Raw genomic sequence first — 288,358 nt, forward strand, 5'->3', positions numbered from 1 at the left:
TAATGTTTATTGTTTCAGTTATTGGTATATTGGAATACATATTATCTACATCAAATTAGAGGAGGGTGGCTGTGTCTGGAAGTTGTATGTCTTTTATGTACTGAGTCAATTGTGTGGTGTTTCTTATAGTCCTGTTTTCTTGTAATTTGTAGTTTTTGATAAGATTTTGAACATGTATCTTGCAAGTGGGTAAGTGGGAGCAGTTCTATAATTCAAAATAGCTCTGATGGGAAAATCTTTATTGTGTAGCTTCCCTCTCTGGACTTTTTTCATCCTTTCTATTTCTCTTTTCTTCTTTCTATCTCATCTTCTAATATTACCCTATTATTTCTCATTCTTTGTCTGGCCAGTCAGCAACTTCATCTTCACACTGATTCGTTCTATACTGTTGTCATATGTTTCTGTTTGATGTGACTACTCACATTTGACAAGAATGAAAGAACAAAATGAAAAAATGGTTTAATGTTAATAAGATTGACTATTTCTTAAAAATCCACAGCTTCATTACTATAGATTATTATTATTCTTTCATTTCTCAGACGTTATGTCTGGTTAAAAATGGAAAATGACGCGGACCTTGATCAAGCGTGACTTCCTTTTAACTGTACAGTATATGTTACATTGCATTTAGGAACTTTCGGGTAGTTGAACATGTATCATAATTACAGATTTCTATAGTTGTATATATATGTTTGGATGTAGCTGTCTTGCATTGATGTACTGGTGGATATTGTGTGGTATGCCTCCTGTAGTTGATAGTATAATTGGTATGATGTCAGCTTTATCCTGATGCCACGTGTCTTTGACTTCCTCATCCAGTTGGTTGTATTTTTCAATTTTTTTCTCCCGTTTTCTTCTGTATATTTGTTGTATTGGGTATGGATATTTCGATTAGTTGTGTTAATTTCTTCTTTTTAATGGTGAGTATGATGCCAGGTTTGTTATGTGGTGTTGTTTTATCTGTTACAATGGTTCTGTTCCAGTATAATTTGTATTCATCATTCTCCAGTACATTTTGTGGTGCATACGTGAATGTGGGAACGTGTTGTTTTATTAGTGTATGTTGTATGGCAAGTTGTTGATGTATTATTTTTGCTACATTGTCATGTCTTCTGGGGTGTTCTGTATTTGCTGGTATTGTACATCCGCTTGTGATGTGATCTACTGTTTCTATTTGTTGTTTACAAAGTCTGCATTTATCTGTTGTGGTATTAGGATCTTTAATAATATGCTTGCTGTAATATCTGGTGTTTATTGTTTGATCCTATATTGCAATCATGAATCCTTCCATCTCACTGTATATATTGCCTTTTCTTAGCCATGTGTTGGATGTGTCTTGATCGATGTGTGGCTGTGTTAGATGATATGGGTGCTTGGCATGTAGTGTTTTCTTTTCCCAATTTACTTTCTTCATATCTGTTGATTTTTTGTGATCTAAAGGGTTGTAGAAGTGGTTATGAAATTGCAATGGTGTAGCCGATGTATTTATATGAGTGATTGATTTGTGTATTTTTCTAGTTTCTGCTCGTTCTATAAAGAATTTTCTTAAATTGTCTACCTGCCCATAATGTAGGTTTTTTTATGTCAATAAATCCCATTCCTCCTTCCTTTCTGCTTAATGTGAATCTTTCTGTAACTGAATGTATGTGATGTATTCTATATTTGTGCCATTGTGATTGTGTAAGTATATTGAGTGCTTCTAGGTCTGTGTTACTCCATTTCACTACTCCAAATGAGTAGGTCAATATTGGTATAGCATAGGTATTTATAGCTTTTGTATTGTTTCTTGCTGTCAATTCTGTTTTCAGTATTTTTGTTAGTCTTTGTCTATATTTTTCTTCTAGTTCTTCTTTAATATTTGTATTATCTATTCCCATTTTTTGTCTGTATCCTAGATATTTATAGGCATCTGTTTTTTCCATCACTCCTATGCAGTCACTGTGGTTATCCAATATGTAATCTTCTTGTTTAGTGTGTTTTCCATTGACTCTGCTATTTTTCTTACATTTGTCTGTTCCAAAAGCCATATTTATATCATTGTTGAATACTTCTGTTATCTTTAGTAATTGGTTGAGTTGTTGATTTGTTCCTGCCAGTAGTTTTAGATCATCCATGTATAGCAAATGTGTGATTTTGTGTTGGTATGTTCCAGTAATATTGTATCCATAATTTGTATTATTTAGCATGTTGGATAGTGGGTTCAGATCAAGGCATAACCAGAAAGGACTTCATGAGTGTCCTTGGTATATTCCATGCTTAATCTGTATTGGCTGTGATGTGATATTATTTGCATTTGTTTGGATATTAAGTGTGGTTTTCCAATTCTTCATTACTACATTTAGGAACTGTATCAATTTAGGATCTGCTTTGTATATTTCCAATATTTGTAGTAACCATGAGTGGGATACACTCTCAAAAGCTTTTCGGTAATCAATGTATGCATAGTGTAGTGACCTTTGTTTAGTTTTAGCTTGATATATCACCTCTGCATCTATTATCAGTTGCTCTTTACATCCTCTTGCTCCTTTGCAACAGCCTTTTTGTTCTTCATTTATAATTTTGTTCTGTGTTGTATGTGTCATTAATTTCTGTGTAATGACCGAAGTTAATATTTTGTATATTGTTGGTAGGCATGTTATGGGGCGATATTTTGATGGGTTTGCTGTGTCTGCTTGATCTTTAGGTTTCAGATACGTTATTCCATGTGTGAGTGTATCAGGGAATGTGTATGGGTCTGCAATGTAACTGTTAAATAATTTAGTTAGATGTGAATGTGTTGAGGTGAACTTCTTTAGCCAGAAATTTGCTATTTTATCTTTTCCAGGGGCTTTTCAATTTTGCGTAGAATTAATTGCTTGGGTGACTTCATGTTGCAAAATTATCACTTCAGGCATTTGTGGTATCATCTTGTATGTGTGTGTTTCTGCTTGTATCCACCATGCATGCCTGTTACGTTGTACCGAGTTTGACCATATGGTGCTCCAGAAGTGTTCCATGTCTGTTATGTTTGGTGGGTTGTCTATTTTAATGTGTGTGTTATCTATTGCCTGGTAAAATTTCTTTTGGTTTGTGTTGAATGTTTGGTTTTGTTTCCTTCTATTTTCACTTTTTTGTATCTTCTAAGTCGTTTGGCCAATGCTTGTAATTTCTGCTAATTGCTCTATCGCTTCTTGTTGTGAGATTTTACCTAACCTTTTTCGTTTTTTGTCTGATATTTCATTTCTTATAAATTATGTTAGCTGTCCAATGTCTTTTCTCAGTTTTTCCATTCTGATCTGTAGCCTGTGTTGCCATGCTGGTTTTGTGGGTTTCTTCTGTGTGTTGGTTTGTTCTGATCTCTGCCTAGTGTGTATATTTAGTGTAGTGAGTGCTCCTATATAAACCAGTAGCTGTAACTCTTCCATAGTCGTATTTTCATTTATTTTGTTGTGTATGATTGTGTTGATGGTTGTTATTGTTGTTTCGACTTGTGGGTTATTTGGTGGTCTATACAAGAATGGTCTAATGTCTGTATTTGTGTCTTTGTATTCTATATATGTTAGCTGAAATTTTTCTTCTATATCTAACATGTGTCACTTCATGTTTTATTTGTACTTGTTCTGGTGGCCATCTTAAGATTTCATTTTCCTCTGATTGTTTAACTGATGCATGTTGTTCTTTGTTTGTTTGCTCTGGGATGTTTGAGTCCATTACTGTATTTTCTTCTTCTTCTGATTGCACATTGTTTTGCTCCAGTATTTGTTGTACTTGTTGTTTGATGTTTTCTAATTCTGACTGGGGTATCCTGTTATTTTTGATTATTACACAGATCTGATCAGCTAGTCGTCGTTCTGTTAAAAATTTTAATTCTGGGTATCTGGTAGTAAATGTTGTCTATACTTGTGATCTGTATCCAGTTGTGTTGGTTCCTAAGTTTGTTGCTTGGTTATAACAGAACATGAGGTGTCTGTTAAATTCATCTGACCATCTCATCCTCTGTCTTTGTTTTCCTTCTAGAGTGGCTGCAGGAAGCATATCCTGCAAAACACCTCTATTTGGATTTAAATCATTTTCTGTGTGGCTAACAGTGTTGTTACCATTGTGGACGGGCATAGGGTTCAAGCATCGTCCCCGACCATGACAGCGCTTGTCCGAGGCTTCATTAGTTCTGTCCTGAACCAACTAATCACACTAAAAGGGGGGTTAGCCCCATTAGTGGTTTGATCTTTTCGTCACCTTTTACGACTGGCAGAATATACCACAGGCCTATTCTTTTCCCGGGCCTTATTATTATTATTATTATTAATAGCTGGGGACCTGGCTTCAGTCACGGTTTTCATATTAGATTGTGTGGTAGTTGGAATAAAAGGATAAGCTTTAAAGCATAAGAGGTAGAATAAAATTTATTCAAAACATGTTCTATCTATTTACAATATTTGTTAAAGTATAAGAGTTAAAATAATTGGTTGAAAACATAATGTAACTATTTACAATACTTGTTTATAAATAACAATTTTCGTTTTGTTATGTGGGGTATATATGTACAATTTTTTGGAATTTCCTCCTCTAGAGCAACTCACATATAGTTGACTGTGCAAGAAGGAGGAGTCTTTGAGGTTGATGCTGCAATATTTTAAAGTTTATCATTGCTCTTTTTTAATTACAAAATTGTAAGGCTAATTTGATGGGAAAATGCATTCTTTTAAACTGAAATGACAGTTCAGTAGAGATCAGTGGTATTCTGGGGATAAATAGTGTGTGTCCTTTGCACTTTCCAGTCACAAGTTCGGTTTAGATGATGGTATTCAAAAAGGTTTTTGATGGCCATCCTTGTTCATTACACAGTTTTGACATTGTGCATTTGTCCCAGATGATAATTTTAGCTTGCTTCAGAAGTTCACCCCATCCAGATGCTCTTGAGATTTTACACACTGGAAATTGTTCTTTAGTTATATTGATTGATAATTGTATGATGGAATGGGCAGCTCATCATTCTTCCGTAAGTGTGGCTGCAGTACCGGATGATGCCAGTGCAAGTGTAATGTGTTGTTTAGCATGTATTTCTGCCAGCAATAGATTCATTCAAAACATTCTCTCAGTGCTGCCTGATGTGTCCAAGTAAATAATTCTGCCAGTGTTGTTGTCAGTTCAGTCTATGATAACACTGTAAATTTCCTTTTGATTGTCATTGAGGAGTGGTTTGTTGTGAGCAATGTATTGAAGTAGTTCATTGTTGTAGCTTTTTTCCTTTGTAATTTCAAAATTTAACACACTGATAGCATCCTTTCATGGTGCTTGCATCCTATGTCATACTAAGGTCTGGTTTTTTATTGTTAAACATTTATCTTCTAGGCTTATAAGTGTTTCATTGAAGATGTTGTTGTTGAATCTGATGGGCAGTTCAGGATGAGCTTGTCAGATTAGGTACAATATGTCATCACTCATACTCTCTTTGAAGGAGTCCAGTACCTGTTTTAGATTTGATGGTTTACATGTTGTTAGAATTACAGTGAACAAGTGTCTCATTTTTTCAGCTGAGCTGTGAGTGAGCCTTCTTGTAGTGTTAATTACCAGTAGTAGTTGTTTTCCGGTAGTCCTAAGTGTTGGCATGCTTCTCTGTACCTCTGTTATAGGTAAACATCAACAGTTTTGAAATCTGCGAAACTTGTTGGTTCCTATATTTCTTGTATTTGTGCATGTGTCTCAGACTTCCTGTGCATGATGAGGGTAAGATTACAAATGGTCACATGTCATCAGTGTTTCTGTGTAGTTGTTCACTTCTTCAATTGCACAGTTATGTCACAATTTCAATGGTGACTATGTGTATCTGAGGTGCATTAACTGTTGTTTGTGTTCTCCAGGTGGGCTGTACATATTGGACTACTTTTCGTCTCAATCCTCTGATATTTGTGCATCATTGCTCAATTTCTGTTTCTTCATTTCCGATGAAACATACTTGCAGAAATTTATAGTCTTTGTTGATTAGTGATAATAATCATCCCATGTTGTGACAGATTTGTCCTTGGATGGAAAAAACGTAATGGATTTCATCTCTGTTAGTGTTGATCCAAGCAACTCCAAAAGAAGTCATTTGAAAGCAGGAGTTGTACATTTTTATATTTTGAAGAAAGTATTTTGATTCTGGAGTTTACCTGGTCATGTAATGTAAAAATTCTTGTGGAGGTGCTTCCAGTTGTGATAACCAAATTTTTCCATTCATGCAGTTGAATCCTGGTGTTTCTCTACAAAAATTTTTGTGTTGCAAAATTGGCAGATATTATCCATCTTCCCAACTGTTCCCGACTATTCTTGAACATTCCAGAACATCCTGGCGTAACGTTCTCCTCGGATCATTAACACTTAACTTAAATTTCGTTTGCCTGGGACTCATTGATGATTGAAAACAAAAGTTTCAAGCCTCACAAAATTGATTGTCAATCAGACTACTCACTCCACACATTAGCAAAACAATGACTGTCTCACTTTCTTGCAATATCACTGTGTTGCTTTATATAGGATTTTAACAATAAATTTAAAATAACCCATTATTAATATTGTACAATTTTGATGTTACAATTAAAATTTACAGAACGTAAAGAAACTGATGTTACAGCCAAGTAAGGTATAAAATACAGTATCGTATAACAAATCAAATACATGCTCTACAGGGTATAACTACAATAATTGGCCAGTCACTACTGTACAAAGGTCAAATTTACTACACAGTTTACATTTTCAAATTATTCCTCAAATAATGTCACTCAATAGTCATATTACATACAGGAAACTTATATTATAGAGAATGGATAGAATTTTTAGTAAAAGATAAATTCATTACAGGATTATAGATGAGTAAAAGATGAAGCATCTGAAAACGAAAAGAAGGAAATAGAATGCTACGTAGCTCAGAGATCTAGTACTCGCCTCGCACTTGACACAAAGATGTGGTGTTCTCCTGAGGACATTTACATCATCTTATTATTTGACACTTACTCCAAATGGTTTGATAAAAAATGGTTCATGAGGTTTTAGATTAAGTCTACATTCATAGTTTTTCACTTTCCCAGGTTTCTCACTAAACACATCTTTGTACTCCCACAACAATCTACCTAATTGATCTGTCTGTTCTTTCTCTAGTCTCCCAGCTTCCTTTAGTTTGGTGGCCACTAATTCAGCATACTTGTCTTTGCTGCATTCTTCATCTTCATACAACAAATCATCCTCAATCTCTCTCAAGTCCAAGTCATTTATACCATTTTTGCCTGCACAAGTTCTCTGACTTGTCTGTATTTTACTTAGAGCTACATCTGACGATTTCTTGATGTCATGTTCCTCTTTTACACACTGTCTATTTTCCCTGGAACTGATCTCACAGTAAGCCTGCTGATTGATTATACCTTCTCAGTTGGAATGCAATTCTTCACAAATAATCTTGATGACCCTTTTTATTCTGTCATTGTCACTATAACCCTTGTAAGTATCCCATAAACTTTCCAGCATCACATCTAAATCATAATGGCTGCCCACATGTTCCTTATCTGATGATACCTTCCCAGTTTCTATTGGCACAATCTAGTTCTCATATTGTTCACAAATACTACTGACATCATCTTCTTCACCATTAATTAAATCTTCTTTTATCTCCATATACAACATGCCGTCTAATTCTTCCTCCCATTCATCATTACTACTGACACTTTCATTATCAATTACTGCACATGACATGCTATCATCTACAATACTAGACACTTCTACAACATCTTTACAATGATCATCAGAATTGTTGACAAATACACTAGTACAAGTATCATCCCATAAGTGCTTAACTGGGATAGATTCTTCCTCCATTAATTTACTTAATCCAACTCAACAAGATTATTATCAGAACCAACATTTTCTTTGCAAACTTCCTTCCCACACTGATTATATAGAATTGAGATGGTTTCCTCCTCTAACAGAACCTCTTCAACATTCTTACAGATGATATTACTTCTATCTTCAACACTTCCATTCCTACTTTTCCAGAATTTACTGTCAAACTGTAATTTGCTAATCTGATGTACTCTTCTTACATTAGTTCTGTCATTTCCACTTCAATATCTTTGATTACTCGGTCTTATATATCTACTTTCAATGTCTCTAGGCTGGTGGTGTTTAGCCTGATTTTGGTACTTATTTCTCGCCCCAAACTGACAGGCTACCAATGAAGTGTCTGTCAGTTTAAATTGCCTTGTCTTGATAGGTGATTATTGTCTGTTACTATTCTCCCAAGGTCTCTCCCTGTTGTCATCTCCTATGTTTCCATTCCCATTCCTATGGTTGATCCATCTATTATCACTTCTATTGTAACCCCAAAAATTATTCTGATTTTCATTATCTCTCCTGCCTTGATTCCTGCTCTTGATTCCACCCCCCAGATGATTTATTGCTAAATCTATCATTATTTAACCTCTCATTTCTCTCAAAAGCTGTATCCAACTTATCTACATATCTCAAGAACTAATCTACAGATAATAGAGAAGGAAGGTCGCTACTCACCATATAGTGGAGATGCTGAGTCGCGATAGGCACAATAAAAAGATTCACACAATTCAAGCTTTCGGCCATTAAGGCCTTTGTCAGCAGTAGACACACATACACCCATGCACACGCACATACGCACACTCCCATAAATGCAACTTGTACACACGTCTGCAGTCTCAGAGAGCTGAGACCACACTGCTCTCAGCTTTATATGATTACATACATAAAATGCACAAATAAAGCCTCAAATTCTGGAAATTGAAAAGTTGTGTGATGTAAACTATTGGAGGGTTAATTAGAAATATAATTACAAAGAATATTAATTACTGAGGAGGACATAAAAATGGACAACAAATGAAAATACATCACTTGGTAATAACTTTTAAGCTGTTTCTCAAGATAATGAGGTTTTCTGTGTTAACTCATGCAATTATGGTAACTAGTGGCATTAGTTATTTATGCCAACATTTCCACAGCCTCATAACATCTGTTGCTATATATTTATTACTTCAGTTTCTCAATTAGATATTTGATTTAGCATTTGTACATAAGTTTGTTAATGGCAATAATCTATTGACAATTACAACAATATGTGTCCTTCCAGAATATTCTATATGTTTTCACAAAAACATTCAGTGTTTTAGCAAATTGGATAGGTTGGTACCTATAAAGATACACATATGAGGGGTGTTTGAAAAGTCCGTGCAAAAATAAAAACTACTTACGTGTTGGGGGTAAACCTTTTTTAATTTTTCGGCATAGTCTCCTTTTAGACTTATACACTTTGTACAGTGCTGTTCTAATTTGTTGATCCCTTCCAAATAATAGGAATTGTCCAAGTCTGCAAAATAGCTATTAGTAGCTGCAGTCACCTCCTTGTTTGAATAAAATCTTTGTCCCACCAGCCAGTTCTTCAAATTGGGGAACAAATAGTAGTCCAAGCGAGCCAAGTCTGGCTAATAGGGGGGGGGATGTGAAACGAGTTGGAGCCCTATTTCCAATAATTTTGCGACCACAACTGCTGAGGTGTGTGCCGGTGCATTGTCGTGATGGAAAAGGAATAATATGCACCTGTAGTTTTACTCTTTTCCACTGGCCGAAGGAATGGTCTTCACCTTTTTTGGTGCTGATTCTCCCTTGGTAAACCATTGTTTAGATTGTTGTTTGGTCTCAGGAGTATAGTAGTGTATCCATGTTTCATCCAAAGTGACAAATGATGCTTAAAGTCCTGAAGATTCTTCCTGAACAGTTGCAAACCATCCTTGCAACACTTCATATGATTCCTTTTTTGGTCAAGCATGAGCAATTACAGAACCCATCTTGTGGATAGCTTTCACTTGTCCAGATGTTTATGCAAAATATTATGTACCCATTCATTTGAGATGCCCAACAGCACTAGCAATCTCATGCACCTTAACTCTTCTGTCATTAATCACCATATCATGGATTTTATCAATGATTTCTGGAGTCATAAGCTCCACAGGGTGTCCAGAAAATTCAGCATCTCTTGTGCCCATATGGCCACTCTAAAAAATTTTGAAACCACTTATAAACTGTTCTACTCGAAGGTGCAGAATCACCGTAATGTTTATCAAGCTTCTCTTTAGTCTCCTGAGGCATTTTGCCTTTCATAAAGTAATGTTTAATCACCACATTAAATTATTTTTCATCTATTTTTTGACAATCACTCGACTTCCTTGATTCACACAAATGCCAAACACAAAGAAAGAGACCAATATGGCTGAAACTTGGTGTGTATTCTTTCCAAAGATGCTACTAACTAAACATGCCCTCAATACACACCGGTGGTGCCATCTCTTGGACTTTGCACCGACTTTTCAAACACCCCACATACAAGGTCTTAGGAAGCACGGTATCGTCCGATAACTACTCGGAAGCATATAAAAAAAAGGTGGTATCAGACACTTCCTAGAGGGCTATCACACCATATAACTCCCTTAATTGTACCGCAGTATGTTTCTGAGTTTTAGTAGCATGCACATTGTACACTTACTTTTATAATATATATTGATTATTATTCATCATCAGCCACTTCTGTCACTTAATGATGTGGCCTCTTTGAGTTGGCATTTAACAAAGCATCCCAGTAAGATCTTCCACTTCTTCTGATCCTGAGCTTCCCATTGCCAATTGAATCCCATCATTTTCCGTGTGGCTAGCAGTGTCGTTACCATTGTGGACGGGCATAGGGTTCAAGTGTCGTCCCCGACCATGACAGCGCTTGTCCGAAGCTTCATTAGTTCTGTCCTGAACCAACTAATCACACTAAAAGGGGGGTTAGCCCTATTAGTAGTTTGTTCTTTTCGTCACCTTTTACAACTGGCAGAACATACTGGAGGCCTATTCTTTATTATTATTATGATTATTATTAAACTATATTGTTTCACCCTCTAAGGAGGACATGGAACCATTACTTAGCACTGGCTTTCTTGTTATTCTCATCTTCCCAAAACTTCCTCATCCTTTCACTTTGGACCCCTCTACTTTCTTGTATCCATGCATTTTTACATTTCGATAGCCTTCCTGTTGGGTACCTGGGTATGACATTATGTGTATTGATTTTCTGCCTGTATGTAGTCCACATAGTTGCCAGTGGGTCAATACCTGTCTCTGTGAGATCACTTTGGGTGTCTACTAGCCAGCATTTTTTTGGATTGTTGGGTTCCACTGACAGTGTGGGAAATCTTCTTGGTAGAGCAAAATTTGTCCATTTGTGCTACGTGCCCTTAGAATTTCATGTCTTTTTCCATGCAAGCGAGATGAAGTGCTCAATCAGTGAATACAGTGCTGCTGAGCTTTTGCACATCCAAATACCATCGTGAATTCTGGGTCTAAATATTATGTCTCAGTATGTGTCATTCTATTTTCTCAATGTCTTTGACATTTGTAGTTATCGATGACATCTCCATTGCATAAAGTTTTTCTGTAAGAATGACAGTGTGATAGTGACAAAGTTTGGGTTTGGTAGACAATGATTTCTTGTTGTACATATTCCAGGTAATTGTGTAGGCTTTATGCAATTTTTCTGCACGTATTTTGTTAGGTACTCTTTCATTGCTAGTGTTTTCAATAATTTAACCTAGATACTTTAAGTGTTTAACTTCTGTGATGATACCATATGAGGTTGCAAGTGAAGCCAGTTTTGAGTGCTTGGGGTCTATGTGTTGTATTTTTCCATAAAAGATTTAGAGTCTGGTCATGATGGTGATCTCACAAAGCTTCTCGGTGGGGTGAGTAGCTGTGTCAGGAATGTGTGTAACATTGCTAGGTCATCAGCAAAAGCAAAGCACTTAATGTATACTCATTTATTTTTCGTTCCCAAACGTATTTCAGGCACTTCTTTCTCCCAAGTTTTGATGATGTTATCAAGTACTAGATTGAGTAGGAGTGAGAGCAGTCTATCACCCTGTCTTACTCCAGTTGTAATTTGAAAAGTTTCAGAGATTTTACCCATGAATTTTACTTTAGAGAATGTGTCTGTCAAAGTGTGTTCAGTTTACATAGTTGTTTTATTATCCACATTATATTCATGAAGTACATTAAGCAGATTGATGTAGTCAACCAAGTCATAGGATTTTTTGAAATCTTTGAAAGTGTCAACCGTGTAGTTTGACAGTCAGTGTTACAGTATCATCTTAAGGTTCCAGATCTGTTGCATACATGACTGGTTGGTGGAAACTTGCCTGGTATTCACCTATCAAAATTTCTATTTGTTGCTCAAGTCTAGTAAAGAGGACATGTGGTAAACTGTGTAAGTAATTAGTGTAAGTGAAATACCTTGATAATTGTTTGGGTCCACCTTATCCCCCTTTTTGTGTAGTGGGTGGATCAAAACATTTTTCTAGTCTGCTAGTACAATGCTGTTTTCCTGTATATTGACAATGATGACTTGTAGTCTGTCACTGAATAGTTCACCTCCAATCTTGAGCATTTCTGTGATTATACCATCTTTCCTTGGCACTTTATTGTTTTTGAGGTGATGTTTCACATTTCCTCGTGTGTAGGTGGAACAGTTTTGATTTGGTGCAGTTAAAGGAAATTTGGATCCATCTGCAGGTGATTCACAGTTGCTTCAGCACAAACTTTTCACATGCTCATTGTCCTGGTACCTCTTCCTGCGTAATGCCTCCTTCAGTGCACCAAACAAATGGAAATAACTAGGTGCTAAATCAGGACTGTAAGGGGGATGAGGCAGTACTTCCCAGGCCATTTTGTCAATGTTTTCGCAGGTTAGATGAGCAATATGAGGACGTGTGTCGTCTTGCTGGAGAATCACACCTCCCCTCTGAGATCCATGATGTCTCTCTCATGGGTGGCTTCACCTTGTTTAAAAGCATATCCAAGTAGTATTTGCTGTTCATTGTACACTGTTCTTCAAGATAATCACAAAAAACTGGAGCTTCAGCATCCCAAAACATCGTCAACATGACTTTTCATGCTGATGCTTGGGTTTTGAATTTTTTCTTTACAGGCATGTGGTGTGCTTCCACTCCATGCTTTGTCTTTTTGATTCTGGCTCATAATAGTGAACCCAAGTTTCATCACAAGTTAAAATTTTGTTGAGGAAGTGCTCACCTTCTCTTTCATAACTTCCCTTTACCTTTGTGCACTTCCCATATTGTCAATAACTGATTATATTTGCTGTTATACAAGATCGTTCTAGGATATTTCAGTTCATAAATCAGCAGAAAATGGGAGCACAGGCACATCACTGGAAATTTATTGGCACACAAAAAGAAACATAGTCAACATATGTAAAATGGCCACTCTCCAAGTAATGTCCGCACACACTTTCAGAAGCCACTTTGGAAGAAACAAGGGCCAAAAATCTAAACAACCATGTACAGAGCCCAGAATACTTAGAAGAACATACAGAGAAGTTTAAAAAAAATCACTAAAGATCAACACACAACAATGGAACAAACTATTTAAAACCATCCAACAATCAGCAAGTAAACTTGTCCAACCTTTTAGGAAATGGAAAAACAGATGGTGGACCTCAGACTGCAACACAGCCCTAGAAAACCATATCCAAACCTGAAAGACTTGGCACAGCCACTGAACTCCAGAGAGTTGGTGTATTTTTATAAATCCAGAGAGAAACATCTAAAACAACTTGATGTATTGAATGGGTAAACCACCACAAAAGATTAGAGAAAACTGACAGTGATTCCGAAAGGAAAAACATGAAATTTTTACAGGATATTTAGGGAAGAACTAACAAACTACAAGCCACCTAGTCTTTGTTTCAATCATTCTGTGGAACACTTAAGATAAAAATGAGGGTCATTCAATTATGAAAGAGACAATTTGGCCTAGGGAAAAAACTGTTGCTCTCATCAGTGTCATGTGCATTTACAAGTGTGTAGGCTTTGTTGGTGTGTGTATGGAGAGGCATCCTGATGCTGATGTGGAATATATCAGAGCATTCTTGATACTGTTGTGAACTAGAAAAATGGTTCCCCAGATATGTAAATTACTCTAAGTATGGTTGCAGATTTTGCTTTATAGATACAATATCCATCAGAATCAAAGTAATTAAAGTCATGAAATTGTGTGCCTTATATAGCAAGTATTTGGGTTTCAGATTTATCACAGGTGTTTCTCAGCGTCTTCAGTTTTCCTGTTTTGGTCCGCAACTTTATGTTGTGAGTACCAATTAACCACTTTCCCTTTGGTTAGAGGAGTTTTTGGAAGCTCCAACTCTTCCCAGGATGATGTCTGGTCCCCCAGGGACTGAACGACTAGGTTTGCCTTCATTCTTCCCAACTTGGACATGGGGTAGTTGCACTGTTTATTATTATTATTATTATTATTATTATTATTATTATTATTATAGAATATTGATTGTGTGCAGATTGTAATGTTTACATACAGAATAAGTCTTATTAGAGGCAAAGGATGAGCTGAAGGCCTCAACTCTCCAGGTGAAATAAATACATAAATAAATACAAGTAAAAGTAATCAAGGTTATATGTAGGCGTACATACTGCAAATTACAGAAGTTACCAATTTTGTATGTTGAAGTTCATGTATTCACTAGCTGAATAGAAACAGTGGTACTCTCAGTATTCTCTAATAGATTTTCAAAATGCATTTTTATTGTGTATTTTAAATCACGTGGAAACTTTTTTAAAGGATTTCATCTTGCTTTCAACTTTAAAAACTTTGTAGAAGCTGTAGACTCATATTGACTTACTTACTTTGACTTAATTACTTTGGCCCCTATGGGGGCATAGTGCATCCAGGAGAATTCGCCATCCGTCTTTGTCTTTGGCTATTTGCCTCAATTCTGCCCAGGTCTTGCCAACTCTTTTTGCTTCCCCTTAAACTGTCCTCTTCCATGTGCCCCTTGGTCTCTTCCTTGTTCCCTGGGGATTCCATTCCAATGCTTTTTTCTCAATGGCTCCATCTGGTTTTCTCAAGGTGTGCCCCAACCAACCCCACTTTCTCTCTCGTATCTGGTCTTCTATAGGTATCTGGTTTGTTATTTTCCAGAGCTCCTCATTACGTATTTTTTCTGGCCACCAGATATTCATGATGTGTCCAAGACATCTATTTATGAAGCTTTGTAACTGGGATGTTATCTTTTTATCCATTTTCCAGTTTTCACTGGCATACAGAAGGACAGCCTTCACATTTGTATTAAAAACACAGATTTTTGTTTTGTACATGATATTTCTATTTTTCCATATTGGATACAATTGTATGGAGGCAGCATTTGCCTTTTTAATGCGGTGTTTCATGTCATCTCCAGCTCCACCATCTTCCGACACTATACCACCCAGATACAGGAATGAGTTGACAGTCTCCACCCGCTGCTCACCTTTTAACAGCGGCATCTCCATGTTCCCTGAATTTACTCTCATTTCCTTTGTTTTGCCTGTATTTATCTTGAGGCCAGCAGTCTCTGCTTCTTCTTTCAGCAAGTTTAATTTAGCTTGCATATCAGTCAGCCTTTGAGCTAATAAAACTATGTCGCCTGCAAAATCCAAATCCTCCAGACGTACATGGATCCGCCACTGGATTCCTCGTCTCCTGCCTGCTGTGACTCTTCTCATGACAGAGTGTAGAACAAGAAGAAAAAGTGTTGGTGATAAAACGCAACCCTGCCAGACTCCAGTTGTTACTTTTATGGGCTCTGTCATATTTCCCTTGTAGAGTACGCAACATTTGTAGCCATTATATAGATCTTTTATGATGTTTAAGCTGTGCTGTGGTATGCCATACTTCCGCAACACCTGCCAGAGCACTTTGTGTTTCACAGAATCGAAGGCCTTTTGAAAATCAATGAATGCCAGGCACATGGTTGCTTGGAATTCTTTGCTTTGCTCTAAAATGATCCTAAGAGTGAGATCAACACAACTGTGTTGTGCCCTAAAACCAGCCTGTTCTTTATGCAGTTGCTTTTCAAGGGATTCTTTAATTCTGTTTAAAACAATTCTGGTGAGGACCTTACTGGGCACTGACAACAAAGTAATACCTCGCCAGTTGTTACAGTCTGACAAATTTCCCTTTTTTGGGAGCTTTACCACCAAACCATTTTTCCACTCCTTTGGAGATTTCTCTTCAAGCCAAATATGCTTCAGCAAAGGATGTAGCATTTTAACAGTACTTTCAATATTGGCTTTTAAGAGCTCCAGTGCTAAGTTGTCTAGGCCTGGAGCCTTTGCATTTTTTTAGTATTTTCAAGGCAATCCTAATTTCGTCCATTGCGGGCACTGCAAATTTATATCTTGATCTTCTTCGGCTTCCTCTGGAACATCTCTTACCTGTTCCTCTTGGCTGTCTTCACAATTTAACAGTTCCTTGAAGTGCTCCTCCCATCTCTGTAGCTGTGCCTGTTGAGTTGTAAGCATCACCCCATCCTTGTTCTTAACTGGTCCTTCGTGCCTGAAGTTCTTCATTGACAACCGTTTGGTAATATTGTAGAGCTCTTTCATATTTCCCTGTCTTGCTGCCTCTTCTGCTAATTTTGCTCGCTCATCTATCCATTTCCTTTTATCTCGACATAGCCATATTTTCACTTTTTTGTTCGCCTCTGTGTATTCTTTATGCACTCCGCTCTTCTGCACTCTTGTCTTACAAAAATTTAACTTAAGTTTTAGTTCTTTCCTGTGCTGATTTCATTCCATGTAGCATAGGAGATCCATTCCTTCCTTTGATGTGCCTTAAATCCTAAGATTTTTTCTCCCACATCTAAATAACTGTCTTTGATTTTTTGCCAACATGTTTCAATTCCCTCTTCCATAAAGTTTTCTTCAGAGAGGACCTGGAATCTGTTTTGTAGTTCAAGGGCAAATGTTTCTTTGATCTGTTGGTCTTTTAACCTTGCCACATCTATTTTCTTGCACATGTGATTGAGCTTGGTTCTATTTGCCACTATCTTCAGTCTGAATTCCGCCAAAACTAGGTGGTGGTCACCTCCAACATCTGCTCCTCTTCTATTTCTGACATCTAACAGAGAGTGTCGGTACTAGCGGCTTATGACCATGTGGTCTACTTGATTTTCAGTAATGTGGTCTGGAGAAACCCATCTTATCTTATGGCAGTCACGATGTGGAAACGGTGTGCCTCCAATGACTAGATCATGTTCAGCGCACATGTCTATCAACAGTTCACCATTTACATTTCTGATCCCCACGCCATGCACGCCCATGATATGTTCAAGCCCTTCATTTTCTGAACCAACTTTTGCGTTCAAGTCACCCATTAAAATTTTTATGTCCTTAGAATTTGTTTGTCTAAGGACTCCGTTAAGCTCTGTATAAAATGCATCTTTTAATTCTCCTTTAGCTATTTCAGTAGGTGCATAGCATTGAATTACAGTGACATATCGCACATTTGTTTTAAAGCGTTCGGTTATTATCCGTTCTGAGACTGGTTTCCACTCCAGTAAGGTCTTCTTGCTGCTTTTAGATAGTAAGAGCCCTACACCATTCCTATGCATAGCGTCCTCACCTGTCTGACCCGCATACAGCAACACTCCACCATTTTGTGTTTGGAATTACCCAGATTCTGGCCACCTTATTTCACTTAGTCCTAATATCTCTAGTCGATAGTTCTCCATCTCTTTTTCGACCTGTCTTAGCCTCCCTGCTTCTCTCAACGTCCTCACATTCAAAAAACCAATACGGGTTTTCCTTTTCAGGCCAAATGTAGACCCATATTACAAGAAAACAATCCAGCAACTTGTTGAAAAATTTTACTCCCACATAGCACATACCTTTGTAACACAAACTTGCATTAGCAGGAATTAAATCTTAGGCTTCCTGTCATTCCAGGCTGCTTTGCTTCTTTCTCTTCATAGCATGTTATAGTGTCATTACATTGATTTAAAGACTTTCTCAATATCTATAAAACCCAAAACAGCAATTATTCATACCCTTTGCCCTGTTCTATAATTTTGTTAGTGGCTCATTGATTGCACTGCATCTGCAGCTAATGCCAGTTTGCTACTGAAATCCAAGATTTTCTGGTATGCAATAGGCAATAATTTTAATGTATATCATGTAAATCACTGAGTGAAGCCTAAAATATTTATTTTTCCCCTCCTTTCAATTGAGGTTGAATAATTCAGCATTGATTCAATCTGGGAATCATATTCCTCCAAAGCTGTTTTACAAACAATTTAGCAATTTCCTCTCTATTGCTTTGCCATTTCTGTTAAAACATGATTATTTCCTATCACATTTATTTTTATTACATCTCAACTAACTGTATACATCACTTCTGGCAGTTCATCCATAACTCCATTGTTATCTGAGTTTCTGTTTCATCTCATTAACATTATAAACAATTAAAGAAATCTTCAGTTTTCTCTTCACTTTTAGTTACTAGAAAATGGTATAGACAGTTTTTTACATGCTTGTAAGTGGTTGGTAACAGTTTATTTATTGCCTGTGTTGAGTAGTGCTTTTTCAGTTCTCTTTTGTGTATTTAGCTTGCTAGTATTAATATAGTTTTATCTGGCTTTAAAGCATAGTTTCATATAATAAGTATCACAGCTATACAACTAAATTAAATTAGTTGCTATTGATAGCCTGTAGTATTTCAGTCCCATAACTGAGTGTGGACAAGGGCCCACTATCATTACCTGAGATCACTGGTGTAGCACTTTCCAACACCTCTGACCAAGTTGGTTCAGCCTCACCTGAGGGTGAATGGCAAACAATGATGGGCATGTGATTCTCTTTGCAGAAGATGGAAGTGGTCATTTGGATCTCCAGTGTTAGGCAAGTGATGGAGCCCATCAAAGACTGGCTTAACAAGGAGGAAGGCCAGTGTCTGTTCAGTATGTTTGCCAAGGAGTTTTATAGAAGTTGTGAAGAAGATTCTGCTGGTTGCTAGTGGGGCATCTTGGCTCAGCTGGCACAGCTGGCTGTAAATTCTGGCACATTTTGGCATGAGTGGCATCTGGTTCTTGAGTTCAGAGGCCATTCATAGTTCCTACAGATTACTGGCTGAACTGGTGAAGACAGTTAGCTTCACATGCAGGGTGGAAGCTGTACTAGCATTTTGCAATGTTCATCCCAGAACAAGCAACAGGGCTTAAACTGGAGGTTCAAATGATTATATGATCATTTTAGATACAGACTGCTTGACATTCACTACAGGTGGAGAGTAATATGACTTCCCTTAATATACAGCCACATGCAAAACATAGTCAATTGTTATGAGAAGTTCAGAGGTTGGGACAGTGAGTATTTCATGAACATATTACTTTTTTTAGTGAGGCTAAATGCCTACACAGGCCCAAAAAAAGAAAAAAAAATTCTTAGTTTTGAGAAGACAGAATATCAGCTTCATTAATAACAGATGGCATCACTATTCATTAAAATGTTGACATATGAGGTGTTTTCAAATAGTAAATACTGTTATATCATAAAAAATATATTATTGTTGTGATCTTTGGTCTGAAAACTGGTTTGATGCAGCACTCCATGGTAAGCTATCCTGTTCAAGTTTCTTCATCTCTGCAAGACTTACTGTAACTTACAACTATTTGAACTTGTTTACATCCTCCATCCCATTACAGATAGGCCCTTTCATAATGGGGTCTGAGTGAACTGCCCTTCCTTTCTAATCTTCCCCAACACATCCCTCTCTCTTCCCCGAGGAAGGATCTAACAGTTCCAAAAGCTAGGATTGTGTCATCACTTTTACTTTTGAATGTATGACTCTCCATCCAAGATGACATATAGCTTTCTCGCTACCAAACAATCCTCAATTCAGCCACAAATTTCACTTGATACCCCATATGAACATACTTTTGACAATATCTGTGGCTATAGGTGTGGTACTGAGTCAAATGCTTTTTGGAAATCAAGAAATACAGCACCTACCTGATTACCTTGAACCAAAGCTTTCATTATGTCATGTGAGAAAAGTGCAAGTAAGGTTTCACGCAATCAATGTTTATGAAATCCAAGCTGGTTGGCATTGAGGAGTCATTCTGTTCAAGATACCTCTTTGAGCTCAGAATATATTCCAAGATTCTACAACAAATTGAGTCAAGGATACTGGATGGTAATTTTGTGGATCACTTCTACTACCGTTCTAGTAGACGGATGTGATATATGGATTTTCCCAAGAACGGGCCACAGTTTTTTGTTTGAAGGATCTGTGGTAGATTATAGTTAGAAGATGGGCCAACTCAGCCACAAATTCAGTAGAGAATCTGAAGATTCCTTCGGGCCCTGAAGCTTTGTTCAGTTTTAACCATTTCAACTGTTTCTCAACACCACCGACACTAATACTTATTTCATTCATGTTTTCAATGACACAAGGACTAAATTAGGGCAATTCTCCTGGGTTTTCCTTTGTAAAGGAACATTTGAAAATGGAGTTAAGCATTTCAGCTTTTGCTTTGCTGCCCTCAATTTCAGTTCCTATCTCAGTCACTAGGGACTGGACACTAACTTTGGTATCACAAATAGCCATTACATATGACCTTAAGTTCTTTGGATTTTGTGAAATACCATTTGACAATAGTCTGCTATGGTAGTCATTGAGGGCCTCATGCATTGCTCTCTTGATTGCCAAATGCGTTTCATTCGTCATCTCTCTATCTCTAGCCCTATGTTTCATTTTACACCTATTGTGCAGTAATCTCTGTTTCTTTAGAAGTTTCTTTACACTGACTGTATTCCATGGAGGTTCCCTCCCATTATGAACTGTTCTATTGGGTACATATCTATGCAATGTGTGGTCAACTATTCTTTTAAACTTGAGCTGGAGTTCCTCTACATGCCCCTGCACTGTGCTGAAGTTTCAAGTGCCTACTGATTTTTTTATCTGGTTTACTGAACATACAGGGTGTTTCAGAAGTGATGGTCAATAATCCACACATGGAGGCTAAAAGTAGCAAAAAAGCTCCAATGAACATGAGTCCACAAATCGGTGATTGTCAAAATACATAACATTTTCTGTTGCGGTTCATCAGTGCCTAGGAACACATGGAATCTCTAAATGTTAAAGCAGGTGTTCAAAATGTTGTCCATGCATCTAAATGCAACACTGAACTCATCTCTGAAATGAGTTGTGAATCCTCTCAGGCAGTCCTAGGGAATTCTGTAAATGCTGAACGGCTGCTTCAATCCACAAGCATAATTCCTCAAGGGAGCTGACCTCAGTAGCATAGACCATGTTTTTGACATGATCCCACACCCAAAAATCCATGGGATTTAAATCGAGAGACTGTGGAGGCCATATCACATGGCCTCTCCTCTACCTATTCAATGTTGGCTATACATCTGAGCTAGAAGCTAGTGCACTCGTAAATGAAAATGTGCTGGAGCACCATCATGCATGAACCACATGTTCAAGTGGGACATCATCATGTACATCTGGAAGCACAGTCCACAGAAACCGCATTTACTGTCGTTCAGTTAGTCTCTGTGATAGGAAATGTGGTCCAGTTATGTAGTCTCTGAGGGTCCTGCACAGATATTCAATGAACAACATTGCTGATGTCGTGATATGTGTGTGGCATTAGAATTGACACTGGCCCAAATGTGACGGTTATGTTAGTTAAAAATACTGTCGTGGGTAAATCCAGCCTCACCCGTGTACAAAATACTGCTTTCAAACAGGGGATTCAGGGTACACTGTTATTGCACCCATTGCCAGAAATTCTCTCTGGGAGGGAAGTCTGCATTGTTGACTGCTACTTATATTTCTTTGGGTTCTGTGAAAAATCACTTGTCAGTATTCTGCTACAGTAGTCTTTGAGGGCCTCACACATTGCTCTCTTCACATCCAAATGCGTTTTATTCATCATCTCTCTGTCTCTAGCCCTATGCTTCATTTTACACCTATTATGCAGTACTTACTGATGTAAAATCCACCACTCACTGGTATGACTCAGGTCACATTCTTGGATAGCAATCCTCCTTGCTGAAGTACTCAGACATTCATGTACAATGCATAACAACCTTTCCTCAACATTTGGTGTTATGGATCTGGGTCAACCTTCTCACACACAGTGTGCAAATCTCCTAGTTTCTCTAAGGTACTGATATAACCAGCAAAATGTATACCTGTCAGGCTGCCTGCAGAGAGGAAAAGCTTCTTCATACAATAATGCAACTTCAAGGACACTGCCATTCCCTTTGCCACACATTAAGTTCTTGTCACCATGGTCTCTGCTGGTGTAACCTCTGTCCAAGGTGCATTAATGTTCATAACTGATTGAGAGGTCAGTATGGCACAGCACACAGAGAGGGAAAGAGAAGTAGCTGTGCATGTGTAAACAAACAGATAGCCAATCCCAAACCTTGAGATACCAATGTAAATATTGTGGTGCCCAGAGATACCACAATATTTACTCAAATTAATATGATACTTCAGCAACAGTTGATTTGCAGATCCATGTTTATTGGAGCTGCTTAGCTACTTTTGCCTGTACTTTCCAAGTGTGAATTATTGACCATCACTTCCAAAACACGCTGTATATATCTTTCTGCTTGTTTTTGCTGTCCTTTGTACTTTGGTAACATTGTTGCCACAACCGTGTTATGATCACTGATACCAGTTTTGATGTGGACATCCTCAAAGAGGTCAGGTCTATTTGTTGCTGTTAGATCCAATACATTTCCATCTTGAGTGGGGTTCATAACTATCTGTTCTAGGTGGTTTTCAGAGAAGGCATACAATAACGTTTCACAGGATGTCTTATCATGTAATGAAATGAGATCCATTGTCTCAGAAATTTTGCCCACCACACCTAGAATAGCTTTGTCACCCTCCTAATCTCTGCAATACTTTTGTCAGACCCTATGCTACTTCTGCACCCATCTCCCTACCCTTTGGCTCCTACCTCTGTGATCATCCTCACTGCAAGACTTGCTCATGCACCCTCCTACCAACACCTATACCAGCCCTTTAACTGGAAAAGCATATAATATCAAAGGGAGAACCATCTATGAAATGACATGTGTCATGACTACCACCAAATTATCAATTAGGATGAACGGCCATAGGCAAAAGGTGTATCCCAGCAACCCGCAGTATCCTATTGCAGAGCATGCTCTGCAACATGACGATCACAAACTTGGTGCCCATTTCACCACACACGCCATCTGGGTTCTTCCCCCAGATACCAGTTTCTCAGAACTCAGCAGGTGGAAACTAGCACTGCAACATATCCTTGGTTCTCGCCACCCACGTGGCATTAATTTACACTAATTTCTTCTCTCTCAGCATTTCTTCACAGTAACTACTCTTCTCATCACACTGTTTTAGGTTTCTACATCTTTCATTGTCTTACTTGTCTATTTTTCAGCGTCCCCCTCCCACATGTATTATGTACAATGCACTTAGGTTTTCACTCTTATTAACCATGTTTAAGCAATAATCTCTGTCTTGTGTAATACCCTTTCTTGCATCCGTAAGCTCTCAGGTTTTCAAATCTCATCCAATATAGTCCCAACAGTCAGTCTTTCCTTCTCATCCTGTGCGATAAGTCTCCCCTGACCCACGGTTTTGGGCGACTTTCCCAAAATCTACCTCTATTCCTAGACCTCTTCAGTCCTTGTCCTTCACCCTTCTTCCTTCCCCTTCAGCCCTTCTGCCTGAAGAACGAGCCACTGGCTCCAAAAACTTGACTAGTTATAACCTTCTTTTATCTGTGTGTTCAACGAGTAGATTTTTTTTACCTATCCTATTAAATTTTTTTAGGAACAATTGACCATTTTCATTGTTATAATTTATTGCTAGATACTCAGATCCTTTATACATGTTTTCCAGTCTAAATTCTTAGCTTCATTTCAATCCATTAACTTAACAGAATCCATTTTTGCTCTGTCTTAATTTTTATGTTGTTTTAGTTTTTAGCATTATGATTGTAAATTCTGAATTATTTGGGTTTTTACAATGTTCAGATTCAGCTCATTCAGCTGGAATCACGTTGCTTAGCTACTGAGTGTTTTATAACTTGGTCATGAAACTTTTTCTATGAAGGTTTTCATTCATAGAGATTTATTAGCTTTATATAAAACCAGCATATGTTAACATCAAATGAAAACAGAATTAGTCCTACTACATAATTTTTGGAGAAACTTTGTTATTTATTGTCTCCTCTGTTGACACAGCCACCATATTGACTGTTGCAGTTTCATCCACTTCATTAGTATGCCTACCACTCTAGAGTATGTATTTGCATTAGCCACTGTTCTAAAGTACTGTTCTACAACAGGTAGATTCCTGTATTTCTCAGCTGTAACTGATCTTAAAACTGTGCTTAATTTTTGCAGGAAACATCGTTCCATACATTCAAAACAGGCGTCAGAGGGCAGCACAGCGACATTGTTGATACTGCTCTCTGAGCTGTTCAACGAAGTTGAAGAAGAATATTCCACAAAAGACTGTCCATGTAAAAGAAAAAGATTAGTATGATAAAGAAAACTTCAGACAAGTAGTCTTTCCTGATTTTTTCCGTTTGTGATTTATTAACAAATTAAAAGAACAACAACAGAAATTAAAATTGTGCGTGTTTTAACTTTTCTGTACATCAAACACAGCTTTATTTTGCCCAGCAGAAGTTCTGTTGGGTGAACTGAAATTGAAGTTTTTACTAAAAACTGTCTTTGTAACTGACTTAACTAATATTTTAAGTAACATATGGAGTGAGCATGATATGTCAAACTTAAATTATTTGCAAATGAGCTGTGAAACAGTTGTACATCTGTTCAGCTATCATTTTGACATATGTCAGTTTGACATTTGTTGTGTTTAATACTCCTTTAAAGTCCTTTGTAGATTAATTACGTATTTTTTATACTTATTCAGCATGACACACACGAGCAAGGCAATATGAACATAACTCTGCTGAATAAATGTAATTATTCATTTAACAACATCTACCTTAGTAGCTGGATAATTTAAAGGGTCATTTATGAATGTTAAGAGGGCCCGAAAATCCACACTTTATTGATGCCACACAGATGGTCATTCTGACCAACAGCTTTATGTAGTTAAGACTCAATTGATGAAAATGACATTAGTGCCATAAAATTTCTTCTATTCTTTGTACAGAATCCTTTACCAAAGTCAAACTGAGAGGAATTTAACAAGCTATACTGTGGAAAATAACTAATTGCATTTCTGTAGTCTCAAAAGCTTTTGAAAAGACTGCGAGGAAGGAAATCAGTCTGTAATAAAATCAATTTTATCACCTCCTTTTTCATAGATGGTTATTACTACTGCATATTTAATTTGTATTGAGTATTTGGTTAATTAATAAGAGAAGTCGTGGATGTCCCATAAAGTTAGCATGTGATTTTAATATTGTGCTAGCAACACCATCATAGAACTTTCTATAATTCTTCTTTGGAATAGTAGTTTCAAAAACTATGTCAGCTAGTGGTAGTGACAGCTCTACAAGAGTAAATGTAGGCCATCTGTATGGTTGCTTATTAGCAGGTGTACTGCTTGTTGCCACCATGAGTAATCATTGAATGTGACGGCCAACAATTTCAAAGTTTCATCATTTCTTCAACAACTGTTACCTGGGAAGTCAATTTCATTTTTAAATTCTCTTTTGTGCTATTAGTTTATATAGGATTAATGGTCATAAGTAATGGCATTATAAGAGAATTGAAGCAAGGAAAATATACAATATGTAGATGATATTTTATAAAATTAACGAAGTCCTGTCTTTATTTTAGTTTTAAGTGTCATAATGAGAACAGTTTTGTTTCAGCACTAACAAGATTCCTTCAGCAAATTGTAAGGTGAATGGAAAATGAAAGAAGTGTCAGAATATATGAAAAATCATATTTAGGATCCAAAGTTATCAGGTAATGTGTGCAGTCAGCAGCAATTTGTGTGCCAGCAGTAGTAAAGATTAGATTAAGTTTTCATTCCATATACCCAAAAAATGAGACGATTCTCATGGGTGTGGAACATGTCAGAAAGTATAACATAAAACATTGGAATATAATACTTACTACCCTGATCATTTGTCAGGAGATTGTCAAAATAGGTGAATACACTGCAGTAAACTGGAACAGCTAATATTTATAGAATTAACACGCTATCAAAATGAAACATTGTCATGCACTATTAATAAATTTATCATACACAAAATATCTAATCTTGACTGTTGTGGCCAAGTGCTGTCAAAACTGAAAACTAACAGACATTTTTAACTTAGCTGGTGTAAGTCTCTGCTAAGATAGTCATCTATAGAGTAGGAGGAGCTGCCTATCAAAAAGTCTTTCAAACTCTGTTTAAACTGGCCTTTATCTGAAACCAAGTTTTTAATGGTTGCTGGCAATTTATTGAAAATGTGCGTTACTGAATATTGAACCCCTCTATGGACCCAGGTAAGTAATTTTAGGTCTTTACGTAGATTGTTCTCATTCCCAATATTGATACTATGTATTGAACTATTTGTTGGAAACAGAGATATATTACTTGCACCAAATTTCATTAAGGAATAAATATACTGAGAAGCAGGAGTTAGCATACAAAGTTCTTTGAACAGGTTTGTACATGATGTTATTGAATTTATGCCACAAATGGTTCTTATTACATGCTTTTGCACCCTAAAAACTTTTGCTTGGTTTGATGAGTTAACCCAGAATTTGACCCCATATGATGTAGTAGAATGAAAGTACGCAAACTACACAAGGTTTTTTTTTTTTTTTTTTATATCTATACCTCCTACATCCAACACCATTCTCACTGCAAATACAGATTTGTTTAAGCACTTCAGCAATTCTGTGGTATACCCTTCCCAACTGAATTTATTATTGAATTGATATGTTATCATACCCAGTGCTGGAATACTTGGATTTTAAGGATTTTATGATGGATGCTACTTCTGTGGGAGACATGAGTATCATTTCCTGGTCTCAGATACACCATTGCACTGTTTGCCGAACGTGGTAACCTCAAGCTGTCAGTAACAGAAATGAAGTACTTGTTTAAGAGGTTTGCAACATGACATGCATTTGTTACCAAAGTCTCATTTATTTTTAGAGCTATCTGTTCCTCTTCCGTTTTGGCCCCACTTGTCTCTGTCTTCACTATATCCCATAGTTTTTATTTTGTTGTCTGATGTTATTATCTTTTTCTCATAATAAAGCTGCTTCAATTTCTGGATTACTTGCTTCAATATTTTGCAGTATTCTTTGTAATGCATTACAATTCTGACATCAGAGCTGTTCCTAGATAGTACAGGGCTATTACAAATGATTGAAGCGATTTCATAAATTCACTGTAGCTCCATTCATTGACATATGGTCACGACACACTACAGATACGTAGAAAAACTCATAAAGTTTTGTTCAGCTGGAGCCGCACTTCAGGTTTCTGCCGCCAGAGCGCTCGAGAGCGCAGTGAGACAAAATGGCGCCAGGAGCCGAGAAAGCGTATGTTTTGCTTGAAATGCACTCACATCAATCAGTCATAACAGTGCAACGACACTTCAGGATGAAGTTCAACAAAGATCCACCAACTGCTAACTCCATTCGGCGATGGTATGCGCAGTTTAAAGCTTCTGGATGCCTCTGTAAGGGGAAATCAACGGGTCAGCCTGCAGTGAGCGAAGAAACGGTTGAACACGTACGGGCAAGTTTCACGCGTAGCCCGCGGAAGTCAACGAATAAAGCAAGCAGGGAGCTAAATGTACCACAGCCGACGGTTTGGAAAATCTTACGGAAAAGGCTAAAGCAGAAGCCTTACTATTTCGAACTCATTGAAGGGGACATGCTGCGCCGAGTGTGGGAGGAACTTGATTATCGGCCTAATGTCTGCCGAATCACTAAAGGGGCGCATATCGAACATTTGTGAATGCCTAAAAAAACCTTTTGAGTTTTTGTATGTGTGTGCAAAGCATTGTGAAAATATCTCGAATAATAACGTTATTGTAGAGCTGTGAAATCGCTTCAATCATTTGTAATAACCCTGTAGATACAGTCTCCTTTTTGTCCCACATGATGTCTTTGTATCTTGTGTAAGCCACGTGTTTACTTTTTGACTTCTGTGTGATTTGAATTACCTTTAGGGGAAAACAATTTTCAAAAGAGGAAGTAACTTTATTAATGAATGCTTTGTATTTTCCATTTGAGTCAGAAGTATTGTAAACATCTATCCAGTTCATGTCTCTGAGCAATTTCCCAAATTTCTCAGTTTTTGACTTATTATTAGTCATGCAGAACTTGTAAAAAGACCTTCTCTCCTTCTTCTGGTCCCTACAGTGGAAACACTTTTGTCGACAACCCTACCAATCAGACTCAACTAATGAACAATGATGAATCCTGCCTAACTCAGTACACTGCTCCATCAAACCGTGATTCACCCCCACTGTCCCCAAATCACCCCCTGTTAACATTCCAGAATTTCTTAACCGTGAACCTTGCCCCACCATCATTCCCAAAGTCCCTCAACATGCAAACTAACCTTACATCTGCAGAAAGAAACACAATCCACCATCCAAAAACTGGTCCCAACTTTATAATCCTACTTACAGACAAAGGCTCCACCACTGTTGTTTTGAACTTCAAGGATTATCTGACAGAAGGACTTTGCCAGCTGTCAAATACATCCACCTACAAACATTGCCACAGTGACCCCATTCCAGAAATCCAGCAGTATCTCCAGTCACTCCTCAAATCCGTCCTAGAACCTCTCCGCAGAGTCCATCTCTCTACTCATCCATACCATGCCCCGCACTCCTACCTTCTACAAGTTTCCTAAAGTCCATAAATCCTACCACCCAGGACACCCCATTGTGACCAGTTACTGGTCCCCCACTGAGAGAATTTCTGCTCTTGTAGACCAACACCTTCAGCCTATTACCAAGAACTTACACTCCTATATAAAAGATACCAACCATTTCCTCCACTGACTCTCCACAGTTCCTGTCAGTTTACCACACAGTGCCCTGCTCATCACTATTGGTGCCACCTCCCATTACACTAAAACCCCTAATGCCCATGGCCTTACCATTATTGAACATTGTGGTGTTTCTTTATGTACTGGTTTTTATACATTATGAAACATCACTATTGGTGCCACCTCCCATTACACTAAAACCCCTAATGCCCATGGCCTTACCATTATTGAACACTGTGGTGTTTCTTTATGTATTGGTTTTTATACATTATGAAAAGTTGAAGTTAATGTTATTGTGTCTGCTTCACAACTGAAAAATAATTTGCGTCAGTGACTCAGTTGTGGGCGTCTTGCAGTTAATTTGCCCGACATGGTGTTTTTATATTAAAAGATACCACCAACAAACAAAATTCCAGATATATGAATGTATTTGTTGTTAAAACTGATTTTTGTAAATTATTTTTACTTTGGTGAAAATGCAAGGCTAAGCAGCTTCTCGCAATTTCGTTAAGTGGGGCTCAAAATAATTTACTGAACTCAGGTTACTCAAATATGATTCAATATTGGAAATATTGATTAATTTTATTGTTGCAGAGGAAGAACCTCTAATCAAGAGAAATCTTCTACATTTACATTTATTTTTATTTGTCAGGATTAGTGAATATTAAGATATTTATTGCTACTTTGGGCCATTATTTAGAACGACGGCACTGACAGCACCAGTGTTCCCTTATAAAATTTGCATAAAGACAATTTTGCCGCTTCATGAATATAGGAGCTGGTACATATAAGATTTTACTACACTTAAGTAATATTTGATTATACTTGTAAATTATATATTGCAGCAATCATTGTCGTACTTAAATTTTATTATGCAAATCTAGATTTTGGATAGAAGCTAGCCATTCTCAATGCTAAGAACACAGTAAGTATATAGTCAGATGATGTCATAAAAAGTTACAAGTAATGGCTTTACTCATACGGTTTGTATATTACATACCACTATTATTTTATTTTAAAAATTCCACTGTCAAAAGATGAACAGAATTAGGAAATGGCAACAATAAGGCACATTGCAAAAGTAAATAACTATCCACATGACTTTGTAGGTACTATATGTAAGAACATAGCTAATAAATACAAAAATGGGATGATGCTTTACAATAATAATACGGCTTCTAAAGAACATATTGTTTTTACCGTACTACAGAAAAATCAGCACTAGGATTGCAACTATGCTTAGAAAGTACAATATGATAGTGTCTTTTGGCACCAAAAATAACTTAGTGTGTATTTTGCAACACTCTGTAGACATAAAAAACATGTTTCATGGTTCTGGAGTTTATGAAATTGATTGCCCAGACTGTAGGGCCTGTTATGTTGGCCAAACAGGAAGGAGGCTGGAAATCAGGTTTGTGGAACACGTGACATTGGGAAGAAAAGATACCATGGAGAAATCGAGTATGGCTGCACATTTACTTACAACAAAACACAATGTGCTGACTTTGACATCCAATGTGAGGCTGCTGCATAAGTTTGAGAAGGGCAGGTTCCTCGACCTCCTAGAAGAGCTCGAGATCTTCTGCCATCACAAAAATACCGACAACAACATGCTTAATGATCAGGTTGTTATGAAAAATGCAAATTTCTGGGAATTGTTCAAAGATTTGTTGCTGGGACACAGTGTAGGGTTTGACCCAGGAGGAATGAGGTAACACCTGCTGTCTTGCCAATATGTAGCAGCCATTTGCATAGTACTGTACGAGTATGATGATTATAATTCTGAATCAACAGAACTACTTCCATGATATGTTAGAACAGATGCATATACAGTATTATTTACAGTAATTCAGTATATTCGTTGCTATGCATTTACAAGGAAAATCGGTTTTAAGGGATAATGAGGTTAGTACCCTCTATATCTATAGCAGAATAGCCAAATTGCACCAATCATGCATCTGACAGACATTTGGTGCCATCTATGAACTATTTAGTAAATATGATGAACAATATACTTATTATGTTTTAATAAAGGGAGATGATACACTACTGGCCATTAAAATTGCTACACCACGAAGATGACATGTAACAGACGTGAAATTTAACCAATGGGAAGAAGATGCTGTGATATGCAAATGATTAGCCTTTCAGAGCATTCACGCAAGTTTGGCGCTGGTGGCAACACCTACAACGTGCTGACATGAGGAAAGTTTCCAACCGATTTCTCATACACAAACGGCAGTTGACCGGCGTTGCCTGGTGAAACGTTGTTATGATGCGTCATGTAAGGAGGAGAAATGCGTACCATCATGTTTCCGACTTTGATAACGATCAGATTGTAGCCTATCGCGATTGTGGTTTATTGTATTACGACATTGCTGCTCACGTTGGATGAGATCCACTGACTGTTAGCAGAATATGGAATCGGTGGGTTCACGAGGGTAAAACGGAACGCCGTGCTGGATCACAGTGGCCTCGTATCGCTAGCAGTCAAGATGACAGGCATCTTATCTGCACGGCTATAACGGATCATGCAGCCACGTCTCGATCCCTGAGTCAACAGATGGGGACGTTTGCAAGACAACAACCATCTGCACGAACAGTTCGACGACGTTTGCAGCAGCATGGACTATCAGCTCAGAGACCACGGTTGCAGCTACCCTTGACACTTCATCACAGACAGGGGCACCTGCAATAGTGTACTCAATGACAAATCTGGTTGCACGAATGGCAAAACGTCATTTTTTCGGATTGTTTACAGCATCATAATGGTCACATCTGTGTTTGGCGACATCGCAGTGAACGCACACTGGAAGCGTGTATTTGCCATCACCATACTGGCGTATCACACGGCGTGATGGTATGGGGTGCCATTGGTTACACGTCTCAGTCACCTCTTGTTCGCATTGACAGAACTTTGAACAGTGTACCTTACATTTCAGATGTGTTACGACCCGTGGCTCTACCCTTCATTCGATCCCTGAAAACCCTACATTTCAGCAGGATAATGCACGACTGCATGTTGCAGGTCCTGTACAGGCCTTTCTGGATACAGAAAATGTTCGACTGCTGCCCTGGCCAGCACATTCTCCAGGTCTCTCACCAACTGATAACGTCTGGTCAATGGTGGACGAGCAACTGGCTCGTCACAATACGCCAGTCACTACTCTTGATAAACTGTGGTATCGTGTTGAAGCTGCACAGGCAACTGTACCTGTACACATCATCCAAGCTTTGTCTGACTCAATGCCCAAGTGTATCAAAGCCGTTATTATGGCCAGAGGTGGTGGTTCTGGGTACTGATTTCTCAGGATCTATGCACCCAAATTGCATGAAAATGTAATCACATGTTAGTTCTAGTATAATATATTTGCCCAATGAATATCCATTTATCATCTGCATTTCTTCTTGGCGCAGCAATTTTAATGGCCAGTAGTGTATATAAAGATAAAAATATTATTAAAGCCATATTAACTAATAGGTTGTATACAGCACATGTCTTCTTGTGTCTTATAAATTTTTTAAAAAATTTTAAACAGTTTTACCCATCTGACATAATTTAGATGTCTTAATAATAACAGCGGACTCACAAGGAGTGAACATGGAAATTTTATTACTTGCCGGCAAATATGAAATAAGTCAAACTACAATGTAAAGAATTTTACTTATGTTTCATTTTATGTAATTCTGATGCAAATATGAAGTGCTTTACTTCCCTTGAATTTTATATATGTAGTTCATGTAGATGGCATCATGTAACCAAACCATGTGTTCTCCATATAGCCTGCCTTCCGCAAACAGTAGTATTCAATAGACTGTGGGTAAAGCCTGATCAACAGGAACTTACATCCACTGAGCAAAAATGATAGTGGTGTGGTATATACAAACCATAGAGTTATGCCATTACTTGTAACTTTTTATGACATCATCTGACTATGTACTACTTGTATTCTTAGCATTCTAGATCTGCATAGTAAAATTTAAAAAGGATGACTGTTTGCTGCAATCTATAATTTACAAGTCAATATAACAGTCGCTGAGAGCAACCACTTCCTGAATGGAAGGTTGATGACATCTTTGCGATGTGGGTTGAGGGTGAGGACACCCTTTTCACATTTCTCCAGAACACACTAACTTCTCCATTTCTTTCACCTGGTCCTACTCATCCCAACAGGCCAACTCCACCTCAAAGATGGTTACATCAGTACCTCCATCCATATCAAACCCACTGAACACCAACAATACCTCCACTTAAACAGCTGCCACCCATTCCATACCGAGAAGTCACTTCCATACAGCCTAGCCAACCCTGGCCATCGCATCTGCAGTGACGAGCAGTCTCTCTCGAAATATACCAAGGTCTCAATGAAGCCTTCACAGACCATAATTATCCTCCCAACCTTCTACAAACACAAATCTCCCGTGCCTTATCTTTCCAGTCTCCCACCACCTCCCAAACTCCCACCATCCGACCACAGAGGAACATTCCCCTTGTAACTCAGTACCACCCAGAACTGGAGCAACTGAATTACATTCTCCATCAGGGCTTCAACTACCTCTCATTGTGCCCTGAAATGAGAAATGTCCTGTGCACTTTCTTCCCACCCCTCCCACAGTGATATTCCACTTTCCACCAAATCTACACAATATACTCGTCCATCCCTACACAACCCCTACTTCCCATTCCTTACCTCATGGCTCATATGTCTGTAATAGACCTATATGCAAGACCTATCCCATACATCCTCCTACCACCACCTACTGCAGTCCAATCATAAACATCACCTATGCTATGAAAGGCAGGGCTACCTTTGAAACCAGTCATGTGATCTACAAGCTAAGCTGCAACCTGCTGTGCTACATTCTGTGTGGGCATGACAACTGACAAACTGTGGCCAAAAAACAAGTGGTCCACCTGGTTGCTGAGCACAGATGGAAACTTTCGATGAAGTATATCCTACATTCCTGTAACCCTCCTGTCCTCAGTCTTTTAGTCATTATCCTTGTCCATCCAGTCTCCCTGTTCCCATTATTTTGTGACAGTCTTTTTGTGACTATCTGTGATTCAGTATCTCTGCACATAGCAGACCACAGATTGAGGAAAGTGGTGTGGGAAAATCATTGATGGCAATTGTGAAAAAGAATGGTCAAGTACTGATCCATGTGGTACCTCTGTGTCTATTGTTTTCATTAGAGAATGTCTATTTCTCACTGAAACATAGTTTTTTTGTAGCTTAAGTATGAAGCAATTATTTATATGGAGGTAATTTGTACTCCATTAAAATTCAAGTTTCTCAAGCAATATTTTGTAAGGGATACAATCAAAGACTTTACGTAGGTCACATGAAACCAGTGAGGCTTTATCCCTATATTCTAAAGCAGTGGATATCTGGTTTACAATGTCAAGAACTCCTGAAGTATATCTTTCCTCATCAGTATACAAGCTGTTTGTTCAAAAGGTGGTTATTTTGGGAAAAAAAAAAAAAAAAAAAAAAAAAAAAAAAAAAAAAAAAAAAATACTTGATTGTATCTAAGAGTTTTAAATATCTTGGAAATTATAGGAACTATTGACACTGATTGATAATTTTGGGGGATATTTTTGTCTCCTTTTTAAAAATTGGTATAACCATTGAAGTTTTTAATGATGCAGGGAAAATTCTGAACAGAAGAAATTTATTAAAAATGAATTATTCACAGATAAAATGAATAGTTTTATTGATAATCGAATTGGATAGCTAGTAATTATTCATAGTTTTAAAGTTGGAAAACTATTTTACAGCTTTTATTACATAAATAGCTGTGATTTTCCACTGAAAAGATTGTTTCACTGGCAGCTGCATAACAAGTAGTTCACTTGGAGATGAGTTTGTCAAGTTCATTCTGTTTCCAACTTCTTTCACTGCAGTTATAAAGAACTCATTCAGTTGATCCGGTTCAAGTGATACTTCCTGTTGTGGTTAGGGGAGTGTTCTCATGTGATAATCAGCCAAGCTACTTTGCACTTGTTTGGTGCAGTTTCTATAAACCCTTCAAACACTAATTTTTCCTCATTAAGGAGCTCAGTATTATAAAAAAATTTATACTTCACATACTTCCTGCAACGCGTATCAGCCTATTGAGTGCCACACTCAGTTTTTTTTAAATATATTTCACAATAATATTTGTTCCCTAATGTTTTCAAGCTGTTTAGTATACCAGTTTACTAACTTTGTTTTAGGCTTACATTTAAACATATTTTTTTCTTAGTGGTGAACAAGTGTATCACAGTTCAATATATTTGCTAAAGAATCTGTCAAACACAGTTTCAACAATAGTTTGTCCAATCTGAGTTTCATACAGAAAGTCCCATTTTATATAACTTAGTCTATTGGCAACTAAGTTAACAAATTCATCTTTCTGACCTCTCATTCATGGTCAGAGAAACATCCACCTGCATGACTAACAGTAAAAATCTCACTATAGAAGTTAATAATATTATCTAAGCAGGCTTCTCTACAAATGGCACTTTTATTTGTACACAATAACTTAAGATATTGAAAAATATTCTTGATACTCGTTTGTTAGAGTTTGACATTTGTATATTGATGTCACCACACAAAACACTCAAAATTTTTCAAGAATACATCTACCACTCCATTCAGAGATCTATAGACACTTAAAACTTTCATATTCTTGTCTATCAGCTTTATGCAGCTTAACTCACATTCTACTTCAGAACAAACCTGGCTAAAATCAACTTTTGTGAATTTCAGACTATCTTTGAGAAAAATTACAATTCCATTTTTTTCTCCCTTTTGAACACATAATGTTGGCCACAACAAACCCTTGGGAACAAAAATATCTATTTCAGATTCAGTTAACCAGAGCTTTGATAAATAATCAGCATCCACCTTTTTCCTTCCACAGTAATGTTCCTAATGCTGCACAGTCTGAATTGTAACATCGAGTTATTTATGTCTGTCAATACTTGGGCTTATTGAGCCTGATATTTCTTTCTTTGGAGAAAAGGGGCATTTCTTATAAAGATAATGACACTGATCATTTTAGGCTGATTGATGTAACTTACATGTGAACTGGATCTCATCTCATTCTTCCCCAATAACCTACAAATCCTCATCCTGTATTGTGGCTCTTCTTAGTCTCAGTTGCATTCTTGGTTGCTTGCTTCTGTTGTTCCAGCGATAATTTTTCTATATTAGTTCTGGGTCTGAGGCACATTTTCTGAATACTGTTTGGTGTTCATTCTTCTATGGACCTTTTTGAGTTTAGACTGCTTTCTGCTGATGATTTTAGAAGACTCACTTGCTCTTTGATAGATGCATTTTGTGTACACTCTTTGATTTATGGCTGTCAGTGGTGAAGTGTCCTCTTTATAATATTAGCATTAATTGCTTGTTGCAGCTCGTAAAAGTTGCTTCAGCTACAAATCTAAAAAAAACACTATGTATGCAGTGTTTAAAAACAAGGAGAAGGCTGTAGACATGGATTTAGAGGTTGATGGAACAAGGCTGGAAGAAATAGAATGTGCTAGATTCTTAGGTATTCTTGTGGATAATGAACTGAAACTGGAAAAAAACGTTAACAATGTCTGTAAGAAACTGAGCTCTGTCATATTCTTAATGATGCAATGATCACAGTATTCAGACAAGAACCTTCTGTGTACAGTGTATCATGGACTTTTTGAACCATACTTACGGTATGGAGTGATTGTGTGGGGAAACTCAAACAAATGAGAAAATGAGTGTTCACATAACAAAATAAAGCAATTAGGACCATTTTAAGAAGAAAGACCTCTGAAATATCTTGAAACTGTTTCAAGAAGTTAGGTATCTTAACTTTTTCATCATTGTATGTATGAGGACTGGATTACAAATGCTAGTGTACACACTCACAATACAAGAAGGAAGAATTAAGCACGGAGCATACCCCACCAACTGGCAGTACTAGAAAAAGGACCCCAGTACTCTGGGTCTGAATAAAAACCTGCAAGATAGTGTAGTTGACAATGACTTTCCAAAGAAACTTAACGACTATCTCATTGAAAAAAGTTTTTTTACAGTGTTGCAGAATACTTATACCGTTAAATTTGTATATACATTATCAATGATGTAAAAATGTAAGCTAAAGGGGTAGAAAAGTAAGTGATAATCAATGTTACTACTTTGACATGTCTTATATTACACGTAGATTTACTGTACACAATGTAATCTTACAGGATAAAATTCAGTTCAACAATTCATTTCAATTCAGTAATTATGGTCCTTGCTTTCAACCATGTTTTCATCTCACTTCATTTTCTTGCTATTTCATTAGTAACTGGCAATTACTTACTTGCTGCTTTGTTTTTGCCTGTGGTGTTTAGTTGCCCTACAGGCAGGGACTATTTTGGTTCCCATGAACTATTTTCATAGGCAGTTGAAGTGCAGTTCATGCTTTGTATGGAATCTTCATCCTAAACTGCTTATGTCTACAATTTGTACTTTTAAGGAAGTCTTACACATTATTTATTTGCAGGTCTGTGCTGCACATTTCAGTGTTAACACATGACCATAGTTGTAGAATGTTTATGATTATCACATTTGTTTTAGGTTTTTGAGATGCATGTATATAGCTGTGACAGGCATACACGATTGGCATGATTGGTTTCTGTACGTCATTTTAACCCCCCATCAACACAATAAAACTGTTCAAATTTAAACTGCTTGCTTCTGAGGAATAGTGTTATTCATCTCATAACATACAATTTCTAATCATATGATTAGTGTACAGGAGACATCAAAAAATGGATAACACAACTTAGGCCTAATTGGTAGAAAGAATTTTAACATTAATATAAACCTTTATTTTTATTTCCTCCCTTTTGTGAAGGACAGCTACATTTACACACAAGACTATATGTAAATCCATCCTCCTCAAATGCTCAGTTCATCCTTCATCAACCCCTCAACAGTTTAGTAGCAGCGATTGACAAGTATATCATATAGCTTTGTTTTCAGTGTCTCTAGGTTCATACTCAGAACATTCTTTCCTTTTAGCTTGTTATGAATTTTCATTGCCATATACTGAGGAGACTGTGCATATAGGTTCAAGCGATGAGTGGAAAGCATAAAATTGTCTTTGTTTCTCATGTTATACATGTGATTGAAACAGTTTTTCTCGAATAACTCTAAATTGCTGCTTAGAAAGATGGTAATATCATAGAGGTATAACTTGTTTTTCAAATAGTGGGCGACATGATATGTCCTTGGATGGGCAGTACACATTTCTTTTCTGTAACTTTAGTATGCGCAATATATTGCTTGAATTTCCCCAAAAAATAATACCATACCTTACAACTGATTGAAAGTAGCTGTGGTATGCAATTTTCCTTGTATTCATGTATGTTGCACCAGCTAATATTTGCATAGCAAATGCAAAGCTACTTAATTTGTTTAACAGGTAGTCAACATGTTTATTCCAATTTAAATTTTTATCTAGGTTTAACCCTAAAAACTTCACAGAATCCTCTTCCTCTATATCCTGATTTTTATGAGTTATTTTAATTTCTTGGGGCTTTGACTGTTTTGTTCTAAATTGGACCATGTGGGTTTTGGGGATGTTCAGTCTTAATCCATTGAGTTGGAACCATGTTTCTAGTTTGTTCATTGTGTTTATTATGTAGAGAGGGATGTTTTCTGGCTCCTGGTTTTCAAAATACAAAAAATTGTTCAAATGGCTCTGAGCAGTATGGGACTTAACTTCTAAGGTCATCAGTCCCCTAGAACTTAGAACTACTTAAACCTAACTAACCTAAGGACATCACACACATCCATGCCCGAGGCAGGATTCGAACCTGCAACCGTAGCGGTCGTGCGGCTCCAGACTGTAGCACCTAGAACCACTCGGCCACTTCAGCCAGCCCAGTTAATAGAGATGTGTCATCTGCAAATAAATACGATGGAGCATTTATATTGTTCAGTAAATCTTTAACATAGAACAAAAACAAAATAGGTCCTACAATCGAGCCTTGAGGACACCTTGGGCTACTGTTTTCCATTTTCAATAGTAATTTGCTGCATTTGATGAGACAACCACTCTGTTTCCTATTTGATATGTATGAAGTAAGCCAATTTAGAACATTACCCTTGATCCCATACTTGTCAAGCTTATAGATGAGCAGTGCACGATTTACAGAGTCAAAGGCTTTTGTGAGATCACAAAAGATTCCTGCAACTTTATTAGGTTGTCTAATGATGTGCTGATCTTGTCGATAAACTTGTTAATTGCATCAATAGTACTTTTGCCACACTGGAAACCAAATTGATTGTCCGTAATAATATATTTCTCCATAAAATTTCGAATCTGCATAGCAGCAGCATTTTCAAAGATTTTTGGTAAGACTGGAAGGAGGGAGATAGGATGATAATTCCTCATATCCTTTCTTGACCCTTTTTTGGGCAACAGTTTTACTTCTGCATACTTCAGCACCTCTGAGAAGCTTCCTTGTTCAAAGGATTGGTTTATTATTTTAGATAGTGGGTATCCTATTATTTTATACACAAATTTAAAGACTTTTGCTGGTATTCCATCCCAACCTGCAGAACTTTTGTTTTATAGTTTTATATAATTTTTTCTGCATCTATTGTTGAAACTGTTTTGAATTGTGTGAGGCATTCAGAATTATGATTTAGTCCAAAGGGACATACACTGTTCTCATAATCTGTAACATTAACCTCTGGTTTCACTACATTAATGAAGAACTCATTGAAGCATTCTGAAATTTTAGCTGGATTTACAGTGATCTCATCTTCAAACTTAATTGTACTAGTTCCATGTCTAGAGGCTTCGACACCTAATTCGTCTTTTACAATTGACCACACTGCCTTTGATTTATTCTCATGTTTTAAGATTAATTTATTATTTGTCATTTGCTTTGCTGCTTTGATAACTTTCTTAAATGTACTTTTATATCATTTAACATATTCAATAAATTCAATTTTTTAATATTCCTTAGTTCCTTATGTAGCTACCTTTTCTTAGCACTAGAGATTTTTATACCTTTATTGATCCATTTTCATTTTGTCATTTTATTTTAATAAGTTTTTTGTGGAAACATTTCATTGAAAACACTTAGAATACCCCTTAGAAATGCTTCAAAATTAGCTGTGCATGAAATATTTTTATCAAAGTGCCATTCTGTCTCCTTCAGCTTATCGTGGAATAGAGTCAAAGTTTCTTGATTGAAGATCCTTTTCACATAAGCTTTTTTGCATGGGGCTTCTCTACCTGCTCTGGGTAGCTCAGTGAATAATGCTGAATGATCAGAAATTCGTAGATCTAGACAAAATTTATATCCATCTTCAAATACGTAATTCGTTAAAATATTGTCAAGGCATGTAGCTGACTGAGCATTTTCTCTTGTAGATTCAGAAAAATTCAATTTGAAGCCATATTTTTAATTAAGTCTGTAAATTCTGATACCTCACATGTTTCATTCAACACGCTGATGTTGAAATCAGTAGCAACTACAATTTTTCACCTCTTTTCTTTACTGAGGTTTTCTAACAAACTCTGACATTTACATAGGAAATGCTCAGTTGTCACCTTCCCTGGGATTCTATAAATTAATGTTATAACAACATTTAAGTCCTTTAACTCAACACAGGAACCCCCAAAAATACACTCTTCATTAAAACAATTGAAGTCACATCTTACATGGTAATCTAAATCAGAATGAACGAGTATGCATGAACCTCATGACATATTTATCCTACAATAGCTGGTAGCTACCTTGAAGTTTTCAATTTTATTTAAGATTTTTATGGTATCACTACTAACCCAGTGTTCATTTAAACAAATTACTTTAACATTTAGAAATTCAGATAAAAAAACTTGTAGCTCATCTAACAGAGCTGTCACATTAGTATTCAGCACTTAAACCGTTTATATTACAATGCATTATATATTTTCATTTCATTTCATTTCATTTTATTATCTTCCTGTATATCATTTACATGATGTAGGAATTGTCACAACAAAGTTATCATACTAGTACAAGTACTACAGACATAATAATGGAATATCACTTTCAAGGCATTTTTTTAAAAGTACAAATTTAGACATATAAATTAAATTTTTTGGCAATAAATTTACACACAATCAAAGTACTCACTACCAAGATCATCAATTTTATTTTTTAAAGACCTAATATTTAATAATGAGCCATCCTCGCAAAAGGGTAGGTCTGGATTCTTCTGTAGCAGCCCATCAGCTTGCTCACTTGTCTTGACAATTTCTTTGTCACTTCGATACTGTGTACTTACATCCATAGTTACATTCCTGATGGCACTGGATCTGGATGGTGCTGAAGTGATTTCCCTGGTGCCGGCCATTAAAAAAAAAAATCACTGTTCCTCTCTGGAGTTTTCCTTCTGAAAGACACACGTACAGCAGCTTCTTTGTCTTCCAGTATTTTTGTAGCTTGCAAAATTTGTGCTTCATTTCTTTTTGGCTTGAACCATTTCGTAATCTGAGTTTGTTTCCCAGCTTGAATGTTACTTTCTGGCCTATTGGTTTTAATCATTTCGTGATTTGACACTGATTGATGGCTATATTCTTCGCTGCATGAAAGGAACGCTTTGTTATTTACGATCGATTTCCACTTGTCCTGAGTACTTCATTGCACCGCAAAATACGAGTAAAAATTTTTTCCGTAAGTACCTCCTTTCCTAATGCATTCAAATGAAGACCGTGAAATGTACGGAGCCTTCGCGCCAAACTGTTTATGTCAATAACGTCTGCATTTACGAAGTGGGTACATATTTCACTGAAACTTGTTGGCGGCATGAAGTTCACCGTTTACACACGACCACCTCGGTAAATCGTGACGATGCGGGATACTTACGAGTACATTCGTGTGAAATAAATTATTGGGGCCTTTTCTCAATTTTGTGCTGGCCTTTAACGACTCATTTCTATACACGTCATTTGATCCAGCAATACAAAAAAGTCATCCTCACAGAAACTAGTTACTTCACGTAATTTTGTAGGGTTTTTCAGTTCACTTAATGGATCCCCAGGCTACACGAAACCGTTTGCCCTGTAATTGTATTTTTCCGTTAGCACTGCGGCTATTCCACGGCCGTAGCTATCGCCTACCACACATTTTTCCGTATTTTACAATGTTAGCAGTCGGAAGTTCATCGAGCAACGGTTTGTTTACTTTTTGTGGTTCATTTCGTAACTTTTCGACTTCGGCTGGCGTGTTCATTGAATCTTCAGTAGTGAATACTCCCACAAGGTCGTTATACGTTCTAGTTTGGCAGTTTTTATGCATTGAAGTTTCACTGTTTATACACATTGAAGTTTCACTGCTGGTTTGAGATTGTACTTTCTGAGTGCAGTTTTCTCCCGTCATTGTTTGCCACTTGTTTGCAGAGGTCGAGTGTTCTTGCTTCTTCAGCAACTCACGTTTTTCCGCATGAAGTTTCTTCATGTCCAGCTTTAAAGCACCTATTATAATTTGTAAACTAGATATTCGTTCGTTTAGCTTCGAGATCTCGTCGTTACAATTTACACACGTATTCTTTTAACTAACGAAATTTACTTTTTTTGCGGAGATACACAAATTACTTTTACACTCACCGCCATCTTCGTCATCTTCAATATTTCAGCTTATGTGGCACCAGATTTAATAAAGCTGAAGGCGTTTACACTAATGATTTTGGTTATACCATTCTGGCGGAACCGGTTTATAGTATTTCGTGACTCAGGTAGATCAAAAAATATATAAAACCAATTACCTATTGTCAGCGTAACAATTCATTTGATCTCAAAAATGATTATCCCGGCTAATACTTGTCACTCTGCTAAAGAAATCTCCACTTGACGTTGTGTAGAAATGTTGTCTGTAAAGTCTTGGAGTGGCACTAAATTGCATATCATTTATCACGTTTTACACAACTGTTACTTAATATGGAAGCACCTTTCTCTAAGAAACGGAACATTTAGTCACAAAAAACTACCCGCACGCAACACTGACGTATGACTCCTATTAAAATATTTCATGTAAATCGTCCGAAATAATTAGGCTTCATACATCAGCAAATAAGAAATTGATGTTATGAAACGTGCTGTGAGCACTATTTTTAAAGGCTTAATATGAGTTGAATCCTGTCTTTTAAAGTAGATTCGGGACCACCGGTTAACATTTATTTCCATTCATTTATATCTAACAACATTTATGTTTGTTAAAATTCTCGATTGAAAACTGCCGCGGAGATGTTTTTGCTAAGATGGCGGCGGATAGACGATAGTCAATTTGTCTATTGTTGTCGTTTTATTTTATATCAAGGTAATATATTTAGATAAAACTCTTTAAGACTTTCATCTCTATTCTTTATCATTTTCTATGATAAATACCGTCATATTTTTTATGCCAGCTACTAGTGAACTCCGCTGTGAGTTACTAGTGCTCATGGCTGCGCTCCTTATTGCGGAGCTGAAAGTTAACACTTAAAAACATTAATTACATTGGATTACTATTGAAATAAATACAAATCCACATATAGACAATAGCTACTCTATTTTTCAAATAATAATTAACAATATATAGTTACAGGTTTTTTCTTTACAGACCTCACATCTGACGTCCGAACAGTTCATCCGTTAGGTTAGGAAGAACAACTGAACCACAATTATCACAGATAACAAAAAAGATTATAACTGTCGTTGTCTATGAATGTAGTTCTCTAATAATAGTTTTAATTCACCCAGAAAATAAATTTATTACAGGAAAAATGAAATAATTATCGACATTTTTACACGATACTGTATTTATACGTAGTATCGATAATATTTGTTGAAGTTTGTACACTTAGTTCATTTCAACATCTTGTGGCTAGAACATAGTGTCGTGGGTATTACACGATGTCCATGACTGTCACCCAGAATAGTCACTGCCCCCTTCATTCCCGATTTTACTGGTATTTAATGCCATTCTTTTCATTTTCGAGTTTGTTTTGTCACTACAAACATTTAGTTTATTTGATCACAGGCTGATACAGTTGACTATATGAATGTTTCCTGTTTTGTTCTTTGCTTATGGTTATTTTTCTCATCTTTGTATTGTTTTCCAATGGTCATGTCTCGTGTGTTTTATTTAGTAAGTCTATGGTTTACATACGGAAAACTCATCAGTGAGCACAAAGAACGAGTTATTAACTCTCTGAAAACTGAAGTACTCAATTTAATATCGGAAATAGCAGCAATGAAACTACTAAATAGTGAGCTGATGTGACATGAGAAAAAGAAACTGTGAAAAATGTGAAAATGAAAAACACAATCTCAAAAGCTGTAACAGATTTGTAAACAAACGTAACAGTGAAAACTCACGAATGGACTACACCCAGTTTACAGAATCTTCTAGCTGAGATATATGTGTAGAAGATGAAAGTGAAACTCAAAAAACCTCCTTCCAATGCAGAAATAATGTGGTAAGCAAACTTAGCGGTGAAAACTTGCAAAATGTTGATATCTAGTTTACTGAATCATTAAGTCCCACGGTTTGTGATGCTCATATTGAAAATGAAAAATCTATCAAAAGCAGGAAGGTGTTGTAAATAATCTTACATCTACATTTATACTCCGCAAGCCACCCAACGGTGTGTGGCGGAGGGCACTTTACGTGCCACTGTCATTACCTCCCTTCCCTGTTCCAGTCGCGTATGGTTCGCGGGAAGAACGACTGCCGGAAAGCCTCCGTGCGCTCTCGAATCTCTCTAATTTTACATTCGTGATCTCCTCGGGAGGTATAGGTAGGAGGAAAGCAATAGATTCGATACCTCATCCAGAAACGCATCCTCTCGAAACCTGGACAGCAAGCTACACCGCGATGCAGAGCGCCTCTCTTGTAGAGAGTGCCACTTGACTTTGCTAAACATCTCCGTAATGCTATCACGCTTTCCAAATAACCCTGTGACGAAACGCGCCTTAACAGTGAAATGATACCCATTTTTCTGAACCTTTAATATCCATCCACTGTTTGTGAAGAAGTGCAAAGTGAAAAACATTTCCAAGAAACAAATATCACTGGAACAACGTCACATACAGAGAAAAAATGAATTAGTCTTCACAGTACTCAAAAGGAAAATCAAGAAGACTTTCTTATTATAGGTGACTAGCTACTAAAAAGTGTTGATGTGCCAAATTCAAGACTGTACCTGGTATCAAGACCCATCAATTAAATAATCTCTTGATCAATATTCGAAATTCAAATCAGGGATCTTCAGGCAAAGCCACAAGAATCTACAAAGGTGTTTACATTCATGTAGGAACAAATTCACTATGCAGCACCACCGAGGAAGAAATTGTCAGTTAAACTAGAAACATAATCCGATCAGCAAGAAACTTTTACTGGCCTTCAAGAATTGTAATCAGCGTAATAATCTACAGATCTGTAATAATCTAGAAGCAATATTTATTGATCCAAATAAGTTTTTAAGCAACAAATGTCTGTAGAAATATAGTACTCAAACAGGTTAGGCTCCAATACGTTCACTAAGATGATTACTAACATATGCAACATTATAAATAATAAGGGAAACTAATAAGCAGAATAGGGGATGATCATGCACAAATGTACCTGAAGAAAGCAATATTTCTTTCCTACATTATAATGTAGAGGGATTAGGTAATAAGATAGTGGTCAAAAACAATCTTACAGATATTACACGTCACACACTAGTTGTCAGTGAACACCAAAAATCTGCAGATAACAGACTTGTTTAAAATCCAAAATTATTCATTAACTGATTTTTACTGTCGTTCTAACCATAAAGGTGGAAGAGTGGCTATCTACCCGAGAACAAATAACTTAGTAGAATCTTATGAAGATATCACTTGGGTAAAAAGATTATTCCCCGATTTGCACTGTTAAATTGTAGCAATTAAGTTAAAATTTCCATTTGGTGATCTATACAATGCTAAGATAAAGTACACAACAGACAAGAATTTTGAGTTATTTCTTAATTCCTTTGATACAGTATTATGTAAATTAATGTCCTAGCAAGAACATATAAATGTTATATCATTAGGGGACATTAATGTCAACATATCACAAGATTCCCAAGAAAGCAAACACTTCAAAGACTGTATCCATTTTTATGGTGCAAAAGATCTGTTGGGAGACACACCCACTAGAATCACTCCAACTAGTATAAGCTCTATAGACCATGTTATTACTAATTGTGGAAATATTGCCACAGCTGCTGTTGTAAATGGTCACATCTCTGACCATCAAGCCAACTACTACAAACAATATGAGTACCAGTTTCGCAAGCAAGTCAAAAGATTGAAGGCTGAAAAGATTAACTCGAAGGTACAAAACTCAGTTTGTATCTCCAAGATGTGCTGGTCAATAGTAAATGAAATAAGAGACAAAACAAAACTAAAAGGTAACAGCATACAAATATCTAATGACAGTATTGATGTCACCAATCCTCAAAAGACCAGTAAAATTTTTAACTACTATTTCATAGATATCTTAGAATCTGACTTTGGTACCACAGATAAAGTACCTGTTGAAAGTCTTGCTGAGGATAATTCTGAACCAAATCAACTCCATGAACTTGAAATCAAGGATATTTTATAGCTAATCATCAGAGAATGTAAAATCAAAAAATCCGTTGGCTGGGATGAAATTTCACATCTCTGACCATCTAGGCCAAATATTAGTGCTAAAGGGAGATCCTTGTCTGGCATATCCTTTGGTGCAACTAATAGTGTCTTAAAATGAGGTGTGTTCCCTGACAAATTAGTCATTGTTAAACCTCTCTACAAGAAAATTGATAACTAGTAGAAAATTACAGACCACTCGCTTTAACTTCCATTTTTATGAAGTTAATTGAAAAAATAATTCTGAAATACATGTTAGAGCATTATAATAGGCACAACATCCTGGGAGATTTTCGGCATGGTTTCAGAAGTGGTCATAGCACCATGACTCCAGCACTTCAATTTATGCTGAAAGCTCTTGACAAAATTGAAGGAATGCAAGTAGCTGAAGTTTTCCTAGTCTTATCAGAGGGTTTTGATAGGGTTTATCGTATGGTAGTTTTGTCAAAACTGGCCAGAGATAGCATAAGTGGAAAACTATTGCACCTCATCATATTTAAAAAACAAGACAGTGTACCTCAAGCTCACACAATAATAGAGAAACATTAAAAAGTTATACGTCAAGTATCAGGAATATTAAATTTGGTGTGCCTCAGGGACCAATAATTGGTCCCTTTCTTTTTATGTGTTAAGTTAATGACTTCCCAAAGATAGTAAAAAGTGATGCCTTCATTACAATGTATGCAGACGACACTTCAGGCCTTTGTTGGGGAAATGTTCTTAATCTTGGCATTGACGTAAAAAAATTTGTAGATATTGCAAAGGAAAAGTTTGAAAATCACAATCCGAAAGTCAACTTACAAAACACAAATATAATCCCCCCGTCAATACTGGTGATTTGCATAGTTTTATTGATTCTCAAGATAGTAATATTTTAGGGAAAACTGCAGTGACTAAATTCCTAAGTATATGCATAGATAGCAAACTACTATGGACAAAACAACCTGGCAATGTATGTGCAAGGCTATAGTCTAGCCTATATGTTTTAAGTAGACTAGCTCCATACACCAATATCCAAACAATGAGGATTTATTTTAGTTTAATACATCCATTTCTAGAATATGGCCTTTCATTGTGCTGCGGGGCTTCCAAAACTCATGTAGACCGACTAAACTCTAGAAAATAGCCTTGAGAGTATTACACAAAAGAGATGCTAGAACATCATGTAAGGGATTGTTTATAGATTTTTAAATTCAGACTATCTATTCTATGTACGTGTTTTAAACAACAGTATAACTGTAGAAGATAACAAATACATGTTGTAATGCAGAAATTCATGATCGCAATACTAAACAAGTACAAAATTTCCATATGATAAACAGAAGACGGGGGGGGGGGGGGGGGGGACTTCAATGCACTGCCAAATAAATTGAAGGTAGTAACTGGAAAGACACTCAAAAAAGTCTAAAATTGTGGCTCATTGAGCAGTGTTGCTATAGCCTACTGTAGAAACTAAAATCTGAAGTATTATTATGTCAAATAATTTGGACTACATTCTTAAGTTCCTATTATAAAGTGAATTTAGATTGTATACTGTTGTATTGTACTACCAGTAGCTATGCATGTAATCACACACAAATAAATTACAAAATTCCTCCTTTATCCTCCTACATAGCCAGAATGCTGCACTTCTCTCACTGGTACCACATAATCCAAATTAGGCCTCATTCTTTCATGTATGTGAAAAGTCTCATCAGTACTTTGACTCTTTATTTGTACATTTTAATAGTTTTTCTTGTTCACTGACGTATTTCCCTTCCTTTCTACTCCTATGTGGTGAATCTATGACATCACCCTTAAAATCAACACTTATTTTCAGGTCAGTGATTTCATCAATTAACACTGATGATTTAGGTTATGCTGTCTTTCTTCACAGGCTTTTTGTCTAATTGAGAGTCACATTTTGTGCATACCTGTGTTTTCTGTTTTGTTCAGCATTCAAACGTGTCACTTTGCACTTAAAACACACACTTCTTTCCATGAACATTTTCCACATGAACAAATGTTTTCTTTCAGAATACACAAGTAACTTCAGCAAGAAATGAAATATGAGTTGTTATTTTCAACTATTGACTTTCATTACACGAAGTGTTAAAGTTGATCTACCATCTGTGGACTGAAGTTTCTTTTATTCAATTCTTTGTTGTGTGTGCACAGACAGAATTGTAACAGTTCTTTTATTATGGTGGTTATTCAACAGTATTTTAGTTTTATGGCAGCACGGGGTGTCATTAGCCCAGTAAAGGGCCCTACACAAGCACCAACAGCTTCTCTCAGCTTTTTTTTTTTTGTGCCTTGTTACCTCTAAAACAACCAAGGCAAAAATCCCATGTTTTAGTGTAAAACTGCACAGGATCTCAAAAAATAAACTCAACAAACTTATGATAAACACATCACAAACAAGAGGGTAGTAGTGTAATTGCTGAGTCCAGTGTTTGACAAGTGAAACTTTCAGCATATCTCACAGCAATGTGGCAGGCTTGCCAACTGTTGGTATATAACTGTTCACTATTTATTCAATAATAAGACCTGCTGCAAGAGACTTTGTAACATACTATGTAACAATTTGTGAAAATGTCATAGTGCTACCACATACTTAACTACTCCTTTAGCCAATGGTGAAGATCTGCAATGTCAACTGCAATAACTTCTAGTGGTTTTCTGGGTATTTAGGGTGTAACGTATCACAGCATTTATTTATGGGCTTTGCCTTTTGACACAAAAGGCATGTTTTTACAAGTGCTGTATGTCTTCTCATGTTTGGAAAATATAAATAAGCTGCTGTTATTGAGAAACGTAGATGTGCCATAGTGATCCCATGCACTGTATGTGTACCAGATAAGGCATCCTCACATGCAACTGGAATACAAATGCCTAGTATGTGAGGTTAAGTATCCTGTCTATAAATAGAACAACATCCTGTAATTTGTAATATTATTTTAGCTTATCGGTAAGATATAGTGTAATGTAAGGACCTCAACTTCATTTTTGTAAAAACACAGACCAATGTACCAAGTGCAGATACAATAATGTGGAAGATGATAAACTCAATGCCTGATAATCACAATAAACCTCAAGTTCTTTCCTTAAATATAATATTTAAAATTTTAAAATGTGCATCTTACTGCTTGAGTTTCCAACTCTGGTTGATTAGGTGCATTCACACTCCAAAAATTTCCAACTTACAAAACCAATAAAACAAGTATCTATTTCCATATTCTTCATTTGCTTGAAATAAACGGGCTCCTACACCACAAAATGATGCATCAGTCACCAAGCAAAAATCTTTGAACATGTCTGGATGGTATAGAACATTCAAGTTAATTAAATCATCTTTTGTAACATCAAAGTCTTGCTTGCAGGTGCTGGCCCACTCCCACATGACATTTGTCTTCAATAGATGTAATAGAAGAGTACTATTCAAAATCTGATTTGACAAGAGTCAAAACAATTAATTTAACCTGAAAAATGCTTTAAGCTATTTTGTACTGTGATAAGGTAAATCCATAACTGCATCACTTTTGTCATGTCTGACATGATATCTGGTATGATACCTGTAAGATGAAATTATGTTCCAAAGAAACTTAGTTTTGTCACTCACAAATTTCAATTTTTTTCAGGGTTACAGTCAGCCCTGCTTCAGAAAATTTCTGTAAATTATTCTAGCAAATTGACTTGTTCTTCCCAGGTACACATGGGTATAAATATAACATCAATATGTAACTTTACACTTTACTAGTTCAGGCCCCGATGCAGTGTCTAAGGCTGTTATGAACATGCCTGGATCCCCAGACCAAATGTTAGTACATAACACTGGTAACTTCTTCATTTGAATGTAAAGGCAGTATACTTTCTATATTTCTTACCGAGACTTACCTGCCAATAGGAACATCTTAAATTTAGTGAGATATTTAACTCCATGGACCTCCTGTAATTTTTTTATCCAAGTTTTCATGTCAGTTTCTTACAGGAAAACTACAGTAAGATGATGTGCAAGGTTCAATTATTTTCCTTCCCAGCATCTGTTTTATCTCATTGGTGACTGCTACCATCTTGGCCCAAAGGGTGGAAGCTGTGTTGTAACAATAGAGCTGGTGAGGACAAACTTCCATTTCATACTGGTACATGTTAATACCAGGCTTGTTTGCAAATACATGTATATACTTCAGAAAAACATCTCTTAATTCTGTTCGTAGCAGTGTAGTAACAATGAACTCCACGGTGGTGCCTTTCACCAGATTTTCAGTACTTCTACCTGACCACTGGGTGAGAGTGCTACTGATGTACAGTGTGTCTGTCTTAAATAGTCTTACCCTTGAAGTCTGGCAGTATTTACCATGATCTTATTTTGTTTTTATTAAATCTACTACAACATTTTGGCTACATATGTTTGAAAAACATTTACCTGATAAGAAATTAATTATTGCATCCTCCTCTCATAGAAATTCAATGCCAAGAATGTTGGTTTTGGTCTTGTTTTGCTTTAGAGTACAGGAAACAACTGGGGTCATCAGTGCCCAAGTCAAAACTATAGACCATGAAGACAGAGAAGAGTTAAAAAATGACTAGACATCAGCCCCAACTGACGTAATAGATGCAGTTAAAACCAGGCACTTGAAGAAAGGGCTAAAAGAAACACCATACAGAAATGGAGGTCCAAAACTAAAAATTAAATGGCCTTCACCATATTGCTTTGGCAGATAAAAAGTAAAATGCGGTTGACAGCCCATGCATTATTTGCTAAAATGGCTGATAACTCCAACGGCAAACCCAAACAGGAATGTAAACAGTTAAAAAGTGGGCATTCCATCATCAGGAAGTGGTGGAGAGTTAAAACTTGGGCACAGTATGTACAAGGTGGGTGGGTAAGTGAGTGCGGGGTGCGGCATAGTGCCACTTATCAAATGATTATGGCTAAAATGCAGTGCCCACTACACAACCTAGTTAAGATCTTCTCCCAGTGGGAGGGCTGAGAGGAGACCATCCAAGCTGCTGGGAGAGGCTTAATAAGCTGGAGCTTTTTTTCGTGAAGGGACCACCTTTGGTGATGCCAAAGGGACACCACCTTGTGACTGACAGCAACACAGAGGTCATCTGAGGGAATATAGGAACTCTTGGGCTGAGGTGCAAGGACTGCAGCCTCTGCAGCCTTGTTTCCTAGCAGATCGACATGACCAGGAACCCACAGAAACATTACAATGGCTCCACCAAGATTGAGCAGGTGACAGTTTTCCTGGACCCGCTGCACTAAGGGATGGGTGCTTTACAGCGCTCAGACTTTGAAGGGCACTGAGTGAGTGAGCCGAGGACACAATTGAAAAGGCTGTGTCACCAGATGTACTCTGTGGCCGGATACAGGGTGAAGATCTCACTAAATACTGAGCAGTGTACCGGAAGCCAATATCGAAAGACATGGGTGCCAATGATGAAGGCACACCTGACCCCATGGTCGGTCAGAGCCGTCAGTGTATATAAAGGTACTATCACGAAGTTCCATGTGTAAGTCAAGAAACTGAAGGCGATAGACCGAGGCTGGAGTAATATCCTTAGGAAGCGAATGAAGGCCAAGGTGAACATGGGCTGCTTCATTAAGCCAAGGTGGTGAAGGATTCACACCCACAGGGAAATTTGAAGGTAGTGTGAAGTTAAGCTGCTGTACCAAGTGCCAAAAGCAAATTCCAAGAGGCAACAGAAGTGAGGGACGCATTCCATACTGGTTATCAAAGGAATCATAAAAGGAGGAATAGGATGGGTGGCCATGCATGTCACACAAACAGCATACATACCTGCTGAGGAGAAAGTCACAGTGGTAAGGCAGTGGTAGTTCAGCAGCTTCAGCATACGGACTCTTAACCGGGCCAGTGTAAAAGGCGCCAGCGGCTGAATGGATGCTATGATTGTCGATTGTGTTGAGACAGCTTAAGAGGGATGGATGTGCAGACACAAACAAGGCACCCATAGTAGAGTTTCAAACTGACAAGGGACTGGTACAGACAGAGGAGGGTGGTTCGATCGGCACCACAGGAAGTACCATTGAGGACACGAAGGACATCGAGGAACTGCATATAGCGGTCTGCCAGGTAAGACACATGAGAGGACCAAGAGTGTTTCCTATCTAGCATAGGCCACAGGAATTTTGTAGTTTCAATGAATGGAAGGGCAACAGGCCCAAGATGTAAAGATGATGGGGGAAACCATTTGTGCCGCCAGAAATTCATGCAGACTGTTTTGTCAGTGGAAAAACGAAAGCCATTGCCAATGTTCCAGGAGTGAAGACAATCAAGAGATCGCTGAAGATGCTGCTCAGTGAGACAGGTCTCTGGAACACTGCAATAGATGGCAAAATCGTCAACAAAAAGTGAGCCAGTGACACCCGGCAGGAGATAGGCCATTGTAGGGTTAATGGCAATAGCAAAGAGGGCAACACTCAGCGCGGAAACCTGAGGCACACTATTTTCCTGGATAAAGGTGTCTGACAAAGCAGAACGACATGCACCTTGAAAACCTAATCTTTTAAAAATGATCTAAGGAAACAGGGTAGGCAGACCTGGAAGCCCTATATGTAAAGAGTACGGAGGATACCAGTTCTCGAACAGGTGTCTTATGCCTTCTCCAAATCGAGAAACATGGCCACAGTCTGGGATTTCTGCAGAAAACCATTCGTGATATGGGTGGACAAAGTAATAAGATGGTCAACTGCAGAGCACTGGACTCTAAATTCACACTGTGCATTAGTCAGTAAACTGCGAGACTCAAGCCATCATACCAGCCAGGCATGACTCATACGTTCCATCACCTTGCAAACACAGCTGGTAAGAAAGATCGGGTGGTAGCTAGAGGGAAGGTTTCTGTCCTTACCGGGCTTAAGGTAGGGGTATAATGGTGCCTTCACACCAGCATTCAGGGAATGTGCCCTCTGCCCAGATGTGGTTATAAGTATTTGCCCGCAAGAGAAAGGTGCTGCAACATCTGAATTTGGATGGCATCTGGCCCTGGGGCGGAGGATCGGGATGAACTCTGAGCATGATATAGCTCCCTCATAGTAAAGGCGGCATTGTAGCACTCACAATTTGGAGAAGAGAAGGGTATCGCCTGAGCCTCCTCTGCTCATTTCCGGTGGAGGAAGGCAGGGTAATAGTGGGAAGAGCTCAAAACTTCCACAAAATGGTGGCCCAAGGTGTTGGATGTGGCAATAGGGTTCGCGATGACATTGTCTGCTACTGTATCTTGGTCCCAGAGAGCCATTTGAGGTTGGCCCACACAACAGAGGAACTTTGAAAAAAAAACTAGGCAATGAAAATCAGCTAGCTCTTTTGCTATCCCGAAGAACACGATGACACTTTGCACACATCTGTTTATAATGAATGCAGTTTGCCATCATAGGGTGGCAGTTAAAATCGTGGAGAGCCCATCTCCATTTGCAAATTGCATCATGCCATGCCTCAGTCCACCAAGGGACTGGGACACAACATGGTAAAGAGGAAGTGTGAGGAATGGAATGCTTTGCAGCAGTAAGGAAAACGTTGGTAATATATTCCACTTTGTCACCACAACTGGGGAAATTTTGTTCTTTGAAGGTTGCTATGGAGGGGAAAAACTGCCAGTCAGCCTTAGTAAGCTGTCATTTTGGTGTGTACACAGATGGGGTAGGAGTCAGCAAACGGAAAGCACATGGGAAATGGTCGCTCCAGTAGGTGTCAGAAAGAATGGACCACTCAAGATGACTGGCGAGCTGTGAAGTGCAGAAGGTAGGTCCAAATGGGAATAGCTGTGTGTGGGGTCTGAAAGGAAAGTGGATGCTCCAGTGTCAATACAGAAGGGGTTAAGTTGGTTAAGGTGGTCAGCCAAGAGGGCACCTCTCTGACAGGTCTTGGGAGATGCTGCCTTGACACAGTGATTTCACAACCTCAGAGCTGAACTGGAGGTCGCATGCCTGTGTGACCATGTCCTTCATGGAGCGAGAGGTAACTAGGACAGAACTATAGGTGCCAGATGGAGGAATGCAGGGCTTTTGACTAGCCAGTAACTTGCAAGCAACTGGGTAAGACATTTTCCTTTACCCAGATCCCTCTGACAGCCCACTTATCAAGACAAATGGGGCATGGCCACCATTGCGGTTGATACAGCATGGAAAAGGAGGAAGACAATCGCCCTCTGGCACATCCCTACCACAGGTTACACATTTGGCTGGGTGTTGGCAAGACCTGCTAGTGTGGTTGAAATGATGACACTGGTGGCAGAGCATCAGGTTCAGAATGTATGGCCGGACTGTGATAATTTCATAGCCTACATTGATCTTTTACACAAGCACCACTCTATCAAAGGTGAGTAATAGACTGTGGGTGGGCACTAAGGAGGAATCTACCTTAGTCATTACACAATGGACAGCAATGACTCTCTGATCAGAGAGAACGATTTTGGCTTCCGTTAGACCATCGAGCAGCCTGGTGTAAATTACACCATGCGAAGAATTCAAAGTTATACAGGCCTTGAACAAGGTACCCGCAGAGAAGCGAGGCAACAAGCAGTAGTTGTGCTTGAGAATGAGAAGTGATCTCCAAAAGCAAAGTTTCATTCTGTAAACGAGAGCAGGATTTCTCAGGGCTGGCAATTGCATCGACAACATTCTGAATAATAAACTGATTTACTGTGGCAAAGGACTGACCATCTTCAGTATATAAGACCACGAGGAACTGTGGTGCAGTAGGAAGGGTCTTTGAATCATTAGCCTCATTACATTTATGTTTCGTAGACATTGAGTGGAAAGATAGTTGACTCATTGTGATAAAGTCCCCATGATTGCCAGCATCTTCGATGGTTTGCTCCTTCCAACTGGGGGCCTCCATTCACAAGGGGGCACACCCGCCTTAGGTGATTGTTCACACCTCCTGAACACTTAACACAGGGACCAATTGGCAGTTTGGGAAAGTTGCAGCTCAGGCAATCATCCCTCCCTGAAGAACCTCAAACGCCAGAGCGGAGGACAAGAGAAGATACAAGAGGAGGCGGGAAACAAAAAGGAAACGGGGGTAAAAAACAAAGGTGAGACTGATCTTATTTCAGCAACAGACAATGCAGAACATTCCCAACAACACCCCAGACCTGTTTCCCAAGGGAAGGGGAAAGAATAGCAAGAGGACAGACGTGCAGCACGGAAGGGAAAAAATTCTGCAAAGGCTGGGGCCCCATGGTAGCCAAGCATGAACCCACCGAAGAGTGGCAAGAATGTGTTCTACTATCAGTCCATTTGTGTAACTTAGCATCCAGCACAGAAAGGTTTTCTGATCATTTTCAGATGCATCAACTGATTTGTCCAGATCAAGTGGCAGTTTAGACCAATACACTAAGAACATCCCAATTAGATATGAACTCACTACAGTACCCAATTTTATTTAGGTATTTTTCAAAGTTCTTGCGGAGTCTACTTTGTCTGCTACTAAAGGGTCTCAGGTTAAAGCCTTTTTGGACTCTTTCCTGGATGCACCAAGACCACTACTTAGTTAAACACACTATCTTGTTGCTTACAATCTTGACAATTCTCTGCTATTTCTGTGGCTTAAAGGAAGGCTTCACCTTGTATCAAACCTATGATTAAGTGAATTCTTTGTTGGTCAGCCTATGACCTCACTAGTACACCCTTCAAAAAAATTTATGAAAAGCGATGCAGTGGCGACTTTTCTTATCTGGAGCAAAAACTTTGAACTGTGTTTTTGACAGACTTTCATGCAACTGGACACATGACAATTGAGGTGATATCCCCATCCCAAATGGTGCAGTGCTGGGTGGCATGCCTGTACTATTGTTCCCCCGTGACAATACCTTGTTAACCATCTGTTGAACACAACATAGCTTCCGAACAGACTCCAACTTTTAATTGTGTGTCAGAAAATATTCCCATTGTGTTGGGGTGGACCTTGTTATGCACCTTTCAAAGCAGTGACTTACATTTTATTTTGAGTGAATTCACCTATTGTTTGCCAAAATAAATCTCTTCCATTACACAATTTCTTAGTAGTCATGTTCAAAGTCATGGCTGGGAGGAGAGAATCTTGGTGATTGTGGACAATGAGAATATTAAGTACAATGTGACAAAATGTTTTGCATTTAATAAAAAGGAAAAATGATGAGACTGTGTCAAGTTATTTAGAGTATAAGGTTTGACTTGTGTAGAATGCATGTATGCAAATAATGATGTGCCGATGGCATCTAATTCGACATGTCACCCAACCAGTCACTTCCTAATACTTAAAAACGAAAACAGGAAAGTTCTAGATTTATCAGTATTAACAGGATCAATATTACTATAAAAGAAACCACATGAATGCATATGAATACCACACCACCACCACCACCACCACCACCACCACCACCACCACCACCACCACCACCATCATTATCAATAGCATAAATAACAAGAAAATTTGACACTGTTAGCCTTGCAAATGGGTGCTTTGCAGACCACGACCCATTGCTTCTCAATCTCTTTAGTAAGCAACCAAATTCCACTAGTGTGCACAATATGACATGGGTAAGAAGACAAAAAGAAGAATACATTATGTCATTTATTCGTATACTAGAGGATGCAAGTTGGGACTTTGTCTATAAGTGTTCATCTGAGAAGTCTGATGTTGAAACTACCTTTGAAAACTTCCTTAAAAATTATACAGAATTATGGTATTCATGCTCACCACTAATTAAAACCAACTCTTCTGGAACATATAAAAATAAAAAGCTGGAATGGTACACAGACGAACTGGTCCAGATAAGAAAAAACATGCTCGTACTATACACAGCATATAAAAATGCATGTAAACAAAGATCAGAGCAGGAGGGCACCTTTTATGCAGCATACCAAAAATGTAAAAAATTCTACAAACTTAAGCTGATACAGACAAAAAAGGCTGCTTATGAAGGGTACATAGAAGGTGCAACAAACAAGTGCAAGGCAGCATGGCAGATTGTAGCACAAGAAAATCCCACACGTCACACACATGAAACTCAGCTCACTCCAAGGGAACTAAATGACTACTTCATTAGCTCAATTAAAGAAATTGAAAGTAAGATAGAAAAAACAGATACATCTGCAAGCGATTTACTTAATGCCCTTCCACCAGTAGATCATGTCTTTAACTGGTATAGTATCACACCTGCTCAGATTAAAAGAACAGTCACAAAATTTTCAAATTCTAAAAGTATGGACTGCTACTGGCTCTCCAATTACATAGTAAAAAAAACTGTAGACTCGATCGCTAAACCATTGGCATTCATATTTAATAAATGTTTACAGTCAGGAGTGTTTCCCGACTCCCTCAAAATTTCCAAAGTTATTCCAGTGTTTAAAAAGGGTGACAAACATCTTCCTAAAAGTTATCGCCCAATCTCAATTGTGCCAATATTTTCTAAAGTATTTGAGTCACTTATGTACACTCAATTAAGTAGCTATTTTGAGACACACAACCTTTTGAGCAATAGTCAGTTCGGATTCCGACAGGGCAGAAATACCACTGCGGCCATCCTGGAAATTGTTGACCAGACATTAACAGCCTTTGAAGACCAGAATATGGTGTCACTTGTCTTGTGTGATCTGAGCAAAGCTTTTGACTGCATTCCCTTTGGCACCCTGGTTGCAAAACTAGAATTTTATGGTGTATGTAACCCAGCATTAGCAGTAATAGAGTCATATCTTCATAATAGAAGACAGTTTGTCTCAGTTAAAAATAATTACTCCCATGTAGCAGCAGTTAGTACTGGTGTACCACAGGGCTCGGTTCTGGGACCCTTTTTCTTCATCATAGCCATCAATGACCTACCTCATCACATAAATAGTACTACCATATGCTATGCAGATGACACAACCCTCCTCACCTCACATCAGAACATCTCAGCTTTGGACAATAACACACAGGAATCACTCAAATCAGCCATCCACTGGTTCACATCCAATAAATTACTGTGTAACTCAGAGAAAACACAACAGCTTCTCTTAGGGTTACCCAAAACCATAGAAAACAAAACTGTAAAACTATTAGGAATCCATATTGATTCCAAACTTAATTGGGAAGAACACGTAAATCAGGCTTGCAAAAAGCTTTCAAGAGTCTCCTATCTCCTTTGGAAACTTAGGGACATGATTAGCATGAACTTTCTGAGAACAATGTACTGTGGACTTTTCCAGTCACATATTACATATGGCCTTCTCATATGGGGGCACAGCTCTCACAGTAACAAAATTTTGTTGATGCAGAAAAGGATGCTGCGCATAATGTGTAAAGTCGGTCCCACGGAGCACTGTCGTCCTCTCTTTATAAGGCTAAGACTGTTGACCATTGTAAACTTGTATATTTATATCTGTGTGTTACACATTAAAAACAATGGTATGGAAGGTGTTGTCAGGGAAGAAATTCATAACTACAACACTAGAAGGAAGGCAGATTATGATATACCAAGACACAGACTAACAAAAAGTAGTAACTCACACAAAGTGAATACCTTAAAAATATTCAACAAACTACCACAATCTGCTCGGGACATGCCCACAAAAATTCTTAAACAAAATTTGTACAATTGGTTATCTGACAATCCATTTTATTCTATGCAAGAATATTATGATCTGAGTAGCACAGAGATAAACCTGTAATTGCATAATTAACTTAATTAACTACTATATATACTGTTACAAAATATTTCATATCTAATACCTTTGTATTTCAACTGTGTTAGGTAACTACTTTATTTGCCAGTGTTATGATGTGTTACGTAATTACTGTGTTTGCTACTACAATGTAACTCATTTTTGGTACCTTTGTATGTATCTGAAACAAGAATATGTATTAAGCATTATAGTCACCTGCTTAAGGTTTATGTTATTTGTAAGTTACTCATATGCTAATTATATCTATGCCTTATATATAGTGTCTGGAATATTAATATTATTTTATGTACTGACGAAGCCTATTTCATCTTGCATGATCAATGGCTAATAAAGAATCTTGAATCTTGAAGTAGACAGAAGAAACATGATATCCAGGAGACTGTGTGTGTGTCTGGTATTTTTTAAATTGAGTAACAAAAATCATATCAACGATGGCTATAAGGTAATACATATGCTACATACAATTTTATCTTGGAAGTATAAAAACACATTAATTTATTACAAAACTAATATCAACAATTTTCCTACATTTGAATTGACTTAGATCTGACATAATGCACTCTCAGCTACAAACAACACTATTTTTACCACAACTGACACTTGGTGTGTATTGACAACATTGCACAGGTGCTGTTGAGGGTCAAATACAACAGCACAACCTGCAGGCTTGGCTAGCACCTGTGTTTATGTTCAAGTATGTATTTCTCATAGTGTTTCCATATTTTTGTCCAAACCCGTATGTACAGATAAGTGACAAAATGTTTTATGTTTGTACTTGGTCTAATTTATATGTAATCAAATCTACATGCTAACACTATCCAGCACACATCTGCCCTAAAAAACTTCCACATATGGTATCATATCTTGTTTACTATATGGCATTTTAAACTTTGTACATTTGTGTTGGATTAAAAGTGTAGAAAATTTCAAAGATATCTGCAAGTAGTAAAGTGAAGTGGGATCCAAAATGTACCTGAGGACTGACATCACAAAATAGGTCCACCTTTAAACATATTTCCAACAGTCTTTGTCTTGTGTTTGATAGAACACACTAAGACAATTGTTCTGACATAGGATTTACAGTAATTCTGGTCAACATTGATTATATAGGTCAAGAAAAGTACTGCTTACCTTAGACCTTAGCCAAATTATATGGCTTTCAAGTTCTGTAATGTCAAATTTGATGCCTATTCTAGAACACACTTACTTCATATTTTCTCCAGGCAAGAAACTACTGGAACAAATCTCCAGAAATAATCCATTCACCAGTTTTGAATGAGATTTATTCTAAAATTTTAACTGAAAGTTAATGAAGGAGCTGTGTTTGGCATGGAATTGTGTCTTGTTTGTCCTGAATCTTTGTCCAAGCATGGTTACTGTAACTATGTAGTTTTATTGTATTGTATTGTATTGTACCTGTACTTCCAGGCAACAAGGAATTTAATTGATGTTCCTATCCTGAATTGTGCCAGGGAAATTTATTGACCATATAAGATTAAAAATAGCATAAAGTACTGTTTTTCTTTTTTGGAGGGAATTCATCAGCTACAACAGTGATAGAAAAATACTCAGTTGAACTAATATTCATAAAGGGGAGTGGGTGGGAATTCAAATATCAATCAAGTTTTCGATTTTTTCCTTCAACTGGGTCACTAATATGGATTACCATTACCATATCTCCTACACCCAAGACTACTTATAACAAACAGCATAGTATGAAGTCACTGATTATATGCCACTATATTCTATCAACAGAAAATTATTCTTTTTATTTGGCCTCCTACAGACACTAGGATTTTTTTTACAACAGATGGTAAAATTCAGAAGATTAACTTTTGTTATAAATTTTAAATGAACATTGTACCAAGATAATTATTAATACAAATGAGGAACCTTATCAGTACAACAATTTTTATTTGATCATCATATATAACTGGTATTTTTTACATAAATAAAGTTACTAATCATATGAAAATAGACATCATTGAACACTCTTTATATACATTAGGAAACAAGGCATTCCATTAGTAACAGTCTTATCACATTGTTATACAATGTTATTTAGTACTAGTAATGACAGTATCCTATAGAGTTGTAAATTACTCTCCAAACTGTGTCTTGTGTAAATGGTACCTACACAGTAGGCAAGAAACTGGAGGATATTCACATAATATCTCATTATACATGACCATAAGCTTCTAATAATGCCTCACCATGATGAGTGATTACATAATCATGGTAATACATCATAATACATAATGGCTGCCCAAGTATTAGTGATGCCCAAACAATTATGTTACTCCACCTTGGACCAAATGTCTTTTCAACACTGCGACTGAGCATTGACAGTGGTACCTGAAAGATAAAATAAGAGGATGAAGAAGAAATTATATATTTAGCTATAATAAGAACATGAACTAAAATTAGCCCATATTATCATTCCTTCTTATTTCTTGCTTTTACATCATTAATCTTTGTACTTCCTTAAGACTTTTGTACTCAATAGCAGGAACTAGCATTGTTTTTAAGAACCTTTGTATGTTTTAAAGGTAGCCTTGTGGGCATTTCTTATTTAAATCATACAGTCAAGGATAATATTCCTGATGTAATCAGTCCTCAGATAAACCACCTCTTTAAAACCCAAGTACTCTCACTACTTCATAATAAATTTTACATGCCTCTGTACCATCTACATATGCTTCTGAAGTTAGTTTATTTTTTTCTTTCCAAGAAGTGTTTGATCCTGTCAAAAGACAATGTCTTTTTAAATCTTTTTTTTTAAGAGGCGTACTAAACATTTTTATGAAGATCACTGTCTATGGACCTCTTACTGATATAGCTTCAAATTATCAAAATCAAACAAAAACTTAAGAGAGTTCAGTCCGTCCGAAGATACCTCACTCATTTTGTAATGAAACAACTAGGGATAGTTTTACTTCCCATCTTGTTTTGCCACCTGCCTTCTTAAATTCGTTTTTTCACTTTTAAATGATTACCATTAACATACATGAATATAATCTGCATTTCCATAAAAGAGAAAGGTAGGCCCTCAGTTTTAAAGAACATAACACCAGATCTAATTTTATGCTTAGTTTTATGTATGTAATTGAGGGGAGGGGAGGAGGAGAGGAAGAGGGGAGGGGAGGCGAGGAGGAACTAAACTGCGAGGTCATCGGTCCTTTGTTCCCAGTAAAAAAATTACACAACGGGAAGAAGAAAAGAAAGGAGACATACAGCACAATAACAAGAGAAAGGAAGAACCAGAAGAATGACAAAAGGACAACCAACACTATTATGGACAAAAAAACAGGAAAATAAAACCATACAGAGAAGCAAGAAACGGTAGAAGAGGTAAAAACAAGAGAGCAGATGACCATGGCTGGTCAACCAAGAGAATAAAAAGGAAAAGCCAGTCACTCTGCTACACATTAAAATATCCACCGTAAAAGTATTAGAGTGGAGAACACAAAGACAAAGGACATGCTGTGAAACATATATAGAATGATAAAACCCACTGTCACATATAAAACATAAAACTAAACTAGCCGATGAGGCATTGTCAGATAAAATTAATGGCAACCAGTCCGGTAACTGAGGAGTCCGTCGCAAGGTAGCCAAAGAAGGACAGCTCACCAAGATATGGGCCACTGTAAGCTGGGTGCCACACTGACGCTGAGGTGGGTCATCATGGCAAAGGATGTAGGTGTGTGTCACCCAAGTGTGGCCAATGCAGAGCCAGCAGAGAATCACGGACTCCCTGTGACATGCCTACATGGAGGACTGCCACACATTCATACTCTCCTTAATGACAAGCAGTTTGTTGTGCGTGCTGAGGTTATGCCATTTTGTCTCCCAGAGCAGACAAACTTTGTGGCATAATACTGAATGCAGGTCAGTTGCAGAGAAGCTGATCTCCATAAGCAGTTTCCGCATAGGCTGTTTGGCCAGCCTGTTGGAAAGTTCATTGCCTGGGATTCCAATGTGACCTGGGGTCCAGACCAACACCACTGAACGACTAAACAGTTCCAGGGCATAGATGGACTCCTGGATGGTCTCTATCAAAGGACGACGAGGGTAGCACTGGTTGAGAGCTTGTAGGCGGCTCAATGAGTCAGTACATAGAAGAAATGCCTCCACAGGGCATGAATGGATGTACTCAAGAGCACGAGATGTAGCCACCAGCTCAGCAATAAAAACACTGCAGCCATCACACTAGGAATGCTGTTCAATATGTAATCCATGGACATACATGAAGCAGACATGAGCATCAGCCATCGAGCTGTCTGTGTAAACCACTTTCTGGCCTCGGTACTTGTCAAGTATCGAGAGGCAGTGCCAGCAGAGAGCCATGGAGTTAACTGAGTCTTTAGGACCATGTGAAAGGTCCAGGATAAGCTGCAGCCTAGGTGTGCACCATGGAGGTGTACATGAATGGACCTCTAGTATAGGTGGTAAAGGCAGAGACTCCAGTACATAAAGAAGGGAGCGGACATGAACTGCAATTGGAATCCCTGACCTGGGTCGCCGATGTGGGAGACGGACTGCCATGGGTGGGAAAAGGAGACAGTGATTCAGATGTGCAGGAGAACTACGAACATGTGCTATGTAACTGGTCAGTAGTTGTGCATGCCCAACCTGCAGTGGAGGCACTCCGGCTTCCACAAGGACGCTGATCACCAGACTCATCCTAAAAGCTCCTGTCGCTAGGAGAACACCACAGTGGTGCACTGGGTTGAGTAAACACAATGCTGAGGGCGCCACCAAACCATAAACCAGGCTCCCATAGTCAAGGTAGGATTGAACAAGGTCTCTGTAGAACTATAGCAGCGTACAGGGATCTGCACCCCAGTTGGTGTTGCTCAGGCAGCCGAGGGTATTGACATGCTGCCAGCACTTCCACTTACGCTGATGAAGGCAAGGAAATCAAGTCAATCGGGTATCGAAAACCAGTCCTAAGAATCGATATGTCTCCACTACGGTGAGTGGATTGTCATTAGGGTAAAGTTCTGGTTCCGGATGAACGGTACATTCCCAACAAAAGTGCGTAACACACGATTTTGCAGCCAAAAACTGGAAACTGTGGGTTGGAGCCCATGAATGCGCCTTATGGATGGCTCCCAGTAGGCACCGCTCGGCAACACTAGTACTGATGGAGCCGTATGACATGCAGAAGTCATCTGCATACAGAGAAGGTGAGACGGATGGCCCTGCAGCTGCTGCTAGACCATTAATGGCCACTAAAAAGAGAGAGACACTCAATACAGAGCCCTGTGGGACTCCATTCTCCTGGAAATGGTGAGGGGGAGGGGGGGGGGCTATGGGAGGCACCAACTTTGACATTGATTGTAGGAAGCAACAGGATGAAAGTCAGGAGCAGATATCTGAGACGCCACTCATACAATGTGGCAAGGATATGTTGTCACCAGGTCATGTCATATCATATGCTTTTCGTAAATAAAAAAAGACAGCAACCATGTGTTGGGATCTAAAAGGCTGTTTGGATGGCAGACTAGGAACAAGATTATCAGTGATAGAGTGACCCTGTTGGAAGCTGCCCTGACATGGAGTCTGTAGGCAACGTGACTTCAGGACCCAACCCAACCGCTGACACCATACATTCCAGCAGTGTACAAAGAAGATTGGTGAGGCTGATGAGCCAATAGCTATCCTCATCAAGTAAGTTTTTACCGGGTTTGAGCATTGGAAGGATGGTGCTCTTCTGCCATTGCGATGAAAATAAGCCATTGCAACAGAGCCGGTTGAAGATGACAAGGAGATGTCACTTGTATTCAGATGAGAGATGTTTCATCATCTATGGATCTGATCTGGTCCAGGAGCTGTGTTGGGGCAATGTGAAAGGGCACTGAGGGGTTCACATTCCGTAAATGGGGTGTATAGGATTCACTGTGGCATGTAGAAAATGAGAGAACTTCCTTTTCCAGCTGCTGTTTTAGAGTTCAAAAGGCTGGGGGGTAATTCTCCAACACAGAGGCTCGAGCATAGTGCTTAGCAAAGAGCTCAGCAGTCACGTTTGTGTCAGTACATAACTCGCCATTTATGGTAACACCAGGGACAGCTGTTGGGGCCTGGTACTTGAAAAGAGGTTTGATCTTTGCCCAGACTTAGGAAGGTGACGTGTGGCACCCAATGGTGGAGATGTATCTCTCCCAATACTACTCCTGTTTGATAAGGTAGCGAACACAGGCACGGAGCCATTTAAAGGGTATGAGGTGCTCCAGCGAAGGATGCTGCTTATGCCGCTGTGGAGTTCGCGAACGCTCCTTAATTGCTTCAGCGACTTCCGGCGACCACCAAGCGACTGCCTTACACCTTGGGCACTCTAAAGAGCGAGGGCTCATGTTTTCTGCCACAGAAGCGATTGTTTTAGTCACCTGCACAACCATCACATCAAGGTTCCCATATGGGGGAGATTCACTGGTGACTGCAGAGGTGAAAGTTTCCCAGTCTGCCTTGTTTAAAGCCCATCTGGGCAGGCATCCATGGGCTTGATGCTGGGACAGTGACAGGAAAATGGAGAATTGGTCACTACCACACAGGTTGTCATGAGCTCCCCAGTGGATAGATGGGAGAAGTCCTGGGCTGCAAATTGATAAATCAATAGCCAAGTAACTACCTCAAGCCACACTGAAATGTGTGGCGACCCCAGTATTTAAGAGGCAGGGCAGAGTTCGAACTGAGGCATTAAAGTTTCGACATCTCTGCCTCGCCCAGTAAGCATGGTGCCACCCGATAAGGAGTTATGGGCGTTAAAATCTCCCAAAAGTAGGGAAGGTTTAGGGAGTTTATCGATCAGTGCTGTTAATACACTCAGATACTATAGTCTGGGAGACGAGTCTTTGGTTTTGACAGCTCGGTAGTGTCTTTCCGTTGCCTAGCGACCACAGGCAGGCAGCCAATGATGGCCTGACTTTGAGCGGGTAGCAAGGGCCACGTTGCCGCTCTGAAACCAGGTCGCGCGCGCTTATGAAACTTACCAGTGTCTCGCATGCAGACAGTGCGGTCGTTCGTCGTTTGAAGTTGAATTCGTAGTTTATTTCGTTTTTGTTGTTTTTAGTGTTTCTTTGTTTATGTTTCGTTGTAAACAATGTCTAGTGCAGCGGATAGTACCAGCCCAACACAAGAAGTGAAACGGATGAAGAAAAGTGTGCTACACACCCAGGCCCATGAATTCGTGTGCTCTGTAAGGGATTACTTTGAGAAAGAAAAGGACAAAGGTGGGCCCTTAATTCCCGTTGTTCAGGTTGTGAAGAGAACTGCAGCAGCATTGAAAATAAGTAAGAACACTGTTGTAAAGATAGGGAAAGAACAGTATAGTGTAGATTGTGACGAGAGTGGCACAACAAAGCTGCACACACCAGGAAAGAAGCGACCGAGAAATAAGCAGGCAACAGCTTTGGACGATTTTCAGAAAGACGCTATTCGTCATCATATTTACAACTATTATAAGAGAAAGGAACATCCCACTCTATCTAAATTACTGGTGTCGCTTCAGAAAGACGATCTTTTTAAAGGGAGCAAATTTTCATTGCGTACAGTGTTGAAAGACATAAGCTTCAGCTATTCACTGTTTAACAGACGCAAAATATTAATGGAAAGGACAGGTGTAGTTGCATGGCGGTGCAGATTTCTGCGCAGGATCATGGGTGTGGAATTCGAAAGTATAGTGTGGTTAGATGGAACTTGGGTCAATGCCAGCCATTCTTTACGTAGAGGCTGGAATGATGGAACGCCCGAGGGGACAATGGCAGTGCCTGTTGGCAAAGGAGGGCGTATTATTGTCTTACATGCAGGAACATCGAAAGGTTTTGTGCCAAACTGCTTGAAAATGTTTCGGTCAAAAAAGAGGGGAGATTACCATGAAGAAATGAACAGTGTAGTATTTCAAGAATGGTTCGAGACATCGCTTATGACGAATCTGACAAGTCCATCAGTGATTGTTATGGACAATGCGCCTTATCATTCCGTTGTTCACGATAAGGCACCAACCTTGGCAACAAAAAAAGACAATATCATTCAGTGGTTGAAACGGCGAAAAGTAGATTTCAGAGAAGATTTAAGGAAGGCGGAACTGCTCGAAATTGTGGCACAAAAGAAACCCCAATTTCCAACATATGTGATTGACAAGATTGCTAAAAGGCACGGACATGAAATCGTTCGGCTTCCTCCATACCACTGTCACTTCAATGCGATTGAAGGAGTGTGGGCGCAGATAAAAAATTACATTGCTGCAAACAATAAAATATTCACGATCTCTGAAGTGGAAACTCTCCTTCCAGCAGCTATCAATAAAGTGACAAGCGAGACGTGGGCTAAAATTGTAAACAGCACTGCAAGTGCCATCAGAGAGGCGGCCAAAACCGAAGGGGTTGTGGAAGAATGCATCTAAAATTTAATTATACATCTGGGAGAGAGCAGTGATAGTTCGAGTAGTGCTGAGGAAGACAATGTCAAATCAGATTCTGACAGTGATGTAAGTGGTGTTTTTCCATTACAGTAACTACAACGTATTCAGGAATGTAAGGAGGGAGTTTGCTATGGATCTACAACCAGATCATCATATTGTGAGTACTTTCTTCAGATTATAACTCTTAATACACTGACAAATTATTCTGTAGCTTGTAGTAGAACAAATTAATAATGCTAATACTTAACAATGGAAACCAAAACTGCTAATGTTCAACAACTTGCGAAAATAGTTTTCATTTCAGTTGTGAAGTTTAACAAATAACTTTATTATGTTTCAGCATCTTAGATACTTGTACTAAATAGCTCTTATCAGTTCTCGAGTTAATATATTTCAAGCATCAACTTTAAATAAATTCACGCGTACCAATACGACTTGTATTTTGTCTGGCTTTTATTTCTGCTGCTAGAGAATGTGTGTAGCAGACAGGGCGCCGCGTGCTGTGAGCCACGTTCGGCAACAGCGCCATCTGCCCGCCGGAACTGTCAGTACCAATCACTCGTCTCAGGGACTATACATCATCTGGAGGAAGATATACATTGCAGACAGTTATTTCCTGTGTCATCCTTATTCTGACAGCCACAGCTTCAAGAGGTGTTTGAAGGGGCACAGGTTCACTACAGACTGAGTTTTGGACATAAACACAAACTTCACTTGACACTCAATTACAGTAGTTACGTTTCCTGTAGTGTCCCTTATAGCTGCAGAGGGCAGGGGTCCACATTGCTGGGAACCAGGCATGCAGAAAGCAGGTGTAAAGCTTAGCAGTTGCCATAGCCCAGCCAGGCAGTGGAAAAAACAGCTGAAATTCCATTGCAGGATGATGTTGTGAGACTGGGAATGCATGGAACACTCAATGAGGCAGTTTATGCCTCAGGATCACCTACTGCCACCGACTTTTTGCCTGAGCAGTCTATATCCACTTTGTCTGAGGGTCTGGTGAGATCTAGGTCCTCAGCAAATGCCAAAATCTCCACCCCATCCACAGACAGAGAGCTAGTAGGTAGTGGTGGTGTGGGTACCACCGCAATTCCCTTGGTCTTGGGGACCATCTTTTTAGGTTTCTCTCACTGTTCCTTGGGTTTCCCTGGCTGGGAGGACTTCACTGATACAGTTTCCAGGAATGAGGATGAGTGTGAAGCCCTGCGACCAGCTGCTTTTGGGTTCTTCAGCCACTGGTGGGTGTCATCTTTCCTATTAGCAGAAACGTGGGAAGGGAGTGACCCAAGGGACCCCTTCCAACCAAAAGCAGCCAAAGGAGTTTTATGCTTCTCCAGCTTAGAAGTGGGGACGAAGATCCCAGATGGTTGTGGCATGTTGCTCCTCAAGTAGGTGGTGCAGGAGCAACAGGGAGGGAAGTGCCCCACCATCAAGGGGGCAGGTGTAGTCTTCTGAGTCAGAGATAACTGGGGTTGGTGGAGCTGATGGGGCTAGAACTGTTGTAGCAGTGGCATAAGATGTTGCCATGCATACAGGATGTAGGCGTTCGAATATCCTATTGGCCTCAGTGTAGGTCAATCGGTCCAGGGTCTTTTACTCTATGATCTTCCTTCCTTTCTTTCTGGAGAATCCTGCAGTCTGGCAAGCAAGGCGAATGGTGCCCTCCACAGTTGACACAGATGGGAGGCATGGCACATGGAAAATTGGGGTGTGATGGGTATCCGCAATCTCAACATGTGATGCTGGAAGTACAGCTGGAAGACATATGACCAAATTTCCAACATTTAAAGCACTGCATTTGGGAAGGGATAAAGAGTTTTACATCATGTTCGTAGACAATCACCTTGACCTTCTAGGGTAATGTATTACCCTCAAATGCAAAGATGAAGGCAGTGGTGGCAACCTCATTATCCCTCAGACCCCAATGGACACACTGACCAAAATTTACACCTAACCATTCTAAACAAGCATGCAGCTGATCATTGGACTGCAAAAGAAAGTCCCTGTGAAATATGATACCCTGGACCTTATTTAAGCTCTTTGGGGTGTGATGGTTACAGAAACATCCCCCAGCTTGTCACAAGTGAGTAATGCCTGTCACTGGGCAGAGGATGCTGTTTTGATCAAGACTGACCCCGATCTCATTTTGGACAAGCCTTCCACTTCCCCAAACTTGTCCTCTAAATGCTCAACAAAGAACTGAACCTTCATTGGCATAAAAGACTCCCCATCAGCTGTCTAACATACAAGGTACCAGGGTGAATAAGAGCCACCACCATCCTTAGTCTGACATTCCTCCTATGGTGTGGCCAGGGAGGGGAACAATTTGGGGTTGTACTTCTGTGCATTGAACTGAGCCTGTGAATGCTTAGAGACTAATGGTGTTTGACTATCAGCAAGAGATGATGTACTACGCTTCATCGCTTGTCATCCACCCTGATGCCATCCACTCCAACCAGGGGCCTTCCCCACAGGCGCCACCCAGCTGCAGGATGGCCATTGCCAGGAGTCCAGATGCCCCAGGGGGATGGGCATCTGCCCCTTGGCATACATGGGGAGTTAATGTCGCAGGCATCAGCAGAGCAATCCCTGTGTGTTCAGGGGGCTACAACCAAAAGGGTACATGGTGGCCCCACTGTGCAGGATATCAGGTGCAACCAAGCAAACAAGTCCATTATCATCTTCAGTGTAGAAAATGATTCTGCACAGTTGATGAAAAAATATGCACCCAGGAGGGCGATATTGCCCGACAGTTGGAGAATGAGCGGAAGTGCAGATCCACGTCGACGAAGGCTGCAATAAGACTTGGCGCATGATGGACACGATGCACCATGTAAGGTGTCCTTACCCGATTGGCTCGCTCTTCGGGAAAATTTTGAAAAATGGAGGTCCAACTCTACAGGGGACCATCACAAAGGCCGGAATGTGAGACTCTCCTTTTAGTCACCTCTTACGACAGGCAGGAATACCTTGGGCCTATTCTAACCCCCAGACCCGTAGGGGGTCCCAAACAGTCCTTTATTTGTTAGTTGTAAGAAATTTAATGATTTGCCTAAAACATAGAATAACAAAAAGTAAATGTCATTTGCGAGAGGTTTTTTGAAAGAGGATTCTTATGGATGGGCAGTTCAGGTAGCTGATAGTTGTAATTTGTGGCAGGGCTTTGAGAAAGAATTTTAAAATGAATATTGGTCCAAAGAGTGAATTTTGCAGAGGAGAGAGATTTGACTCTAGGAAGGGTACTGTGAAAGGTTCCTGTCAGCTTTGGTTAAACAAACTGAAATATTTGGGCAAAGAGGTAGGTACTGAATCAATAATTATGGGTTTAAGAACTAAGTTGCCTCAGAAAGTTAGAGAATTGCTTGTACCTGCCCCTAGGGGTTATATTAGTGATTTCTTGGATTATGTTGATAAAGTGGAGAGGGTGAAACCCTCAGTGGACGATCGTAGGAGAAATTTTGATGACAATGATCAGCCGGGGAGAGAATTTCAGGTCAATATGATGAACAGGACTAATTACAGCAGGAATTCAAGGAATGGTTGGGTGGAGGATAGCCAGTATGGGCACAAAAATGTTAGGAGAAATTTAAGTAAAAGAAATGGAGGAGATGATTTTAATTCTGAACCAAATTATTTACACTAGATAACGCTCCAGTTTCGGCTCGCAGTAGAACAGTTAGTGATGAAGAGCCACTTGTATATAAATGTGCTGTAATCAAAGGTAAGGGCAATGTAAATGAGAGTAGTAAGATGAGCATAATTACTATTTCTAGTGAGAGGTTGAATGATGGTGTGGGTAGCAGTGTTTATCCAATAAAATGAGAGGAGGAATTTACTGTAATGTGCACTGAACTAGAAGTAAAACCTACCAGCACATAAGGGGTTCAACATTCTGTGTTGGATTCATCATGCGGCAATAATGCTTACTCCAGCTATCCGTCTTTTTTATGTTTCCTGAGGTAGTAAAACTCTTCTATCTTATCAGTAATTTATAAGTGAATCAGAATTATTCTGTCTGACTTCCATGTAATTTTGTACAGTAGGATGCTTTATTGTAGGAATATTTTAGAAAATGTTTCTCCAGTATTATTTATGTATATTATGTTGTGTTAGATATAAGAAATGGAATCTTAAGAGGATGGAAAAAAATACAGTGATACCATGGTTGAAGAATTTCTGTCAAACAATGAGAAAAGGTAAACTGAAAATGAAAGGTGTCAGCATATGTGGATGATAATTACCATTGAAGTAATCAGCTCATGCGTGAAATTAGTATAATTTGGTGAAATTAGTTTAATTTTGTGCAGCAGCAGAGACAATGTGCAGTATAAACTATCTCTAATACTAGAGCTTAGTATTAATTGTGGTCAGTGCAGTCAATATATTGAGATAACTATCTACCCATAGAAGCGTGTCATGGTACAGCCTTTTCTAATAGTAAGGAATTACAACTTTAAACATTACAACTTTAAACCTAGCTGCCTGGAGTAATGTGTGTGGAAAGAATAAGCAAGATTTGTATGTACACCCTTCTGGCTAGAATATCAAGCAATTTGATGGGATACAGTGAAATAATAGTTTTTCTGAGGGATAATTTTGTCTGATGGGAAATGAGAGTTAGGTTTGCCTTAGCATAAGGACCCGTTACTGTGGAGTGTATTTCAGTACAGTCAATTTTGCATTAGATAAGCAGAGCAGGTGTTTAGTTATTGAATAATGAAGCAATAATGAAATAATAAACTAATGAATGAAGTTCGCTTCTTAATGGTTAGGGAGCCTGTCTACAGTAGGAATATTTTTTGAGAGTGCACTCCACTAGTTAACGAGTTAAGAAATTTAAGTAAAATAATGGAGCTGAGAGGCATGCTTGAGTAATAAAAAAGGTAACTCTATACAAATGGATGTGATGTAACTATCTTGATGATCTATTTTTGAACTAGGCTACATGGGGTACTGTGTATATTGTGCAATTCACGACACTGCAGCTGGGAATGAGAAGGTAACAGAAATAGAAATATTGTAGTGATCTCCAAGTCACAATGCTGCATCATTGGATCTATAGGTTATCTGAAATACTTAAATATATTTGTGTTCTGAGGAATTACAAGCTGAAAGTGGTAATGCTGGGATGAAGAAAAGTAATTTTGTTGATTAACTGATAACTGTGGTGCTAAACTGATGTGAATATTCTGACAGGTCAGTTATTTGGTAACAGTTTATGATTTTGTGAGGACTTAGTCTTCTGATTGAAGAGTAGTACTCAGCATGGAGTAGAGAAATGGGACAATGATTTGGTATAACTTCCATACCTTTAATTTTGATTTCAGTAGCAATTAAGTTATATGATGGCGATTTTTTTTTTCATAATGTAATGATTAGTAAATCTATGCTACTGCACATCTTGAATTTTTGCTATTTTGCAAATGGGAAAGAAACCAAATTCTTTCAAGTTTAACTAGTTTCAGACAGTTATGACAGAGTAATGTTTTGTAGTGTAATGTGCACTCGATTTTAAATTTTTACTAGTCATTTCCTTTTGTACTATAGTCAATTTTAGTGCTAATTATTGTAATGTTATGATAACTATGTAATGTACCTGTTTATGATGTAATGATTATCATCTGCCATTAGTGAAACATTTTTTTTAGACTTACTTAGAAGTAAAAGTAAGTAAACTAAAGTAGGGTACTTTGATTTTTTCATGTACTGTGGCAGAGGAGAACAACCTTCAAGGGAACTGGTAGCAATGCATTTACTTACTAACTGCCACTTTGACCTGTTGATGGTGTGGACAACTTTGTGAGAAAATGTGTAAAAGCTCATTAAAAGAGTGAATGTGCTTGCGAAAAACACTAAACATTGAGCAAGTGAAATTTTCTGACTATTGCAGCTCATGAGGATTTGTTATTTTAAGCAAGATAGGACTTATCAAATGACATGTATCTTTAAATGTATTCTTCACTTACCCAAAAAGGACATCACTTATGATGAAGAGGCAAAATTTTGTTGAAAGCATAACTTGTGGATATTTTACGTAAATGTACAACACACTGTATGTAATTATTTTGGGATTTTCACATGGCCAGTTCACATAAGTTAGAATTTGAAAAAGAAAACTATGTATTGTAGTTTTTTTAAGATCTCTTATGTAATATTTTTGTGTGTGTGTGTGTGTGTGTGTGTGTGTGTGTGTGTGTGTGTGTGTGTGTGTGGATTTTAAACCCAATTTCTGGGGTCACTTGTGGTCATTGACTTGTCCAGTTAGCTATTTGCAATATCTATCTGGTCAATCCAATGAGGGGGTGATGTGACGAAGCAAGTAGGAGTATTTTTACTTCCCCCCCTCCTTTTGCTATCTGCCTCAAACTCGTTTTTTTCACTTTTGAATAATTGTCATTAACATACATGAATATAATCTGCATTTCCATAAAAGAGAAAGGTTGGCCCTCAGTTTTAAATAACTTAACACCAGATCTGATTTTGTGCTTAGTTTTATGTATGTAATTGATTTTCTTATTTATTTTGACTATTACTAGTTAGTATCTTGAAGTAGTGAAGGCAGCAGACGATCAAGTAGGTAAAAAGAAGAGGGTTAGTAGAAATCCTTGGGTAACAGAAGAAATATTGAATTTAATTGATGAAAGGAGAAAATATAAAAATGCAGTAAATGAAGCAGGCAAAAAGGAATACAAACGTCTCAAAAATGAGATCGACAGGAAGTGCAAAATGGCTAAGCAGGGATGGCTAGAGGACAAATGTAAGGATGTAGAGGCTTATCTCACTAGGGGTAAGGTAGATACTGCCTACAGGAAAATTAAAGAGACCTTTGGAGATAAGAGAAGGTGCTGTATTTGAGGACAATATTATGGAAATGGAAGAGGATGTAGATGAAGATGAAATGGGAGATACGATACCGCGTGAAGAGTTTGAGAGAGCTCTGAAAGACATGAGTCGAAACAAGGCCCCCGGAGTAGACAACATTCCATTGGAACTACTGACAGCCTTGGGAGAGCCAGTCCTGACAAAACTCTACCATCTGGTGAGCAAGATGTATGAAACAGGCGAAATACCCTCAGACTTCAAGAAGAACATAATAATTCCATTACCAAAGAAAGCAGGTGTTGACAGATGTGAAAATTACCAAACTGTCAGTTTAATAAGTCACAGCTGCAAAATACTAACATGAATTCTTTACAGACGAATGGAGAAACTAGTAGAAGCCAACCTCGGGGAAGATCAGTTTGGATTCCGTAGAAATACTGGAACACGTGAGGCAATACTGACCTTACGACTTATCTTAGAAGAAAGATTAAGGAAAGGCAAACATACGTTTCTAGCATTTGTAGACTTAGAGAAAGCTTTTGACAATGTTGACTGGAATACTCTCTTTCAAATTCTAAAGGTGGCAGGGGTAAAATACAGGGAGCAAAAGGCTATTTACAACTTGTACAGAAACCAGATGGCAGTTATAAGAGTTGAGGGACATGAAAGGGAAGCAGTCGTTGGGAAGGGAGTAAGACAGGGTTGTAGCCTCTCCCCGATGTTATTCAATCTCTATATTGAGCAAGCAGTAAAGGAAACAAAAGAAAAATTTGGAGTAGGTATTAAAATCCATGGAGAAGAAATAAAAACTTTGAGGTTCGCCGATGACATTGTAATTCTGTCAGAGACAGCAAAGAACTTGGAAGAGCAGTTGAACGGAATGGATGGTGTCTTGAAGGGAGGCTATAAGATGAACATCAACAAAAGCAAAACGAGGATAATGGAATGTAGTCGAATTAAGTTGGGTGATGCTGAGGGTATTAGATTAGGAAATGAGACACTTAAAGTAGTAAAGGAGTTTTGCTATTTGGGGAGCAAAATAACTGATGATGGACGAAGTAGAGAGGATATAAAATGTAGACTGGCAATGGCAAGGAAAGCGTTTCTGAAGAAGAGAAATTTGTTAACATCGAGTATAGATTTAAGTGTCAGGAAGTTATTTCTGAAAGTATTTGTATGGAGTGTAGCCATGTATGGAAGTGAAACATGGACGGTAAATAGTTTGGACAAGAAGAGAATAGAAGCTTTTGAAATGTGGTGCTATAGAAGAATGCTGAAGATTAGATGGGTAGATCACATAACTAATGAGGAAGTATTGAATAGGATTGGGGAGAAGAGAAGTTTGTGGCACAACTTGACCAGAAGAAGGGATCGGTTGGTAGGACATGTTCTGAGGCATCAAGGGATCACCAATTTAGTATTGGAGGGCAGTGTGGAGGGTAAAAATCATAGAGGGAGACCAAGAGATGAATACACTAAGCAGATTCAGAAGGATGTAGGTTGCAGTAGGTACTGGGAGATGAAGAAGCTTGCACAGGATAGAGTAGCATGGAGAGCTGCATCAAACCAGTCTCAGGACTGAAGACCACAACAACAACAACATCTTTCATTATAGGGCAAAAATCAGTAATTTTTTGTAACAAATTATATTGTTGATGTATAAACAAATATGAAGTCTGTACTAATTGCAAACATTTGGAAAAAATTAATAGTTTTCTTGAAGGATCTATTTGGCTCTATTCGAAAAAATGTTAGCAAAGCCAGTCCTTAATTCCAAAGTAATTAACAGTTTTGTCAAAAGTATTGTTTGTGTAACTATGTATGTTAATTTTGTGATTTAAACAAGTAATTCGGCGTAACTCTTGTTGTAGAAGAAACTGTTAAAAAGAAACTGTTAAAAAGAACAAAGATTTCAATGTATTCAGTTAATTTAAGGAGTTCAGTTTTAATTATAATTTCTGAAAATTAAATTTTGAACAATGTGTAGTTCCAGAACCTATTATTGTGGTGATATGTAAGGGCCCGATTTTTGGTCACGAGACCGTCAGTCGACGGCCATGTTTCAGACGAGGAACCTGTGTTGGTTAGAATGACAACAATGCATCAACTAAACAGTGAAGTAAGTGTTACACAAATAGACTGTGTGTTAAAGCAATGACAATGTCTGTTCCATACGTATCTGATTATTCCGAAAGAACTGTGAATTACGTGGTTATGTTTTTACTATTAATGAGGCTTATGGGTAGTTAGAAAAATAGTACACAGCCATATATAACTGTGTATTACTGGGAGGTTGTGAAAAGTGAAAGTGAAAGACTGAAACATAATTGTGCATTGTCGGCTACATCATTTACAGTAGACAGTACTGCACAGCCAACACCTATTTTTCAGCCAGTACATCAACAGAAGACAACAAATGAAGGAATAAAGTAAGCCAACTGCTAAAATTTTAAGATGCAAGGTAGAACTAGAGTGACGGTGACATAGGGAGGAGCCAAAGAATACTTTCTGCAGCAGTACTGCCACATGCTGTACAGGTCATCAGTTTGTGTCCCACTTTTTGCAGTAGTTTATGATTTGACATGTCTGTTTTCTGGAAGGTTGAGACACACTTTCACAATATTTTAGTTCACTATAACATTATATGTATGCACAAACAAAAACACTCACTACCGAGGCGCGCACACACACACACACACACACACACACACACACACACACACACACATAGTGTATACTTTGTATACATTACATAAACGTGCTTCTGTTGATGTTCCTGCTCTCTTAATTGGCACCTTATTGAATTTTTATCTGACAATAAAACAGAATGCTCAATCTTGAAAATTCACCAGTTATGATTCCTTTGAATTATCTTTTTTTGGTAACTTCTCACCTGAAGTCTTTTTCACCTACTGTGGTATAATATGACAAGTTTCTTACCTGCCCCATCATTCCCATGAAAGCCCAAGTCTTGAATGTTCGTAATGGTACACTCACTAAGTACTCATGGAAGAAAGCACTTACAAAGAATACCATCACACTTGCTACTGTCCTTCCATAACCCATCTCAACCAGTGGTAAATACAAGTGCCTGTAAAACAAAATTAACAACAACAACAACAATAATAATAATAAACACACAAAATAAATCATTTTACAGTGCTTTAATCTTTACTTTGTTATATAAGACAGTATCTTAAGTAAAGCTTTAAGTGGACAAGTTAACAGCAGTCTTTTACTTTTGTACTGTGTTCAGAAAATCTTACAAAATCCTTGATGCTTTTGTCTTTTGTCCGTGGACCTCAACCTTCGCTTATCATACCAGCACTGTGGAGCTGTGAAAAGCATCTCATTTTCACATTACTGTGTAATAACAAAGCTTACCTTACAGCCCAGCGATGCACAGGCATGTTCCATGTTCTCCAGAATATATCTATGTTATTTGCATTCCACCAATCACAGTAAAAATTTCTGTCAGCGAAGTGCAGGAGTTCACCCACCAAATTTAAGAATGAATGAAATAATAAATAAAAGCCGATCAGCCACAGTAAATGGTTTGGTATCTGAAAAGATGGAGGGGGAAAAAAATAAAGGTAAGTGATTAAATATTTCAGTTTAGGTATATAAATGCATCAATATGAGCATAATTACTTACAGCAAGTTTTAGGAGACGTTCAGTTGCCTTTGCTACATCCATATTCTGTAAAGATATTGAGACTTAAATAGACCACAAACACACAACAAAAAGTTTTGTTGCTCTATTTCTCTAATTTTTTGTTCATGGGGGGAGCAGGATTTCTAATATACTCACTGAAAATGGTATGAGTGAATTTTTGACAGATGGTATGATCCACTGCTGACACAATGACATCATTACTTGGAAACCAACTAGAACTTCCAATATCCTCTTCAACAAAAACCTGGAACAAGCAATGTGAAGTTTGGCTCATTTTTCAGTGTCCTCCTAGATTATTAGACTACAGAAATTGTCACTTGTATTCACAAATCTCTAACAAAAACCTTAGGAAACGAAAAGGAGAAATAAAGGACAAAGGAAATAATAAAAAAACATGAATTCTTTAAATGCAATTATAGTGCAACAGAGAAAGAATCTTGATATATGTGTAGTACATAGCTTTCACATCTTGTTATGATTACAGAAGAGAATTTCACAAAAATATCTTAACTTGTATGTAAAATGAAGTGGCAACCATTCATCTATTGTGGACTAATGTTTGAAGCAGAGAAACATTTAACATGAAACAGTATTAACACTAGCTTTCAACTCACGCCCGCGTGTACCCCTTTCGTGCAGGAAATTATGAAGTAGGTCAACCCTTCACAAATTGTTCATCAATATTAGAGACAATGAGTCCTGAAGTCTATACTTAGCATGGAGAACCAAAAGGAGAGGGCATTTTACCAAGGTATGAGCCAATATCTTTAAGGCTGCACAATCACAATGTGGACGTGGCTCATTACACACAACTGGATTAACCTGGTATGACTGATGCAGAGATGACGTAAGACTGTGGATTCCTTCGAGCAGAAGGAAGAGTGTAATGACACAGTCTCCCTGATTGTGCAGAGTATGTTAAATAGTGCAGTAGCCCACCAGATGACATTCCATTTCTGAGTGAGCAGAAATCTCATGTGCAACTGGAAACTTACAGCTAGGATCAGCAAAGCTGACAGGGAGCAAGTAACTGCTCCACTAGACAAACTTTGGCTGGTTTGTTCTCCAGGACACCCACATTACATGGGACCCAGAGAAAAGAACTATAGGCAGCACAAAGGAAGGTCAGCAAGGTGGTCATGAATAGTAGAGACCACAGTGCAGCAAGAACAGCAACACTCAATAGCCCAGAGACTGCTCATTGGGACAGTATGATTTAGAATGTGATCAACGGAAGGAAGTTCAATAAAACACAGGGCTGTGCTATCAGCTGTCACCTCTGCTGTAAATATAGTACATGGTCCCAGCAGTGAATGGCAGCCCATACTATCAGAAAATTTAGAAGTGTATCCTGTCTGATCCATAGTTGTAGAGCTGTCAGTAAAAGATACTATAGCACCCTGGAACTCTTTAAGAATTGGCTGTAATAGATGCCAAAGTAGTCTGCAATGACACTTTGGCTTTAGGGTCTTTGAAGATATCAGTCTCAATCCACAGTCTGGACACCATAAAAGAGGGAGTGTATGAGAAAGCAGAGTGCATGAGAAAACATCTTAGCAGATGGAAGCAATGCAAATTATAACTGGTAATCCCACCAAAGTGCAGTTATCACAATGACACCCCTCATATGAAAAGGGAAAGGGATACATGAGCTGATCAGGAGTAGTTGAATGGCAATTGCATAGGAGACCAAGAATTGGTAATGTCCAATGTTAACAGGGAATATCCCCAATTTGCAACAGGGCTATCTACGAGACCAGTCCAGAAGGTACCAATGGCCACATGTGTGCCACAATTGTGGACCAAGTCTAACAGTTTCAGAGCTGAAAGAGCTACCAAGTCAAACCTGACAACTATAGGCCAGCTGGGACAAAAGAAGAGCTCGGTAAATACAGGTAACAGTGGCATTATCTGCACCTCGAGATTATGCACAAGGAAGCTTAGAGTGTTAAACCTCCACACACAGCTAGCCTTCAGGTGATAAATATGTGGAGACCCTGTCAGCTTTTTATCAGAAAGGAGCCCCAAGAAATCGGACTGGGTCAGGATATACCTTGGTGTGATGGCTGAAATATATAACCCTTGCATTTGTAGGAGAGAATTGGAAATCACGGGAAAGAGCCCGTGCAGATGCCTGCCTGATACCATTTGAGCAATGGCTACAGAGTGTGAGCTGTACCAAATGGAAAAAATTGACGACATTCAAGACATGTCATCAGTGGCCCAGCAGCAGTCACTAGCCCACTGATTGTGATGAGTGATTCTCAACACACAGCCCTGTGGGACACCCTTTTCTTGGACCTGTGGGAAGCTGAACAAAGTGCAGGTTGGCTGATTGGTTTAAAAGAGGGGGGGAGGGGGGCAGGGACCAAACTGCTAGGTCATCGGTCCCTTGTTCTGAATAAAACAATACCACAAGGGTGAGAATAAAACAAATGAGACTTACAACACAAAACTGAAAGAAAAGAAAAAATCACAAGAACAATGGAAGGGCAACAAACACTTAAAGGGACAAAAGAGGACAAGGAAACCACAGAGACACAAGAAACAGGTAGAAGAGATTAAAATGAGAAAGCAGATTACCATGACTGGCTGACCATGAGAATAGAAAGGAGAAGCTAGCCACAAGCAACACATTAAAACCTCCTTCCTAGAAGTACTAGGGTGAAGGACACATGCTAGAACTTACATAGAAGTATAAAACCCACTCTCGCAGTTAAAACTAAATCAGCCTATGAGGTGTCAGATAAAATTAGCAGCAACAAGTGGGGTAACCGAAGATTTTGTCGCAGGGCAGTTAAAGTAGGACAGTGCATCAGAATATAGGCCACTGTCAACTGGGCACTGCACCAACACAGATAAGTCTTCACAGTGCAGGAGGTAGCCATGGGCCACCTAAGCATGGTCAATGTGGAGCATATGGAGAACCACAGAGTCCCTGTGAAACGCCTACATGGAAGACTTCCACACATTCGTAGTCTGCTTAATGATAAGCAGTTTGTTGTATGTACTGTTATGCCATTCCATCTCCTGAGGTTGAAAAACCTTGTGGCATAATATTGAACATATGTCAGTTTCAGAGATGCTCATCCCCAGAAGCAGTTTTTGTGTCATCTGGTTGGCCAGCCTGTCAGCTAGTTCATTTCCTGGGATTCTGACATGTCCTGGGGTCCAGACAAACACCACTGAATGATTGGACCATTCCAGGGCATAGATGGACTCCTGGATGGTCAGTACCAAAGAATGGTGAAGTAGCACTGGCAATATCTTGTAGGCAGCTTAGTGCACAGAAGAAATGACTCACCCAGGCATGAGCAGATGTACTCTAGGCATGAGACATGGCCACCAGCTCTGCAGTGGAAACACTGCAGCCATCTGGCAAGTAGGGCTGTTCAATATTTCCTCTACGATCATACATGAAGCCTACATGACCATCAGCCATCAAGCTGTCAGTGTACACTACTTCATGGCCCTGGTACATGTTGAGGACAGATATAAAATAAGAACGAAGAGCTGCAGGGTTAACTGAGTCCTGAGGGCCATGTGAAAGGTCCAGGTAAAGCTCCAGCCTCTGTTTACACCATGGAGGTGTATGTGTATGGACCTAAAGGAGAGGTTGTAAAGGAAAGGACTCCAGTTCAGACAGAAGGGACTGGATGCGAACTGCAGTCATGAGCTCTGACCTGGGTTGCTGATGCGGGAGATGAAACACTATGGTTGAGAAAAGGAGACTGTAATTAGGATGCTCAGGAGAGCTACAAATGTGTGCAATGTAACTGACCAGCAGTTGTGCACGTCTGATCTCCAACGGAGAGACTACAGCCTCCATCAGTACACTGGTCACTGGACTCAACCTAAAAGCTCTTGTCACTAGTTTAACTCCACAGTGGTGCACTGGGTCGAGTAAATGCAACACTGAGGGCGCCACTGAATCACAAATCACACTCCCATAGTCAAGGCTGGATTGAACAAGGGCTCTGTAGAGCTGCAGCAGCATTGAGTGATATGCACCCCAGTTGGTTCAAATGGCTCTGAGCACTATGGGACTTAACATCTTAGGTCATCAGTCCCCTACCCCAGTTGGTGTTGCTCAGGCAGCAGAAGGCATTGAGGTGCTGCCAACACTTCCGCTTAAGCTGACAAAGGTGTGGAAGCCAAGTCAAACAGGCATCGAAAACCAGTCCTAAGAATCGTTATGTCTCCACTACAGCTAGTGGATCATCATTAAAATAAAGTTCTGGTTCCGGGTGAACGGTACAATGCTGACAGAAGTGCATGACACGACTGAGGCTAAAAACTGGAAGCTGTGGGCTAGAGCCCATTGACTGTGCCTTGAGGATGGCTCCCAGTAGGCACCACTCAGCAATACCAGTACTGCAGGAGCAGTACAAAACACTTAAATCATCTGCATATGGAGAAGGTGCTGTGGCCACTAAAAATAGAGATACAGTCAATACAGAGCCCTGTGAGACCCCTTTCCCCTGGATGGGGTGGCACTATGAGAGGCACCAACTTTGAAAATGAAAGGATGGAGAGACAGGAAATTTTGGATAAAAATTGGGAGTGGGGCCCGGGAGACCTACTCATAAAACATGGCAGGTATATGATGTTGCCAGGTCGTGTCTAAGCTTTTCGTAAATCAAAAGAGACAGCAACCAGGTGTTGGGATCCGGAAAAGTCTGTTCAGATGGCAGACTTAAGGGACAAGATTATCAGTGGTAGAGCGACCCTGGTGGAAACCTCCCTGGCATGCAGCCAGTAGGCCATGTAACTCCAGGACCCAACCCAACCGCCGACACACCATACATTCTAGCAGCTTACAAAGAACATTGGTAAGGCTGATGGGCCAATAGCTATCCACATCAAGCTGGTTTTTACCAAGTTTGAGCACAGGAATGATGGTGCTCTCCCACCATTGTGATGGAAAGATGCCGTTGCGCCAGATCCAGTTGAAGATGACAAGGAGGTGTTGCTTGTAGTCAGACAACAGACGTTTAATCATCTGACTGTGGATCTGATCTGGTCCAGGAGCTGTGTTGGGGCAAAGTGCAAGGGTGCTGAGGAGCTCCCACTCTGTAAATGGGGAGTTATAAGGCTCAATGATGTGTAGTGAATGAGAGGACCTTCCCTTCCATCCACCATTTGAGGGTGCGAAAGAATGGGGGCTAATTTGGTGACATAGATGCTCTGGCATAGTGCTTGGAAATCTCATTTGCATTGGTAGGTAACATGCAAATTGATGTTAATGCCAGGGACACCTGTTGGGGTCTGGTACCCAAAAACAGGTCTGATCTTCATCCAGACTTGTGGAGGTGATTAATGGCACCCAATGGTTGAGACATATCTCTCCCAACAGTCCTGTTTCCATCTTTTTGTAAGCTGGAAAACATGGGCATCAAGCCGTTTCAAATCTATTAGGTGCTTCAGGGAAGGGTGCCACATATGTAGCTGTAGAGACCATCTACGGTCTTTAATTGCCTGAGCAATTTCCAGCGAACACCAAGGTATTATCTTTAGCTTGGGGGGGGGGGGGGGGGGCACCTCGCACCTCGATGAACACAGGATCGCATTTACCACCCCCAGAAACAATCTTTTGAGTGACCTGCTCAACCACCACATTGATGGTACCATGTGGGCGAGATTCAGTGGTGACAGCAGAGGTGAAAGCTCCTCACTATCTTGTTTAAAGCCCATCTAGGCAGGTGTCCATGGGCATGTTGCTGGGGGAGTGACAGGAAGATGGGGAAGTGGTTACTACCACGCAAGACACTGTGGGCTCTCCAGTATACAGGTGGGAGAAGCCCTGAGCTGCAAAGTGATAAATCAGTGGCCGATAAACTACCATGAGCCACAATGAAATGTATTGGGGCCCAGTATTTACAAGGCAGGGGTTGAGCTGAGACAGTAAAGTTTCAACATCTCTACCTTGGCCAGTATGCACGGTGCCACCCCAAAAGGGGTTATAGGTGTTAAAATCTCCCAAAAGTAGGAAAGGTTTAGTGAGTTGTTGAATTGGTGCAGCCAAGACCAGGGGTGAGACACCATCTGGAGGAAGATAAATGTTGCAGGCAGTTATTTCCTGCATTGTCCTTATCCTGGCAGCAACAGTTCAAGAGGAGTTTGAAGGGATACAGGTTCACTACATACCGAGTTCAGGACAGATGCAAACTCCGCCTGACACACTATTATATTCACTATGGTTCTTGTAATATCCCCTATAGCTGTGGAGCACAGGGGTCTGCATTGCTGGGAACCATGTTTCCTGGAGGGTAATGCAGGAAGCAGGTGTAAAGTTTAACAGCTGCCGTAGCTCAGACAGGTGACTGAAAACAGTGCAGCAATTACACTGGAGATCAATGTTATCGTGAGGGAGGGAAGGCATGAAACACTATGAGCCAGTTCACGCCCAAGGGTCACTTGCTGCCACTGACAGTTCCTGAGCAGTCTATATCCATTGTGTTTGAGGGTTTGGCAAGGTCTAGGTCCTCAGCGGATGCCAGAATCTCCACCTCATCCTCAGACACAGATGCAGACGCAGACGTTGTAGGTTGTGGTGATGTAGGTGGTGCCACAATTTCCTTGTTCTGGGAGGGGGGAGGGGGTCTTTTTGGATTTCTCTAGCTGCTCTTTTGATTTCTCTGGCTGGGAAGGCTTCTTTGATTCTGTCTCCGGGACTGAGGCGGTTCGTGAAGCCCTATGACCTGTGGTTGCATCAGCCACTGGTGGGTGTCTGGTTTGCACTGGTATGAACCTTGGAAGGGAGTGACCCAAGGCACTCCTTCCTAGTGAGAGGAGCCACAGCTGTCTTACACTTCTCCAGCTTAGAAGTGGGGACTGATGTCCCCAATGGTTGCGGGAGGGGGGTGTTGCTCCCAAAGTAGGTGGTGCAGGAGCAACAGGGGTAGAAGTGCCCCACACCATCAAGAGGGCAGGTGGAGTCTTATGGCACTGGGAGCCAACTGTAAGTAGTGGAACAGATGGGGCTGGAACAGTAGTTATAGCGGCAGTATAAGATTATGTCATGCACACGGGATGGAGCCTTTCAAATTTCCTCTTAGCCTCAGTGTAGGTCAGTCAGTCCAGGATCTTGAATTCCATAATTTTCCTTTCTTTTTATAGAATCCTGCAGTATGTTAAGCAAGGCAAATGGTGCTTTCTGCTGTTGACACAGATAGGAGGCGGGGCACATTGAGTATTGGGATGTGAAGGACGTCCACAATCCCAACAGGTGATGCTTGAAGTACAGCGGGAAGACATATGCCTGAACTTTCAGCACTTAAAGCACGACATCAGGGGAGGGATACATGGCTTTACATCACGGCGGTAGACCATCACATTGACCGCCTTGGGTGGTGTGTCACCCTTGAAGGCGAAGATGAAGGCACCGGTGGCAACGTGATTATCCCTCCGACCCCAGTGGACACACCAGATGAAATGAACTACTCACCGTTCTAAATTGGCATGCAGCTCATCAGACTGCAAAAGAAAGTCCCTGTAAAATATGATACCCTGGACCATATTTAAACTCTTGTGGGTGTGATGGTATCAGAAACATCCCCAGCTTGTCAAAGGAGAGTAGTGCCTGTGACTGGGCAGAGAATGCTGTTTTGATCAAGACTGACTCAGATCACATTTTGAATGATCCCTCCACCTCCCAAAACTTGTCCTCTAAATACTCAACAAAAAAACTGTGGCTTCATTGACATGAAGGATTCCCATCAGCTCTCGAACATAAAAGGTACAGGAGTGAATAAAATTCGCTGCCATCCTTAGCCTGGCGTTCCTCCCATGGTGTGGTCAGGGAGGGGAACGATTTGGGATCACGTTTCTGCACATTAAATTGAGCACTTGAACACTTAGAGACTGTTGGTGGTTGACCACCAGCAGGAGATGACATACTACGCTTCATGGCGTGTCATCCGCCCTCATGCCACCCACTCTGAGCAGGGGCCCTCCCCACGGGTGTCACCCAGCCTCAGCAAGGGCCACCTGGCAGGATGACCCTTAACATAGACAAATGTAATGTATTGCGAATACATAGAAAGAAGGATCCTTTATTGTATGATTATATGATAGCGGAACAAACAATGGCAGCAGTTACTTCTGTAAAATACCTGGGAGTATGCATATGGAACGATCTGAAATGAAATGATCTTATAAAATTAATTGTTGGTAAGGTGGGTGCCAGGTTGAGATTCATTGGGAGATTCCTTAGAAAATTTAGTCCATCAACAAAGGAGGTGGCTTACAAAACACTTGTTCAACCTATACTTGAGTATTGCTCATCAGTGTGGGATCTGTACCAGGTCGGTTTGACAGAGGAGATAGAGAAGATCCAAAGAAGAGCAGTGCATTTCATCACAGGGTTATTTGGTAAGCATGATAGCATTACGGAGATGTTTACCAAACTCAAGTGGCAGACTCTGCAAGAGAGGCACTCTGCATCGTCGTGTAGCTTGCTGGCCAGGTTTCGAGAGGGTGCGTTTCTGGATGAGGTATCTAATATATTGCTTCCCCCTACTTATACCTCACGAGAAGATCACGAATGTAAAATCAGAGAGAGATTCAAGCATGCACAGAGGCTTTCCAGCAGCCTTTCTTCCCACGAACCATACGCGACTGGAACAGGAAAGGGAGGTAATGACAGTGGCACGTAAAGTGTCCTCCACCACACACCATTGGGTGGCTTGCGGAGTATAAATGTAGATGTAGATGGCCATTGCCGGGAGTCCCAATGCCCCAGGGAGACTGTCGTATACTCCTTGGCATACGTGGGGCGTTAACAGTGCAGACATCAGCAGAGTGATCCCTGTGTAATGGTGAGGGGGCTACAGCCAACAGGGTACTTGGCAGCACCACCACAATGGACTGGTTACCGTGCTGAATATCAGATGCAAACAATCAAACAAGTCCATTACCATCATCGGTGCAGAAAATGATACTGCGCGACGGATGGAGGTAAAAACACCGCGGGGGGGGGGGGGGGGTGACCTCACCCAGCAGCTGGATAATGAGCAGAAGTGCAGATCCTCATCGAGAAATGATGGGGTGGGTCGGACAAAGTGCAGACTAACCTGGAACAACTGGTGGGATAAAAACTGATGAATAAAAAAATCAGTAGTCAGCTCAGAAGCCCGACTCATGGAGGGTAACTATAATGTGATAAAGCAGTACCTTACACCTCATGCAGATCAAAAGAGACTGCAGTAAGGTACTGGACTTCAGAGTGAGCCTGTCAGACTGCTGCTTCAAACCTAAGCAGACTGGTGGTTGTGGATCATCCGTCTCAGGAACCACACTGATGGAGGCATGAAAAAACCTCTAGAGTTCAGAAACTAGCAGAATCTGTTGGCAACCATCCTTTCAAGCAGGTTACAGAGTACAATGGTCACGCTAACCAGCTGGTAAGTGTCAACAGATATAGGGCTGTGGCCTGGATTAAGGATTAGGACTACTATGCTATGTTGCCATTTTGAGGCAAAGGCACCTTGCAGCCAAATACAGTTGAAGATCCTAAGGAGATGTTGCCTTTGGGGAGCGTTCAGGTGTCTGACCGTCTGACAATTTAATAAGGACCTGGGGCTGTGTTGTGTGATTAGGCAAGAACCTGAAGTAGTTTTGATTCAGTCGAGTTCTTCATAGGATTCAGTTTGGTGGGCAGTGAAACATAAGAGGATCTCTTCAACTTGTCATTCTGCAGTAGAAAGGTAGTAGGATAGGAAGAGGACACCGATGTTGTTCCAAAGTAGGTTATCTGGCGTTCTGCAAAAACTGTTGAATTGATACAAGACCCAGAACAGCTTCTGATCATAAACCATGGTGCTTGGCCCTTCCAGCATTCCTTCTTACTGTGTAATTACATAATGAGCCTTAGCACACAGTAGCTTAAAAGTGATAAGATGGGTTTGCAAAGGAGGATGTTAGAATAATTGTAGGGCTCAACAGGTAGCACTGAAGTGGATACGAGAACCATCATTGGGGAAGCACTTATCATGGTCTGTGAGAAGCTGATCAATGAGAAGCCCTATTAGGTGAATTCATGCACATTTATAAGACCCCCTTTAGGAGAAAATGGTGGAAGGGGGGCAGACATGTTTTATTGATGTTGTCAATTCAACATACATAAGTCACCTGGAGGTAAGCAAACATTGCAAATGTTAATCACTGAGGTCATTGGCACCCACACTGCTATTGCTGCCATTTACTGATGACATCTGTACAAATCGATGTACAAACCCCTCCAGATACCCTCTTGAGACCAACACAGTTCTGACAGTGGGCACAGTAAGCATGGAGCATTGGAGAGTGGTCATCAGTGAATTGTGTTTCTTGAAGAGCAATGCAAACCACTGAAGAGGAGGAAATAAAGTGTTATAGTTCTGGCAGGTTAAAGTAGTAATCATTTTATTTACACTGAATGATCACATGACTAGTGGCCAGGTCAGTCATGAATGGGCCAGGAGGACTTGTCTCACTACAGGATCACTGCCTGTCACCAATGAGAATGAGACCACATCAACAAACATCAGTTCAGAACCCAACTGCATGAAACAGTTTGACACTCACAGGGGCAGCAGAGAAGGCTTGTCCCAATTGTTATTACAGTTCTTTTCACACATAACCTTTGATCGGCAAGGTTCGTTCAAAGGGCTCTCTGCATTGAGCATTGGGACAGAACAAGATTGGTTGGTTGGTTGGTTGGTTTGTTTAGGGAGTAAAGGGACCAGACTGTAGTGTCATCAGTCCCTTTTTCCACATTCAAACAGGTCTCAGGTTAAAACATTCCCAGAAGGAGTCGGGAAAAGTAAAAAGCATTAAACTAGCTTTGAACCACACTGAAAGACAAAACGAAAGTTGCTAACAAAAAGGGGAATATTTACACGAAAAGGAAACAGTAGTGGAAAGCATTAAAATAATATAGCAGATGGCCTGGGCTGGCTGACTGACTGCAAAAATAAAAAAGATGAGCCAGCCACTCTGCAGTGCACTGAAACCTAGTCAAGACGGGACTGCACAAGGGCTTTTTACAGCTGCAGCATTCTAGGGCAATCAGCATCCCGGTTGGTGTGGCTCAGGCATTGAATAATATTAACACGCTGCCAGCACTTTTCCTTATGCTGGCAAAGATAGGGAAGCCAAGTTAAGCAGGAGTCAAAGAACAGTCCCAAAAAGCAGTAAGTCTCCAATACATTACATAGTTGGTCATCGAAGTAAAGTTCCGGATGGGCATAGACAGTACGACAATGACAGAAGTGCATGATTTAAGTCTTGGCAGGTGAAAATTGATAGCCATGATTGAGGACACCATGACTGCACTTTTTATGTGGCTTTCTGCAGTCGATGTTCAGCCACACCAATAGATGAGAAGCAGAAGGAAATACAAAGGTCATCAGCATATAGGAGGGGAGATAGGGAGGATCCCACTGCTAGTGCAAACCATAAATGGCACTTAAAAAGAGGGGGATACTCAGGACAGAGCCCTGTGGGTTCCCATTTGCCTGGATATGGAACAGACTGTGGGAAGCACTGACCCAAACTCAAAGTGCCGAGTGACAGGAAGTTCTGTATAAAAATTGGGTATGGATCCCAGAGGCCCCACTCATGCAGAGTATCAAGGATGTGGTGTAGCCAAGTTGCATTGTATGCTTTCATCAGGTCAAAAAACATGGCAATACGGTGTTTCCAGGAAAAGGCCAATTGGATGGTAGACTCCACGTGGATCAAGTTGTCAGTGGTGGATTGCCCTTGGCAGAAACTGACCTGGGACAGAGCCAGATGCCCCCCTAGACTGAAGGAGCCAACACAACCGCTGGGTGACATGTTCCAGCAGCCTGCACAGAATGTTGATGAGGCTGATAGGCTGGTAGCTACCCACATCTGGCTCATTTTCACCAGGACTTAGCACTGGAACAATGACACTTCCCGCCACTAACAGAAATTCACCAGTGTTCCAGATGCAGTTCAAGACAGCAAGGTGGCAGTGCTGGTAATCTGCTAACAGATGTTTAATCATTTGGAAATGGATGTGGTCTGGTTCAGGGGACATGTCAGGACAGTCGGTAAGGGCATTGACCTATTCCCATTCTCTGAATGGAGCATTATATGGCTCAGGGTGGCATGTAGCAAACAATAGATGATGTGTTCCACCCACTGTTTGAGAAGATGGAAGGCACAGCTGTAATTCTCAGCCACAGAGGTGTGAGCATAGTGCTCAGCCAGACCCCCTACTATTATGACTGAATTGGTGGATACAGTTCCAAGTGTGGAAATTCCAGGGACACCTGCAGGGGTCCAATAACTGTGAAGGCATCTGAACTTGGTCCAAACCTGGTAAGGAAAGGTTCATGTTCCAGTGTTGGAGATTTATCTTACCCAACATTCCTGCTTCCATCATTTGATGAATTGGTGGACCCAGGGACAGAGCTGTTTGAAGGCAGTGAGGTGCTCCAGGGATGAGTGATGCTTATGTCATTGGAGAGCCCACCTATGGTGTCTAATGGCCACAGTGAATTCTAAATGTCATTAAGGCATTTACTTTCACCAGCGGCAACCTGAGGAACAAGGGGTTGCTGATTCAGCTGTGGCAACAATGGTAGTGGTGATCGTCTGTATCACCTCATCGATGGGGCCATGCAACAGAGATTCAACAGGGGTAACAGAGGTGAAAGCATCCCAGTTAGCCTTGGGAAGAGCCCATCTGGGCATGCATCCAGGTGAGGAACATTGGGTGGAAAGTGATCACTACCTCACAGGTTGTCATGATCTCTACAGTGGATAGACAGGAGAAGGCCAGGACTGCAAATAGAGAGAACAATGGCCAAGCATGTGCTGTGTGTCACACTGCAATGAGTGGTGGCACCTGTATTGAGGAGGCAAAGGTTGAGTTGAGTTAGTAAGTATATCCTTGACATCTTTCCCACGGCCAGTAATCTTCATTCACCTCCACAACAGGTTATGGGCATTAAAGTCACCCATAAGCAGAAAAGGGGAGGGGAGTTGGAAAATTAGTGCAGCCAATATGTGGTGCAGCATTTCACCATTTGGAGGAAAGTAGAATCTGTAAGATGGTAAGATGGTAATTTTTTGTGTTTCCCTCACCCTGACAGCCACAGCTTGTAAAGGGATTTGAAGAGGCACAAGTTTGCTACAGACAGAGTTAAGGATATAGATACAGACCCCACTTGACAGTCTGTCACAGGCAGTACAGTTTTTGCAGTACAACCAATAGTCACGAAGAGCGGGGGTCCACACTGCAGGAAACCAGGTTTCCTGAAGGGCAACACAAAAAGCAGGTGTAACACTTGAAAGTTGTCATAACTCAGCCAGGTGGGAGAAACAACAACCATAGTCCCACTGGAGGGTGATGCTGTCTGCTGTCTGTCGTCTGGAAGGGGATGAAGGGATCAAGGAGGCAGATTATGTCTCAGTGTCACCTGCCACCACCAGTTGAGTATTTGTCTCCATTTCCATCGTGGCTGAGAATTCAGCAAGAGTCAGGTCCTCAGGGGATGCTAAAATCCCCAACATCCTCTGATCCAGGCCTGATAGGGATTGTGCGATGGATCGCCCGCCTTTTTTTTTCTTCATTTGTCTCCTCTGTGTCTATGTACTGCATTGCTTTATTGGTTGAAAAATTGTAGGGTGGAAGTCAAACATGGACTGCTTTAAATGATGTAGCTGACAAGTGCACATTTCTGTCTCTCAGATTTTAGTTTCACTATTCACAATCCCACAATAATACAGTTTTATGGCCAGTGCACTATTGTATAACTTTTGATAAGCCTCATTAATAGTTTGCAGGCAAACATCCACACACTGCTAGAGTAGTTTACTATTGAAAATCTACGAGCAGTAAAAACCTAACCACACAGTTCACAAGTGTTACAGAATATTGCAGTACATATTGAACAGACACTCATTGTTTTAACACATGGCCTAATTGTGTTACGTTTATTTCACAGTTAATTTGATGCATTGTTGTTCTAACGAACACAAGTTCTTGTCTGAAAAACTGCCACGGACTGACCATCTCGGGACCAAAAATCAGGCCCTTATATATCCTCACAATAATAGGTACGAATAAGTTCGAAGTTAAATTCACAGAAATTACAATTAAAACTTAACTCATTAAACTAACTGAATACATCGAAAAATTTGTTCCTTTTAACAGCTTCTTCTACCACAAGGGTTAGGCTGAATTATTTGTTTCAATGATGAAATTAACAAATATTACATAATACTTCTGACAAAACTTAATTACTTTGGAATTAAGGGCTGGCTTCTTAACATGTTTTTGAATAGAGTCAAATAAACACTTAAAGAATGCTATTGTTTTGTCTCCCAAATGTTTAATTAGCACAGAATTTATATTTGTTTGTAAGTCAACAACAGAATTTAAGTTAAGAAACAATACTGATTTCACCCTATAATAAAAGATACTAACTAGGAATACTCAAAATAGATTAGAAAATCAGTTACATACATAAAATAAGCACAAAATTAGATCTGGTGTTATCTTCTTTAAAAGTGGGGGCCAGTCTCTCTTTTATGGAAATGCAGATTATACTCATGTATGTTAATAGTAATTAGTCAAAAATGAAAAAAACGAATTTAAAAAGGCAGATGGCAAAACAAGAGGGGAAGTAAAAATATCCCAGCTTGCTTTGTCACAAGTGGTGATATGGGGACCACTGGAGTTTCCTGTTTCTTGGCAGACTATTACTTCACCTGCTTGCTCTCACACTTCTCTTTAGGGGCAGGCTGGGAGGACTTCTCCGAAGTAGCTTCAGGTATGGAGGAAGACCATGAAGCCTTTCATCCAGCAGCTTGTAGCTCCTTCAGCCACTGGTGAGTGTCCACCATGTCATTGGTGGAGACATTTGAAGAAAGTGCGCCAAAGGACACCTTCCATGCAATAGGAGCCAGGGGAGGCTGTTGATTCTCCAGCTGGGGGAAGTGTGGGGGGTTATTGCTCTCAATGTAGGTGCTTTGGTGACAATAGGAGAAAATATGCCACCAAGTACTAAGGGGATGGATGTATTCGGGCTGCCCTGAGGGCCCACTGTACGAGGCAAAGATGCAAGTGAGGGTGACGTCAATTTATTTCTCGTTCAGCTACAGGCAAAGCGTGATACACTTACAAACATCAACATAAAAATTTAAATTAACATTAACAATGATTTACAATAAAATTTTCAGGGTTTCCAGCCACAAAAGTGCTTGGTCACTTATCACATGTATGTCCATCAGATTTCCTCCCTTAAGTCCGTGTACGTCGCACTCAACTATATGCTGCATCGTTTGACTCTCTCCGCACTCACAATTGGGGTCCTGGGAGAAACCCCACTTTTTCAACAAATATCCGCACCGACCAACACCTGTCCGCAGACGATTTAGAGTTACCCACACTCTTCGTTGGAGTTGGAAGCCTGGAACTCGTTGAGATGGGTCCTCAATAAGGAAACTGTTGTTCACTTTGCTTTCCTGCCATTGCTGTTTCCACAGGTTATCGATATCAATCTGTTGTTTGAGTTCTTTCCAGAAGGGATTTCTTGACATCAATCTGTCAGGGGGAGGAGGTAGGTCCCTGAACTTTCCTTTGTACCTCTGGATTGCTCTTTCACGTCTAATCGAGGGTGGTTCAATATTGGCAAGGACGGGCAGCCAAGGTTTCGGGGTGGGTCTTACTGTTCCTGTTATGAGCCTCATTGTCTCGTTAAGTTGCACATCAATATATCTGACATGCCTACTGCGGGCCCAGACGGGTGCGCAATATTCCGCTACACTATACAGAAGTGCCAGTGCTGATGTGCGTAGAGTTTCAGTGGAACATCCCCAGGTTGTTCCTGCCAGTTTCATTATGATGATGTTTCTTGTTTTCATTTTTTGGGCGACTTCGTACAGGTGGCTCATATGTGAGAGTGCGATCTAGCTTAACACCCAGATATTTTGGCGTTCTATCGTTTTTCAACAATTTACCTTTTATTTGCACTTTTAGCTCACGATTTGCATCTTTGTTACACAAATGCATTATTGATGCCACGAATTTAGTCGGATTTACTTTGAGGTGCCAGTTGTCATAATATTGTTGTAGTCGTTCCAGGTCCCTGTTTAAAATTTCTTCCAGTTCTTCGAAAGTGTTGGCGTGAGCCGCGATAGCGATGTCATCTGCATACATAAAAGAATGAGATTCCAGGTTTGGGATGTTCGCTATGTATAAATTGAAAAGGCATGGAGCCAGCACAGACCCTTGGGGGAGACCATTTTGTAGTGTCCTGTAGCTGCTTGTTTTCCCATTCAGAGATACCTTGAATCTCCTGTTTATCAACATATTTCTGACTAGATCTATGATCATCTTGCATTTCATGACTTTTGACAGTTTATACAGTATCCCTTTTGTCCATACGGTGTCGTATGCTGAGGTGAGATCTAATAATACCATGCCCGTTTTCTTTTTGTTTTGGTAACCTCTTTCAATGAAAGTGGTTAGGGCGAGAACTTTGTCGCAACAGTCTCTTCCTTTTCGAAAACCGCCTTGCTCTGGGGGAAGAGCAGCTTCTATTTTACTTTCTATTCTGCCTAGGATGACTCGTTCAAACAGCTTGTAAGTGGTGCACAATAAAGATATCGGTCTATAATCTTTAGCATTCTCTCCTGTTTTCCCTGGTTTCTGGATGGCTATGACTTGTGCGTTTTTCCATTGCTTTGGTAACCGGCTGGTATCTATGATATTAGAGGAAAGAGAAGACAGCCATACTCTTCCCTTTGGCCCGAGGTTCTTCAAGAATTCTGGAAGAAGGCCGTCACAGCCAGCTGCTTTACCAGGTGACATTTTCTTTAGTGCTATATTTATCTCTTCTTGTGTTACCCAGTTCGCTAAACCTGCTTCCTCCTCGCTTGCATCTAGCTCTTCGTTCATCAGTTGGTGCAGTTCTTTTTTCTTCGAGGCGGAGGCATGGATTCTGGATGTTTGTAGTATAGAAGAGCATATCTTGTTAGGGGTCATTTTATTATTGATATTCCGTCCCTTGAATTGTGCTCCGCCAAGTTTCCTCAGTAGACTCCAGCTCTTCTGTGAGGAGTGCGTAAAGTCCATTTGTTCCATCCGCTTTTGCCATCTCTGTTTGCGTTCCTCGTCCATAGCTCTTATGAGCTGTTCTCCTAGTTCTGGATTCTCTGTTTTGTTATATTCATCGAGTAGTTGTTCGCACTCCTTTGTCCAGCATGGGATGTATTCTTTCCGCGCTCCTCTTGGTATTGAGTTATGTGCCGCTTTGATAATTAACTTCGTAAATCTGTCGTAATTTTCTGGAATTGGGGGAATTCTGTTTACATTATTTTCAATGGTATCTTTAAACTTAACCCAGTTAGCCTTCCTGAGGTTCCAGCAGGCTATAGGGGGGCTCTTTATTACTGGTATTTGGATCCCAAGGTCTATAATAACTGGTCTGTGTTGGCTCCGAGGAATACGGCTCAGTACAGTTCTCTTGGACGGAAGTGCTATTCCAGTTTCTCCAGATGAGACAAAACAAAGATCGGGCGTTGATGTTGTGCCCCACGCTCCTGAACAGAAGGTGGGGGTATCTTTTGCATCGTATATTAATGTATAATTATTTATATCTGCCCAGTCTGCCAGCATGAGTCCTCCTTTGTCGCAAGACTGATAGCCCCATCTGGGGTGGTGGGAGTTAAAATCGCCAACTATGACTGCAGGGTGTTGTGGGTTAGGTAAAACAGGTTGTTCCCATTTTTCTGAAGGTGGCTTGTACACGTGACGTCAATGTAGCTGCAGCATGCGGAGTTGTCAAGCCAATGGGATGCAACTGTTCATATTTCAGTTTAGCCTCGCAGTAAAACAGCATGTCTAGGGTTTTTTACACTTTAATTTTCCACTTCTTTTGGAGTACAATGGTATCTGGTGAGCAGGGGGGAGTGGTGCTCTCCACAGTTGCTCTCCACATGTGCCACATAGGGTATTCAGATTCAGTTTAAATCTGCAATCTCTACATGTGGCATGGAAGTGCACCGGGAAGACATGAGCTCTAATTTCCAGCATTTAAAGCACCACAAGGGGGGAGGGCATTTGGTTTGATGTCACAGAGGTATACCATCACCTTGACCTTTTCAGGTAATGAGTCACTCTTAAATGCCAAGATGAAGGCACTGGTGGCAACCCTATTATCTTTAGGCCCCTTATAGACATGCTGGTCAAAGTGAAGGCCAAATCATTCTAAATTGGCACATAGCACATTGTCAGACTGCAGCAGGAGGTCACGATCAAAAATAATTCCCTGCACCATGTTGAGGCTGTTATGGGGAATGACTGAAATAAGAATATCACCCAGCTTGTCACAGGCAAGTAATGCCTAGGTCTGGGCTGGGGATGCCCTCTGAATAAGGACCGACCTATTGTGCATTTTGGACAATGCTGTCACTTATCCAAACACATCCTCCAGATGTTCAACAAAAAATAGGCCTCATATCCAGAAAGGAGTCCCCATCAGTTCTGCTGCACACTAAATAACGAGACAAATGAGACTTCTTTCCATAGCTCTGCTTTCCTCCTGTGGGGTAACTAGGGAGGGAGGACAACTTGGGGTCATATGTCACAGCAATGAATTCTACCTTCCCTGTCTTAGAGACATCTGGGACCATTCGGTCCCCAGAAAAACATGACTTTGTACAGTTCATTGTATGTCATCTGCCCTGATGCCATGCATGCAGATTAGGGGCTCTTCCCACAGACACCACCCACCCACAGCAAAGGCCACCTGGCACAATAGCCATTGCTGGGAGTCCCAATGCCCCAGGATGTTGGGAAACTACTTCTTGGCATATGTGGGGGGAGTTTGCAGCTCAGGCATCAGTAGTGTGATCCCTGTGTCGTCAGCAGCTACAACCAAGATGGTACCTTACAGCCCTCCATGATGGATTGGCTACTGTACTGGATATTGGGTGCAGAGAAATCCTATGTTGTCATGGGAGCAAAAGAAGGTAGCGGACAACAGAAGAGGACAATGTACCCTGGAAGGTGTCCTCATCCATATAGGTGCATTGTGGGTGAAGTGGCAGAGCCACAACAATAAGAGGTGCAGAAGATCAAAAATGGCTCTGAGCACTATGGGACTTAACTTCTGAGGTCATCAGTCCCCTAGAACTTAGAACTATGTAAACCTAACTAACCTAAGGACATCACACACATCTATGCCCGAGGCAGAATTCGAACCTGCAACCACAACGGTCACGCGGTTCCAGACTGTAGTGCCTAGAACCGCTCGGCCACCCCGGCTGGCTGCAGAAGATCAAACCGCACTATGGTTATCTCGTGCATCATATAAGGTGTCCTTCCCCAAATGGCCTATACTTTGGAAAGATGGAGGTCAAACATGGAAAGCGAACCACAACTTAGTAAGCCAAAAGGTTGGAGAGTCCTTTTAGTTATCACCTATGACAGGCAGGAATACTTCAGGCCTGTTATAATCCCCAGACCTGCAAGGGGGGGGAGGGGGGGGGGGGGGGTGAGCTCAAGAGTGGACAGCCCTGGATCTCCATAGGCTGTGATTCCTTCAGCCATTGTCTGGCATCAGGCCTCTGGTCCACAGGTTGCCAGGGAGAGGGATCCTGAGGGGTCATTGGTTGACACTGAATGTGAATGCTTCTGTGGCTGGGTGTGGGAAGTGGTTCCTGAAGAACATACTGCATTAACCATTGGAGGGGGAGGGGGGCGGCAGTCAGAGGTACAGCTTGGTGCAAGTAGAGGTGGTGTGGGTTGGGGGGACTGATCATTGTGATGTAATTGACTGTCATATCCACAGCATGTAGGCATTCATTCATATTTCTTCCAGGCTCAGTATATGAAAGACACTCAATAGATTTGTATTCATGTATGACCTGTTCTTTCTTTAAACCTGGGCAAACTGGTGATTGTGAGGGGTGGTGATCCATGCAGTTGACATGCAAAAGGTCAATGTTCAGAAGGACTAGCTTGGTGGTGTGATCGTCCACAGCTGCCGCATTTTGATTCTACTGTGAAGCAGGGTGATGTGTGCCGAAAGCATGAACATTTGAGGCACCTCGTATGATGGGGGACATGGTTTCACTTCATACCTGTACACCATGACCTTAACTTTCTCTGTGAGGACATTCCCTTCACAGGTTAAGATAAATGCACCTGTATCTGTACGATTATCCTTGGTCCCTTTTTGTACACATCTGATAAAGTTTATTCATCACCACTGAAGATTAGTCCAGAGCTCTTCTCTTTGGAACTCAAGATCTCTGTGGAAGATTTTTCCTTGGATGATCAAAGTTGTGTGTGGAGGGCAATGGTCACAGGTATGTCACAGATAATCACTTATCTGAAGAACTGGAGATTGGGCTACGGAGGAATAACAAACAATAACAAACCATTTCGTATTTTTCCTAGAAACTCAACTGACCCAAATTTGTTTTCAAAAGAAAATAACTGTTTCATTGCGTATAAGCATCCCCATCAGTCCAAGTTCATGCCTAGTATTGGGTGAAACTGTGATGAAGCAAGCTGGGATAATTTTACTTCCCTTCTTGTTTTGCCATCTACCTACTTAACTTCATTTTTTTTTAATTTTAACTAATTACCATTGACATTCATGAATATAATCTGCATTTCCATAAAAGAAAAAGGTTGGCACTCAGTTTTAAAGAAAGTAACACCAAATTTAATTTTGTGCTTAGTTTTATGTATGTAATTGATTTTCTAATTTATTTTGACTATTCCTTGTTAGTATCTTTTGTTGCAGGGTGAAATCAGTAATTGTTTCTTAACTTAAATTCTGTTGTCGACGTATAAGCAAATATAAATTCTGTACTAGTTATAGACATTTGGAGGAACAACTAATAGTATTCTTTAAGTATTTATTTGCCTATATTCTAAAACATATTAGCAAAGCCAGACCTTAATTAATTCAAAAGTAATTAACAGTTTTCTCAAAAGCATTGTTTATGTAACTATATTTGTTAATTTCATGATTTAAACAAATAATTCAGCTTAACCCTTGTAGAAGAAACTGTTAAACATGGATTTTTTTTATGTATTCAGTTAATCTAATGAGTTAAGTTTAAATTGTAATTTCTGTAAATTAAACTTTGAACAGTGTGTAGTTTCAGCACCAATTATTGTGATTATATGTAGGGGCCCAATTTTTGGTCATGAGACACTCATTCCACAGCCAAGTTTCAGACGAGGAACCAGTGTTGATTAGAATGACAACGATGCGTCAACTTAGCAGTTAAATAAGTGTTACGCCAATAGGCCATATGTTACAGCAATGACAGTGTTTGTTCCATATGTACCTGATTATTCTGAAAGAACTGTGAATTATGTGATTATGTTTTTGCTGCTCATAGGTGTTCAACAGTAAACTATTGTAGCAGTATGTGGAGGTTCGCTTGGAAACTATTGGTTGGTTGGTTTGATGTTTAAAAGGAACAAACTACATGGTCATTGGTTCCTTGTTCCATCGAACAAAGTCCATGGGATAAAACGGAAAACATACAGGACAAACCATATGAGTTCAAGATGGACAAAAAACACAAAGTTGAACACACTAGAGACAACAGATGACAAGAAAAGCATAGACAGACAAGAAACAGACAGAATAGCTTAAAACAGGACAGTAGATGTCCAGGGCTGGCTGATCATAAGGATAAAAAAGGATGAGCAAGCCACTCTGCAACACATTAAAACCTCTAACCTGAAAGTACTAGGGTAGAGGGGACTGGGAGACAAAGGACAGGAATGAAAACTTAAATGGAAGAATAAAAACCAGCGTCATGTAGAAAATTTAAAACCAAGTTAGCCGTGGAGGTGTCATCTCCTAAAATCGAAGGAAGGGAGTCAGGGAGATTAAAATTCACTCTTAGAGTGGCAAGATGTGGACAGTCCACCAGAAGGTGGGCCACTGTCAAACGTGAACTGCAGCAACAACATGGTGGGGACTCACGCCGGAGAAGATAACCATGCATCAGCCAAGTGAGGCCAATGTGAAGGCGGCAGAGGACCACAGAGTCCCTGCGAGAAGCCCACAGAGAAGACTTCCAATTATTTGTGCTCTCCTTGATGGCATGGAGGTTATTGGGTGTAGCCAAGCCACACCATTCAGCATCTCAAATCCTAAGAACTTTGTGGCATAGCACCGATCGGAGGTCAGGTTCAGGTATTCCAATCTCCAGAAGCAGCTTACGAGTAGACTGTTTGGCCAGTCTGTCAACAAGCTCATTTCCTGGGATTACAACATGTCCCGGGGTCCATACAAAGACTACTGATCGATCAGATCTTTCGAGGGCACAAACTGACTCCTGGATAAAAGCTGTGAGAGGATGGTGTCGGTTGCACCCACTCAGCGAATCACTGCATAATATGTAATATGTAGGACACGCCAGGGCAGAAACGAATATGTTGAAGGGCATGAGAGATGGCCACCAGCTCGGCAGCGAAGACACTGCAGCCATCCGGCACAGCGCGCTGTTCGATATGGGCCGAGTGAGCATAGGCAAAGCCTATGCGACAATCAACCAGTGAGCTGTCAGTATATATGACTTCAGAACCCTGGGACTTGTCAAGGATTGAGTAGAAGCGACTGCCGAGTGCCTGAGGAGGAACAGAGTCCTTATGAAAATGCGATACGTCCAGCCGCAGTTTTGGCCGAGGAATACACCATGGAGGCAAGTGTGTTTGGATCCACACGGGATGCTGCAAAGGAGAGGACTAGTTCCAACAGTAGGGAATGGACACACACAGCGATCATGATCCCTGACTGAGTCTGCCATTGTGGGAGATGAATCACAGTGTTTGGGAACAAAAGACTAATTCGGATGCTGAGGAGAGCTATGGACATGCACTGCATAGTGGGTGAGCAGTTGGCAGCACCTGATGTGCAATGGAGGGACTCAAGTCTCCACTAGTAGACTGGCCACTGGACTCATTCGAAAAGCGCCCATCGCTAGACAGACCCCGCAGTGGTGTACAGGATCAAGCAGCTTCAGTGCTGAGGGCACTGACGAGCCATACACTACACTCCCATAGTCAAGTCGTGATTGAACTAGGGCTGTTTAGAGCTGCAACAATGTAGAGCGATCTGCCCCCCAAGTGGTGTTGCTCAGGCAGCAGAGGGCGTTAAGATGCTGCCAGCACTGCCGCTTAAGCTGTCGAATGTTGGGGAGCCATGTTAGTCGAGCGTCGAAAACAAGTCCTAAAAAGCGATACGTTTTGAATACCCATAGTAGATGGCCAACAGAAGTGCAAAATGCAGGTCTTGTTGGCAGAGAAGTGAAACCCGTGTTCAAGAGCACATGAGTGCGCTTTCTGAATGGCTCCCTGTAGTCGGCAATCAGCAACACCAATGGTTGAGGAACTGAAATAAAGGAAGAAATTGTCAGCATACAAGGAGGGCGACACTGATGGCCCCACAGCTGCTGCTAGGCCATTTATAGCGACCAAAAACAGGGGAACATTCAATACAGAGCCCTGCAGGACCCCATTCTCTTTTATATGGGAGGAGCTAAAGAAGCCTCCTACTTTAACACAGAAGGTATGTAGGGAGAGTGAGTTTCGTATAAAAATCGCCACGGAGGCCCCACTCATGCAGTATGGCAAGGATGTGTTGGTGCCAGGTCATGTCGTAGGCCTTCTGTAAACCAAAAAACATGGCGAACAGATGTTGGTGCCTGGAAAATGTCATGCAGACAGCAGACTCAAGGCACACCAAATTATCTGTCGTTGAGCAGCCTTGGGGGAAACCACCCTGGTAGGGAGCCAGAAGGCCCCGAGACTCCAGGAGTCAACACAACCTCCAGCTCACCATTTGTTCAAATAGTTTGCAGATAATGTTGGTGAGGCTAATGGGGCAGTAGCTATCGACATCCAGTGGGTTCTTGCCAAGTTTCAAAACAGGGATTACGATGCTTTCCCACCATTGCAACAGAAACTCACCTACAAACCAGATATGGTTGTAAGGGTCTAGGAAGCATCGCTGGCAGTCCAATGAGAGGTGTTTGAGCATCTGACAGTGGATGCAATTGGGCCCGGGAGCCGTATCAGGACAAGCGGCTAGAGCACTTTGGAATTCCCACTCACTGAATGGAACATTGTATGATTCAGGGTGGCGTGTGTGAAATGAAAGGCTCTGACGTTCCAACCACTCTTTCAGGGAGCAGAAGGTCAGCGGGTAATTCACAGAAGCAGAATTCTGAGCAAAATGCTCCGCTAAGTGGTTTGCAAGTGTGGCGGAGTCAATACAGACCACTCCATTCAGAAAAGGCGCAGGTACACTGATGGGGGTCCGATACCCATAAATTTGCCTGATCTTGGCCTAAACCTGCGATGGAGAGGTACAGAGGCCAATGGTGGAGACATACCTTTCCCTGCACTCCTGCTTGCATCGGCGAATGAGGTGGCGGGCTATTGCACGGAGCCATTTAAAGGTTATGAGGTGTTCCAATGAGGGATGCCGCTTGTGTCATTGGAGGGCCCGCCTGCAATCTTTAATCGCCTCAGTGATCGCTGGCGACCAACAAGGCACAGTCCGCCACCAAGGGGACCCAGAAGAACAGGGAATGGCAGATTCCGCGGCAGTAATGATGCCGGTGGTGACCGAGTGAACCACCATATCAATGGCGTCATTGGAAAGAGGCTCAGTAGTGGCAATGGAGGTGAACAAGTCCCAGTCAGCCTTATTCACAGCCCATCTACAGGGGCGACCAGAAGAGTGACGCTGTGGCAGTGACAGAAAGATCGGCAAATGGTCACTACCACACAAGTCGGCATCCACACTGGATTGGACAGATGGTAATAGGCTAGGGCTGCAGATCGAAAGATTGATGGCTGAGTACATGCCATGTGCCACACTGAAATGTGTGAAGGTACCATTATTTAAAAGGGAAAGGTTGAATTGTGACAACACTTGCTCAATAATGCTGCCTCAGCCATTTGGCACTGATCCACCCCACAGAGGGTTATGGGCGTTTAAGTCACCCAGTAACAGAAAAGGTGGCAGCAATTGGGCTATCAGGGCAGCCAGGACATGCTGCAGGACATCATCTGGGGGAAGATGGAGACTGCAGACAGTAACAGCCTGAGGCGTCCACACCCAAACAGCGACTGCCTCTAAAGGTGTTTGTAGAGGGACACTCTCGCTGTAAAGGGTGTGAAGGACGTAGATGCAGACGCCACCAGATACCCTCTCATAAGCTGCCTGGTTCCTATAATAGTAACCCCAATAGCCATGGAGGGCAGGGGGTTTGCATCACTGGAAACCAAGTTTCCTGAAGAGCAATGCAGTTCCACTGGAGGATGACATTGTCCATGACCGAGAAAGGCGTGAAGAGACTGAGGAGGCAGATTATGCCGCTGTGTCACCTGCTACCACCAATTGAGTACCCGTGCAAGTGACATCCATTGCGCCCAAGGGTCCGGCAAGATCTAGGTCCTCAGTGGATGCCATAATCTCTACCTCGTCCTCAGACGCTGAGCTTTTAGGGAGTGGTGGGAATGGTGTCACCCCAAGGGCTGGATTCTTGGGTGCCTTCTTCTTTGTCTGGTTTTCTTGCTGTGCCTTCATTGGTTCTGGCTGGGAGGGCTTCGCTGGGTCAGTCTCAGGGACAGACTAGGACCATGAGGCCCTACGACCAGCTACCTGCGGTTGCTTCAGCCACTCAGCCACTGGCGGGTGTCCTCTTTTCCCAGATCAGAACCTGGGAAGGGAGGGACCCAAGCGACCCCTTCCTGGTGAGAGTAGCCGCAGAAGTCTTACACTTCTTCGGCTGGGAAGTGGGAACTGATGTCCCCGATGGTTGGTTGGGGGGGGGGGGGGGGCGGGGGGGGTTGTTCCTGAAGTAGATGGAGCAGGAGCAACAGGGGCTGAAGTGCCCCCACAATCAAGGGGGCAGGTAGAATTTGACGGATCAGAGAGCCAGCTGTACACAACGACAATGAAGATGGGAGAACCGTTGTCACAGTGGTGGCATAGGTGGATGTCATTGGCGCAGAATGTAGCCCCTCATATTTCCGCTTAGCCTCAGTGTAGGTCAGGCAGTCCAGGGTCTTATATTCCATTATCTTTCATTCTTTCTGGAAAATCTTACAGTCCAGCGAGCAAGGGGAATGGTGTTCTCCGCAGTTAACACAGATGGGAGGCGGGGCACATGGAGTATTGGGATGCGAAGGACGTCCACAATCTCGACACGTGATGCCGGAAGTTCATGGGGATGACATATGCCCAAACTTCCAGCAGTTAAAACACCGCATCAGGGGAGGGATATACGGCTTCACATCACAGCGGTAAACCATCACCTTGACCTTTTCAGGTAAGGCGTCACCCTCAAAGGCCAAGACGAAGGCACCAGTGGCTACCTGATTATCCCTCAGACCCCGATGGACGCGCCGGATGAAGTGAACACCTTGTCATTCTAGGATGGCGTGCAGTTCATCATCTGACTGCAAAAGAAGATCCCTGTGGAATATAATACCCTGGACCATGTTTAAACTCTTATTGGGCATGATGGTAACTGAAACATCCCCAATTTGTCACAAGCGAGTAACCTCCATGACTGGGCAGAGGATGCTGTTTTGATCAAAACTGACCCAGAGCGCATTTTGGACAAGCCCTGCACCTCCTCAAACTTTACCTCTAAATGCTCCACAAAAAACTGGGGCTTCGTTGACATAAATCATTCGCCATCAACTCGAGTACAGATGAGGTATCGGGGTGAATAAACTTCTCTACCTTCTTTAGCCATGCGCTCCTCCCATGGAGTGGCCAGGGAGGGAAATGATCTCAGGTTGTATTTCTTGCCATTGAGGTTATACCTCGATCACTTAGAGACTGCTGGTGGAGGCCCACCAGCTAGAGATGATGTACCACACTTCATTGTGGGTCATCCACCCTGTTGCCACCCAGCTGCAGCAAAGATCACCTGGCAGGATGGCCTTTGCTGGGATCCCCGATGCCCCATGGAGATAAGCATGTACTCCTTGGCATACGTGGGGAGGTAGCAGCTCAGGCATCAGCAGTGCAATCCCTGTGTAGTCAGGGGGCTACCACCATAAGGGTACATGATGACCCCACCATAACGGGCTGGCTACCATGCTGGATGTCTGATGTCTAATATCCATTTATTTTGTGAGGGTGAAGATGGAAGTGCACAGTGGAGGGAATGTATGCTACCCATTACACACTGCAGCTGATGTGGCCGGAAGCTCTGTGTAAGTCCAACTCCATGACAATATCGAGTGTGCCAGATCTTAGGGCAAGATGGATTTATGATGCAACACATAAAACGTCCTTCCCCAAATGGTACACACTAACAGAAAATTTTGAAGAGAGCAGTCAAACCCCTTAGGGGACCATCACATTAAGGCCGAAACATTGGAGACTCCTTTTCATCACCTCTTACGACAGGCAGGAATACCAAGAGCCTATTCTTACCCCCGGACCCGCAGGGGGATGAAAACTATTAATAAGGCTTATTGAAAGTTAAACAATAGTGCACTGGCCATATTAAATGTGGATATGGGGGGGTTTTGAAAAGTGAAATTAAAGTACTGTGAAATGCAACTGAGCATTTGTTGGCTACATCATTTAAAGTAGTCCATGTTTGACTTCCACACCCGATTTTTCAGCCAGTATGTCAACCTCGAGGACAACAAACTAAGAAAGTAAAGCAGGTGAAACCACTACAAAATTTTTCACACCCAGACATTTCTTGTTTCTCTTTCCTCTCTGCACTATAATGATCTTTCCCATCTGAAGAGATTGCAGTGGCCTTTCAGCCACCAGCAGAAGAAAGATTAATTCACTTGATGTGCAAATCTTTCACCATGGTACTGCGCTCACAAAATGAGGGCTCTCCCCACAGGCACCACCCAGCCACACTAATAGTTACCTGGCCAGCAAACCATTTCTCAGAAATTCCTTTGGCTTGCGTGTGTGTGGAGTTTCCAGCTTGGGCACCAACAGTGCAAGCCCTGTGTAGTAGTTGGGGGCTACCACCACACAAGTACCTTATGACCATGCTGCCTGCCACCACTCTGCCCCCCACCCTCCACAATGGAATGGCTACTGTGCTCAGTTTTGGGCACAGTACCTTTACAAGAGAAGAAGGATGCAAAGAATGAAAGGACCAAAAACGAGGAATTTACGCTGCACTGGGTGACCTTTTCTGCACAATCTGTATATCTGTAAAATTTGGAAAAGAGTATTAAGTCAAACCCAACAAGGGGGGTCCTATAGTTAAGATTAAAAAGTTGTAGGATAACAGAAAGAAAACAAGTATCCAAGATGATGCACAGTTCCAAGCACAATCAGCACCAGGGAGACCTTCCCATGGAAGGGGTGAAAAGAAAAAAAAAAAAGTAGAGAGTTGCAGCTTGGAAAGGGAAGTAGCTCTCCAAGGGCTGGAGCTCTGTGGCGTGTGAGGGGAGTCCCACAACTACAAAGAGATGGCTGGGGGGGGGGGAGGGGGGGGGCTCATTGCAAAGTAAAAGAAGAGTCAACCTAGTACGGCCAATATGAAGATGACAGAGTCCCACTGGGAGAGGCAGAGGGAAGAATGCCCCATGGTAGAGGTCTCCTTGATTGTAAAAAGTTTATTAGAGAGTGGAGTAGCCTGTAAGAGCTGGCCCACAATTGTGCAAAAAAAAGATTTGATGTAAAGCCTCAAATTTGCCCCTGGAGGGGTCATGGAGAGTGGGTGGTGAGACACCTACACGTTCATTCCAATGTGAACAAAACACTGATTTTCAATTTGATGACAATTAGCTCTAGCTGCACTTGCTCCTCAGATTACAAAAAAGCCCAAACCTAAGTGGAATAGAAATTGTAATTGTACAAGTATGACATCATATTACACCTGGTAGTGCATGTGTCATTACCACCCCACCAAAATGTAAGAGACTAACATTAGAAAGTGCTCTCTTTTATGAAGATATTCATTACTGCTTTGAGTATTTAAACTCTTTTTCAGACTGTCTGGGTGAAGTAGGTTTTGGAAATTTAATTAGGATTTTGAGAAGTGCTAGACAATGTGAATTTTATTTTACAGTCTTATGTCAAGCCTCACTCAACAAGATTTTTTGTAGCTCTCAATGCTCCGTTCACGTATCTGACTGTTCTAGTCATCAATGCTGCATAGCACTGCTATCCAGGGAAGCCTGTGTAACTAGCAGTTCTGTTGAGAGAGGGGGTTACCTTCAAGTTAGTAAGTGTGAAATGGCTAGTACATCGCATGCAGTCCTTTCTGAGGAAGGATTGTAGAGTTTTTAAAGGAATGTCTAAGAAAATTGGACAGTGACAATGATTAAAGTGTCAATGATTTTGATGACAGTGATCGTTTGTAAACAATTCAAGTGATGGAAATAGTCCATCCTAAAGAGTTCCAAAAAAACTTCACACAATGGGAAAGTTTTGTATTGTAATGTTTATGTAACTATATTTGAATGAAATTGCACTGTTTTATTGTAGATCTTAATTGTTGATCAGCTGCCTCATTTTTCCATGAAGAGATTTGTGCAATTCTCTTTTCTGCACTCACTGCTCAGGCAGCAGTGACTTAAATAAGAGCATACAGAGATGCCATAGTCTACATTACATAGTGCAAATGGTTAATATCGTAGCAAATTTTGACTTTTAAGTGAAATTAAATAAGGGAAACCATATCACTGGAAGTAAATCTAGATGCATTATATATAGTTTTCAGTTCACTAAACTGAAAATAAAAAGTAACTTATGTTAACTGAACAGATCTGAATCTCCTCCATTCCGATCATGAAATTTTACTTTTTGCCTCTGGTGCCAGTAAACAGGAACAGATTAAAGAACTTGGAAAGGGCAAGAGTGAAAATATACTTTAAAAGGATAATGTTGTGTGGCCATAACATGAAAACCGCAACTTAACAATGAACAGTTACAATCATTTGATGATTTTTGTATTTGGGGTTAACTAATGATAGTGACTGAATGGACATACAACAAAATGATCAGAGCAAATGCTCTGCAGTTGTTTTGGTGAACTAAATAAATTTCTTGAAAGTAAATTATGGTTTGTCTGGAAAGGATAGTTTACTATCAGTTTACCAGTCATCAGTTTGTGGTGGTCAGACACAAACTTCTAATACAAAACCAGTGAACAATGAAGACTTACTTTTTCATTTATTTATTCAGGTTGAGAATTCTTAGAAGAGACTAGTATGACCTAATTAATCAATCATCAAACTGAAATGGAAGACATGATTATGACAAATCAAAGTTGCATGGAGTTGTATACGGGTGATTGAAAGAGAAATACTAAGGATGTTGTTTGTTTGATTTCAGTAGTAAGAAGATTGAGATGACAGAAGGAATGCAGATGACATTAGGAAATATGTAAAAGGATTCTGGAGAAACATAGCTAAAGAACAGAGAGAAAAGTTTAGAAGAGATCTTTTCAGCAGAGGATGCTTAACAGCTGAAGATTATGCATTTAATTGTAGGGTCCCCTTAAATGTGCCAGGTGTTCACTACATATCAGAAGCAGCTACTCTGATAGCCCACTGTGTGTGGGGTAAACAAGAGTTTTTTTAGATTAGGCAACTCTCCTAATCCAGATAATGACAGCTGTAGGAAACCAAGAGGTGTCAGCATGGATCAAAAGAGATGCCTCCCATGGGTGAGTGTATTAAAATCCTAATACTAAAGTACCAAAGCATTCACAACAAAGTGCCAGAGTTTGAAGCACTCAACAAATGGAGTGAAGCTCACATAATACTAGGTACAGAAATCTGGTTCAAACCTGAAATTGATAGTGAGATTTCTGACGAAAATTTAAATGTATATTGAAAGGATGGTCAAATGGGAAACAGAGGTGGTGTATTTGTTGCAGTAGACAAGAAACTCAAATCTACAAAGGTAGAAATTGAAGTTGCATGTGAGTGTTTGAGCAAGACTCAATATCACGTGTGGACATAAAATGATAATTGGATCCTATCTCACACCAGACTCATCTCCTGATGTAACAGGAAACCTTAGAGAAAACCTTAGTTAACCTGTACATAGGTTCCCCAATCACACTGTAATCATCAGTGGATACTTAAATTATCCAACAGTTAATTGGAAAAATTACAGGGCAACAAATAGACCTGACCTCTTTTAGGATGTCCACATCAAAACTGGTACCAGTGACCATGACATGGTTGTGGCAACAATGATTACCAAAGTAAAAGGACAACTAAAATGGAAATATATATGTTCAGTAAAGCAGATAAAAGAATGAATGGTATCATATGCCAATGATGAACTTTAAACGTTCAGCACAGAGCAGGAACATGTAGAGGAACTATGGCTAAAATTTAGAAGAATAACTGATCATGCACTGGAAAGATGTACCCAGTAGAACAGTTCATAATGAGAGGGATCCTCCATTGTATACAGTCACTGTAAAGAAACTTCTAAAAGAAACAGACTACTGCATAATAGGTGTAAACAGAGCATAAGACTATAGACAGACAGATGCTGAATGAAATGTGATTAGCTGTGAAGAGAGCAATATGTGATGTCTCCAATGACTACCACATCAGAATATTGTGAAATGGTACTTCACAAAATCCGAATAAATTTTGGTTGTACATAAAGGCTGTTGGTGGCACCAAAGTATGTGTACAGTCCCTAACAAATGAGACAGGAACTGAAACAGAGTAGCAAAGCAAAAGCTGAAATGCTTAAACCCATTTTCAAATATTCCTTTGCTAAGGAAAATTCATGAGAACTGACTCAGTTTAACCTTCATAACATTTTAAACATGAATGAAGTAACTTAGGTATTAGTGTCAGTGGTGTTGAGAAGCAGCTGAAATCATTGAAATTGTACAAAGCTCCATGACCAGCTGGAATCCCTGTCAGATTCTATACTGAATTTCCAGCTGAGTTTGCCCATCTTTTATCTATAATCTAGCACAGATCCCTTGAGCAAAGAACAGTGCACAGGTCACACCTGTCTGCAAGCAGGTGGTAGAAGCAATTCATAAGAAAGAGTCATGTGGAACCCAACTCGCACTTTTCTCATGTGACATACTGAAAGCTTTGTATCAAAGCATTCAGGTAAATGTTTTATTTCTTGATGTCTCTGAAGCATTTGACTCAATACCAGACCTACACTTATTGTTGAAAGCATGATCATACAAGGGTACCAAGCGAACTTTGTGATGTGATTGTGGACATTTTGGTAGCGAAGACACAACATGTTCTCTCTGATGGAGAGTCATTATCAGATGTAGAACTAACTCCTGGCATGCCCCAGTGAAGTGTGTTGAGATCCTTGCTCTTCATGTTTAATATTGATGACCTTGCAAACAATATTAATAGTAACCTCAGAATTTTTGCAGATGTTGCAGTTCTCTATAATGACATACTACCTGTAAGAAACTACATTAATATTCTGTCAGATCGTGATAAGATTTGAAAGTGGTGCAGAGAATGGCAACTTGCTTTAAATGTTCTCGAAATGTGAGACTTTTGCAATTCACAAAATCAAAAAACATACTATCCTATGACTTAAGTAGGAATGAGTCACTGTTGGAATCTGCCAACTTGTACCAATACCTAGGGGCAACACTTTGTAGGAATGTTAATTGGAATGATTACGTAAGGGCAGTTATGGGTAAAGCAGGTGGTAGACTTTGGTTTATTGGTAGAATACTGGGGAAGTGCAATCGGTCTACAAAGGAGATTGCTTAGAAATCACTCATGTGAATGGTTCTAGAATACTGCTGAAGCATGTGGGACACATACCAAATAGAACTAAAAGGGGATATCTGATGTATACAGAGAAGAGCAGCACAAATGGTCACAGATTTGTTTAATCTGAGGGAGATTGTCAACAGAGACGCTTAAGGAACTGAACTGGAAGACTCTTTAGGGTAGAAGTAAACTATCCCAAGAAAGTCTACTCAGAGTTTCATGAACTGGCTTTAAATTATGACTCTAGGAATACACTGCAACACCCTATGTATTGCTCAGAAAGGGATTGTGATGATAACATTATAAAAATTACTGCACACACAGATGCATTCAAACAATCATTCTTCTCACTCCACATGTGAATGGAACAGGAAGAAGAAACCCTAACAACTGGTACAATCTGATGCACCCTCTGCCATGCACCTACAGTGGTACACAGAATATGCATGTAGATGCAGATAATACTAATTGTGCTCATGAGTATTGCTGAAGTGAGTGAAAGTAGCCTGACACCAAACACTCAAGTCGACCATTCACTTAAGAACTACACCAACCAGAGCAATTTAACTTACACTTATATCTTAAGTATCCTAAAATTGCGCTTTAAAATTTTGCTAGCTTGATATTTAATTGAACATTTACATCAGGTAGTATGGGTTAAACCTTAGATTATGTAACTGAAGGCCATTTGTCACAAAATAATCACAGATTTTCCCGCTGTGAAAAGTGAGATATCTATTAACTTTCATTTTAACAATTTGTTTACTTTAGTTCAGTTAAAAATAATTATGTACCTTTTCCGTATCCTTGTTGTTCTTGGGAAATTAAGTTCATAGCATAGAGTAGGTGCTAATATGTAGTAATACAAATCTTTTATATTTAAATTTTCAGGATACTGAACTAGATCAGGATGAGGACTTTTGTCTTTGAAGTGAATGGTTCCATTTTTCACACCAAGCGATTCTGTAAAGATACCATTTGTTAATATTAAATATTTCCCACTGCTATTCAGTATTTTACAAGAGGCAATCACAGTGCTACAGTAATTCAAGTTGTGAAAAAAGCTGTTTACCAAAGTTCTGGAGGGACAGAGACTGCCTTCTGAGAGTGTTTCTTTGATTTGCTCTGCTACTGCGGCACCACAAGTTCACTTGTACATATGACCACAGCTTCAAAAACAATATAGAATATAGCATACAGACAGCTGTTGCACCAACTGTGAAAAAAGTTATTTTTCTAGTAACACTATATTCAATCACAGTATGTAGGAAACAATTTATTGTGATGGTCAATTGTCAAGTAAAATTGTAACTTTAATCCCTTAAGAAAATGATTTGGGCTACAATAGTGTACTTCCAATATGTGATCAAAAGTATCTGAACACCTCCAAAACCATACATTTTTCATATTAGGTGCATTTTGCTGCCACCTACTGCCAAGTACTCCATATCAGCGACCTCAGTAGTCATTAGACATAGTGAAAGCAGAATGGGGTGCTCCGCAGAACTCACGGACTTTGAATGTGGTCAGGTTATCGGGTGTCACGTGAGATTTCCACACTCCTAAACATCACTAGGTCCACTGTTTCCAACGTGATAGTGAAGTGGAAATGTGAAGGGACGCATACAGCACAAAAGCATACAGGCCGACCTCGACTGTTGACTGACAGACCGCTAACAGTTGAAGAGGGTCATGATGTGTAATAAGCAGACAACTATCCAGACCAGCACACAGGAATTCCAAACTGTATCAGGATCCACTGCAAGTACTATGACAGTTAGACGGAAGGTCAGAAAACTTTGATTTCATGGCTGTTCATAAGCCACACACCATGCTGGTAAATGCCAAACGACACCTCGCTTGGTGTAAGAAGCATTGAACAGTGATAAAACTGTGTGGAGTGATGAATCATGGTACACAATGTGGCGATCTGATGGCAGGGAGTGGGTATGGCGAATGCCCGGTGAATGTCACCTGCCAGCATGAGTAGTGCCAACAGTAAAATTCAGAGGCAGAAGTATTATGATGTGCTCGAGTTTTTCATGCAGGGGGCTTGACCCCTTGTTGTTTTGCATTACACTATCACAGCACAGGCCTATATTGATGTTTTAGGCACCTTCTTGCTTCCCATTGTTGAAGAGCATTTCAGGGATGGCAATTGCATCTTTCAACACAATGGAGCACCTGTTCATAATGCACAGCCTATGGTGGAATGGTTACATGGCAATAATGTCCCTGTAATGGATTGGCCTGCACAGAGTCCTGACTTGAATCCTACAGAACACCTTTGGGATGTTTTGGAACACTGACTTCGTGCCAGGCCCCACCGACCAACATCGATACCTCTCCTGAGTGCAATACTCCATGAAGAACAGGCTGACATTCCCAAAGAAACATTACAACATGTGACTTAACATATGCCTGTGAGAGTGGAAGCTGTCATCAAGGCTAAGGGTGGGCCAACACCATATTGAATTCCAGTGTTACCGATGGAGGGCGCCACGAACTTTTAAGTAATTTTCAGCCAGGTGTCCGGATACTTTTGACCACGTAGTGTATATATTAAGTCTTAACAAAGAAGTAAAATAACATGAAAGACTTACCTAAGCTAAATGCTCCTGATTTAACATTGATTGTTACCATAGGAATCAGCACCAACACCACAAGGTTGACCACATGTATGAACATCCCAAAAGCATTTGGAATAATTTCCTTCAAAAAAATAAATTACCATAATTATTTACTGAAGATTACATCAGTTATATTTTTATGCCTTCTAAATTTATAGAGTAGTACCTTAATGCTTTATGTATTACTTAGTTCTGGATTGTGAACATGAACATCTGAAAAATCAGCAATTGTCCCTAATGGTGAACACGGGAAAATCCAACATTTATGGACAGAGTATTTTCTTTTTTTTTTAGTGATGTCAGCTGTTTTTAAACTTAACAGTAGGTCAGTTTGTAACCAATTAGCGTTTTTAATTAGTTTTCCTCAATAAGATGCACCACCTCAGAAATGAGCCTCACAGATAACCTACAAAACTGATCCTGTTTTTCTCTTCCATGGTACACACAACTAACGGTACCTTCCATTTAGGCAATAAATGGAACTCATCATGCCCATTCTGTATTGCAAAAAAACACAAAGTGAGTAATATTCAGTACAGAAAACTGAATGTCAACTAATTTGCAAAGTCTCAAAGTCCAACATGATAACAAAACATAATAATTCACAAAGTTTGTATTTTTCCAGTGTTGCAGTGAGGTTCTCAAAGGCAGATGCAACAGCAGCTAAAATAATGCAGTCTGCAAGATGTACATGTCACCCACCAGATCAAGACATCAGACAGTATCATTAACAGTCATCAGGCCTGAATGAAGTGACTGTTGTTAAAGAATCACTAATTTGTCCAAAAGTTTCTGTAACTTGCTAAAAAATTAGTCACCATCTGAAGTACTTCAGAAGAGCAAAGAAAAGTAACAATGGAGATATAAAATACAGGCCAATAACAAGTTAAGTCAGTTAAAAAAAAATTCTAATTTAATGAAACCTTCACAATGAGCAACAGCTTGATTAACAAAGTGACATTTGTATGCAACCAACAAATACTGAGTTCATATTCCTTTCACTTTATGAACATTTTTAGATTACTGTCATATGCATGTATGAAGTATCTTTTAAGATGCAGCACAGTGCGTAGTGTTTTTGAAACTTTGTAGCGTTAAGGCAGTTATCTGAACTGGAACTCAAACTGAGACCTTTGTGTTTTGTGAGCAATATTCTTGCTGACTAAGCTATCTAGCCACCCATCATTACCCTATCTTCAGCATCAAGTAAATTAGTACACTTATCATTCATTCCTAAATCTACAGAAGCTCTCCTGTGTACATTACTCATTTAAGGAGGAAGAATTTTAAATAAAACACCTATCCATCCAAACACATTAACCTTCACTATCTGATCAGAAGTATTTGGACAGCCATTGGCAAACAATGTGGGGTGTGTCCACCCTACCCCTGTATGACAACCTGAATTCTACTGGGGAATGTCAGTCACGTGTCCAGGTCTGGAGGAATGGCGGCAATTTCTTACACATGATCCAAAACCAGAGAAGGTAGTGTTGTTTGACGCTGGGATCAATACCACAGTCGGTATTCAAAGACACCCCAAAAGAGTGTTCCACTGGATACAGGTCAAGACTCTGGGCTGGCCAGATCATTTCAGTAATGTTGTTGTCCACAAACCACTGCCTTACAGATGCTGCTTTATGACAGGGTGCATTGTCATCCTGATACAATCTCTCATGTCCTAGCTGTCTCCTAACTGTTTTCTTACTGTACATAGTACACAGTGATGTAAAATATGTTCATATTCTTTAGCATTTAACATTCTTTTAAGAGCAATAAGAATACCACACACTAACCATGAAGAAAACACACATACCGTAACATTATCTTGCCCGTACTTCACTGTTGGCACTATTTATGTAGGCAGGTAATGTTCTCCAGACAGCCAACAAACCTAAGCCCTTCCATCACACTGCCAGAACACACACTATTATTTATCATTAGAATTCACTTATTTACAGCCGTCCACTGTCCAGCAGCATCACTCCTTACAAACCCGAAGCGTTACTGTTTTTTTTTGCAACTTTTTACAATCACCCTCAGCTATGCTATGTGACCTGTCTGCAAGTACAGCTCAAGAGAGCAACAATGTGATATCAATTTGGATAAAGATATACCTTCCACAGTTTCAGGAGGAGGATCAGGGTAGCCTCAACCCATGGGCTAGGGAAGTGTGTATCTTTATTTGCTTATGGCAACTATCACAAGCATTTCAAATGCAATTATGTTACTGGTTTCAGGCAGCCAGTGATCATCACTAGACCATTTAAAAGCTCATGCTGCAACTAGTGACATAAAGTTACCACTGCACTGTCATAAATATACATAATGTTTTTGTGATTGTTATAAAGAAATGGAAGAAGATAATTGTTCAGTACCGTTTTCAATAGAAAGACAACTTTTATGTCTCAGTGATGTGTTATAAGATGGTGAAATGGTAACAGTGGATTTTAAAAAATTGCTGTGCCCACCGTCGATGGGCTACAGTAGGAAATGATTTCCTTGAATTCAAATACTGCAAGCTTTTTGGACGTAAGTTTGTTAAGTACTATGGGCACTTCTCTAAATTTGTGGATGTATTGATATTTTTATGTATTATATTGTGAACCAAGCAGATGATCAGACAGTAAGATTTTGAATGGATAAACAACAGGGTTACACAACCAAAGGAAATCAAAACACAGTCATGAACTGGAAGTTTGAGAGAATGAATGGCAATGAGACCCATCTGTCAGGAGAGAGGTTGTCTGTTGTAAATTAGTTTGGAGATTGTGAGAGCCATGGTTCTGGATGACCAAACTTTTGCACTAAAATTGTGCTTTGGAAGTTTTGACAAATAGTACAATTTGCAATTTATATCACAGTCAAAGTTTGTCATCCATAATGGATATACTGAAAATAGTACAATGCCTACAGTTAAGAAGTGGCCAAACGAAGTACAAGCCTGTGTAAATTCAGTACCACTGGAACAATATTGTTACCAAACAAATAAGTGTTATGATAAAAAGATAGTGTGTCAGTAGCACCAACTAAATGCACTGGCTTGTAAGCAGTCATTGTCTAATGAAGTGTTAGTATGAACAGCAAGTAACTGTACTATGAATATCCTATTGAAAACTGCTTACATTTTCTAAGGTATTAATCTCAAATTATCCAATGTACAGTGTGAAATTACACCTTACTGTAAAACAAGAAAATACCACACTAAAAGGGTGAATTTTCTAGCGTGATAAAATATCAGAACTTAGCTAAACATGAAGGGGAGCCATCTTAAGATGATTAAAGAGCTCCACTTCAATACATACCATATTGTGAAGCACTATTGCTCCAATAAATAAACTGCGCAGTTTAACTTAACACCACATGAAAAAGTAAAAAATGAGTGTTACCAATACCTGACAAGATCAGCAAATATTATATACTTAATCAGAGGTAATGAACAAAATTATAACCACTTCTTAAGATCCATAGCTTTGTGACTCTTCCACTTTTGCACCATAGGAGGAAAAGATATGCGAAGGAAACAGAAAGTAGTTTTGTTGACTTTGAGCTAATCCGAGATTATGAAATTCAAACAAAATAAGGAAGTATGAGATATAAAACTGATTATGATATGTTTAAGCCATTCCGAACTCTAGACCAGGAGAAATTAAAGTTATGGGAAAGGATTCAACATCTGTAATTCACTGATAACCTATCTTAATTCCAGATTACAAATGGCAAAGTGCTATTTGTAATTTATAGACTAACGAGGGAAGCTCAAAATGAAATAATAGATTGCAAATTTCTCTGAAGAAATAAAAGGAAAGATGAACAAAGCATTTATTAACTTTATTAGTACTGCCTGCATATTTTTTGTGGCTTATCCTTCATGATACTTATTTACTGATATTGCCCGGCAGCCAGCAATATTTATTTTCATATAGTCAATCTCTTGAGATTCAGCACACACACATGATCACAGCAAAACTTGCATTTCTTTTAAATGTGTCTGCTAGCCCGGCTCCATTTGTTCTTTTCTTAACCCATAGTAACTAGAAGCCCATCTACTGTTATATTTATAAATATTTTTGCTGCAAAGTTACACTAAAAATGCAATCAAAATTGCAGAATATACTTACAACAGAAAGTGACTTCTCTACCAAAAGGCAGACAACAACAGGTACAACAGAATCTAAACAGAAGAAACATAAATGACTAATTACATCAACAAAGCATCACTTAAGTGTAACTCTTTTAAATTTAATATTGGGAAATTTTTATTAAAATAGGAAGCTTAACATAATTATCTTACTAGTCACTAGGGTGAACATTTACTTTTTGCTATTACATATTCATAACAACAGAAGTCAGTTCCAAATTAACTGAAAAATAAGGTGGAGTTGGAAGAAGATTTATTTACTCAGTTGGAATGTTTTTAGTAAGTGATCAACAAATGTAAAATAGGAAATTAAAATCTCTAAAAATAAAAATCTTAATTTGAAGTATGTCTTACTAGCCTGTTTAGAAAATTAAGTTTGAAAACTTTATTTAGTCTACGTTGAATCATCTTAAGCTTCTGATGTGTTGACAATGGAAATTTTACAGTAAGTATCTCTTTCAGTTTTGATTTATGATAGTTAAGCAAGCCACTGAAGTGCATGGCAGAGGGGTACATCCCACTGTACCACCTATTAAAGCTTCCCCCCCCCCCCCCCGCCCCCCCCCATTCCATTTACATATGAATCACAGGAAGAATTATTGTTTAAGAGTGTGTGTGTGTGTGTGTGTGTGTGTGTGTGTGTGTGTGTGTGTGTGTGTGTGTGTGCGCTGTAAATACTCAAGTCTTGTCTTTACATTCCCTATGAGAGCAATATGTAGGGAAATCTTAATATATTTTTAGAATCATCATCACCTAGAGTTGGTTCTAAAAGCAAGTCTTCACAGGATAGTTTGCGCCTATCTTTAAGCATCTTCCAGTTCATTTCTTTCAGTATATTTGTGGCACACACATGCACACAGGTTGAACAAACCCGTGACCATTCATGTTGCCCTGATTTGTTTCCATTCAATATCCCCTGTTAATCCTACTTGGCGTAGGTCTCTCACATTTGAGTGGTGTTCTAGGATGGGTTGTATGACTATTCTGTGTGCAGTCTCCTTGAAAGACTGATTGCATTTTCATAGTATTCTGCCAAAATGAACCACATTTTGCCACCTGCTTTCCCTATGGCTAATCCTATGTGATCATTTCATATCCCTACAAATCTCTACACCCAGCTATTTATTCAATTTTCATGATTCCAACTGGGAATGACTGCTATTATAATTGTAGGATGCTTTTTCCATTTTCATTTTGTGAAATGCACAATTTTACATTTCTAAACATTTCAAGCAGTTGCCAATCTTTGTACCACTTATAAATCTTATGAAGATTTGACTGAATACTTTCATATCTGCAATCAAACAGTACTTCATTATAAATAACAGCATCTTCTGTGAGAAGTCTGCTGTTGCTATTAATATTTTTGCAAGGTTATTAGTACTTTACATGGACAGCAAGAGTGCCAATAGAGTTCCCTGGGGTACATCCAAAGTTACTTTTAGATCTCTCAATAGTTCTCCGTCCAAGATGACACACTGCATCCTCCCTATGAAAAAAAAAATCCTCAGTCCAGTCACAAATTTTACTTGATAACCTTATATTATGATTCTTTTGATAATTAGTATTAATGTGATATCAAGTCAAATGTTTTTTTGGAAATCAATGGATACTGCAACTGCTTGACTGTCTTGATCCATGGATTTCAGTGTGTCATGTGCGAGGAAAGTGCAAGTTGGGATTCACATGATCCCTGTTTTTGGAATCCATGCTTGTTGGCATGGAGGGGGTCATTCTGTTCAAGATATTCCATTACATTTGAGGTAAGCATATGTTCCAAGTTTCTACAGCAATTGGTTGTTGAGGATGCTGGATGGCAGTTTTGCAAGTAAATCATTCCTCTATTCTTTTAGAGAGGTGTGACCTGTGCTTTCTTCTAACTAACGGGCACAGTTTTTGTCTAGGGGATCTATCGCAAATTATAGTTAGCAGAGTGGCTGATTCAGTTGCAAATTTCCACTTTTTTTGAATGCCACTGAAACTAATATCTGTTTCATTCTTCTTTTCAGCAGTGCAAAGAAAAACTGGGGCAGTACTTCTTGGTTTTCCTGTGTGAAAGGACATTTGAAAATGGAATAAAACTTTCCTGCTTTTGCTTTGCTACCCTCAATTTTAGTTCCTGTCTTGTCCATGAGTGACTGGACACCACTTTGATCAGTAACCAGTATGTTGGGCAGTATCTGCAAATGTCAAAATGAAGAAAGTTTAAGGAAATGAGTTACACCCATTGCATGGGCATACTCCAACCTTGAGCTACGTTGAAGTCTAGTAAGAGCTTTTTATAGTTGGCACTAAATACATCATCCAAGAAAGCTAGAGAAAGACTGGGCAGGTAAAAGATGTCATCTTCAAGCAGAGGTAAAGACAGCACACTGCTTGCCCTGTGGACTACTTGGACTGTAAGACATTGATACTGCGGCAACATTATGCAGAACGAGTGCTCACAGAAGAAATTTGCAGAATGACTGATGCAAACCCCACCGTGTCATGATTTAGACACACAAATCCAGCTTTGTGACTTCCACTGGTGGAGACCATTTTTTTATAGTCTGGAATTTTGGTAGATGCTACTAAGTTTGCACTGGCAGTAAGGCAAGTAGATCACCAATGCACTACGGAAGTGCAAGATATAATTACCGCATGACCAGAGGCTAATTTCTATTACTGGCTTAAAGCAGAATTGATTTGGTGAGTTTCAGCATTGCAGGAAGAGTGAATCTGTAAGTCCTCACTTGGGAAGATATTGGAAATAAGGCATTCACAATATTTGTGGCACCTAAGAAGCAAAGTATTCAATTCATCTGTTAACAATATACATTGTATGGATGTAGTCCTCTACATTATAATTTCTTATATTTAATTTGTTACAAAAACTTGGATAATAAATATAAATATTTCGTATCAGTATACATAAATAATACTTTTCCATATTCAGATATACTTCAATGTTATAAAAACTATGTGTTAGTAAAAATTGTTTAAGATCTACGTTGAATTTATGAAATTCTTTAATTTTCTTTACTGTAAAAGGCAATGCAATAAAAAAGTATTTTGGGTTGGTAGTTTACACTTTTTCGGTAAAGTGCTCCTTTGTGTGTGTGTGTGTGTGTGTGTGTGTGTGTGTGTGTGTGTGTGTGTGTGTGTGTGTGTGTGTGAAAAATTATCTCTGTTCCATGTTTAATGGTTATGAACCAATTATTTAATGTTGATAATTCCTGGTGTGTTTTAAGAAAGCAGACACATTCATAGATGTATAAGCTAGGAGTAGTCATTTTAAATTCTTTAAATATTTTCCTGCATGATACACTACAGGGAACCCATTTCATTATTCTAATAAACCTTTTTTTGGCATTTGAAAGCTTGTTCTGCCTTACCTGTATTTCCCCAAAAGATCACACCATATCTAAGCAAACTGTTCATAGAAGCATAATAGGCACACAGCAATGACACAGTGTTGCAACATTCCCAAAGCTTTTTTAGCGCACAGCATCATTTGCCTAGTTCTTTACTCAAAACTTCTAGACGCTTTTCCCATCTCAAGTGCTCATCCACCCATATACCTAGGAATTGTGTGTTTGGAGCTTGTGCAATAACAGTTTCCTAACTCAGCTTTTACTCTTCTTCTAGCTTTACTTTCAATACTACTGAAATTCATCAATACTGTTTTATCCTTATTTATGATCAAAGCATTATCACTAAACCATTTTCCTGTCCATTTACTGTTCTAGAGACACTCTGCTGTAGATTATCCTCAGTGTATCCTTTTATAAAAATGCTAGTGTTGTCAGCAAACATCACTATTTCTGAAACTGTCAGATGCTTTGGCAAATCGTTTATGTACACCAAGAACAACAGAGGGCATAACACAGAACCCTGGGGCACTCCATAGCTAGGTTTTTGAAGTCTAAAAGTTACTCTTTACCTTAATGACATTTGTACTTTCTGTTGTCTGTCAGATAGACAAGACTTTAGCCCTTTGAAGGCAAGTCCCCAGACCCCATAAAATTCTAATTTCGCAAGCAGTAAGTCATGGCTGATTAGATCAAACATTTTAGATAAATCTAAAAATATCCCATAGCTTCGTTCTTGTCCAAGGCATTTAGGACCATTTTCATGAATTGGAAGACTGCCATTTCTGTGGATCTGTTCTTTCTAAACCCATTTTAAGCATTAGTCAGTATTTTATTTTTATTCAGAAAGTCAGCTAACCTTTCATACATTACTCTTTCAATCAGACATGGGAAACATTCTGGACAGCTTATTATATACAATATGGAGCAGTCATTTGTCACAGCCCATTAAGGAAATTATAGCATCGCAGTCTGACATATCTTTGGATGTAATAGTGGAGTTGGCAGAAAAGATCCAAGATGCTATGATACTGGCTAATGTCACCGCAATCACTGCGCAGTGCGCTAGTGTGATGCGAAGTGTTTCAAGTGTAGATTACGATGCTTTGGCAGCCAAGCTAGATTTATTGATGAAGCAGTTCAGTGAACGTAGCTCGACAATCTGAGCAATGACAGAAGCCTGAATCGATACTGCCAACACTTGCACAGCAGGTCACTGATGACTTTTTCAACAACCAAACCTGAGCAGCAAGATATCTGGTGGTATCACCAGAAATTTGGTGAGCAGGTGCACACATGCATAACCCCCTACAGTTACCCAAAAGGCAATGGCGTTCAGAATAGGTGCCGCCTCTGATTTCCAGTCAGTGTCTGAGTGTTTGTGAGAGATCAGTGGTCAGAAATATTTAATAGACTCTAGTTTCAATTTGTCCATTTAACTATGGACTATGTTGCACAGAAAGCAACCACCCACATTATTCTCCCTGAATACAGAATACAACTCTGTCATGACAATGTGCAATGCTCTGTGTTTGTGACTAGACCTGGATTTATGACGACCCTAACCTACCATCAGAACAGACTACCTCACTCATAATCTACTGCTGGACATGAAATACTCACGTCTACATGACAACACCACCACAGGCTTAAAAGTGTCAGGATTTTGATAAAATGCAGCTGTTGATACTGCCAAAGTAATACAGATAGTGGACGGTGAGTAAGTGGAGCTGCTGAAGGGATTTCCAGCTCTGATACAACCACGTGGAGCTCCTAAGCTAGTAAGGCATGACACTGTCCACTACATGGAGACAAATGATGGTCCCTCATGTCTCACAGGCCACAACATTTGGCTTCAGATCATCTTAAAATTGTGAAAGCAGAATTTGACAGTATGATTCGTGAAGGTGTAATGTGGCCTTCCAACAGCTGCTGGTCCTTGTCACTACATTTGGTCCCAAAAAAAGGATGGTGCATGGTGGCCTTGTGGTAACTACAGAGCCCTGAATGCCTGAACAATACAAGACAGATACCCAGTACCATTGTTACTGGAAGATAACTATATGTTGAGTGGTGCACTTATTTTTAGCACCCTGGACTGTGCAAAAGCATACTCACAGATCTCTGTAGCCGACTGATACATTCCCAAGACAGCAATAATCATTCCGTTTGGCCTATTAGAGAGCAGATTTATTACATTTGGACTTTTAAATGCTGCTCAAACCTGGCAATGCTTCATTGACTCATTGCTAAAACGCACAACTTTTGCTACTGTTTAACCTGGATGATATTTTAGTTTTTTGTCATTGGCAAAGCAAAGTCGGCAGCAATTAACAGAAGTGTTTCAGCAGTTGGAACACTATGGAATTGTCCTGAACTCTGTCAAATTTGTCTTTGGCCAGCCCCAACTGGATTTATTGTGGCATAAGATAACAGCAGCAGGACCACTACCACTGCCTTATAAGTGAAAGGCATCTTACAGGTTTCATGCCCAAATACAACTGAGGAATTGCATTGACTCCTTGGTACATTAAATTTTTATCACCATCCTGTGCCACACACTGTAGAGTTACAGAAACCATTAACTGCAGTGCTCACCGGTCCAAAGATCAAGGGTAACCCACCTATAACATGGACTGATAGTATTTTTGTGGCATTTCATGTGGTCAAACAGAGCATTGAAGATGCCACACTACTGACGCACCCTGAGCCTGCTGCACCTTTGACACTAGTGGTCGACACTAGCCAGATGGCAATCAGTGCAATGTTGGAATAACAAAGTAGTGACACACACAACCACTCATTTTTCTGAAACAACCTATCAACTTCACAAAAACTGGAGCACCTATGACAGAACTTCTGGCCATATATGAGTTTGTTGTCAGTAACCATAATGCCTTAATAAATGAGAATATACTAAGTGATACAGACATCTGTACCCTAAAAATCGTAGGCTCATCTATGGAATATTTCCATTGTCAGTAAAGAGACTGGTGTGTGCTTTACTTCATCTTTGTACACACAGAGTTTCTGGCAATGAAGATATGACACCACCACCACATATGCTATAATTTTTCTTCTCGAATGTGACAGTTAACTTTTTCATCACACCATGCACATTGTTTACGTATTAAACTTCGAAATTTGAGCTCCAAGTACAAAATGGAAACAGAATGAGGAAAGTTAGTACATAAAATGAAATGTCATCTGGATAGGGCCTCCCATCATGTAGACGGGTCACCTGGTACAAGACTTTTTAGTTGACACCATTGAGGCGACTTTTGTGTTGTTGAGGATGATACAATATATAATGATGACAACACAACACCCAGTCTCCATGCATAGAAAATTCCCGACCCAGCCGGGAATCCAACTCTGTCCCATTGCAAGGCATTCTGCCACACTGACCACTTAGTTATCAAGGTGAACAGATAGTAGATGAAGCTGTATGTGGGCCTTCTTACTAAAATTTCACAATGCTTAAGACTGACATCAATATTTGCTTTCCTCTACTATTCATTAATATTGCTTCCTAACTGATTTGTTTCTTTGGTCACCAAGTGTTTTTTTTTCTTTTTACCAGGAATCATGAAATTATTCATGAAAGATGATTATTATAATAACAACAACTTACACATCAAGAGCACAACAGATGGATGTTCTGCTGTCCCCTCTTGTTGTCCGCTAAGGAATATTATCCACTGTCTCGGGTCAACGCGTATTCCATATCTGAAGAGGGAAAGATAAGAACAAGAAACTTTTCATACATGTTGTTTATGTTCCATATAATACAATCACTTATTCTGATGCTTAATGAAAGTGAGCAAAATATTAAAAAAATGTAATGCACATTACCTTTAAAGTGAAGTTCCAGCAATCCTATGGAAGTAAAGGGTGCATAAAATGGAGACCTTTTCTTCTGATAATTTAGTTCATAGTTACCAGAATCAACATAAAACCAACACAAACAACAGTATACAAGCCAATGACAAGCAGAAAATGAAGATTTAGATGAAGTATATAATGTTATTGAACAGGTAATGCAGTAGTAGGGTAAGAACTAGTAAAAAGAGTTACAAGAGAATTTAGACTGTAGTAAGAATGAAAGAAGAGAAGAGTAATTGAATTCTGCAATACATTTAAGCTAGTAATAGCAAATACACTATTCATAAATCAGAAAGGAGATGGTATAGTTGGAAAATAGCCAGCAACATGGTATAATTCCAACAGGATTACATCAAGGTTGGATGGAGTCTGAATTCAAATGTTGAACTGTGGGGCATACCCAGGGGCAGATACATACTCAAATTACAATTTAATAGTGATGAAGAGAGGCTGGAGTATAAGAGAACTGTCTGCAAGAACCAATGTGGAAAGAAGTGGTGTGCTGAAATACCAAGAGATAATGATAGGCATTAGGAGTTCTCTAAGGCTATAGATACTGCAATAATGACCAATACAGTTCAGTGGAAGAGGAATGGACATATCTAAAAAAGGCCAATCACAAAATCTGGACAAACATAGGAACTAGGCAAGCACCTGCTAAGAAACTTTTGGTAATACTTAAACTGATTAATGAAAGAAGGAAACACAAATATTCAGGGAAAGACAAGGATACAGCAATATAAATAAAACTAAAATGGAGTAAATATGAAGTGCAAGGAAGGGAAACGTGAAGAAATAAAAAAAAATGGTCATATGAAGGTGTTAGCATGAGAAAAGTGAACACATTCAGTGAAATCAAAAGCATGGGGGACAATATTAAGTATGGAGTGGGAATTCCACTAGAAGAGAAAGCAGATATCTGGAAAAATTACATTGAGGGCCTTTACAAGGATGAGGAATGATGATGTGATGAAAGAAGAAATGGGAGTTGATATGCAAGACACAGGGTCACAAGTATTGAAGTCAGAATTCAACACAGATTAGGAAGACTTGGGATCAAATGAAGCAGACGTGATAGATAATATTCCTTTGGAATTTCTAAAATGAATGGGGGAATGCCAACCAAGCTAGTTTGGCTCTAAGAAAAGTAAAAGCACACACAAGGCAGTTCTGACTCTGCAGTTCATACTGGAAGCAAGATTTAAGAAAAATCAACACACTTTCAAAAGATTTTTTAATGCAAAAAAATTTATGTAGAATGTGGCGTAGAGTGCCACAAAAATAGACATTTGTTCTGTGCGTAAGTGTGCTATCTTTGAGGAGGGGGCTTTGGAGAGCATGTTGGACGCTAACGGCAGTTAGCCTCCGGACTTTTATCTGTGTAGACGCTAAGTGTGAATAAATCTGTATATGAGAGAATTCTAGTTGTTTACCTACAACTATACCATATTCCCTTACTGGTGACCCCGTTTTTGTGTAATATGCGTCCGAGTTACCACCTGAAGGTTATTTACGCGCCTACCGCGTCGGGTTTCTCCGCGATCGTGAGGGCCTTTGTTCAGCTCCAGACAATGGCCTTCCAGCATTCACCGCCGCCCGGATTCCAGCAACATCTCTCCAGCACTCCTGCCGTCATAGTGGACATGCCGCAAGAATCTTCGGAATCCTTCAGCCAGAACATGCAGTGGAATTCATCGAGTTTCTTCCAACCGCCAATGGTCGTGGACTCTGGCTTTGTTAGCCTGGACTTTCCCACGTGTTCTCCACAGTGTGCTGGTCGGAACATTTCTACTCCTGTGTCGAACACACAATTCAATACAGTTCGTGGCGTCAAGCGAGGTTTTGCTACTTTGGAAAATCCAGTAGTAAATTCAAACTCGAATCAGTTCCCACCACGTGTGTGTCCTTCCGCGCCAGCTAGTCAACAGGTGTTCAATGCTCACCAAACAGCAAATATCACACCGAGTGTGCATCCTAGTGGACGTGTGTGGGATCCTTGTGTTGCTTCTAATCAAGTCAACAATTCTGTGCTGGATAGTAATTACTCCGACATCTACAACCAGCCCCACCACTCACGGTCGAGTGAATACTGTGTGCATAACGGACAGTCACCGGCGTACTTAAGCACTTGTGGCTTCTCTCCGAGCTACCACGTCAATGAGAATGCACATTTTGACTACGATCCTCACACCGTTCGAGCGTCCGTCGCTTCTCAGCCGCCCCCAGCGTCAAGTGAATTTCGCGATTCCCGCATTACGGGACGCCAATAATCCGGACTCTCAATCTTCTGCATGCCCTACTTCCGTCCGAAGTAATAGGCGCACCTCTGCAGTGACTGCAGTGCCGAATCTGCCGAAACTACCAGACTTCAAACCAGCTCACCTGGAGTTCTGGTTTAACCTGGTTGAGCAAACATTCAATGTCTGTGCTTTGGACGACGACGCACGCTTCGCCTGCCTATGAACCATCTTCACGACCACGTCGATTTAATTTATGATCTGGTCAAAGCACCCCCCCCTAGCAGGGAAGTATGCTGTGGCAAAACAAACGATACTGGAGCGCGTCTCTAAAACCAGGAGAGAAAATGTGCGACAGCTCATCTACGAAGAGCGTCTCGGCGACAGGTCTCCGTCCCAGCTGTGGTGGTGCATCCGTCTTCTCGTCGATGAGCAAGTTATGCCTGATGACACACTCGCAGAAATCTGGACTGAAAAGCTGCCTTTGCCTGTCCAGACTGCAATCTCTGCATATGAAGATAGGCCAGTAAATGAACATTTACACGCCGCCGACAGAGCATACTCCGCCAGGCAACGTGAGTTCCGTGCACTGCATTCTGGACGTGACTGCACTAAGACACTTTCTGACGCCACGCCCTTGTCTGGTGCTGCTGATAACAAGTTTTTTAAACTAGCCGCCCTGCCTGCACCCTCAACTCCTCACAACGACAGTGCATCTGCCTCTGTGGAAGACTGGGGCACATACTCCATCACCTAGCAACTACCCACAAGGGCACAGGCCCACCCAACCTTACTGTTTGTTCCACGCGAGATTCGGGGAGCAAGCTCGCAAATGCCAGTCATCGTGTTCTTACCCAAACTCCAACCGCAGGTAGGCTACGGTGCCACCTCCTGCGATGTAAACAACGGGCACCATCCCACGTTGCACTCCGTTTCGGACAATAACAGTTAGTGTGGTCGAGTCTATGTTCGCGATTTATGATCAGGCGTATGTTTTCTGGTAGACACTGGTGCAGACGTCTCTTTGCTGCCGGTTCGCTTAGCAACCAATAAAGTGCAACCACACAAAACAGTACTTCGTGCAGTGAACTTGTCTACCCTACAGTGTTCGGGTTCCACTTTGTGTACAGTGAAACTTTCGCCCAAGTGCAAGCTGGAGTGGACGTTTCTAGTGTCAACAATTGAAGAACCTATTCTCGGAATTGATTTCCTCAAGCACTATCAGTTGTCACTAGATTTTGTGCAAAATACTGTGTTTTACCCCTCCCTTAACAAACATATTCCTTTCGCTTCACCGAGTGACAGTTCGGCTAACACCAAACATGTGTGCTGTGCTAAGAAGTGTGTAAACCTATCCTTGGAGCTGCAATCTTGGACAAACAAGTGGCTAGTGGAGTGCGCCAAGTCTTCTAAGTTGCGGATGGAACGTATGGAAATGCTGCTGCATCTCCACGACATACACCACGAGTTGGCCTCCACACAACGACGCCTCGTGGCACTACAAGCAGACGACTCGTCGGCTACAGACAAGGTCAGTCCGTGCCAATCTGGTGTTCCCGTGCCTGCGCACGTTAACGACAATGTCGTTAACTCTGTAAACTGTGTCAGCACCCCCTTTTGTAATGATAGGGTATGCCCGAATGCTCATGCTCCTTGCGTTCCGAATGGAAAATTAACTTGCCAAGCTTGTGGCAATGAACTACAGCCATCTGCTGTCCGGCCACGCCCACTCGTGCCTACAGCGCTACCAAGAACCAGTGTACCAACCTCGCCCATGTTAACACGTGTGCGGCCTTTACGCAGCCTACGAGCGGGTGGCACACCTGTACTTCCGTGCCCTCAACGCCACAGCTTGGCCCGTCCGCCACTGCCTGCTCCGCTTCACGGACATCTGACTATCGTGCCGCACCACGTATTGCAGTAGTCACTAACGGCACAGTTCATCGGTTACGTCTAACCGATGGGCTGCCCATATCGTAACGTCCACGCCGCCTCAAGCCGGAATTTATGAAAATTGCAAAAGAACAATTGGACGATCTGTTACAAAAGGGAATAATTGAACCTTCTTCCGGTTGCTGGACTAGTCCTATCCTGTTCAACCAAAAGAAAGACGGTACTTGGCGTATGGTCTGAGACTATAGGCGTTTAAATGCCTGCACCATCATTGATAAATATCCGGTCCCACACATAGCAGACTTCAATTATGCGCTCGCAGGTGCAAAGTACTTCTCTGTTTTGGACTGTAAGCACGCATTTCATCAGATTCCTACGGCTCCGGAGGACATTGAAAAGACTGCCATAACCACTCCCTTTGGGCTGTTCCAATACAAATTTATGCCGTTTGGGTTGAAAAATGCACCCCAAACGTGGCAGCGTTTCATCAATCAAACTTTATCCCATCTAGACTTTTGTTTCGTATATGTTGTTGTTGTTGTGGTCTTCAGTCCTGAGACTGGTTTGATGCAGCTCTCCATGCTACTCTATCCTGTGCAAGCTTTTTCATCTCCCAGTACCTACTGCAACCTACATCCTTCTGAATCTGCTTAGTGTATTCATCTCTTGGTCTCCCTCTACGATTTTTACCCTCCACGCTGCCCTCCAATACTAAATTGGTGATCCCTTGATGCCTCAGAACATGTCCTACCAACCGATCCCTTCTTCTGGTCAAGTTGTGCCACAAACTTTTCTTCTCCCCAATCCTATTCAATACTTCCTCATTAGTTATGTGATCTACCCATCTAATCTTCAGCATTCTTCTGTAGCACCACATTTCGAAAGCTTCTATTCTCTTCTTGTCCAAACTATTTATCGTCCATGTTTCACTTCCATACATGGCTACACTCCATACGAATACTTTCAGAAATGACTTCCTGACACTTAAATCTATACTCGATGTTAAATTTCTCTTCTTCAGAAACGCTTTCCTTGCCATTGCCAGCCTACATTTTATATCCTCTCTACTTCGACCATTATCAGTTATTTTGCTCCCCAAATAGCAAAACTCCTTTACTACTTTAAGTGCCTCATTTCCTAATCTAATTCCCTCAGCATCACCCGACTTAATTAGGCTACATTCCATTATCCTTGTTTTGCTTTTGTTGATGTTCATCTTATATCCTCCTTTCAAGACACTGTCCATTCCATTCAACTGCTCTTCCAAGTCCTTTGCTGTCTCTGACAGAATTATAATGTCATCGGCGAACCTCAAAGTTTTTATTTCTTCTCCATGAATTTTAATACCTACTCCGAATTTTTCTTTTGTTTCCTTTACTGCTTGCTCAATATACAGATTGAACAACATTGGGGAGAGGCTACAACCCTGTCTTACTCCCTTCCCAACCACTGCTTCCCTTTCATGTCCCTCGACTCTTATAACTGCCATCTGGTTTCTGTACAAATTGTAAATAGCCTTTCGCTCCCTGTATTTTACCCCTGCCACCTTTAGAATTTGAAAGAGAGTATTCCAGTCAACATTGTCAAAAGCTTTCTCTAAGTCTACAAATGCTAGAAACGTAGGTTTGCCTTTCCTTAATCTTTCTTCTAAGATAAGTCGTAAGGTCAGTATTGCCTCACGTGTTCCAGTGTTTCTACGGAATCCAAACTGATCTTCCCCGAGGTTGGCTTCTACTAGTTTTTCCATTCGTCTGTAAAGAATTCGTGTTAGTATTTTGCAGCTGTGACTTATTAAACTGATAGTTCGGTAATTTTCACATCTGTCAACACCTGCTTTCTTTGGGATTGGAATTATTATATTCTTCTTGAAGTCTGTGGGTATTTCGCCTGTTTCATACATCTTGCTCACCAGATGGTAGAGTTTTGTCAGGACTGGCTCTCCCACGGCCGTCAGTAGTTCCAATGGAATATTGTCTACTCCGGGGGCCTTGTTTCGACTCAGATCTTTCAGTGCTCTGTCAAACTCTTCACGCAGTATCGTATCTCCCATTTCATCTTCATCTACATCCTCTTCCATTTCCATAATATTGTCCTCAAGTACATCGCCCTTGTATAGACCCTCTATATACTCCTTCCACCTTTCTGCTTTCCCTTCTTTGCTTAGAACTGGGTTTCCATCTGAGATCTTGATATTCATACAAGTCGTTCTCTTATCTCCAAAGGTCTTTTTAATTTTCCTGTAGGCGGTATCTATCTCACCCCTAGTGAGATAGGCCTCTACATCCTTACATTTGTCCTCTAGCCATCCCTGCTTAGCCATTTTGCACTTCCTGTTGATCTCATTTTTGAGACGTTTGTATTCCTTTTTGCCTGTTTCACTTACTGCATTTTTATATTTTCTCCTTTCATCAATTAAATTCAATATTTCTTCTGTTACCCAAGGATTTCTACTAGCCCTCGTCTTTATACCTACTTGATCCTCTGCTGCCTTCACTACTTCATCCCTCAAAGCTACCCATTCTTCTTCTACTGTATTTATTTCCCCCATTCCTGTCAATTGCTCCCTTATGCTCTCCCTGAATCTCTGTACAACCTCTGGTTCTTTTGGTTTATCCAGGTCCCATCTCCTTAAATTCCCACCTTTTTGCAGTTTCTTCAGTTTTAATCTACAGGTCATAACCAATAGATTGTGGTCAGAGTCCACATCTGCCCCTGGAAATGTCTTACAATTTAAAACCTGGTTCCTAAATCTCTGTCTTACCATTATATAATCTATCTGATACCTTTTAGTATTGCCAGGGTTCTTCCATGTATACAACCTTCTTTCATGATTCTTAAACCAAGTGTTAGTTATGATTATGTTGTGCTCTGTGCAAAATTCGACCAGGTGGCTTCCTCTTTCATTTCTGTACCCCAATCCATATTCACCTACTATGTTTCCTTCTCTCCCTTTTCCTACACTCGAATTCCAGTCACCCATGACTATTAAACTTTCGTCTCCCTTCACAATCTGAATAATTTCTTTTATTTCATCATACATTTCTTCAATTTCTTCGTCATCTGCAGAGCTAGTTGGCATATAAACTTGTACTACTGTAGTAGGTGTGGGCTTCGTATCTATCTTGGCCACAATAATGCGTTCACTATGCTGTTTGTAGTATCTTACCCGCATTCCTATTTTCCTATTCATTATTAAACCTACTCCTGCATTACCCCTATTTGATTTTGTGTTTATAACCCTGTAGTCACCTGACCAGAAGTCTTGTTCCTCCTGCCACCGAACTTCACTAATTCCCACTATATCTAACTTCAACCTATCCATTTCCCTTTTTAAATTTTCTAACCTACCTGCCCGATTAAGGGATCTGACATTCCACGCTCCGATCCGTAGAACGCCAGTTTTCTTTCTCCTGATAACGACATCCTCTTGAGTAGTCCCCGCCCGGAGATCCGAATGGGGGACTATTTTACCTCCGGAATATTTTACCCAAGAGGACGCCATCATCATGTAATCATACAGTAAAGCTGCATGCCCTCGGGAAGAATTACGGCTGTAGTTTCCCCTTGCTTTCAGCCGTTCGCAGTACCAGCACAGCAAGGCCGTTTTGGTTATTGTTACAAGGCCAGATCAGTCAATCATCCAGACTGTTGCCCTTGCAACTACTGAAAAGGCTGCTGCCCCTCTTCAGGAACCACACGTTTGTCTGGCCTCTCAACAGATACCCCTCCGTTGTGGTTGCACCTACGGTACGGCTATCTGTATCGCTGAGGCACGCAAGCCTCCCCACCAACGGCAAGGTCCATGGTTCATGGGGGGGGTTTCGTATATATGGACGACATATTGGTTTTTGCTTCTACTTTAGAACAGAGTGAGGAGCGTGTTCAAGTCGTGACAGATATTTTAGCAGCCGCTGGTATTGACTGAACAATAAAAAGACTCAATTGCACCAGTCATCCGTCACATTCCTAAGTTATGTTGTGTCATCGGACGGTCTGACACCACCACAGGACAAGATCAAGCCTGTTCTCGAGATGCTACGCCCTCAGACCTACAGGGAATTATGCAGGTTCATCGGAACAGTTAATTATTAGCGGAAACATTTGCCAGCTGCTTCTGCGGTGCAGGCTCCTCTCACAGATGCTCTCGCTGGCCCACAAACTTCTGGCACCCGCCAGGTACCATGGACACCAGACATGGACAAAGCATTTAATGAACTCAAACAGCTGTTGGCCTCTGCTGTCACTATTGCTCACCCATGGGCGGATGCCACAATGTTTATCACTACTGACGCTAGTGACAATGCTATCGGCGCAGTACTGAGTCAGACATAGAACGATGTTACGACCCCCTGCAGTTTTTCTCAAAGAAGCTAAACAACGCGCAGAAGAAATACTCAGCATTCGACAGAGAACTACTTGCAGTTTACGAGGCCGTAAGACACTTCGGAACTGATGTTGAGGGACGAGATTTCTATGTGCTCACTGATCACAAGCCGTTGGTTCCTGCCATAAAAAATCCTGCAGCTGATCCGCCCCCACGATGCTTTAGTCACATTGATTACATCTTGCAATTTACAAATGACATTCGCTACATCCGAGGAGCGGACAATGTGGTCGCTGATTTTCTCTCGCGTGTTGGTGCTGTCAGAACCTTAATTGACTTAACGGACCTACCTCGGTTGCAATCGGCAGACCCCGATACCATGCAGTTAATTTCAGACCACAGTTCCTCTCTCCAACCGGTACGCTCTACTTTCCCTGGCATATCTGACTTAGTGTGGTGTGATGAATAGATTGGTACGTTGCAGCCATTCATTCCTAAGCCCCTTCAACGCCAGGTCTTTGACAAACTACACACATTAGCACACCCCAGTGTCAAAGCCTCCACCCATCTGGTAGCTGAACGGTTTGTCTGGAGAAACATGGGCCGTGACTGTCAGTCTTGGGCAAGGGCATGTATGGTGTGTCAACAGAACAAAGTTTCCAGGCACACTTCTCCACCCCTTGGCTGTTTTGCCCAACCTCCAGGCCGGTTTCACCATGTTCATGTCGACCTCGTAGGCCCTTTGCCCCCCCCTCCGAGGGTTTCCATTACTTGTTTACAGTTATTGACAGGATGACTCGGTGGGCTGAGGCTGTGCCTATTCCGAACATTACCTCTGAGACAGTAAGTCGAGCATTCTTAGATTCGTGGATCTCTAGATTTGGCTCACCTGTTTACCTCACCACTGACCAGGGGCGACAATTCGAGTCTTCAGTTTTCTCTGACTTATGTAAAATGTGTGGTATTGTCAAAATTCATACTTCTGCATACCACCCCCAAAGCAATGGGCTTGTCGAGCGATGGCATTGCACCCTGAAGTCTGCCCTGCGTTGCCATGACTCACTATGGACCGAGGCATTGCCCTTCGTGCTTCTTGGCCTTCGTGCAACTTTCAAGGAAGACCTCAAGGGGTCCGTAGCCGAGTTTGTATATGGCCAACCCCTGGTTTTGCCTGGAGAATTCGTCACTCCGACACCACTTCCACGGCCCTCTGAACTCCCTTCACTTCTCGAGTGGGTGCGCTTGCACTGCAGCAAAATTCAGCCGCCACCTCCGGCTGCTCATACACCTCCGCACGTGTACGTACCGCGCACGCTAGACTCTTGTGAGTACGTGTTTCTCAGAGACGACTCAGTCAAAGCCCCGCTTCAGTCGTCCTACACAGGTCCTTACAGGGTCGTCAAATGCTCTAAGAATAACATGGATCTCCTCATAAAAGACTCTATAACCACGGTCTCACTCAACCGAGTGAAACCAGCTTTCATTGAGCCTCAGGTGAACCTCCCTGATTCTGCCCCTATTTCTCCCACTCCTGCTTCGAGCGGCCATCCATCTTTCCACACCATGCATTTGGGTATGGATTTTCCACAGCGTGTTTCTCTGCCGAGCACTGCTCCTTCTCCGCGTTCATCTAATTCGAGTGGCCAATCTTTTCGGGGCTTCACTCCTCACAGCCCTCGCAGTTGAACTGCCAACCACTCGGATTCTACCATTGTGTTACCATCTTCGTGTGACAGCTCTGTCACGCCGTTCAACCCATGCTGGCTCCTCGTTGCCTTCGGTCACGCTCCCTCGTCTGTCAGCTGATCGCCTGAGGTTGTCTCCTGCACAGTCTAGTGCACCTGCCACCCCCCTCTTAGCAGATGCTTCCCCCTGCCATGGCTTTCCCACACCTCCCTGCCTCCCTACCATTGCTCGTACAGGTGCCATCCAAGAATTCACAACACATGTGCACCTTGATGACATACATAAATTATCTGTTGTCGTAGATGGCGATACAGTGTGTGTGGTACTCGCGTGTGACAATATTGAGGGAGGAAGTGCAGAATCTCTTGTGGTGCGCCGCTTTAAATTGAGCAGAAGTGCTGCGTGTGGCAATTTGCGTGCCTTTGTTAGGCCTTCTGGCAAGGTGATTCTCTGCCTGCCGGCTGATGAAGTGCTACATCTTCACTCCAGGATGGGACGTCGTCTTCAGCCGCCGGCGTCGCTTGCCGACTTCACCGTCGACGTACCGGGCTTCACACCCCCCCCCCCCCCCCCCCCCCGGTCTCCTACCAGTCGACCGCTTCCGCCTGACGCAGAAGAACTGTGCGTTACCTTCCTAACTTCTCACCCCCCCCCCCCATTCACAGGGACACAGGGACGTACTCTGTACTGCGTGAGGGGGGGGAAGGGGGGGGGCTATGTGGCGTAGAGCACCATAAAAATCGATATTTGTTCTGTGCATAAGTGTGCTATCTTTGAGGAGGGGGCTTTGGAGAGCATGTTGGACGCTAACGGCAGTTAGCCTCCGGACTTTTGTTTTGAACGGCCAGTGTCGGTTGGTCGCAGTCAGTGTGCTCCCTGCCGCCGTTGGATAAGCAGCTGAGCAGCAAGTCGTTTACTCCTAGCTCACTCATTTGTTACATAGTTTAATTCTTAATTTCTTTGCGTGTTTTTGGTTCTTGCATTGTTTAATTCATAAATTTCGGGCGTATTATAGTATTTGAGAGTGTAGCATCGTGTTTTAGTACCTGAATAGTGTAATTTCGCTTAGTCTCCTTCCGCCGCCGAGCAGTGTCAGCAGTGCACAAGTAGCAGCATTACTGCATTTACTAGGCAATCTTGTATTTTAATAACCGTTTAAATTTTGTCGATTTGTTTGCGCTCTCTGTAGATTAGTTCAGACGTTCTTAGCAAAACAGTTCTTAGCATGGATAGGGACTGCAACTGCTGTGTTCGGATGCAGGCTGAGTTGGCATCCCTTCGCTCCCAGCTTCAGGCAGTGTTGGCTTCGGTCACACAGCTTGAGGCTGTTGCCAATGGGCATCACTGTGGGGGTCGGGATGGGGGTTTGTCGGGGACGGCCAGCTCGTCCCACGCATCCCCTGATCGGACTACGACTGTGGTTGCCCGGGATACTGCCCGCATTGAGGCTGATCCCTCACCTGTGGTAGAGTGGGAGGTCGTTTCAAGGTGTGGCAGGGGGCGAAAGACATTCCGGAGGGCTGAACGGAAAGCCTCTCCAGTTTGTCTGACGAACCGGTTTCAGGCTCTGTCTCAGGCTGATACTGATCTTCGGCCTGACATGGCTGCTTGTCCTGTTCCAGAGGTTGCCCCTCAGTCTGCAAGATCCGGGCAGTCGCAGAGGGTGGGCTTACTGGTAGTTGGGAGCTCCAATGTCAGGCGCGTAATGGGGCCCCTTAGGGAAATGGCAGCAAGAGAGGGGAAGAAAACCAATGTGCACTCCGTGTGCATACCGGGGGGAGTCATTCCAGATGTGGAAAGGGTCCTTCCGGATGCCATGAAGGGTACAGGGTGCACCCATCTGCAGGTGGTCGCTCATGTCGGCACCAATGTTGTGTGTCGCTATGGATCGGAGGAAATCCTCTCTGGCTTCCGGCGGCTATCTGATTTGGTGAAGACTGCCAGTCTCGCTAGCGGGATGAAAGCAGAGCTCACCATCTGCAGCATCGTCGACAGGACTGACTGCGGACCTTTGGTACAGAGCCGAGTGGAGGGTCTGAATCAGAGGCTGAGACGGTTCTGCGACCGTGTGGGCTGCAGATTCCTCGACTTGCGCCATAGGGTGGTGGGGTTTCGGGTTCCGCTGGATAGGTCAGGAGTCCACTACACGCAACAAGCGGCTACACGGGTAGCAGGGGTTGTGTGGCGTGGGCTGGGCGGTTTTTTAGGTTAGATGGCCTTGGGCAAGTACAGAAAGGGCAACAGCCTCAACGGGTGCGGGGCAAAGTCAGGACATGCGGGGAACAAGCAGCAATCGGTATTCTAATTGTCAACTGTCGAAGCTGCGTTGGTAAAGTACCGGAACTTCAAGCGCTGATAGAAAGCACCGAAGCTGAAATCGTTATAGGTACAGAAAGCTGGCTTAAGCCAGAGATAAATTCTGCCGAAATTTTTACAAAGGTACAGACGGTGTTTAGAAAGGATAGATTGCATGCAACCGGTGGTGGAGTGTTCATCGCTGTTAGTAGTAGTTTATCCTGTAGTGAAGTAGAAGTGGATAGTTCCTGTGAATTATTATGGGTGGAGGTTACACTAAACAACCGAACTAGGTTAATAATTGGCTCCTTTTACCGACCTCCCGACTCAGCAGCATTAGTGGCAGAACAACTGAGAGAAAATTTGGAATACATTTCACATAAATTTTCTCAGCATGTTATAGTCTTAGGTGGAGATTTCAATTTACCAGATATAGACTGGGACACTCAGATGTTTAGGACGGGTGGTAGGGACAGAGCATCGAGTGACATTATACTGAGTGCACTATCCGAAAATTACCTCGAGCAATTAAACAGAGAACCGACTCGTGGAGATAACATATTGGACCTACTGATAACAAACAGACCCGAACTTTTCGAATCTGTATGTACAGAGCAGGGAATCAGTGATCATAAGGCCGTTGCAGCATCCCTGAATATGGAAGTTAATAGGAATATAAAAAAAGGGAGGAAGGTTTATCTGTTTAGCAAGAGTAATAGAAGGCAGATTTCAGACTACCTAACAGATCAAAACGAAAATTTCTGTTCCGACACTGACAATGTTGAGTGTTTATGGAAAAAGTTCAAGGCAATCGTAAAATGCGTTTTAGACAGGTACGTGCCGAGTAAAACTGTGAGGGACGGGAAAAACCCACCGTGGTACAACAACAAAGTTAGGAAACTACTGCGAAAGCAAAGAGAGCTCCACTCCAAGTTTAAACGCAGCCAAAACCTCTCAGACAAACAGAAGCTAAACGATGTCAAAGTTAGCGTAAGGAGGGCTATGCGTGAAGCGTTCATTGAATTCGAAAGTAAAATTCTATGTACCGAATTGACAGAAAATCCTAGGAAGTTCTGGTCTTACGTTAAATCAGTAAGTGGCTCGAAACAGCATATCCAGACACTACGGGATGATGATGGCATTGAAACAGAGGATGACTCGCGTAAAGCTGAAATACTAAACACCTTTTTCCAAAGCTGTTTCACAGAGGAAGACCGCACTGCAGTTCCTTCTCTAAATCCTCGCACAAAGGAAAAAATGGCTGACATCGAAATAAGTGTCCAAGGAATAGAAAAGCAACTGGAATCACTCAATAGAGGAAAGTCCACTGGACCTGACGGGATACCAATTCGATTCTACACAGAGTACGCGAAAGAACTAGCCCCCCTTCTAACAGCCGTGTACCGCAAGTCTCTAGAGGAACGGAGGGTTCCAAATGATTGGAAAAGAGCACAGATAGTCCCAGTCTTCAAGAAGGGTCGTCGAGCAGATGCGCAAAACTATAGACCTATATCTCTTACGTCGATCTCTTGTAGAATTTTAGAACATGTTTTTTGCTCGCGTATCATGTCATTTCTGGAAACCCAGAATCTACTATGTAGGAATCAACATGGATTCCGGAAACAGCAATCGTGTGAGACCCAACTCGCCTTATTTGTTCATGAGACCCAGAAAATATTAGATACAGGCTCCCAGGTAGATGCTATTTTTCTTGACTTCCGGAAGGCGTTCGATACAGTTCCGCACTGTCGCCTGATAAACAAAGTAAGAGCCTACGGAATATCAGACCAGCTGTGTGGCTGGATTGAAGAGTTTTTAGCAAACAGAACACAGCATGTTGTTATCAATGGAGAGACGTCTACAGACGTTAAAGTAACCTCTGGCGTGCCACAGGGGAGTGTTATGGGACCATTGCTTTTCACAATATATATAAATGACTTAGTAGATAGTGTCGGAAGTTCCATGCGGCTTTTCGCGGATGATGCTGTAGTATACAGAGAAGTTGCTGCATTAGAAAATTGTAGCGAAATACAGGAAGATCTGCAGCGGATAGGCACTTGGTGCAGGGAGTGGCAACTGACCCTTAACATAGACAAATGTAATGTATTGCGAATACATAGAAAGAAGGATCCTTTATTGTATGATTATATGATAGCGGAACAAACACTGGTAGCAGTTACTTCTGTAAAATATCTGGGAGTATGCGTACGGAACGATTTGAAGTGGAATGATCATATAAAACTAATTGTTGGTAAGGCGGGTACCAGGTTGAGATTCATTGGGAGAGTGCTTAGAAAATGTAGTCCATCAACAAAGGAGGTGGCTTACAAAACACTCGTTCGACCTATACTTGAGTATTGCTCATCAGTGTGGGATCCGTACCAGGTCGGGTTGACGGAGGAGATAGAGAAGATCCAAAGAAGAGCGGCGCGTTTCGTCACTGGGTTATTTGGTAACCGTGATAGCGTTACGGAGATGTTTAATAAACGCAAGTGGCAGACTCTGCAAGAGAGGCGCTCTGCATCGCGGTGTAGCTTGCTCGCCAGGTTTCGAGAGGGTGCGTTTCTGGATGAGGTATCGAATATATTGCTTCCCCCTACTTATACTTCCCGAGGAGATCACGAATGTAAAATTAGAGAGATTAGAGCGCGCACGGAGGCTTTCAGACAGTCGTTCTTCCCGCGAACCATACGCGACTGGAACAGGAAAGGGAGGTAATGACAGTGGCACGTAAAGTGCCCTCCGCCACACACCGTTGGGTGGCTTGCGGAGTATCAATGTAGATGTAGATGTAGACTTTTATCTGTGTAGACGCTAAGTGTGAATAAATCTGTATATGAGAGAATTCTAGTTGTTTACCTACAACTATACTATATTCCCTCAAGAATAATAAAATGGTGCAATATGTTCAGTATTCCAAAGAAAGTAGATGTAAACTGTAGATGATAATGGGTATCTAAAATACTTAGAAGAACCAAAGTGGAACAGTATGACTAAGAGCAAGAACACAGTGCCTGGATTAAAAAGGGCCCTCCTGCTAAATCTATACACAGGAAAAGCAATGATGGAAATAAAAGAAAGGTGCAGGAGTGATTAAAATTCTGGGTGAAAAAATGTCAATGGTAAGATTCACTGATGACACTGCTATCCTAAATTAGAGTGAAGAAGAATTACAGAATCAATTGGATTGAATGAACAATCTAAATGAGATGTAGCAGAAATGAGAATAGCAATAAACTTATCAAAATTAATTAAAATACTCATTTTTTAAAAAATAATGTAATTTGAGACATAAAAATTCTACTCACTAAGTGGCAGCAAGAGAATCAATCTTCCATTCTTATCCCATCTGGTAAGTCTCCACTGACCTGGGATTCTAGGCAACTTTCCCAAGCTCTCCCCATTTCCTCAACCTCACCAGCCCCTTTTCTTTGCCCCTCTTCCTTCACCTTCAACTCTTCTGGAGTGGAGTCATTATGGATGAGTACATGCTTGAAAAATGGTGAAGACAGCAGTTGTCTTAGCTAATGTGTTAATCTGGAATTTTAAATTATTTAAGGTAATGATGATAGCAAGAGGACAGTTTAAACCTCGAACTGTAGTGATTCTCTGATTGTTCTCTATAAAATTGCAGACCAATTTTATTTGATAGTTAAATTAATTTTAAGGATGGTATTAGAGCTATGTAACAAGAAAATGAAAAACTAAATTTAGAAAAGATTTTTTATTTGGCATTTAATGTAGATAATGTGGGGGGTGGGGAGGGGGGGGGGAGGGATTAAATTAAGGAGATGGGACATTAACAGACTGAAAGAACCAGAACTTGTTGAGAATATAATTTAACTGGACAGATAGGTTGTCGAAATTTTCAAAGGGAAAGGAATACAGTAAAAGACAATGGATAGCTTAGATAGAAAAAACAGTGAATGCAGCAGAGGATCAGATAGGTAAAAAGACAAGGGTTCATAGAAATTCTTGGATAACACAGGAGATATTGCATTTATTTCATGAAAGCATTAAATGAAGCAGGTTAAAAGAATACAAGAATCTAAAAAAAGTTAGTGACAGGAAGTGCAGAATGGCTATAAGGCATATTTGAAAGACTTAGAAGCATATTTCATTAAGGGAAAAAAAGAGATACCACCTACAGGAAAACTGAAGACATTTCTGAGAAAAGAGAAGAGCTCAGATGGAAAACCAGTGCTAAGCAAAGAAGAGAGAGCTGAAATGTGGAAGGAGTACTAGAGGTGTACAAGGGAGCTGAACTTGCAGGCAATATTATAAAAACAGAAGAGAATGTAGACGAAGGTGAAATGGAAGATATGATGCTGCGAGTAGAATTTACCCAGAAGTAAACTACGTCCTGACTAGTAAATTGTAAGAGTGTGAGTGTGCACGCACCAGTTACCTCTGAAAATGGACATTATCCTAAAGCTTAGCATGTTTTCCATTTTGTTTACACGTCTATTAATCACTGAGCAATTCAGCTGTGTGAAGTGGTTGCTTTTATTTCTTCCATTAATTATGTTCCAGTATTCTCTTTTCAAATTTCCATGAAACGATTCGCTTCTTAAAACCATCAGATTAGTCAGTGGATAACTTACTTTATTAGATTCTCCAGAAGCAATCTCATTCCACCAATAGCAAGCAGCAGGAACGCCCAGTTAACAAATCCGACAAAGTTGTCAAATCCTGATGACCATGAAAATAGTGAATCCCTGGGTCTATGACATCTGAAACAAAGTTACAATAGATTAGGTGAGAGTAATTGATAGAATAAGGGTAAAAAGGATACTGTGCAGCTCCAAGGAATGACTTATTTGTTTACCCTCTCATTCGTTATATTTATTAAGTTGTATGAGCACTCAAAATTACAATTTCATACAAAAGGCACTATATACAATATAAAGTAATTGTATCTTCAAATTGCCCAAAATAGACAATTTAAATTTATCAGTAACAGTGCCTTTGTATTTATCAGGAACTTCTCATATGTTATCTAAACTTCAAACAATATTTTATGGCAGTTGTTTTTTGTATTTGTTTGAAAGGAAAACCTTGTTAAAATAACCAAGTCAAAACTGTTAAAACATTTGCTATTTGTGTGATACTTTGTTTACAATCCATATTTAAATGCAGCTACCATATGTCTGAAGTTATCCAGGTGGAAAGAGAGTGGCCACTTTTGTGAAAATGCCTTTTTAAACTATAATTATAAAGCTACATCTACACCTACATAATACTCTGTGAGCAACCACAAGATGACGGTGGTGGAGTGCATCTTTTAACACTACTAGTCATTTGCTTTCCTGACCCATTCACAAAGATAGCAAGGGAATAACAACTGTCTATAATCCTCCATACGAGCCCTAATTTCTCTTATCTTTGCAGTCATTATATGACATATGTTGGTGGCTGTAAAATCATCCTACAGTCAGCTGCAAACCCTAGTCCTCTGAATTTTCTGAATAATGTGTCACAAAAAAAGTGTGGTCTTCCCTCCAGAGATTCCCATTTGAGTTCACAAAGCATCTCTGTAATATATGTATGCTGAGTGACCTTACTAGTAACAAATCTAGCAACCCACCTCTGAACTGCTTTGATGTCTTTCTTTAATCTGACCCAGAGGGTATCCCAATCACTCTACCAGTACTGAAAAATGGGTCACACTAGCATTCTGCACACAGTCTCTTTTACAGCTGAACCAAATTTTCCTAAAAGTTTCCTAAACAATCAAAGCCTACCATTCATCCCCATCATTGTCATCACAAGCTTGTTCCATTCCACATTGCTTTCCAGCATTACATCTAGATATTTAACCAATATGGCTGTGTCAAGCAGCCAACTACTGCCACTGAACATTACTAATTTATTTTTCCTTATCTGCATTAAATCCTATTTTTCTTCATTTAGAGCAAGCTATCACTCATCCCATCAATTAGACATTTTGTTTAAGTCTTCTCTTATTCCACTACAGTCAGTTATGATACCTTCCCATACACAACAGCATAATCATCCAATAGCTGTGGATTGCTGTCCACCCTGTCCATCAGATCACTTATGTGCACAGATAAGAGCAGCCTCATCTCTCTTCCCTGGGGCACTACGACAATACCCTTGTCTCTGATGAATGCTTGCTGTTGAGGGTAACATATTGGATTGTAGGATATAATTTCCAACTGATGTTGAGAGTGAGCTGATATGAAACTTCCTACCAGATTAAAACTGTTTCCCTACTGAAAAGTCCCCAATCCAGTTACAAATTTCATTTTATACACCATATGATCATGCTTTTCACAACAAATGTAGGTGTGGCACTTTGTCAAATGCTTTTCAGAAATCAAGGAATACTGCATCTACCTGACTGCCTTGATCCAAAGTTTTCAATATGTCACATGAGAAATGTGCGAGTCGGGTTTCACATGATCCATGTTTTTGCAATCCATTCTGGTTGGCATTGAGGAGATCAATCTGTTCATGATACCTCATTATGTTTGAGTTCAGAATATATTCTAAGATTCTACAACATGTCATTGTCAAGAATACTGGATAGTAGTTTTATGGATCACTTCTACTACACTTCTTGTAGATGGGTGTGACCTGTGCTTTTTTTCCAAGAAATGGAAATGGGTTTTTGTTCAAGGGATCTACAATACATTGTAGTTGGAAGAGGGCTTATTCAACCACAAATCTGCTGAGGATTCCATTAGGACCTAGAGCTTTGTTCAGTTTTAACAATTTCAGCTGTTTCTCAAAACCTCTGGCAATAATACTTATTTTATTCACCTTTTCAGTGATAAGAGGATTAAATGGGGCCTGTTCTCCAGGGTTTTTCTTTGTAAAGGAACATTTGAAAATGGAGTTAAGCATTTCATCTTGTTTTGCTACCCTCAATTTCAGTTTGTCTCATTTGCTAGAAACTTGACACTAACATAAGTCTCTTTATCACATGACGTGTGAACTGTCGTGGGGTCCTGTAGTGGGCAGGTGTTGTGGCAACAGTAATACACCTTCTCACCTGTATCTGCATCCATACTCTGCAAATTACTGAAATCCATGGCAGAGGGTGCTTCCTACGGTATCATTAAGCTCGCTCTTGTTCCATTCGCATATGGAGTGTGGAAGGAATGACTACTATAACATCTTTATGTAGCCATAATTCGACTAATGTCGTCTTTGCAGCCTGATTGGGTGTGACCTAGTAGTACTCATTGTATGTTTAAAACCTGGTAGATGGATAAAAATGAGGCGACTTTCAGAAGAATCAGCACTGAAAAGAATATGTGATAAAACTGAGAAGAAGCAGGGACAGGAAAATAAACCATGTTTTAAGACATCAGGGGTAACTTCTACGGTACTAGAGGCAGTTACAGGCTAAAAACTGTAAGTGAAGACCGATACAGGAAAAAAATTTAACTGAGAAATTTGTGTATAAATTATACCACAATAAGAAGAGTTTGGCACAGGAGAGGAAATCATTTGGAGCTGCATCAAACTGATCAGGATAATGACTTTTTTTTTTTTTCAAAGTTATTGCCACTTCAACCACATTGTTTGATCTTTCACCAAAAGATGCTAACACTGACACTCACAAAGATTGTGCCACATCGATGAAGTCAGCTAGAAACCCAACAGCCTTAAATTAAATAGCTTTCAAGATACCACAAGCAGTTACCCAAAGCAATGTCTTAACAAAGACATTGGAGACTGACACATCAAAGGGAAGGAGTGTGTCGCTGTATATGGATTCAACCAAGTTGTGAAGGAACAGACAGAATTTTTGTTCTGTGGCATGGTGTAAGTAGACCACCACAGTATAGAAGTGCTTCATAAAGAGACATGATCTCTGCACACTGATAAGAGCTTTCTATGTATAAAATTCCTTGAAACCAATTCTGTAAGCAATACTGAGTTATATACTGGTGACGAAACAGTAAAGGAAGATTATCCATGTCTTCCATGTATGGTGAAGTCTAAACAGAAATATTCAGTAGAAAGAACAGTCCAACTTCATGGACATCTGGATTGGTATCAGTACTTTCATCACTAGTCAGAATGTTTCCGCAAGCAAGTTTCTTAATATGGTCCATTGTTCACAGAACTTATGTCTCATGGCAGATTGCAATAGAAGAAATGGGCTTCATCAATGAATTATAGGAATTTAAGTAGGGTCATACTGAGTGACAAATTGTGATCAATTTGACACTCGCTGACTTTGATGGATGTCAATCTTTACTCACTAAAATGTTTTGTGGGCATGGGCAGATGAGGACAGTACCATCAAATTAGCTCACTTTGGTCCATGGTCCATCAGTATATATATATATATATATATATATATATATATATATATATATATAATGTTGGTTGATGATTTAGGGACCAGACAGTGAAGTCAGTCTTTCAGTCAAGTGGGTGAAGTTAGTAATGTCCACCAGAAATTTAATGTAATTATGAAAGTAACTAGGAGCAGTAAACTTTAGGCACTGAAAGCAATATTGATGCCAAAGCTGAGAAGGAATTCAAGAAGTAGTAGAAGTACATGGATCAAGCCAATGCATGGGTCAGAGCAGACAAATAGTCTTCCAGGGCACATCAGTGGTGAGAGAAAACCTCACCCATACCTGAATCCTTCCAATTCAATTACAAATGTTTTCTTTTAGGGCACAAAAAGTGACTGTGGTCATACACTCATATCAGAACCACAGAACATGAAGACAAAAAGAGTTAAAAGTGACTATACATTAAGCCCAATTAATGTAATGAAAGATCACTAAAAATGGTGACTGAGAACGGTCCATAAAATTCACCATAGGGACAATGGAGGTCCTGAACTAAAACTTAAATGCCCTTCACCAAATTGCTACAATGGATAAAAAGTGAAACATATTTGACAGCCCCCGTGTCATTCACCTAAATTGCCGATAACTCAGATGGCAAACATAAATGAGAACATAAGTGGTTAAGAAGGGGCATTGTATCAGGAAATGACAAACCACCAAAGGTTGAGGTCAATGAGAAAGTGTTAGGGGAGCACCACTTAAATGGCAACAGCTAGAAAGACAGTGCCCAAGACACAACCTAGCTAAAATGATCTTATGGCGAGGGGGCTGAGTGGAGGTCTGCCAAGCCACTGAGAGGAGGTTTGATTCCCAAGAGCTTCCTGGCAGATTAACACTGTGTGCCAGACAGACTCCAACTCGGGACCTTTGCCTTTGGTGAGCAAGTGCTCTACCATCTGACCTACCCAAGCACGACTCACAACCCGCTCTCACAGCTTCAATTCTGCCAATACCTCATCTCCTACCTTCCGAACTTCACAGAAGCTATTCTGCAAACATTGCAGCACTCCTGGAAGAAAGAAAGCTGTGAGGATGGGTTAAGAGTCTTGCTTGGATAGCTCAGATGGTAGAGCAGTTGCCCACAAAAGGCAAAGGTCCCGAGTGTGTGTCAATCTGGCACACAGTTTTAATCTGCTAGGAAGTTTCACTGTTTTCAGCAGTTATGAACCAATGGGGAGGGGTTTGTGGAGAGTGGAAGGGGTATGTGGTGACAGCACATTCTGAAGTTCATTTCTAAAAGATTTTGCTTGAAGTCATCCAAACCCACCGTGCCCAGCATCCCTCCCTCAGTCTTTCATCCAAAGTCTATTTACACTCTTGTTATAAGGCCTACTATAATAACTGAAGCCAGCAATTCCAAACACAAATCTTAAAACACCCACATATCAAATGACTGAAAATGCAAAATTAAAAAAGAAAAGAAAAACAAGCAATGTCAGAATTCAGTCTTTTGTAGTGATGCATTTTATTTTATTTTGAAACAATGTATAACTACTAGTTTTCATATTCTGCACTGACTGTGTAGCTGTGTGTGTTCAGCCACCAAGCTAGCAGTCCCTAGATTCAGGAGGCAAGGTGGTTTGACTCCATCCACTGGCAACCTTAAAAATGATTCTGTGGTTTTCCATTTTCAATTTAGGCAAATACTGGGGTTGGTCTCTTACCATAGGCCACCTTTCTTTCCTGACACACTCCAGTTCCCTTAAAGATACAGCCCCTCTACTTAAATGAAAATAGTTGCATTTAAGGCAAGCCAAGCATCTCTTCACAGATCTTGGCACTAAAAGCCACATGATAAATAAATAATAACCTAAATTCTCCTCATTTAGGCTCATGTATCTCTCTGCCAGGACATTCCTTAATACGTAAAATGAGCTTTAGATTGCACAAACTGATACACGCATACTTAAATGTCAAAATCTCTGAAGTGTGAGGAGGAATAATTCCAAATAATTTGTACTTTTGCCACCAAAAATTATTGTAGCTTCTCAGCTGAACAGTGCTCTCTTTATTCCAAAACCATTGTCAGTAATAAACCCAGTGTCACAAAATATTTGTGCTCATACATTCTCCATCGCTTCCTCAGCTCAAATCCAGACAAAGAAGAAGGGTGTAAAATGACCTTGGAGGGTAAAGGGAGAGTGGAGCATAACAGCTGTTTAGTGGTTTGCTGAAATACAATGCTCCTGAGTAATGAGACTACTACACTAGTTTTCATCAAGATCATTTTTGGATAAAATGATTTATTGTCCTCTATGGAAATTCAGAATTAATGAAAAAGTTGAGTCTTTTTAAGATCCTCAAACAAATTGGATCCTCCCCCTCCATCCTCCCCTTGATAAAATCCTGGTCATGTCCTTAGTAGGGGTGATTTAAAGACTGATTTTTTCTTGTATAAATCAAAGCACAGCTTCTAGCAAAAATGTTTCTTGGTACATTAAACTACATTACATTTTCTACTAAAAAGGTCATATTCATTTTGGCTTTAACAGTTTCCACATTCACAGGTCAGTAAAAATGAACATTACCCTTAAATGAAGTGGGTTAAAATAAATATTCAATGCATGTGCCACAAGTAAGTTCAGTAGAACTGTATTAATGGGTAAACTGTGTTCCAGGGGTGCAACAGAGTGGAGGGGAGGAGGCATATGTGGGGTAGAAGGGCGAGGGAAGTTAGGTCACCGAACTGTTGTCATGCACTTCCCTCTTTCATAGCTCTTCAGAATAAAGATTAACCAGGCAATTAGTCTACCTACTCAGCTATGTCACAAGAAGCAACTACAGGCTGTTTCATGATCTTCTATCAACCATCCACATTGTGTCTTAATCACTGGTGACATGATGTGCAGAAATGCCTAACGGTGTTTATTTGCCACAAAATGCATTAACACTACATAGAAAGCAAAGCTGAGTTACTAATAATACCAATGCAAGTAATGCACACCATTCTACATTGCCAGAAGGGGAATTTGTTCTTAGTCATCCTTTATGGCAGTTCTAGTGTCTTCCGGAAAACAGCATTTCTGTCCAATTTCCTTATGAGAATAGAACAAGCAACTTCACTGAGGACATCTTTACATGTAGTAGTGTTATTTTCACGATGACCAAGAAGTGTAATTTGTAAGTTCTGCTGTTGCCTTAAAGCACAAAACAACTAAGGCCATAAGCAGCCATGTCATAACTTAAAACAATCATTATCAAAGGAATTTGAAGTCAATAATACGCAGAGCCTAATCAGCTGTAGTACAGAGACAGCTAAAAACTTGTGGATGTTATGGGTCTTAGATCATTAATAACACACTTAAGCTGTTGAATGAATATTTATTTAAGCACAGAACAAGGTGAATACAGCATAGCTGAACAAATTTAGTGCACTCGGTACACATAGACAAAGTGAATCAAAGATCCTCGGATCCAAAGATATGGTGCATTACACCAGCGGCACCACAGTTCTTGAATTTCGTTGGCACATCAGACCGAACCGAAGGGGACTGCTTAGCTGAGGGGTGAAAATGTCCTTCACATGACTATCATTCACAATGTCACTAAGTGGCATGCTCTGTGTGTAGCAGCCATTTCTGCGTAGCTGCACTTGACTGGCCTCGTCAGAACGGTCACGGTTAAGTGGCCACCAGCATGGATGAACCCAGGTAATTTTTCACTTTTAACCAAATGCACATTAGGTACACTAGTAAAGACACAAGCACAGTTAATAGGGTTCGAGGCACTATCACAGAAGGACACTGGTAGAGCCATTGTTCCAAATACAGTGTGGACCAGCACATGAAGTCCGTTAATGATGAAACAAAGCACAAAATAATTCCTGAACACATGACAATGATATTGGGGTCGCCATTGTGGATATTACGTTTTTTTTTGTTTTTTTTTGTGGTTTTAGGGCGCACAACTTCAATGGTCATTAGCGCCCTGACTACGTTAAGAATGCACCGCGAGACAAGTTTAAAACAACAACTAAAAGGGAAAACACGATAAAAGACAGACTGACAGGCATAGGATTAAAAAACATCATCATCAAATGTCCTTAGAGAGGTTTGTCAAATTGATAAAGCGAAGAACGCGAGCAGCTGCTCGTGGGTCATCCGCTAAAACGGCATCTAGAGTACATAGTAGGTTAAGATCTAGACGCAGTGTGTTAAAATCCGGACAGGACATGAAAATGTGGCGGACCGTCAGCAATTGCCCACATGGGCAGAATGGCGCCGGCGCAGCCGTCAGCAGATGGCGATGGCTGAACCGGCAGTGTCCAATGCGTAACCGGGCCAAAACGACCTCCTCCCGCCGAGAAGGGCGGGAGGAGGACGTCCAAGCCGTGGGAAGAGGTTTCAAGGCCCGAAGCTTGTTGTCTGTAAGTGCAGCCCAATCGGCATGCCACAGCGATAAAATTCGCCGACAAATTACCCTGCTACAATCCGACGAAGGGACATAACAAGAAGCTGTCTGAGGCTGGAGGACCACAGCCTTGGCCGCGGCATCTGCAGCTTCGTTCCCAGGGATACCGACATGGCCAGGGACCCACATAAAGCTAACCAGAGAACCGACGTCCACCAGCTGCTGAAGAGAGCATTGGATCCGGTGCACGAAAGGGTGAACCGGATACGGATCACTGAGGCTCTGGATGGCACTCAGGGAATCAGAGCAGATGACATAAGCAGAATGTCGGTGGCGGCAGATGTAAAGAACAGCCTGGTAGAGGGCAAAGAGCTCAGCTGTGAAGACCAAACAATGGCCATGGAGCCGGTATTTGAAACTTTGTGCCCCGACAATAAAAGAACACCCGACCCCGTCATTGGTCTTTGAGCCATCTGTATAAATGAAGGTCATATTGATGAACTGCGAACGAAGTTCAACAAAACGGGAGTGGTAGACCCAACCGGGGGTAACCTCTTTTGGGAGCGAGCTGAGGTCAAGGTGAATGCAGACCTGAGCCTGGAGCCAAGGTGGCGTGTGGCTCTCGCCCACTCGAAAGGTTGCAGGGAGTGAAAAATTAAGGTGTTGAAGGAGGCGACGAAAGCGAACTCCAGGGGGTAGCAGGGCAAAGACATACAACCCGTATTGATGGTCGAGAGAGTCGTCAAAAAAGGAACGATAAGACAGGTGGTCGGGAATTGACAGTAGCCGACAGGCATACCGACAAAGCAGTATATCGCGCCGGTAGGTGAGTGGCAATTCGCCAGCGTCAGCATGAAGACTCTCTACGGGACTAGTATAAAACGCTCCGATCACAAGTCGTAAACCCCGATGTTGTATGGAGTTGAGGCGGCATAAGATGGATGGCCGTGCAGAGGAGTATACGAAGCTCCCATAATCCAGCTTGGAGCAGACGATTGATCAATATAGACGAAGCAGGACAGTTCGATCCGCTCCCCACGCCATACCACTGAGAACACGGAGGACATTTAAAGAACGGGTACAACGGGCAGCCAAATATGACACATGTGGAGACCAGCTAAGTTTCCTGTCAAATGTAAGACCTAAAAATTTTGTTGTCTCCACGATTGGGAGAGCAACGGGACCGAGTCGTAAGGACGGTGGGAGAAACTCTTTGTAGCGCCAGAAGTTAATACAGACCGTCTTCTCGGCAGAAAAACGGAAGCCATTGGCGACACTCCAGGAGTAAAGACGGTCAAGAGAACGCTGAAGACAGCGCTCCAGGACACGTGTACACTGCGTGCTGCAATAGATGGTAAAATCGTCCACGAAAAGGGAGCCAGATACATCAGCTGGTAGGCAATCCATTATTGGATTGATCGCGATGGCGAAGAGAGCGACGCTCAAAACTGAGCCCTGTGGCACCCCATTCTCCTGGCGAAAGGTGTCTGACAGGACAGAACCCACACGTACCTTGAACTGTCGATCCATTAAAAAGGAACGAATAAAAAGAGGGAGGCGACCGCGAAGGCCCCATGTATGCATGGTGCGGAGAATGCCCGCCCTCCAACAGGTGTCGTAAGCCTTCTCCAAATCAAAGAACACAGCCGCGGTCGGGCGCTTCCGCAACAAGTTATTCATAATGAAGGTCGACAAGGTAACCAGATGGTCAACAGCAGAGCGGCGCCTACGAAATCCACATTGTACATTGGTAAGTAAGTGTCGAGACTCGAGCAGCCAAACCAATCGAGAGTTAACCATTCGCTCCATCACTTTACAGACACAGCTGGTAAGCGAGATGGGTCGATAACTAGAAGGCAAGTGCTTGTCCTCCCCCGGCTTAGGAATCGGGACAACAATAGACTCGCGCCAGCATGTGGGAACATGTCCCTCAATCCAGATGCGATTGTAAGTACAAAGAAGAAAACCTTTACCCACAGGAGAAAGGTTCTTCAGCATCTGAATATGAATAGAATCAGGCCCTGGAGTGGAGGACCGTGATCGGCCAAGTGCGTTTTCGAGTTCCCGCATGGTGAATGGGGCATTATAACTTTCACGATTCGAGGAGTGGAAGTTAGGTGGCCTAGCCTCCTCTGCCTGTTTGTGGGGGAGGAAGGCAGGGTGGTAATGAGCGGAGCTCAAAACCTCGGTGAAAAAGCGGCCGAAGGCATTGGAGACATCCTCAGGGGCCACAAGGACGTCATTCGCGACCGTCAAGCCAGAAACTGGTGAGTGGACCTTAGTGCCAGATAGCCGGTGCAGGCTACCCCGGACAACAGAAGGAGGAGTAAAACTGTTGAAGGTGCTTGTGAAAGCAGCCCAGCTGGCTTTCTTGCTTTCTTTAATAATACGACGACACTGTGCACGTAATCGTTTATAATTGATACAATTCGCCACTGTAGGGTGGCGTTTAAAAGTGCGTAAAGCACGTCAACGAGCACGTAAAGCGTCTCTACATGCTGCGGTCCACCAGGGGACCGGTACGCGACGTGGAGAAGAAGTAGGGTGAGGGATGGAATATTCAGCAGCAGCGAGAATGACTTCCATGAGGTGTGCGACTTGACGATCGCAGCTTGTGAAGGTTTGATCCTGAAAGGTCGCCCTGGAAGAGAAGAGCCCCAGTCTGCTTTGGAGATGGTCCAACTAGATGAGCACGGAGAGGGGGTATGCTGCAGGAGATGGATAACACACGGGAAGTGGTCGCTCGAATATGTATCAGAAAGTGCATACCACTCAAACCGGCGTGCAAGTTGGGGAGTACATATAGAGAGGTCTAAATGGGAATAGGTGTGAGATGTGTCCGAAAGAAAAGTAGGGGAGCCAGTATTGAGGCAGACAAAATTGAGCTGGTTGAAAAGGTCTGCTAACAGGGAGCCCCTCAGGCAGGATGCTGGAGAGCCCCAAAGGGGATGGTGGGCATTGAAGTCTCCAGTTAACAAAAATGGTGCAGGTAGCTGAGCAATAAGTTGCATCATGTCTGCCCTGGTAACGGCAGATGACGATGGAGTGTAAACGGTACAAATGGAAAATGTAAAAGTGGGGAGAGTAATACGGATGGCAACTGCCTGCAGGCCGGTGTGCAACACGATGGGATCATAGTAAATATCATCCTGGACCAGCAACATAGCTCCTCCATGAGCCGGGATACCTACCACAGGGGGTAGGTCAAAACGCGCAGAGGTGTAGTGTGCCACGGCAATTTGATCGCATGGGCGTAGCTTCATTTCCTGGAGAGCTACAACGAGCGGACGGTGCAAGCGGAGCAGCAACTTCAAGTCCTCTCGGTTGGAGCGAATGCTGCGAATATTCCAGTGAATAAGTGCCATCGTAAGAAGAAAAGGAAGATGAAAGAAGGGGTCACCTCGAAGGCCGCTGAGGGCCTGGCTTCGAGCGAGCACTGGCGCCGCTATCAGTAGGCGGACAGTCATCCTCCATTGGGTCTATAGGTTCATCTTGGGAAGATGGCCGGGAGGGGGAGCTTCCTCCGCCGGTGAACGGCCAGATGTTCGGCTACCAGCGGTGCGGCCAGGCGAAATGGATGACGGCCTGTGGCGGCAACCGCTGGGTGGCGCAGGACAAGAAATGCGCCGTGGCGGAGAAGGAGAACTGTGCTTCCTATGAGCCTTCTTGGAAGGACGTTTGGTGGAAGTACCGGTCGAAGGCCGGGAGGTCGAGGTACAGAGGAAGTCTGCACGGGACGGTTCCTTCTTGAAGGCCCGTGCATCTGACTTCTGGGTCTTCGCCTTAGCAGAAGCTGATGAAGGGGCTGGTGTCTGTGGGGTGATGGGAGGAAGAGGAGACGTCGACCGCGCGATCTTAGCACTGGCCGAACGGACGACCGTGGTGCTGAAGGTCAGATCGCATGTCTGGGTTGCCACCTCCCTGGTAGACCGAGGAGAGGCGAGGACAGTACTGTATTTCCCCGCTGGGAGCAGCGTGGGCTTCCTACTAGCCAATAGCTTGCGAGCAGCTGAGGTGGACACTTTCTCTTTGACCCGAATTTCTTGGATACAGCATTCTTCCTTATAGACAGGACAGTCGCGGGAGGATGCGGCATGGTCACCCTGACAGTTCACACAACGAGGAGACTGAGGTGGACAGTCACCCTCATGGGCATCCCTGCCACAAGTGACATTTAGCCGCATTGGAACAAGACTGTCGAGTGTGATTGAAACACTGACACTGGTAGCAGTGCGTAGGTGTCGGGACATAGGGGCGAACAGAAATAACCTCGTAGCCTGCCTTGATGCGCGATGGCAGCTTAACACTATCAAAGGTCAAGAAAAATGTCCGGGTTGGTACAAGGTCATTGTTGACCTTTTTCATGACCCTATGAACAGCCGTCACGCCCTGCTCAGCGAGGAAAGATTGAATCTCCTCGTCAGTCAATCCGTCGAGGGAGCTAGTATAGACTACACCACGAGACGAATTCGAAGTTCGGTGAGCCTCCACCCGGACAGGGAACGTGTACAGGAGTGTGGCCCGAAGTAGTTTTTGTGCCTGAAAGGCGCTCTCAGTTTCTAGTAATAAGGTACCGTTACGCAACCTGGTACAAGATTTGACAGATCCGGCTATGGCATCTACGCCCTTCTGGATAACGAAAGGGTTGACAGAGGAAAAATCCTTTCCGTCCTCAGATCGAAAAACGACGAGGAACTGTGGGGCAGGTGGTAGTACTTTTGTCACTGGTGGCTGGTCATGTTTCCGTTTTTGGGCAGAAGTCGAGAGAGATGGAGTGAAATCCATTGCGGAGGAATCCCCCCATGATTGCCAGCGTCTCCGATGGCGCGCTCCTTCCTTGTGGGGACCCTCTCAGAGGGCACTCCCGCCTTAGGTGAATGTTTACACCTCAGGTCACACCTCCCGAGAAACAGACGGAGGGACCAATCGGCATGGTCAGAAGGTATCAGCTCAGGCAATCACCCCTCCCTGGGCCTGGCCTTTACCAGGGGGTACGTGCGTGCCTTACATGTCTACCCAGGGCGGGGAATTACGCGTTACCCCGTCACCGGCTACGCATGCGAACGCGTGGGTCGGCCTTCAGGCACGCACAGGGAGGAAGGAAGAAGAGGAAAAAGAAGAGAGAGGGAGAGAGAGGACAGACTCTCTCAAACGCCGAGGCGGAGACCAGAGAAGGCAATGAGAAGGCAAGGAGAAGAAGGCAATGAGAAGGCAAGGAGAAGAAGGCAATGAGAAGGCAAGGAGAAGAAGGCAATGAGAAGGCAAGGAGAAGAAGGCAATGAGAAGGCAAGGAGAAGAAGGCAATGAGAAGAAGACAAGGGAAAGAGTAAGGAAGACAGTGAGATGGAGAAGAACAAAGCTAGGAACCAACCAAAGGAGGAAGAAACGAGAAGTAAAAAACCAAAAAGACCACAAATATAGGTTGTGGGACCGTCCGTCTCCAGACGCAGGCGCTAACTACCCCCTTGAGGGGGATGGACTCCTTTTAGTCGCCTCTTACGACAGGCAGGAAGACCTCGGGCCTATTCTAACCCCCGGACCCGCAGGGGGTGGATATTACGTGTCTTAGATCAGTAATAACACACTTTAGCTGTCGAATGAACATTTATTTAAGCACAGAACAGGGAGAATACAACACGGCTGTACAAACAGAGTGCACTCAGTACACATAGATAAAGTGAATCAAAGATTCTCGGTCAAAAGATATGGCACTTCATGCCAGTGGTGTCACAAACTAAATTATCACTTCCCCTTTGAGGAGGTTGCTCAAACAGTTGAAAATTCAGTTTCCTTGACCATATTACGACAAATGAAAAGCAGAACATGATCCTCAGCTCACCCTGTTACATGCTATAGTATCTTTTAATTCTGATGGCAAACATACTTTAAGTAGTAAATGGTTATAAAAATAAGCATTGGGTCAAAAAATGGTGCACTGCAGTAAGCACAGTGGTGCTGGGTCTCCATTTAAGTGGTGGTGACGAACAACGATGCCCAATACGCAGCTAGCTAAAAATGTCTCCTCACGATGAGAGGGGGAGGTGTTTAATTTCCCAGAGTTTGCCCCCATATAGAAAAGACTAGTGGTCATGCCAGAGTGAGAATGTTCCTACAAGCAGCAACACAGGCATCTGTAGAGACAGAATAACTAAAATGCCTAGGTAGTCTGATTGTAGCCTTGGCAACAGCAGCAGAAACTTCATTTCCCAACACTCCAACGTCACATGGGACCCACATAAACATCATGTTTGATCCATCATCAGTGAGGTGACACATTCTTGGATACATTATACTAAGGGGTGGTATGTGAATAGCATATAGAAGCTCTGGAGCACAATAAGTAAATCTGAACTTAATACACAACAGAAGTGTGTCATCAGATGTACTGGGTGGCCTGATAGAGGGCGGAGAGCCCTGCAAAAAAAAAATCTGGCACTTTACTAGAAGCCAGTATCTAAAATGTATGTTGCCAATCTGGCATCACAGTTGGTTTTACAGCCATCAGTGTAGAGGAAGGTGCTATCTCCAAGCTGCTTGCAAAGTTCAAGGAACTTACAGTGATAGGTTGAGTCTAGAGTAGTGTTGGTTGGTTGTTTTGGGGAAGGAGACCAGACAGCGAGGTCATCGGTCTCATCGGATTAGGGAAGGACGGGGAAGGAAGTCAGCCGTGCCCTTTGAAAGGCACCATCCTGGCATTTGACTGGAGCGATTTAGGGAAATCACTCCAAACCTAAATCAGGATGGCCGGACACGGGATTGAACCATCGTCCTCCCGAATTCGAGTCCAGTGTCTAACCGCTGCGCCACCTCGCTCGGTCTAGAGTAGTGTCCTTGAGAAGCAAACTAAGACCAAGATGAATGTGGACATCTGCAAGAAGTCAAGGCATTTCAAGGCTCTCACCCCTCGATGATATGGCAGGTAACTTAAGATTATGCTTCTGAAGCCATATACAAAAGCAAACTGTGGAAGGCAACGAAAAAGTTGCACTTACCCCATAATGGTTATCAATGGAGTTATCAAAAAGGACACATAAGATGGATGGTTGGGCATAGAGAACACATGACGTGTGTCTCTGCTGAGGAGGTGGTGATGATGCTGGTATTACAGTGGAACTTCGGAAGCATCTGCATGTACACTTCACTGGGCTAGTCTAGAACGCTCCTGTGGCCAAATGTATGCCTTGATGGTCGATTGTGTTCAGATGGCACATAAAATAGATGATTGTGCAGCTGAGTATAGGAGAAACAGTCCATTTTTATTACCGGTAGATAAGGGATCAGTATAACCAGAGGATGATTTTCTGATCTGCTCCCCATGAAGTATCATTTAAAACACATTTGATATTTAGAGATCAGGTACAGCATGCTACCAGATAAGGTATGTGGGAGAACCAACAGTTTCCTATTGTGTGTGAGCCCCAAGAATTTCGTGGTTTTGACAAATAGAAGAGCAACAGGACCAAGATGTAAGGACAGTGGAAGAAACTCCTTATGCCACAAGAAGTTCAGCCAGACAGTTTTTACAACTGAAAAGTTAAAGCCTTTGTCTATTCTCCATGAATAAAGATGGTTGAGGCATCACTGAAATCACTCAACTAAATATGTCGATTGACAGCTGCAGCAGATCACAAAGTCATCCACAAAAAGAGAGCCCGAGATGACTAGCAGGGAACAGTCCATGACAGGGGTAATTGCTATGGAAAATACAGCTACACTCAACAGAGCCCTGAGGCACTCTGTTCTCCTGAATAAAAGTATTCAACAAAGCTAAACACTTTGAAAACCTGTATTTTTAAAAGCTCCTGAATAAAATGGAGCAAGAGGCCTCTGAAGTCCCATGTGTGCATTGTGCAGTGGATGCCCTTCCTCCAGCAGGTACCTTAAGCCTTCTCCAAACAAAAAAACCACAGCTGCAGTTTAGTATTTGCACAGAAAATTGTTCATTATATGGGTTGACAGGGTGACAAGATGATCAATAGCAGAGTGGTGCTTATGAAATCCACATTGTGCATTTGTTAGCAAATTTTGAGACAAGTCACCATACCAGTTGACCATTGATCGTGCAGTCCATCACCTTGCAGACACTGTTGGTGAGGGAAACTGGGCAGTAGCTGGTTGGAAGATGTTTGTCCTTACCAGGCTTAGGTATGGGGATTACAGTCGTTTCACACTGATAATTTGTAAGTGTGGTGCTGTCATTGACCTATAGTGTTGGTGTTAAAGGGCTGGATTGATAAATGTGGCACCTTACAACCAAATCATTGACATCATACTGTAAAATCATGTAATTGTGTTGTATTCAATTGGTGAATTAATGAATGACCAAAAAGTGATTGCATTTCTCTCACTATTCACTGTGTTACTGGTATAATGCTCGAAAATATTTTTCATTCAGGAATTGAAAGCTAATATGTCTGATGGATTGACACTGATCGCATTCAAGTGTAAACCAGTAATCTCATGTTGGCTCACTTAGTTACAATAGCTCCAGTTCTGTAATACCTAGGTGACACACTTCTGGTGTAGGACAGTGCAATTTAAGCCTCTGGCACTTCATATATTAGGAGAGCTGAGGGTGAGGTGAAGCACCTGGTACCCTTCATGCTGTTCAAAGTATTCCAGGCAGTGATAGTGAAGATAATTAAATCAACATTGTCAGATACATATTGACATGTTACACTTTGGACAAGCTCTTCAGTGTAATAGACAGACGATAGCTCCAACTCTTTAGCTCTTTTACACAACTACTTACTTAACAATTTCAAGGAATTCTCATTCAGACTTAAAATTACTCCACTTTGTGAATATAATCTCAGTGAAGTAATTCTATCTACTCATGCAAGAGGATAGTAAATGCTAGGGAGTTATAGTCAGTCTGGACTGAAAAGTGAGCACTGCTCGTCATGGGGAAAGCCTCTTGCCTCTCCTGGAAGAACAGTGCAGTTACTGTACAGGTGGACTAAGCATCACTTTCTCTTCTATATGCAGTGATTTACACAGATTTGGCCCATAAGCATTTCTAATGCCAGTGTTATTAGTAACTCATCTGTGTTCCATGTAGTGTTAGCATGCCTCATGGAAAATTATCACCTCCAGCCATGCCTGCACAATGCATCAAAATCCATAAGGTGTGCTGTGGGGTAAACACATTGTAGTTGTTTCCTGTTAAGTAGTTTGGTAGATAGAGTGGGGAATCAGCTGCTTGATCTTCAATCTGTAGACCTATGACGTAAGTCCACGACCACAATCTGTCAACCTAACTTCCCTCACACTTCTAACCACAGCCCTTCCCCCTCCTCCTCCTCCTCTCCTCCATGTTACACTTCTGGAACATAATTTAACCATTATATAGATCTACTGCACTTCACTGGTAATCCACGGTGTTTGATCTTGCAGCCTTTCTTGTCATTTTACTTTGGGAAATGCTACATTAAAATGGTATTTAATTGTTGAAATAAATGCATCATATTTTCCCATTTACATTCTTGGCCTGTAGGGTTCCATTACACTTACAAGATCGGCCGTTTCGTTACGTAAACGGCCATGACATGTCCACGGAAAGTCATAGCTGACGAATTTTAGATTAACTTTCGGGCACTTTTCGTGTAACCAGTAGTTGCATTTGATACACAGAATACCCTTCATCACACATGTTTCACATTCTCTACATGAAGAACTGTTCATTTTTTGGCTTTTTAACAAGAGAGAAGCGTCACTACACTTTTCTATCGGCGCCATCTTATGTCACAGCTCAAAGGCTGTTTGGAAATCAACTGGTTATAAATCTAAAAAAAAGACTATGTATGCTGTGTTTAAAAACAAGGAGAAGGCTGTAGACATGGATTTAGAGGTTGATGGAACAAGGCTGGAAGAAGTAAAATCTGCTAGATTCTTAGGTATTCTTGTGGATAATGAACTGAAATGGAAAAAAAACAATGTCTGTAAGAAACTTAACTGTCATATTCTTAATGATGGAGCTATCACAGTATTCAGACAAAAACCTTTTGTGTACAGTGCATCATGGACTTTTCGAGCCATACTTACAGTATGGAGTGACTGTGTGTGGAAACGTAAACAAACAAGAGACAAAACGAGTGTTCACATTACAATAAAAGCAATTAGGACCATTTTAAGAAGAAAGACCTCAAATGTGCAGAAACTGTTTGAAGAAGTTGGGTATCTTAACTTTTTCATCGTGTATACACACACACACACACACACACACACACACACACACACACACACACACATACGTATATACACACACACACACACACACACACACACACACACATACGTACACACACACACACACACACACACACACACACACACACACACACACGTGTGTTTGTCGACCTGCCAGCACTTTTATTTGGTAAGTCACATCATCTTTGTTTTTATATATATATATATATATATATATATATATAACAAAATTGGCTCTGAGCACTATGGGACTCAACTGCTGAGGTCATTAGAACTTAAAACTAGTTAAACCTAACTAACCTAAGGACATCACAAACATCCATGCCCGAGGCAGGATTCGAACCTGCGACCGTATCGGTCTTGCGGTTCCAGACTGCACCGCCTTTAACCGTACGGCCACTTCCGCCGGCAATAAAACAACAATGTACATCATAAAAGGTAGTGATGACTGGATTACAAACGCTAGTGCCCACACTCACAATACAAGAAGGAAGAATGACGTACGGAGCATACCCCACCGACTGGCAATGTTAGAAAAAGGACCCCAGTACTCTGGTATCAGACTACTAAGAAGTCTTCCTAAAAACCTGCAAGATAGCGTACTTGACAATGACTTTCCAAAGAAACAAAGACTATCTCATTGAAAAAGTTTTACAGTGCTGCAGATTATTAATGCCATTAAATTTTCATATATTGTTATTCATTATCAATTATGTAAAAATGTAAGCTTAAGGGGTAGAAAAATAAGTGATAATGAATATTACTACTTTGACATGTCTTATATTACACGTAAATTTACTGTACACAATGTAATCTTACAGGATCAAATAAAATTCAATTCAACAAGTGAAACACACATTGAATATTTATTTTTAACTCACGTCATTAAAGATAAACAATATTTCAACTATCTGCAGTTCTTCCAACCCCTGCAAAATTGAAACTATGAGTGCTAGAGGAAAAATTAATAGGCTTTTATATGTAGGAAATTTAATGCAGTTTAATTTTGCACTGGGAAACAATTCTGCAAAAGCAGCGGTTTTTGGGCTATCAAACAACAACAACAACAACAACAACAACAACATTGAAAGTGACCTTTAAATAATCCCCTATGTCAATGCTCACACTTCACCTGTAACAATTTTTAGTATGCTGTTCATGTCATTCCCTTTTATCACTGTGCAAAAATTTAACTATACGAATTTCCCCTACCACCCCCCCCCCCCCCACCCCCGCCCCATCTATCTTCTCTGGTCTTCATTGACTGTTCTAAGAACTCCACTGACAAGCATAAGCTGACTGTATAAGTGGCAGCTGTTAACGGTACCAATGTCCAACAGCAAGCGGGTGGTCATGAAAACAGGACCTAGCTGTAGTCAAACTGAAAGGTATTTTAATTTTCAATCATGTGACAAGAAAGGGTTACACACTGTCGATAGTAAACAAGGCACTCGATCGTTTTAAATTATGGATATACCGAAAGCAGTAACAGCCATCGCCCACCCATGCGTTAGCCAGGACCAGCTACTGCCCATTGTTGGCCGCACTCGAGCGCAGTTTTGTTAATTAGTCCAGTTCTCACTTACAGTTAAATTTAACAGAAGTGCTATCATTTATTGTTCTTGTTCTGTGTACTGCTGTGATGTTTCTAAACACAGGTAAATGTGTAACCAGAAAGAATAGGAAAACCAATTTCGATTCGTCCACTCGTGTTATGGCGAGTTAAAAGTATGTACGCACTACTATAATAGCCTTAATACCTATCTACAGCAGTTTAATGCTAGCATTGAAGTCGTCATTTGGAGACAGGGAGAACTTGGGAGTTGGCGATAATTCAGTATTCGACAAGGCAGTGGAGCAGTAAACATAACAAATATTAAAGTCAGTGTATAAAAATACACTGATTTGCCCATGTCGCTCAAAAATCGCTTTTATAAACGAAAGTATCTCCCAGAAAGGGATGTTGCATTTCTTTATAAACTTTGCTCAAAATTATATCATTAGTTGGCCAAATGGCAAAATATTTCCCAATCCGGTCACCTGGGCAGTAGGCCTACTCAGTTATGAAAACTGAGTTGCATTATGGAACGATGGGGTCTATGGAGAAGGGAAGGGGTATATGATGGCAGCACATTCCTTAGTTCTTTCATTTTTTTTTATTTTTACAACAGGCTGCTTGAATTTGTCTGAACTAACTGCACCCCACCCCATTACCTTTTCAACCCTAATCGATTTACAGTCTTACTACTATAATAAATCTTTTCCAGATATTACACGAATATATTTAAACTACAATGTTTTAAGTTACAGAAACAATTCTATAAAAGGTAATGTTTTCGTTATTTTTGTAACAGTACTTATCTTTATTTGGGGAATAATAATGTATTTCTCGGCAGTCAGAATTTAATTTTAACGTGTTTCGCGTAAGATTGACAATATTTGTAGTTCGGTGTTATTTACAATGCAAGGCAGCTAGCGAACGTCATTTTGTACTATGTATATGTGCATAAAGATGGCTCGCTTGTGGAACGGCGATATATCATGTCTTCCAGCTTTACTGCAGGAAGGATCTACTGTGAAATGTCATTCGTAATATCCTTGGAACAGTGAGTCCAACCGTCGCAACTCTAAAGTATTTAAAAATAAACATCACATAAACGATAACTTATGTTGTACATCACAGACGTCGATGTTTATCATCGAAGACTGTGTAACCATATTACTGTCGATAAATGAGAAGCTACTGGCATTTTCTGTGACCTGTCAGAAGCCTCTGACTGTGTGAACCACAGCATTCTCGTATGTAAATTAGAATATTATGGTGTCACCAGCAATGCTGCGAAATGGTTTGAGTCTTATCTAACAGGAAACAAAGGGTGTCGTTGCGAAATACCTGTGCAGTAAGTAGTCAAACTTCATCTGACTGGGAATTAATTACATGTAATGTTGCTCAAGGTTCCATCTTTGGTCCATTGCTGTTCGTGTGGTTGGTTGGTTGGTTTGGGGGATTAAAGGGACCAGACTGCTATGGTCATCGGTCCCTTTTTCCAAAGACAAAGAACACCCACAGAGAATAAAAACGAGGAACAGAAGAGATCACAGACGATACAGAACAAGAGAAACTGAGACAAAGACAAGACAAAACGAACTAAAACCACACAGAGTGTGACGGTGGTTGGCCGACCATAGAAATAAAAAAGCCAACCACTTAGAAACACATTAAAAAAAATCAGTTGCAAATCATAGGCCAAAGGCCAGAATCAACACAAAACAATAAAATAAAACAGAAACACTCAGATTAAATGATAAAATCCCCCTGCCCGAATAAAATGTAAAACTAAGTCAGCCATAGTGGAGTTGTTTGTTAAAAGGGCAGGGAGCGTATCAGGCAGCGCAAATGTCTGCCTGACCACAGCTAAAAGGGGGCACGCCAACAGAATGTGGGTCACTGTCAAAGCCGCCCCGCAGCGACATACAGGAGGGTCCTCCCGGCGCAGTAAATAACTGTGTGTTAGCCGGGAGTGGCCAATGCGGAGCCGACAAAGGACGACTGAGTCCCTGCGGTTGGCTCGCATGGATGACCGCCACACAGTCGTCGTCTCTTTAATGGCACGGAGTTTATTGGCTGTAATCCGATCGCGCCATTCAGCGTCCCAAAGCGCAAAAACTTTTCGGCGGAGGACTGCCCGCAAATCAGTCTCTGGGAGGCCAACATCCAGAGATGGTTTACATGTGGCCTCTTTCGCCAGGCGGTCAACATGTTCATTGCCCGGGATACCAACATGACCGGGGGTCCACACAAAGACCACAGAGCGGCCGCAACACGCAAGAGTATGCAGGGACTCATGGATAGCCATCACCAGACGAGAACGAGGAAAATACTGGTCGAGAGCTCGTAAACCGCTCAGGGAATCGCTACAGATCACGAAGGACTCACCTGAGCAGGAGCGGATATACTCTAGGGCTCGAAAGATGGCGACTAGCTCAGCAGTGTAAACGCTGCAGCCAGCCGCCAAGGACCGTTGTTCGGAATGGTCCCCTAGAGTTAGCGCATACCCGACACGACCAGCAACCATCGAACCGTCTGTGTAAACAATTCCAGAGCCCTGATACGTGGCAAGGATGAAATAAAAGCGGCGGCGGAAGGCCTCTGGAGGGACCGAGTCCTTCGAGCCCTGTGCCAAGTCGAGCCGAAGGCAAGGGCGAGGAACACACCACGGGGGTGTACGCAGAGGCGCCTGGAAAGGAGGCGGAACAGGAAAAAACCCAAGCCCGCAGAGAAGCTCCTTGACGCGTACGGCGATCGGACAACCCGACCGGGGCTGACGGTCCGGCAGATGGACGACCGACTGCGGGAACAGGACACTGTAATTTGGATGCCCGGGCAAACTAAAAACATGGGCAGCATAAGCAGCCAGTAATTGTTGGCGTCGTACCCGCAGTGGAGGTACACCTGCCTCCACTAGTACACTGTCCACAGGGCTGGTGCGGAAAGCACCAGTGGCAAGGCGTATCCTGCTGTGGAGAATTGGATCCAGCACCCGTAACGCAGATGGGGATGCTGAGCCATAAGCCAGGCTCCCATAATCCAGACGGAACTGGATTAACATCTGGTAGAGCCGCAACAGGGTAGAGCGGTCGGCGCCCCAGCGGGTGTGGCTCAAGCATCTCTGAGCGTTTAGATGCCGCCAACACGTCTGTTTCAGCTGCTGGATATGAGGCAGCCAAGTCAACTGGGCATCGAAAACCACCCCCAAAAACCTGTGGGTCTCCACCACAGCAAGGAGTTCGTCGGTAAGATAAAGCCGCGGCTCAGGATGGACTGTTCGGCGCCGGCAGAAATGCCGAAAACTGAAACCCATGCGCTACAGCCCAAGACTGAGCCTTACGGATAGCGCCCTGTAGCTGACGTTCAACAGCTGCAATGCCAGTAGAGCTGTAGTAAAGGCAGAAGTCGTCAGCATACAGGGAAGCGGAGACAGAATTTCCCACGGCCGCAGCAAGCCCGTTAATGGCTATTAAAAACAGACAGACACTTAAAACAGAGCCCTGTGGCACACCGTTCTCCTGGACGTGGAAGGAACTATACGAGGCCGCGACTTGCACGCGGAAGGTACGACACGACAGAAAATTGCGGATAAAAATCGGCAGAGGACCCCGAAGACCCCATCCATTAAGCGTAGAAAGAATGTGATGACGCCATGTCGTATCGTACGCCTTCCGCATGTCGAAAAAGACAGCGACCAGGTGCTGACGGTGGGCAAAAGCAGTACGGATGGCCGACTCCAGGCTCACCAGATTGTCGGTGGCAGAGCAGCCTTTACGGAACCCACCCTGAGATGGAGCCAGAAGGCCCCGAGACTCCAGTACCCAATGCAAGCGCCGGCTCACCATCCGTTCAAGCAACTTACAAAGAACGTTGGTGAGGCTAATGGGACGGTAGCTGTCCACCTCCAGAGGGGTCTGTCCAGGTTTCAAAACGGGGATGACAATGCCTTCCCGCCATTGCGACGGAAACTCCCCCTCGACCCAAAGACGGTTGTAAAGATCGAGAAGGCGCCGCTGGCAGTCCACTGAAAGGTGTTTCAGCATCTGACAGTGGATGCCATCTGGCCCAGGAGTGGTATCAGGGCAAGCAGCTAGGGCACTGCGAAATTCCCACTCACTGAATGGAGCATTGTAAGATTCCGGGCGGTTGGTGCGAAACGAAAGGCTCCGACGTTCCAGCCGCTCTTTAATGGAGCGGAAGGCCTGGGGGTAATTCACAGAAGCGGAACTCATAGCAAAATGCTCTGCTAAGCGATTTGCAATGACGTCGGAGTCAGTACAAATGGCTCCATTCAGTGAGAGCGCAGGGACGCTGGCAGGGGTCCGATAGCCGTAGACGCGTCGAATCTTGGCCCAGACCTGCGAGGGAGTGACATGGAGGCCAATGGTGGACACATACCGCTCCCAGCACTCCTTCTTGCCTTGGCGGATAAGGAGGCGGGCCCGCGCACGCAGCCGTTTTAAGGCGATAAGGTGGGCTAAGGAGGGATGTCGCTTGTGACGCTGGAGCGCCCGCCGGCGATCTTTAATCGCTTCAGCGATCTCAGGTGACCACCAAGGCACAGCCTTCCGCCGAGGGGACCCAGAAGAACGGGGAATGGCAGATTCGGTGGCAGTAACGATTCCGGTGGTGACCGATTGAACCACCGCATCAATGTCATCAGTAGAGAGAGGCTCAAAAGAGGCAGCGGAGGAGAACAAATCCCAGTCAGCCTTATTCATAGCCCATCTGCTAGGGCTATGAGAAGAGTGACGCTGTGGTAGTGACAAAAAGAGCGGAAAGTGGTCACTACCACACAGGTCGTCATGCACACTCCATTGGACAGACGGTAAGAGGCTATGGCTACAGATGGAAAGGTCAATGGTGGAGTAGGTGCCATGCGCCACACTGAAGTGTGTGAAGGCACCATCATTTAACAGCGAGAGATCGAGCTGCGACAATAAATGCTCAACGATGGCGCCTCGACCTGTGGCCACTGACCCACCCCACAGAGGGTTATGGGCGTTGAAGTCGCCCAATAGCAAGAAAGGTGGCGGCAATTGGGCGACCAGTGCAGCCAGGACATGCTGCGAGACATCACCATCCGGTGGAATGTAAAGACTGCAGACGGTAACAGCCTGTGGCGTCCACACGCATACAGCGACAGCCTCTAAAGGCGTCTGGAGAGGGACAGACTCGCTGTGCAGAGTGTGAAGGACACATATGCAGACGCCACCAGACACCCTTTCATAAGCAGCCCGGTTCTTAAAATAACCCAGATAGCCACGGAGGGCGGGGGTTCGCATTGCTGGAAACCAAGTTTCCTGGAGAGCAATGCAGAAGAAAGGGCGAAGGCTGATAAGTTGGCGGAGCTCAGCTAGATGGTGGAAAAAACCGCCGCAGTTCCACTGGAGGATGATATTGTCCATGGCTGAGAAAGGCGTGAAAGGACTGGGAAGGCAATTTACGCTGCTTGTTCACTCACTGCCACTGATTCAGTACCCGTACGAGAGGCATCCATGGCGTCTGAGGGACCAGCGAGATCAAGGTCCTCAGCGGACGCTAGAATCTCGACTTCACCCTCAGACGCAGAGCGTGAAAGGTGCGGTGGGGTTGGTGCCACCGCAAGTTCTTTGGCCTTAGAGGTCTTTTTCTTGGACTTCTCTCGCTGAACCGTGGGTTTCACCGGCTGGGAAGGCTTCACCGATTCAATCTCCAGGACAGAGGAGGATCGTGAAGCCCTACGCCCGGCTGCTGGTGAGGACTTATGCCACTGGCGGCTGTCATCCTTCCCACTGGTGGAACCCTGGGAAGGGAGGGTCCCAAGGGAACTCTTACGGACGAGAGTAGCTGAAGAAGTTAGACGCTTCTCCGGATGAGAAGCGGGGACGGACGTCCCTGACGGGTGTTAGGAGGTTGCTCCTGAGGTAGGTGGTGCAGGAGCAACCAGTTGGGTAGAGCCCCCCACGCACAAGGGGGCAGGAGGAGTCTTACTGCTTATCGAGCTGGCTGGAAGTCTTGAAACTGATGGGGCTAGCACAGCTGTTGTAGCAGCTGCATAAGAAGATGTCATTCTCACAGGATGGAGTCTGTCATATTTCCTTTTGGCCTCAGTATAGGTCAGCCGGTCCAGGGTCTTATATTCCATGATTTTGCGCTCTTTCTGAAAGACTTTGCAGTCAGGCGAGCAAGGTGAATGGTGCTCCCCGCAGTTGACGCAGATGGGAGGCGGGGCACATGGAGTATCGGGATGAGATGGGCGTCCGCAATCTCGACATGTGAGGCTGGAAGTGCAGCGGGAAGACATATGGCCGAACTTCCAGCACTTGAAGCACCGCATCGGGGGAGGGATATAGGGTTTGACGTCACATCGGTAGACCATCACCTTGACCTTTTCCGGTAACGTATCACCCTCGAAGGCCAAGATGAAGGCACCGGTAGCAACCTGATTGTCCCTCGGACCCCGATGAACGCGCCGGACGAAATGAACACCTCTACGTTCTAAGTTGGCGCGCAGCTCGTCATCAGACTGCAAAAGGAGGTCCCTATAGAAAATAACACCCTGGACCATATTTAAACTCTTATGTGGTGTAGTAGTAACGTTAACATCCCCCAACTTGTCACAAGCAAGTAACCTGCGTGACTGGGCGGAGGATGCCGTTTGTATCAGTACTGACCCAGAGCGCATTTTAGACAAGCCCTCCACCTTCCCAAACTTGTCCTCTAAATGCTCGACGAAGAACTGAGGCTTTGTGGAGAGAAAACACTCCCCATCAGCTATCGTACAAACTAAGAATCGGGGCGAATAACTGTTACCTCCATCCTGAGACTTACGCTCTTCCCACGGCGTGGCCAGGGAGGGGAACGTTTTCGGATCGTACTTCTGAGCATTAAATTGAGCCCGAGAACGCTTAGAGACTGCTGGCGGCTGGCCGCCAGCGAGAGATGATGTACCACGCTTCAGTGCGGGTCATCCGCCCTGATGCCACCTACTCCGACCAAGGGCCCTCCCCACGGGCGCCACCCAGCCACAGCAAAGGCCACCTGGCAGGATGGCCGTTGCCGGGAGTCCCGATACCCCAGGAGGATAGGCATCTACTCCTTGGCATACGTGGGGAGTTAACGGCGCAGGCATCAGTAGAGCGATCCCTGTGATGTCAGGGGGCTACAACCAAGAGGGTACATGGCGGCCCCACCACAACGGACTGGCTACCGTGCTGGATCTTAGGTGCAAAAATGTCCAGGGTCGTCGTCGCAGTTAAAAGAAACACTGCAGAGGGCAGCGTGGTAATCGCACCCAGGGACGTATTCTCGCCCAAGAGATCGAAAACGAGCGGGACACCATTGCAACGACGAGCAATCCGGCTAAAGGTCTAATTGCACGACGGATACAGTGCACCATGTAAGGCGCTCTTCCCCAATTGGTTCGCTCTTCGGAATAATTTAGAAAGATGGAGGTCAAACCCAAGAGGGGACCATCACATAAGGCCGAAACATTTGAGACTCCTTTTGGTCGCCTCTTACGACAGGCAGGAATACCGCGGGCCTATTCTGATCCCCGAACCCGCAGGGGGGACTGTTCCTGTGTACATTAATGACCTCTGATCTGTTACATTGCCAGATGCTAATTTTGTTTTGTATGCAAATGATACAAACATTGCAATAAGTAGCAAGTCAAGTACAGATTTACAAAAGGCCGCTAATCAAATTTTCACTGACATTAATAAGTGTTTTAAAGCTAATTCACTGTCATTGAACTTTGAGAAGACCCACTACATGCAGTTCAAAACCTGTAAGAGATTTCCTTCCAGCATGTGTATAACATATGAAGACATGCAGAACGAAGAGGTTGACAGTGTTAAATTTCCGGAATTACAACTCGATAAGAATTTTGGTTGGGAAGGGCATACCACAGACCTGCTTAAGCGCCTAAACAAGTCTATTTGCCATGAGAATATGAGACGTAGGAGATATAAATATAAAAGAACTTGCATACTTTGCTTCCTTTCATTCTATTATGTCATATGGGATCATATTCTGGGGCAAAACATCAAACCAGGCAAGTTTTTAGGGTGCAAAAGCGTGTGATAATCATTTGTGGTGTAAATTCAAGAACTTCATGCAGATACTTGCAAAGAACTTTGTATTCTAACCACTGCTCTTCCTTAATGAAATTTGTTGCAAGTAATACATCTCTATTTCCAACCAACAGCTCAATGCATAGTATCAATACTAGGAATAACAACAATCTACATAAAGACCTATTATCACTTACCTTGGTCCAAAAAGGTTTCCAATATTCAGGATCACACATTTTCAATAAATGCCAGCAACCATTAAAAACTTGGTTTCAGATAAAGCACAGTTTAAACAGAGTTTGAAAGAGTTTTTGATATTCATCTATGGAGTAGGAGATGCCTATCTTAACACAAACTGTTAAGCCATCTTAAGTGAAAATGTGTGTTAGATTTCAGTTTTGACAGCACTTTGTCACAACAGTCAAGATTAGGCATTCTGTGTATGATGAATTTATAGTACATGACAATGTTTTATTCTGACAGCATGTTAATTCTGTAAATATTAGCTGTTCCAGTTTACTGCACTGTATTCACCTATTTCGAAAATCTCTTGACAAATGAAGGAGGTAGTAAGTGTTATATTCCAATGTTGTATGTTATACTTAAATGTTCTACGTGCACGAAAATTCGCATTTTTTGGGTCTTTAGAGCGAAAACTGAATCTAATCTAATACATTACATATCTAGTGGAAATCAGTGGGTGAATCGATGTCAAGATTCACCAAGTGTAGCTCATAGTATTCATATTTTAGAAATTTAGTTGCTACGGTTTCAAGTTGACACTTTAAGTAATCATATAAAAATAAGTTCTTGATCACTAAAGGAAATTGAATTTTCATGAAATGAAAGGAATTGAAGTGACTTGCTTGGGATGTTTTGATGTGCTGAAAGAATTCTGGTTTCGTTTCAGGTAAGTCGGGAGTAGTTACATATTGTTGGAATATATGTATTACGCTTAATTTTTCTGTTCTTTATTTTCTTACCATTTGTATGAAGACCTCCCGAAAGAAAGTTATGTACATAAAGTAAAAATAAATGTTTTCAGAATAAATACAACATGATCGTTTTCAAGGACCTCTTTAACAAATCTGAACTCCCTTTGATAATATCCTGGTTGCGTCCTTGAACCAGGCACGGAGCTACAGATTACATGACTGGCGTCGTAGCTGCCGCGACGTCTCCATCTGTGGCTGGCAGGAAATGCTCGTCCGGGCAGCTGTTCTCGACAAGCACGACAACCCGTCTTCTGACGTAGCTGTCTATCTGCAGGAACTGGGTTCCCTCGGCTTGTTGCCAGCTGATCGCTTATTTTTAGCCCCAGACTTCTTAAACGCGGAAACCCTTCATGTGCTTCGGCATGCAGAGCTGCATTTCCCAAAACAAATGCAGGCAGCACCAAACCGCGTTTCCTAACTCCCTCAGCTGGAATACAAATAGCTAACTTGCGACAGCAATACCAACTAAATCGGACAATTTAGGTTAATTGCATCACTATCACGTTCAATTAACTGATAAAATTTATTAAGTATGTACTATCACAACCCGACTGCAGAAAAAATGTCGGTCTTTCTGTAGTTGTTCCAGTGTGCCTCAAATTATTGTACATGCAACTACACTGAAGAATTTCTTAAGCCCCTACGAAGAAGGAGATACAAGGCCAGCTTAAACTAAAGTGAATCTACTTCAATCTAATTTTCTTAGATATTGACACGTTTCTGAAATGTGGCCAGCAGCCAATGTACAAAACCTGTGAAATCTGATAAGTACCAAGACACTGTGAGGACATCTCTCCCTGGCAAAATGGCTTTCGAAAGCGACTACATTGTTTACAGAGTTACAACGCTTTAGAAGTTGGGTGAGAAATATCAGAAGGGAATAATCGAGAAGAGCCGGCCGGAGTGCCCGTGCGGTTCTAGGCGCTACAGTCTGGAACCGAGTGACCGCCACGGTCGCAGGTTCGAATCCTGCCTAGAGCATGGATGTGTGTGATGTCCTTAGGTTAGTTAGGTTTAATTAGTACTAAGTTCTAGGCGACTGATGACCTCAGAAGTTAAGTCGCATAGTGCTCAGAGCCATTTGAACCATTTTAATCGAGAAGAATTAAAGTAACACAAAGAAAGCCAGCTGTTTTATTTGCAGCTGAATGTAAGTAGTCGTTAAAAAGAATCAGCAACCTGAGTAGTTGGTATGCAATGGAATAGTCACTTTGGAGAAGGAAATTTCTGTGTTGCTGGATCTACACCTATACTCTGCAAACCACCGTAAGGTACATGGCAGAGGGTACGCCCAATTGCATCAGTTATTAGGATTTCTTCCTGTTCCATTCACGTATGGAGCGCGGGAAGAATGATTGTTTGAATGCCTCTGTGCGTAGAGTAATTATTCTAATCTTATACTCGCGATCCCTATGTGAACGATGTATATGGGGGTTGTAATACATTCCAAGAGTAATCATTTAAAGCCGGTTCTTGAAACCTGGTTAACAGACTTTCTCGAGGTGGGTATAAAGTATCTTTAAGAGTCTGCCAGTTCACTTCCTTCAGTATCTTTGACTCCGCCACGGATTAAACAAACCTGTGACCATTCGTGCTGCCCATTTCCGTATACCTTCAATATCCGCTGTTAGTTCTATCCGGTACGGATCCCACACACTTGAGCAATATTCCAGAACTCGTAGCACGAGTTATTTGCAAGCAATCTTCCTTTTAGTTCGATTGTGCTTCCCAGTATTCTACCAATAAACATAGGTGTATCACCTGCTTTACCCACGACTGAACCTGTGTTATTTCATTACCCTACGAATTGTTACAGCCAGGTATGAGTTGGCCTATTCGAAAAGTGATTCATTGATATTATAGTCATAGGCTACTTCATTTTTCCTTTTGTGAAGTGCATTTTACATTTCTGAACATTTAGAGCAAGTTGCCAGTCTCTGCACCATGTTGAAATCTTATTAAGATCTGACTGAATATTTATGCAACTTCTTTCAGCTAGCAGAATGAGATTTTCACTCTGCAGCGGAGTGTACGCTGATATGAAACTTCTTGACAGATTAAAACTGTGTGCCGGACAGAGACTCGAATTCCCGAGTTCGAGTCTCGCTCCGGCACACAGTTTTTAATCTGTCAGCGAGTTTTTTCAGATAGTTCTTCGTTATACAAGGTGTACAACTGTTTCCACCGTTTTTTCCAAACATTTGAGGCTTTAACAAATAGATTACACATGTATCATTCAAAGTATTTTCCACCGCTGGCCACTACTTTCTCCCATCTTCCGCGCAGTGTACGAATCAAGCGTTGAAAAAGTTTTTCATCTTTTGAAGCGGTCCACGAATCGATCCAGTTTGTGACTTCTTCATGAGATCAGAAGCAGCTGTTCACAAACACACAAACGGCGTTCAGCGTCTCGGTTTCAGCTCACACAAAACCCAAGTTACTTCTTACTCAATCATGCCCATAGCCTTGAGACGTTTTGAAATGACTTGCTGTGTCACTCCCACTAATCGTGCCAATTCTTCTCGAGTTTGACGTTAGTATTCACTCAGCAATATCTCCAATTCTGCATCTTCGAGAACATTCTCTCTTCCACCACTATGCCGGTCTACGACTTTAAAATCACCGTTCTTGAAGCGTTGAAACCACTCACGACACGTTCTTTCACTAATAGCGTCCTTACCATACGTACTTGAGAGCATTCGATGAGACTCAGCCGCTGTTTTCTTCATACTGAAACAAAACAGTAACGCCTCCCGCAAATGACGAGAATTAGGCTCGTTAACTGACATTTTCCATCAATAACAACTTAATGATGCAGACACAAATCGACTAATGTTCGAATGAGGCTATGTTGAGCGAGGTCCTAGCTAACTGCCTGACGTCTGCGATCTGTTTCTTTCGACCACTACTTACCGTTGTCGCCACCTATCGGCAAACGGCGGAAGCAAAGTTGTACACCTTGTAGATAACTGCATCATCTGCAAAAAGCCCGATTTTACTATTAATATCGTCTGCTACGTCATAAATATACAACATGAACAGCAAAGGCCCTAGCACACTTCCCTGGAACACATCCAAAGTTACTTCTACATCTGACGATGACTCTCCATCCAAGATAACACTATGTCCTCCATACCAAAAACAACTCAATCTATTCACAAATTTCACTTCCTAGCCCATATGACCGTACTTTTGACAATAAGCGTATGTGTCGCACTGGATCAGAAGCTTTTCTGAAACAAAGGAATACTGCACCTACCTGATTGTCTTGACCCACAGATTTCAGTGTGCCAAGCGAGGAAAGTTAGAGTTGGATTTCACATAATCGGTGTTTTCGAAATCCGTGCTGTCTGGTAATGAGGACGTCATTCTTTTCAAGATGCCTCATTACGTTTGAGCTCAGAACATGTTATAAGATTCTACAACAAATCTATATCAAGGAAGTTGAACAGTAGTTTTGCGGATCACTTCTACTACCCTTATTGTAGATGGGTGTGACCTGTGCCTTTTTCCAAGTACTAGGCATGGTTTATTGTTCGATGGATCTACAATAGACTAAAGTTAGATGTGCTAACTCAGCTACAAATTCCATATAGAATCTGATGGATGCCATCAGGCCCTGGAGCTTTGTTCAGTTTTAACGGTCTCAGTTGTTTCCCCAACACCACTAATACATCAGTCAACTTTTCAATGTTACTGGGACAGTTCTCCTGGGTTTATCTCTGTGAAGGGGCATTTGAAAACGGAGCTAAAATTCTTAGCTTTTCCTTTGCTACCCTCTCATTCACTATGGGCTCAACACTAACTTATGGTGCCACTAACAGCATTTACATATGGCCACAATTTCTTTGGGTTCGGTCAAAGGTCACTTGTCAATATTCTTCTGCAGTAGTCATTTAAGGCATGACGCATTGCTCTCTTAACAGCCAAACGAGTTTCATTCAGCATCTCTCCATTTATGGCCATACACTTCGTTTTACAGCTATTACGCAGTAATGTTTCCTTTGAAGTTTCTTTACAGTGACTTTATACCATGGAGGTCCCCTCCAATTACGAACTATTCTATTGAGTACATGTATCTATCCAGTGCATGATCAACTATACTTTTAAACTTGAGCTAGAGTTCCTCTACATACTGCTGCCGTGTGCTGAAAGTTACAGGTTCCTCACTGAGGTAGGACACTGATTTTATATCTAATTTACTGGACATACATAGACATCTTTCTGCTTGGTTTAGTTGTCCTATATACTTAGGTAATCTTTGTTGCCACAACTACGTCATGGTCAGTGACTTAAGCTTGCCTATCCAATTTCCAAACCACAGCTGTCTCTTGTGAATAGAATGTCCGAGTTTGAGTCATGCTCTTGAGCTCTTACTATTCTATTCAGCATAAACGAAAAAGCGTCGCTCGACAGATTTCGTCTGACCTTCCAATAACTGAATTTGTAGCCATCTGCAGCCTCAGGACTGATTGAAAACGATAAAGAAGCGACTTTAACTGTTGCCCACTGCAGTGGACAAGTGGATTGGTTGTTTGAGGTTTAAGGGACCAAACAGCAAGGTCATCAGTCCCTTGTTTCAAATATGCTCCATTCCGCTAATGGGACATCTCAGTAAAGTCAGAACAATAAAACGGAAAAAGGGAAAAACGTAAAAGGGCAGTCACGTTGTCATTGGTAAAAAAACAAAATGAGGGAAGTCGGCAAGAGAACGAACCCAACGCTATGCTGAAGCAGCATAGGCAAGACCACCTGTGACTTATAAGGTACAACTGCTATAATGTAGAAAGTACGTATGGGAATAGAAAGACTAACCAACCCTTAAAAAAAAGGGTAAAAACAGAGTAAAAGGGGAAGAAAAGAGGATTTCGGTCAGGGAGGTGAATCGGGAAACTCCGAACACTGCCTACAGTGGGAGACACCCAAACACTCACCGCCCTGCCCCAACACCAGAGAGAGATTAAACACCTTAAAACTGAGAATAACAACCACTTTCCCAGAGGAAACCGAGAACCAGAGAGACCATCCGGGAATCGTCAGCCAACATCAAAGGTAAAGTGTGGGGGAGTCTGTACTTAGCACGCAGAGCCAAAAGAAGGGGGCATTCAACCAAAATGTGGGCCACTGACTGGAAGGCTCCACAACCACATAGTGAGGGTGGCTCATCACGCAAAAGAAAACCATGGGTCACCCTGGTATGGCCAATGCGGAGACGACACAGTGTGGCCGAGTCCTTTCGGGAGAGGTGAAAGAAAGAATGCCACGGGCCTGGTGTCACCTTAATTGCACGAAGTTTATTAGACAGGAGAGTAGCCTCCCAAGAATTGGCCCATGACTGTGCGAAGTGGGATTTGGTGTGAAGCCGTAAATCAGCTGCAGGAGGGGTTACAGAAAACGGAGGGTAAGTAACTGCTCCCCCAGCCAAACTATCAGCAAGCTCATTACCCGGGATACCCAAATGGTCAGGGACCCAAAGGAAGTCAATGGAACAAGCAGCACGGTGAATATCAGCGAGATGGTCATGGATGGCAGAGACCAAGGGATGGCGCGAAAAACATCTGTCAATAGCAAGAAGGGCACTCATCGAGTCCGTACATAACAAAACGCGGTTGTGTTGGGATTGTTTAATAAAGGTAAGGGCCTGGGAAATTGCCATCAATTCCGCAGTAAACACCCCACATGTAGGTGGCAGCAGATGACTTTCCGTTCTAACAGAGGACGTGAAGGCATACCCAACATGATCAGCAGATTTAGAGCCATCAGTATAAAAAACAACAGCATCCCGAAACTCCCATAAAATTTGGCGGAAAAAGGAACGGAAACACCACCGGGGGGATGGAATCTTTCGGACCTCTGCGGAGATCCATCCGAATTCGAGGCCGAGGAACTAACCAAGGAGGGGTGGAGGGGAGGGAGCGAGGAAGACAGGACAAAGAAGGAAGCTGAAAATCACGGCAAAGAGACGCAAGGCGCAGCCCAACCGGTAAACCCGCCCGAGGGCGGGAGTCGGGTGGGCGACGTCCATGGTCTGGGTACAGGATAGGATAGGAAGGATGAGTGAGAGAGGAACGGATAGTGAGTGCATAAGACACCAGAAGCTGGGACCACCGAACAGAAAGGGGGGGGGGGGGAGAATCCCAGCTTCAACCAGAAGACTATCAACAGGGCTAGTAGGGAAGGCACCGGTGGCCAAACGGATACCACGATGGTGGACTGGATCCAGCAAGTGCAGTGTGGAAGGAGCAGCTGAACCATAAACTTGACAACCATAGTCCAAGCGAGGCAGAACTAAAGCACGATAAAGACGGAGGAGGAGGGAACGGTCCGCACCCCAAGAGGAGTGGGCAAGGAAGCGAAGGACATTGATTTTACGGAATGGACAAGTGGACAAGTGCACAATAGTGTCAAGGACTGATGCAAAGGAATTTGCAAAAACCGGAGATTGCATAGCTTTGAAAACTTTTTAGCTTCACTAGACGGTAGACAGCTCTTTACTTTCAACTCCTGAAATTTTTCTTTCCTCATCATTAATCTCACACTTTCTGCTCCACAATGGGTGATTCCAGAGCAGTTAATCCATTTCGGAGCAAGTGTACAAGTATTGCCCAGTTCTTGAGCTGAGCCTCCAGAATTGCCACACGTTGGTATGGCCACATCTTTGATATCTGAAGCATCTCACTGGGTTAGGAACAAACAGGCGAACATTAAAACATATAGTCTGGAAGGATAGGTTCAGGTAATTCTGGAGAATTAATTTATTCTAATTTGCTGATTTCTCCAATTTTCCATTGACTCTCCTCATATAGTTCTGCACTTCCATTGCGTCCATATTTTTTTCATTCTTCACGCAACTCCATAGGCTCCATCTCCATAATATCAGAGCAGATAACCACGCTTTTACAAAAAATTAAAGAGTGTTACGCAACTCAGCTTGGACTGGGTAGTCACCGAAGGCCTCATAGCCCACAAGCTTGGATACTTTGTTTGAATTAGCAGTTTCAACTAGAAGTGTTCCATTACGAAGTCGTTTGATTTTTTATTTTTTTTTTAGGGACCCAGAAATACCTTCCTATGCCTTGTGAATATAGAAAGAGGAGATCTTCTCAAAGGTTCCCCCTGTTCTCTTGATTACAATGAAAATGTTATGGCAGACTAATGCCTTATGATTATGAGACTTCTCTTTGAGAGGATTGACCAAGTGAGCTCTCTGATGAGTGGGTGTAGGTACTGCCTGACTGTACATCCGTCCCGTCAGTAGTAGTTTGATAAGATTGTTCCATAGCGATCCCACGAGACACTAGGAAAACAACCGTCGACCCAGGCAGAGCCCTGCATGCCTCAGCAAGCCTTATAGAACGGGGTGGCGGCGGGTGCCCCGAGTTTGCCCGCTAATGACCGTTTTACCTCAACAGCCATTCACCTCATCAGCATGTAGCACACCTTGAGGTTGAGGGTTCTTTTGTAGAGATGTGTACCAACTTCCCCGCGGTCCAGGCGGTGTTTTGGTTTTGTTTTGCTTTAGGGCGCAAGAAACATCTGGGGTCCTACGCACCCAAGTCAGAACTATACAACACGAAGAGAGGAGTTAAAAAATGACCATACATTAAGTCCCAATTGCCCTAAGAGAAGGCTGCTATAAACGGGCACGTGGAGAAAAGACAAAGACACAGCATACTGAAACGGAGACTCTCAATCGTGTTCGTGTAAAAGGCACCAGTGGCCATACGGATGCCACGATGGTGGATGGTGTTTAGACAGCGTAAGAGGGATGGACGTGCAGACACACAAACAAAGCACCCATAGTCGAGTTTCGAACGGACAAGGGACCAATACAGACGGAGAAGAGTGGTTCCATCAGTACTGCAGGAAGTACCACTGAGGACATGTAGGACATTCAGGAACCACATGCAGCGGGCTGCGAGGTAAGACACATGGGGGGGGGATCAAGAGTTTTCTGTCGAGCATGAGCCCCGGGAATTTTGTAGTTTCAACAAACGGTAGGGCAACAGGACCAAGATGTAAAGATGGTGGGAGAAACCATTTGTGCCACCAAAAATTCATGCAGAAGGTTTTATCAGCGGAAAAACGAAAGCTATTGGAGTAAGGACGATTAAGAGATCGCTGAAGACGCCGCTCAGTGAGGCAGGTCCGTGGAGAACTGCAATAGATGGCAAAATCGTCAGCAAAATGGAGCCAGAGATGCCCGGCAGGAGACAGGGCCATTATAGGGTTAGTGGCGACAGGAAAGGGGACAACGTTCAGGACGTAACCCTGAGGCACACCGTTTTCCTGGATAAAGGTGTCGGATAATGCAGAACCCACACACGCCTTGAAAACTCAGTCTTTTAGAAATTCCTAAGGGAAACAGGGCAGGCGGCAATGGAAGCCCCACGTATAAAGAGTACGGAGGATACCAGTTCTCCAGCAGGTGTCTTAGGTCTTCTCCAAATCGAAAAACGCGGCCACAGTATGGGGTTTCAGCACAAAACCCTTCATTACATGGGTGGACAAGGTAACGAGATGGTCAACTGCAGAACGCCGTGCTTGAAATCCACACTGTGTATTCGTCAGTAAACTGCGAGACACGAGCCACCATACCAGCGAGGCACCAGTCATACATTCCACCACCTTGCAAACGCAGCTGGTAAGAGAAATGGGGCAGTAGATAGATGGAAGGTTTTTTTCCTTACCAGGCTTAGGTATGGGTATGACAGTGGCTTCACGCCAACGTCTGGGAAATGTATCATCTGCCCAGTGCGGTTGTACATGTTATGCATAGAGTGCTTACCTGCAAGAGAAAGGTGCTGCAACATCTAAATGTCGACAGAGTCTGGCCCCGGGGCGGAGGATCGGGATGAACTGAGAGCAAGATTTAGCTCGCTCATAATTAAAAATCAAACAATGGAAAACCCAGGATAGATTGTTACATTCCCTCATAGTAAAGGCGACATTGTAGTGCTCACGATTCAGAGAAGAGAAGGGTATCGCCCGAGCCTCCTCCGTTCATTTTCAATGGAGGAAGGCACGGAGATGGTGGAAAGAGCTCGAAATGTCCGCAAATGGTGGCCCTAGGTGTTGGAGATAGCAATAGGGCCCACAATGATATCGTCTGCTACTGTCAGGCCAGTAACTGGGGAATGGATCTTGGTCCCAGAGAGCCATTGGAGGTTGGCCCACACGAGAGAGGAAGGGGAAGAACTGTTAAAAGAACTAGTGAATGAAACCCAGCTAGCTCTTTTGCTACCTCGAAAAACGCGACGACACTTTGCACACACGTGTTTATAGTGAATGCAGTTTGCCATCGTAGGGTGACTTAAAAACGCGGAGAGCATGTCTCCATGCGCGAATTGCATCATGGCTTGGCTTAGTCCCCCAAGCGACTGGGGCACGACGTGGTAAAGAGGTGGTGTGAGGAATGGAACGTCCTACAGCTGTAAGGATAACATGGTCATCACAACTGGAGAAATCTTGTTCTTCGAAGGTCGCCAGGGAGGAGTAAAGCTGCCAGTCACCTTAGTAAGCAGCCAGTTGGGTGTTCACACAGATGGGGTAGGAGTCAGCAAACGGATAGCACATGGGACATGGTCGCTCGAGTAGGTGTCAGAAAGAACGGACTGCTCAAGACGATGGGCAAGCTGGGAAGTGCAGGAGGATAGGTCCAAATGGGAAAAGGTGTGCGAAGAGTCAAAGGAAAGTGTGTGTGCCAGTGTTAAGGCAGAAGAAGTTAAGTTGGTTAAGAAGGTCAGTGTAGAGGGCATCTCTGTGACAGGTTCTGGACAACCCCAAAGGGGATGATGCGCATTAAAGTGTCCAAGAAGCAAAAATGGGGGAGGTAGCTGCCCAATAAGTTGATGGAAGACTGCCCTGGTGACATCGAATAATGGAGGGACATAAATGGTACAGAGAGACAAAGTCAGGGAGGGAAAGGTAAACTGCAACAGCTTGAAGCTGGGTAGTCAGGAAGATGGGTTGACTAAGAATGTCATCCCGTATGTGCAGCATGACGCCTCCATGAGGCAGAATGTCGACCTCATGGGGAAGGCCAAACGAACAGGTAAGAAATGTGAAAGCCCAAAGCGGTGGTGAGGGTGCAATTTCGTTTCCTCAAGGCATAGTACATGGGGACACTGCAATGCTAAAAGCAACCATAAATCCTCTTTGTGGGACCAAAGGCCGAAAATGCTCCATTGGAGGAGAGAGATGTAGGGTGTGTCTACTACAGTCACTACCACAGGAAGAGTCACTACTACAGGACACAGAAGCGGGAGGATCCTGCTCCATGGCGTCCATAGAAGCATCGGCTTGCATGCTCGGTCGGTCTGTGGAGTCCAATGCTGAAAAACGGTCCAGGCAGTGAAGCCAAGGCCCCTGTTCTCTGATACAACATTACACCGCTGCGCCGCACGGAGCTTATGGTAACTGAAGATTAATGGCACTTACCCGTCCCATTTCACAAGAAAGATATTTTCTGAATGCGTGCGAACTCTGTGTCAATAGATCATTCTCTGCAAGATAATTCATTATGTTCGAATACGGTGTATGTTCCAAAATCCTACTGGAAATCTACGTCATTGATATGGATCTGTAAGTCGGAGTATTTCGTTTTTTGTGTATTGGTGTGACCTGTGGCTCTTCTTATTCATTAGGTACGAATCTTTCGTCGAGCGAGTGGCGGTGTATGATGGCTAAACATGGTGCAATTACAGAAGCAAAACCTAAAATGAACGTAACTTATGCAATCACTCTCGGTTTCCATCAAAAAAGTAAGACCTGCGGCTAGCTTACTTAACCTGGACTGCAGTCCAGGCGCCATCTAGGTAGTTTCCGTGTGAGTATTCACCATCGACTCGTCAGTGAATCAGGTGACGAACAACAGTGTCTCCAGCGAATTAGAGTTCACCTCATAGCACCAGGTCCAGAGCCACAGAGAAAGCTGACAATACAGCACTCAATTTAACACCACACACCTACGTCAGATATAAGAGGTCATTTTGCAGAAACATCTGCAACTTACACCTCTTCTATGAATGAAGTGCCTACGGAAAAAATGGGTCAGTCACATTTTGTACATTTTTCGGGAAAGGAAATTTAAACGTTCAAAATCAAGTGAACCAATATAACTGACGCCAAATTTAATAATTGCGGAGGGCTTACATTAGAAAAAAAATAGCAATTTACATTATATGATAATGAAAATGCATGCAAAGAAACTACTTCTTTACCGCAAAAGAACTTTTTGGTAGGCCCTCGTGGTTTTTAGCTTTGGAAGTTCCTTTTTGTTGGTCTTTGATTTTGGTTCTTTATGTGGTAGATTGGAATAGAAATTCCATGCGTCTTTATCACAAAATTTTATGTTCTTAAAGATTTGTACCTCTTCCATAAGTTAATGGCAGAAGCTCTCAAAACATACCCAAGAATTTGGAAAGCAATCTTTATTTACCTTACAAGAGGTCTTCCATTACAAGGCACCAGTGCTTTCACAAAATTCGTCAGGTCCCTGCGGTCGACAGTCAGGCTCTATGCCTACCTCTAGACCGCCAGAGTGTTCCACATCTACTAATGTCTAGTTCATTGTAAGTAATCCTGTATTTGAACAGAGTTGCTCTGAGCGGTCATGTCTTCAAAAAGAAAAAAAGCAGTTCGTTTTGAAACATGGTTTTAAAAGGTTCGTCCAATCTCTAACAATTCCTTGTTTAACAGGAATGATTTTTTAAGGCCTTGATTCACTCTTGCGGTTTCAAAAATATGAATGATGGCTTTTGGAAATAGTGTAAAAGCTTTTTCTTTATCAACCCAAAGTTTTTACCATGTTCAATGTAAGAGCGTCCTTAGTGGAAATACTATATTGACTATTTAATCTCTTAATGGTGTAAATGACAGTGAATGTATAGGAACAATGCATAGTTCTTATTCCATTCTGGGCAAGACTCACAAAATTACAAGAACTCATACTTTTGGATCAAGGATTACAGTCATGTAATTGAGCAAAAAGCGAATAACTACATTCGTTCTTAATCCATACGTCTTCAGTAAACGCCTGTAATAAGCATTAATGCAGACTCTAGGCAAGGATAGGATTTTTGGCTAGTCCGTGCACATTGCTTCGTTTTCCAACATATTTTTGCTTTATCATGTCTTCCACACTAAGCACTTCATTTGTAATTACTAACTTTTCTTTTTCAGAGGTATTTTGTGCAAGCACTGCATTCAGACATTATAATTCTGCTTGAAATTTGTCACATGTTGAGCAGGTATCCCTACGTGGGGACCCAACTAAGTTGATTTGCAGTTAAATATTTTCTGGTATCTCTCATACAGAACAGAAAGCTCATGGTATTTTCTTTATGTAACTCGTGGCATTTTTTATCGATAATTTTGAAAAATGGTTCAAATGGCTCTGAGCACTATGTGACTTAACTTAGGGCATCAGTCCCCTAGAACTTAGGTTAGTTAGGCTTAAGTAGTTCTAAGGACATCACACACATCCATGCCCGAGGCAGGATTCGAACCTGCGACCGTAGCGATTGCGCGGTTGCAGACTGTAGCGCCTACAACCGCTCGGCCACCACGGCCGGCGATAATTTTGAAAGGTAAATTCTGTCTTTCCCTTGCCATAGTGCCTCTTTCTTCCCTCAAATGCACTTTTGTTTTATAACGGCTGCCTCCTTTTCTTTGGATAATTTCCAAGGTTGATTAACATGCGTACCTCTTGTTTTTTTGGAGATATTCCAGTATCCTTCCCACACGATTGCGGAGTCTGCGCTTTGTTATTTCATGCACAGCAATGAAGGTCTTTTGGCAAGCAGGAATTTCACTCATGACATCACTTCGTTTGATCCTAAGAGTGTATCGGAAAGAACAGTGTCTAGCATTGGGATCATCGTGGCTAGGCCTTGAACATGGAAATAATGTCACAGAAATTGAGATGTTTAAATAGGATGTCTGATCATTCTACAGTTGGAGTAACGAAAGATGGCGGTCGAGTTTAGGTCTGTTCTACGCATTACGTCACGCATTCTCCGACAGCCAATGACCTCAGTAGTGTTCTCACCGCTCTGCTGTGAATGTCTCAGCCAATGCGAGCAGTAAACGTAATCTTAGCGAGTTATTCAGTGAATTTTTTCTATTTGCTGCGAGCTGTCACGGCTGATGGTGGCAGTAAACAACAAATTCTGCTCAAGCAAGCGAGAGATCTAATTTCTTCAAGCGCAGAGCACGTGTACACGCTTACCGAACCGTCGCTTGGAACCAGTAACAATGAAATCCCTGTCCGAGTTTCGAGCTGCGGTAACCGCCATCGTTCGTGGATCGGACAATAGTCACCTAACAAATCAAAATTTTGATAAGCTGTTCTCTTTCGTGGTGTTTGATTTGTTTTAAACACTCAATAACATTTGCAGTCCCTGCCTAACTCATGAGACATTGCCTAAGGTCTCTACACACATTACTCATTCTGACGGAACCTCTTTAGCTGTTAAACTAAAAAGGGAAATTCATAGGTTAAAGTTAGATATAGTGGAAATTAGTGAAGTTCGGTGGCAGGAGTAACAAGACTTCTTGTCAGGTGAATACAGGGTTATAAATACAAAATCAAGTAGGGGTAATGCAAGAGTAGGTTTAATGATGAATAAAAAAATAGGAGAGCGCGTCAGCTACTACGAACAGCTTAGCGAACACATTATTGTAGCCAAGATAGACACGAAGCCCACGCCTACCACAGTAGTACTACTTTATATGCCAACTAGATTGAACTGTATGATGGGATAAAAAATTATTCAGACAGTGAACGGAGACGAAAATTTAATAGTCAAGGAAAAGTTGAATTCGATGGTAGGAAAAGGAAGAGAAGGAAAAGTAGTGGCTGAATATGAAATGCGGGTAAGGAATGAAAGAGGAAGACGCCTGGTAGAACTCTGCACAGAGCATAACTTAATCATAGCTAACACTTGGCTTAACAATCGTGAAAGAACGTTGTATACGTGGAAGAGACCTGTGGACACTGGTAGGCTTCAGTTATATAATGGTAAGACATATTTAGACACTTTTAAACTGTAAGACATTTCCAGAGTCAGATATGGACTGACCACAATCTATTGGCTATGAACGGTGCATTAAAACAGCCGAGACTGCAAAAAATGTGGAATTTAAGGAGGTGGCACCAGGATGAACTGAAAGAACCAGACTGTAGAGAGTTTCAGAGAGCATTAGGGAACGATTGACAAGAACAGGGGAAATACAGTAGAAAAATAATGGATAGCTTTGAGAGATGAAATTGTGAAAGGAGTAGAGGATGAAGTAGTTAAAAGGACGAGGGCTAGTAGAAATCCTTGGGTAACACAAGAGATATCGAATTTAACTGATGAAAGGAGCAAATATAAAATGCTGTAAATGAATCAGGCAAAAAGTAATACAAACGTCTCAAAAATGAGATCAACAGGAAATGCAAAATGGCTAAGCAGAGATGGCTAGAGGATAAATGTAAGGATGTAGAGGCACATATCAGGGTTTAGATAGATACCGCCTACAGGAAAATTAAAGAGCCATTTGGACAAGAGAACCACTTTTATGAATATCAAGAGCTCAGATGGAAAACCAGTTCTAAGCAAAGAATGGAAAGCAGAAAGGTGGAAGGAGTATATAGAGGGTCTATACAAGGGCGATGTACTTGAGGGCAATATAATGGAAATGGAAGAGGACGTAGGTGAAGAAGAAATGGGCGATATGTTACTGCGTGAAGAATTTGACAGAGCACTGAAAGACTTAAGTCGAAATAAGGCACCAGGAGTAGACAACTTCCCATTAGAACTGCTGATAGCCTTGGTAGAGCCAGCCCTGACAACTCCATCTGGTGAGTAAAATTTATGAGACAGGTGGAACACCCTCAAACTTCAAGAAAAATATAATAATTCCAATACCAAAGAAAGCAGGCGCTGACAGGTGTCAAAATTACCGAGCTATCAGTTTAATAAGTTTCGGCTGCAAAATACTGACACGAATTCTTTACAAACTAATGGAAAAAACTGATAGAAGCCGACTTTGGGGAAAATCAGTTTGGATTCCGTAGAAATGTTCGAACACTTAAGGCATTACTGACCCTACGGCGTATCTTAGAAGATAAATTAAAGGCAAACCTACGTTTCTAGCATTTGTAGACTTAGAGAAAGCTTTTGACAATGTTGACTGGAATACTCTCTCAAATTCTGAAGGTGGCAGGGGTAAAATACAGGGATAGAAAGGCCATTTACAATTTGTACAGAAATCAGATGGCAGTTATACGACATGAAAGGGAAACAGTAGTTGGAAAGGGTGTAGCTAATCCCCGATGTTATTCAATACGGATATTTAACAAAGCAGTAAAGGAAACAAAATAAAAATTTGGAGTAGGAATTAAAACCCATGAAGAATAAATAAAAATTTGGAGGTTTGCCGGTGCCTGTAATTTGGCAGACAGCAAAGGACGTGGGAGAGCAGTTGAACGGAATGGACAGTGTGTTGAAAGGAGGATATAAGGTGAACATCATGAGTAAAACGAGGATAATGGAATGTAGTCTAATTAGGTCGGGTGATGCTGAGGGTATTGGATTAGGAAATGAGACACTTAAAGTAGTAAGGGAGTTTTGCTATTTGGGGAGCAAAATAACTGATGATGGTCGAAGTAGAGAGGATATGAAATGTAGACTGGCAATGGCAAGGAAAGCGTTTTTGAAGAAGAGAAATTTGTTAACATCGAGTATAGATTTGTCAGGAAGTCGTTTCTGAAAGTATTTGTATGGAGTGTAGCTATGTATTGAAGTGAAACGTGGATGATGAGTAGTTTATACAAGAAGAGAATAGAAGCTTTCGAAATGTGGTGCTACAGAAGAATGCTGAAGATTAGATGGGTAGATCACATAACTAATGAGGAGGTATTGAATGGAATTGGGGAGAAGAGGAATTTGTGGCATAACTTGTGTAGAAGAAGGGATCGGTTGGTAGGACTGTTCTGAGGTAGCAAGGGATCAGCAATTTGGTATTGGATGGCAGCGTGGAGGGTAAAAATCGCAGAGGGAGACCAAGAGATGAATACACTAAGCAGGTTCATTAGGATGTATGGTGCAGTAGTTACTTGGAGATGAAGCTTGCACAGGATAGAGTAGCATGGAGAGCTGCATCAAACCAGTCTCTGGACTGAATACCACAACAACTATCCCGAGAGGACCATGCTTCTTTGACACTTCAAAATTAACACTTACTTTAAGGAGACAGTAAAAAAACTATCACGTCTGCAGTCTGAATGCAACTGACCTAACAAGTCTAATGTAAACAGTGGAAGCAAACCTTTGATTTATCCCATTCTTGCCATGACTAGGACGACTTTGAATGTTCGTTCCGTTACTAATAAAAGTGAAACTCTTTGTATCTTGCTAATTTGTCTCGTCATTTGAACTGTCTTGCAGTAACGATGGGTAATGTTATTGGCACTGAACACTTTTTGAAATATCACGCCTTACTGTGCTCTGATTCGACGAATACCAAATAATTTACACTTTACAGTTTCACAATTAGATACCTATAATATTTGAGATATGACCTAGAAGGTAGCACTGTCACTTAAATCTGTGCGTACTATTTTGTGTGTGCAAATTTCCAGATGTATCAGTTTTAAGTGTGTGCAAAAAGCTATACTTAATACCAAGGGCCAAAAGAAGGGGACATTCCACCGATATATGGAATACTGTCAGTTTGGCTCCGCAACCGCGTTGTAGGTGTGGCTCGTTATGCAAGAGAAAACGATGGGTGAGCCTAGTATGGCTGATGTGTAGACAGTATAAGACAGTGGACTACTGACAGGAACAGAAGGAATAGCACTGAACTGCAGTAGTCTCCTGGATCGTGCAGAGTTTATTACTGAGAGCAGTGGCGCACCAGATGTCACTCCACTTTTGGGTAGAGAGTGATTTGATGTGTATCCGCAAATCAGCACCTAGAATCGTTAAAGGGAATTGAGAGGAGGGGGGGGGGGGGGGCGCAAGTATCTGCCCCTCTAGCCAAACTGTCAGCCAGTTCATTCCCAGAGAACGATAACTGAGCAGGCAGCATGGCCAAGAGCAGGCTCAAATGGTTCAAATGGCTCTGAGCACTATGCGACTTAACTTCTGAGGTCATCAGTCGCCTAGAACATAGAACTAATTAAACCTAACTAACCTAAGGACATCACACACATCCATGCCCGAGGCAGGATTCGAACCTGCGACCGTAGCGGTCACGCGGTTCCAGACTGAAGCGCCTTTAACCGCACGGCCACACTGGCCGGCGGCCAAGAGCAGAAAGAAGGTCATGGATAGGGGAGACCAACAGGTGATAGGAGTAGCGTCGATATACAGGGCGAGTCACCTAACGTTACCGCTGGATATAGTTCGTAAACCACATCAAATACTGACGAACCGATTCCACAGACCGAACGTGAGGAGAGGGGCTAGTGTAATTGTTTAATACAAACCATACAAAAATGCACGGAAGTGTGTTTAACATAAACCTACGTTTTTTTAAATGGAACCACGTTAGTTTTGTTAGCACATCTGAACATATAAACAAATACGTAATCAGTGCCGTTTTTTGTATTGTAAAATGTTAATAACATCCGGAGATATTGTAACCTAAAGTTGACGCTTGAAACCTCCGACGTTCAGTTGCGTGTTGTAACAAACACGGGCCACGGTCGGCGAGCAGCATCTGTAGGGACATGTTTACGATGAAGACCGTGTTTACGAGTGTGGCTGTAGTGCACTGTTGTGGTTTGGTCTAGCTGTCGCTGTGTCCGCATGTAGCGCTTGCTGCTATTGTTATTCTGCATTCGTCTCCGCACGCAGACCAACTGTAGTACACTGTGTTACCAGACGTCTGTTATAGTGTAGTGTTGTAGGAACTGTGACCATGGTGTATTCGAACTCTGAAAAGGCGGAGATGATACTCGTCTATGGCTAGTGTCGACGAAATGCAGCTGAAGCCTGCAGGGTGTATGCAGAACGGTACCCGGACAGAGAGCATCCAACGTTCCGCACATTGCAAAACATCTACCGCCAAATGTATGCAACAGGTATGGTCGTAGCACGCGAACGGGTCCGTAACAGGCCCGTCACAGGAGAAGCGGGTGCAGTTGGTGTGTTAGCTGCTGTTGCCATGAACCCACACATGAGTACACGGGACATTGCGAGAGCCGGTGGACTGAGAAAGTAGTGTCATGCGCATACTGCATCGTCACCGCTTTTACCCGTTTCATGTGTCGCTACAGCAGCAATTACGTGGTGATGACTTTAATCATCGAGTGCGATTCTGTCAATGGGCATTAACAGAGAATGCGTTGCAGTTCTACCTGTTTACCGATGAAGCGGGTTTCACAAACCACGGGGCAGTGAATCTACTGAACATGCATTACTGGTCCGTGGACAATCCTCGCTGCCTCAGACAGGTAGAGCGACAGCGACCGTGGACTGTAAATGTATGGTGGGGAATCATTGGCGACCACCTCATTGGTCCTCACTTCATTGCAGGGGCCCAAACAGCTGCAACATACATCGCGTTTCTACATAATGATCCGCCAACGTTGCTCGAAAATGTCCCACTGGAAACGCGTCGACGTATGTGGTATCAGCATTATGGTGCACCTGCACATTCCGCAATTAACACTAGGCTGACCCTTGACAGGATGTTCAACGGGCGTTTCATAGGACGTGGAGGACGCATAAATTGGCCAGCCCGTTCTCCCGATCTTACACCTCTGGACCTCTTTCTGTGGCGTACGTTAAAGGAGAATGTGTACCGTGATGTGCCTACAACCCCAGAGGATATGAAACAACGTATTGTGGCAGCCTGCGGCTACATTACACCAGATGTACTGCGGCGTGTACGACATTCATTACGCCAGAGATTGCAATTGTGTGCAGCAAATGATGGCCACCACATTGAACATCTATTGGCCTGACATGTCGGGACACACTATTCCACTCCGTAATTGAAAGCGGAAACCACGTGTGTACGTGTACCTCACCTCTCATGGTAATGTACATGTGCCTCAGTGAAAAAGACCAATAAAAAGGTGTTAGCATGTGAACGTAATGTGCTGTTCCAGTCTCTTCTGTGCCTAAGGTCCATCACCGTTCCCTTTGGATCCCTACGTAATTTGGTGCTCTCCGATACACACGATCGAACAGCCGAGGAGTGGTACTCAAGCGTCAACTTTAGGTTACAATATCTCCGGATGTAATTAACATTTTACAATGCAACAAACGGCACTGATTACGTATTTGTTTATATGTTCAGATGAGCTAACAAAACTAACGGGGTTCCATTTAAAAAAAACGTAGGTTTGTGTTGAAAAAACATACTTCCGTGCATTTTTTTATGGTTTGTATTAACCAATTACACTAGACCCTCTCCTCACGTTCGGTCTGTGAAATCGATTCGTCAGTATTTGATGTGGTTTACGAAATATATCCAGCGGTAATGTTAGGTGACTCACCCTGTATAGCCTGCAGGCTGCTCATTAAGTCGGTATACATTAAAACACTGTATATATTAAAACACTGTGGAGGAAGGCCTGAGTAACAAAATGGAGGGCCCATTAATGGCTAGCAGTACTGCTGAGAACACACTACATGATCCCATCAATAAATCGTGTCCAATGCCAGTAGGAAACATAGAAGTGTGTCCCACCTTATCTATCGTTTTAGAACCATCAGTGTAGAAGGTAGCACCATGTAACTCTTCAAGGGTAGAACATAAAAGACACCTGAATACCATAGAGGCGACAGAGACCTTAGGACCCTGGATTGGGTGGCAAATATGGGGCAGCCATATCAGCTTTTTATCTAAAAGAAACGGGACGGTGCTACGACATCCAGACGCTGGTCGCCTAAATAAAGTTCTGGATCGAGATGTACTGTGGGTGAACAGCAAAAATGCATAACCCGCTTTTTGGAGGGGGGAGAACGAAGCCATGGGAGGAGCCCACACAGAGGCCCGTCAGGTTGCATCTTGGAGCTGGAGTTCAGCAGATGCTACTGCGTGGGAGCGGCACCAGATGCAAAATCTTCGACACACAACGCCGGGTAACCACAGGCTCAAAGGAGCTTACAAGCTTATTGATGGCTATGAGCAAAAGTGTGACACTTAATACACAACCCTGTGGGATATCTTTCTCCTGGATCAGAGGGGGATGCTGAATGAAGTGCCAACTGCAACCTGGAAGAGCCAGTGGGATGCAAACTCGAGGATAAAGATCGAAAGGGGGCTGCAAAATCCCCAGTCACAAAGAGTAACTGAAATGTTGCGCCAAGCTGTGTCATATGGCTTATGTAGGTTAAAGAAGACCATGGCAAGGTGCCAGCAGTTAGCAAAAGCCTGTCAGATTGCTGTTTCCAATGTGAGTAAATGGTCAGTTTTAGATCGTCCTTCCCAGAAGCCACACTGATATGGGGACAAAAGACCCTGAGATTTGAGTTCCCAACATAATCTGAAGCTAACCATCCTCTCCAACAGTTTACAAAAAAAACTGGTCAGCCGAATTGGGCGGCAACTGTCTAGAGTCATTGGGTTCTTCCCAAGCTTTAGGATGAGGATAACTATGCTGTCTCACCAATTGCGAGTGGTAGACACCCATGAGCTAAATGTAGTTGAAGACCCCCGAGTAGATGTTGCCTCTGTTTAACATCGAAGTGATGGATCATCTGGTTGTGGAAGGAATCTGTGCCTTGGACTGTGTCATATGAAGAGGTAAGAGCCTGCAAGAATTCCCATTCAGTGAATGGTTCATTACAGAATCCGTCTTGATGGGGGTTGTAACATAGGGGAGTATCTTCTACTATTCGTTTCCGTCTGAGGAAGGTAGCAGGATAGGAAGAGGACGCCGATGCTGTTGCATAGTGTTTTGCATGGATCAACTGGATCAGTACACACAGCGCCCCGTACAGCAAGACCCTGGAAGGTTGATTGTCGCTGGCAGTCCAGAAGGCTTCAGAGCTTGGACCAAACCAGTGATGAAGTGGCATACTTCATCAAGGAGGAAACGTAGTGCCCAAGCATTCCTTTTTCCTCTGCTTAATAGGGTAGCGAGCCTTAGCATGGAATCACTTGAAAGCGATAAGGTTGGTCTCTGAAGGGTATTGTTGAAATCGTTGCAGCGCCCGTCGGCAGATCTGGATAGTAACTGGTACATTCTTGGTCCACCACGGTACTGGTCGACGATGATGGGGGACCTGTGGTTAGGAGGATAGCAGTGCCAGAGACTCTTTGCATGTCTGCATTAATGCAACCCGAGAGAGAGCTGTCAAACTGCAGAGCAAATATATATATGGGGGGGGGGGGGGAGGGGCTCGTGGCAGCAGGGGAACGATAGAACCATCGGAAAGTGGTCACTCTTATTAAGGTCACAACTGGATGAACAACGTAGTGAAAGCCATGATAGCAGCGGAGGAGGTAGTGAGACTGATAGCAGTAAAGATACCACGAGTGGCACATAAATGGGTAGGAGAAAAGATTGTATAAGTCTATGAGAAGACTTCCTCCACTGAAGTGGCACTCCCTCACAGCGGATGGTCTGCATTGAAGTATATGAGGAGGAGATATGGGGGGCAGGAGTTGCTATATTAAGGTAGGCAGGCCCACATAAGGAAGTAGCCTACCCGGAGGGCGGTAGACATTGTAAATGATGATTGCTAGGGTTGTTCGCACTCTTACTGCTACTGCTTCGAAGTTGCTAGGAAGGGTGATCCAATCACTAATGACACCGGTGTGAGCCAAAGAGCAGACCCTTCCAGATACTATCTCACGGCCAGCATGGTTCAGCCAGAACGCCTGATAACCACAAAACACTGGAGAATGGTCATCACAGAACTGCGTTTCTTTAAGGGCAAGACAGAACGCAAAATAAGAGGACACAAGTTGAATTTTTGGTAGGTGGCGGTGATGTCCGTTGCATTTCCACTGGATTGTCTTGTGGAAAAAAGAGTCCAAGTTAGACAGAGAAGCCAACGGGAGGTCATATCACTGGCTCAGTTGTCATCAATGAGGATGGGGTGACATCCATAAAAAGCGGGTCTAATTCGGAATGAGGAGCGAGCCAAGCCCTCTGGGATACTCCGCCTCCGCCGCCGCCGCCCCCTCCTTCTCCCTGCACTGAAGCTTACTGGCACACGGCGCACATGTGTAGCTCATACACAGCTATGAATGTAATGGGGATTTTTAATGTTTCCGTTTACTACCATTATTACGCTTTATGTTTTTCTACGGTTGATGAAATGCTAGTATAAAGCCTGCGAACATTGTCTTTTTCAAATTTTGTTAATAACAGTTTTCAAAATACTAAAGCTTAAATCATACCTGGTGGAACGCTAAATTGCCCGAGTCTTCTTTTTAATAGTGAATTCACTGGGGAGACTATATTTCAATACGCCTCTGACGAAAGATAATGATTTTAAGATAGGTAACCTTAAGTCATAGCCTTTACATCGTCTTCAAATGACCAGTTAGTACACCGTCCTTTCATGCCCATTTGTTGACAGAGAAAGAGCCTCAATAACTTTTTGAACATGTTTTAATTTAAATAACTCAGCGCTACATCGAGAGAGACGATCCTGTAACTCTGCATTCTTTTGCCAAAGGTCTTGCATTTCTGTTTCCATAATTTCTTTGATTGCTTAAGGACGCATTGTCGGATTCACAGCAATGTTAGTTTACACGACTAAAGTTTCGTCTAGTAGTAATTTCTTCATTAGCTGGTAATATATTTACCCGTGAAATATTCTTTACTTGTTTACGGTAACTTCGCTTTTGTGCACTAATAAAATGGTTCAAATGGCTCTGAGAACTATGGGACTCAACTGCTGTGGTCATCAGTCCCCTAGAACTTAGAACTACTTAAACCTAACTAACCTAAGGACATCACACACATCCATGCCCGAGGCAGGATTCGAACCTGCGACCGTAGCAGTCGCACGGTTCCGGACTGCGCGCCTAGAACCGCAAGACCACCGCGGCCGGCTTTGTGCACTAATATTTGTCTCATTAAGCTCATTGCTACGTCCTAAATCAGCGCCGGAGGATGGCATATTTAAACCTGGAACAGCATTAGTTTTTAGCTTACGTTCCGAGAGAATGTTTAACAGTTCACCTTTCAAATCCCTTTCATAATTCGAATCAGTAAAATGTGCTGAGTAGGCACGAGAATTTTCAGCTGAAAACGAATCTGTACATTTAAAAGCATTTATCCAATTTCGTTTTGTCTCACTGTGTTTAGGAAATTTGTGTATTCCTAACTTAAATTCAAACAATGAAAAATCCAGGACTGACTGTAACAATATTATGAAATGGATTGTTTCTATTCACCATATAGCAGAGATGCTGCTGAGTCGACGATAGCCAATCTGGCTTCAGCAGCCAGAGACTGTGCGTGTTCGATTTCCGACCTGTTGTGCCTATCTGCGACTGTCTCCGCTATATGGTCAGTAGCATCTGTCCTTTCCACAATATCGTTAATTCCTAACTTACTTGATCGAGCGAGGTGGCGCAATGGTTAGAACACTGGACTCGCATTCGGGAGGACGACAGTTCAAACCCGTGTCCGGCCATCCTGATGTAGGTTTGCCGTGATTTCCCTAAATCGCATCAGGCGAATGCCGGGATAGTTCTTGTCAAAGGCCACAGCCGACTTCCTTCCCTATTCCAAAGGGACTGATGACCTTACTGTTTGGTCCCCTCCCCAAAACCAACCAACCAACCAGCCAACCAACCAACCTCAGCTTGCTTTGTTTTCTGCTGTATTTAGTACAACTGCCGATCGCTCAGCACACCATTATGTTTCAGTTGTAAACTTACTCGAAAATATCCCGCAATATACTGATTATTACGGCGTAACTCAACACAATCGCCGGTTACCATTAAAATTTGACACTGCCGTAAGCAACCTTATTCTCGCTCGTGAACAAAATTACAATACATTACGGCAATAGCGGGCTCTGAGCGCTGGTTGGGTTCACTATGACGTCAGTGGCGTGACTTACTGCTGCGTCTACACCTCGTGACACCTACCGTGTGTTCCAGTATCCGTGGTTAGTATCATAATCCAGATGAAACGTCAAAATATAGCTTATCTGCGCGAATGATGAAAATAAAGGATGAGTAACACTTGTTAATATGTAAGAGAATGGTGATAATATCTGCTTTTCGCAGATAACAGAGACTTGGACCCAAATTAGACAAATTAATATTTCAAATATTTTCAGAGAAGCACGTGTAAAACCTGAACTGATTTTGGTCTCCAAAATAAAGTAGGAGCCTGTAGCATCTGAACTGTAAATTTGTTGACAGTCACACATGTTCAATTAAACATATCTAAATTTGCTTTATACACTATGCGCAGTAGTGATGAACACATACGTCGTCAGCTACTCACGAAAGAAACTTGAGTAACATAATGAACTGAGGGCAACCACTGCACACACGATGTTCGTAAACCTGGAGAATGCTTTAGACTTAGAATAACACTTTGGAAGTTTTGTAGAAAGTAGGAGCAAAATATAAATACAAAGTAATTTGTGGTATTTTCTTAGGGCTGGGGGCTACGAAAAACTATTCAAAACTAAGCACACGTATGGACATGAGTTTACCTAAAAATTTCTGAAACTCGAAATTGCTCTCTGTGGAAACAACATTCTACTTGAAACACATTTGACTTGAGCATAAACAGGATAAAATTAATGACGATATTGAAATACCTGTAATATACTTAAATTTGGTATACGGAAAGGAACAGTCTAAATAAATACAGAATTATATAATACATCAGAAGCCAGAAAATGGATACTAGAAAGAAGTAAAAAACAAATCAGCTCTCAAACAATTTTTAATCACAAAAATATTTCTGAAGGCACACATCTGGAGCCTTTTACTGCATAGATGTATGCCTTGCCAGAAGAAAATACTACACGAAACAGGAATATTTTTAAATGGCGTTAGAGGGGTAACTAAGAAACTGCATGGATGAAGTGCGACAGGAAACAGCTTTGAACAGACCACAGAAATATTCTTTGAAAAACGAGTAGTAAAAGAAGTAAGTTAACGGCAAATATCCAAATGCGTACACAAGAAGATTGGGCATAGTGTAAAAAGAGAAACGCAGCCCAAAAATCCGGATGGAAATTGTTTACTACTGGGAACGTTAAACTTCCTTTTGAAATTCTTATTTATGATAGTTTCAGAGTAAAAAATAGTGTATGAAGAATAATCACAAATTGAGAAAATTTTTTTTTGAGGAGCTATAAACGTAAATGGTTGTTTACTTCTGTGTCCGACGAACCTTCGTTTCACCTCACTTGCGCACTGCATCAAACAGGACGAATGAAACTAGTAAGTAAATGGCGTGACGTAAGCGTCTGCGTTGCATAACGCGAAGTTGTAATCTGCAGTAGTATTGACGCTAAAGTTAAAGAGACAGGCCATAGTTCGGAAATAATAGTATGTGACGACACCTTCCTGTGAACGTTGTTACTTCAGAGCAAGTGCCATTCGATGACACTACAAGACTCGTCACTGAAGTCTATTACTCCAAATAACGCATCCATAACCTCAGTAAACGAACGATAAGCCACCTTCTGCGCGGTACATAGTGCACTTTGTCCATGGCCACAGTTGTGTATTTATACTGTCGACGTTGCAATATTATTCGCATCCTTTAGAAAACCCAATGCGCGCGCGTTAATTCTGTAAATATTAGCTGTTCCATTCCATCTATTTCGACAATCTACTAACAAATGGTCAGGGTAGTAAGTATTATATTCAAATGCTTTACGTTTTTATGTTGTACATTCTGACATGTTCCACACCCTAGAGAATCATCATTTGTTTGGTCTATGGAACGAAAACTGAATCTAATCTAATAAACTAATATGCCGCTACCTTTGTCACAATTACAAGTTTTTCCAAACAAAACAGAAGCCAGATACACACACACACACACACACACACACACACACACACACACACACACACACACACACCAGAGCTGACAGGACGCACTTCAAACAGTAAAACAATGAACATAACACTGCAACATCTGGCTTCTGTTTTGTTTGGAAAAACTTGTAATTGTGACAAAGGTAGCGGCATATTAGTTTATTAGATTAGATTCAGTTTTCGTTCCATAGACCAAACAAATTATGATTCTCTAGGGTGTGGAACATGTCAGAATGTACAACATAAAAACGTAAAGCATTTGAATATAATACTTACTACCCTGACCATTTGTTAGTAAATTGTCGAAATAGATGGAATGGAACAGCTAATATTTACAGAATTAACGCGCTGTCGGAATGAAACATTGTTATGCACTATTAATAAATTTATCATACACGAAATATCTAATCTTGACTTGTGACCACGTGCTGTCAAAATTGAAATCTAAGGGATATGTCTTATTTGCACCTGCTATCTCACTTCGTGAACGTTGTTATGTCGATACTATCTGCGCATACTCTCTTGTTGCCACTAGCGCATGCTACTCGTGAGATCCGTAATGTTAGGTCCCTTTGTCAGGACCTAACTATATACACCTTTACTGTATTGCCTATTTTCGTCTTTGTAATTTCACTGTCAACTCGTTTGTTCAGTAGGCTGATGTGAAAAGGACAGCTTTTCTGGCACATGATGTTTCTACAGATCTTGGAACGCGGTACATAGTGCACTTTGTCCATGGCCACAGTTGTGTATTTATACTGCCGACGTTGCAATATTATTCGTATCCTTTAGAAAACCCAATGTACTTTTTACACAAAATATTCCGCTTGACATGGAAGAGTGTCCTGTTAACACTGTATCCGTCCACAGAATTTATGCTGACTAATCGGCAAGGCACGGATTCGGATCTCAGAAGATTAGCCTCATGCGCTTCCCCGCGGTTTTGCCATTTTGGGAACGGGAGAGAGGTGTTTTACATTGAAGAAATTAGCATTTGTATTCAGGTAACGAATGTTTCGTCTATAGTGACGACACACTAGCAGGTTTTACCCGAATCTCATTGGGAGTTTCAGGTTTTGTTGAGAAAGCCAAATCCGCTTCAGATGAAGTGTCAACGTGTACTGCCCATGTCCAGAACATAATTAAGGATAAGTTGAACGTCTTCGTTGATATACTTTCATAGATCTGTGTCAATTGTTAGTCATCCCTTGGGAGGTCAGTATTTCATTTGCTGTTCCGGGCTTGTAACCGCTTACGGTCGCCCTTGGCGAATGCAGTGTTAGTTCTGCTCCTGGGCCTGTTGGAATTCATTTTCGTACATTTCCACTGTCACACAGAATGGTGCATGTGTATCCGGTGCAACTGCCGTGTTTCGTGGGCCTGATTTTCGGTCAATCCTTTTCTGTGTACGTAACGAATGACTGCTGGTTGGAATCTTTGCTATGTCTCGTTGCGTCCACTACCGTAAATTAGTTGCTGCAGCTCTCAGTCAAGACTGCGGCTTTTTAACATTTGCAAGCTTTTTGGCTGCACATAGAAACACATTGTCGAAAGTTCCTGAGAACGGCTTAGAAGATACAACGTGATGCATTCGTTTTGATTTGCCTGAAACTTAATCTAACGTATCTTCGTATTAATAAAACTATGTACGGAAGAGTTTATGAAGCAGGGTAACTTATTTGTGTGCCTAAATTTAAAATGTTTGAATATGTTTTCTCTTATGAGTATGCATGTGCTCGTCGTCCAAAACACCATTGAACTGTCCGATACAAATTTCTTTCAGTATCGCGAAACTTAAAAATCAAAGTGGCCTTTGGGAACATCAAATCATGCTGCTGCGTCATAAAATGAAAAATTGTTCTATTCCAGTTCGCAAATGTCTAACTCAGTGCCTATGCTTTTCTATTGGAAGTAGCATCTGATTAAAAATTACTTTAACCACCGATAACGTAGTAAATACTTATCTATTTTGCGAAGTAAATTGAATCAGGCTTCTCAGAACGTAGAATTTATTTTACTACCACGTTATTTGGGTATATCAATTACAGTAGTTAGTCTATCGAAATCCTGAAGATCACATTACAAGTAGAGAAAAGTACATTGTAGGTGTATTCGGATTTGCACGTGCTGTTAGTGTCCGCCAGAGAAAATCCTTCAGAATTTCGAATTCTGATGTGAGATTTCTTTGGATTGAGTGCGAACTTCCTAAAACAGTCCTCGTTCGGAGAACATCGCACCGACTATAACAAAGCACAATTTGTGGTTTCCGTTGTCCATTATAATTATTTTAACATTGTTTCTGCCTGGCAGTTTGGCAAAAATGTGATGATATAGTGTTTGCTGGTGACAAAATATTTTGAGACAGAATCACTGTGTATTTTTCTGTCTTGACTTTTATAAGCTTTCCTTTCACCGACCAGGCGTACTGCAGTTTATCAGTGCCTTATCGTAGTCAGTGCACCGCACGACAATCGGTTTTGGTTGAAACATCGCTTGGACTTGGAGCCAATGAAAATTGGAAAGGAAGTAGACACACTAAGAGCAAAACATGTATAACTACAAGATAACTCGATGTAACAGCATAGCACACGTAGGATTAAGGAGGTTCGTGTAATACAAAACAGGACATAAATCATTTCTTTAAACTTATCTAACTAGGGGAGTAGACTAGGTTATCAGTTGAGGTCGATGACCTGTTTTGAGGTCAACGTTGGCAATGAACATTCAGCGTGCAGAAATCCCCAAATTTCTCTGCGTTATATTTTTTCAAACAACATTCGGTGTTTGACTCCATCATTGGTCATTTGTTGGAGGGTGACGGCTGATCTGCTGAAGTCTTCTTTCCGTAGCTTTGTGACTCTTGTCTTGCCAATTGTGGCTTTAATTTGCATTACGATATTCGGGTCCACACTTGCCCTCTTAGCTTGGAAGAAAACATTCTAGGCAGTAGAGAATGCGTCCTCTTTGAGAAGGAATTCGCGCACAGTGTTCAACAGCTAGAAACACTTCCCCACTATCTTCAGATGTTTCTCGCACGTGCTTTATCGACAAGACCAATTACTAGCTGTGAAATAGTATTCCGGAAATTTGCTTGAGTAAATTTACAAAATGAACCTGACTTTGCAGTAGAATGCGTGCTTGTTTTTAAAACTCAAACTGTTTACGGGGTCAGAACTCTAAACCGGAACCCTGACTTCGTCGAGTCATTTTCTTAGGGCTGAGGTATACATCCGCTACTCAGAACCCTCCCTCACAGCTTCATTCATGTCGGTGTATCTACTTTCTGCTAGGAAATGTCAGAACATTGCACACTTCGCTGTGGAGTGAAAGATTCATTTTGAAAACAACCCCCTAGGCGATGGCTAAGCCATTTCTTCGCAGAATTCTATCTTCCAAGACTGCTGGCCCGGCAAGATGTGCAGCAGAAATTCTGTGACGCTTGTTATGTACGAGGGAGAGATGTGAGGGTGGGTCGTGCCTTGGTAGTTTAGGTAAGAACACTGCTCAGGAAAAGTTCTGGATTTGAATCCTGGTCCGCATACAGTTTGGATCTGCTACAAAGTTTCAGAACTTCGCAAATTGATCTTTATCCCGTCACTAGAGACTGCGCACAAGGTGGAGTAGAGGATGGTAGAAGAAACTGGTCACTTTCCCTTACAGAAACACTCAGCATTCTTCTCATTCGTTTTTGGGAATCAATTATGGATTTGAAATCCACAAATTTGCGAGTCTCGTGCGTTAGCTACAGTCCCAACTCGGCACGAGGACAGTAGGAGACTGAACAAACTACCAAAAGGGGCCACAGACTGGAATCCTGTGCGCAGTTCCTCAGGTAAAATGTTAGGGATTACAACAACTGAAACAAATAATTCTTCGAAGGACTGCACTATTCTGCTAACAGAGTTCTGACAGGATACGGTATGATCTGTATTTAAAACGAAAACACGTAGCGAAAGGCTGAATGAATTATTTAATGAATACTACAACATTAACCACCGTACTGGAGCTCTTTCTGTTACGTGTCTCTAACACAGATTCTTTTACTGGGCACCTTCTGAAACAAAACTGCTATAGACTGTATGTGGCTTTTAGATTGTTAGGGACTGTATACTGCCAACTTTTATCTGATGGTCATGTCGCCGCTTTGAAGTGACTTAGATGGACAGTAACTGCCGTATGAAGACTAAGAACACATTCTGTATAATTTGGACGACGCTCACGTCAAAGTTATTGTGATGGAACTCATACCTACTGTTTTGAACACAGGAGCAAATTGGAAACAATATACGAGGTTAAACGTGTGCTTTTGCTACACGCAGCTCTCCGTAAGGCAGACGCTAGACCAAATGGTTCAAAGTTTGTCGCATATTATCGATAACTGTCAGTGGCAAAAGATTAGAAATTACTTCCAGTGCTACAACAGTTTTCCATTACACTACTGTTTTTGCATCCTGAGTACTCAGACATGTTTAATGCGTTTTATCAATTATGACTTGGAAAATAATTACAAAATGTTTATTTTCGGTGTTTCATGTCGAACGAGCGTTGATCAGAACAAGGCTTCGTTTACTTGTTTGGGAGCCGACTATCGCCGACGGCCCTGTATCGCAGTTTTGTTCTCATTGCTTTTGATTATTCCTTAAACACTGGAGCTGTAAAAGAAAAAACCTATAAAACCGTACGAATTTATCTGTTTTAGTAAACAGTTCCATATTGTGCCTAGCACTGAAAGATTTTCTAACACAAGTTCTGACTTTAAACAAGAGGGTAACTATATTATCTGATTTACAACAGTGCAGGAGATAATCATTTTAACAGTGGAGATTAATAATTTCGTCGTTTGAATAAGTTTATTTGCCAACGTGTTCTTATCTCAACTAAGTTTAAAAACGACAATAAATGGTCTTAGGACAACATTTTTCAATTTACGAAATATTTCATTAGCAAAGATTGTTTTGCGGTACCAGTCGTCTAACATGAAAGATTTACCGCCAAGAATGGTAATTTTGTGGAAAACTTAGTTTATTCACAAATGAGAACGAAAACTTAGATATCTTAGTACAACATATATAAGTAACAACAATTTAATAGATTTGTGAATTTCAGAATTCTCTGCAGCTTCTAGTTAAGTATTCTGTTTAACGCTATAGCGACGTGGCACACAGTTACGCATAAAGTGAAGTTACTCTGTTTCCTCTACTTTGAGGATCATTAATTTATTAGTTGTGTTGGTATCCAACGGAACAGTCTTTGGCTATTTCATCTTATATTTTTAATTTTCTGCGACTTTTAGGAATAGGATTAATTTTTTATTGATATTTTCTCTACATTTCATAATTCGTTTAACACCCTCGATTTGATGATTAAGGATACGAGTAATTTCAGATTATTGACTCAAGAAAGTGGCATACACATATGAAAAGATGTTTACACATGCTAATTAAAAGGATAAAAGTAATCTACTTTAAACCCGCCTCCTCAAACTTCTGTGGACGCTCATGTAATGGATATTGTTTAGTAGCAGGTGCTCCTACAGCCATTTGTCGTGAAATGTCAAAACGATTTCGTGGCCCAATGCGAAACTCGCATGAGTTGCACCCGCAGCCCTTCAAATGCAGACACCCATTTTACACCCTTAGCTGTGCCCTTCCTAAATAGGCTAATTCTGCTGCCGTGTTACATCGTCCCGCTGACAACGCCAAAGGACGCACAAAAAGAAGCGCCCATAGACAGAGACTATGCCCCAAACACCTACTCTTACTGCAATCCGCAAGAAAAGCTCTTTAGATGATGCAGAAACCTGGAAGAAGCTGGGATACTGGCGCATGGTGGTTCCCTGCGCGCACACAAATTGATAAATGAGGACGCCGCTGTGACGATAATCAACTTTGAGTGTTTCGTGTACTTGATAAGACTGCCAAGCCTTAGTGTGTGTCCGCATCTTCGTGCAATTTTATTCTCCCCCCCCCCCCCCCCCCCCTCTAAGTGGCTGAACTGGCCTATTTTCGGGTTGTTACAACTTAAGGCGATACCTCCTTTAATATAAATGCACTGCAGTGTTCAGACTAGAGTTTCGGCCTCTACATTCTTATTTATATTTCAACCTTAAATTGTTATTTTGAAAAGTATTTTTGTAAATGTTGTAGGTGAAAGAAAAATTGCAAAAAGATTAAACAAGAAAATTGTAAGATGTAGACCTGTTTTAAAACATCAGGTAACAGGTATATTATTTGGCAATAAATAAATTCTTGGCTTCATCTCAGTTTTACGCCAAGAGCTGTCAGGTTTAGTTCTTTATTATGTATCGTACCTACAACCATCAACATTTAAGCATTGCAGGCTTACGACTCTAAGCTAAATATCGGCGGTTTCTGCTCCCGTTAGACATGAATACACGCTTTCCGTTTCTTCCCTCATTTACACAGCGCAATTCTTTTTTTTCCTCTCGTTTCGCTACGTCAAAGTACCTTTAACAATTGGCGCTACCACTATTCTTCAGCTCTACGGAACTACTGTGGCGTCTATGACGTCAGTCGAGCGCATACTGTAACTATCAAAACAAGTCTATCCTTGGGAGAATAAGGGATTTTGCGGAGACAACTACGCCTTCAATCTTGTTAAAACCTCAAATTAAGCCACAATGGGCTCTTGAGCACTGACCGGAATAATATACTGAAAATTGGTAGTTCTCTAGCGTATAGAGTAATTCGCACTATCAGATGTCTACACTGTCGATACTTCAAATAAACTTTATCTTACAGACTGACGTTTCTGAACACGACAGTTTTTGTCAACTTTCGCTGAACAGGTAGCCTAAGTTGCAGACTTTCTTCCTGATATGCACCAGAGCTGCAGTACTTTAACTGCCACATTCTTAATTCGGGTATAGAAATTCACTTCCGTGCCTGCGGACACTGAAGAAGTTTATCACTAAATACGCTAACGAATAATCAATGGTAATTGGGTATAGTCTCGCATTTGTAGAAATTCATTTTCTGATAAACAGAAGTCTTACGCGAAATCTTATCTGGGGAATACTAGGGCTAGGTTAGGATTACGGGAAAAGAGCCTAACTCGACAGACACTGTAAAAGAATTCATCGTGGATACGATGCGCTGATGCTTTCTCAGGCCGGGAAGAAACCGTTTCCGACGCGACCTGTCAAATCGCCGGTCAAATTCCTGCCAGATAAGATTAAACCGGTCGCCACACTGTGTACCGAAGGACTTTGATCCGTGACAACCAGTTAGCAGAAAAACTCCCCACTCTGCGTGTCACTAGGCATGTGGGCCGCACTAAAAAGTCGTACGGGACTGTCGCCGGTGACTACAGCGGGTTCCGTCCCTTACTGGGAACTCCAGAGTTGCGGTGCAGTTTCTGTGCCAAGGCAAGATGAATCATTTCCGACGGACAAACAACAGGACAAGATAAGCTACGGGAGTGTTAATGTAACGAAAGTATGTTCAAGCTGTCCTGCACGGGTGAGGCCCAAAACTTGTTGGCCGAGTCAAAGCAACTCTCTTCCAAATATTGGAAGGCTTGGCTATAAATTATTAGTCATTTTACGTAGGAACCAGAGGATATGTCGTTCTTGCATGTGTTTGCAAGACCTAATTTGTGAGGGGGACGGAGGTAGAGAAAAATTGCTCAATGGCAAATTCATGGCAATTTAAAGTGCCATTCACGTTTGCGAAGGATATGTACGTGCTGATACTTCCGTGTTACGCAAAATCTGCGGCTGCAGTAGGGCATTAAACAAGACATACTTTATTTGTTATGTAACATACCGTTGGAGATCTATTCTTGGTAGAACATTATAATGTCCGAAGATGGCCTTTTAAGCCGAAAACCGGTTAACACAAAATAATACTGTAGAACAAAAGCAAACTGGTGCTTTTCATTTATCATAACCTATAAATTATGCCTTCCTTTCAAATAAAATGTCGAGCAATAAACTAGAGTATCATTTAGTAGCAATTTCACACGTCTTCCCCTCCTCCCCCCATTTCAGTGTTCCAGGGTTAAGGACTTCGCATTAGCTTAGTTGGGCAAACCTGGGAGAGAAAAATCAGTCAATCTTGTTACAGAAAGCATCTGTGAATTTGGTTTAAGTACTGAAAAACATGCGAAAGCTAGATAAACGAACGGATGGATGAAAGTACGTATAAGAATTTGAACTCTAGACGCTAAGAATCCAATTGTAAAATTCTGGTTGGACATACACCATTAACACACTAGGCTACTTTAACGGAAACAGTAATAGTAAATAGCTATTACGAGAAAGAAAAATTTAGATGGCAACAATATTTTCATCTGTCAATTTTTTTCCGCATAGAAATTCTTTCCCAATTGTATTTGTAAGAATTCATTAAATCGGCAACATATATACCAGTAACAGTCTCGCTAGCCTGTCTTTCACTGACAACATTCATTGCGCAGAAGTTGCCCCCAGTGATCTGTTTTGAAACAGAACGATGGTTCGTCAGTATTGCGGCAACGAACCGTAGAAACCAGGTCACCTCCTAGCAAGCGATAAGTTCAGAGGAAAGTTTTGGCCGTGAAAGAGGTATTTGGAACGCCCCCTCAAGAAGGAAGATTAGGGCTTAACGTTCGATCAACAGCGATGTGACTAAGAGGCGGTACGGAAGTGGATATCACAATGGTTGCAGATGTTTACAGTCAATCAGGAGAGATCCAGCACTAATTAACGGCTCTCGTAGCACGGACGTGAAATGCAATGGTGCGTGCTCGGATTAGTTCATCTCCGCACGTGACTGCGCGGCGTGAAAGTGTAGCTGCGGCGCAGCGCCGTCGGCGCACGCGTTCAGCTGTATTGTAAACAGCCGCTGCTAGGCTGGAGAGTGGCGTAGCGACACTTACGGCCTGTCGGGCTGCGACTTCCTGGCCTTGGCCTCCTCGTGCTGGATCTCCTCGGCCCTGGTGACGCTCTTGGTGCGCCTGTAGCGCACGCGCGTCGCTGCCTCGCCCATCGCCGTCGTCGTCGCCATAGCTAGCCTAGCACTGTAGCGCCCGCCACTGCTGCTCGGCCTCACTGGTCTCCCTAGCAGGCGGCTGCCGCGCCTGCCACAGCCGTATCAACAGCGCCCCCCACCACCTGTCCTCCCGCTTCCTCCCCCCCCCCCCCCCTCCCCTACCCACCCCCTTCAACGTCCCGCTAGCCGGCAGACAGCACACTTTTCCCCGCGAAGGCGGCCTGACGCAACGGCCACGCAACACAAACATACGTGGCCCGGCCAACGTTGCATCCGCGGGCGCTTTACGTTTTCCAGAAGCCAGCTTCTGTTCACCACGTTATCGGAAAACAGCTGAATACACTTGGATGTTGCTGCAGGACCCTACACAACCACCAACGGACCAGCTGTCGTACCGACAAATTGGACATTTGTATGCGTTTCGACAGACCGACCGACGAACTTCCCATATCGGCCAGCTTCCGTTCACCACGTTATCGGAAAACCCGACAGTGCCGCCTCCCCCACCCCAGTCCTGCCATTCTTTACGACAAATTGTACCGTGTGAAGCGCTGTCGTCCCAACCGCCCGACAGAAGTTCGTCTTTTGTCACTGCGCGCGGGAGTAAATGCTGTTCTAATATGAAGGGCTTATTTCAATCGTAGTACAAGTCCATTTTTGTTCATTCTGAGATACAGAGTCCTAAAGTTAAATAAACGCTGAAAACTCTGCAGTTGAGATACCAGAAATATTCACGTATAGGTGTATATACTTGAATATTTCTGGTATCTCAACTGCAGATTCACGTGTATATACTTGTATATTTCTGGTATCTCAACTGCAGAGTTTTCAGCGCTCATTTAACTTTAGGACCCTGCATCTCAGAATGAATAAAAATGGACTTGTACTACTATTGAAATAAGCCCTTCATATACAAAAGATGATATGAGGTGGACGAATCTTTAAGAACAATTTCTGGAGAAATTTAAAGACCGCAAATGTTTGTGGGACACGTCGTACGAGAGATATAGCAATGTAGATGCAAGAAATGAAGCACTTTTTTTCATTTTTTGAACGAATCTATAATGGTTTCGTGTGGGACAGAAAGAGAATAAAGTCCGTCGCCCTTCCGTATTTCTGTTTTTAGTCTTTATTTCCGATACTTTAATATACTTTTAAACGTAAAAACCGAAATATCAACATTTAATGGACATTAATTCATTAAGCACAAGTGCTTCATTAGTATAGGTGTTAAAAAAAGTCCAGTCTTTACCCGCTTCATTAGTAAGGTGTTAAAAGAAGTCCAATCTACAGGGTGTTACAAAAAGGCACGGCCAAACTTTCAGGAAACATTCCTCACACACAAAGAAAGAAAATATGTTATGTGGACACGTGTTCTGAAACGCTTACTTTCCATGTTAGAGCTCATTTTATTACGTCTCTTCAGATCACATTAATCATGGAATGGAAACACACAGCAACAGAACGTATCAGCGTGACGTCAAACACTTTGTTACAGGAAATGTTCAAAACGTCCTCCGTTAGCGAGGATACATGCATCCACCCTCCGTCGCATGGAATCCCTGATGCGCTGATGCAGCCCTGGAGAATGGCGTATTGTATCACAGCCGTCCACAATACGAGACAAGAGCTTTCAAATGCCCCCATAAATGAAAGTCAAGAGGGTTGAGGTCAGGAGAGCGTGGAGGCCATGGAATTGTCCACCTCTACCAATCCATCGGTCACCGAACATTTCGACTGAAATGTGCAGGAGCTCCATCGTGCATAAACCACATGTTGTGTCGTACTTGTAAAGGCACATGTTCTAACAGCACAGGTAGAGTATCCCGTATGAAATCATGATAACGTGCTCCATTGTGCGTAGGTGGAAGAACATGGGGCCCAATCAAGGCATCACCAACAATGCCTGCCCAAACGTTTACAGAAAATCTGTGTTGATGACGTGATTGCACAATTGCGAGCGGGTTCTCGTCAGCCCACACATGTTGATTGTGAAAATTTACAATTTGATCACGTTGGAATGAAGCCTCATCCGTAAAGAGAACATTTGCACTGAAATGAGCATTGACACATTGTTGGATGAACCATTCGCAGAAGTATACCCGTGGAGGCCAATCAGCTGCTGATGGTGCCTGCACACGCTGTACATGGTACGGAAACAACTGGTTCTCCCGTAACACTCTCCATACAGTGACGTTTCTGTTCCCGTGTTAAACCAACATAAATACTGAACTTAAGATAAACAAATCACAACAGGGCGACGCTGTAGTAACTGTATGCAGTCGGTTGGGACGTTGCCTGCCAGAAAATTGGTTGACAAGTTAGAGCTAGGTAGGGGTTGATAAGTTAGAGCTAGGTAGGGGCCTTATGCCAACCACCGTGAATTCTGAAACATGAGGTGCTGTGACAGACCACTCGCATTTTTTTGATATGACATCATGAAAGCCGTACACCAAAGCAGTGGTCATATAGGTACAGTATTTCTTGAATTTCGAAAAGTTTTTTAATCGTTATCACAGTAGTACTTAATAATGAAAATACGATAATACGCGGTATCAAACGAAATTGGTGACTGCCTAAAGGTTTCTAGGTAGGGGGGACGCAGATGTTGAAGTCAATTTAGCCGTAGCCCAGGAAAGTATGATTGTGTTGTTCATTAATGAACTAACAGAAGCCGGCCGGAGAGGCCGAGCGGTTCTAGGCGCTACAGTCTGTATCTGCGTGACCGCTAGGGTCGCAGGTTCGAATCCTGCCTCGGGCATGCATATTTGTGATGTCCTTAGGTTAGTTATGTTTAAGTAGTTCTAAGTTCTAGAGGACTGATGACCTCAGAAGTTAAGTCCCATAGTGCTCAGAGCCATTTGAACCAACTAGCAGAAAATGTTAATGGTAACCGAAGACATTTGGCAGTTGATGCAATTATTTGTAATGAGGTACCGTCTGAGAAAAGCTGCACGAATATTCAGTTAGATAAGATGTCAAAGAGGTGCAAAAGTAGGGCAACTTTATTCAGATTTATAGAAAACTAAAATTGTGCACTCCCCAAAACACAACACTTGCAGTATCCTACGCTTTAAATATCAGTGAGTCACAACTGGAAACTATTAAGTCATATAAATAACTTGGGGAAACAATTTGTAGGGATATGAAATGGAACTATAACATAGGCTCAATAGTAGATACATCAGATGGCAGACTACGATTTATTAGTAAGATACGGTTACTGGGAAAGTGCAAACACTCTAAAAGGAGATACGTACGAAACATCGCACGACCGTCGTTAGCACACTGGACTCGCGTTCGGGAGGACGACGGTTAAATCCCGCGTCCCGGCCATCCTGATTTAGGTTTTCCGTGATTACACTAAATCGCTCCAGGCAAATGCCGGGATGGTTCCTTTGAAAGGGCACGGCCGACTTCCTTCCCCGTCCTTCCCTAATTCGACGAGACCGATGACCTCGCTGTCTGGTCTCCTCCACAACAACCCAACCAACCCATCGCACGACCCGTCCTCGATCATTACCCCAAGTGAGATAGTACGGCTATTGTTCTCTACACACATAGCCTAAATTATCTGGCGGACAAGGTGGCGCTGGCCGCTGTGGCCGAGCGGTTCTAGGCACTTCAGTCCGGAACCGTGCTGCTGCTACGGTCGCAGGTTCGAATCCTGTCTCTGGCATGGATGTGTGCGATGTCCTTAGGTTAGTTAGGTTTAAGTAGTTCTAAGTCTAGGGGACTGATGACCTCAGATGTTAAGTCCCATAGTGCTTAGAGCCGTTTGAACCATTTAAGGTGGCCAGCAATCTGCTGCTGTTTGCTAATGATGCTGTGGTGAATGGGAAGGTGTTGAAGTTGACGATAAAAGATGACTTAGACGAAACATCTAGTTGGTGTGGTGGATGGAAGCTCGCTCTAAATGTAGAAAAATTAAAATCAGTACCGGGAGAAACATAGTCGTAATGTTCGTATACACCATTAGTAGTATCCTGCATGCGCCCAAGCCGTTTAAATATTAGGATGTAACGTTGCAAAGCGATATGAAATGAAAAGAGCATGTGAGGATTGTGGTACAGAAGGCGACTGGTCGATTTCGGTTTATAGGGAGAATTTTGGAAAAGTGTGGTTCATCTGTAAAGGAAATTGCATGTACAGGTGACACAGAAAAATGGGAATATTTCCACAATCCAATAAAACTAGAAGTGATGAAGGAAATAAATTGCATCCATAGTAACTGAAACCTTAACAACTTGATGGCATTTATCATTTTTTAAAAAAAATTACGTCCTTTATAGTCGTGTAGACTTTGCTCTTGAGGTAGCCCCACAAGAAAAAATCACAAACGGATAAATTTGGCGATCTAGGGGGCCAGAGAATGTTACCGAATCGTGAGATCACACGGTTGCCAAACAATTCTCGCACATATACTATTGATTGCCGTGCAGTGTGTGATATCGCTCCGTTCCGTTGAAACCAGGCTTCTTGGACGTTTGGAAGTTGTTCAATGCAGATGTAACGAAGTTCGTAACATCTCCAAATAACGATCAGCATTGACAGTTTTTGTGTTTCCCTGTTCATTTACGGAAAAATACGGTCCGATAATCCCAAGTGATGAGATACCACTTCATATTGTCACTTTACTAGCGTGTAAAAGGCGCTCATGAACGTCATTCGGATTTGTGTTTGCCCAGTAACGAACCAAATGTTCCAATGTGAGTGAATTCTTAAGGGATCAAACTGCTGAGATCATCGGTCCCTAGACTTACACACTTCTTAAACTAACTGAAACTAACTTATCCTAAGAACAACACACACTTCAAAGCCCGAGGGAGGACTCCGGCGGGAGGGGCCGCGCAGTCCGTTACAAGGCGCCTCAAACCGCGCGGCCACTCCGCGCGGCTGCCCAGTAACGGTAGTTCTGTTTATTCACATAACCTGTGAGATGAAAATTGCCTCATGTGACATCCACAATTTGTTTAGAAATTCATCGTCATTGTTTATTTTTGTTATCATTTGTTGACAGAATCCTAATCGTAACTCGCGTTTAACATCATTGTTCGCTGGAGAAGGCACACTTCTTGGTCGTCCTGTTGGTTTCTTCTTGAGCGCAGATCCAGTCTCTTCAAAGTTATTAATCTAAAATTCTATCGTGTGTTTCGACGGAACGGCATCATGACGTCCTAAATTATAAAAACATCGAAACTCCCTCGGCGCCGCTACCAAACTATCATAGTTTTTACAAAACGTTTTTATGGCTAACGCACGATGTTGCACGTTCAACTGATTCAAGATTACTGAAATGGCGGACTGTTTACTCACTAACTGTCACGAACCCGCATTGCTGTCACCTGGCCATGGCTGCCATTACTCATTTCAAACATTCCCATTGTTCTGTGTCACCCTGTAGGACCCTGGTGCGACCTATTCTTGAGTACTGGCGGACTGTTTACTCACTAACTGTCACGAACCCGCATTGCTGCCATTACTCATTTCAAACATTCCCATTGTTCTGTGTCACCCTGTAGGACCCTGGTGCGACCTATTCTTCAGTACTGGCATAGTGTTTGGGATTCGCACAAGGTCGGATTAAGCGAAGACAATGAAGCAATTCACAGATGAGCTGCTAAATTTGTTACCGGTAGGTTCAAAGAACACGATACTATTACGGAGATGCAACTCAAATGGGAATCCCTGGAGGAAAGGCGATGCTCTTTTCAGGGAACAGTATTGAGAACGTTTAGAGAACTGGGATTTAAGCTGATTGTTCAAAAGTTCAAATGTGTGTGAAATTTTATGGGACTTAACTGCTAAGGTCATCAGTCCCTAAGCTTACACACTACTTAACCTAAATTATCTTAAGGACAAACACACACACCCATGCCCAAGGGAGGACTCGAACCTCCGCCGGGACCTTCCGCACAGTCCATGACTGCAGCGCCTAGACCGCTCGGCTAATCCCGCGCAGCTTAAGCTGATTACGGAATGATTTTGCTGGCGCCAACATGCATTCAACGTAAGGGCCACGAAGATAAGACACGATAAATTAGAGCTCATGCGGAGGAATACAGACAGTCTTTTTCTCTCTCACTCTTTTTGCCTATTGAATGGGAATGGAAATCACTAGTAGTGGTGGAGAGTACCCTCCGCTACGCACCTTACGGTAGCTTGCCGATTATGTATGTAGATGTAGATGCAGTTATGTGATACTCATACAAAGTAATATTAAAGGGACATATTGAACGTATACAAAGGAGGGCACCACAATGGCCACAGGCTTGTTCGCTCCAAGGGACAGCATCATGAAGATGCTGATAAATCTGATTTGGTGGACGCTTGAAGATTTACTCCAAACTATACTGCATAGTTTCAAGAAGCAGAATTAGGTGGAGAATCTAGGAATATATTACGACACCTTAGGTATCACTCCCATAGGGCGGCGCAGATAAGATTAGGGTAACTACAGCGCACACAGACACATTTAAGCAGTCAGTCCTCCCGCGCTTCCTAAGCGAATGGACTTTGAAGAAACCCTAATATGTGATACAATGGGGAACGCCCTATGCCATTAACTTCAGAATGATCTGCAGCGCGTAGGAGGAGGTGTCAATCGTTGTGCACTTGCCAACTGATGTGGTTTTCGAAGGTCAAATGAACACTGATTTCGCGAACGCCTATCACGTGAAGCCAAAACTTTGCGTTCATTTGTGTTCGTAAGATAAAGAGCCCGTATGCGAACAAGAATTCTAGCAACAAAATCGATTTATTCGCCGATGACACCCGGCAGACAGCAGATGAGAGAGTCCTGGTTGCTGCTGTGCTTGTCGAATTTCGAAGATTTCGATGCATTTCCATGTCATCGCCTGGTAAGAAAAATACTTGCTTTCGGAATGTCTGGACAAGTATGCGATTATATCGAAAACCTTCTAGCAAACAGAACGAAGTAAATCGTAAGGAGGTGGTCCTCGTTGAACGCATGAAACATACGAGCCAAAAAATTGCGGAACTTTGTCCACAACATTTTTCTACACTTACATTTTACTTATTATGCACGGTCTCCTTCGAAATATTCTCCTCCACAATTGATACACCGCTCGCCACGCCGTGTCCACTTCCGGAAGCAGTTTTGGTACGCCTCTTACTGGACGGCGCGAAGCGCCCTCTGAGAATTTTCTTTTATCTCATCTATCGTTTCAAATCTTCGTTGTTTCAATGGTGCTTTCATTTCCGGGAATAAAAAGAGTCCGCAAGGGTCAGGTGTAGAGAGTACGGAGGCTGAGGCTGCACAGCGTTTTCGTTTTTTGTGCAAGCCACGCAACAACAGGGACGAATGAATGTGCGGGTGCGTTTCGTTATGCAAGAGCCATGAATTGTCTTCCCACATTTCAGGCCCTTTCTTTCTTACATTTTCTTGCAGGCGTCGCAGCACGTTCCGATAGTACCATAGATTAACAATTTGTCCCTATGACACGAATTCATGATGAACTAATCCTTCAAAGTCAAAGAAATCTATCAGCATGGCTTTGACATTTGACCTGACCTGACGAGCTGTTTTTGGCCTTGGAGAACCTCTCTCGGCCCAGTGTGAAGACTGAACTTTGGCCTCAACATCATAACCGTAAACCCACGTCTCGTCACCAGTTACGATTCTCCTAAGGAACATCTCGTTCTCATTTGCGCAACCCAAAAGCTCTTCACAGATTGCGAAACGAAGGTCTTTCCAGTCTTGACTCATGAGAGGTGGGACGAACTTGGCGGCAACACGATGCTGTGTCAGGATTTCATGACATGATCCAACTGAATTGTTATATTCTTCTGTAATCTCTCGGACAGTCAACTTTCGTTGACGTTCCTGACATGAGCGTCGTCTGTAGACGTAGAAGGGCGTTCTGAACGAAGGTCATCTTTAACTCACTATTCGTAACAGTGAGTATGGCTTAAGCACTCATCACCGTAGACTTTCTGCATCATTTGGTGTGTCTGTGAAGGTTTTCTTGACTTTCACGCAAAATTTAATGCAGAAGCGTTGTTCGTCTAACTCTGTCATCTCGAAATTCGCAAACTGTGTGACACTATGATCCACTTCATACAATACTGAACAATAACAACAGACATAACAACAATGAAACTTCCGGCAGATACACATTTAGCACAGGCATGTTCAGAGATTCCAGGCGCATTTCGCTCCAACGCACCATTGGCGCGAAACTACGAATGTTCCCGAATTTTTTGAACAGACCTCGCAAATGATTGTCCTGATTGTTTTTCAAGTAAAATAAAAAGTAATGCTGAATCTGCTCATGTAGTTTAATTCTTTACACTTTTTTCTTTAATAAATCATTTTCGTGTCCACATCGGATGCTCCGTCTAACTGCTGCACCTGGTAAAAGGATCCTTTATAGCCGGAACATTGATCATTGGCGGGAATTCCCGAAGCACTTCTATTGGACCTGCACTAAAATATTTTTTTGTAAGTTATTTTCAGTATATTTTCTATCAGCATATATACGATGAATGAAGAATATTAATGTCTAACAAAATGATGATGTGTTGAAAAATGTAACGTTTTTCGCCCAGACAATTGAGACAAAAGCTGTGCCTGGTGTTCATCGTTTCGGCGGTTTGAATTGTCATGCCCGCCCGCCCTACGCCGAACTTGGCGCTTGCTTGCATTCGCCTCTACGTTGTCGGCGAAGCGCCCTCTATGAGAAGCGTGCAGTGCTTGGGGCAAGCAAATAGCGGCAGTTGGCTCTGGGATTTACTTAAAGTATCATCTCCTGTTTGTGAGCTGCCGATGTGGTGTACAGCAGTTGTAACAGAGAGTGTTAATTGTTATTCTTTTGGGATCACTGTTGGCTGGCAATAGTGAACTGCAGATTTCATTTAGCTCTTTGAACTATCAGTCTAAAGCAATTGTTTTATTTTGCCTGTGGTACTAATTATGCAAAAGCGGACATTGTATTGTACTGTATTTTATGTTAACCGGGGACCTAGGAACGACGGAGAGGCTTCGTCCCCGCCGCAGCCGCAGTGGTCCACAACCCCACGACGACTACCGCAGTCCACTTCACTCCTCCGCCGCCCCACACCGAACCCAGGGTTATGGTGCGGTTCGGCCCCCTGTGGACCCCCCAGGGAACGTCTCACACCAGACGAGTGTAACCACTATGTTTGCATGGTAGAGTAATGGTGGTGTACGCGTACGTGGAGAACTTGTTTGCGCAGCAATGGCCGACATAATGTAAATGGTTCAAATGGCTCGGAGCACTATGTGACTTAACTTCTGAGGTCATCAGTCGCCTAGAACTTAGAACTAATTAAACCTAACTAACCTAAGGACATCACACACATCCATTCCCGTGGCAGGAATCGAACCTGCGACCTTAGCGGTCGCCCGGCTCCAGACTGTAGCGCCCAGAACCGCAAGGCCACTCCGGCCGGCGACATAGTGTAGCTGAGTCGGAATACGTGGAACCAGCCCGCATTCGCCGAGGCAGATGGAAAACCGCCTAAAAACCATCCACAGACTGGCCAGTTCACCGGACCTCGACACAAATCCGCCTGGCGGATTCGTGTCGGGGACCAGGCGCTACTTCCCGCGCGGAAAGCCGTGCGTTAGACTGCACGGTCAACCGGGCGGGCAAAGCGGACATTACGTGTTGAAGTTTTTTTTAAAAAAGTTTGTAGGTGACTGGTGATTTATACTGTTTGTTGGTGAGAGTTCTTAACGTCGTTGTAACAGTTGGTTGGTTTTGTCCAAGCACGCCTTCTAAGGTGATATTGGGTGATGTGTACACATGCAAATGCTACACTGTGATCGGTTGCCAAAGGCTTTAGTTTAACTGTGTTCCCAGTGTTCATTTTTGATGTAGAATCTGGAGCGGTAGTGCAAAGTTGTCTGATTGTATACCAGCAGCCAACGTTGAGAATTGCGTAAACTACTGGACAGTCGACACTGATGAGGAAATACTGTTGGGTGCTACGGGTTTTGTGCAGCAAAGATCGGCGCGGAACAAGACTAGTGCTGTTTGAGTCTGATGCGGAGTGCTATCACGAAGTGTGACCCCTTTAGCTGCCCCGCCGTTGTCTTGTCCCTTGCTGCTACTGGTCTGGTTTGCCGAAATTACGCAAATTTGCGGTTTGTCCATTTTTTCCTATTTTGCCGTAATGGCCGGCAGTGTTGCTTTACACCCTTACATGGGAATGTGGTTACACACATCTTCGACCGTGCGAAGTGGCGCAGTGGTTAGCACACTGGACTCGCGGTTGGGAGTACGACGGTTCAATTCCACGTCTGACTATCCTGATTTAGGTTTTCTGTGATTTCCCTAAATCGCTCCAGGCAAATGGCGGGATGGTTCGTTTGAAAGAGCATGGCCGACTTCCTTCCCCGTCCTTCCCTAATCCGATGAGACCGATGACCTCGCTGTTTGGTATCTTCCCCAAAACAACCCAATTCCAACACACATCTACCCAATGTGTGTTGTCTGTGCAAACGGCTATCCAATTTAACAAAATTATTGAAGAGTTTGCGTCTTGTCCTTCGTGGGAGATGCAGTGGAAGTTTCTACTGTAATCATAATATTGGTTAATGTGTTATATGCCATAAGGGCTAAAGGGATTATACATTAAACGTTTGTATGTGGTGTCCCGCATGAGTCTAAGTAAAACCGAGGCGTTTTAAGGCGCGGTGTCCCACCACCATTGGTCAGTGTCCATTTAAAAAAAAAAAAAAAAAAAAAAAAAAAAAAAAAAAAAAAAAAAAAAAAAAGAAAATCGCTGGGGTGATCGAAGGGCTACCTCTTTAATCTTAGAAGTAGTGCACCACGGTAGTTTAAGTTATTGCCTTTGCCTTTCTTGGTTTAAGATAGTCAAGAATTCGTCAGCATCACTTTATCTTAAGCTGCACGCAGCCATCAGATACCGCTGCGCGATTTCTTTGGGTTGTGGTTTTTGGGCGAGTTAAAGCGGATGATAAATCAGTGCAATGGGCATTAGTAATTGCGTTGTGCATGTGTGGTTTGTAGTGGTTATGTCCAAATTGTATATGTCCGTTGTGTATGGTTTACATACATTGATTGTTGTGCACGGGGCTACAGTAATTAAAATCAGATTTTATTTCTGATCAGTTTCATTATTTGTTTTATTGAGTAAAACTTTTATTAATGAATGGATATACATTAAGATAGTAATTTCAATGAGTCTGTCGGGATAGATGTTTTAAAATTTGTCCTAGTTACTGAGAGCTTAAAGGAAATGAAATTGTTTTTGTTACTTGAATGCAGTTTCAGCTATCCGCAGCACTTTCATAGTCTGCACGTATCGTTGTTGGATTGACTACTATTCATTGTGGTTAAAGGTTCTGGGAACATTGTAAGTGGTCCAGTCTGTTACACATTGAGATCGGTGCTCATGAAAGGAGAAACCGTAGTGCCCAGCTTGTTCCCCTGAGCTGATGGCCCTACAACCGCCCGGACGGCAGCCCTGTAACCAGCTAAGAGTACCAGGTTCACCTAAGGGATGCTTTTGTTAATGTTAGTCAGCTCCGTCTCATCAGTTAATTACCACAGCCCTCCACTCCCAACCGCGAAAAAATCTGCACGAAACGTGCACCGAAAATACTCTTAAAGATATCGCAGAATGGTTACGTTTGCTGATAGAGAATTCAATGTAGAAAGCCGGCACCAAATTAGTCACAATTGTATGAAGCGTTCCTACGGTCGCAGGTTCGAATCCTGCCTCGGGCATGGGTGTGTGTGATGTCCTTAGGTTAGTTCTAGGGGATTGATGACCTGAGAAGTTAAGTCCCATAGTGCTCAGAGCCATTTTGTATGAAGCGTTCCAAAGTCGTTTCCCACCAATTTGAAAAATAGTTTCGAGAAAAACGCGTTCAAAGTTTAGAGTTATATTTCGTGTAGTTACGTTAATCACACATCTGGTCAGCGATCTGCAGACCATCCACCAATTCTTCCAAATCCAAAAGTAGGCCCTCCTCCATCTTCTTCGTAGTCATGGCGGTCCTGCGGGCGTCTTAGGCAGCTTCTGTTATCCGTTGCTCTTTTCCCTCGATACGCTTTTCGTCCACTTTTATGCAGATGCTGTAGCAGGCTAATCCGATCTAACGTCTGAGAACTTTCATAATTTCCATAATGCCTATTAGGTCGTCGTTGAAATTACATGCTGCCACATTGGTTGCAATGTGGACAGTTTTTTTCCGGCTGTGAATGGTTTTCGGAGACATTTTTTTCCCAAATCGCCCTGTAATTCGCTAACGGAGTTTCTAGCGAACTAAGTATGAACAAAACAATAAAGCAGACATCCCAGACAACATTTTAAACAAAAATCATTTTTTTTAAGTTTTCAAAGAGGACTACACTGTAAAGGGGAAGACATTGTGAGACGCATGTGTAGCGTCAAGTACATGCTGAGAAAGAATGATTGGACGATTCTCAAAAACGTATCCAAGGATCTGAGCTGAAGGAGTGGAGCTCATTAATTTTGTGAAAAGGGGAGGCGTGAAATAAACGAAGCGCAATTTCTTAAAAAATAAATCCCAGAACTACATTCATTAAACAAGCACCAGACTTACAAATACTACCGCTTTATAATAGGTACCTACAACTGAGCGAGAGTAATTTGTGAGATATTTGTGCATATACGCCGGAGAAAAATGACCTGGAGAACAGTTTCAGGGTACAAGGAAAGCCAACAGAGGAAAGGAAATACAGTATTAACCTGACTAAACAGGTGTTGAAAGTGGCCACCACTTCTCTCGGCGCTTTTGGGCCCTGTTCAGCTAGCTGCTGAAGGTGGATCGAAACTGGCCTGCTGAAATAGCTTCAGTCTCATCCGAAACGTTCTGCTGCAGTTCTTGAAGATTGAGCGTTGTTATGATACACCTTATACTTGAGGTCTCCCCGTACAATGTAATTGCACACTGACAGATTAGCTGACCTGAGTATTGGAACAAGGCTGACTCTGCCCCAAAGTACTGTTATCCAAGATGACGTCGATGATGTCATGCAAGATGGCAGCCGTGACGTCATACAAGATGGCGGATTTTGGCGGGAAGTTTGAATTTTGATGGGAAAGTGCCACGCCCCCATCACCCATAAAAATGGCAGGAAGTTAAAATTCCAACAGAATAATGCGTCACACCAAGAAAAATGGCGAGAAAAAGGGGCTCGTCTTTATTATTTAACCAATTTCAAACATTGTGTTTTCCTGAGCTCTAGTGCCCAACTGGCTTAGTTGATATCGTTGACACCAGAGGGCACCATTGTGAGATCATCCAAGATAGTGACCGTGACGTGGTGTAAGATTGTACACTTGGCCTACACCCACTAACCTAACACTCTCCCCAATAAAAATCGCGCGAAGTTCAAATTCCAACATGGTAATGCGGCACACCTACGATAATGGCAGGAAAAACAGACTTGTCTATATTAGTTAACGAACTTCAGGCAGGTGTGTTTGCCACTGAGTCTGGCCTCCAACTGGCTTAGTTCATATTGGTGTCACCAGAGGGAGCTCTCCTGATGTCTATTCATGACACAAGTACCATTTTGCAAAATGATGGCAGCCACAACATTCACCACGGGCTCCATAGCCCAACTGACTTAGTTCATATCGTCAACACCAGAGGACGCCACTGCAACATTGCATGATGACACAAGATCATCTGTTCTCTCTCTTGCTCGCACTATAACCAAACACGCACCGCACCACCGGCCCGCGGGCATCCAACCGCTTATGTCACACACCCTCAGCCGCCACCTCTATACACGCACCGGACATAGTCTTCTGTAAATATTCTAACACACACATCGTGCATCTAACTTATTAATTACCTAAGTACTTAATTCCATTTCAGTTTTAATCATATTCATATAGGTAAGAAAAGGTGTTCAACTATCTAATTTGAACTACTTTTCAATGTACAGACTGCCACCTCTTCCCAGGAACTGGCGCTGAGTTTGAATTCCTCCAATAAAGAAAGGTCACTTGCACTTTCGCTATGTGTTGGGCTGTGGAGCTCATGGTGAATGCAGTGGCTGCCGTCATCTGGAATAACGGTACTTGCGTCATGACATGACGTCAGGAGAGCACCCTCTGGTGACACCAATATGAACTAAACCAGTTGGAGGCCAGACTCAGTGGTGAACACACCTGCCTGAAATTCATTACCTAATAAAGACAAATTTGTTTTTCCCACCATTATCGTAGGTGTGCCTTATTATCATGTTCGAATTTGAACTTCCTGTCATTTTTCTGGGCATGGGGGGTATGATACTTTCCTGCCAAAATTCAAACTTCCCGCCAAAGTCCGCCTTCTTGTATGACGTCAACGCCACCATCTTGTATGAAGTCATCGCCGCCATCTTGGATGACGTCATCGCCGCCACCTTGGATAACAGTACTTTGGGGCAGAACTAGCCTTGTTCCAATACTGACCAGGAGGCCAGGTAGGACCGCGACGAAACAATCATCTGCTAACAATTATTTCAGGCATGAAGATTGTGTAAATGTGCTCTAAGGTTCAGCTGGCTGTACGCGCTGTTGCTCCATCCTGTTGCTTTTCCTTCTTCGTTATTGCTGCCACTAAACTCCAGTCGCATCCACTTTCATTTGGTTCAAATGGCTCTGAGCACTATGGGACTTAACATCTGAGGTCATCAGTCTCCTAGAACTTAGAACTACTTAAACCTAAGTAAGCTAAGGACATCACACACATCCATGCCTGAGGCAGGATTCGAACCTGCGACCGTAGTGGTCGCGCGGTTCCAGACTGAAGCACCTAGAACTGCTCGGCCACCCGGGCCGGCTTATATTTGGCCCACCCTGTGTTTTGAGGAGCGTTCAGTAAGTAATGCAACATCTTTCTCTCCCAATTTCGGCAAAAAAATGCGGAATATGTTGTGGAACATCGTAGAATATTCCCACTTTAGCACCTGTAGTTTTATGAAGTTCCGATAGGTGGTGGCGCTATAAGTAGCTACAAACCAGAGCATCACAGGTGTTCATAGGCTCTTGCAGAAGACCTACAGAGACGTGACAGTGAACAAAAGCACGGTGAGTCGTTGGGCAGGGCATCTGTCATCATGGTAAAAAGGACGCTGCACAAACTGGACATCTCTGTTGGTAGTGGGGTTCCCAAAGGTGTGTGCCCACTTGGGTCCTCTTCGTCTAACAGAAGATCATAAAGAGCACGAAGCACCATCTATGTGTAATTGCTTGTGCGTTACAAAGCTGATCATGATAATTACATTTCGAACATGGGCTCGTCATTTCGAACCGGAAACAAAACGCCAATCCATGGAGGCGCGACACACCACTTCTCCTCCAAAGAAACAGTTCCAAGTCGCACCCTCAGTGAGGAAAGTCATTGCGATTGTCTTCTGTGGCTCTGAAGAGTTTATTCTGTTTGATGTCCTCCCTCATGGTGCAACCATAATCTCTGACGTGTTATACTACACTCAGGAAATTGAAGAAACGAATTCAGGATTCATTGCCACAAAAATGGAAGCGAACTTCTCCATGGCAACGCAGGGCCTCAAACAAGTCTATGCTCCCAAGAGGAGCTCACAAACTTCATAGGACTGTTCTTCCTCGCCTGCTCTACAGCCTGGATTTCGCACCTTCAGACTTCCATCTGTTTGGCACATGAAGGATGCACTCCATGGGAAGCAGTACATGGATGATGGGGGGGGGGGGGGGTCGTGTGCCTAGGGCCTCCCCTCAGATAGACCGTTCGCCAGGTGCAAGTCTTTCGATTTGACGCCACTTCCGCAACTTGCGCGTCGATGGGGATGAAATGATGATGGACAACACAACACCCAGTCCTTGAGCGGAGAAAATCTCCAACCCAGCCGGGAATCGAACCCAGGCCCTTAGGACTGTCAATATGTCGCGCTGACCACTCAGATACCGAGGGCGGACATGGGGAGGTTATTGATGCAGCAGGACGTTGGCTGCGACGTCGACTGTTAAAGTTGTACTGTACGGACATACAGGCTCTCCCACTAAGGTGGCGTATGGCCATCGCACTAAATGGATATTATGTAAAAAGATAGGGTTTCATAGACAAAAACGTGAATAATTTTGTGTATTGGAACACTGAATAAAAACTACATGCTTTCTGAAGAAAAATTGTTACATTACTTACTGAATGCTCCTCGTATTATATTGTCAGGCAGGTTATGTTCAAATGCAAGCGAATACTTTTTATATTCACTTTTTAATAATTTTTGACACTAGTCGGTAAAACGACAGCACGAACTGAACTTAAAATGGTACTGCAAGCCTATAAATTCTCAGCAAGTGCTATCAGACATTTTCAGTTCCAAAGCAATACAGGCGAACGACGAAATAGTTTCTCAAAATATGGCTGTGGGTGTACCCGCTACTGTCCAGTGTCCATTACATGCTCTGACTTTCATGAAGCTAGTACTGAATTCACACGTCCGTCTGTGGGACCTGGCGGATTGGGACTACGGTTTGATAAGATAACATTTTATACGGGGAAGATGCCCTCCCGTGTGCTCTGATGGTTATGCCCATCACAGCTATTGTTCACGATAGTTTTTTACGTTCTGAGTTTTTACGCGGAAGTCGCAGTTGAGTAGTGGAAGGTGGAGCGTCAGCAGATTATTAGGAAAAACGAACTTGCAGCTGACTCTACACCATGATAAATGGAATGACGTGTGAAAATTTATGCCATAGTCCGCCTCCGTAGTGTAGCGGTGGCGTTACCGCTTACCACTCAGGGGGCCAGGGTTCGATTCCCGGCCGGGGACTGGGTGTAGTGTATCCATTATCATTGACTTGCAAGTCACCGATGTGGCACCACTAAAAAGGAATTGCAATACGGCGGCCGAACTCCCCTGAATGGGACCTCCCGACCAACAATGCCATACGATCACTTCACTTCCTCGTTTGTGCTATACAGGGACTCTGTATATATTACGTCGCGATCCTTCATCATATCAGTTCCTCCAATGATCCCGTCCCGGCATGGAGAAAAACATATGTTTGCACTGAAGTAATAGCAGGAAACATCAGTGACAGTAAAAGTTTGAGTGAGACATGAAAACGTACTCAGATAGTCTAATGATTAATGTGACTGCTCGCAAAAAGTAGACATTCAGAGTTCTAATCCTGGTGCACAAATTACTCCACTGATATCACTTGTTATTTCCTTCAGTTCATCCTAATTATTTGATGTCACTGTAGTCGTTTCAGTAACATAAATGTAACTTCAAGATGAAATTAGAAGAAAAGATTCGATTTCAGTTTCCTATAGAATCGGTAATCAGCTACTGCAGTATCTGGGAAACAACCCCATGAATCTAGCTGTTGGGAAGACTGATGCTAGACTGAATTTTATCATTCAATTAATTATTGAGCAAAATTTGTCTATCTTTTGCAGTTCGCTGTAAATAAAGATAAAATTCAAAGTGATAGGTTGTTGGTAAAAAGTTATTGCCAGTATGGCAGGTAATTGATACTAGTTTCATTCATAGGTCTAGATCATTTGCAAAGCTTATTGAATGGACAGGGTGAAGATTCCTAGATGAACTGCTTATTCAGCAGGTGATGGTCACGTAAATACTCAACGAACTGTAATGGAAATGTGACAAATAAGGCATTGTATTTTTTTTGTACCACATCCACCAACATTAGGTTTCGCTTAAGAACCAAGAAAGTAAAATTAGAGAAATTCAAGGTTACGAGGAGGAGTACCCACGAAGGCGAGATGTTGAACTATAACCTTTCTTTATCGATGTCACACTGCTGTCGGAAACTGCAGCTATATTTGCAGCTTACTGGATGCATTATGGTATTAGGCCTGATGGGAGATTTAAAAATCAAATATGACGCTGGTGTAAAGTTTAAACAATTGCAAGATGGCGATGGAGGGAAAATTTAAAACATGTAAATTGGTGTAGGTGGGAAATTTAAAAACTGTAAGATGATGTTGAAAAGAAATTAAAAAAATATATGGTGAAAGCATTGACAGGGAATTAAAATGAAACAACCTGGTGGGAAGAACATTTTTGTACATTCGATAACAAGAAACACCTAATTTTTCTATACCGAAAATCCAACAGGTCAATCAGTACGTGCAGCCTGCCATGTTCAAAAGTATTCATTTGTACTACAGTATTTCCATACTTACATAGACCTTTTCACCTGAACTGCAAATTGCTGTCCTTTGTCACCCCCAACCGCATACACACATGACATGCGAACAAACTATTTTCTGTATCTATTATAAAATAGATATAAGTAAATTATGACCGAAATTGTAAAGGTAAATAACCTCTGTACAAAAAGCACATCATACTCTGTGGAAGACCTATGTCCTCGCTGTTGACTACTTGTAGGAACATCTGTGCAACTGTTTTGTTTATGTAAAATGTTTTCGATGTTTAAAAGTGTACAACAAGCTGTGTGTGATGCTTAGTGTGTGTGAGACTCTGCACAAATGGACCATAAGGAAACTGTAAGTACAAATTTCTAAATTTCTAAAAGATCGACAACCAACTAAAAATCGCGTGTTCTCCTATACATTGCAGTAAATTCAACGAAATGAAGCACTCTCACACATCAACACATAGAATTGGAATAACAAACACAAAAAAACCACTTGAAAATGGGAATCATTTCCCGAAACGCTTGTGCGAAAAATAAAATAAATAAAATCGTGATTGGTAGCAGGTGAGTTACTTATAAACAAACCTATTGTTTTCACAGTCACAGGCTTTCAGAACCATTTATAACGGATCGAATCAGATCCAGTCACCACCGCCAATTGATGTCACTTTTTCACCTCCCCAAGTGCTGCTTTGCACTGACATCACTGAGTTCTCCTGGCCAACTCATTCTGCTGTTACTGCTTCTCTCTTGACAACACAGCACTTCCCACTTCTTTCATGCTGGTGGGTTCACTTCTCATAACACCTACTGGTCAGTTTCGCATTACACAGGGGTATTTAGATACTGTTAATCAGACAGTATTAGTCACAGCAAAATTTTAAGAAATTATCCTCCATATTACAGCAAAACTGTAAAAAATTCTTCATGTTGCAACAAAACTGTAACGAACTACAGCAAAACTGTATCTAACAAATGGTTCTCTGTGTTACAGCAGAACTGTTTCAAATTTCCTATGTTACAGCAAAACTGGAATAAGTTTCCGTCCATGTTGCAGACGAACTGTAACAAATTGCCCTCCACGGTAGTATTGTCTTTTCTTTACTTGCAGTCAGAGCCATAAGATTAACTGATCTCAGCTGGAGTATGCCATCTTGCTAATATAATCAGAGGCGGCAGTTTGCATACTGCAGTGTTGTACGTTGGTAACCACGATTTGTAAATGGTGATTATATCTTATATACAAATAGCAAATTTGCTACATGTCATAGTGTGTTTCATTTTCGAGGGCATTTTCACTGTGACGTACTAGGAAGTAAGTTGCAACGTCACTACATCAGAATTGTCATTGAGACTCATCGGTATGATCAACACCCCAAACACCCCCAACACCCCAAAAATAGTAGCGATTCTCTTTTCTTATGCTACGACGTTAGAAACAGCGGCATCCGAGTTGTGATACTTATCACAAACAGTCATAATGCACTTATGTTTCCTTAGCAAGAAATACACTGCTGCTTCATCTAATAGAGATTAATATATCCAGAGTGAACGGATTTTACGTGGTGCTTTGAAGAAAAATACTTTTTTTTGCACCTACCTGCGAAAGGCTGCTGCGTAAGGCTCTTGCCCAGCAGTGGCTCTCAAGAGAGAGCTGATAGATACTGTAATAGTTATGATGGGTTTGATTAACATAATGTAAAACTGTTATAACATCAGAATTCAATGTATATTGCTAATTATCATCATTAGTTAACTCTTTAGCATACATCTGTTTCTCACTCTTTACTCTGTACACTACAGCCCAGATTCAACCTCGAGAGCATGCATTTTGGTCTGTAGGCTGACAAATTCAGTAATAAGTTCACCATTTAACTCATCATTCAATAATCCAATCGTCTTACAGGTGGAATGTTAAATCTGTTATTTACTGGGAAATCTAAAGTATCAAGCCACTTGATATCTCTAAAGCACAGTTTTACAAGCTTTGCTGGAAACTTATTCGTTATATGTTGTTGTAGTCTTCCGTCCGGAGACTGGTCTGATGGAGCTCTCCATGCTACTCTATCCTGTGCAAACTTCTACATTTCCCTGTAACTACTGCACACTAAGTCCTTCTGAATCTGCTTAGTGTATTCATCTCTTGATCTTCTCCTACGATTTTTACCCTCCACACTACCCTCCAGTACTAAACTGGTGATCCCTTACGCCTCAGAACATGTCCTACCAACCGATCCCTTCTTCTAGATAAGTTGTGCCACAAATTCCTCTTCTCACAATTCTATTCAGTAACTCATTAGTTACGTGATCCACCACTCTAATCTCCAGCGTTCTGTAGCACCAAATTTCGGAAGCTTCTATTCTCTCATTGTCTAAACTATTTAGCGTCCACGTTTCACATCTATACATGGCTATACTCCATACAAATACTTTGAGAAAAGACTTCCTAACACTTATATCTATACTCGATGTTAACAATGTTCTGTTCTTCAGAAACGCTTCTCGTGCCATTGCCAGTCTACATTTTATATCCCCCCTACTTCGACCATCATCAGTTATTTTGCTTACCAAGTAGCAGAACTCGTCTACTACTTTAAGTGTATCATTTCCTAATTTAACTCCGTCAGCATCACCTGATTTAAGTAGACTACATTCCATTATCCTCGTTTTGCTTTTGTTGATGTTCATCTTATGGCCTCCTTTCAAGACACTGTCCATTCCGTTCAACTACTCTTCCAGGTGCTTTACTGTCTCTGACAAAACTACTATGTCATCAGCAAACCTCAAAGTTTTTATTTCTTCTCGATGGATTTTAATTCCTACTCCAAGTTATTCTTTTGTTTCCTTTACTGCTTGCTCAGTATATAGACTGAATAACATCGGGAATAAGTTACAAACCTGTATCATTCTCTTCCCAACCACTGCTTCCCTCTTATGCCCATCGACTCTTATAACTGCCATCCGGTTTCTGTACAAATTGTAAATAGCCTTTCCCTCAAAATTTGAGAGTACTGCAGTCAACATTGTCAAAACTTTCCCTAAGTCTACAAATACTAGAAACTTAATCTATCTTCTAAGATAATTCGTATAGTCAGTATTGCCTCGAGTGTTCCAACATTTCTACGGAATCCAAACTGATCTTCTCAGAGGTTGGCTTCTACCAGATTTTCCATTTGTCTATAAAGAATTCTTCTTAGTATTTTGCAGCAGTGACTTATTAAACTGATAGATCGGTAATTTTCATACCTGTCAACACCTGATTTCTTTGGGACTGGAATTATTATATTCTTCTTGACGTGTGAGGATGCTTTACCTGTCTCATACATCTTGCTCACCAGATGGTAGGGTTTTGTCAGGGCTGGCTCTGCCAAGGCTATCAGTAGTTCTAATGAAATGTTGTCTACTCCCAGGGCCTTGTTTCGACTTACGTCTTCCATTGCTCTTTCAAATTCCTCACGCAGTGTTGTATTTCCCATTTCATCTTCCCCTACGTCCTCTTCCATAATACTGGCCTCAAGTACATCGCACTTGTATGGACCCTCTGTATAGTACTTCCACCTTCCTGCTTTCCCTTCTTTGCTTAGAACTAGTTTTCCATCTGAGCTCTAGATATTCATACAAGTGGTTGTCTTTTCTCCAAAGCTCTCTTTAATTTTCCTGTAGGCAGTATCTATCTTACTCCTAGTGTTATATGCCTCTGCATCCTTACGTTTGTCCTCTAGTCATCCCTGCTTAGCCATTTTGCACTTCCTGTTGATCTCATTTTTGAGACGTTTGTATTCCTTTTTGCCTGCATTTTTATATTTTCTCCTTTCATGAGTTAAATTCAATATCTCTTCTGTTACCCAAGGATTTATACTAGCTCTCGTCATTTTATCTACTTGATCCTCTGCTGCCTTCACTATTTCATCTCTCGAAGCTACCCATTTTTCTTCTACTGTTTTTCTTTCCCCTGTTCTTGTCAGTCGTTCCCTAATGCTCTCTCTGAAACTCTCTACAACCTCCGTTTCTTTGTTTATCCAGGTTCTATCTCCTTAAATTCCCACCTTTTTTCAGTTTCTTCAGTTTTAATCTACAGTTCGTAACCAATAAATTGTGGTCAGGATCACATCTGTGCCTGGAAATGTCTTACAATTTGAAACCTGGTTCCTTAATCTCTGTCTTACCGTTATATAATCTATCTGAAACCTTCCAGTGTCTCCAGGCCTCTTCCGCATGTACAACCTTCTTTCATGATTCTTAAACCAAGTGTTAGCTATGATTAAGTTAAGATCTGTGCAAAATTCTACCAGGCGGCTTTCTCTTTCATTCCTTACCTCTATTCCATATTCACTTACTACTTTTCCTTCTCTTCCATTTCCTACTATCGAATTCCAGTCCCCTATGACTATTAAACTTTCATCTCCCTTCACTATATGAATAATTTCTTTTATCCTATTTCTTCAATCTCTCATCTGCGTGGTTAGTTGGCAAATAAACTTCTACTACTGCGATAGACATGGGCTTCGTGTCTATCTTGGCTACAATAATGCGTTAACGATGCTGTTCGTAGCATCTTACCTACGCTCCAATTTATTATTCATTATTAACCCTACTCCCCCATTACCCCTATTTGATTTTGTATTTATAACCCTGTATCTTACTTTAACCCAGCTATTTCCGTTTTTAAATTTTCTAGCGTACCTGCCGGTTAAGGTATCTGACATTCCACGCTCCGATCCGTAGACCACGTTTCGTTTTTCCTGATAACGACGTCCTCTAGAGTAGTTCCCACCCGGAGATCCGGATGGAGGAATTCGGTACATATAACGAAAGTCTATAAGGTGGATATTTCAAATATCGAAGATAGCCATTCATACTGCTGTTGGCTTATCAAGCAGTCCATTAAACCTGTTCAATTCGATACCATCTACATTTTCTCCAAAAGTTACCCTCCTTTGTAAAGTTGGTTTTGCAATCAGTTCATCTGCTCCATATCTACCTTAGCACGATGTCAGTTTTATGTCTCTTATCTTTCACAGATTTTGCATCGTTTTTCCAAACACACTGATAGTTTTCCGTTAGATGATAAATTGAGCGCTGTTCTGACTTCATTTAGCAGTAGACTGCTGCAAGGCAAAAATAAATTTACATGTTACAATACACATTTGTGCTCTATAAAAGTTGTTTTCTGTACAACATCATTCTCATTTCATTAAACCACTCTGACGTGTTGCACATGCACTGACGTTATTCATTCCAACTGCCGTATAGTTTTTGCAGCTCAATAGTGCAAGCTATGTTTATCAGTACAAACGATGAACGTTTTATGCTTAGAGATAAAGTGAATACTTTAGCTTGGGGTCACTACCACCTGAAAAATGATGTCCGGTTTCATTGTGTATGTATTAAAATGTAATTTCTACTGCAGGAAAAAGTGAACTGTGAATCTTGTGTCTGTGAAAGAGTAAAAGCATTAAATGTCATTTGTAACTGATTTACTGTGTGAAAAATTTCATCTTAAAATTTCTTCATTTTAATAGGAGTGTTGACCTTAATCTGACACATGTTGGTCATTCTGGAAAACTTGAGCGAGCCTGTGTGAAATACGTCTGAATATATTTGCGTGAGAAAATCTATACTTACAAACATATCAAACGAAATTTAGAAGGCAGTTAACTTGTTCTATTTCTAAGTGTCAAATATCGTCGAAAACTATTTTCCTCGGTGAACAAAGCTGACTTTTACTCTTGAAATAATTTTCACTGAAAGTACTTGTATTTATGTTCTTATTTACACGCAGTACAGGCTATTTCTTTGTCCAGGCATTGAAAAACCTAAATATCTTTTTGCTTTCAGACATTTCGTCTCCATTGTGGTGGAACACTAGTAGAGATAATACCATGCTATCGAGCAACCTTCGGAATGTGCCGTGTAAGCAAAGCAAACAACAAAATAAATATTATTTAGTGCTTTCATCGCTAGGTAGCATATGGGTAACGAGTTTCCGGCAGTGGACTCGATCAGCTGCCAAGTTTTCATCTACCTCCCAGCTCATGTCCACGCACTGAAGATCCTCTGCAAAAGTTCACTTCCAGGTGTTCTGAGATATTCCTCTACTTCTGTACCCATCCGTTGGTTTCCACAACAGTGCTGATTTGGGGAGTCTTCCTTCAGCAATGATTTTATTATGTAGACTGCACCTACATCTACATGGATACTCTGCAAATCACACTTAAGTGCCTGGCAGAAATAATTCTCTGTTGTTCCACTCTCCTAACAGCGCGCGGAAAGAACGACCAGTTACACCTTTCCGTGCGAACTCTGATTTCCCTTATTTTATTATAATTATCGTTTCTCCCTATGTAGGTCGGTGTCAACAAAATATTTTCACTTTCGGAGGGGAAAGTTGGTGATTGAAATTTCGTAAGAAGATTCCGCCTGAACGAAAAATACCTTTGTTTTAATTATGTCCATCGCAAATCTTGTATCATGTCCGTGACACTTTCTCCCCTACTTCTCAATTTGAAAAAAAAAAAGTGCTGCCCTTCTTTGAACTTTTTCGAGGTATTCCGTTAATCCTGTCCGCTAAGGATCCAACAACGCGCAGCAGTACTCCGAAAGAGGACGGACAAGCGTAATTAGTGAAGGCAGTATCTTTAACAGATCTGTTGCATTTCCAAATTGTTCTGCCAATAAAACGCAGTGTTTGGTTCATCATCCCCACAATATTTTCTGTTTTCTTTCCAATTTAAATTGTTCATAATTGTAATTCCTATGTATTTAGTTGAAGTTACGGCCTTCAGGTTCGACTGATTCATCGTGTAAACGAAGTTTAACGGACTCTTTGTAGCACTTATGTGGATGACCTTACACTTTTCATTATTTACGGTCAACTGCCAATTTTCGTACCGTACAGATATCTTGGTTAAATCGTTTTGATCTTCTGATGACTGTATTACACGATAAACGACAGCATTATTTGCAAACAACCAAAGACAGCTGCTCAGGTTGCCTCCTAAATCGTTTACATACATTAGAGCAGAGGGCCCCTAACACTATCTTGGGGAGCGCCAGAAATCTCTTCCGTTTTACTTGATGACGTGCCGTTAATTACTATGAAGTGTGACCTCTCTAACAAGAAATCACGAATCCAGTCGCATAACTATGACGATAATCTATAAGCACGCAATTTGATAACTAGCCGCCTATGAGGTACAATTTCAGAAATCTTCTGGAAATTATAAATACAGAATAAATATGGAATCCCTTGTCGGTAGTACTCAGCACTTCGTGCAAGAAAAGAGCTAGCTGTGTTTCACAAGAACGATGTTTTCTAAATCCGCGTTGACTGTGTGTCAATACATTGTTGTCTTCGAGGTAGTTCATAATGTTCGAATACAGAGTATGTTCCAAAGTCCTGCCGCATATCGACTTCAATGACAAGGGCCTGTAATTTGCTGGATTAATCCTATTGCCTTTCTTGAATTTTGGTGTGACCTGTGCAACTTTCCAGTATTTGGGTACGGATCTTTTGTCGAGTGAGCGGCTGTATATGACCGTTAAATGTGGAACTACTGTATCAGCATACTCTGAAAGGGACCAAGTTGATATACAGTCTGGACTCGAAGACTTGATTTTATTAAAGGATTTAAGTTGCTTCACTACTCCGAGGACATGTATTTCTAAATCACTCATGTTGGCAGCTGTTCTTGATTCGAATTCTGGAATATTTACTTCGCCTTCTGTTGTGAAGGACTTTCGTAGTGCCTTGACAGAGCATTCCAAGCCTTTTGTTTTGAAATACGCGTCAAGTTTATCAGTGTTTCACAGTATCGTACGGCATTGAGGGCTTCAGCCTGGGAAGGAAATCAACAAGCAGTTCTGTACAAGAACACAGTGCACACAACGTTGTTTTTGAGTTTTTTCGGGGGGGGATCGCAACTTAAGTGCCTTCACTTCATCGACTGTTGGTTTGATTCTGGAGTGACATCATGACAAACCCAAGTTTCGTCAGCGGCCACAATTCTGTTTAAGAATTCATCTCCCTCATCACTGTATCGGGTAGGAAATGTACAAACACGACCAAGTTGCTTCGTTCAGTGGAAATCTGTAAACATTTTCGGAGCCCAGCGAGAACGTAATTTGCGAGAATCTCACTCAAAACCGTTTTTGCAATTTGTGCAAACTCATCAAAAAGCATTCTTATTGAGAAGCGTATGTTTTCACGAATTTTCTCATTTATTTTCCCTGCCAAACCATCATTGACAACAGAAAGCCACCTACTCTATTCTTCTTCACAAACATTGCTTTCGTCCATTATTGATTGTATCAGTCATTACATTTCACCATAAATCTCTACAAGTTGACGATGAATTTTAGCTGGCTTAATACACTTTGAGTTCAAAAACCGTATCACAGTAGGCACTTCAGAGACGATGCTCAGATTGCCTTCAACGTTTTGAACGATCACTAAACACAACCCAATCCGGCTCGACGCCCACGAGAAACACAGGCCGTGGGGCGTACGTCACGGCATCTGACACTGCATATTTTAGTCGAGTTTAATAATTCTTGACTACACGCTAAAATGCATGCAATTATGTAGTGATTTCCAGTGGGGCCTGTACGGAGCCGAGCGCTCGCAGTGTGGTGGGCAAGCCGGCTAGTGTGGCTTTACAAGGTCGTCGCGAGGCCTGTAATTCTCGTGAACCACGATCCGGTTCTAATGGCGTCAATGGAAAGACAATGAACCAAAGAGAATAGTGCGAATGTGCGGGACTGCGATGGGCACGCCTGTTATTTGATAGAAGTTTATCGCTGTGGGTAGAGAAATGATGCTGGATCGTGTAAGGGCAAGTCCATCAATAAGCTCCTGTCAACTTGCCTATGAAGTGCACATTTCGAAGTGTACAGCGTCGAGAATGCTGGTAGAGCAACAGTTATATCTTTATCACAACACGATGTGTTCAGGTAACAGAGATAAAAGGCACTGAATCCAGAATTCAGTTCTGTCAAAGGATTATTATTGTTTACCGATGAGACCTCTTTCATTTCTGATAGTCCTTTAAAACGCCGCTCCTGCCATGTCTGGAACGACGAAAATTAATATGTCACTCCTGCCTCAAACCACCAACAAGATCCTCTAGCAACTTATATGGCGGATTAGTACAAGCCGGTCGGTGTGGCCGAGCGGATCGAGGCGCTTCAGTGTGGAACCGCGAGACCGCTGCGGTCGCAGGTTCGAATCCTGCCTCGGGCATGGATGTGTGTGATGTCCTTAGGTTAGTTAGGTTTAAGTAGTTCTAAGTTCTAGGGGACTGATGACCTCATATTTTAAGTCCCATAGTGCTCAGAGCCATTTGAAGCATTTTTTGAAATTCACACAAACAATAATTTGCTTCCCTCTGTCTGACAAATAGCGCAACAAAGAAGCCATGTTTTTCAAAAATAGCTGAAAATTCCCCAGTGGGGAAATATACACAGCTACAGTTATAGAAGTACCATTATTTAGTTTAAGCTCACAAGCACATGCTTCTGTAGTTTGCTATACACAAACATTTTTAGTTTACAAAATTTTCACACTATGACAGATGTTAACATATATGTCAACTCCTCCTCTCTCTGTAGTGTCTCTACTTACATGTGCTGAAAGCTTATATCCATCTACATTTACTATTTCCATACCTATGACTATATGATGTTCACACAGGCATAGAACATCTATTCCACCCTAAGTTTCTAAATCTTCTAGACAAATAAGAAACTCATCTACTTTGTTTTTTAATCCCCTAATATTCTGATGCAGTATACTAACATTATTTTTCATTGTGCCTTTATGAGAATCTTGTGACATGCTAACATTATTTTTCACTGTACTGTTATGAGAATCTTGTGTTGTTTTAACACCTCTAGTGCCTTCCTGTCTAAGCTTCTCATTAACCTTAATTTAAATCAATAGAAACTATAGAGGAATTGGTTTGTAGTATCCTAGCTATATACCCCGCCATACAGCAGAGAACAGGGACGTCTGAAAGACTGACGCAAGATTTTATCCGCTGTTGTTTTGCGAGCATTAATAGTGTCAGCTGTCACTTTGAATTGTTGCTATGAGCTTAGGTTGTTGCTACAAAACGTAAGTTGTTTATGGCGATCAAAAATCGGAGAAAGAATACTGTCACCACACAGTTTAAATCTGTTAATAACTTTCATTCCAGTGCGCTCTACAGTAATTTATAAAGAGAAAGCTCGCTCTCGTTCTTAGAAGGACCACGTTATTCGTGACGACCCTGTTCAGCGAAATCACTAGATTTCACTGCAGGCCTGACATCTAACGGATATTGCAAGCACCATCCTGTCGCTGGATACCGACCAGTAGTGTCGCCTTACTGACCGCTGGAATGTCGCCTTGGACTCTGAACATCACACTTTCCAAGATTATGGGAAGGCGGCCAGGATACAATAGCACCGAAGAACATCATTTCCTCCTTGAATTTCTAGCAAACGGTTACTACTAATCCTATCTGGCGCTCTCGGTACAACACTGCTCGTTATTAATGCTACAGTTTTGAGTTGAATCTGTATAACGCTGCCATTTGGAACCATTACGACGAAGACAAGTGTCTTCCTTACGGCTCCAAAATAACACTGAAACACAACTGTTGTGTAGTTATCCGGCCTCTTGCAGACCCACAATATTACCTCGCTGAAATTCAGTTGCTTACATAAAATGTGTTCGTCACGAAAGCTCTATAACCCAGCACGATATTCACACAACAGACCACTATTTCAGCGAGTCAAATACAGTTGTTATTATGTCAACCTTATCGTGTTCAATACTCCTTCCACAATTTAGTTGTGTGAATCATTGGCTTTTTCATCTTCAGTATATCAAGCTGATGCGGTGTTTCTGACATTTCTTTTGGGGTTTCTCGAGTACTCTCTTAGCAATACCTGAATACTGCAACTAAGTCAGTCATTGAAATATTGTGTGCAACATTGGAAAACTCATGTCGGCTAGAATCCCGAAAATATATAATCAGGTTAATATCTCAGTTCATAAAAACCAGCTGTATTGTAGGAACAGTGCTTCAAATTGTATCCCCGAGCATGAATGTGATAGCTCGTAAATTCTATGTTATCTCCTCAACTATGGTGCATCACGTAATCTCCCGGCGCTCAAAGTGATAATTTATTTTACCATTAACATAAAATTGTCTAACGTATATCTTAGATTTATGCCTTATCGTTCTAAGTCTGATTTCAGCGCGATAATATGACGGAGCTTTCAGATCTGTTTTCCATCTCTGGAGCTGCTTAACTGAGTATAAATACTCCTCCCCCGCTCCCCCCCCCCCCCCCCTCCACTTCCATCCTTAATCCTCTATGTTTCTCCTGCATATTTTTCGAGAGTTTTTCGTTGAGCTCGTAGAAAAACGAAATATATTGCCTTAGGTGCAGTGTTTGTAAAGCGGCTACATAATCTGAGTCGCCCCACCAAGGTTAACCAGTTCATAAATGTTGCAAGCTACACTCTAGTCTTCTCGTCTGCGTGTCTAAGTCTCCACTGCACTGTTCTAAGCATGGAGAAGGAAATGATCCACATGACAGATGCCGAAGACTGGAATGAAACACAGCATAATTATCTGTTCCCTAGAAACTGGTCTTCGTTGTTATCCGAAACTGAAAACGAAACAGAGACACTTGAGAGTAGTTGATCTGATCCATAAGAAAACCAATAGCATTTCTTCAGTTGTGCCTTTCTGTTATCACACACCGAGCAGCAATATTCCGCGTATTAAATGTCGCTTTTTGTCAATATTGCAACTGCTAGTAAATGTTTGTGAAGATACATCAGGATACAGCGTTTCTGAACTGTTCCCGTTGTAGATTCGGGAAATCATATTGCGAGTAGTATTTCCTACTCGGAAGAGATTGGCACAGGAGACGAAATGTTACCCTCCCTTGATTCATTGTCCCGTATAATTAATTTATACTAAAAGCAGTTTATAATAGATGCTGTTGATTTCCTGTCTTTCTCTATAATTTTTGATTTCTTCAGTTCCATAGAGTACTAAGGAAGTTATTCTAGTACCAAGGAAGTTATTCTATGGTGTCTTAACACATGTCCTATTATCCTGCGCTGTGTTTCCCTCACATTCCATTCCTCGCAAAGTCTGCAGGTAATCTCCTCACTTCTTATGAGTCCGCTTGATTATAAGCATCCTTCTGTAAAACCACATCTCATACGCAACGATTCTCTTCTTTTTCGATTTTAGGTATATGAAGCGAAAAGCAACTATTACTGTTGCAGCGAATTACTAATGAACATACGGGTAATTTCTAAGTTCTTGCACATTTGTAAGCGCCGGCCAATTCTTATAATAACTGGTCCTCGGTGTATGTAAACAGTCTTATGAGCCCCTGCCTTTTTTACCAGTAGCTGGTCTTATCGTGCAGAGCGCATTATCTCCTGGTACAGTGTGCAACTGACAGTCCAGAGTTCGTGTCCCACTGAATGGAAGCAAAATTAAATTATCATAATCCGACCATTGGCCGATCAGAACAGTATGTAAATCCTTGGAGTAGCTTATTCGTGCACTGTTGACGGATTACCTTGAAACTTACAATATCCATGATAAATATCTGGCTTCTGAAAACGCTGTAGTTCACCAACCACATCAGTCAAAAGTGATGACATCAAAAATTTCACTGTCAGACGTGCAGCGATCATTTTGTTCACGGAAAAATTCAAATGTCTTTGAGCACTATGGGACTTAACATCTGAGGTCATCAGTCCCCTAGAACTTAGAACTACTTAAACCTAACCAACCTAAGGACATCACACACGTCCATGACCGAGGCAGGATTCGAACCTGCGACGCTAGCGGTCGCGCGGTTCCAGACTGAAGCGCCTAGAACCGCTCGGCCACAACGGCCGGCTGTCTCATGGACTCATCAAGGCTTTTGATAGTGTCGATTTCGAATTACCACCTATGACAGCGAAACAGCTGAACTTCTCAAACAGTTTAATGCTGTGTTTCGACATCTATACTGAAAACAGACACCAGAAACTCGTCTGTGGGTCTGCGAAGTCGTCAACGAAACATGTGCCCTTTTGACTCCTTCTGGGTTCTGTCAGTGGTTCATTGCTTTTTCTCGCTGTATATCAATGATATTTAATTTTTTGCGCTACGTTCTTATGACTACCGTGTATATGCCGATAACATGCAGTTGTATCTGAGCGACAACCCCAAGAACATTTTTGCTGGTCCATCATGTACTAATGACGATCTTCGTTCGGTATCACGGTGTCACGATATACTCAAAACCCAAATCTTAGACTAGCTGTCAGAAGTCACAGGTCAGCCTCATGTCACATAGGTGTTGCCTGTATCCAGCATTGACCTTTGTGACATGACTTTTTTATTCGTATGACTCACTTGCATTGTGAATATACAGGTACATAACATTAGTATACGTATTAGCAAGAATACAGAAAGACGAAACTACATATAAAATTAACTAAATGTCAATATCTAAGTTCGTAATCCATATAAGAGCTATATCGTCAGACTCCAATTCCTCTGATAGGAACGCGGGGGACATTTATCTCCAATGTGCTTCATTGTGTGGTTCGGAGCCACACAGTCACAAACCTGAACCTCTGTAACACCCCACTTGTAAAATGAGTCTGCACATCGACCATGACCAGTGCGAGCTCTGTACAGTTTGTTCCATAGTTTCTTGTCGAGTTCTGTGCCAGCAGGATGACAATTATTCTTTCGGAACCACTCAAGCTCTTCAGAGCTTTTAAGAAATTTTCGCTGTACTTCATTATGTACTACATTTTCTGTATTCCATATTAAGCACCAGTGATGAAGCTTATTTTAATGCTAAATTATGAGAGGCTATCAGAGCTTCTTGGCTCTTTAGAACTGCGGAACGTTAGAAACCTTCGTTCTATGGCTGTTACCATCTTTTACTCATTACATGTTTACGAAATATAGCCACTTCCTTTGACGAACATACTGGCTGCTTTGGAGCGTTGTGGAGACCTCTCCACCGCTGACAAAAGCCACTAAAGTGAAGTACAGTGTATGCGACAGTCGGCTGCAAGGAACTGGTGCACTTATGGATCGACGTGGAGACATGGAAGAAATGAGTTATCGTGTTTGGACGTGCCCATGACCACATCGTAATGAATACGCCCGATTTGTTGGTCTATTAAAGCAGTGGAGTACCACCCGCAGTCATGTAACATGGCCTAATAACAGTGGCCGTAAAAATATTATGACTGACAGCAGCCGAGGACGGGAGTCACGCCTTGTCAATAAACAGCTGATGTGTAACCCGTCAGGAACCGTAGCTGTCAGTGAATGCAGGCTCCATCTCAACCAGTTTCCGAGCGAATAGAAACGGTTTCCAAGAAACTGGGCCCAGGCTAATTTGCGCACAGTGAAATTTGCGCTCATAAAAGGCTGAGTAAAGCTGGACTAACTAATCGAATTTCCCGAATTGCATCTTTCCCAGCAGGTGGAGTAGCCGAGGACTCTTGAGTGATACTTCTCTTCATAATATCTACTGCTGAAGAGCTTTGTAATGACAAAATTTTTACAATCGGAAGTGATCATATTTGTTTTATTTCCTGTTGGATGAAATCACTGAATTTTTATTACGTCCTGACTTTCAGAAACTACGATGGAAAATATAAAGACGAAATTACAAACACGAATGCGAACGTTTTTGGTTAAGCTTTTTACTGATATCGAATGAAACTGTAAGTTTACAAGTCTGTTTATTTATATCCACAATGTGTTTCAACGGTTTGAAACTTCATCATCGGGTGTATTTGCATGTGTTAATATGATATGTGTGTATCGTGTTACGACTTTGAGGTAACCTGTGGCACTATGACTAATGCTTGGGGTAAGCTATGGCAATGTAACCGCTGCGGACAGTGCCGTAGGTTATCCCAAAGTCGTAACGCATATCGTATTAACACACATAAATCTTCCTGATGATGTAGGTTTAAAGCTTTGAAACTCACTGTGGACATAAATAAACAATGACTGGAAGAAGTAAACTTGTTGTTTCATTCCACAAAAACGAAAATTAAAAATTTGAATCTCTCCTACTTGACAAACTTTAAAATAAATAAAAAAATATGTCCATAATTAAAATGTGGTACATGTAATGTACGTCTGCCCCCATAGCTAAGTGGTCAGCGCAGCTGACTGTCATGTAGAGGACACAGGCTCGATTCCCGGAACTCTCAGTGATGTTTCCTTCATGGGAAGACTGGAGCAGGGTATGTCCGCAGCTCGTGGTCTAGTGTCTACCGTTGCTACCTCTGGATCACGAGGTCCTGGTTCGGTTCCCGGCCGGGTTGGGGTTTTTCTCCGCCCGGGGATTGGGTGTTTGTTTTGTCCTTATCAGTTCATCATCATTCGGGAAAGTGGTGAGACTAGACAGTGCAGAGATTGAGAATTTGTACGGGCGCTGATAACCACGTGGTTGAGGGCCCCACAAACCAAATATCATGATCATGGAACGGGATGAATCAGCCTCATGAAGCTGATAGAGGAGCTATTTGACCAGACGTACCAACGTCTAGCAAAGAAAACTGACAACAGCAATGGCTGATGCCTCGAATGCAATCGGACTCTCCATTAATCTTTCAGCAGGATGGGGCGCCACCCCATTTTCATTGTGAAGTTCTTGGGAATCTGAACATGGAGCTGCCGCATCGGTGGATCAGCCGTGCTACAGAAGGGGACAGCTGTCTCATGAAATGGCCTCCTCGATCACCAGATCTCACACCGGATGATTTTTTTCTGTGGGGGCACATTAAATATCTGGTGTATGTACTGTCTCTGCCACGTGATGTAGCAGAGCTGCGGGAGAGAATGCGGGAAGCCCCTGTCGACGATGCCACGCTGGGACGGGTATGGCAAGAATTCGGTTACCCTACTGACATTTGCCGGGTCACTCATGGTTCGCATATCGAATGTTTGTAAAAAAAATAAAAAATAAAAAAAAATAAAACTTTCAGAGTTTCTCTTCAAAATACAATATTTATGACATCTGTACAATGTTTAGTTCTTGTGCAATAAATAACTGAAAGTGAGAAATGAATGCTTCTACGTAAATGTAGATGCTAACCGATCCTGCCGGTTGCGCTGTTATATTTGACCACGAACGACACCTGTGCAGTGCCCACAATTCTTTGTAATTGTCACTAGTGGTCAGAACAGTGTTCTGTGTAGGTGGAATAGCATTATATTGCAACTAAGTGAATAAGAATGTGGGCAAATTGTTGGTGCTTGTATGTTTGGTGCTTACATAACCAAGGTAACCGAAGTGGTCGGTGTCTCTAGAGACACCGAAAGGATTTATACCGCCTATTAAGGAACAGAAGAAATATCATTCGCTAAGTCGCAATGCGAACGATGTGTGTTGAGTGATCGTGGCGGACAGTTATTGAAGAGCATTGTGACGAAAAATAAAAGGGCGACAGGTGCAAAAGTCACTGCAGAACTGAATATCGTACTTGCGAATCCTGTCAGCGCCAAAACAAGACGAAGTAAGCTCCAGAAGCAGGGAACCGGAGGGCGAACTGGAATTTCAAAACTATTTTCCATTGATACAAATGCTCCTAACAAGGAAACGCTGTGCCGAGGACATAAAACCTGGACTATGGAGCAATGGAAGAAAGTCATTTGGTCGGATGAGTCTTGTTTCACACCCTTTCCAACTTCTGATAGAGTTTACGTCCCAAGAGCGAAACATTTCAGGAGTTCGGTTAGGATTTGGGTAGCCATCTCGTGGTATTCCGTGGGCCCTATGGTTATTCCGCAAGGCTGCGTTACTGCCACGGATTTATGTGACCAGTTAGGCTGATATGGTCCATCCCATGGTACAATGGTTCTTCCCCAGTAGTGATGCTGCGTTCCAAGACGGCAGGGTTGTAAGTAGGCTGTTTAGGTTTTTATGTTGGGAACACCACGTAGCGCTCTATATGAAAATCACTGACTGTGCTGTGTGAAGTCTGTGGCTGGTCTGCATTGTTGGAATATTTGCTATTGTAGTGTTGGGCAGTTGGATGTGAACAGCACGTAGCGTTGCGCAGTTGGAGGTGAGCCGCCATCAGTGGTGGATGTAGGGAGAGAGATGGCAGAGTTCTGTGATGTTAATATGAGCGGACGATCTGGACGCGTGTTCATCAGAAGGAGTAAATTTGTAATACTGGATATCGTGAACTGACATATATATGATGACTTTTCAACATTATTAAGGTAAATACATTGTTTGTTCTCTATCAAAATCTTTCGTTTGCTAACTATGCCTATCAGTAGTTAGTGCCTTCAGTAGTTAGAATCTTTTATTTAGCTGGCAATATTGGCGCTCGCTGTATTGCAGTAGTTCGAGTAACGAAGATTTTCGTGAGGTAATTGATTTATGAAAGGTATAGGTTATTGTTAATCAGGGCCATTCTTTATAGGGATTATTGAAAGTCAGATTACGTTGCGCTAAAAAAATATTGTGTGTCAGTTTAGTGAATAAGTAAAGAGAGAAACGTCTGAGTATGTTCAGTTTTGTTCAGCTGTTTGAAAATCAAATAACGTAAGAGGTTTATCAGCACAGTAATTCATTAAATATTCAAAGGGGATGTTTCAGGGTCCCTGTTTACACAGTCTTACATCGTTCAGAAGTGGTTCTGTGAGAATGTAGATGAATTGTCGAGTCTCCCCTGGTCACCACAGTCGACAGTTCTCTGTATTACTGACTCTTCGTGGTCTGGTATGGAGAGAAGGGTACGTGATCGCTATCCACCTCCATCATCCTTACCTGAACTTGCAGCCATTTTGCGGGAAGAATGAGATTCTCTCGAAAACTATACAGGATCGGTATTCATCCATTGCGAGAGGATTGGAAGCTGTTTTGAATGCCAACGGTTTTCCTACAGCGTATTGGGTATGGTAAGGTGTTATATTTTTGGATTTTCCATATTTTTGTCCAGCACACTCGCCTTCTCCTCCCACTTCAATGAAAACAATTTTCTTTATAATTCTCCATATTTCCCCCATTATTGCCAAGTGAAAGATACACTGACGGAAAAAATAGCAACACCAAGAAGAAGTTGTGCGAGATAAACGAAAGCTGGTACGCTTGTTCCTGCATTTGGAAGATGTCTCGTCGAATTTCGCGCCAGTCACATAACAGCGGCGCTAGTAGCACCGTTATGAGACTGAAAATCACGTTTGCTTAAAATATGCGTGGTTATGGGCATGAGCGTTATACTCACATCCACGAACGATGGCGGTTCGCGCAGGTTGAGACAAGAAAGGGGCCTGCAGTGTTGTCAGTTCCAAGCGACAGCAGAGGTACGCGCACACGCTTGCTTTGCGCCTGATAAGAGCCTGTATCCCGCAAATTATGTCTCTCGCTTACTTGTTTAGAATTTGTAGCTCACCACCACCACCAGCCATAATAAGCTGCAACAAATGGAATACAAATTCGCTGAACAACTGCTAGGATCGTGGTATAATGCTCGCATTGCATTCAACATTCACAGCAAAGCCGTGGAACACTTCTGAACTCTAATTGGCTGTCGGAGAACGCGTGACGTAGATGTGTATAACAAGTGTAAACTCGATTGCCATCGTTCGTGACTCCAACTATAGTTACCTTTGAGATTGGATTTAGTGAGTTGATGTTAGTCAAGAATACCTATCTGGCAACAGAGCCGCCAATACCAACAGCTCACTTACTTTGAAGGTGGTTGTGTAATAGTAATGCACGGAGACTTGACAGCAGGGGTGATTCTAGAAGTCGGTCAAGGGGAGGGGGGGCTAATAGGGAGGGGAGGGGGTATGGAATATGGCTTAACAAACGAGAGTTGGGGTCCTCTTCCGACAAACTAGTAAAACTTGGTGTTGCTTAAAGTAGTTTTTGGTAACTGTTTTGGATTTCAGGGCAAAAAATGTGTATTAATAAACAATAAGACGCCTATTTTAAGTTAAATGATACTTATTGGTTCAGGTAGTAAGCTATTTGCCGCTCTTATGCTTTTCTTAAAATGTGTTTGGAATACATTGCAACCTATATTGCTACATAATTATTAAAAAAAAAGATTGAATCTGTTGGAGTAATACACTACTGGCCATTAAAATTGCTGCACCACGAAGATGACGTGCTACAGACCTGAAATTTAACCGATAAGAAGAAGATGCTGTGATATGCAAATGATTAGCTTTTCAGAGCATTCACACATGGTTGGCGCCGGTGGCTACACCTACAACGTGCTGACATGAGGAAAGTTTCCAACCGATTTCTCATACACAAACAGCAGTTGACCGGCGTTGCCTGGTGAAACGTTGTTGTGATGCCTCGTGTAAGGAAGAGAAATGCGTACCATCACATTTCCGACTTTGATAAAGGTCAGATTGTAGCCTATCGCGATTGCGGTTCATCGTATCGCGGCATTGCTGCTCGCGTTGGTCGAGATCCAATGACTGTTAGCAGAATATGGAATCGGTGGGTTCAGGAGGGTAATACGGAACGCCGTGCTGGATCGCAACGGCCTCGTATCACTAGCAGTCGGGATGACAGGCATCTTATCCGCATGGCTGTAACGGATCGTGCAGCCACGTCTCGATCCCTGAGTCAACAGATAGGGACGTTTGCAAGACAACAACCATCTGCACGATCAGTTCGACGACGTTTTCAGCAGCATGGACTATCAGCTCGGAGACCATTGGTTACACGTCTCGGTCACGTCTTGTTCGCATTGACGGCACTGTGGACGTTACATTTCAGATGTGTTACGACCCGTGGCTCTACCCTTCATTAGATCCCTGCGAAGCCCTACATTTCAAAAGGATAATGCACGACCGCATGTTGCAGGTCCTGTACGGACCTTCCTGGATACAGAAAATGTTCGACTGCTGCCCTGGTCAGCACATTCTCCAGATCTCTCACCAACTGAAAACGTCTGGTCAATGGTGGCCGAGTAACTGGCTCGTCACAGTAGGCCAGTCAGTACTCTTGATGAACTGTAGTATCGTGTTGAATCTGCATGGGCAGCTTTACCTGTACACGCCATCCAAGCTCTGACTCAATGCCCAGGTGTATCAAGGCCATTATTACGGCCAGAGGTGGTTGTTCTGAGTACTGATTTCTCAGGATGTATGCCGCCAAATTGCGTGAAAATGTAATCACATTTCGGTTCTAGTATAATATATTTGTCCAATGAATACCCTTTTATCATCTGCATTTCTTCTTGGTGTAAAAATTTTAATGGCCAGTAGTGTATATTCGCTGATTTCTGAAGTAATTTTATCCATTGTAATATATACTCCATGGTGGGGGGGGGGGGCTATAGCCCCCATAGCACCCCCCCCACCCCACCTTATCACCGCTCCTGCTTGACAGGAATGTAGCAACTGTGCATCATTGCTGGCAGCGGAGTTCACGAGAAGGTATGGATGCAAGAAGACCGGGCTCCGGACGGCCACTTGGTACTTCAGAAAGGGAACACCGTCGTCTTAGACATATGGCTGTGGCGCAACTGCAGCACCAATTCGAGTTTTCAGTGATGGCTGTCTGTAGGTTAGAAGGAGGCGAGGTGAGCGATTACAACCAGCCTGTCTGCGGCCTAGACACACTGAACCTGCGCGCCGAGTTATGGTCTCGGGCACCATTCCGTATGACGGTTATCTCACGCGCCCTGACTGCAGATTTGCACGTCGGTCTGGTGATTCGACCTTCTGTGCTGCCGTTCATTAACAGCATTTCAGGAACTGTTTTCCAACAGAATAACGCTCGTCTACATATCGCTGCTGTATGTCAACGTGTTCTACCGAGTGTCGACATGTTGCTTTGGTGTGCTCAGTCACCAGATCCGTCTCCAATCGAGCACGTACGAGAACCAATCGGACGAACTCCAGCGTCATCCATAACCAGCATTAACCGTCCCTGTATTGACCGACGAAGTGCAACAGGCATGGTACTCCATCACGCAAACTGTCTCCACCACCTGTACGACACACTGCAAGTACGTTTGAATTCTTACATTAATCATTCTGGCGTTACAGCCGTTATTAATGTACTAGCATTTCACGTTTGCAGCGGCTCTTCCCGCGCCTGGATTAATCAGTGGCCTTCCAACTTTAATCGCTTAAATATGTTACCTAGACAGATGTACTCCAGAAATTTCATTACTCGACATTAGTTAATTCTTGGTGTATATGAGTATTATGACATCGTATATTAAGTAAGATATACTTTAAAAGGACGGAGTAGGCTTCATGAAATAACTTACGTAATAACAAACAATTTTTTAAGCTGTAATGCATAACATGATTTTTCATATTAGGACGGAATATATATCACAAAAGAAGAAAACGCAGGATTTAAAAATGGTTCAAATGGCTCTGAGCACTATGCGACTTAACTTCTGAGGTCATCAGTCGCCTAGAACGTAGAACTAAATAAACCTAACTAACCTAAGAACATCACACACATCCATGCTCGAGGCAGGTTTCGAACCTGCGACCATAGCGGTCGCTCGGTTCCAGACTGTAGCGCCTAGAACCGCACGGTCACTCCGGCCGGCGCAGGATTTAAATGTTAAAACAGAATCAGTGCAACATGCAAGTGTAAGGGGCCATATAGTAGAAGGTTATGTCGAGGATTGCTGGCGCTCTTCTTCCGATAGCAGGATGTTTACGTTGGTGGTAACTTGTTTGGTGCCATAGATGCAGCTCGGACTGGGAGACACGGCACCTTACTGCAGCAGTACGCAGCTTTTCGGTGAATGAAGACTTCCAGAATGCAGCTAGTCCGTGACTTACTGAGCAGGCAGTGTCCAGGAATACTGAACGTAAATTTGGCCGATTTTTGTGTGGGCACTGTTTTCTCTTGATGCCTTTTTCATACATCCAACAGAAACTGAGAAGTAGCTGACTGCCAGCGCTGTAGTGTGGCCCGACGAGTGGCGATTTTGTCCTTTCCTTCCATATGCTGCAGGGTGCCGAGTGCACCGACGACCCCGTGGGGGGTTTAAATCGCAGTGAGTGTAGAGTGCAGTTCAGGCCGGAGGTAGATCTGTGACGCTGAGGGGTTCTTTTTCGTATCACGACTTTGGCCCTCTCATTTATGTTACCACGAACATTCTAGGTGACCAAGGTTCCCCTTCCTTTTACGTCTTCGTGACGAACGTGCTGTAGGCACTGCTCTCTTACAGCCAGAGGAATACATGCACATATTCCTGGTTTGACTCAAGACACCACCGTACCTCGATTAGTCCAATAAATCACCTGATCTTAATCTCAGATAATATGTCTGGGACAATCTGGATCAGCGGGTATAACGTGGCAGTCAACATCCCGAAAATCGACAGCTATATCGGGCCTAAACATTTTTTCACCTGGGTATGGTATATGCGAAAAACTTGTGGGCTCCCTTCCTCCAAAAGACCATTATCAGACCTAGAAATGTAGTCCCCAGGGGGTGACTTTCTTCTGTTGTCCGGCGTGCTTATCTACGTAACTGGCAACGTCAAATGCCAGTATCTACATCTATATCTATACTCCGAAAGCCACCTGACAGTGTGTGGCGGAGGGTACCTTGAGTACCTCTATCGGTTCTCCCTTCTATTCCAGTCTCGTATTGTTCGTGAAAAGAAAGATTGTCGGTATGCCTCTGTGTGGGCTCTAATCTCTCTGATTTTATCCTCATGGTCTCTTCGCGAGGAAGGAGTAATATACTGCTTGACTCCTCGGTGAAGTTATGTTCCCGAAACTTCAACAAAAGCCCGTACCGAGCTATTGAGCGTCTCTCTTGCAGAGTCTTCCACTGGAGTCTATCTATCATCTCCGTAACGCTTTCGCGATTACTAAATGACCCTGTAACGAAGCGTGCTGCTCTCCGTTGGATCAGCCCTATCTGGTACGGATCCACACCGGTGAGCAGTATTCAAGCAGTGGGCGAACAAGTGTACTGTAAGCTACTTCTTTTGTTTTCGGACTGCGTTTCCTTAGGATTCTTCCAATGAATCTCAGTCTGGCATCTGCTTTACAGATGATTAATTTTATATTGTTATTCCATTTTAGATCACTCCTGATGCCTACTCCCAGATAATTTATGGAGTTAACTGCTTCCAGCTGCTGACTTGCTAAATTGTATCTAAATGATACAGGGTCTTTGTTTCTATGTTTTCGCAGCACATTACACTTGGCTACATTGAGATTCAATTGCCATTCCCTGCACCATGCGTCAATTCGTTGCAGATCCTCCTGCATTTCAGTATAATTTTCCATTGTTACAACCTCTCGATATACTACAGCATCATCCGCGAAAAGCCTCAGTGAACTTCCGATGTTATCCACAAGGTCATTTATATATATTGTGTATAGCAACGGTCCTACGACACTCCCCTGCCGCACACCTGAAATCACTCTTAATTCGGAAGACTTCTCTCCATTGAGAATGACATGCTGCGTTCTGCTATCTAGGAACTCTTCAATCCAATCACACAATTGGTCTGATAGTCCATATGCTCTTACTTTGTTCATTAAACGACTGTGGGGAACTGTATCAAATGCCTTGCTGAAGTCAAGAAACACGGCATCTACCTGTGAACCCGTGTCTATGGCCCTCTGAGTCTCGTGGACGAATAGCACAGGCTGGGTTTCACTAGTGCTCGAAGTTGACAAACGAGCAACACAAATGTTTTCAAATCATGGACGGCACGTGACACTAACAGCAAACGCAGCTAGTTGGTGCAAGGTGAAGCAGTTCAGTAGAGAAGGCCGTATCAGGTCTCTCCCACGAGTTCTAATCGCAGCTCGTTCTTGGCTGCCTGTGACACAACACTGCATTGATTAATGGAACGGAGGGGAGAGCGATGACCTCTTTTCCTCCGGCGCTCTGTTACAGAAAGCCAGCGGCGTCCGCTCACGCGTGGGACTCAAGTCGACGCAGCACTGATTCCAACCCAGGAAATCTCCACTCATTAGTGACGGATACTGCGCTCATTAGGCCATCCATTACGGAACCGGTAACTTTTTTTCCGAATTGCATGAATATTTTTGACTTTGCAAGTAATATTGAAGATATTAGTCTTTCATACGAAATACTACGTAATAACATTTATTTCCAAATAACTGGGTCATTCTACTTTTTCTGAAACCCCTAAAACTGAAGATCTAGTCAAAGGGGAAAAGTTATTTTGGATTACAAGAAAGAAGAGAGCGTGTTGTCACTGGTTTTAGTAAGCGCGTAAGCGTCACAGATATGCTCATCCAAATCCAGAGGCAGACACTACAAGAGAGGTGTTATGTCCCACGGTGTAGTTTAAAATTCCGAGAGCGTAATTTGCAAGAAAATGCAACCAACATATATTGCATTCTCAGACATATATCGTGCAAATAGACCCATGGGGCAAAATAAACATTTGAGCTCCCACCAACATTCGTATTTCTCGAGACCATTCGTGGATGGAATAGGAAAGGATTGATACATTAAGTACCCTCCGCCATTCACCGTACCGTAACTTGTGGAGTACAGACGCAGATGTCGAAGCTGTTGAATTCTAGAACATTACAGATAGAGAATTAGTTCAGTTGCGTAAGGATGGAGAAAAGAAGAAGTCGTGGTCTCTTCCATGATGTAAGTGAAAAGTAATAAATTTAAATCGTCAGCGCCAAACCAAGATCTGAATCACATTCCTTCTGAATGCAAATCCAGTACCTTGGATGATCCCACTCGGCAACTGCAAACGAAAACCCCAAGATTGAAATTTAGCACGGACTTCAAAGCGAGATACTTATCACAGTTTCCACAACGAAACTTTGTCTCGAAACCTGGCAGAAAATCCAAAGAGATTCTGGTCGTATGTGAAGTATGTTAGCGGCAAGAAACAATCAATGCCTTGTCTGCGCAATAGCAATGGAGATACTATCGAAGACAGTGCTGCCAAAGCAGAGTTACTAAACAAAGCCTTTCGAAATGCCTTCACAAAAGAAGAATTCGAATCGATAACAGCCGCCAACATGAGTAACGTAGAAGTAAATATCCTCAGAGTAGCGAAGCAACTTAAATCACTTAATAAAAGCAAGTCTTCTGGTCCAGACTGTGTACCAGTTAGGTTCCTTTGAGAGTATGCTGCTGCATTAGCTCCATACCTGACAATCATATACAACAGTTCGCTCGACGAAAGATCCGAGCCCAAAGACTGGAAAGTTGCACAGGTCACACCAGTATTCAAGAAAGGTAGGAGTACTCCACTAAATTACAGGCCCATATCGTTAACGTCGATATGCAGCAGGATTTTGGAACATATATTGTGTTCGAACATTATGAATTACCTCGAAGAAAACGGTCTATTGACACATAGTCAACATGGGTTTAGGAAACATCGTTCCTGTGAAACACAACTAGCTCTTTATTCACATGAAGTGCTGAGTGCTATCGACAAGGGATTTCAGATCGATTCCGTATTTCTGGATTTCCGGAAGGCTTTTGATACTGTACCACACAAGCGGCTCATAGTGAAATTGCGTGCTTATGGAATATCGTCTCAGTTATGTGACTGAATCTGTGACTTCCTGTCAGAGAGGTCACAGTTCGTAGTAATTGACGGAAAGTCATCGATTAAAACAGAAGTGATTTCTGGCGTTCCCCAAGGTAGTGTTACAGGCCCTTTACTGTTCCTTATCTATATAAACGATTTGAGAGACAATCCGAGCAGCTGTCTTCGGTTATTTGCAGATGACGCTGTCGTTTATCGACTAATGAAGTCATCAGAACATCAAAACAACTTGCAAAACGGTTTAGAAAAGATATCTGAGTGGTGCGAAAATTTGCAGTTGACCCTAAATAACGAAAAGTGTGAGGTCATCCACATGAGTGCTGAAAGGAAACGCTAAATTTTGAATGCATGATAAATCAGTCAAATATAAAGGCCGTAAATTTAACTAAATACCTAGGAATTACAGTTACGAACAACTTAAATTGGAAGGAATACATAGAAAATGTTGTCGGGAAGGCTAACCAAAGACTGCGTTTTATTGGCGGGACACTTAGAAAATGTAACAGATCGACTAAGAAGACTGCGTACTCAACGCATGTCCGTCTTCTTTTAGAATAATGCTGCGCGGTGTGGGATCCTTACCAGATACGACTGACGGAGTACATCGAAGAAGTTCAAAGAAGGGCATCACGTTTTTTATCATCGGGAAATAAGGGAGAGAGTGTCACTGAGATGATACAGGATTTGAGCTGGACATCATTAAAAGAAAGGCGTTTTTCGTTGCGACGCAATCTTCTCACGAAATCCCAATCACCAACTTTCTCCTCCGAATGCGAAAATATTTTGTTGACACTGACCTACATAGGGAGAAACGCTCACCACGATAAAATAAGGGAAATCAGAGCTCGTACGGAAAGATATAGTTGTTCGTTCTTTCCTCGCGCTATACGATACTGGAATAATAGAGAATTGTGAAGGTGGTTCGATGAACCCTCTGCCAAGCACTTAAATGTGATTTGCAGAGTATCCATGAAGATGTAGATGTGGATGTAGATGTAGAGGGCTACGGCGGCGGCGAAACCTCTCCGTCGTTTCTAGAACCCCGGTTCCATACAATACAATACAACATCAGATGCTGCTGCCTCATCAGTAGGAATGATAAAACATTTTTATCGATGCTATCATCAAACGGACTGATGGTATTTTTAGTCGCTCTGATCATACTGTGAAGACTTGCATTATCTTTCCTTTATTCCGGTTTTTTATGCAAAGAATATGATGTATCATCTTGCTGTGACAAACCCAGATTCTTCTTGACAGAAGTCAGTATTTTCTTTCTCATACTGTGGTTGAGAGCGTATCTTTGACGCGCAGATATGGAGTCCGCTGTAAGGTTATTATCTGATTGTAGATTTGCATTTTGAGTGTGCTTCTACACTCCATCTATACAATGCATAACCATTTCGCAGTGTTTTTATACATGCCAGTCGCCTGGCAGCGCTGCAGTAGAGGTTACAAGAAAACTGGGGGGATTTCACGACTCATTATCATGGAATTTAGTCAGCGAAAAATATTTGATTAAACAATTTTTAATTAAAACAGCTGTGAAGGGATACGGGGCGGCAACCGTAGCATGTTTTGTTTGTTTATACTTTACATTGTATAACATAAACACATTATTAGGAAACTCGGTGAGGGAAGATTGGTTTAAGTGGCTATCTAAGACTATCAGTTTCGCATTGGCCAATATTGCGCGCAAGTTAGCTGGGAAGTACTGCAAGAGCTACTCGGGTCTGATCACCTACCGATATTGATTAAATGTCGGAACAACCTCAAATCTGGAGTATAGGTGTTTCTGCATTTAATCGAAATAAATGAAAAGCAAAATGGGCAGAACATATGGAAGAGCTGGCGGGGAATCTGAAAGACGTTAAAGAAAGTGGGCATGTGAGCGCGGACTATGCTAGCCTAGTACATAATACTGAAAAGATGGCCGAAACCTCACCCCCTCTAAACTAGAAACACTCAAAACCTACAAGCGACGAACCACGGAAGAGAATTTTCTTAATACACTGAAGAGCCAAAGAAACTGGTACGCCTGCCTAATATCGTGTAGATCCACCGCGAGGACGCTAAACTGCCGCAACATGACGTGGCATGGACTCGAGTAATGTCTGAAGTGGTGCTGGAGGGAACTGACACCATGAATCCTACAGGGTTGTCCGTAAATCCGTAGGAGTACGAGGGAGCGGACGTCTCTTCTGGAGAGCATGTTGCAAGGCATCCCAGGTATGCTCAATAATGTTCATGTCTGGGGAGTTTGGTGGTCAGCGGATGTGTTTAAACTCAGAAGAGTATTCCTGGAGCCACTTTGTAGCGATTCTGGATGTGTGGGTTGTCACATTGTCCTGCTGGAATTGCCCAAGTCCGTCGGAATACACAATGGACATGAATGGATGCAGGTGATCAGACAGGATGTTACGTACGTATCACGTGTCGGAGTTGTAGTTAGACGTACCAGGGGTCTCGTATCACTCCAACTGCACCCGTCCCATACCATCACAAAGGCTCCATCAGCTTGAACAGTAGCCTGCTGACGTGAAGAGTCTGTGGATTCATGAGGTTGTCTCCATACCCGTACACGTCCATCCACTCGATACAATTTGAAACGAGACTCGTCCGATCAGGCAACATGTTTCCAGTCATCAACAGTCCAATGTCCTAATGTCGGTGTTGACGGGCCCAGGCAAGGCGTAAAGCTTTGTGTCGTGCAGTCATCAAGGGCGCACGAGTTGGCTTCGGCTCCGAAGGCCCATATCGATGACGTTTCTTTGCATGGTTCGCACCTTGACACTTATTGATGGCGCAGCATTGAAATCTGCAGCAATTTGCGGAGGGGTTGCACTTCTGTCACGTTGAACGATTCTCCTCGGTCGTCGTTGGTCCCGTTCTTGCAGGATGTTTTTCCGGTAGCAGTGATGTCCGAGATTTGATGTTTTACCGGAATCCTGATATTCACAGAACACTAGTGAAATGATCGAACGGGAAAATCCCCACTGCATAGCTACCACGGAGATGCTGGGTCCCATCGCTTATGCACCGACAGTAACACCACGTTCAAACTCACTTAAATCTTGATAACCTGCCATTGCAGCAACAGTAACCGAACTAACAACTGCACCAGGCACTTGTTGTCTTATATAGGCATTGCCGACCGCAGGACCGTATTCTGGCTGTTTACATATCTCTGTATTTCAATACGTACGACTATACCAGTTTCTTTGGCGCTTCAGTGTAAAATCGCATCCAGGCAAGGACAAAACGTCTATGCAAAAATAAAAAGAGGGAAAGCTGGCGAAATTTAAGTAATAGCTTATCTCTACTGAATCCTCCATGATTGTCGTTTGGAATAAGATCAAGAGGATGAGACGAATAAATACAGCAATGCGAAAAGTATAACCAACACCTAAAAACCTTTTTGGAAACATTTTATGCAAACTGACCTCAGACGCTGCAGAACAGGAGGAAAAAAGAGCTCACGATAGACAGTCAGACGTAATGCCTACTACATGAAAATTGCTCCCTGTCGTAATTGACTCGAGCAATATACCCAGCAGCAGGAGTACGATCGGAGCATTTATTCAGTGCTTCGACACATGCCGTAGAAGAGACGAATTCATCTATTGAACGTCTTAAACAAAATATGGACCAACCAAATCTATATCCCAGAAATGAAGACTGGTCGGGTCGTACCAATTTATAGAACTGGGAAGGCGCCAAGTGCGCTTCTTCATACGGGTCCATCAGCCTGCTATCAAGTGTTTACAAGACGTTGGAACATCAGATTAAACACAAGTTAGAATGGTGGATTGAGAACTGAAGAGATCTGTCCCATTGACAGACCGGTTTCAGACAGGGTAACGGCACAACTGAAACGTTCGTACCATTAGCTACTGATATACAACTCAAATTCAGTGACAATAAAAATGTATGCTGCAACGATTATTATCCGGCACAACCCTGATTATTACAAGAAACAGTGAAACAGTGAGACCAGGGAGAACAAGCAAAGGGTTTTCACAAGGCTCGGTGTTATCGTCATTGCTATACAATCTATGGCCAATGTTTCACTCAAGTGCATTGTGCAGATGATTTATATATTTATACTCGAAGCGATAGTTTTATAAATTGTCAGCAGCAGATGGGTAACGCTATGATAGTATTCAATGGATCGCTGAACGAGATCTGCCTCGACATGTCGCCTCATAAGTCAGCTATGTGTGTGTATATATATACGAGACATAGGCTTAACGAAAGAAGGATTACAAGATTAAAACCTTTTATATTCCTGATAGGAAGAGTGGTCAAGCATTTAGGATTTACATCGATCATAAACTAACATGGTCACGTTACGTCAACCATGTAATTCAAAAATGTAAAGGTGCCACTCAATACCTTTCGCGCTGTGACAGGCGGTTGTTGGGGAGCAGATCCAAGGCTCTACATTAACATATATCGCGCGCTAATAAGACCATATATGGATTACATATGCATCTGTTATGGTTCACCAGCACAAAACAGATTAGAGAAACTAGATAAGGGTCAGTTTAAGGCTATCAGAGACTGTATTAGAGCGTTAAAATCGAATCCAACTAACGTTTTGCTAGTGGAAGTAAATGAAACGCAATCGAAACCATGCAGGAAATACATCACTGTCAAATTCATCTTGAAAAAGTTTTCACTTCTTAAATGGCAAATTAGTGACAAGGATTAGATATTTCCCTACAAAGTGCTATGTAGGTAGGTATTGAATTAAGAAGAAACGACCGCCCTTAGCAGAATTTTACTTTGATGCTTCGTCTTCCCGTGAATACTTTGCCACTTCACAAAATATAAGCGGCTTCAGCACGCCTTAGGCCGACACCTTAGTTAAGCTGAATACCTAGACGCGCCTTCCATACAGCCGAAGTTTACTGTATGAGAAAATTTTAGCTGTCAACCTAGCAGCAAGGTCTTCGTCAAGACAGAACTACACATATGGGTCTAGACAAGAAGATGGGACAGGAAGTGCATTCATAGATTGCAAGAGTAATCGAGGAGGCAAATTCAGTCTGCCAGATGTTGCGCCCCTACTCACTGGACAAGTCATTGTGGTTTTAGAGGGACTTATATGCGCAGAGGATGTGCAAGAAGAAACAATGATAATTTCATCAGAGTCACGCTCAGCATTGATGCTGTTAAAATGGTACAACGTCAACAATACCAAAAGTAATCTGTCTAGTCTATCGGATTATAGAAGCAGTGCAGGGGCTTTCCCATGTAAATAAGACGATCGTCATGTTACAGGTGAAAGCGCACAGCGGAATAAAGAGAAATGAAAAACAAATACTCTGACCAACGAAGTTGTACACATCGGTTCAGTAAAGTACAGTGAGGTACGATGCAACGATATTCTTCACGCCATAAGGGCTATAATCAGGGCCCCATGGTATGAAAATCTCCAAGAATCTTACGAAATTAAAGGGAGACACTTTGCTGCAGTGGTGCCTACTCTCCCATCACGTCCTTGATGCCATAATTGCAGACAATTCAGAAATATTATGCTGACAGAGCACGACTTCGCTTCAGTCACGATAGCTTCCGGTAGCAACTCTACTGTCTCAACTTGGTCACCTTCTTCACGCGAATGCGGCAATGAGGAGGATGTTAAATCATTTACTCTTCGGCCGCCACAGGAAGTTTCAAGAAACTATTACAGCCGTTGTTGACCTCTGGAAATGCCTCGACTACAAACAGGCCGAGAAGAAACTTTTACAAACTAACGTTGAAGTCTTAGTTTTTGTATGTAGAATAGTTGCAGACAACAATTGCATGGACAGCAAGAGAAATGAACTGAAGTGTTAGAATGGCTATGACTGCTGCTGATAAACGAAATAGATGTTTCCGTGTTGCCTGAAAAGGAAGGTTTACAGACTCCGCAGTTTCGATGTTTTGCTATGAGACATGAATTTTTAATGCGAAAGTCATTCAAAAACTGACGGTTGCTTAGCGAGCATAACATACTGTGGTGATTATGAATACAACGGAACTAAAGTGGAGGTGAGCATGACATGTAGCCAAGAGACTGGACGGTCCACGACGATGCATGTTTTTTGTTACCTGAAAGAGATACCAGAATGTCGAGACGATGACTTAATGGAAGGTAGGAAGATGACGACAGGAACCATGCTGGAACAATATACAGTGTGGTCCATTGATAGTGACCGGGCCAAATATCTCACGAAATAAGCATCAAACGAAAAAACTACAAGGAACGAAACTCGTCTAGCTTGAAGGGGGAAACCAGATGGCGCTGTGGTTGGCCCGCTAGATTGCGCTGCCATAGGTCAAACGGATATCAACTGCGTTTCTTTAAAAATAGGAACCCCCATTTTTATTACATATTCGTGTAGTACGTAAAGAAATATGAATGTTTTAGTTGGACCACTTTTTTCGCTTTGTGATAGATGGCGCAGTAATAGTCACAAACGTATAAGTACGTGGTATCACGTAACATTTCGCCAGTGCGGACGGTATTTGCTTCGGGATACATTACCCGTGTTAAAATGGACCGTTTACCAATTACGGAAAAGGTCGATATCGTGCTGATGTGTGGCTATTGTGATCAAAATGCCCAACGGGCATGTATGCTGCTCGGTATCCTGGAGGACATCATCCAAGTGTTCGGACCGTTCGCTGGATAGTTACGTTATTTAAGGAAACCGGAAGTGTTCAGCCACATGTGAAACGTCATCCACGACCTGCAACAAATGATGATGCCCAAGTTGGTGTTTTAGCTGCTGTCACGGCTAATCCGCACATCAGTAGCAGACAAACTGCGCGAGATTCGGGATTCTCAAAAACGTCGGTGTTGAGAATGCTACATCAACATCGACTACACCCGTACCATATTTCTATGCACCGTAATTGTATGGCGACGACTTTGAACGTCGTGTACAGTTCTGCCACTGGGCACAAGAGAAATTACGGGACGATGACAGATTTTTTGCACGCGTTCTATTTAGCGAAGAAGCGTCATTCACCAACAGCGGTAACGTAAACCGGCATAATATGCATTATTGGGCAATGGAAAATCCACGATGACTGCGACAAGTGGAACATCAGCGACCTTGGCGAGTTAATGTGCGGTGCGGAATTATGGGAGGAAGGATAATTGGCCCTCATTTTATCGATGGCAATCTAAATGGTGCAATGTATGCTGATTTCCTACGTAATGTTCTACCGATGTTACTACAAGATGTTTCACTGCATGACAGAATGGAGATGCACTTCCAACATGATGGATGTCAGGCACATAGCTCGCTTTAGGTTGAAGCGGTATTGAATAGCATATTTCATGACAGGTCGATTGGTCGTCGAAGCACCATACCATGCCCCGCACGTTCACGGGATCTGATGTCCCCGAATTTGTTTCTGTGGGGAGAGTTGAAGGATATTTGCCATTGTGATCCACCGACAACGCCTGACAACATGCGTCAGCGCATTGTTCAAAAGGCTCTGAGCACTATGGGACTTAACATCTGTGGTCATCAGTCCCCTAGACTTAGAACTACTTAAACCTAACTAACCTAAGGACATCACACACATCCATGCCCGAGGCAGGATTCGAACCTGCGACCGTAGCGGCCACGCGGTTCCAGACTGAAGCGCCTAGAACCGCACGGCCACACCAGCCGGCCAGCGCATTGTCAGTGCATGTGCGAACATTACGGAAGGCGAACTACTCGCTGTTGAGAGGAATGTCGTTACACGTATTGCCAAATGCACTGAGGATGACGGACATCATTTTGAGCATTTATTGCATTAATATGGTATTTACAGGTAATCACTTTGTAAGAGCATGCGTTCTCAGAAATGATAAGTTCACAAAGCTACATGTATCACATTGGAACAACCGAAATAAAACGTTCAAACGTACCTACGTGTTGTATTTTAATTGAAAAAAACCTACCTATTACCAACTGTTCGTCTAACATTGTGAGCCATATGTTTGTGACTATCACAGAGCTATCTATCACAAAGCGAAAAAAGTGCTCCAACTAAAACATTCATATTTCTGTAGGTATTACACGAATTTGTAATAAAAATGGGGGGTTCCTATTTTTTTAAAAAAACGCAGTTGATATCCGTTTTACCCATGGCAGCACCATCCAGCGCCATCTGGTTTCCCCCTTCAAGCTAGACAAGTTTCGTTCTTTGTAGTTTTCTCGTTTGACGCTTATTTCGTGAGATATTTGGCCCGGTCACGGTCAGTGGACCACCCTCTAGATGCTTTTAGCTTACGATACTGATGCTCGGAACAGATTAGAAAGGGGCTTTATCGAGCAATCGCTATTAATTGCTTGATGGCGATGACGATATCTATTTAAGGTTCAATCTGAACTCGTACATCTCTGAGCTGTTCTTAGTCATTTCATTTCTGGTACTTGCAGATTCGGTACGTCAGCGATGAACCATGCATTGTCTCCGCCGATATCACCCAGTCAATTATTCGTTTAAAACAGGCATCCTCAATAGCCTCACTGGACTTGTACCTTGAGAATGATGAGTAGTTTATCCACCGCAAACTGGTTGTTTTGGAAGAAAATTCCCGGCTTCACACACCGTAGTTTCTCATCAGTAAAGATATTGTGGTTTCTTAGATACTTTTATTGCTCCTTACTCTCCGACAGACTAATGAATACGCAACGCGGTCCTCACAGTCTTCAATTTAGAGTATACTAGAACTACTGGACCAGCCGTTTACCTCGGAAAGACTGCTTAGGGGAACAGGGTTGTAGATAAATCCCAAAGGACGAAATGAGTAGCGAGCTTCATTTCACTAAGAAACAGGAAGAAACGAGAACCATTTCAGGATGTTTAATGGAAGATTGCACTTAATTAGTGCCATCAAGCTGAGAGTGCAATCTGATAATTTTTTGTAGGGAAACATTTTTGATATGTTCAGCGTATTCGACGATCTTATCAAAACCATGGCGCTGATGGTGAACAACTCTTGGTAAAATAAACGTTAATATTCTAAGATAAAAAGCACATGTTTAAAATTATAGTGAAGAAAAATTATTTATTAAGTAAAATTTTATAATGAACAAAAGCTCTTGAAGAAACTTGTGTGCTCTTTCTCGACGAACGGAGGCCATTATCAACGCTAGAGGCTGTGATGCTTGAGATTAATGTGATCTCTGATGGAGATGAGTAACTTTTTGTCGAGTGTACGTTTTTTTAAGCATACAAGATTTGTGTCTCCTTCGATAAGAGTGCTTCAACCCGTCAGAGACAGCATACAGTGGCTGCAAGGAACGAAGCATAGATAGTGGTGGAACAAGAAATGTGGGGGCCACGAGCAGGGTCTCTGGGCGTTCCGGTTTGGTCGCCGGTGTCGGGAGAGCAAGCTGATAGCGCGCTGCGGTGCGTTCCCGCGCGGTCGACGTAAGCCAGCTTTGCTGCTGCGCGGGGCTTCATCAGGCCGTCGACTGTGGCGCCTCGTTTGGCGCAGAACAGTATTTGGTCGCAACACTGGAGACGCTCAAATCCCATAACGAGACCGGGTGTGGAGTAATCTTTTCAGGATTCTCCATCATGGCGTTTCAACCGTTTCACAGGATAACGCAGTATCTGGCATACAGACGAGCCTGCTACAGTGAAGGGGAACGTGCGATCTTTCTCAGGAATGCAATACTGAGGATGCAAGAAAGTATGCCAATTATACTGGACGATATCTATGAATTACTTCGCGAGTTTGGTCGTAGTCTTGTGCTACACGTCTACAGCATAGAGAGAGACAACTTGGTAACAAGGTTAGAATGGGACGGGAGACATGGAATCGATCAAAATTTTCGAGATAGCAACAGGTTGGGAACGTATCGTCGTGAACTTACGACAATAAACCGACAGTCAGTCAGCGAAGAGCGAGAGAAAGTCAACAGCCGCGGACATCTAGTCGCAAGAATTTCTGAGGTCGCGACAGTTGTTCGCACCGTGCCGGGAATTATCGAGAGGGTGCGCCAATCATTCCCTCGACGATGCCCACTTTGCAGCGGATTGAAGGCAGAAATTTAGAGCAATTGCTGTAAAAATGTGCTTTGAGGGAAAGAAAGTGTTTAAAATTCAACATCCTCGAGTGCGGGACTATAAGACTATCGACATTTCAGGGCACTGGGGTACGTTAACGGGATGTACAGGGGGCTGTACAAAAATACGTAAACACAGCAAGAAATGCATGCTTGAACATAAATACATCATGCGTTTCGTCACAGGGTTATTTGGTAAGTGTGATAGCGTTAGCCGGCCGGTGTGGCCGTGCGGTTCTAGGCGCTTCAGTCTGGAACCGTGCGACTACTACGGTCGCAGGTTCGAATCCTGCCTCGGGCATGGATGTGTGTGATGTCCTTAAGTTGGTTAGGTTTAATTAGTTCTAAGTTCTAGGGGACTGATGAGCACAGATGTTAAGTCCCATAGTGCTCAGAGCCATTTGAACTATTTGAGAGCGTTGCGGAGATGTTTAGCAAACTCAAGTGGCAGACTGCAAGAGAGGCGCTGTGCATCGCGGTGTAGCTTGCTGTCCAGGTTTCGAGAGGGTGCGTTTCTGGATGAGATATCGAATATATTGCTTCCCCCTACTTATACCCCCCGAGGAGATCACGAATGTAAAATCAGAGAGATTCGAGTGCGCACGGAGGCTTTCCGGCAGTCGTTCTTCCCGCGAACCATACGTGACTGGAACAGGAAAGGGAGGAAATGACAGTGTCACGTAAAGTGCCCTCCGCCACACACCGTTGGGTGGCTTGTGGAGTATAAATGTAGATGTAGATGCCAGTCAAGAATGCAGGTTGCCTATAATCAGCGATCTGTATACGACCTGGATGTAGAAGTTTGGTATCTGAGCATAGAAATGCAGCGTGTCTGCAGATTCATTCGCTTTGCACCGTCCACCATTTTGTAGTTTGGCAAATAAATTTCTATGGATCTATATATGACAAAGAATTCCAGACTGATTTCTTGTTTTGAACTTTGTCAGCATGTGATGTAATAGGCTGACGTGGGAGCGGAACCGAAAAATAATTTTTTTTTCCTTTCTCTAGTGACATTTTGTAGGAGCCATGTTGTAGTTTGGCAAGAAACTAAATACAAGCATCTTTGGCTGGCACGATCAGACAGCTCTAAGTTCAACATCCAGGTGGTATAGAGATCACTGGCTGTTGTATATGACTGCTAACGACATCTGTGCAATGTCTTCAGTAGGCTACAACTATCAATCGTGATCAGAACAGTGTTCTGTGTAGTTGTGAGTGCGTTACGTCGCAGCTGAGTGAATTCGCACATGGGAAAATTGTTGGTGCTCGTATGGAAGGTACTTCCGTCACCAATGTAGCCGAAGTGTTGGTGGTTGCAAGAGGCACAAGACTTATACCGCATACAGGGAAAGCTGAACAGCGTCATTCGACAAACCGTTTCTTGGACTATAATGTGTGTTGAATAAACGTAACGGATGGTCATTACGCATATTTGTGTCGAAAAATAAAAAGGTGTCAGTTGTCACTGCAGAATTGAACGTCGCACGCATGAACCTGTCAGCACCAAAACAACACGAAGGGAGCTCCAGAAGCAGAGCATTACAAGCCGAGCTGTAATTCCAAAACTACTCACCATTGATACAAGTGCCCGTAATAGGAGAACGAAGTGCCGAACCTATAAAACCTGGGCTATGGAGCGATGGAAGAAAGTCATTTGGTGGGATGAGTCCTGTTGCAAAGTGTTTCCAATTTCTGGCCGGGTTTACCTCCCAAGATTGAAACACATGGGAAAAGGGGGGGGGGGGTGGGGAGAGACGATGATACGGACAGCCATATCGGCGTTTCAATTACCACAAACAATTGTAGTGTCTTTAAATGTGTCTGAACTATCATCTTGGACCGATATACTGTGTGTTAGCCCCAAACTAAGAAATTGTGTGGAGTAGCTTCGCACACTCCTTGAGACCTTGCAGTAAGAAATTGTGTGGAGTAGCTGTGCACACTCCTCGAGACCTTGTAGTAAGAAATTGAAATTGTGTGGAGTAGCTTTGCACACTCCTTGAGATCTTGTAGTTCGTAGGCTTTTTTCACTATCTGCTCAACCAGTCTGTCGTTTATTACTTAATGGGGCGAAGGTTTATCATTATAATATCTGCTCCTCGTTCACAGAAGAGCTGAAATAAAGACCTTATGTCACCATGTCACCCTCCGTGCCAAATAGGAGTCAAGCGCTGTGTGCATATCATTATCTGTTAAGTAGACCGTAGAATACCAAGCTCTCTCATTTCTGCAAGTTCTACACGTTAATTCCGTACATATGATCCACAATGTCTGCTACAATATTAACCTTCAAAAACGAGACGCAATTAAGGAAGAAGTTTGCGTCGATAGCTTAGCCACGCCGGTAACGAACGGCCTTCACGTTACTTCCTGTTTACGACTGTTTGCTGGAGAGAGCGGATCAAATAAAAATAAGTTTGTAAATACTGCGCTTTACCTACTCAAGAATTCTACAGTTTCTTGCTTGAAGGTTTGAATCTCCTCTGTTATTGGTCGTTTACATTTCTACAAATGAAAGGTCTATTTCTTCAACAAGACCACGGTGAGATTTCCGCTGCATCTTCAAAAGAACGGGCGCCAACTATGATTTTCTTTTCGGAGGCAATACTTAAAAAAAACCTAACATTATTTCCTGCATTCCATAACATCAGAACTATAAGAAAAAGGTTTTCCTTTTTCACACTTCCTTTAAAAGTTTAATTAACTCATTTGAACCATTCCTGCTATCAGAAGACACTATTCAACCGTCATGCGAATTCTGTCGATGATATATTTTATTTTGCATGGTAGGATCATTAAACTGAAGGGAACCGCTACAACAAAACAAGATATGCGGTTGCGCTGTTACCGCAAGAAATGGCAGCTCAAAAGAGGACAGTGGGAGCGATCTTTGGGTCACTGACGGACGTGAAAAACGGGTGGGAATACCCTTTATCAGATTTACAAGAGATTGTTTCCATGAATTGTAGCTGGTAAGACTATACCTCGTAAAGACAAGTGATTCTAAAGTTTCAAATAGATCTCCGAAAATTCTGCAGTCGTCTTTCTTAATGCACCTACGTACACGATGAGTCCTTAATTACAGAAAGAGACTGAAATCTGAAAAATGCCAAGATATTAATGCAGAGACACATTTATACCCTTAGGTACCAGTTCGTTAGAAAACCGACAAACATGCCGCACTATGGCAGTTTCTGTAGAAAGAATGAGTATATTCAATTTTTTTTATTTTGTAGTAGATGCGGAAGGAAAAAAAGAATGGCGTAAGTTTAAGGGCGCACCTACGTCACAACCATTAGAAATAGAGTGCTAACCGCCGCAAGGACGGAAAGAGAATCGGTAATGACATTGTTAGAGCAGTCGTTTTACCTGAACTAATTAGTGAGAACTGCGAAAAACCAAGTTCAGGATGACCTAGTAGGGATTTGAGTCCCCCTCCCCCCAAACCACCACCGCTACCCTCCCGAATGTGACCATGGTCCCAACGACTCCAGCGATTTTCAGGAGTACGCGAGGTTGCTTCCTACAAAGAACACCGCAACCAGGTTCCTGACCCATTCTTGTACCATCCCTGACTTCGACTCGACGGGAAGTTAAGCCGCCAGTTTCCTTCTCTGTTAACGACACCGCCACATTACGTGGTGTAAATAGGGACACCTTCCCCGTGTCACTGAATAGAGAGAGATGAAAAATCTGAAACATCGTCTCAAGCCTACAGTCACTCTTTAAAATGAAACAAAGGAAAAATTCTGGTCTTAAGAAATTCTGGAAATGTTTGAAATTTAATCAAAATATGACATCGTATTACTGAAATTACAGATAAATGAGCAACCCAAAAATTAAAACGACATGTTTAAAAGTCAGTACTTCGAAATGCTACCTCTCACTGCCAGAATAACTTCTAACCTTCGTCGCCTAAGGTCAGAAGTTTGCATAGATTATATTCAAAATTTGTGTGTGTGTGTGTGTGTGTGTGTGTGTGTGTGTGTGTGTGGAGGGGTGATGAGGATATTGTGCGAGCGAGACATATCCTTCAAAATGAGGACGAGCGCTGCCTTGCTGAAACACAGCTTCAGGAGGTGCATCATTCCATACTCTAGTGGTTGTGCAGTCTGAAATTGTTAGTATAGGCCCTGTAATATTCTATAGCACCTGAAAATGTATTTACTCGGTGCAACAGTAATATAATCTGGAGGATAGTATTTGTCATGCCATGTAAAACTCGTGCTCTGCCAACATTGCGCCGCTCATTGGAAAGTATGATAAACTAAACTCCACCCGAACACGCCATGAAAGACCAACGGTACCCACCGGCCGCCGTGTCATCCTCAGGCCACAGGCGTCACTGGATGCGAATAGGGAGGGGCATGTGGTCAGCACACAAATGGCATACAAGTATCCCTGTATACCCAATGGCATCTTTTGATTTAACAGCTTAAGCATTGTGCACGTTGCTCATGGTAAACAAATCCATCACAGTTATTAAATACTTTATTGACCGAAGTCTTGCATGACAGAAGTCGGTATGTACCACACAAGAGCGCCATCAGCGTTTGACTGCGTGCATTCCCGGTGGCAACTTTGGCACAATAGGTATTTTCCCCAGGCCGCGACTGCAGCCACAATTTGGGATGTTATTTAACGGACCACCAACGGTACATGTTTGCCTGTTAGTTATTGGAGTAGGTACATGACGTCCTGCTGCCGCTAGATTTCAGATGCACCTGATGATGGGGCTCAGACCCCGAAACCTTGGTAGTGTATAGCGGCTTCTATCGTGCAAGACTTCGGTCAATAAAGAAATGGAATGGGTGTGTACCTGTCTACATCGGTGTTAATTGTGAAGTATTTTAACCATTTGTCCATTTCTTCTCACAAATTTTGACGTTAACACTCCATGACACGTACAAGGTACTTCAAAAAAGTTGCATAAATAGACCTGCATGTAAATGCTAACATGTATGACGAGTACGTGCAAGCGTTCGCGGATGAGACATGTCAAAACGTGCTAGTAGTGTCGAACACAAGAATGTCGTGGATTTATCATTTGGGTGTTGCAGCTCGTGATTTTCTCCAAAAAGAAAAATGGAGAAACTGGTATGGAAATTTCATCTTATACAAGACACTGCTGATATATTTTTCTTTCACCCATACATATTTCATCACATAACCCGTTAAACAAAGTGTATTTGTCATTTATTTATCTGCCTTACGTTGAAAACTTTGCATGATATAAGCTACTACAATCTGTCGTAATTTTTTGTGCTTTCTGTTTGTGTGTGTATGTGTAATTTCTGCATTTTGAAACATACTGAGCTCAATATTGCGATTTTTTACCAGATTATGTGCTTGATGAAACATAACAGTTCCTGTTATCAGTTAATGATAACACAACAGCTGTTCACAACTTTTGTTAATGCCTCTTTAAAAATCAGTATACAAGTAATCTTGTTAGAAGAAACTGAAGAGGCCTCTTCCTTTTACCAAGGAACACGTCAGTTTGTATCCAAGGAATTCTTTTATTATTTTTTTATGTGCTTACTTATTTTTTAAGAGAAAGCTTACAATACGTTTCGGAGAAAATCACGCTGAATTATTCGGTGGTTTATGCCCCGCTATTTGCACTATACTTCACAAATCTTAAATGACAATAATGCGGATGAGACTTCCTGGCGGATTGAATCTGTGTCCCAGACCGTGCCTCGGAAGTGTTATCATCTCTTTCCTTTCGCAGGCGGTTTTAATCTTCTATGAAGTTACAAAACATCGCACACTCACCTGCAAAGAGAAATATTTATCCTGGAATGCACATATTGCCGAATTGTTTCTCTTTTTCTTGTTTTGTGTTCAGTCCTTCCTCTCTTTTATCCGGAGGGCACCTGTCTTCTTTCTTGATGGCTTGTCCTCGAACCCATTTTGCTTAAGCATTCTCCTGACCGATGTCTTGTCTTTTAAGTATCTTTTTGTACCTCTAAGTTCCTGCAGATCATTTACCACGTCCATCATCCATCGTGAATTCGTTTTACTCTTTTGCCAGTCCTGCTGGGACGCATCCTGTAGACATCTCCATACAAGACTAGACGGTTCTCCCTAGCCATGTCCGTGATTTTTTCACAGTGTTTGTAGAGCACCTGCTTTGGTCCTCTTTTATTTTCGTTATCTTTCTTGACTGGTCCCATTATCTTCCTCATTATCTTTCTCTTCTCGCTCTCATGTTAGCCTATGAGACCCTTCTTGTGGAGTAGTAGACACTCGAGGCATATAGTGCTTTAGGGCGAATGACTGGTAGTGCTTTATTTTTGTGTTATAGGAGAGAATTTTTTGTTATAGATGCTCTTGGTCACTTAATGCCAATTCCAGCTTGTTTATTAGAGTTGATAATGTTGTTCTTTCGGAAAGCTTGGGTTCTAGTCATTCTCCATGTCTTTAAAGCTGTTAGTTTCCTGTAATTCTCCAGGCATTTAAACCTGTTGGTTTCATCGATTTTTCCCTTCTCCATGTGCAGCCTGCAAGAAGGATCACTAATGTCCATCAGGTATTGTGCTTTTTTAAGCGACACATTTAGCTCTACCTCAGCTGCTTGCTGTCTGAGAAAATTGAGCTGATTCACTAAAGTTTCTACTGGATTAGATAGAAGTGCCAGGTAGTCAGCAAATGCCAGGCAGTCAACATTGAACCCATCGATTTTGTTCTCCAGAGAGATACCGTTTGGAAGACTCTGTCTAGCTAATTCCTTTCACAACCCTGTTATTACCAATTACGGAGGAGAAGGTAGAGACCATCTCTCTGCCTTATTCCTGTCTTTATTTCAAAACTTCTTGAAACTGTTTCTCTGTACGTTGCCTCTGGTTTTGTGTTGTTTAAAGTGTGCTGGATGAGACTATGGGTCTTCTAGTCTTATCCTAATTTCTACAGAATCTACAAAAGAGCAGGGATGTCAGTCGAGTCATACCCCTTCTTAAAATCAACAAAGACGACATAGTTCTTACCAGCCATTTTCACTTGTTGTAGCACTGTCTTCAGGCTGAGTATCTATTCAGTAGAAGTCCTTTTCTGAATCCTTGCTGTCCTCCTAGTTGCGCCTCTAGCTGGGATTCGTTTCTGTTCAGTGTGACCTTGGAGAAAATCTGGTATATGACGGTGTGACGTAATTTATTCAACTAAATGTATTTCATTTCTTGAAAGCTGAAATGATATAAGTTTGTTGCAACTGAGACTCGAAAAAATATAAACACTTCAGATGGGTGGTATAACTCAGACACTTAACTCCTTCTTATTCGATGACCTGGAATTCTTCACAAGAACAGGTTTTGTATGTATGTCCATCCAGCATACTAAGTGAATTAAGCACAGGATACACTTTCCTACGATTTATAACATTTTATACTCAGAACGACGCAGGTGGGCTATCGCGAATATTAGATCAACAGTGAGCAATGAACTCTCCAACTCACGCCTTTATATGCATTTCCAATTACTTCATTATCAATATTACAATTTTTGGATATAGCAGTTAAAAATACCTGATCAAGTTAATTTGACATACGTGTAGAAATACTGCAATCGCTAATATTCATTAAATACATACGAATCAGCCGGAAAACAATGTTATCACTTGAAATTACATCAAATATGCACAACGAATAATTGTACAATTACAAAATTAATCAGTTTTCTACCATGTTTTCGATATACATTTGATCAGAGTTGATGGCCAACATTAACAGCAATTCAGTCTGATCATACAGTGTAAGCTTTCACGGCCGGTACTGACTTCGCTTAAAGCTTCCGGGCGACATATAAAACTTCCTGTGGGGGAGATCTCACCGCTTTACCTCTGAATATGTCTCCCGCAGTCGGTGGTGAAACGTTACGGGAAATTTTTATACATCGGCCACGGCATATTAGCCCGGAAGTTTCAAGTGAAATAATTCTGCCTTCCACACAGAAAGTATCTTTTGGCGATTTGTTTACACTATTGGGTTTTATTATTTCTCAAAGCCTCATAATTATTTTGAAAATTAGTAAATTTTGTTACATACATAAATTACAAAGACGGATAACAGCAGTTCTCACGTAATTCTAAACATTGCTTCAAGTACTTTGGCCGGCAAAACGAAAATAAGCTATGTAATATAACACGACTTCATTATACATGGAAGCGGCAAAGAAACTGGGATACGCATCCGTATTCAACTACAGACATTTGTACACAGGCAAACCGTGGAGCTGCGGCGGCAACGCCCATATAAGACAAGTATCTGGCGCAGTTGGTAGATCTTTTACTGCTGCTACGTTATCAAGATTCAAGTGAGTTTGAACGTGGTGTTATAGTCGACGCACGAGCGATGGGACACACCATCTCCGAGGTAGCGATGAAGTGGGGATTTTCCAGTAAGAGTGTACCGTGAATATCAGGTATTCAGTCTGGAACCGCGCGACCGCTACGGTAGCAAGTGCAAATCCTGCCTCGGGCATGGATGTGTGTGATGTCCTTAGGTTAGTTAGGTTTAAGTAGTTCTAAGTTCTAAGGGACTGATGGCCTCGGATGTTGAGTCCCACAGTGCTCAGATCCATTTGAACCATTTTCAATGTCACCGAAAATTTGTTCCCGGATATATGTTTATAGTATTTTTTCTTTTTTGTAGTTTTGACCGGTGCTATCTCCTGTAAGCACATGGGACCATTAAGTCAGCATGAATACATCTTTAACTTCCTGTCCTCATTTCCACCAAGCATGGCGTTAACACAAGAACTGTGACTCAGTTCAGAGTACGTAGAAAATGACACGATCGTTACGAGAAAAAATGACGTTTCCAGCTACGTAAACAATGTTCTCTGCCCGTCTGATAAGGTTGGGCGTCATGGATTACACGCGACAGCTGCGGGATTGGCAAGCTTCAAGTAATACAACACATGGAGTCTGATATTACGATCACGTGATTCAGTTTTGTTGCACAAATGTATTTACAGATTCAGTAGGCACAATGGCGGCTTTATCGTAAGATTACACATGTAAATTTCGTTGTTCATGTTTCGAAGACGAAAAAATTGCAAAAAATATGCACATCATTATATCGACCTCCCCATGATAGTCGGACTCTTATGTAAGAAGAATGTAAATTGGTTATAAATGTACATTTAGTATAAACTTACCTGGGCCCTTCTAAAGCTAGAGGACAATGAAGAAATGCGTAATTGGATACCTTATAACCGAATATATGAATTATTACGTGTTACTTTTATTTTGTTATAAATAAAGTAACATTAAGATTCAATTTCCAACAGTGCAAGTGAATCGCGAAGGGCATCTGCATCAGTATACTGCGAAGAGAGATTCTCACTTTCGTGATGCGGCCTTGCGGGCAGCACGTTATCTAAAACCTGTCAAAAGCGCTAACCAATGTAAATACTATCCCAGACAAATCTCTGAACTGTGAGACGGTTAAGGATGCTAATCGAAGACTGGTAACAGCTCTGTCAGACACTTCTGTAGCTGCGTATCTAGACGACGGAATACAGCGTGACGCAAGTATTCAAACAAAATGAGTGATAACTTTCTTTTTTGAAAAAGATGTAAGCTTTCGCACGTTACGTACAGAGACTGATTTTAGAAATTTTTATTGTTAGAAAAATTGTTCAGTTAGACTCAAAAAAAGAAATGGGAAATCTGTGCGCTACTGTAGCAAGTAAAAATAAAAAAAATAAAAAAACATAAAGCAGGCAACACAGATAGTGATTAATTGTAATTACTTTTTTTTAATTTTCGAAAAACTCTGTCGGATTACTGCAGAAAATTTGCGTTTGTTTACTCAGTTTTTAATTAGTTTTTGAACTGTCGTTCAATGTGTACTCCTTCCTATTTAGACACGTCCTTTTGAAATTATTGCCAATGGAAGAAGCACGAGAGTCTAATGGTTACAACAGTCTATGCGAGATTTCTCAACAAATTTTTTTGCTGCTACGTAACTATTGACAGGAAAATAATACTCAAATACGGAATGTTTAAATCCGTCCACCCGTTTTCTTAAATAAAAGTGAAGTAAAGGCTGAGGCGCTCAACCGTTGACCGAATTACCTTTCTGACTCCAAGTAGAGTCGCTGCGGCAGGAGGGGGAGGGTTGTAGTGGGACGCGAAATTGAAGCGTCACCCATCCACCAGTGTCAGCCCAGTTTGCAGGTGAATATGTTTAATTTAGTGTTTTGTTTATGTATTTTGTAATATTTGTAATGTTTGTGAATTATCTAACGTTTTGTATTTATTTTTATGTTTCATGTACGGAGAGGGCGGCGCATCTTCACTGCTGGAACCAGAGAGAAAATTGCTGGCCACTATACGTCGCGGGTCGACAGCCAAAGAGCAACAGAAGATCCTGAAACCGAGTTGTTGCGTCGTGCTTCTAAAAACTGAAGAAATAAGAATTTGTAATGTTTCTACAACAATGACGTCATAGAAAGTTTAATCATGTTGTAAATGTTCAGTCCTATCTTGTCAAGGCTCAGGTTCACGTCTATATGTAGTATATATGAAGATAATAAACTAGTGTATACTACAAAAGTTTAAATACGTGTTCCGAGAATTTATTTATGAAGAATTATATTAAGGAAGAAGGATTACTGATTTATTTGACAAGATTATTAATTTTTGACAACATTCATCGCGAGTTTGAGTCTTAAAGGTTTATTCCATGTGGCTTTAATATTTATTAAAGCAGATAACTTGCATTTCTGAGAAGAAACAAAAGACATCTAAATTGAAAAAAGTTTGCGCAAACCAATTCGACTGAGTGACGTAATTCTGCGCATACGACTCACATGAGGATATTTTAATTACAGTTTCTTTCAAGAACCATTCAGAGATAACATTAAAAACGAATTTAAATAATTTTGAAGTGTTTTGTAACTGACGTAGGTGACGAAGTCTGCACATGGTCATATGTCAAAATAAAATCATTTATACAAAACTTACGTCGTTACAATACAAGGTGGCGGTCGTTGTACCCCTGTGGAAGATCTCCAGTACTCAGTTTGATAGCAGGCTGAGTGGACCTGGGGCCATCCTTGAGGAACTGGAACAAGGAAAAATCCCTGTTCCTTCCCAGGATTGAACCTGGGACCTCTAGAGTCGAAGTCTAGTCTCCACGCACTAACCACTACTGCTACATTTTTAAAAATAAATGTTGAAAATGAAGGAAAAACTCTTTATAAACCTTCAGCAAGTCTGGATGAATTCTGGTTAACGACAAGTCAAAATAAGAGTTTTACGATGATGCTGTACTCAGTTTTACCCGTCTGAGTGAAACATGCTAGACGCAACAACTCCTGTCAATAAGTATGGTAAGACTTATTATATTACAAGAACCTTCATGATGTTAAGGTACCATCTCTTGTGTACCGGGTACATTGCCGGGACTCTTGTGGACCAGGAATACGACTTGTAGACCCAAGCTGCGGCGCCTTTCAGTTTCCATCAAGTGCTGCTAGAGGCATGGAGCACACCTATAGCATATCCTATGTATACCCTTTCAATGCCGATTAGCTGTACAATAGTATTAGTCGCTGGGATAACTAATACGCTCATATTGGCGCCTCTAATCATTATCATAAGCATCGATGGTATAAACAACTGCAAAATAATGCTCACGGTGGACTGTAGCTTCAGACTGCTCAGTTCCTTTTTAGTGTTAGGGCGAGAAGAGAATCACTCGACCTGGAACAAAGAAATCGTTGGTAATAATAACACTTTGTTTCTACTTAACTGGTGAATAAAGAGTTATCTACAAAATGTAATATTTCTGCCTTGAGCTGCTGCTAAAATACCTTATTTTACACAACCAGTTTCAGTCGTCTGACCGCCATCAGGTTTCTACATGTCAAATAAAATAATAGATAAGTAACATTACTGGCTTAAGCTGTCAGGAGTCTGTTAATTGACGTAAATGTTAACAATACACGCATAATGGAATGTGACGTACTCACACTAAAGTATTCATACCATCATGTTTGGCGAAATATAAATGATTATGATAAAACCATGAATTATACACTGAAAATGAAAGTACACCATAACACAGTGATGTTACTGATTACGAAAACCACATATCATAAAAACGGAAATGATTCACATTTGCACAGAGTAGCCTGTTGTCATATCGTAATATAAATTACGTCGCCAATCTATAAAAATTCTGCTCCGTAATGTACTCACTCAGATCAAAACTGTAACAGGCGTAAATGCTGTGAACAGACTCATACCACACAGAGGCGACTAAACAGTCCATCGATGATGTTTACTGGTAGAGCCAAAGATCACACCCTGCCCCCCCCCCCCCCCCTCCCCCCTTCCCCTCTGCTCATATTTAGTTTCAGTGGTAACGCATATCAAACATGAAAACAGGAAGAAGGAGTACTGAAAAGTGAGGAAAGACGCAAAACAAAAACAATTAACGTTCCAAGCTGAAGATGTGCAAGGCTGAGCGTGTTTCAGCAGTCGAACCGTGCTGGTTGTCGGCCCCGGTCTTGGACTACGAAAAAGAAGATTCGTGTTCAAATCTCTCTCATGTCTAAATTTTTTCACAAAATTTTGAGCTGTCTATTCGGACACTGACATGTCTGTTTTCCTTCGGTAGTCTTGACAATTGTCGTACTATACATTGGTTATAGAATATGACTCATGTGGTACGAATATGTTACCGTCTCAAGTAAACGTGACGAATAGCGACAGCAGGTGAGACGCTGCATAGACCTGTCGCAGAAATGACAACAAATGAATGGGTGTGAACTACGTTACAACAAAGGAATTCAAGAGTCAAAACTTGCGAAACAGAACGCAAGTGTCATAATATGTGGTACTTACATAGAACAAATGGAAGGTACGTCTATCTGGAGGTTCGTTCCTTACCCCTCGCTGTTGCAAATGGACGCTGCACCACGACACAGAAACAAATTTAAATACAGCTAACAGACACGTCTATGACCAAACAGACAGTTCATAATTTTGTGAAAGAAAAAAATTGGGGCACAAGGGAGATTTCAACCTGCATCTCCCACATCACTACTGGTGGGGAATTCCTCAGACATCATGGCATCTCCCACACCACAACCGGCAGGGGCTTCCCTTGACATCGTAGCATCTCCCACACCACTACTGGTGGGGGCTTCCCTTGACATTATGGCGTCTCCCACACCACTATCAGCAGGGGTTTCCCTTGCATTCATGGCATCTCCCACTCCACTACCAGCGAGGGCTTCCCCAGACATCACAGCATCTCCCACACCACTACTGGTGGGGCTTCCCTTGACATCACGGCACCACCGACACCACTATTGGCAGGGTCTTCCCTTGAGATCATGGCATTTTCCACACCACTATCAGTGGGAAATTCCCTTGACATCATGGCATCTCCCACACCATTACTGGTGTGCTTCCCCAGACACCATGGCATCCCCCAACCCACTACCAGCAGGGGCTTCCCTTGGCATCATTGCATCTCCCACACCACTACCAGTAGGGGTTTCCCTTGACATCATGACATCTCCTACACCACTACTGGTGGGGCTTCCCTTGACGTCATGGCACCTTCCACGCCACTACCTGTGTGACCTCCCACACCACTACCAGTGGGGCTTCCCTAGACCTCATGCCATCTCCCACACCACTATCAGCGGGCATTCCCTTGACATCATGGATCTCCCACACCATTACCAGTGTGCTTCCCCGGACATCATGGCATCTCCCAACCCACTACCAGTGGGAGCTTCCCTTGACACCATGGCGTCTCCCACACCACTACTGGGAGGGGTTTTCCTTGACATCATGGCATTCCCACATCACCACCGGCTAGGGCTTCCCTTGACATCATGGCATCTCCCACACCACTATCGGTGGGGGACTCCCTTGACATCATAACATCTCCCAGACCACTTGATAATGGAAGCTAACCTGAAGAAAAATCAAGACACGTTCACAGATTTCCTCGACCTGGAAAAAGCGTCCGACGATGTAAAATGGTAAAAGATGTTGGAAATTCTGAGAAAAGTAGAAACAAGCTATAGGGAAAGACAGTTAATATACGATATGTACAAGAACACCTGGAAGACCGAGAACAAAGTGGTTGGGTTAAAATGTGTGTAAGGCAAGGATCCAGTCCTACGCCTCTTCTGTTCAATCTATACATTTAAGAAGCACTGACGAAAATAAAAGAAAGGTTCAAGAGTTATTTTAAATGTAGGATAAAAGGATAGCAATGACAGGATTTGCTGGTGACATTGTCGTCCACAGTGAAGGTGAAGAAGAATTACGGGGCCTGCTGAATGGAGTGAACAGTCTAATGAGTACAGAATATGAATAGAGAGTAAACCGAAGAAAGAGGAAAGAAATACGAAGTAGCAGAAATGAGAATAGTGAAAAGCTTAACATCAAAATTGGTGATAACATACACTCCTGGAAATTGAAATAAGAACACCGTGAATTCATTGTCCCAGGAAGGGGAAACTTTATTGACACATTCCTGGGGTCAGATACATCACATGATCACACTGACAGAACCACAGGCACATAGACACAGGCAACAGAGCATGCACAATGTTGGCACTAGTACAGTGTATATCCACCTTTCGCAGCAATGTAGGCTGCTATTCTCCCATGGAGACGATCGTAGAGATGCTGGATGTAGTCCTGTGGAACGGCTTGCCATGCCATTTCCACCTGGCGCCTCAGTTGGACCAGCGTTCGTGCTGGACGTGCAGACCGCGTGAGACGACGCTTCATCCAGTCCCAAACATGCTCAATGGGGGACAGATCCGGAGATCTTGCTGGCCAGGGTAGTTGACTTACACCTTCTAGAGCACGTTGGGTGGCACGGGATACATGCGGACGTGCATTGTCCTGTTGGAACAGCAAGTTCCCTTGCCGGTCTAGGAATGGTAGAACGATGGGTTCGATGACGGTTTGGATGTACCGTGCACTATTCAGTGCCCCCTCGACGATCACCAGTTGTGTACGGCCAGTGTAGGAGATCGCTCCCCACACCATGATGCCGGGTGTTGGCCCTGTGTGCCTCGGTCGTATGCAGTCCTGATTGTGGCGCTCACCTGCACGGCGCCAAACACGCATACGACCATCATTGGCACCAAGGCAGAAGCGACTCTCATCGCTGAAGACGACACGTCTCCATTCGTCCCTCCATTCACGCCTGTCGCGACACCACTGGAGACGGGCTGCACGATGTTGGGGCGTGAGCGGAAGACGGCCTAACGGTGTGCGGGACCGTAGCCCAGCTTCATGGAGAGGGTTACGAATGGTCCTCGCCGATACCCCAGGAGCAACAGTGTCCCTAATTTGCTGGGAAGTGGCGGTGCGGTCCCCTACGGCACTGCGTAGGATCCTACGGTCTTGGCGTGCATCCGTGCGTCGCTGCGGTCCGGTCCCAGGTCGACGGGCACGTGCACCTTCCGCCGACCACTGGCGACAACATCGATGTACTGTGGAGACCTCACGCCCCACGTGTTGAGCAATTCGGCGGTACGTCCACCCGGCCTCCCGCATGCCCACTATACGCCCTCGCTCATAGTCCGTCAACTGCACGTACGGTTCACGTCCACGCTGTCGCGGCATGCTACCAGTGTTGAAGACTGCGATGGAGCTCCGTATGCCACGGCAAACTGGCTGACACTGACGGCGGCGGTGCACAAATGCTGCGCAGCTAGCGCCATTCGACGGCCAACACCGCGGTTCCTGGTGTGTCCGCTGTGCCGTGCGTGTGATCATTGCTTGTACAGCCCTCTCGCAGTGTCCGGAGCAAGTATGGTGGGTCTGACACACCGGTGTCAATGTGTTCTTTTTTCCATTTCCAGGAGTGTAGTAGACGAAGTTAGGGGATTCTGCTACCTTGGAAACAAAACAGCCCGTAACGGATGAACTAAGGAGGACATAAAAAGCACACTAGCAGGGAAAGAGGGCATTTTTGACCAAAAGAAGTCACTAGAACCAAATACAAGCCTTAATTTGAGGAAGAGGTTTATGAGAATGGACGTTTGGAGCACAGCGTTGTGTGGTAGTGAATCATGGACTGTGGGATAGCCAGCACGGAAGAGAATCGAAGCATTTGAGATCTGGTGCTACAGAAGAACATTGGAAAGTAGGTGAGCTGATGAGGTAAGGGACATATGGAGAATACGCACTAGAAGAGTACGACATACGCCAAGAGAACAGAGAATAACTTCCATGGTACTAGAGGGAGCTGTGGAGGGTGAAAACTGTAGAGGAAGACAGAATTTGGAATACATTCAGCAAATAATTGAGGCTGTAACTATGACCCTTGGTGGCGGCGTAAGCTCTGCTCTAAATATCCACCCCTCGAAGCGGCACCTTTTTCCCAGCGATGGATGCTTTGGCGGAGACCTTGGATGTAGAAGCCTGAATTTTAGCTGTGCAGGAAAAGTTCCACAACGAAAATCACAACGTCGTCATTCTCGCAGTGAGTGCCACTCGGCAGTTTCGTCATTCGAGGAAAGAGGAAAAAGTCAAGAGAATACGTGCATGACACAAAATATTGTCCGAAGTAGTGTGTGTGATTGTTCCTGTGCAGAATGGGCCGGAATGTTGTCGTGCAACTAACACACACACATAGTGGGACAATTTCGCGCAACCCTTCGTCTTGGCAGACTCCCATAACCTCGTTAGGCGATTTCGGTTCTACGTTCCTGTTGCAGTTTGCCCCTTACGAATCCGTCAGCACCAGATACTCAGATACACCTTGCGAGCGGAAGGTTGCTCCTTCGCCTTTTCCGACGGTGGTGAATGCACATGTTTCCAGTGCTTTGCTGTATTTCTTTGTCTCGAAGGCACAGTGATAACCCAGTACTCGCCCATGGTGATCAGGCGGCTAAAGAAGTACCCTGGACTGGCCTGACACAGTTGCAACGTTTCCGCTGCTGCCTCGGTCTGGCAGGCCTTTCGCATGTATGAGAGCAGTCGCGAAACCCAGCGGGTGGCGAAATTTTTCGTCTTCAAAATGTCGAAGCAACTCTATGAAATCTTTGCAGCGGGAAGTATTATCTATGAACTAATTTTTGCCTGCGGTTTCTCCCGCGTTCGCATATGTAACATATATTTTACACTTGAATATACTTCACATATATGTAACATGTTTCACACATACTTGTACACATATTTCATCCGCATCACTAGCGAATTTTGTACCTCAGTTTCATCCGAATCCTTAGGAAACTTCGAGTTCTGCCTGGGTGAGAAGTACTCGTATGCAGAAAGTCATGGACAATGATTCAACTTTTCAGGTGTGAAAATGGAACAAACATACTTTACATTTGTAAGAGGGTAAGTATTTTATCTAATTTCTTCACACTCACTCATATTCCTTATTTTTTCTTAATTTTGTTTCTTTAAAGAGTTTAGGTTTAAACGAAAAATCGAAGATTTTTGAAGGCAACTGTTATTTCAACTTGCAAATAAAACTCCAAAAACAAACGAATTTCTTATAGCCACGCCTGTCCCTGGGAGTTCTAGTGGGCTCTTACTCGTACAGCATTTTTATGCAAATAATGAGTGACTTATATACAAAAATCAACTGAAATTTCTCCAGGCGTGCCTGAGTACGCTTTTATGTCATCCCTTTTCACCCCCAGCCTCCACCTAGAGGAGTTAGGTGGGTCTTGCTGTCAAGTAAATTTTTCCAGATAACGATGATCACACGAGCCAAGTTTAGTAGAAATGGTTTCACGCATGACGGAGATGTATTGAGGCCACACTGTCTTTGCACGCCCCCCCCCCCCCCCCATTTCCTGTCTCCAATGAGACTAGCGTCCCAGAAAATTATATACACGATAGTAATATCTGTCGTTATCAAATAGTTTTACATGTTGCAGCTTGTCATCCCCACACCCACCCCCAGCCCCAAAGGTGGTAGGGGTATAAAGCTGATATTATCCACATAGTATTATTATGCAATAATACAAATAATGAGTCACGTATATACAAAATTTGGTTGAAATTGTCCCGGACGTTCATGAGTTACGCATCTTCGTCACCCCCTTTTCCACCCCACAGTGTTTCTTTCGAAACAGTAAGTGATATGTGTGCCAGGTTGGATTGAAACCGACCCAGTGTTTTATAATATATGAATTAGTTTTACGTTTTTCTGACTTGTCGGTCATTTATAAATTACAGAGAAGGAGCGATACCTGCGTAAATATTGGTTTGTTTGAGAAAGGATACTTCTCGATTCTTTCCAGGATTATCTACATGTTGTTTTACTTTCCGTGCATATAAAAAATCATCGTGTGTGTACGAGTAGTTGACAGAGAGAAAATTTTTCGTAAAATACTGGAACAAATTTGTGGGTTTTAGGGCAATTTCATCCAGCTTACATTACACAATTTACTTATTGTCTCCCTCACATCCAGTACACAGTCAAGCGGCTGATGTTTGAATTTATTCAGTCTGTCAATCTGATTTTCACGCCGAGGAATACCCAAATTACGCAATGAAGAGCATTAACAACTGTCTTTTCTACAATGGGTTTTTCAGCAGAGAAATCATAAGTTGTTCTATTTTTCGTGCATAGGTTTATTACCATTCCGTGTCACAAGGTTCTGTATTCCACAGAGTTTCCGATAAATGTGCAAGACATATTCATGGAAATACTTATAAAACTTGGCTAAGCTGGAGACGACATGTTAATAACGTGTCACGTCCCGTTTAAAAACACCCAGCGACGAACTATCACCTCTATTTACATAATGAAATTAAGTCGCAGGTACACTCAAGTATCGACGGAAAATGCAAAACTGTAAACTTTGGCGGCCGACGGATGAACGTGTGGCGCTGCAGCTCACTTTCAGGCAGCTGGCAAGGATAGAGAACAGGGAAAATGTCGATCCCAGAGTATAAAGACTTTGCGAATTTCAGTCCTTATACTCAGTTGGACTACGCCTTGCAGACAGTCACGTGAACAACATATGCAAATGTCACCATTTGAGACAGGACGTTTACTTGGGCTCAAAGAAGCCGGTTGGAGTGATCGGCGATTATTCGACCTCTGAATGGGATCGATGCCACTATTCGACGATGTTGGCGAGAATGGGTGAACCATGGCCGAAATCAGCATCAAGAAGGAAGCGGTCGACCATGAGAAACAACAGAACGTGGGGACCGAGCAGTCGTCAGAGAGGCCTCACAGCCCCGGATTCATTATCATCATCGATCCGTCGTGCAACTGGTATTTCAGTGACCACAACGAACATAAACAGGCGGCTCACAGAATTGGGGCTGAGCTCACTGTCGCCCACCATACGAGGGGCGTTTGAAAAGTCTGTACAAAAATAAAAACTACTTACGTGATTGGGGTAAACCTTTCTTTTATTTTCCGACATAGTTTCCTTTTAGACTTACACACTTCGTCCAACGCTGTTCTAATTTGTTGATTCCTTCCGAATAATACGAATTGTCCAAGTCTGCAAAATAGCTATTAGTTGCTGCAATCACCTCCTCGTTAGAATAAAATCTTTGTCCCACCAGCCATTTCTTCAAGTTGGGGGACAAATAGTAGTCCGAGGGAGCCATGTCTGAAGAATAGGGGAGATGTGAAACGAGTTGGAATCCTATTTCCATTAATTTTGGGACCACAACTGTTGAGGTGTGTGCTGGTGCACAGCCGTGATGGAAAAGGACTTTTTTGCAGTCCAATCGCCGGCGGTTTTCTTGCAGCTCGGTTTTCAAATGGTCCAATAACGATGACTAATATTCACCTGTAATAGTTTTACCATTTTCCAGATAGTCGATGACGATTATTCCTTGCGAGTCCCAAAAGACAGTCATCATAACCTTTCCGGCCGAAGGAATGGTCTTCGCCTTTTTTGGTGTAGATTGTCCCTTGGTAACCCATTGTTTAGATTGTTGTTTGGTCTCAGGAGTATAGTAATGTATCCATGTTTCATCTATAGCGATGAAACGACGCTTAAAATCCTGCAGATTCTTCCTGAACAGCTGCAAACCATCCTTGCAACACTTCACACGATTCAGTTTTTGGTCAAGCGTAAACAATCGCGGAATCCAACTTGCGGATAGATTTCTCATGTCCAAATGTTTATGCAAAATATTATGTACCCGTTCATTCGAGATGCCCTCAGCACTAGCAATCTCACGCAGCTTAACTCTTCTGTCATCCATCACCATATCATGGATCTTATCAATGATTTCTGGAGTCGTAACCTCCTCAGCTCGTCCAGAACTTTCAGCATCACTTGTGCCCATATCGCCACTCCGAAAATTTTGAAACCACTTATAAACTGTTCTAATCGGAGGTGCAGAGTCGCCGTAATGTTTATCAAGTTTCTCTTTAGTCTCCTGAGGCGTTTTGCCTTTCATAAAGTAATGTTTAATCAGCACATGAAATTCTTTTTAGTCCATTTTTTGACAATCACTCGACTTCCTTGATTCACACGAATGCTAAACACAAAGAAATAGACCAATACGGTTGAAACTTGGTGTGCGCTCTTTCCAAAGATGCTACTAACTAAACATGACCTCCATACGCGCCGATGGTGCCATCTCTCGGACTTTGCATGGACTTTTCAAACGCCCCTCGTACATCCCGACAACCAGGAGTGTTGGTCTGGGGTGGCATTTCATTTCATTGCAGGATCTCTTTGGTTGTCATCTGCAGCACCCTCCCAGCACAGCGATATATCGACGATCTTCTATGTCTCGTTATGTTGCTCTTCAATGCAAGCCATCCTAGTCTTACATTTCAGCAAGATAATACTCGCCCGCACACGGAGAAAGTTTCTACTGCTTGTCTTCCTGCTTGCCAAGCCCTACCTTGACCAGGAACGTAGCTGGATCTCTACTCGATTGAGAACTTTTGGAACATCATGGACAGGGCCCTCCAACCAACTCGGAGTTTTGACGATCTAACCCGCTAATTGGACAGAATTTGGCACTGTATCCCTCAAGATACCCAACATTCTGTCAATCAATGCCAGGTCGGATAACTGTTTACATAAGGGTCAGAGGTGGACCAGCGTCTAATTGACTTGCTCAATTTGAGAAGCTCTTTCTTCTGAATAAGTCATCCAATTTATCTGAAATTGTAGTCACTTGTTTCTCCGTCCCAATCGGATAATTCCTTTTCGTCTTTTATCTCTTAGAGTGAATTTCTCTTCCCATACGTGTAAAAGTAACATCACGGGAAGACACTGTATGACTGTGATATCACTTATTGCTCTCATAAAGCGGTGTGGTATACAAAATCACGCAGTGAATAAGAACATTAGATGTTGACTTCCCACAAAACAGATCAATATTCAACTAGGATACTCTACAACTTCTCATGGCAAGCATTTCTATTATATTAAGAAGTAATTTTGCTGCGTAAATTAGTGCATATGACATTATTTGTAGCAATTTCTTGTGACGTAATTATGTAAATGTATTATTTAAATACCTTTCGACAACTGTTGTGTGGCTTCACCTTAGGCTCGACCTGAGGAAATTTTATGCGGCTCATTTGAAACGTCAGATGATCGTCGTAACATGTTTTAATTTCAGTGTACAAGCGGGATGACTGTAACGTGTTATTGGACCAAATGTTCATAAAAATAATGAAAAATAACTAAACAGACGGCATAACTCGAGTACTACGAGCACGAATAAGGAGTGAAGAATTCACCCGTATTTGAGCCACGCTGACGTGCCCTTAGCGCTAGGATTTCACCCGGAACAAGTCCCGCCCATTCACCCCCCTCCACGCCTACCCACAGTGTAAGGCCCCCCCTAAACAGCCGCCAGTTCCGCAAACGGGAAGCTACAACAAAGTTGTTATCGTCACAGTCCAACACATGTTACACTGTGATGAGATTCAGTAATGATAACAAATTTAAGTTTTTCTCGATAGTAATGTAACATGAATGCGCATTATTAAAGAAATAAAAGTATTTATAGAGAATTGAAAGCATCGCCAGTAACAGAAAACTAAAATGCCATTTAAGGGCAATAAGGACAAATTTTCATTAACTAATTCACTTATTATAACACGTTTATTTGAGGGAAACAGCATAGCAAACATACAGTGCGAAAACAATGGTCTTGAATCTGTCATGTCGGTAGTAAAGCCACGGATGCAGTCAACTAACTTTGTTGTCTAAAATCAACATTATATGGAAATAAGTGAAAGTCTTTTGTTTATGTAGGCTCTCATAGTGGCTCATGAAAATTAAAGAATATAAGAATGCCATAAAGTAGAAATGCCTAATGAAAGCAGGAAGATATTTGCTTATATGCCATGTTTCGTTTGTATTTGCGTGGGTAATGGGTGAATTTTAACTTGTAAATTCTTCCAGTGCCATACCTGCGCATTATAAACGAGGTTATAAAGAATTGTGGATGTTTCTGTGTGATTAGTGTCCTATATGCTGTTGCAAGCGTCTCAGAAAAATAACCTGTCGTTATTCTTTGTCCTATCTGTTTTTAACCAAAAGATTTATTAATTTCGTAAATGTCATTCAAACCATTTTTTAAAATAATAATGATGTGTATGTTTGTCACAGAGCAGTTATGGAGGAAATAAATGCTGCAATGTTTCACAGCTGTAAAACGTCCTTCACGTCCACTCCTAAGACTTTTCAGCAAAAGTATTCAGTGAATAACACGCAAATACAGCTCGGATCGATCTAGCAAGAACAACGTAATTTTGATGCCATCTGGAAGTATAGTGAACATTGGTGCTTGTTTCACATACACTGTCTGAGTTCTGAAACTTGAGTGTCAAGAATACTGTGGTTCCTCTTTCTCCAAGCAAATTATTCTTTGAGGGTAGGTTTTTCCTGTTGCAGCTTTGGGTACATCTTCTCACACAGAAGTATGTTTCTTCATAGGCTATTCATCTGAATACTGAGTTCTCGTATTTAAAGAATTCACTGCTAAATTGTTTTCTCTCATGTTTGCTGTGGAAGTACCTGGCACAGCTGAGGCCAATTGTGCACTTTTTTTGTAACGTGTCTTTTAACCATCTGGCAAAATTTAAGACCTAGCGAGATACTAATGTAACATTCACTCCAAGTGCAGCCGAACGCGGTAAACCACGTGGGTCAACTGAAACGATGCCCAGGAGCCGAACAAAGACCGGGAAAACCGCGGGTGAGTGGGCGTGACTTGTTCCAGGTGAAATCCTACCGCTAACGATTCCTGCCACGCTGCGCTCTTCCCTCACTGTGGGTTGCTTGTGTGCAACAGCTTGCGTCGAGAGTGGATTGACAAGGTGACACAGTAAAGCCTTGAACGGTGTTTAAGCGGCGTGTCAAGGCGAATACTCAGGGGTCTGTCTACTACGCCGCGTCGTGTAGCGCCTGCAGGCCGCTATAAATAGGGACCTGTAGCTCCCTCAGGAAAGAATGAGAAAGTCGGTAATTCGTACTACTGAGAATCGATGCAAATTTATAGTTTTGACGGTAGTTTACACGTTCAAGGTTGGTGTCATATGTTTCAGCAGCTGGCGGTTGCCTACGCCTATGAACCTTTAACTTTTACGCTATGTAACTAGAGCCATGAGACATAATGAACGGAATGTACATTTAAAAGAAATAATACGATGTAAAATAGTACGATCCTTTTTGCTTGTGATGGCAGAAAGAACACATCGACTCAAGAAAGTGACAAGATTTCTGCGCCGAAGAACGATTTCGCTGACGTAGGGAAAAAACTCGTTGTCTGCATAATGAATACTACATTTTTCCTCCCGTCAGTTTCTTGTTGGTGCTAGAAAATCACGAGTGAAGCACAAACGTTCTCCGTTTCTGCGTTATCTAGCGAGACAGTGAACTGATCACAGACTGGTCTCTAATTGAGCGTGTTTGAACGCATAAGTTTCGACGTGTGCTGCCACTCATAGGCTGCTTTATATATAGGAATGAGTTCTCGTGCACTGTTGAGTCTATAGAATCATACCAGAAGACGTAGTTTCTGTATTATCTTGTTGAGCAGCAAATCGGGAAGAGCGGAGTTACGTACTCGTTACGAAAGGTAGACGCAGATGAAACTGACGATGAAAAAATCAGTAGTAATTAGAGGTTGCGCAAATCGATCGACGAGGAGTGGCGGGAGATATGAGACTAACAGTAAGTAAACATTGTGATAAGGACCATCTGCTGGTATGATACGTCGTGTTTCAGACGAAGGCTAAGCACCAGCAAGCATCTAAGGACATCATGCACTTTGTTTCCATCCATGGCCCATATCCTACCTAAAGACGTAAAGTAAATAGGTACCGGGCGGTTATAATTAACGTGCAGGTACTCCCAAAGCTACAATGTGGGCTGTAATGTCAGCAAAACTTGATAGATATGCTAATGCGTTAATACAGAACCGATTTACACCGGAAAAATTTAGTTCCAATTTTGGCCACCATGTGCAGATCTAACGCTGTACACCGTTTGTATGACAGTGTGACATCCATGATATCATTTGACAAGCAGGAATGTGAGTGAAGAGTGTGGTTATTGAGAAGAGAGACCGTGTGCTGTTACTGAAATTGTTTTATGTGAACGGCATTGCTGCATTGAGAGGGTATCGTCGACTGAAAGGTCTGAAGAGAAGCCTGATGACATTTAATGGTTTAAAGAAGGTGATAATGAAATTCGAAAGCGTGGGTGAGCTTGGCGTGGCAATTGAAAGAGGAAGGCGTCCTATTCCAGTGGAAGTTACTGACGAGGTTGCTGTTGCTGTAATTGACTATGAATCACGTGTCCTGGGTAATGCTCGTACAATGTCACGAGAATTGCCCGTCCCATGATCTACAGTACAAAAAGTTTTGCGAACATGGTACATCTACATCTACATCTACATTTATACTCCGTAAGCCACCCAACGGTGTGTGGCGGAGGGCACTTTACGTGCCACTGTCATTACCTCCCTTTCCTGTTCCAGTCGCGTATGGTTCGCGGGAAGAACGGCTGTCTGAAAGCCTCCGTGCGCGCTCTAATCTCTCTAATTTTACATTCGTGATCTCCTCGGGAGGTATAAGTAGGGGGAAGCAATATATTCGATACCTCATCCAGAAACGCACCCTCTCGAAACCTGGCGAGCAAGCTACACCGCGATGCAGAGCGCCTCTCTTGCAGAGTCTGCCACTTGAGTTTGTTAAACATCTCCGTGACGCTATCACGGTTACCAAATAACCCTGTGACGAAACGCGCCGCTCTTCTTTGGATCTTCTCTATCTCCTCCGTCAACCCGATCTGGTACGGATCCCACACTGATGAGCAATACTCAAGTATAGGTCGAACGAGTGTTTTGTAAGCCACCTCCTTTGTTGATGGACTACATTTTCTAAGGACTCTCCCAATGAATCTCAACCTGGTACCCGCCTTACCAACAATTAATTTTATATGATCATTCCACTTCAAATCGTTCCGCACGCATACTCCCAGATATTTTACAGAAGTAACTGCTACCAGTGTTTGTTCCGCTATCATATAATCATACAATAAAGGATCCTTCTTTCTATGTATTCGCAATACATTACATTTGTCTATGTTAAGGGTCAGTTGCCACTCCCTGCACCAAGTGCCTATCCGCTGCAGATCTTCCAGCATTTCGCTACAATTTTCTAATGCTGCAACTTCTCTGTATACTACAGCATCATCCGCGAAAAGCCGCATGGGACTTCCGACACTATCTACTAGGTTATTTATATACACTCCTGGAAATTGAAATAAGAACACCATGAATTCATTGTCCCAGGAAGGGGAAACTTTATTGACACATTCCTGGGGTCAGATACATCACATGATCACACTGACAGAACCACAGGCACATAGACACAGGCAACAGAGCATGCACAATGTCGGCACTAGTACAGTGTATATCCACCTTTCGCAGCAATGCAGGCTGCTATTCTCCCATGGAGACGATCGTAGAGATGCTGGATGTAGTCCTGTGGAACGGCTTGCCATGCCATTTCCACCTGGCGCCTCAGTTGGAACAGCGTTCGTGCTGGACGTGCAGACCGCGTGAGACGACGCTTCATCCAGTCCCAAACATGCTCAATGGGGGACAGATCCGGATATCTTGCTGGCCAGGGTAGTTGACTTACACCTTCTAGAGCACGTTGGGTGGCACGGGATACATGCGGACGTGCATTGTCCTGTTGGAACAGCAAGTTCCCTTGCCGGTCTAGGAATGGTAGAACAATGGGTTCGATGACGGTTTGGATGTACCGTGCACTATTCAGTGTCCCCTCGACGATCACCAGTGGTGTACGGCCAGTGTAGGAGATCGCTCCCCACACCATGATGCCGGGTGTTGGCCCTGTGTGCCTCGGTCGTATGCAGTCCTGATTGTGGCGCTCACCTGCACGGCGCCAAACACGCATACGACCATCATTGGCACCAAGGCAGAAGCGACTCTCATCGCTGAAGACGACACGTCTCCATTCGTCCCTCCATTCACGCCTGTCGCGACACCACTGGAGGCGGGCTGCACGATGTTGGGGCGTGAGCGGAAGACGGCCTAACGGTGTGCGGGACCGTAGCCCAGCTTCATGGAGACGGTTGCGAATGGTCCTCGCCGATACCCCAGGAGCAACAGTGTCCCTAATTTGCTGGGAAGTGGCGGTGCGGTCCCCCACGGCACTGCGTAGGATCCTACGGTCTTGGCGTGCATCCGTGCGTCGCTGCGGTCCGGTCCCAGGTCGACGGGCACGTGCACCTTCCGCCGACCACTGGCGACAACATCGATGTACTGTGGAGACCTCACGTCCCACGTGTTGAGCAATTCGGCGGTACGTCCACCCGGCCTCCCGCATGCCCACTATACGCCCTCGCTCAAAGTCCGTCAACTGCACATACGGTTCACGTCCACGCTGTCGCGGCATGCTACCAGTGTTAAAGACTGCGATGGAGCTCCGTATGCCACGGCAAACTGGCTGACACTGACGGCGGCGGTGCACAAATGCTGCGCAGCTAGCGCCATTCGACGGCCAACACCGCGGTTCCTGGTGTGTCCGCTGTGCCGTGCGTGTGATCATTGCTTGTACAGCCCTCTCGCAGTGTCCGGAGCAAGTATGGTGGGTCTGACACACCGGTGTCAATGTGTTCTTTTTTCCATTTCCAGGAGTGTATATTGTGAAAAGCAATGGTCCCATAACACTCCCCTGTGGCACGCCAGAGGTTACTTTAACGTCTGTAGACGTCTCTCCATTGATAACAACATGCTGTGTTCTGTTTGCTAAAAACTCTTCGATCCAGCCACACAGCTAGTCTGATATTCCGTAGGCTCTTACTTTGTTTATCAGGCGACATTGCGGAACTGTATCGAACGCCTTCCGGAAGTCAAGAAAAATAGCATCTACCTGGGAGCCTGTATCTAATATTTTCTGGGTCTCATGAACAAATAAAGCGAGTTGGGTCTCACACGATCGCTTTTTCCGGAATCCATGTTGATTCCTACACAGTAGATTCTGGGTTTCTAAAAACGACATGATACGTGAGCAAAAAACATGTTCTAATATTCTACAACAGATCGACATCAGAGACGTATAAGATCCAGACGGTGCCGCAACTGAAACCTCAAGATCCGCAGCGACGTTCTGAATTTGCCTTTCGGCCTCTGGCATGGATAGACCTTGATGACAAGTGGCTGGGCAATATTCTATGGAGTGTCAAGGAACATTATACACTACAGGTGCAGTGAATACACCGAACTGCAGAATTTGGGGTACTGTTGAACCGCTTGTTGTGCACAAGGAGCCACTGCACTCGCCTTATGCGACCGTGTGGTAGGGGTTCATATGCAACTTTATTCGTGGTCCATTGTTCTTTGAAGAGAACACACACAGAGGGCCTGTCAGGTGTACTGTGACGTCTGCATGTTATCTAGACTTCCTTGATTGCTGCTTTGGAAGAGCGCAACCGCTGATTTCATGCAAGATGGGGCAACACATCCTGACGGTCGTCCAGTGGAAGATCTGCTTAATGCAACCTTCCACGAATGTGTTACTTCCAGAGATTTTCCAGATGTACAGCCTGCAAGATAACCTAATCTTCATCCATGTGACATTCGACTGAGGGGATATATAAAAGAAGGCGTTTAGCAGGCACACATTCTCCCTCCACCTGATCTAAAAGCCAATATACTGGAACACTTTGCTCAGTTTCCCTTGGAGCTGCTGCAAGGAACTGTTTATCACGTCATTTTACGAATCGAGCTTCTCTTTGACGTCTCTGCTGCTCATAATAGTAAAATCTACATTATGCCTTTCTCTCTTGCTTGACCTTTTATGGCCATGTCTCGTTCCTAACCCATTATACAATGAAACATTTCTATACCTCTTTCTTGCATTCACAGCGCCAGATTTTCCCCTAGTGGTCAAAATTGCAACTATTTTTTTCAGCCTAGATCGGTTCTACATCAACGCCTTAGCACACTTAGCAAATTTCCCTAACATACGATAATTACAGCCCATACTGGACCTCTCTGAATAGCTATGTTTTATTTGTAACAATTTCGCTTCTACCGCCTCCATGGCCGAGATCGGTAACGTAGCTTGTGCGGTTCGGTCGACTTGGGGTAAGCCGGTTCGAATGTTGGTGGTGGGAGAAATTTTCAGTGCCAGTATTTGGCCAACAAGGGGAGTAGAGATGGTGGTGTAAAGTTCCTGATCACTAGACTTTGCACCAATGTCTTAGTTTACGTCCAAAACCTCTCTGCAGTGTCTCCTGAAGTGAGGGCATGTGGCACTGTTTATGGTGACCTGTCCGTCGGATGGAAACGTTAAACTTGACAACC

At 42.0% G+C, this 288,358-nt stretch overlaps 1 protein-coding gene across 1 annotated transcript; it reads right to left on the reverse strand.

Annotated features, from left to right (window-relative positions):
• Nucleotides 1-61,067: 61,067 nt before the first annotated feature.
• On the reverse strand, nucleotides 61,068-205,813 carry LOC124798201 (diacylglycerol O-acyltransferase 1). Its single transcript, XM_047261502.1, has 12 exons — nucleotides 205,646-205,813; nucleotides 141,882-142,010; nucleotides 124,592-124,686; nucleotides 117,588-117,640; nucleotides 113,440-113,548; nucleotides 111,909-112,052; nucleotides 111,631-111,799; nucleotides 78,229-78,337; nucleotides 78,073-78,117; nucleotides 77,802-77,980; nucleotides 77,358-77,508; nucleotides 61,068-61,525 (listed from the first exon to the last, which is right to left on the reverse strand). The coding sequence occupies exons 1-12, from the start codon at nucleotides 205,771-205,773 to the stop codon at nucleotides 61,349-61,351; spliced, it is 1,488 nt and encodes a 495-aa protein (XP_047117458.1). The 5' UTR covers nucleotides 205,774-205,813; the 3' UTR covers nucleotides 61,068-61,348.
• Between the last annotated feature and the right edge of the window lie 82,545 nt (nucleotides 205,814-288,358).

This window comes from Schistocerca piceifrons, chromosome 5, assembly GCF_021461385.2.
Source record: "Schistocerca piceifrons isolate TAMUIC-IGC-003096 chromosome 5, iqSchPice1.1, whole genome shotgun sequence".
NCBI classification, from domain to species: Eukaryota; Metazoa; Arthropoda; class Insecta; order Orthoptera; family Acrididae; genus Schistocerca; species Schistocerca piceifrons.

Bases quoted from the DNA above. Each gene is read 5' to 3' on its own strand.
- LOC124798201 (XM_047261502.1), bottom strand. From the start codon at position 205,773: ATGGCGACGACGACGGCGATGGGCGAGGCAGCGACGCGCGTGCGCTAC. The intron at 78,118-78,228 runs GTGAGTATATTA...ATATCTTTACAG, and splicing joins ATTCACTCATACCATTTTCA to AATATGGATGTAGCAAAGGC. The intron at 61,526-77,357 runs GTAAGAAACTTG...TTTATCTTTCAG, and splicing joins TCATGGGAATGATGGGGCAG to GTACCACTGTCAATGCTCAG.